The 288,358-nt window shown below is 45.5% G+C and overlaps 3 protein-coding genes across 4 annotated transcripts; 1 reads left to right on the top strand and 2 right to left on the bottom strand.

The window, feature by feature from the left end:
* Positions 1-13,908: 13,908 nt before the first annotated feature.
* On the top strand, positions 13,909-52,332 carry CNOT6 (CCR4-NOT transcription complex subunit 6). 2 transcript variants are annotated; one of them, XM_068162730.1, is made up of 12 exons: positions 13,909-14,044; positions 29,849-29,962; positions 32,599-32,785; positions 37,564-37,649; positions 38,539-38,628; positions 38,733-38,801; positions 40,516-40,673; positions 41,208-41,362; positions 42,268-42,422; positions 44,669-44,899; positions 46,320-46,522; positions 47,565-52,332. In XM_068162730.1, the coding sequence occupies exons 2-12, from the start codon at positions 29,851-29,853 to the stop codon at positions 47,775-47,777; spliced, it is 1,659 nt and encodes a 552-aa protein (XP_068018831.1). In that variant the 5' UTR covers positions 13,909-14,044; positions 29,849-29,850; the 3' UTR covers positions 47,778-52,332. The 2 variants fall into 2 exon arrangements, with proteins under 2 accessions (XP_068018831.1, XP_068018823.1); XM_068162722.1 differs by having other exon boundaries at positions 38,539-38,643.
* Positions 52,333-59,449: 7,117 nt separating this feature from the next.
* Positions 59,450-66,221, bottom strand: LOC137453454 (uncharacterized). The gene is made up of 2 exons (XM_068162711.1): positions 66,069-66,221; positions 59,450-62,927 (listed from the first exon to the last, which is right to left on the bottom strand). The coding sequence occupies exon 2, from the start codon at positions 62,923-62,925 to the stop codon at positions 61,948-61,950; it is 978 nt and encodes a 325-aa protein (XP_068018812.1). The 5' UTR covers positions 62,926-62,927; positions 66,069-66,221; the 3' UTR covers positions 59,450-61,947.
* Positions 66,222-74,018: 7,797 nt separating this feature from the next.
* ADAMTS2 (ADAM metallopeptidase with thrombospondin type 1 motif 2) lies at positions 74,019-283,536 on the bottom strand. The gene is made up of 22 exons (XM_068162698.1): positions 283,449-283,536; positions 282,125-282,486; positions 210,497-210,656; positions 142,471-142,673; positions 129,505-129,588; positions 116,985-117,141; positions 116,012-116,117; positions 114,034-114,177; positions 112,015-112,147; positions 109,974-110,087; positions 102,387-102,532; positions 100,824-100,999; positions 96,394-96,527; positions 95,053-95,176; positions 94,398-94,478; positions 91,224-91,387; positions 89,869-90,028; positions 89,065-89,197; positions 86,280-86,487; positions 85,325-85,454; positions 84,221-84,310; positions 74,019-78,852 (listed from the first exon to the last, which is right to left on the bottom strand). Exons 1-22 carry the CDS (start codon positions 283,534-283,536, stop codon positions 78,386-78,388), a joined length of 3,564 nt encoding a protein of 1,187 aa, XP_068018799.1. The 3' UTR covers positions 74,019-78,385.
* Between the last annotated feature and the right edge of the window lie 4,822 nt (positions 283,537-288,358).

Raw genomic sequence — 288,358 nt, 5'->3', positions numbered from 1 at the left:
ATTACAGTAGGATTATGGTTCAATCCTGGGAAAAAAAGGAAAACACACAAAAAAAACCACCCCACAACAAACCTAAACAGTTCAGCAGAAGCAGGGCCAAGTTGGATCAGATATTCTGGTGACAGCATACATTTCCCATGGCATAAAATAAAGGCATCTCTGCCCTCACAGGTATAAGTAAGTGCACACAAATAGAAGAGATTGGCTGTATGATATTAATTGCATGAGCAGCTACACCTGAAAACACAAGCCATCTAGGAGGGGTGAGCCTCCTGCTGCACGTCAGCTGCGCTCTGGTCTAGGTCTGACAAGGAAAGAGCTCAGTTGTTACCCCAGTGGCCAAGCTGCAGATGTTTTATTCCAGATGTGGACGCTTTTAAGGTCAGTTTGAAAGCTACTATAAACACAGTCAGATGAGAAACCTGAGGTCAGACTGGTTTACTTTCATTTAGACCTTTCCATTGAAGCTCTGCTTTTCAGGCCACAGCAGACTGTCATAACATGTGAGTTAATTAGGAAAGTCCAGTTATTAAAAAACCAAGGCAACAAAACAAGCCAGGCTTACACCTTTATTGGAGCTGAAATATTTTCAAAGTGAGCAGTGAACAAGTCCCTGTGCTAAATAAATCCCAGGCTGAGTGTGGTACTGACACACAGATTAACCAGGCTGAATGCTTCAAAACCACATCTGTGCCTTTCTGCAGTCACAGCATCACAGAATTGTCAGGGCTGGAAGGGACCTCAAGGATCATCGAGTTCCAACCCCCCCTGCCATGGGCAGGGACACTTTCCACTAGATCAGGTTGCCCAGAGCCACATCCAGCCTGGCCTTAAAAACACTGCCTTTGTGCAGTCCCATGCAGACATTCTAACCAGGCCAAGACAAAGCACCATCTTAGCCCCAAATTTACAGGAATATTTGTCCAAAGTAGCTTACATTGCTCCTATTGATGTACAGCCCAGAGAGAAGAGGGCTCTGTGCATTTTATCTGCCAGCTGGAGGGCAGACTCAGCCAAATGGCCAGACCTTGTGTGCTTGAAACGCTGCCCTGGCCATTGTCACATCTCTCAGGAGAGCTCTGGGTTGGAAGAGGCTTTTCTTTCAGCAGCACTGCTAGCTGATGCAACCACTTCAATTCAGCTTTCCTGCTCAGGTACACCCAGTCTGGGTGAGCTCCCTGCCTTTCCCAGCCCTGCTGCCCTGCTTGCTCAGCACTACCTGTGTGCTTCCACAGCAAAATTATCCTACATGGCTTTACAGAGTCAAGCCAAGACAAGCCCCTTTGGTAACAGGACCAAGAGGCTCAGGGAGGAAAAAGTGTCTTCAGAAATGTTGAAGTGGAAGGGAGGGGCTTTAGCTTTCATGGAAAACCAGAAGAACTTGGAAGCTAGCCAAGCGCTTATCCTCTTTGGAAGCAATCTTCCTGCTCCCTACCCCTTCTACTAAATTAAGATGAAGCTTTGCAAACCCGAATTCTTGAGAAAAAAACCCCCCAACAACTAGAAAGTGCTGCGACGAACATGTGCTACCACCTGCTGTCCGTTATTTGCAAGAGCAGCCCCCTCAGCAGGCTCTGGCACCGGGCGATCTCCCCACGGCTTGGGCAGCTGATGTCACACTCCTGCCCCCAGCACCTCAGCAGCATCTTCAGTCTGGGCAAGGACAGCCTGAGGGCTCAAGGAAGAGCCACCCTAAAGAGAAAGGGGTTGAGATTCTGTTGAATTACGATCAATAAAGAGCAACAATTAGGAGATGAGATTAAAGGCAAGGTCAGAAATGTGCCAGGCTGGAGCAGTTTCACGTGAATCCTTGGATGAATGTGGAGGTACCAAGGTGGAGAAAACAGAAGAGCAGCTCCATGCACCGTGCTGTCCTGAGGTCCCTCATCACCTGCTGGCACATGACTGATGTGCTGCTGCTGCTCCTGCCAGTCATACAGCAAACGATGACAGAAGATTCACCAAATAAAGAAGAGTTTAGACACAGCTCTCCACAGCTCACTTCACTTCCACATGTCCCCACCAGGTCATCGCCTCTAAACTAGCAGACCTGAAGCAATAAATCACTAAAGGGTGGCAAGAATAACAGCCCAGAGCTCACAAATATGAAGAACATATTTGATCTTTTTCTCTGTTGCTGTGGTGAGCGAAGAGAGTGTGCCCAGCACATCAGGCAGCAAAGGCCTGGGCTCCTCTTGCACTTACATATTACCCATAATTATCTGTAGAATAAAATGGAGACCAATGGAGTTAGCCCAGCTACTCACCATTCACTGCAGTCAAAGGACTCCCAGGCATTGTTATCCTCCCAAAGTTTTGACAAATAGGGAATTACAGGAGAAGAAAAAGCTCTGGTTCCAATAGTTGTAACTAGAACCATGTATGTCCTGAACCCATGGCAACCTGGGAGACTTTACAGGAGACAAACAATGGAAAAAACCTTCTGGACATATGGAAAATCCACCTTTATCCTTCTTGGTCTGTGCAGCAGCTTTTGTGTTTGCAAGGGCTGTGGGCATCGAAGTTACAAATCTCAGAGTCTCTACATCTGCTGGTACCACTGTTCCATGGTGCTTATAGTTTCATAGTTTCATAGTTTCATTCAGGGTTGGAAGGGACCACACGGATCATCTAGTTCCAAACCCCCTGCCATGGGCAGGGACACCCCACACTAGATCAGGCTGCCCAGAGCCTCATCCAGCCTGGGCTTAAACACCCCCAGGGACGGGGCCTCGACCACCTCCCTGGACAACCCATTCCAGGGTCTCACCACTCTCATGGGGAAGAACTTCCTCCTCACATCTAGCCTGAATCTCCCCACCTCCAGCTTCATTCCATTCCCCCTAGTCCTATCACTACCTGAGATCCTGAGAAGTCCTTCCCCAGCCTTCCTGTAGGCCCCCTTCAGATACTGGAAGGCCACAATGAGGTCACCCCGGAGCCTTCTCTTCTGCAGACTGAACAGCCCCAACTCCTTCAGTCTGTCCTCATAGGAGAGGTGCTCCAGCCCTCTGATCATCCCTGTGGCCCTTCTCTGGACACCTTCCAGCACCTCCACATCCCTCTTGTAATAGGGGCTCCAGAACTGGACACAGTACTCCAGGTGGGGTCTCACCAGGGCTGAGTAGAGGGGAAGGATCACTCAGCTTCTCATCCAACGCCCTCAAAACATCTCTACAACTAATTAGCCAAAGCTTTTACAAAGGTTAAATGAGCTAATCCCTCATGTGCAATGTTACAGAGCTGAGCAGCAAACTTCAAACACCATTTCAGTGCAGACCATGGTATGGATCTTTCTCGCACAGCTGATGCATTCAGCTGTGCTGGCAGAGACCATGTCTTGAACATTTATGAACAAGAAATTGGGAAGGATGTCAGCTTTTCCAAGAACATGTGTGAAAATAAAGTCTGCCTAAATTTAATTAATAAACCACTCAGATATATTTTTACCAGCTGCAGCAGGTTTGCCTGCAGTGGAGATTTCATCAGGAACTTTCTTGGTCTTCCTAAGCCTGTTGCAGTTCTCTCTGAGAGTGAGTCTCCACTGGTTTGGTTTGGAAATGACAGTTCCTATAAGGACATATCTATGCGGAGAGGCTTGAGGGAGCTGGGATTGTTTAGCCTGGAGAAGAGGAGGCTCAGGGGAGACCTTATTGATGTCTACAACTACCTGAAGGGAGGTTGTAGCCAGGAGGCGGTTGGTCTCTTCTTCCAGGCAACCAGCACCAGAACAAGAGGACGCAGTCTCAAGATGAACCAGGGGAAGTTTAAGCTCGAGGTGAGGAGAAAGTTCTTCCCAGAGAGAGTTGTTAGCCATTGGAATGGGCTGCCCAGGGAGGTGGTGGAGTCACCATCCCTGGAGGTGTTCAAGAGGGGATTGGATGTGGCACTTGGTGCCGTGGTTTAGTAGTCATGAGGTCTTGGGTGACAGGTTGGACTTGATGATCTTTGAGGTCTCCTCCAACCTTATTGATTCTATGTTACTATATACCCCAGTTTTATCTGAAACCATTCCTATTCAGCCAACATGCTGGAGCAGTAACTACCAAGGAAGAAAAAGGTCTCAATGCAGCATCAGTGTAAAGCAGAAAGGCAAAAGGCAGTCAAAGAATAAAGCAAAAAGGGCTTCAAGCTTTACGAATGTTTCAAGGGCTCTTCTCTTACTTTTCATCTGCCATAAAGAGAAGAAAGGAACAATTTACAGTGAAATAAAAATGAGCAAGGGAAGCAAACACCGTGTGTGCTCTAAGCCCTCTTTCTTCCTCCCAAAGCCTCGCTGGCACTTCTCTCCTGCAGCACTGCACACCTCTCCGCGGGCTCGAGCCAGCGAGCGGATGCTGGGTTACTTCACTCTCATAGCATGAACTCGCACTCCTTGCTATTCTCAATCTGTCACATTCAACAATCACATGTGAAAGTGACTCAGGCTGCCAGTTGTCTCCGTGTTGTGCTCACTGAGCATTTGCCAGTTCCTCAGGAGCAGGCTTGATATTGAAAGCCACACTTTTGGAAACGTGCTTTAGCCTGCGGCTGCTGCATTAGGCTGAAACACTGTGACTTTGTTTATTTGTTTATTTTTTTACCTACATCTTTTTTTCTCCCTTTTGTTTCTTTTCTTTTTCTTTTTTTTTTTTTTTTAAACCCTGTAGCCCAATAATTCTGGACACAGAGGAAACAATGACAGGCAGAATGGTGGCTTGTTCAGCCTGGCATTTTGCCCCTGCTGAAGGCATTTGTTCAAAGTGCTTAATATTTTGGAAGGAGTGGAAAACCTCTTAATGCACCACACTGATCACCAGGTGTAAACACTGGGCAAATTTTGTTGGTGTCACCTGCAGTGATCACCTGAGAAGCGGATAGGATAGGATAGGATAGGATAGGATAGGATAGGATAGGATAGGATAGGGTAGGGTAGAGTAGAATAGAATAGAATAGAATAGAATAGAATAGAATAGAATAGAATAGAATAGAATAGAATAGAATGGAATAGAATAGAATAGAATAGAATAGAATAGAATAGAATTAACCAGGTTGGAAAAGACCTTTGAGATCATCAAGTCCAACCTATCACCCAACACCATCTAACCAACTAAACCACAACACCAAAGCCTCATCAAGTCTCTTCTTAAACACCTCCAGTGATGCTGACTCCACCACCTCCCTGGGCAGCACGTTCCAATGGCCAGTCTCTCTTTCTGTTCTTCCTAACATCCAGCCTAAATTTCCCCTGGCACAGCTTGAGACTGTGTCCTCTTGTTCTGTTGGTGGTTGCCTGGAAGAAAAGACCAACCCCCACCTGGTTACAGCCTCCCTTCAGGTAGTTGTTTTCTAAGCAAATGCCCTTTTGTGGTGCAGCCTTTTAGCCAGAGTGGCCACAGGCACTGAGTCAACCCCCTACCCTTTGTGGCAGTGAATGCCCTGTGTTCATTTGGCTCACTGAAGTCTCTCAGTGCCTGGAAACAAACCTCTTCCAGTTTCATAATCTCAGCTCTCAAAGCCTCCAAAAAGGAAATTACAGCCCCAAGGAGATGTACTGTAGCCTGCACTGACTGCTGGGACAGCCTATGGTGAGCAGCTCTTGGACACGTACAATAAATACCTACACTTATTCAGGTGAATTCTACCCCAGGGTGTCCCAGAGGAACAGATCCAGCTCTGCAGGGGAGGAGCAATCTAACATGTAGCTCCATGAGAAGCCATCAAGTTTTAGTATTTAATTGTTTTGGCTGTGTTGGTGTTTCGTTCAGTACTACATTGTCCCCTCTCTCTGCAAACCTGGTGGCCAAAGGCAAGTGCTTTGCCAATTCAGATAATACAGAAATATCCACACTTAACTGCTGGCTACATTTATTCAGTCATTCTGTGGTTTGCTTTTTTTGTAACTACCAACAGGGGAAAAAAAAACCCAATTATAATATTGGCACCTGTAATATCCTGACTTTATGACTAAATTTTACTTTATGAATTCAGTGGAGGTGGTTTTTTTTCCTTTATAAACTCAGTGGAGGTGTTTTCTTCCTCACTAGAGACTATCCTTAGCCTAAACTCAGCAGATAAATACTCATGTCCAATAGAAAACATTGAGCAATGAGGACATTAAACATCTTAGATCCATGTAACAGCTAACAAAAGGAAGAAGAAATTGATTGAAGTCACTTACTGTTGTAACAGTAAAATTTGGACCTAAGGTTGTTTTGGTTCAAAGAGATCTTTAAGATCATAGAGTCCAACCTTCAGCCTAAGACTACCATGGCCATTAAACCAAGTCCCAGAGTATCATGTCGAACAGCTCCAAGGATGGCAGCTCCACCGCTTCCCTGGACCTCCTGTTCCAGTGCCTGAGCAATTCCAATGAAATCCAGAGGAAAGAGGCTTGCCTTGCAGAGGAGATCCCACAGCAACTCGCTTGTGGAAACAGGTCTGATGCAAGAAATAAGAAAATGATTCCAAAACCTTAACATAACCATTCTGCTGTTATTCAAAGTAACTAATTTACAAATAAAAACAAACAAGAAATTGCTCATTGCGACTCTCAAACAGCAACAGCCAGGTCCTAGGAATGATAAACAAAGTTTGCAAGGTCTTTTAACAAGGTAGCAAAAGGACTTTCTATTCAGGAAGGCTCCCTGACTCCCCCCACCAGGTCCAGAGAGATTCAGGAAGGCTCCCTGACTCCCCTCCAGGTCCAGAGAGATTCAGGAAGGCTCCCTGACTGCCCCCCAGGTCCAGAGAGATTCAGGAAGGCTCCCTGACTCCCCTCCAGGTCCAGAGAGATTCAGGAAGGCTCCCTGACTCCCCTCCAGGTCCAGAGAGATTCAGGAAGGCTCCCTGACTCCCCTCCAGGTCCAGAGAGATTCAGGAAGGCTCCCTGACTCCCCTCCAGGTCCAGAGAGATTCAGGAAGGCTCCCTGACTCCCCCCAGGTCCAGAGAGATTCAGGAAAGCTCCCTGACTCCCCTCCAGGTCCAGAGAGATTCAGGAAGGCTCCCTGACTGCCCCCCAGGTCCAGAGAGATTGGGGAAGGCTCCCTGACTCCCCTCCAGGTCCAGAGAGATTCAGGAAGGCTCCCTGACTCCCCTCCAGGTCCAGAGAGATTGGGGAAGGCTCCCTAACTGCCCCCCAGGTCCAGAGAGATTCAGAAAGGCTCCCTGACTCCCCTCCAGGTCCAGAGAGATTCAGGAAGGCTCCCTGACTCCCCCCAGGTCCAGAGAGATTCAGGAAAGCTCCCTGACTCCCCTCCAGGTCCAGAGAGATTCAGGAAGGTTCCCTGACTGCCCTCCAGGTCCAGAGAGATTCAGGAAGGCTCCCTGACTCCCCTCCAGGTCCAGAGAGATTCAGGAAGGCTCCCTGACTCCCCCCCATGTCCAGAGAGATTCAGGAAGGCTCCCTGACTCCCCCCAGGTCCAGAGAGATTCAGGAAGGCTCCCTGACTCCCCCCCATGTCCAGAGAGATTCAGGAAGGCTCCCTGACTCCCCGCCCAGGTCCAGAGAGATTCAGGAAGGCTCCCTGACTGCCCTCCAGGTCCAGAGAGATTGGGGAAGGCTCCCTGACTCCCCTCCAGGTCCAGAGAGATTCAGGAAGGCTCCCTGACTCCCCTCCAGGTCCAGAGAGATTCAGGAAAGCTCCCTGACTGCCCTCCAGGTCCAGAGAGATTCAGGAAGGCTCCCTGACTCCCCCCAGGTCCAGAGAGATTCAGGAAGGCTCCCTGACTCCCCTCCACGTCCAGAGAGATTCAGGAAGGCTCCCTGACTCCCCTCCAGGTCCAGAGAGATTCAGGAAGGCTCCCTGACTCCCCTCCAGGTCCAGAGAGATTCAGGAAGGCTCCCTGACTCCCCCCAGGTCCAGAGAGATTCAGGAAGGCTCCCTGACTCCCCTCCACGTCCAGAGAGATTCAGGAAGGCTCCCTGACTCCCCCCAGGTCCAGAGAGATTCAGGAAGGCTCCCTGACTGCCCCCCAGCTCCAGAGAGATTCAGGAAGGCTCCCTGACTCCCCCCCAGATCCAGAGAGATTGGGGAAGGCTCCCTGACTGCCCCCCAGGTCCAGAGAGATTGGGGAAGGCTCCCTGACTCCCCTCCAGGTCCAGAGAGATTGGGGAAGGCTCCCTGACTGCCCCCCAGCTCTAGAGAGATTCAGGAAGGCTCCCTGACTGCCCCCCAGGTCCAGAGAGATTGGGGAAGGCTCCCTGACTCCCCCCATTTCCAGAGAGAGCTGTTTGCAAGCATACGGTTGGTGTAAAGGCTGCGTGTACCATATGCACAGATCACTTCCCTTGCCACTGAAACAGTTGTGTCATGGGTGGAATGTGGCAACTCTACCCACACGCGGTAATGTGATACAACAGATGAAGATAGTGGAAAGCCGTGAAACTGCAGGGAGAAATTTAAGTAGATTGAGTCCATCTCTACTTCAATGGGAATTAGATCAGGCCCCAGATGAGAATTTATGCGTGACAGCTGGATTAACAGAGAGATTTCCTGCAAGACAGTGCCTCTGTAAAGGGAAGAGCCTCACAGTGTCACGCTGGAGCATTAGTTCATTTTTTATTAAGAGAGAAACCATCATTTTGTAATTCATGGCAATTTCCTTCAGGACACAGGTCTCCTTAGTTATCTCTTTGGAGTCCTGATCCTACTTAACTTGCAGGGTAGGAGACTGCAGCAGGGACAGCTTGGTGTATATTTGAGTTATAGTCCCCATCTATTCTGCTTCGTGAGCAGGAAACGGTGCAAGCGTGAGAGAGCCAATTAAATTAAAAGTTCAGCAGTCTTCCATTTCAGTGAACAATTGGGTGTCAAATGATCACAGTATTATTGCATTTTCTTACACAAGAAAAACTGCACACCCTCTGTTTTATTAAAGCCAGGCCCGAGTGGCAGTCCCCTGCCTGGCTGATCCGTGGGGTGAAGTCCTGGCACTCCTGAAGGCTGGAGCTTCCTACCAGTCGGTGGAAACTAAATCAGACGTGCAGTGCCACGGCAGGGGGAAGCTTTACAAGGCAGGAGCACAGATGGGATCAGCTTGCAAGTAAATATGTTTCTGCTGCTACAGAAAAGCGTAGAAAGCAACAATGAATAAAGATGAAAAATAAGATGCTGACAGAAGGGGGGGGCGGGGGGGGGGGGGACTGCCAAAATGGGTACAAAGAAAAGAAGATGTGGTAGAAAAGACCAAAAAGCTGGGCTAGTATTTTGAGCAACTGGCTTTCTGCTAATGAGAATCCTTCCATCTTACATCAATAATGCCATTATTTGGCATTTAACCTCTCAGTTGTGACTCCACAACCAGGCATTCAAGTCTTTCATAGCAATTTTCACTATTCACTCACATACATAAAAGCTCTTGGCATGAAAGGCAAAGCCTTGTGCTCCTTTTGCAGCGCTCTGAATGCAACCTGGAGCTCTGCTCGTGTAATGAAAGCACGCAGGTCGTACCTTTTACTTTTGCTTTCATATCATTGACTTAGTTTTAATATGAAAAGTTGGGCACCTTCTTGGAGGTAGGTAGCTGAGAGCTGGAGTGGTGGTTCTAGAGGCAAAAATTGGTGAGAATCAGCCTGCACCTAAAAAATGATGGGGAAAACAACACCGTGGTTCATAATTCCAGCTGCTTACCAGTGCTCAGGTTTTGGTGTTTGATTAGGGCAAGCAAGAATAACGGCGTTCTTAGATCTGTTCCTTCGCTACTATGGCACAGCACAAATATTAATGACCAAATGCTCCACAGACCTGCAAGCCTGAGGTAGAGAAGAAGATTCAATGTACATTTTAACCTGTTACCCATCCTGACAAGAAACCAAAGATCTAAACAATTATAGCAGTCATCCAGCCATGGCACAAGCACCCCAGCTGGTGGCAAAGTTAAGTGGTAGTATATCCACCACTGGCACAAAGGAGTTAGAAATCCTTCTCCTGCTATGGCTATACTCAATGCAGATATTTCTAGAAAGAAAGCTTTTGATCATCATATTCAAGTCCTTAGACCATTTTTGTGTAACAAAGCACATTAAGGTAATGCTAAGACTGCAAAGCTCTTACTGACAAATTGTACCATCCAAGGATTAAAATCCCTTAATTCAGCTCTGTTGTGGATATGCATAAGGGGAGTTTTCAATTATCTTTTTACATGCAAGTCTTCTGGAAACCACTGAACTCCATTCCATGCAGGAATATTAATTGCCTCAATGCTTTTTGTATGAGGCTTTCGCTGTAGTTTTAATGCTCAATAAACATCAAAGATTTATCTTTACTGTGACAGAAGATGCTCTTACATTCACTCAGTAGATGGAGAAGAGGCCATAAAACTTAAGGCTGAAATCATTAAGCATGCAATAATTTTAGATGTACAATATGAATGCCCCAAGCCCTCATTTTTCAGAGCACCTGCCACTTCAGGAATAGCTCATGTTCAGAGCAGTGATCCCACTGATCTCAACAGCCATGGAAGCTGTCCTGCAGTTCAGATCCCTGTCCCTCTACCTGGATAGATTTGAAACTTGGAAGATAATTAAGCTCTGCCCTCCTATTTGGGATCACTCTCCTCCTCCTAGCTACTCCCTCCTTATCCTCTTCATTATCTCCCCTGCTTTGCTATAACTCTGCTCTCCTCCCCTGCTTCATTTCTTGCTTCACCTTACATGGTTTTTTTCACACTTCCTGGGCACAGAAGGTGGTAGAGCAGAGAGGACTGAGCCCTTCCTTCCTCACCTCTTCTGCAACCCGCACATGAGAGCTTTACAGCCCATGGCAGCTCTGTTCCTGCTCTGAGGATGGGGTGATGTCACTTCAGCTCACCCATCGTGTATGAGCCACGCAGGACAAAGGATATGACTTCTATTACAAAGACTTAAGAGGTCAAACAAGCCTCTACTGTAGACATTTCAAAGGAGTGCAGCTTCACCAAATGTGGTGATTGAAACAAAGCAAAAAGTACCATAGCTCAGCCACAAAGACAGCTCTCTACCACAAGTTTCACATCCCTCTGTCAGTACACAGAGGCTACAGGACCTCACAACTGATGTAAGTGTTGGTAAGATTGATCCAGTGGCCCTCCCCAACTCCTCCCAGGCACATTCCCCGTCTCCTGCCTTGAATGTATGCATCAAGGTCTTTCACAGCAGTACTGTCCCAAACTCAGCAGCCCATGAGACACAGCAGCCTCCGAAAGGCATGGAAACTCTCACGGGCAGGTAAAAGATTAATGGGAAGGGCTCTCTTTTGATTGATGAATCTGTGACCTTGAGCAACAAGAGCACTTGCACGAAGTATATCTGCCATGTGAGACAGACAAAATGAAAGAGGCTCATATTGCACTCTCAGATCTCATTAAGCACCCAGACCAGAAACACCGATACTGGCACTGGCCATCTGCTCCACTGTTTGCCTGGTTACAGGTCTGATAACACTTACAGGGAGCAAAAGTTAATCATACGTACAGATGAGCACCAGCACTTCTGCACAGGAAACTCAGCAGAGCATAACAGCTGAAAACAAAAAACCCCACATGCTTGTTTTTATTTCACTCTGTTGTTTCCAACCACACAGGCAAGCTGGCAGTTCAAAAGAAAAATCGTTGACATAAAAGGCCATAACTTTAGACTCTTCAAATGTTGCCTTCCCCCCTCCCCCCTTTTATAAATAACCTGTACTCATCAAGTTAATCATCTTGAAATCTGCCAAACTGCTGAGATGTCCTCTTTGTCTCCACCATACAGAATCATTTTTAATTGCTTCAGAATTACTCCTCCTCCTGCTCTTCCCCCCCCCCCCCCCCCCCCCCCCTTGTCTCAATTATTTGGGAATCACTGGTGCTCTCTGCTTCAAAATTACTCCTTCTCCTGCTCTATTTTTTTCCTTGTCTCAATTATTTGAGAATCACTGGTGCTCTCTGCCATTTGGTCTCCACTTGCAGCGATGAAGGCCCTTGCCAGCAGACCCTTCCAACTCTCCTGTAATACTACCCCCAGCATCCATCCCCGAGGAATGAAGTTTTCCCTGCAAGCGTTTTTCGAGAGCCCTGTGATCAGCTGAATTTTCTTTGCTGAGCAGCAATTCCTGGAAAATCCTGCAACGTATTCAAAGACTTTCCTACTGCTTTTGGAGAATTAGCTGTGGGCAAAATGATACAGTCTATTGAGGCCATATCTGACCTAGAAAGTATTAACTGAAGAATGTGCAGGACAGCTGGTTATCAGAGAGGGGGGAAAAAAAACCAGACAGACATGCAGGAGAATGACATGTAGAGCTACTCGAGTTAGTTCTGAGTGACTGTCAGCTCTCCAGAGCCAGCCAAGCCCGGGAAGCAGATACAGTGCTCCTGCCAGAGCCTGTGCAGCATCCCCCAGCACAGCCAGCTCAGATATCTCTAGCGCAGGACTGCGCCATGCGGCGAGGAGATAGTTTATCATCCCAGAGCGTTTCAGATATGTGATAGGATAAGGCTGAATAAAAATCTGAATTATAGCAACGTTATTTCCAACAAAGTGCCAAAGGGCTCAGCCTTTCAGCAGAGGACATTCTGTGATAGGGTTTGTTATGCAGCATACCAGGGGCGTCCTTTCCAAAACGCTGCTTTCAATGGGTGGTGGTGGTTGTGCTCCTCAGAACCACGACCAGGTAGACTTCTCCTATAAACTGTTTTTCCCTCACAGCCAGGTTGGATGGGGTCTTGACCAACCTAATCTAGCAGGAGGTGCTCCTGCCCCTGGCACACCACCAGTGACACAATTATATGATCTTTAAGGTCCCTTCCAACACAAACCATTCTGTGATGATCCTATACTAAAAGAGGATGCCTTGTTACACAGCCGTGTCAGTGTCATTTATTTCCAGCTACACATCCAGTTACACCTAAACAGATGAGGCTCAAATTCTTCTTTAGCTCTCCCAGTTCAGAAATAGGGTTGTGTATCTGGGATAACGTCTCTTTACTATTCCTTTTGATGAGGTGCTACATACCACGTGCACGTTTGCTGCTGCAGCGCCCATGCTTGCAACATTTTAACTCTGAAAATCAGAGGAAATAATTATTTGAAGTCACTATGGCACTTCCCCACCATCACTTCAGGAAGCGTCTCTCATCTTCCTGCAAAGTCTTCTCGCAGAGGGGCAGCGAGAATAACGACACTTAAAAATAACAGTCTTTATTTCCCCACAATATTTCGGTACACATCCATTCAATGGGTTCAAGGAAGAAAACGATGTGAGCTGTAACCCGAGTGTCACAAGGGTGCTGATGGCAATTCTGGTGGCCATTTCACGGTGAACACTGCTGGTGCAAATGTCACAGCAAAGGACTGGGGGCACCGTTTTGCTGTTGCACGCAAACACAAAAGCTGTCCTCTTTCCTAAAAAGCCTTCAGCGCACCATCAACATTTTGCCTGAGCACACCCACTCCAAGTGGGAATTCCCGAATCAGACTTTTGCAAGAGAATGTTAAAGTTATTTTTCAAACAAGTGTCTGCTTTAATGAGGCTTCCCGGACTGCTGATAGAAACCATTTCCCTGCGATCTACTTATACTGGTTTTGCGTTCCATGATACAGCTGAGACGTAACTTCCCCCCACTCTTCTGCCACCCCCTTCCCTCCGTGCCCCATCGATTCCTACCGAGGTAACCCGAAACACCTCTCCAAACGCCTCCTCCCCCTTTTATCACCCCTCGACCCCCTTACCCCTTCCCCAGCTCCACCGCAGCACCCCCGACCCTTCTGTTCCCCCCACCTGCGGGTACCCCTGAGCTCGTCCCGGCCTTCAGCACCCCCCGCACACACCCCCCCTGCGGTCCCCTCCGCGTCCGCGGAGCGTGCGCCGAGTGCCATGGGCCTGGGCAGGCGGGGCGGAGGGAGAGGAGGAGGGAGGAGGAGGAGGGCCGGCCCGCCCGCAGCCGCTGCCGCCGCCAGCGCCGCCATGATGCTTGTTTGCTTTCAATGAGTGTGAGGAGGAGGCGGGGGGGAGCTGCTCTCCCGTCCGGCCCGCGGCAGGAAACAAAGAGCCAGGCAGGCGGCGGAGCGAGGGCGGCGGGGGGACGGGGATGCTGCAGCCACAGGTAGGGGCGGCCCCCGCCGCGGGGGGCGGCCGTAGGGCTTCGCCTGGAGGGGGGGCTCTCGGTTGCAGGGGGGGCAGCGCTCCGTGGTGGGGGAGTGGGACAGTGCTATGGGGGAAGGGATCGGCGTTGTTACAGCGGGGGCGGGAAGCCTCCCTTAGTTTTTTGGGGTGGCTCCCCCGTGCTGTGTCGTTTGGAGGTGTCGGGGGGGAGGGGAGGAGGGGACTTGGCCCTTCCGTGGGCTTGAGGGGGCGCGGGGCGGGGGGGGGTGGTGGCTTGGGGGCGATGGAAGAAGCGATGGGCCCCGGGCGGTTGTTGGTGCGGGGACGGCTAGAGGAGGCTCCGCGCCCCGGGGAGGCGGCTAGGAAATGCCTGGTCTCAAAGCGGAGAGCGGCGGGCAGAGGGGGTTCCGCCGTCGGGAAACTTGCCCGGCCGGGGGCCAGTAAACAGCCACCCAGCGTGCGGGAGCTGGGCCGGGCGGCGCCTCGCAGGGAGCCGGCTTTATTTGCATCGGGAAGGCGATTAAGAGAAATTAGTGTAATGGCATCTGGAAACCTTAAGTTTTGGGTTTTTTTTTGTTGTTGTTGTTTTTTTTCCTCTCTGTGCAGTCGAGTTTAAAATAATTAAACAAAGGCAGAGGGAAATGACATCAATCTGGTAATAGCTCGTCCACCCTCAGCGCACGGCTTCTCCGTGTCTCCCTGCCTCCCCGGAGGCCGATTTGCCTCCCTGCGAGAGCACACGGAGAGGGGCCGAGAGCGCTGCCTGTCAGCGGAGCGCCTCGTTCTGCTCCGGAAGGAGCTGCCGTCAGCTGCCCGCCCCGCCGACAGCGGGAGCCGCGGCCTGCCTGGCGCCGGGGCCCGAAGCGGCCCCTCGCTCGTTCCGGCGGAGGGAAACGGCGAGGCGAGCGCGGGCCGTGATTGCCAGCCCCGGTGGCCAATGGGGGAGCGCGGGGGGCGGGCCGAGCGCTGGCACGTGAGGTGGCGGGGCAGACGCATGCAGGGATAAACAGAGGGGAATTGGGGCGGGCGGGCCCGGGGGGGGTGGCGCCCCGGGCAGGGGCACTCGGTCGGACCGGGCAGCTCAGCAGTAATTCCTCGTTAGCACAGCTCGTTAGGGGGGATTTTTACGGCATTTAGTGGACTCCGGGGTAGGTGTGCGGGGCCTGAACACCTGAACTGGGTGTAGAATCCTGCGTCGTCTGCACCCTTCAGTCAGCGGGGTGCAGGGTGGTACCGCCTGGGCTCGCACAGAATCCCAGGTGGTGGGGGTTGGAGGGGACCTCTGGAGATCATCTAGGCCAATCCCCATGTTAACGCAGGATCACCCAGAGTAAATCACCCAGGAACACGTCCGGGCGAGTTTTGAATGCCTCCAGAGACGCTTCCCAACCTCTCGGGGCAGCCTGTTCCAGTGCTCTGCCACCCTCGGTGATCGCCCTCCGCGGTGATCGCCCTCCACGATCTGCCGGCAGGCTTGCAGGACGGATTTCCTTTCTTAGAGTTTTACGGAGAATCTGGAGCCTGGAATCAAGGCTTTGGACACGTATATATCTATACATGTGTCTGTCTTGATGATACGTGTGTGTCATGAACTGTGTTTTATTGGCAATCTTCCCGCTGACATCAACATTCATATGAAATCTAGTTCGTGTCATACAAGAAACATTCCGAACACGTACGGTGTAACAGAGCTTTTCCTCGTGTATTTTATTAAAATGCAGATACCTGTGTTTCCCCAAACGCATAGAAAATGGCATGTACTGAAAATACCAGCCCACAGACAGGTATTTGCCTTGTAACTCGGGTTGCAGGTAATTCTGCAACCAATCAAACAAGCTGCTGTTGTTTGATTTCTGGGCCTTATTTTCTTAATCTAGATTTCACCACAATGGGCAACTAATTCGAAATTCAGGGGATTAAGAAATACCTGTGGTATTTGTCTGGCTTACCTACAGAGATGTGCAAGTGTTGACTGGTAATAGTATTGTATCTTGGATTATGGTGGTTTTTTTCCCATTCTAGAGCAGGTCTCATAATTGGGAATTTATCAACATTTCCACTGGGGTAATTTTACAGGATTATCCACCCTCTGTTCTTCCTGCTGGTTCACCTGGACTCTGGAGTTTGCTGCTAGCAACGAAGCCTTCTGTGGGGGTTTATTCGTGCTGTTACTGAAATGGAGCTCTTTGCATATGGATTAACTCTTTGTTCACTTTTCACCTGAATCACTTGGATCAGTCCACTTATAAAAAGGACCCTACCGTGCACCTCTTTTCTCCTTGCATTTTGAACTCTGAATAAAGTCTTGATGGGGTCAGGCTTTTTACTTTGCTTGCATTTTGGGGGAAGAACTGAATTATAAAGATAGATGAGACTGTAATAACCCATGGGCAAGTAAATACTTTTGATGTCATATTATATATGAGGACTTGAAAACATATCCAAGGGTCACAAATTGAATAAGCATGGTGCCTTTTCAAGGTAAAAATCAGTAAGATCAGGCTGTACTCGATGCCAGGGACACATTCTTCTAAGCAAGTGCAACATTCATGTCTTTAAAATGGGGTCAAATATTCCCATGATTGAGCAGACTAAAAATTCTTTCCCAAGGGCTGAACAAAAGCATCTGTTTTTAAAAGCATGGCAGTGTAAATAAAAATGCTCCTGCTAATCCATCACCAACTAGCAAAGTGATTTTGTTTGTAGTGCAGTGTGTCTTATTATTTGGGTTACCCCCGAGTGCACGTGCAGTCTGTGCCATTGCATCCCTGGCCCCAGTGGCACTGCACATACACACAGATAGTATCTTCCTGAAGGAGGAGATGCCTTTCAGTCTTCAGAACTGAAAGAATGTGCATGGATTGTCACCTCTTGCCATCGGTGCTTTGTGCTGGGAGAAATCTGTAGTAGTCCAGGATTACAGTGGTGTGTGATGAGCTTGTAAAAGCTACCACTGACTGTAAAGCCCTGCAAGAATAATCTCCACCAGCCCCACCTCTAGGTTGCAGTCCTAGTTGCATAAAATGGAGGTTGACCCTTACCCTGCTGCATAAAATGTATTTGAGGCTTTTTTAACCTGTACAGTGAGGTGTTTTTTTTGCACTGCTTTTGGTACCAAAATACTTGCCTAACCTAACTGAATCCAGCCTAAATTTAGACTTCTTCATGGCGTGACTTTGAAAACTTCATAGAGAAATGGCTCAAACTGAGGCACTGCAGGGTTTCATCTGTTTTGTATTCCTTCTTCAGTGCTGGTGCTTCACTCTTGGAAGTGTGGTGATTATTCTACAACATCCTGCAAGATAATAAGCATTGTATTAAGTGACATAATTCATGTTCCTGCATTGAAATTGGATTGCAAAGAAGCCCAATCCAAGGGGAAGCGTGGCGTAAGCTTGGGGACCTGCACTCAATTTTTGCACTGAGTGATTTCTGCAGTTGAAGTGTTGAAGAGTTTACAAATGGCTTAGGCAGGTCCCGTAGAAAAAGCTGTTTAAATGCTTAACATGTGCTTTTGAGCTACTAATTACACTTCCAAGATGGTGCTTATTTAAAGAAAGAAAAAAAAATAATTGGCAACAACTCTTTTTTTTTTCCCTTTTGTAAGACTGCAACAGGAATCCTTTTGTTAAGGCCTCAGAGGGCTGCTTTTTAAGTGAAGGAACCAAGGAGGGCCTAGGAGGAGAAAATACATACATAGTTGTTTATTTTAGAACTGAAATACTTGCAGTTAGTATTGCACTTCATGCTCTAATGGAGCCCTGCAGGAAGAGATTGATTTTCTTTTTGGTTTACTCTTTTTTCCAGAATGGGAAGGCCATGGGGTATGGTACAGAAGCTGCCATCCAGCCCTTGTGTTCACAGCCTGGAGAGGTTAATACCTCTCTTAAGTGTCTGAGTTCATGTTCCTATTTGCAAGCTTTACCCTGAGAGTGAGGTGCCTTCCTACCCTAAGATTACCCTGAAGTTTCTATACCATTTTATATTGCCAGTACCTCCAGAGGCTCCATCAGCTCTGAGCTTCCCTCCTTTTCTTAGCAAGGCAGCAGTTTCAGTCTGAAGACTGGGGGTTTCTAGAACATGCTGAAGCAATCTTGTGTGATAGCTCATGTCATTAGAGCGCAGCATCTTGCCATATTTAGGAGACCATGAAGTATACCATAATTTAGTATACTGCCTGTTGCAAATAAATCTGAGCAGCTTCACTGCTTGAGCTATTTTGGAGTATATTGATGAGTGAGGCGTGGATCTTGCAAGTTGATCTGGCTTAAGTACTGCTCCACAAAATTATCTCCCTGCATAGATCTGTTTGCATCATCTGGGATCAGGGAAAAAAACCCCAACAAAACCCTTAAAGCTGTGGCTGCAGTTCACAGGTCCTTTCATGTGCTCTTTGGAACAAAAGAACCCATGCTGAACCAACACCCAGGGAGACAGGAAGGCTTGAAACTAAAACACAGCTAGGTTTGAGCTTGCACCGTCTATTGTATATCACCTGTTAGAACAAGGAGACAGCATTGTAGTGGCTAAATAACATTAATACTTTGTGTGTCTTATGCCAAACGGATCATTAACACTTACTAATAGTCTTTTGAAGTAGTTCTAACAGTTGTCCACCCAACAAGGGCAAGGGTCCTGTGGACTGAGATAGCGGAGTTTCAGTGCTGCCTTAAATGTCAATTCTTCTATAAATAGAGTGCTCTCAGGAAGGAGAGCTTTTAGGAGCAATTGATGTATGTGAAAAATAATTAAAACTAGGAATCTGGAGATTTGAGAGCTGGTTGTACAGTAATTGTCAGGCATGACATAGGTGATGCTTGGGGAGGGAGCAGTGGGCTAGAGCTGCTGCCTGGGGAGGGAGCAGTGGGCTAGAGCTGCTGCTTGGGGAGGGAGCAGTGGGCTAGGTAACCTCCTGGTTTCTTCTGCCATAGTATGGCAGGACTTTTGTCTGGTGGCAGAACTTGGAAAGCTGCTACTTTGGTTGCTCATTAACTCCCCATGATCTGCGTCAGTACAGCCCTGGTCAGGAGTGCTGAAACCCAACCAGTGACGTGGCTGGAGTGCTGGTGCTTTTTTTGAAACCACCAACAATGAACTCCCACTTTCTTAGCTGAGTATCATTGTTGGTTTTCAGCATTGTCTCCCAAACAGCTGCATCAAGACAACACAGGGAGGTGATGAACATGTGTCCAGGAAAGAAATCTTGAGCTGGCTTTGCTGCACCGTGACATGGTTGTGGAAGAACATTCTGAAACTTGGTTTAATTTGAAGTAAAAACAATCTATGAATAGTCTGGTTGCTTCTATCAGGATGTGGCTAGTTGGGTACAGCATGAGCAGCATGCATGAGCTCTGTAATACCCTGAACTTCAGTTTAGCAACTCTGGTATTAACAACCATTTAAACATCCAGAAATTGGTTTTTAGAAAGGCAAAGACTCTGGGATTTAGGTGACTGGCATCTCTTGTCGAGCTCTTGTTCAGGTCTGCAGCAGGAATGCTGAGAATGAGCTCCTGTCCAGGCCTCACTTAGACTAGCTGAGTTCTCTCTTACTCTTACTGCAGGGCTAAGAAGGAGAACGTTTTGTGCGGTGACTTCATGTTTTCACCCACAAAATAACAGAAATGTGGTAAGTATTCTGCAGGAAAATGTGGTAAGGAACGTTGTGGGGCACATGCCGGTGCTTAGAATAGCTTTCTGAGTTGGCCCAAGATAAGAAATGGTGCAGTGGTTAGTCTGCCCAAGAATGAGCGTTCCATGGACCGTGAAGAATCAGAGATAAATGGTCCAACACGGTTGTCTGGAGAGGAGCAGTGCAGGGAGAGTTGGCATTGCATTAACACTTGGGAGTGCAAGCCCATTCCCATGAGCTTCCTGAAGACTTTTTAAGCATTGGTCTTGAGGTCTGTTTACATTTTTAAAGCTTGGAGGCTGTGTGTTTTACAACAGAACTCTTCAGGCTGATCTTTGAGGCTCCATTTTATTCCTACAGTACAATCCTGTAGTGCAAGCCAATTCTTCAAGCAGTGAAGTGAACCTGACTGATCTTTTAATACATTGGCATTTCAGAATGCACTAAAATAGAAAATGCAAAACTCTGAATGTTGTTAGTACTCATTAGCTAGCCAGAGTGTTTCTAGGGATACCAGTTAAAGGTCAGCCTTTTCTTTGCAATTTGGTTTGTGCTAATGTTTGTTTTGTGTACAGCAGCCTCTTACTATAGGCTTAATTACATACAACTGCTGATAATTAAGAACTGGTCTAATAATCTAGAGTGTGTCTGTGCTACACTGAGTGTATTTGAAAATAGTATGCAGGGTAGGAGGTGGGAATTGGAGCTCTTTATCAGGAGTCAGATAAAATAGATCTGTCTTCCAGGTCTGCCTGGAAGACAGAGCAGTCAAGAAACCTCTGTGCTGAATTGTGCCTTTTGCATTCTGACCTTTTCAGAGTTCTTTTGAAGCTGGTTTTTATAGCAACTAAACATGGAAGTGAAAACAGCTTCTGTGCACTAGGGAAACTATGGTAAGAGAGTTTTTCAAGCCTTCCAAGCTTTAGGGGGGTTACATGTACACCATTAAAATATGGAGTGCAGGCTCCTCATCTGACAGGAAATTGTGAGTGGAATGGTTGGGCAGGAAGAGAAGCATAGATCTGGAAAATGGCAGCTTCCCTACCTCTGCCACATACTTTCTAACCAGCCAGTTCCTATGAACACATAAAGGAGGTCAGAGAAAAAAGTCATTACATTTCAAACATCTGCAGGTCAAAACTTACTATAACATTCTGAAAAATCTTAAGTGATTTTTTTGGTCTTTAAAGCCTGATCTAGTCAGTGCTGTATAGTTCTGTAGTCTCAGCAAGTGTTCCTGATGTGAAAACAGCAAATACATGTGATATTTAAGGCCAGTAGATACTAACCAGGATGCTTTGCTTAAGTTGTGGGAGCATTAGGTCTCACTTTGGTCAGCTGTGGCAATAGAATAGAAGAATAGACCAGGTTGGAAGAGACCTTTGAGATCATCAAGTCCACCCTATCCCCCAACACCATCTAATCAACTAAATTATGGCACCAAGGCTCTTCCTAAACACCTCCAGTGATGGTGTCTCCACCACCTCCCTGGGCAGCACATTCCAATGGCCAATCTCTCTTTCTGGGAAGAACTTCTTCCTCACATCCAGCCTAAACTTCCCCTGGTGCAGCTTGAGACTGTGTTCTCTCCTGTCACAGATTGTCTGGCAGAAGAGACCAACCCCCACCTGGCTACAACCTCCCTTCAGGGAGTTGGAGAGAGCAACGTGGTCTCCCCTGAGCCTCCTCTTCTCCAGGCTAAGCAACCCCAGCTCCCTCAGCCTCTCCTCCCAGGGCTGTGCTCCAGACCCCTCCCCAGCTTTCTTGCCTTTCTCTGGACACCTTCCAGCATCTCAACATCTTTCCCAAATTGAGGGGCCCAGAACTGGCCACAGGACTCAAGGTGTGGCCTGCCCAGTGCTGAGCACAGGGCAGAATGACTTCCCTGCTCCTGCTGGCCACACTCTCCCCGACACAGGCCAGACTGCAAAAGGGTTTTGCAGTACTTTTACAACTTTAGAGATTTTTATTTTTCTTAATAACATTAAAGCTTTTGTCAACTTCTTGAGAGTTCTGTAATAGAACTTATCCATGCAAAATCAAATGATTTGATTAGTCATGTTCCAGATACCTGAACTAATACAGATTGACTGCATCAGTACTTCTGTATTTATTCTTTTGTAACAGAATACATAGAATTGGGTCTGTTGGAAAAAGACCTCCAAGATCAAGCCCAACCATTAATGCATCTTCACATCCCACTGCACCACCTCACTGTGAAAATGAGGAAGGGTAACTTGTGGGGGTTTTTATTGGCAGCCATGTAATGTTCTAGTTTTAGAAGCCCTCCAAATAGGATGAAACTTTACTTCCCTGATGAAACCATTCAATCTTAATATGCTAACAGCCACTAAACCCTGATCCCACTGAGTGAAAAAGCTCTTGGAGTGAATCAATTGACTTTGTGTTGACTCAACAGCACTTCTATTTATTTATTTGTAATTTAGATTATTCCAGCATTAAGCTATAAATTGGGTTAAAGGGATCTTGACACTTTCCCCCCAGGTTATAACTGAGTCTCTTGGGTGTGGGGAGTGTTTGAGAGGAAGGGTTCCTGTGCTGCTCCAGTTCTGCCCGTGCACACAGCTGCTGCTGCCATCTCTCCTCACACTGGGTAAAAAGAGATTTCTAATGCACAGCATGCATTCTGAAAAATTCAGCTGTACCCTTTAGCTAGTTCCCAGTTGGATTTTTCCTCTTCCCCCCCACCCCCCAACGGCATACTATTAAAAACCCCCAACAACTTGAACAGCCTCTTAAAATACCCAAAGTGTTTGCACTAGTCAACAAACAATAGGTGTTTACATAACAGACTTGATATTTACCTAAAAGTAGCATACTGGTAGGGGAAAAAAACCAAACCAGTCGTGTTTTCTTGCAACATTGGTGTTTCCTTTGTGTATATTTCAAGAGAGCAATCTTGTTCACTCCTACAAAAGGTGGTATTGTCAGCGGACAGGCAAGTCCTCCAACTTCTCTTAATTCAGCAGCGAAGCCCTTGTCATTTTACTTCTAATGTGCTTTAGTTTGGTTTCCTCTAATTTGAGGAAGCTTCAATTAATTTTTACTTTATTTTTTTCCTTTTAGCTGGTGGCTTGCACCTGCATCTCTGAACTTTTGGTTTAGCTACTTGCACTGTTGTGTGTTGCAGCATAATACAACCAGAAGCTATAGTTGAGAGCAGGATGCAAGTATTCTTCCATGTTAGGATGTGTTCCTGCTGTGGGTGGGACATCCAGAAGTGGAGCTTGTAGTCCAAGTTCTGTATTAAAAAAAGTTCCAGTTTGATACATTCTGAGCAAGACAGAACTAAATGGTCTCCTCTCCCAGGCAACCACCAACAGAACAAGAGGACACAGTCTCAAGCTGTACCAGGGGAGGTTCAGGCTGGATGTTAGGAAGAAGTTCTTCCCAGAAAGAGAGATTGGCCATTGGAATGTGCTGCCCAGGGAGGTGGTGGAGTCACCATCCCTGGAGGTGTTTAAGAGGAGACTGGATGGGGCACTTAGTGCCATGATTTAGTTGATTAGATGGTGTTGGGTGATAGGTTGGACTTGATGATCTCCAAGGTCTTTTCCAACCTGGTTAATTCTACTCTAGTCTGAGACTGATAGGGAATTCAGAAGGCATCAGACATACAGGAAGAACACTTAATTCTTTAGGTAAAGTTCTAGGTCTCTGTGGTGTAGGGCTGTTCCCAAAGAATTTGAAATCAAGAGTTGAGCTGAAGTACATTACATTTACTTCACATGACACTTGGTTGAGCTTGCTTGCTTCCTTTTCTCATTGTAGTATCTTTCCTGTGAAGGTTTTGCCATCATTTTTTCAGAATTAAGGCAGCTGTCTAGTTTGTTTCCCACACATGATACAACCTGAGGATAAATGCAGCCAGTGACCCAACTCATCAGTTCAGGTGTGTAAATTCTGTGGGGACTGACCTTCATTCTAAGCCTGTTGAACCTTCTTTAGCTTTTGTGTGTGAAGACAAATGTTGCACCTCATCATCCTGGCCAGGGCCAGTGTCTGTTTACCCAGGGTTGTTGCTTCATTTGGCTGTACTTTAAGCTGAAATGGAGCTCAATGCCTATAGACATCCATAAGGTATTGAGTGAGGTGCCACCAGGGACAAGAGGGTGAAAGCAGTAAGCTTGGTTCACTTTGGAGAAGTATTTATTTAAAGAATGGGTCTAGGAGCAAATCTTGAGTTTTATGGTGAACACTGAACTGCATCATGGTGAAATTACCTTGAGCTTTTTCCTAAGCACAGTAGGTATCTCTTGGATGCACTTATGGTTCTACCTCTCCCTTCAAGGGGGTCACTGTTTGAAGTTTATTAGAATGAGCAGAAATCACTGCTTTAAAGCCTAACAGTAGAGATTAACCCTTCAAGTCCAGGGTAACATTTCTGGTTGGCCTATAGGTTGCTGGAACTGCTGCAGCTTTAAGTTATCTAACCTCAGCGTACTTTGACTTCAGTTAGGATTCCAGACTTTGTTCAGTGTTACTATTTAACTAATGCATGGATGAGGGTAGTTGGAAGCAAGGTTTTTACTTCCTGCTTTTCAAGGGGAGATTTCAAGTAGGTGTGGCCAGAAGGCCAATTATGTTGTTGTCCTTTTGCAGTCCCATAAGCAGCTGTGCTGCAAATCCACACATAAAATACTGCCATGGAGGACTAACAACAATACAGGGAACCAAGCTCCTTCAAACAATTCTTTCCCCCACCCTCCCCTTAGCTTTTTGCCACTTCAGTTCTCTTTACCAGCTCACTTTTTAATCCAGACAAGTCAGTGTTGATGCAAGGGTGTAGAAATACACAGTGCTGGAGAGGAAGAAACTGCAGGAGGACCAGCTTGTTTCTGCTTCGTGCATTGTAAAACCACAGTGCAGGTGGCTGGTGTGGGGAGGTGAGGAGGATCCTAAATTAACTCTGAATTCAAGACATACCAGGCACTACACAAAACATTTTAAAGTGGTGGAGAAAGTCCTTGGAATGCATTTTCAAATGAAACTTTGGATTGCGTGGAAAAGAGTTTCAAGGTTAAAGGCACAAGGCTGCAAATGAACAGTCTGGGATCAGCTCCCAGTACTGGGGTTTGGAGAAAGAAAGGGGAAAAAAACCCCAAGCCTCTGGTGCTATAATGTTCTTACAAAATCTTTGATCAACTTAATGGTTTATAATTAATAGAAAGCACAGTAGATTGCTTTCTGTCCTGCTGCTTTTCGGCAGTGCAGAAGTCATTCCTTTGGCAAGGAACGCTGTGCTGCATCAATAAGTGGCAAACACTCTGAAGTGATCTTGTTACTTCTAACTCTGTTAGGTCTAGAGTTGTCTAGTTCATTCCCTGGATTTAATTAAAGTAGCAAGACATCTGAATAATTAGACACTTGGTTGGGTGTGGTGCTACTTTGTTTACTTCCTCCTCCTGGTTATCTCCTGATCTATATTCAATTTATTAGTGATAAGTAATATCAAGGGGGGGAGGGGAAGAGGGAAGTCAAAAGAAGTCACCAAGGTGTGAAGCAGCTTCAGAAGCAGAGTTGTAACCATTCAACATAGTGATCTTGAGGTATTGCTGAAGGTGGTCACATAGTTGTAAGTAATGTTGCTTTGTAGGTATTGAAATGACCATTTCAGAGCAGTTGATGAACTTGTCTGAACTCCTCCGTGCTGCTCTCACTTGTTCATTGTTTTCCACAGAGTTCTGGAATTCAGATTTTCTTTGCCTAATTTAAATTGTGGTATGGGAGAAGCTGATGTATCTGGGAGAGTTTTGGTGCCAAACTCAGTATCTACATTTACAATGAAGCTGATACTGTAAAGGATTGATGGTACTTGGCCTACAGGAGTTGTCTAATACACTTAGCTTTGAAAGAGAGATACTTTATCTGTGGTATTAAAAAAGGCATTTCAAGAACTGCTGCAGCATTTTCTGTTGGTGTTCTTACTGCTTAACACTCAAAAACCCAGCTCACCTATTTTGATTAAATGCTTCTAGCAACCATCTTCTAATTTCATAACAATGACAGAAGGCAAGGACAAGAAAAGTCATCATTCTTCTTGCCCTGTCAATCAAAGCAGTTACCCCAGACTCTCACATCTCCATTTCAAGTAGTTTACATAATCATCTGGCATGTTAATTACTTCATAGTCCTGCTTCCACTTTACACACACCTATAGCTTTAGAGACTTACCATCTCAAAAGTCTTGTCAGGCAGTAGTCTCAACTCTTCATTCTTTTACAGCCAGCAGCATAGCTAAACCAGCTTGGCCTTTAGGCAGCTCCTCTATACTTTTAATGGCCCCTGTGCTGTGGCTATAAGTACTCTTGAGTGGAGCAGCACACCCACTCATGGCTGCTGGCAATCACATCACCTCTTGGCCAGGACAGTGCTCTCAAACCACACCTAGCCTGGCTCCTCATCACCTGACTGCTCTGGGTGCTTTAATCCGGAGAGACAGGCAGCCCTTGGTACAGGTGCTCCTCAACTGGGAGCATTTGGCTTTGCCTCTAGTGGTCTGCTCCCCAGCACAGCCAGAGCCAGTGCTTCATCAGCCTCCTGCTGCATCAGCCACCTTTGTCAGCAGTTCTTCTAACAGGTTGCCATCATTTGACTTTCAGACCTTCAAGCTTCTCTTCCTGATCAGAGTCGTCCTTGCTCTGCACCTTGGTCTTGTCTGCCCCTGTTCTCCTATGCCCTGTCCTGCTGCCTTCCTCTGAGTACTCTCTGTACAAACAAGGACTCAAAACTGTCTCTGCACCAGAGACTTGGGACCTATTCCCTTGTGTCAAACCCTTTGCACTGTTGGTCTCACTGGCCTCGTTTAGCTCCGTTTCTTTGTGGTGAGTGGCATTAGTTCTGTGTTGGGACTGAGTGGCCCTGGGCGGGAATGGGCAGCCAAGCTCCTGGAGCTCTCTGGCTCTTCTGTTTGTGCAGCTATTTAAATAACAATTTTAATAACCTGATACAAGACAGTAAACAATTTGGTTTGCATTCAAAGGTATTTAAATGTCCTCTTCATTAAATCTGTGTAGTCTGGGGTGTGTTCCAGGCCTCCATGTTGTATCTTTGTTTATATTTTCCCCTTTCTGAACTGACTTGCTGCATATCCTAACAGCCTCCTGTTCAGAGGTGCTTTCCACCCTCTGTGTGGGTGCAACTGAAAATTGCAGGTGGTGTCAGCTCTTTGGAAATTGATCATCAGGGTGGTTTAAAGCTGCAGTTATCGATGGCTTTTAAGTTTGTTCAACACCATTTCATGGCTCTTAATAAAAATTGCTTTAGTCTGACAAAACTGCTTTAATCTGCCATTTACCTTGGCTTTTATGTTTAACTGTAGCAGCTCAGCAGGCTCTAAATTTGGATTTGGGGAGGTGGAGAAAGGAGGAGACAGTGATTTGTAGAAGAGACTGATTTTCTTGAACTGCTTCGTGCTGTGAAGTTTTGAAATGCTATTCAAGGTATTGTGCCTGTGTTGTATGATGTCCTGTGAAATGCTACCCAAATTTAGCCCTGCTGTCAGATCCTGAGAAATCTTGAGCTCTGGGTGATGGGTAAAGATGTGCTGAGGCTGGGTGTGACAGGATCTTTGATGCTCTGCTGTGGCTGATGTCAGTGATGCTGTTGGTCAGCAGCAGCTCCTTCAGCCAGGAGGCTAAAGAACATTTACTGCCTCTTTTTCTTTAAGCTCCTGGTAGTCCTAAGCAGCAGGGAATCGTCCACTGTGAAAGGCACCAGGGAGAAAGGGAAAACCATCAGGAGAGGGCACTTTAATGAAGGAGAGAGCAGTGCCATGGATGGACCTGAGCACAGGGTGCCCGGATTCCAGCATCAAAGCCTCAAATTCTTGTTTTAGCACACACTGACAAAACCCGCTGGAAAAAGTATGTCATCCTCTCCTGGTGGCAAGGAGCAATGGGCTGCTGGTACCAGCAAGGCTGTTAATTAGTGCATGTGATTGAGTGTGCTCTGGGGAACACTCCTGTTTCTGGACTGAATGAGATTTCTGTAGCCAGAATACCTGCTTCATTTCCTGAAAAATTGGAACATATTTATTAATTCAGGGAGCTGCAGGAAGAGAAAGCCTCAAATGACCGAGGAAGGTAAATGTTTCCTGGTAAAGTGGAGTGTTCCTGTGGGGCATTGGGCTTTGTGAATTATAGATAGCAATTGCAGAAGAGATGCTCTGTACGTTGCTCTGCCATAGATCATTGCACCAGTTGCACAGTTATTGCAGGCAGAAGTTATGCTTTTATGTTTTCCAGTGGTTACAATCCAGCCTTATCTCCTTTAATTAGCTTGGTTTGGAGAAGAAAGCCTTACACATGGTGATTCCAGTACCCTGGGTACTCAAGTGCCTTCATTCTTTGAGGAGCTCCACCCAGCTGCTATTTATAACCCCATGCTTTTACCCACAATTCACTCTTTAAAGGGGAATTTCTTTTCACTGCAAAATCTGATTTTGACCAGTAGTGGGAGTGGGAAGGAGGAGGAGGAGGAGTGTGAATAAGTAAAAGAACTGTTGTATTAAAGTAAGCATGTGGTGCCTAAAAGCTTTCTTTGAATGAGGATGCACAATGAGCTGAAAGGCTTTTTTGGGGGGAGGTTTCTGTTGCTTTTGAGCACGTGGAGTAAACATTTTCCAGTCAGTTCAATAAACAGATAGTAAGCCTGCTTGGTAGTGGCATCTGCTACCAGCTACTCCTTGTTTATTCTGGGTGTAATTTACAGCACTTTGCTGATGTATTCACGGTGGCCAGGGGCATGAAAAACTCAGAAAGCCTTAAGAGAGCTGGTAGGTGGATGTGCTTATGGTTTTGATCAGGGTAGCTTCTTCATTGAGTGTTTTGGGGTGGTTTTATAATAGTGCTGTGATGTGTTTTGCTTTACAGTTGCACAGTACTGCTTGTAATGTGTTTGTAAACGTGGTTTGAGCCAGCCTTGCTTCACTTCTCTGTTGCATACAGATACTTGTATAGCCTTGTTGCTCATGTCTTTGTGTTATGTATTTGGAGGTGGGGAAATTTTTGCCAGAAAAGCTCTGGCATAGAGATGTAGGGCAATGCAAAAGCATTACTCTTGTCTGTGATAAGCATGGGTTGTGTTGGAAGTCCAGTGTAAGCTGAAAACATAGAGCTTTTGTAAATGAATACAGCATTGATTGATTGATTGAAAGTTGTATTTAAGCTGATTTACCTCTTAAACTGACTAAAAGCCAGAGGAGAGGAAGCTCCTGGTTATGACACAGAGTTTTAGTGTGGAGCTAGGAGTGGCTTGAGGTCTTTTTTGTCTTTTTTTTTTTCCCTTGCTCCTCTTTACAGTGAAGCAGTCCAAGTATGTTGATGTATAGGAAAGCTGGAAGCAGGGTGAGTTTGCTTGGAGAGGAAGAAGTTCTCTTGGAGAGGAATTCTTTTGCAGCTTCTCTCTCATGGTCTGTGATTTTATGTGTTTAAAAGGGAAACTTGCAAGTGTTGCTGGTAAAGTTATTAGACTTTTGTGAGAGTAAGAGAAAAGGAGTTTATAAATTTCAGTGCTAAGTACCTGACTGCAGAAAGTGATAGAAATATCTAGCTCCAGGAGAATGTTTGCAGGTTGAAAAGAGTGGGATGCATGTTGGATTAAGAGCTATCATTTTGCAGACTTAAAAGAACTGAGGGTCTTTCTGAAACCTTAATGCACCTGGATGCTGTTGTGTGAGAAGCTGAGAGTGGCAGTAAGCCTGGAGCTGGGAGTGAGTCAGAATGCTTAGCCAGGGTTTTCTTTGTAGTTTGGGTGAGGGAGAATCTGAGAATCCAGGGGAGGTGATGGTTCCCTTTTTGAAGTTTCATTGTGGACAGACCAAGAGCCTGCAGTAGGATGGATTGGTTTTGAAGGACACAGTGACATCCCCATGAAAGGTTGCAGGACACAACAGTTATGTTGGCTTACACATTTTGTTAAATGATTGGGTGGGGGCCTTAGGCTGCCATCTGCCTTTCCTGGAGCATCAGGAATCCCTGTTCTTCTGTTTTGTAGCAGTCATTGCCACTCAGTGACGTTTGTCATCTTCATCTGGAGCTTTGAAAAGTACTTGGAGCAAATGTCCAATACAAAACTTAACTGGAAAGCAAATTGCCTTTTAAAGAATTCTCAGTGTTCAGCACCTTCATGACTGATCTTTCCCTCTCCACAGGAATGCCCAAGGAAAAGTACGATCCACCTGATCCACGGAGGATGTACACAATTATGTCCTCAGAGGAAGCAGCCAATGGAAAGAAATCACACTGGGCAGAGTTGGAAATAAGTGGTAAGAAACTGAGGAATGGTCCTGAGTTGTGAACTCATTGCAAGAGCAGTCTGCATACTGCAGCTAGGAGAAGAAGTCTGGAGTGGAGTTACTTGCCTTGAAGTGAGCCAGCACACCAACACAACAGCTTTTGGGTGTGTCAGGGAAGACTTGAGTTGGGATAACGTAGGGAAGTGGAGGAGAGGTAAACTGAGGCAGATTAGGAGTCCTAACATGTTGGGAAGATGAGGATATGAATGTGAACTCTTTGTGTTTTAAGAAGATGGAGTGGGTAGGAGGATGGAGTTAAGATCTCTTTTGTCAAAGGAGGCTGCAGTTGGGGCTGGTAGATGGACACATGGGGTTACTTTAAATAGTGTAACAACAGTGTTGTATTAGCCCATGAGTGTAGAGATGCTATTGAAGAAGAAGTTTTCACTGTAAAAGGAGTTGTAAATATTTACTCTGTCTTTGAGGTTTGAAAGCAAAACAAAACAGATGATAAAGATCCTGCAGGAACTGTGGTAGCTTTGAGATCCCATTTGGCTTTTGCATCTTTGCCTGAAAATAAGATAATGCTCAGGCTTCATAAGCACGCATTCCAGCTGGTGTGGAACATCAGTTCCTCTGGCTTTGTAGAATAAATTCTGATTTTGCTGGCCAAAGTGTGCTTCCAAGAAAATTCAAGAAAGTGCTTCAAAACACTTAAAAATGATTTTGTGATACTGTAAATTGAGGCTGAAATGTTACATAAATATGGAGGCTCTTTGAGAGACTGCAAAAGTTGCTGTGTGGTTGGTGGCTTTTCAAATGACTGTCCAATAGGGAAATTCATGGAAGGAAGAGCACAAACAGGCTTCTTTGAATTGTGAAGGGTCTTTCCATCCAGATCATTGAATCTGAGTCTTGCTTCAAGTGCCACGTGCCTGAACATGTGAATAGCATTCTTTACTTGAAGGTTACAGATGCAGAAACCTACTTATCTGCTGCTTCAGGAATCGGCATTATATATCAGCATTAGGCTTGGATATCCACTTGGACATCTGCTGCCTCTGCACAGGAAATGCATTATGTGATGGCTTCTGCCTTTCATGCCTGGTAATCTCACTCCAGACTGATTCCAGGCAAGAGAGCTGCAGGTAGTGAAGAGGATGGATCAGTGGTGTTGATTGGAAATGCTTTCAGCTACAATGGTTTCTTTGATCACAGTCACCTGTTGGCATTGAGGGAGGGGAGGGAAGAGGTGTTAATTCAGCTTTTAAAGTGCAAAGAACTACTGATTTGTATTTACAGCCTTGCAAAAGATTTCTCAATGAGCATTGCAGTAGCATGAATCCTGGAAGAGCTGCCTGCCCTGCCTTGCAAAATAAATTGTGACAAGGTTTTTGTTAGCGTTCACACTGCCTTTTCCTTGCAAAGGATTTGGTTACCCAACAGAGAAAGCCACAATTGTTTTACCTGCTCTGGTTTAGATCACTGAGGTTTTTTATGGCACACACACTTCTTTCTTTCTTTCTTTCTTTCTCTTTTTTTTTAATACCTCACTGGAAAATGAATTTTGTATTCAACCTTTTGTTAGTGTGGGGCTGAGTTCCAGGTACAGCTTTAGCTGTAGCTTTCCCAGGCAATAAGCCTGACTGACTTTGATGAAAATCATTTCAGGAAAGGAATGCTCAAGTGTGTCTGTTGGTACAATATTAACCAGACCATTGGTGAGTTGTGGTGAGCTTTTCAAAGGCTGTCCCAGGTAACTTTTTGCCATGGGCAAACTGGTGGTGGGACTCTCCTGATGCTTTTGGTACAGAGAGATGACTTCTATACATGAAAAAGGATCCACTCCTGGAAGAAAAAGCCCAACCAACCAACTTGGAAAGAATTGGTTTGAGGCATGCTGATGGCATCTCCCATTCCCTGCATGCAGCAGTGCATTCTGTATTGATTCTGTCACACAAATCCATGTTGCCACCCTTCAGCTGATACAAAAATCATAACCCTTTAAAAAAAAACCCAACCATAAATCTGGCAATAGTTTATGCAGCTCTCAGTTGAATGCCAGATGGAAGTCCATGCTCCTAACTAAGCATCTTAGTCATCCTAAATATAGTGCTTCTAGCTGTTCTTGGCTGGATTAATGCCATAGAATAAAGGGGGGTGTTTTTGGTTTGAAAGGAGTTGCCCAGAAGTAAGGGGCAAAGTGAAGAAGCATCTTTCATCTCAAACCTAAACTGGAATTAAAAGTATCTGTTCCTTACACCTCCATTTATCATTGGATTCGTGGGCAGTTGGTAAATACACCTTGTTTTGTGTGGCACTTGAGAAAGACAGATGTTGAAACCTTAAATGTGCATTGGAAAAAACCAATCCAAAGCATCCCTGGCAACAGCTTACAGTCCCTTATGTGCTGCTGAATTTAAAAGAGTATAGAATCATTGATTAATTGAATGGCTTAATGGGATTTTAATTGAATAAATAACAACAAACACAACAGAAAAAAGCTCAACTCCCCCCCAGGCCTTTCCCCCGCCAAAGCCTTACAAAATATGTGATTAATGCTCAACTTGGGGTTTTTTTTTGGACTAGATGACCTTTGGAGGTCCCTTCCAAACCATTCTATGATTCTGAATGCTGTTCTTGTCTTTTGTGCCTTCCTTCCCCAGGGAAAGTGAGAAGCTTAAGTTCATCGTTGTGGACACTGACCCATTTGACAGCTTTGCATCTCAGTGACAATTCCTTATCCCGTATTCCTTCAGACATTGCCAAGCTTCACAATCTGGTGTACCTGGACCTGTCCTCCAATAAAATCCGCAGTTTACCAGCAGAGCTCGGAAACATGGTGTCACTCAGGTATGGGCAGCTCAGCTGCAGCTCAGCTCCAGGTCTCAGCTCAGCTGTGTAGCAGCAGTTGAACTTTCAGCACCGTTTCTGTGTTCTGGTGAATAAGAAGCATGAGCCAATTCCCCTTCCCTCTTTTCTTTCTGTCTTTGTCCCCAAATCCTTGGTATGGTCTGGGTAGCTATAGCAGTGCTGGCTTTTCTGTGATCTCATGTTCTGGTGGAAGATCTGGCACGTGAAGGAAGGCTGAGAGAACTGGGTTTGTTCAGCCTGGAGAAGAGAAGGCTAAGGGGAGGCCTCATAACCACGTACAAGTACAAAAAGGGGGGCTGTCACGAGGAGGGAGACTCCCTTTACACAGAGAGCCCCATGGTAAAGACAAGGGGTAGTGGGCACAAATTGCTACTGGGGACATTCAGACTGGATGCCAGAAAAAAAATATGTCACCATTCAGACTATTAAACATTGTTCAAACTATTAACCATTGATTTAAACTCCCAAGGAAGGTGCTGGATTCCCCTACATCAGACACTTGCAGGGCCCAGCTTGACAGGGTGCTGGGGCATCTCATTTAAACTGTATTCTTAACCTGAAAAGTTGGACTAGAGGATTGTTGAGGTCCCTTCCAGCCTGGGTTCTATTAATCCATGGAGTCTGTGATGTGTGGGGGTACAGATCAAGCTTCTGAAGTTAGAGAACTCACCCCTTTTCTGTTTTTCCAAGTCAAGATTCCTCTCTCGTGCATCTCTTTCCAGACTCTCCTACACATCTTTATGTGGCATTTTTCACTAAGAAAGCACAAAAAGTTTGCTTTTAACTCATGGTAATGTAGAAAAAGGTCAGCTGAAACATTAATAATCATGCTGATTACAGTTTTTTTTCCCTCTTTATTCATCCTTAGTAATTAATCTCAACAATGGCTCTCATTCTGGTTTATTTTACAACTACTGCAGCTTGTCTGGTCTCTCCTTCCCATCTTGCCTGTCATGTAACCACATTCCTCTGCATGCTGTGGAGAAGGGAAAAATGTTCTAAACACACCTCCTTTTTTTTTCCCCTTTCCCCCTCAGTTTTCCAGTGCCAAGATGTGCAAAGTTTGCAGGGAATGATACCTTCTTTTGGAAGTGAAAGAGGAAAAGTGATGCCTGTTTAGGTTATAATTAAGGCTGCAGCATTTAACTTGGTTAAAAGATAAAGCACCCAAACAACAAACCCCACTGTTATGTAACTATCAAGTTGTTTATGTAAGAGTAAATATTTACAGGTCACTTTCTTTTTCCCTTGACCCAAAGGAAGAGCCTTATTTAGGGTTATTAGACAGTTACCAGTAATTGATTTTAACTGTGAAGACATTTATGGATAACTTTCTCAAATCCAGAAAACACTGAGTCTAAAAGCCAAGAGAATGTTTATTAGAAGCGATGAAGAAGACAATAGGGAAATGGGCAGCCCAGCAGAGCTCTCTTGAAACTGGAAGGAAAGCAGGTTTGCACATAAAAATATCACTCACTCCATTTCCTTCTGCTTTAGAAAAGTCCACTCTGCTGGGGAGGATTAAACTGGCTGATTAAATTGGTACCAAAAGCTCAAATTCCAGAGCAGTTAAAATGTCAACCTCAGAGGCTGAGCAAAGGGACCTTGCTTTTTAGAGCCTAATTGGCAGCTCTGTTTTGCAGGGTGTTGCATAGCTGCTTTCAGCTGTGAAGTAGTCTGCTTCAGAGAAAACTTTGCATCACTGTTTCAATGGAAAGCAATTATTAGTCATGGGTTTCTTTCCTGCTTTTTCTGCTCCCCAGGTGTGAGCTAGCAGTCCTACATTTGCTGGAATACTCTCACATTCATCTTTCTACTTCATCTCTTTTTCATCAGTCTTTTTCCTTCAAAAATATTGTTTGTAAACACAGAAGTCTGATATGGAGTTAGCTTAGCAGTGTAGTCAGCAGTTGTGTCAGAAGATAATGAGGTCTTCTCCCCAGTGCTTTTCCCAGTTTATTCTGGCTGATTCTGTGAAGCTTCAGCTCTTCCAAATCTGAAGTCTGCTCTGAGTACAGAAGGTTAAATGTGAAATGTGTAGATAAGGTCAAGGATTGCACTAGTTTTCTACTCATGACCTAAACATAGTAACACTTGAATGCAGATCTCTAGGCATGAGCAGATAGTGCATTGATCCACTGTGCTCTTCCTGTCCTCAGTAATTGCAGCTGATCCATGATTTCTTCCCATTGGGGTGAAAGTGAAGGAAAACCCTGAAGCTCCTCCTGTGTGGTAGTGCTCTGCAGGGCTCAGCTGTGCTGGAGTTTTATGTTTCAGGCTGGCTTTTACTGCAGACACTTCCCATAGCTTCTGGGAAGTTGTTCAAACCAACAGTAATTCAACACTGGGCATTGCTGAGATCCTGAGCCACAGCTCTCACACTTGAGAATTGATAACAGGTCTGCAGCTCCCACATTTGGAGCTCTGGGTTTGGACTGGATGGCAAAGCTTGCCTAAGGCTCCTTGCATCTCTCTCTCTACTTGAAGAAAGAGATGGCAGAGCAGTAAGATTTCTGATCCTTGCAGAAAGAGGAGTAGTAGTAAACACTGTCTTGGAAAGCTCAGCTGGAAAATGGCTTCTCTTGATATGCTTGAAAGAGCTGCTGGGATTTGCTCTGATCCCTTTGGCTGTGTAGAAGGGGTGGCTTCTGTGGAGGCAAGGATCATTACAGAAAATAACTCCTCCAAGAGAGGAGGGAGGTGTAATGATAGCTACTCCTGTGCCATTCTTCCAGCTCAGTGTTTTTCCTCCAGAAGAATTTAGTTTGGTTTCTTTCTTTCTCTTCTTTTTTTTTTTTAAGTCATACATAACTTTTTCAATTTCAGTGCCTTGAAAAACTCTGTAGAGGAAAAAGCAGCTTCTGAAAGAATTAACCAGTAGCTTTACCATGTCAAACTGCAATCCCTAAAAATAACAGTGACTGAAACCTCAAGTGTCTGTGGAAGGATGTTGATTTTATTCATGTCAGTACTCCATTCTCATTTCTTCCTGCTAAGTGCCCTCATTCATACTTAGAAACCCTAAAATGACACTGGGCTTCTGAGTTCCTCTCCACAGTTTGTGCTTTTGGCTCTGGGATTTTGTATTGGGGGGAAAAAAAACCCAAACCAAACAGCAGAAAACCAAACCAACCAAGCAAAAACCAAACCAAAAGCAATAACCCCAGCCAGTTAGGTGTGGTGTAGCCTAGCAATCAGCTGAGCACTGACTTGGCATCTCTAGGTAACCTCATGGCATAGGAAGTCCCTTCCTCTATCTTCCTCCACTATTGCACACTTCTACTTTGAGCAAAATCTCTGAATACACAGTGAAACAGAAGACTTCTCAGGAAGTCCTTGTTGGGGAAGGGCAAGGCAGGGTAGCTTCTGAAATGCAAGGCTTGAGGTGCTGCAGCATGTCCAGAGAAGGGCAACAAAGCTGGGGATGGCACTAGAGAACAGTCTTGATGAGGAGCAGCTGAGGGAACTGGGATTGTTTAGTTCTGGAGAAGAGGAGGCTGAGGGGAGACCCTCTGGTTTTCTTCATCTGCTGAAAAGAAGTTGTGAGGTGAGGGTCAGTCTCTTCCTCCTGGTATCAGGCACTAGAATGGTTGGAAATGGCCAGGGGAGGTTTAGGTTGGAGATCAGGAAAAAAATTCTTTACTGAAAGTGGTCAAGCATTGGAACAGGTTGCCCAGGGAGGTGGTGGAGACCCCATCCCTGGAGGTGTTCAAGAACCATGGACATGTGGCACTTCAGGACCTGCTTTGATGGCCATGATGCTCTTTGGTTGGTGGTTGGACTCCATGATCTTAGAGGCCTTTTCCAACCAAAACAATTCCATAAGAAGAGTTGTGTCACTTTGCAGCTGTCTTGTAGGAACCTGAAAGGGCTAAGGGAGCTCTCAACATCCCAGTTTCCTCCTTATCTTTTTTTGTTGCCCTAAACACTTGAAAGCAGCAACTTTGTATTGAATATGGTGGGGGAAGTCTCCACAGCTTAGATGGGAATGCCTTTAAGAAAGTGAAAAGCTCCTAATTCTAATAAATCTCTATGAAAATAGATTTATTAGGATATTCTATTCTAATAAATCTATTTTCTTTGCCCAGTTGGTTGGGATGTTAGAATTCAGCACTTGGGTTCAGCTCCTGTCTGTGTATTGGTTTTGTAAGTTAAAAAGCTCTGAAATCACAAAGAAAACCACACCCAATAAACAGTCAAAACCATAAAACCAAAGCACACACACACACAAAACCTCAACAAACCAAACCCTGAAATAGTGAAAACAACCTGAAATAATGAAAATAATAACCAGAAAGGATAAGAGGAACCTACTTAGTGCTGTCACATGGTGATGGTCTTGCTCTAATGGTACTGCCGTGATCCTGGAGTATTGTTTGGTTTGCATTTGTGTTCTGGGTTATAATTTCCCTTTATCTGACCTCTAATCATAGCTGAACTGTTTCATGGGCTGGCTTGAGCTGTTACTTCTTTGTCCCTTGTAGTTCTTGAAGTATTTAATGATTGCTAATGTTTGTGAACTCCCCGACTTCTCCAATGGGCTCAGCAGGCAGCAGCTTTCCTCTGTACTTCAGTTTGCATTTGGTGTGTGTGAGTACTGCAGGATTTCCCTAACTGTTGCTCTTCAGTCTTGGGAGTTTTTCAGTGTTGTTTGCTGGGGTTTTGTTTCTCTTTTTGGTTAAATTTCTTGTACTGTACTGCTGAAGACAAATGTTGGTCTTGTTTTCAGCCCTCTGTGATTCTTGCTCTGTCTACAGGGAACTACATTTAAATAACAACCTGTTACGAGTTTTACCTTTTGAGCTGGGAAAACTGTTCCAGTTACAGACTTTGGGTCTGAAAGGTATTGCTGCTTTTTCTTGGTATCCATCATGCTTTGTGTAATGATATCCCTTCTGAGATGTAGTGCTAGTGGCTGGCTACTTCATAAAACACCTTACTGAACAGCAAGCCCAAATGTTGCTGCTTAGACCACATGTGTCAATATTGTTATTTAGGGACTGTTTACAAAAGAATGAGCTGGGTGAAGCACTCCCAAGTAGAAAGAGATTGGCTTTTCTTTCTGCAGAGTGAGTGGAAGCTTCCTGCAGCTTGGCTAGGGGGGTGAATTCAGTGCTGCTTTAACTAAGAAGCAGTCTGCAGTTGAGGTATTTTTTCATTCCCATTAAACTGTATGGATTCCAGCTAGAAAATTTCTGACCCTGGGGGAATTTGTATGCTAAAATGAAGAGCACTGAGTGATACAGTTACCTCTAAACACTGTCAAGTCTCAAGAGTCTGTTCTTCTCCCCCTTAAAAATGGATAATTGCAAAGTGCATTGTCCAGGGAATATTTTACAACCTGCTTTGGTGTTTGGCAGATGGTAAACTCTGCTCAGCTGTAACAGGCAAATCAGCTGGTGCTGGGTGTCTCACTCCCATCCAGCAGAGTGACCACAGGGGTAGCTCCTGTGTTTGGTCTCTTCAGCTGTGCCTGTGTGTTGTACCACACCAGTTCTTCACCGTTGAACCCCCCCAGCTGCCCCAGGGTGGTCAGTCAGAAGAGAGAATAGGGTTAACATCACTAGAGTTGGTCACAAATCTAGTGTTCTGTGGGACTGAAGACCTGAGATCTGAGACTTGTAAGCAGTTCACAGTAGATGCAGCATCTTTTCTCAGAGATGCCAGCTTTTAACACTGATCTGTTAAGCTCCTGTGTGTTTCATTCAATAGCTGTGTAAATCTGTTTGCAGGAAATCCACTCACACAGGATATTCTGAACCTTTATCAGGAACCAGATGGGACACGAAGGCTACTGAACTATTTGCTTGATAATTTGGCAGGTACTGCAAAAAGAAGTAAGTGATCATTCTTCAAACATTTATTTCTGCTGTGCAAAATCAATGTGATGATCACTTTTCTCTCTCCTTTTACAATATTCCCATAGTTTCAACAGAGCAACCACCTCCGAGATCCTGGATTATGTTGCAAGAACCAGACCGAACAAGACCAACAGGTACTGTGAGGCTTTACTGAAGGCTTTTCCCTCTTTGGTTTTGGGTTTTAGTGGTTCTTCCTTTCATAAAATCTGTTGCTCTTTCCTATCCACTGGAAGACAAGGCTTCAATTAACCAATCATCTGTGCACTGCTGACCAGCCAGCTGAAGTAGTTCTATCTCCATTGGAACACCTCTTTCAGATGTAATCATCTTTTACTCAATTTAAGAAGGACACTGAGACACTTGAATGTGTCCAGAGAAGGGCAATGAGGCTGGGGAGCAGTCTGGAGCACAGCCCTGTGAGGAGAGGCTGAGGGAGCTGGGGTTGCTGAGCCTGGAGAAGAGGAGAATCAGGGGAGACCTTATTGCTCTCTCCAACTCCCTGAAGGGAGGTTGTAGCCAGGTGGGGGTTGGTCTCTTCTCCCAGGCAAGCAGCACCAGAACAAGAGGATACAGTCTCAAGCTGCACCAGGGGAGGTTTAGGCTTGAGGTGAGGAGAAAGTTCTTGCCTTTACACCTGAATTGTAAACTTTTTGAGGTGAAACACCTGAGGTTTTATGTTTCCTGTACTTTTTGCTTGTGCAAAGGGATCTTTACCCTGCCTATTGATCTGTCACAGTTTGTAGTGGTAATAATTAAGGTAGACATTAAATAATCTACTTGAAGTATTTGCAGCCCTTGCTGTAGCTGGGAAATGGAGGTGTTCAAATGCACTTACCTTGTTACAGGCTTTTCATAGTACAGCATCACTTAATCACTTACATACAGTCCATTTGTCTGCCCTTTACTGCATTAACCATGTGAAGGGAAGGTTTGATGTGTGTTTGTCTAACTAGGTGCTAGCAGACAGCTGCCATAAGTCCAAGCTTGTCATTTACTTCCTAGGTGGATTAACAGATGAGTTTTTGTAGAGTAGCTGTACCTGCTGTGTTTGGGGTGAAGCAAATGAAGCATGAGTTAATCAGTTTGCAAAAGACAAAAGTGAAGAAAATAATTCATAGACTCAGAGGAAGGTTTGGGTTGGAAGGGACCTGAAAGATCATCTAGTTCCACCCCCCAGTCAATGGGAGAAGACACCTTCCACTAGCCCAGGGTGCTCAAGGCTTCATCCAACCTGGCCATGAACACCTCCAGGCAGGGGGCATCCACAGCATCCCTGGGCAACCTGTGCCAGTGCTTCACCACCTTCACTGTCAAGAATTTCTCTGTGCAGTCTGTATCTACCCTCCTCAAGCTGAAAGCCATTCCCTCTCATCCTATCACTACAAGCCCTTGCAGAAAGTCCCTTCCTGGCTTTCTTGGAGGCCTCTTTGAGGTACTGGAAGGCTGCTCTAAGGTCTGCCCAGAGCCTTCTCTTCTCCAGGCTGAGCAGCCCCAGCTCTCCCAGCCTGTCCCCACAGGGGACATGCTCCAATCCTCTGCTCATCTTCCTGGCCCTCCTCTGGACCTGCTCCAGCATTTTGATGTCCCTCTTACGCTGGGTGCACCAGAACTGGGTGCAGCACTCCAGGTGGAGTCTCACAGGAGCAGAGAGGCAGAATCCCCTCCCTCATCCTCCCGGCACACTTCCTTTGCTACAGCCCGGGACACTGTTGGCTTTCTGGGCTGCAAGCACAAATTGCCAGCTCGTGTTGAGTTTATCATCAACTGAATAACTGTGTGTGTGTGTGTGTGTGTAATTGTTGTTGTTGTTAAACCTGTCAGTTTGTAAGCAAAATCCCTGTTCTGCAGCCTTGTTCTCTGTCATGTGTTACAACGTGCTCTGCGACAAATACGCCACCCGGCAGCTCTACGGCTACTGTCCGTCCTGGGCACTGAACTGGGAATACAGGAAAAAAGCCATCATGCAGGAAATCCTGAGCTGCAATGCTGACATCATAAGCCTTCAGGTATAAGCTAAGCTGTTCCTTCTGTTCCTTCTCTATTCCCCTGTGCACGTGGGTCTAGTAAATGTATTTACAGCCAAGGGGGCTGTTTTCAAAACCCCCCTGAAAACAAAAGCGAAAAGAAGCGGTGTTGAGGGCATCCTTTGCTGCTTGACATCAAAAGAATGCTTTGCAGCCCACACAGTTGGAATGTGAACCAGTAGCTGCTGATCAAAGGCCTGTACATGGGGGTGTCTTCGTGCCTGTTTGTGTCTGTGGGGCTGCAGCTGACACATTTGCAAGTGCAAGGCTTGAGCTAATCGGGACTCTGGGGGGTTACAGAAAGTCTCTTAGGTTTCTTACAGTGGGAACATTGCTCTCAGGTTTGCATTCTCTGATTTACTGAATTCTTACCATTTCTCCTCACCTTCCTCCCTCCCTCCCCCCCCCCCCAATCTAATGTGAAAGTGATTTACACTTCTGAAGAGCCTAAATAACCTCAGTCTCACGGAGGTTGCTAACACCGCGTTCACGCTGTGCTGTCTTGTAACTTCCTAGGAGGTGGAAACGGAGCAGTACTACAGTTTCTTCCTGGTAGAACTGAAAGAACGTGGCTACAATGGATTCTTCAGTCCAAAATCTAGAGCTAGGACAATGTCAGAACAGGAAAGAAAACATGTTGATGGTTGTGCAATATTTTTCAAAACAGAAAAGTAAGTGCTGGGTGTTGCAAAGCCTTCTCCTCTGCCTTGGTCTCGCATAAGTCCTCGGGTCAAGCTGGAGCTCAAACAGTTTGGCATTAGTTGCCCTTTTTGTAGCCATTCAGTGTTCCTACTAGGGCATTCCTGTTGTGGGAAAGACTAGTCTTTGAGAGAAATTGTTCTCTGTGTGACTGGCAATAGGAAATTCTACCCTGAAGTGGGAATTTCATTCTGGTAGGGCAATGCAGGGTAGGAGGTGGCTCAAGTATACTTCAGCTGTTGAGTGTTTGTGTACCAGTCATTAGGTGTAAACAATGAAAAGTTAACCAAATGTCTTCTTCCCTTGCCCTTTGGTTTTTTAATGAAGGAATTGATAATCCCCAAAACTGCTGAAATAAGCCCTCAGAGGTTATTGACTTTTTAATGCCTTAGCCTTCTGATAAAGCAAAAGATGAGCTACGGCGCTTAGGATTGTGTGATCCTGTACAACTGTTGGGCTGTGAGGGTTGTAAATCCCCCCTGTGTCCACAGGCAAATGTAGATTCCAGGTTTGATACCATGTGGATTGAAAAATTTAGTCCCTCTCTGTTAAGCCTGCATCTTGGAACTAAAATCTGCTGCAGAGTTAGAAACAAGCACTTCTGTTCTGGAGCTTCTCAGTCTTTCCTTTTTTCTCTGTCTCAAAAGAAGATCTTTTAACTGACACTGAGGTAGCACAAAACACCTGAAAATTGCTAGGAAAACTGTATCCTTTGAGTTAATCTTGGGGCTTTCTGAGATGATGTGATTGGCTGAGGTTTTTCACACCATAACTGTGTTTGAGCTTTAATTAAAAGGAGGATTATGTGTACCACCTCCCCTTGTGTCTGCTGCTTGGAAGGAAAAAAAAACCCAAACAAGTGATGTTTCTCTTCCAGATTTACTTTGGTTCAGAAGCATACTGTTGAGTTCAATCAACTAGCTATGGCCAACTCAGAAGGTTCAGAAGCTATGCTGAACAGAGTGATGACAAAGGATAACATTGGAGTTGCTGTGTTGTTAGAGCTGCGAAAGGAGCTGATAGAAATGTCCTGTGAGTCCTGCTTGCTTTACTTCTTTCATAGGTTGTATTTTGCAAGTGGAGAACAACCCCCACTTCTGTTAGAGTAAACCAGAGAAAGGAGGTTCTGTAGATGGCTGTAACACTGCACATTGTGTGCTCAGGTCAATGTATCCCCAAAGAGGATTTGGGGAAAGTCATGTTGCTGAAATTAGGAAAGTTTTTGTCTTTAATTTCCCCCACACACACTTCGACCTTTTAGCTTAAAAACTACAAAGACTTTAATGTCTGAGTTCTCTTTGCTTGAAGTTCACAGCTCACAGGATGTCAGGGGTTGGAAGGGACACAAAGAGATCATCAAGTCCAACCCCCCTGCCAGAGCAGGACCATACAATCTAGCTCAGGTCACAGAGGAACACATCCAGATGGGCCTTGAAAGTCTCCAGAGAAGGAGACTCCACAACCTCTCTGGGGAGCCTGTTCCAGGGCTCTGTGACCCTCACAGTAAAGAAGTTTCCCATTGTGTTGAGATGGAACCTGCTGTGCTGCAGCTTACATCCATTGCTCCTTTTCCTATCCCAGGGAGCAAGTGAGCAGAGCCTGTCCCCTCCCTCCTGACCCCCAGCCCTCAGATATTGATAAACATTTATTAAATCCCCTCTAAGTCTTCTCTTCTCCAGACTGAGCAGCCCCAAGTTACACACAGATACCAAAGAATCAGTTGGTGGTAGCTGGGTGTTTCTGGGCTGTGTATCTGCCTTCTTTTTTTCAGCTGGTTACATTCTTCACTGTCATGCTTATACAACCTGTTTGTTCTGCCCTGTCATCCTTAATTTAGGAAATGTAAATTGGCTCTCTAAGCATCACAGCTGGTTCCTACTCAACCTGGGTCCTGTTATCCAAATGATGCTTTATTAATTCAGATTCTAACAAACAAGCCTTTTAGGAAGCACCTCTAGCAAGAGAGGTAACTTACAACGTGGGTAGCTTAAAATGCAGAGCTCACTGCCTAGCAAGGCCTGGGCAGTGCCTGCTTCCTGTCACAGCCTGGGGAAAACTGTTGGTGACTTTTTATGACAAGGCTGTTGGCCTGCAGTTAGGGTTACCTGTTACTTCTGTTCCTTCACAGTATTCCTAGGTGCAGAAGTGTTCCCTCTGGCAAGATAATCTGTCTGGTAATGGTCCTGAATGTGCAACACAAGTATTTCTAATAATTTATATCAATTAAAACATGTAGTGGATTAGTGGATTTGGGAGCAGATGTTGGTCAGTTAGAGGGCAGAAGGGCTCTGCAGAGGGACCTCCACTGACTGCACAGATGGGCGGAGTCCAACAGGATGGCATTCAACAAGTCCAAGTGCCAGGGGCTGCACTTTGGCCACAACAACCCCAGGCAGAGCTACAGGCTGGGGGCAGAGTGGCTGAGAGCTGCCAAACAGAGAGGGACCTGGGGGTGCTGATTGACAGATGCCTAAACATGAGCCAGCAGTGTGCCCAGGTGGCCAAGAAGGCCAATGGCATCCTGGCCTGCATTAGGACTAGTGTGGCCAGCAGGAGCAGGGAAGTCATTGTGCCCCTGTACTCTGCATTGGTTAGGCCACACCTTGAGTCCTGTGTCCAGTTCTGGGCCCCTCAGTTTAGGAAAGACATTGAGACACTTGAGCGTGTCCAGAGAAGGGCAATGAGCCTGGGGAGAGGCCTTGAGCACAGCCCTGTGAGGAGAGGCTGAGGGAGCTGGGGTTGCTTAGCCTGGAGAAGAGGAGGCTCAGGGGTGACCTCATTGCCCTCTACAACTACCTGAAAAGTGGTTGTAGCCAGGAAGGGGTTGGTCTCTTCTCCCAGGCAACCAGCACCAGAACAAGAGGACACAGTCTCAAGCTGTGCCAGGGGAAGTTTAGGCTGGAGGTGAGGAGAAAGTTCTTCACCAAGAGAGTCATTCATCATTGGAATGGGCTGCCCAGGGAGGTGGTGGAGTCCCCATCCCTGCAGGTGTTCAAGAGGGGATTGGATGTGGCACTTGGAGCCATGGTTTAGTCATGATGTCTGTGGTGACAGCATGGACTCGATGATCTTTGAGGTCTCTTCCAACCTTGGTGATACTGTGAGACTGTAAGAGGTGTTGTGGGGCCCTGTACAATTGTATTAACCCTCTTCAAGTACACACTGGGATTGCATTTGAAACCTTTTTCTTTCCTCCCTTCAAATACCTCCTTTAAAATCCCCCAGGAGTGTTTGCTGCTGCTGACCATGTCATGTAAATAATGACTTTTGAATTCTAGCTGGAAAGCCACATCTTGGGATGGAAAAGCAGCTAGTCCTTGTAGCTAATGCACATATGCATTGGGACCCAGACTATTCTGATGTGAAGCTGGTTCAGACTATGATGTTCCTGTCCGAGGTCAAGAACATTATTGATAAAGCTTCTCGTAGTCTCAAACCTGGTGTGTCAGGAGAACTTGGAACCATTCCACTTGTGCTGTGTGCAGATCTCAATTCTCTACCAGACTCTGGTAAGTGTTCTGTTTCTTACATATTTTGCTTTATTCTTTTTGCTTTCTTTTTCTCTCTTTTTTTTTTCAGGCTGCTTCAAGGGTGTAAATTTCCAGCTCTCGCTTTCCTAACTTGCTGTTTGATAGCATAAGCTCTAAAGGTACAGGGCAAATAGAAGAGAGCACAGGTAGAACTGTTTCTTTTGTGAGTGACCTTATTGCTTAATGCAGCAGTGTGACTGTGTCTGGTCTTTCAGAAGCATTTGCATTGTTATCTTACAATACAGGAGTGGAAAGGAAGAAAATACCTTCCCAAAATAACTGGAAATGTAGGAGGTGTCCCTGCCTCTGGCAGGGGAGGTTGGAACTGCATGAATTTTAAGGTTCCTTCCAACCCAAACCCTTCTCTGGTGATTTGATGCTTCTATGGTGATTGGCTTTTCTAAATTTGAAGGGTGAGAAGGCAGGTTCCTCTCTGTGAAGCCGCCACCATACAGTTATTTTCTACAGCTCCTAATGTTTTAGGACTTGGTAAATCCAATACATCTCCTACCAGAGAGGGATTCTTCAGAGCTTCTGACTAACACACACAACTTTTTTTGACTTGGTGGCTCCTTTATAAAGTGGAAGAAAAGAATAGATTCAGGGATAACTCTCTGGCTTTCTCAAGTGCCTGCCTGAAGAGCAGAACTCAAAAGCCATCCTTCCTTATTGCCAGTTGTTCAGTAGAATAATCTCCATTCCTGCTTTCCCTCCCTTCTGGTCTCTGCTTGGCCAGACATGTCAGGCTGACTGACATGACTCCTGACATGTCAGGCTTGGTAGGAGCAGTTCTGCTCAGCAGCAGGTCCCTGGAGGGCAGGCATCACTAGTGGCTACTGCAGTAACCAGTTCACGTGTCTGATTGTGTCTTCAGAGCAGCTGACTGCTTCTTTTCCCTTCCAGAACCTCAACATGGCTGTTCTGAAGTTGAGGCATGATAATAAGTTGAGCAGGACACACAAATCTTGTCAGTTGGGCTTGGCAGCATCTTTAGAGTTAACTTTACTTGAAGTAGTGTCATGAAAATTGGCTACTTCCTTTGCAGCACTTTAGCTGAGGAACTTGAAGAGCCAAGACTTGAGCCCAGGGACACGGAGAGGAGGGTGCTGGCTACTACCCAGCTTCTCTAGAATTTTACATCCACCTTTGTAATCTTTCCCCCCACCTCTGTTCCTCAGTAACCACCCTGGGATTTCCAATCAAAGCCTATCTAGCCCTTCATTCTAGGTGGCATTTGTTCTTACATTGTCCTGCAGTATTTTACTGCTGACTGTATTGGATGTGTGTTAAGATCTTGCTTATCTACAGCATAAAGTTGCTTGTCTCCAAGTACCTCCACACTCTCAACTTGCTGAATGCTTCTTAATGCCTCCTTGTGTGTCTCTGTCTCTCCTAACAGGTGTTGTTGAGTACTTGAGCACTGGTGGGGTGGAAACAAACCACAAAGATTTTAAGGAACTGAGATACAATGAAAGTCTTACAAACTTCAGCTGTAATGGGAAAAATGGAACAACAAATGGAAGAATTACACATGGTTTCAAGTTGAAGAGTGCCTATGAGAATGGTCTAATGCCTTACACCAATTACACATTTGACTTCAAGGTGAGGACTTGGCTGATGCTTTGGGAAAGGTTTCCCTTTTGGAGCTTAGCCATTGGGATTTGCTGTACAAAATGGTTGAGCAAAGAGGTTCATTTGTTTGGGTAGCTAACAGCAAAGCCTCCAAGTTCATATTTAAAGCATAGCATATGAGAGTGCCCAACACTTCAGTCTCCTAGAAACCCAAGTTTTCCTTTTTTCTTGTGAGTAGCTGGCAATAGATTTGCAAGAGTTGGGGTGCTGTTAACCTTCCCTGTAAAGGGGAAGGGTTTGTATTTTAATACTCCAAGCTAAATGAAATAGCACAACAGGGGCACTTAAGCTGTCAACTGCAAGGAAATAATCCATGTTGCTGCTAGAAAATTGTGTTCTGTTGCCCAGGGGAAACAAAGATGCCTCTTTTCCCTCTTCAAAACCGGATCAGTGGGATTTGAAGCTGTGTAGAGGGCTGCAGATGCAGCCCACAAAAGCCTAGCAGAGGTGATACAAGCTAGAATTGTTCTTTTCCTGATCTGTGTTCAACAGCCCATGGAATACAGGAAGCAGTCTCCTAAGGTGGTGGTGTGCTCTAGAGAAGGAGGACTGAGAGCATCTGGAGAGACCTTATTGCTCTCTACACCCTCCTGAAGGGAAGTTGTAGCCAGGAGGGGGTTGGTCTCTTCTCCCAGGCACCCAGCACCAGAACAAGAGGACACAGTCTCAAGCTGTGCAGGGGGAAGTTTAGGCTGGAGGTGAGGAGAAAGTTCTTCCCAGGAAGAGTAATTGGCCATTGGAATGTGCTGCCCAGGGAGGTGATGGAGTCACCACCCCTGGAGGTGTTCAAAAAAGGCTTGGATGTGGCACTTGAAGCCATGGTTTAGTTGTCAGTGGGTGTTAGGTATTAGGTTGGACTTGATCTCTGAGGTCTTTTCCAACCTGGCTGATTCTATGATGATCACTGACTCATGATACAAAGCTCACCTTTGGTGTGAAAGAATCCTTTGAGTCAAGAATATTTACTAATAATCAATTTTGTTCCTTCTTCTCTTGTTTTGTCTTTCCTTAGGGTATTATTGACTACATCTTCTACTCTAAACCTCAGCTAAACATACTTGGCATTCTTGGACCTTTGGATCATCATTGGTTAATAGAGAACAATATAAGTGGTTGTCCACATCCACTCATCCCTTCTGACCACTTCTCACTTTTTGCACAACTGGAGCTTTTGCTGCCTTTCCTGCCTCCTGTAAATGGAATCCATCTCCCTGGCAGGAGGTAGTCAAGTACATTTTTTAGAGGGCAACCTCGATTTAACTTGTACAATTGTAAAATCTGAATATAGAGGAGTGAGGTATGGCCAACAGGGATTATTATTTTGTTGTTTTGTTTTGTTTGGGGTTTTCTTAATAATCTTAATCTTAAATCTAATTATTTGCTAAAGACATAGTAAAAGCCAGGTGCTATCAACAGACACAATTCTGAGCCCAACATCCTTTGTATAGCGATGGGTGCGTTCGGCGCCTTCAGTACCTTACAGTTAAACCTTCCTCTGTCCTTCTTTTCCTCCAGCCTGACATACTGTTTGTTGTTTTTTTCCATGCCTTGAAATGTAGGGAGTTTTGTTATACAGGATATTCTCTTTGCACAGTGATCTGTAGCACTACTTCGTTGGGTTTGTTTTGGTTGTTGTTTTGAGGCCAGTAGGAACATCCACGGAACGTTCTCCTTTCCCGTACTTCACTCCCTCCTTTTTCAGACTTCTTTGTATAAAAAAAAAATAAAAGAGATTTAAAAAAAAAAAAAAAAAAAAAAAAGGAAAAAAGAAAGAAAAGAGGAAAAAAAAAAGAAGAAAATTATAGAATTTGAATTTAGCCTTTATTGATTGTATATGAACAACAGGAAAAAAAACCGACCAACCAAACCCTGATTTATGAGATTTTGTACTTTAAAGAAAGGAAAAAATAGTAATAATCATCATCATCATCAGATTTGGAAAATGATTGTATTGTAAACTTTAAGGCTAAATTTTTATCTGTTTTCATGTGTTCTAAAAAGGCCAGCTGGGAAAAGAGGTTGTCACAGGCTTTCTCTGCTAATGATTTGCACTGTTAGGGTTTCGTTAGCCCTTCTTGTACTACTTGGTCACGTTCGCCTGAGGACGTGGCTGTTGAAATCCAAACCTGTCCGACCTTAATCTCATCCAGAGGTAACTCAATGCATTCTGTCCAGTTCTGAGTTTCCCTTTTTTGAATAAAGTAAGAGCAAAGCATGGAGTTCTGGCAGAGCAGATAAGCTAAGCAGTAGAAGTAGACCTGTATGAACTGCAAATGATTGCTGGTGTGCGTACACCTCAACTGGGTTTCTTTTCCCCCATCCCTCAGCTTCCGACCTGAGATTTAAGGATAGTTGTGTACAGCTTCTCCATTTCTGTTTTAAATACTTGTTCTCTCTCCACTGTGCCTGCTTAAATTTGTTCTCAACTAGCACTGCCTGTGCATGCAGAGAGATCCTGTGCATCCTCTTTTCTGTTTTTTTAACTGATGTTAACACTTGTGACAATTTTATGAAGATACTTTTGTATAAGCTGTGGCATCTCTTTCTTCCTTTTTTTTTGTTCTTTCTTTTTTATTCTTTTTCTCTCTGTCTCTCTCTCTCCTTTGTGAAGCATGGACTATATCCCACCCTTTGGAACATGTTCAGGTTATGGGTACACACAGTTTCTAGCTTCTAATTCCCCACACACTGCTTCTTTTCAGCGTCGTCGCGCAGCGCCGTTTGCTTGCCCCACTGCGAGTTGCTATCATGTGAATTCTCTGGAACTGGGGTTTTTGTTCCTCCAGTTTCACAAAGTGTAATTCCTTGAAGAGAAACAAAAAAACAAAACCCAAGCCAGTCCTGCATTTCTCTATCAAGGAAGCAGTGTAAACTAAATGCATTTTCGATCCAGGTCCCAAAGACAATTCTTCAGATCCTTTTAAGTGTCAAGCGAGACTCAAGTTGTTCAGAGTGTACCCTCAGTGCCATTTTGTGTCATGAAGCCAAGAGATACATGTGACAGCTTACCAATGTAACTTGTCTGTCTGTTACCCTTTTAAGAAGGGAGACTTTATCATCTCCTTCAACTAATACAGCTTTGAATAATCAATGTACAAAGCAAAGGAAAGGCAAACGAGCTTAAAAAGCCAATGAGGAAGGAGAGAGCTTGGTCTTAAAACAGCTTTTGTTTCAGCTGCGGGCAGGGAAGCAAAAGGACACTGAGCATTGAGCTGAAAATTTCTACCTATTGTGGAGTTTTTTTTTATATAGAGGAAGAGAATGGATTTGGTAAATAATGCTTCAAAAATTTTTTCTGGTGTTGAGGAGCAGTCAGCACCCAGGAGGGTGCTCAAAAAACTCTCCTGGTTTTTTAGGCTGAAAGGAGAAAGGACAAAAAGAAAATTGTACATTGGGAGGGGGGGATAAAAAAAACTTCCACTAGGAGAAAAGGTTGATCCTGAATCCTTGTCTGGGACCTGATCTCTTGGGGGGTGGGGAGGGAGTTGCTTTGGTTTGGTTTTAGTTGTGAAAACACCAAACATGTCCAGTTTCTAATCAGTACCTTGAAATGCTGGTAGTGTTGCTGTAGTAGACTTGGATGAGTAGTGTTAATTTTTTTTCTGTTTGGGCTTTTGGCTTTGTTTTGGTTTTGGTTTGGTTGTTTTTTTTTCTCTCTCCTGGGCTTATTTCCTTTTTGTAAAGTGTGAATAAAAGGTGTTTTACTCATGTTTCCTTAATGATGTCTTGGTAATAATGTACATCATGACAATTTCCAGTGCTGATGAGCCACTTCAGCTTGTCAAACTGAGCAAAGTATTTTCTTGTCCTTTTTTTTTTCTTTGCCCTTTTCATTGTGTTTTTTTTTGGGGTTTTTTTGTTTTGTTTAATTTTCTGATGATCTGGATTGTGTAATGAGTCCAGAAAGCTTTACAGAAGGGGAAGGGAAGCACTTACTCATTTTGTATTTCTTAGAGGGGGATCATTTACTGTAATAGATGCTGGAGCTTGAGTGCACTTGTTAGATTCTAAAGGTTTGAGCTTTACCCAATGTGTGTTCTCCTGTATTGCTTCAGTCTTAAAAGCAAACACAAAAAACCCTATTGGCATTTGTGACAGCACATTAAAATGCAGCCCCTTTGTGCTTCTGGAGACACAGCTGTCCCTGCTTAGTCACCTTACAGCCTAAGGGTCCATCTGAAACAGCTCTTTCCTCCAGCTGTTCTTCTAGTCCATCATATCCCAATTGAAAACCCACTGAACACATTGAAGACACTCCTTTGACTTCACTGGGTTTTAACTGGACTGCAGCTATGACTTTGGGGGCTGAAGGATGGAGAAATACTCTGACTCTAGGGAAGGCCCAGAGGGCACCAAAACAGAGCTGAGATACACATTAGTCACACCACCTTCCCAAGAAAAACCTGTTCCTGTCTCAAAACAGATCTAACTCTCAAGTCTCAATTTCCAGCTATAACATAGACTAAGGCAATAAACTGTGTCTTCACGCACCCCAAATGTTTGCTTCATAGTTTTTAACATTAAAAAGATGAAATGGTTATTTGCAATACTTGTATTGGAGGTGGGTTTGGGTGTTTGCCATAATGTACCTTCAGTGTTCTTGTTGTAAAAGCACACCTAGCAAAAGTCACAGCCCATGCCTTGGGCTCGAGAGGATTTATTTAGGCTTAGACCAGGCTTTCTTTTTTTCCCTCCCCCCCCAGGCTTTTTTTATTCTCCCCACTTCAAGTACAGTCAGCCATATCTTGTCCTACTTTTAACTTGCCTGTACCAAGAATTTTGGGTGTCAAAGTGTGAACTGAAGTATACCTTTTAACTGAAAGAATTGATTAGCGTTACCAGGCTAATAACCACAGGATACTGCTTCTAACACCACACGAGTAGGGAGGGGAAAGAGCATAGCAGCTGGGCTGTGGTGTCATTATTTTGTCCTTTTGATAGCTTTTGTTTTCTCTTTAAAATAAAAAAAAAAAGGTTAAATTGGGCTGGGGTTTGACCAAACTGACTTTTAAGAGGGTTGCATGGCTGCATCTCTGTAACTTCACCCAAGCTCTCAAGCGTGCGTTGTGTTTTGGTTTCTTTTAGGGCAGACTTTGAAAACAGCTTCCAAGTTTTGGTTGGGGTTTTTTCAACCTGTATGAAAGGCAAAATAATTACACCACCCTTGGGGAGGAGGCTAAAAATAAACCAAACCTAATCACACTGTAAGCATTTTAAACCCTTCAGTTAACTGCTTAAGTAGCAAGCCTTTTTCATCCAGCCAGACACAGTATTTTTTAGTATGTTAACTGCTATGATTTTCTTCCTTATTTTTCCCCCCCACCCCCCTTTATTTTATTTTTTTGGTTGCATAAATTTTGTAACACTTTTAAGTGTCTTGGTATGTTTAAGTAGTGTCTAAACAAAAAAATAGAGTATCTTTAGTCTTTATTCACAGTACTTCTGTATAATGTGTAATGCACTGGACTAACTCTTGTTTACCATTCATGTAACACAAAGAAAAAACAAACCACGAGACAAAAACAAACCAGCACATTATCTGCACTAAGCTCAAAGAATGTTGCATTTGTCTATAGGCAGCTCTTCAATAAGATAAATGGGAAACTGAATATGGTCTGATGGTAAACAAGGGCTTTTACTGTTCTCTTCAGTGGAACTTTCTTCTTGGTCAAATTTTAACTAGTTAGTATTATATTTATATACAGGGTCTTCTTTTTTCTTTACCAATGTATTTTCCTACTCATAGCTGACCAATAAATCCAATATCTGTTTCAAACCTTCTTGAAGTCTAATTCATCTTTGGAACTCCTTAAAGCCTTTCCTGAGAAGCTGCACAGCCAGCCACAGGGAATCAGATGTGTCAAGGGCAGAATGGAAGCACGTAAGCAACTCCATCATCCCCGAAGGACTCTCTGTGACTTGATAGAGCCACGGCCCAGTAAGCTGCTTGAATCAGCTGGGTTTGGATTGCAAAGTGAAGCTGATTAGTAATGCCTGTAGAGTTTGGGGAAAACTCATGGCCAAACCTACTCAGACCTCAATCAGTCTGGCCCCCATATGACTTTCCCAAGTCAGCAAGGTCAGTTGTGCTGTGTAAGGTCCACAGCGCAAGGTTTTGCCTGCATCTAAACCTCATGCTCTTCCTCTTTCCACCCCAGAAAGCTCACAGTAGACTGGGGATCACAAGATCACAGGACCTCGGGGGTTGGAAGGGGTCTGGCAGCTGGGAGTGTTTAAAAGACTTCATTAATGTACCATGGAAGGGGAACAAAGTGAAGCTTTCTTGCCTCTATTTTTGTTCCCCAGGAAGGAGACTCAGCTACCTCTTGTCCTTAGTGCATTTTAATCTCCCAGTCTTTCTGGAGGGCTTTCTTCTGTCTCAGAGTGTGTGCATAGCAGTTCAGCCTCCTATGTTTTATATGATGTTCCCATGACTGGTGGCAGAAAGTCTGAAAGACCTGAGCAGACTTGCTGTGTAAAGCACTGGAGCACACAAGACATCTCTTCAGGCCATAGTGCAGTAGGCCAGCACTGCTTTGCTCTGACAGAACTGATCTCCTTCAGCGTTTCCATGAATGCCACAGGGCCCAGAGTGCTCAGGTTGTGTCTAGCTCTAAAATTCACTGTCTTCAAGCAACTGGGAGTCCCCAACAGAGCAATGAGGCCATTGCAGACTTCAGCAATGGTTTCCCTTTGGTTTTGTCTGGAGGGTGAGGTTCTCATTCCCACCACCACATCTAAAGTCTTGCCACTAGATGGTGTGGGTAGCACAGGCTTCATCTGCAGAGTTCCAGTGAATGCTCTGAGAGGAGTATCTGGAAAGTGGGGCTTGGAATATTTGTGGAAATGCAGGCACAGGAGTGAACCTTTTCCAGTGGCAGCAGTTGGTTTGTAAGATCCATGCCAGGTAAACGTCGGCTTTGTAAATCTGGCTGACATGATGGGAATAAAACTGACCTAGTTGGTCTTGAATGGTACAATCCTCAGCCTTTGCTTGCTGCATTTAATCTACTTAATGGTATAACGTGAGCAGGGCTGTTCCAAAGGTCCAGACTGGAGTTCTTGAGCTCTTAACTAGCTACCCTGGCATGGGGAGATCTGTCTCTAGGGAAATTCTGTGCTAGAGTTGATGGACATCCTGGTGTCCTGTCCAGGGAGCCTGTATGGAAAGCAGCATCTCTACCTCAAAGGCAAAGGGTTGAGCTGAGCTTGTGTTCTGTGCTTCTAAGCCAGGTGGGAGAAAACTTTTTCTTGGAGCATGCTATTGGGATATAATTGAATACAAACCCACTCTGGCCAGACCCCTGGTTTCTGGTCCTTCATACCCTGGGGCTCTTCAGTGATGGCACCAGAGTTGGGGTGTGTGCCTTACAGGATGGGAATGTGCCACCTTGGTGCATGTGACTGTGTGGCATTTCTTTTCTACTAATGTGGGTAGAGCAAAGGAGCCTTGAAACATCTGGGGTTGAGCCCAAGGAGAGGGAAGGAGAAGAAAAAATGAGAAAAAGATGAGTAAAAAGGACAAACCTATGCATCAGGTGACCCTTTGGGAGAAGCCATACTTCATCACAGGTGAGTGTTCTGCTTGCTTTCCTGCTTTGCATCTTCTCACCCAGAGGCACTGACTGTTGGCTCTCTAAACATTTGATTGCTCTGTTTGCATGGGAGGCAGGAAAGCTAATTAAACCATGGGGGCCTTTGATGCAAGTGAGTATTTTCTTGCCCCTAAATAAGCCTCACAGGTTATCAACTTTTAAAAGCTGGGGAGGTCTGTTCTGGTGAAATCTGCCTGGTGTGTCCTTGGCAGGGCATCCCAGGTGTGGCAGGCCTGGTGGGATGGTAGTTCAGGGTGGATACATTGTCCTTTCTATCCCGTATCGGACTGTAGGAAGAAGGTTTTGTCTTTGGGCACAGAACCCAAAGCTTCCTTTTTGCCTGCCTGAGCTGCCCAGGTAGTTTTCTGTGGCCAGCATTAGCCTTGCAGAGACATTTCTCTCAGAATCCTTTTGCTGCAGACAGTGACATTGCATGCAGTGACCTGAGGAGCTGGGAGTGGGTGGCACTGCCCTTGCCATCACACACAACGTGTCAGTCAGGCCTGCTGGCCACTTGTGCCAGCAGCATTTGTGCACTGTCAGAGAGATGTGCAAAGGCTGCAGATTTTTTTTTGTCAGCATCTTTCTAATGAAAAAAAAAGAGCAAAATAGTGAAAAGATTGTCCTGGGCACCCCTGCTGCCAGCTGCCACCTCCAAGGAGCAGCTGGTGCCTCTCTGCCTGCCTGGAGGAGTGAAGTCTTCTCTGCTGCTTTGCTTACTTCCAGCAAGACTTGCTTTCTTCTCTCTTTGGTTGGAGAAACCGTCACTTCCATCAGTCCTCTAAGACTTCCCTGTGATACCACTAATGTTGGCTTTTGCCTTCAGCTCTTCCCCCTGCAGGTTGTTCTGGCTGTTGGCTGTCATGCAGGTAAATAATGAATTGGGTTAAACAGGCTTAGGAAAGGGTTTGAGGGTGGAGACCAGACTGGCTCTTCTGCAGCCAGTTCTTTGTGCAGCTCATTCTTGAGGCAGCAAAGGAGGGAAAACATCCATTTCCTATCCATACATTTGCAAGGGGAGGGTTTCACCACATGCTGCAGCATGGCCCAGTTGCCACTGTGGCTCCTGGGTTCTTCTTAGAGCAGAGGATGCTTTATTATTCCAAGAGAAGAGAAGACACTTTGCAATAAATCCTGCTATTTGCTTCTTGCCACAAAAAGATTGGGAAGGGAAGATGGGGAAGGAATTCGGTTTAAATCCAGCTGGTACCAGCCTCAGCCCTTCAGGGAAGCACACCACTTAATTTCTCTTGTATTTCTTTGACCCAGTTAGCATTGCACAAACGTTCCTGATCACAGGACTGTCCAAGCCTCTCTTGAATCCTGCTACATTTTATCTTGTTGACATCCAGCAGCAATTAATTCCAGGAGCTGACCCTGTGCAGCAAAGTAGCCTGGTGCTTCCTCTCTGAATTGTCTGCTTCTCGTGCTCTGCCTGTGTCCAGTCAAACAGGTTTAGAGCAGAGGCAGCTCTGTGCAGGTACACAGCAACCAGCCTCCAAGCCTGGAAGCAGCAAGTCATGCTGTGGTCCCTCCAGGGCTTGGGGTGCCCTGCACTCAGCCACAGTGGGTGGAGGGAAAGCTGCTCCTCTGCTGAGCAGCTCAAACATCACAGCGCCTTGGCCTCACTGCAAGTCACCATATAGTGTCTCACAGAAGTGGCACTGAAGATGGCTCAGGCTGTGCTGAGGCTGAACCAGGCCCAGGAACAGCAGCAGAGCCCCAGCTGCAGCTTGCCCAGCTTCCATACCTGCTCTTCCTGGCCATGACCACAAACTTGCTTTGCCATCACTACTAAACTGCTACAAACTGGGAACAGTGCCAGCTGCTCAGACATCCACCTGTCCTTAAACAGGGCTCCTGGGAGCACCTGGATGTTTCTAGCTGCAAAACTGGGCAGGAGCAAGATTGTGCTTGTATTTACTTGCCCTAAAGACCAGGGATCTTTTTGACTGGCAGTGATGGCTCTGCTGTGAGCGAGGACCACGCAGAGGTTCTTTGTGCAAATCTGCCTTCATCTGGAGCACCCAGCTAATCTCACTAATGAGGTCTGCATGGCTCACAGGCTCAGCAGGTCAGGAGGGCTGCTCTCCATGCATTTGTGCAGGATCTGATGGGGAGTTGGCATCAGTACCCCATGAAGGCCACCTGTGAGCAATCATCATCATTGTCTCTGTGGAGCTGGTCAGTGCTGCTGTAGCATGAGCTGAGGAGAAACACAACAAGCATCCTGAGCCAAGTTGCTGTTTCTTGAGTAGCTGCTTTGGAGCCTTTGGCCACTTGAGGTGTGGCATCTCCCTTTTCTGAAGCTCAGCCACAACCCAGGAGAGCTCCACCTGATTCTCCCTTAAGTGGGCTGGAAAAACATAAAACTTGCAGCCCAGCACCACTGGTGTAAACCAGAAGCCATTTTTCTCTCCTACGTGCTTGTGACCAGGGGAAAAATACCAAAACATTCAGCTAAGCTCTGCTGACTTGTAGCTGTCCTGTTCCAGCACCAGATGAGATGTGGCAGGCTCCCTGCTGGGCTTGCTCTGCTTTCACCCTGCGTGACCACCCTGCCTGGCAGAGCAGAGCCTTGCTGATCACCGAGGGGAAAAGCCACTGCAGGTTGTGTGAAGGGCAGGCAGATAAAATGTTGTGACTAGCACAGTTTGGGCTAAGCTCCCCAAAGGCTGATGGGCTTTCACTTGGATTAATTTAAAAACAAAGGCAAGGAATGGTTGACAAAATGGCAATGCACACAAATGAATCAAGGAATAATTTGATTTCCCTCATCAGCTGCTATTAGAAAGCTGTGCTTTAAATGCAGCAGCAAATGATGCCCTTTACAAAGCACTTACAGAGGCTCCCTTGGATTTCAAATGGCATTTGGTCAAATACTGTGTAGCAACTAGAAGAGTATTCCAAAAATGCCCATTTTTTTTCTGCAGCTACTCACAACAGTCCTTGGAAGTGTTGCCTCCAGCAGCATTAATTCCAGGAAGGCTGTGGCTGCCAGGAACATTATATCTGTATTTACACAACATGTGTTTTGCCTCAGCTCTGGCTCATGCCAGGCAAATTACTTTATACTTGAGGATCCCAGAGCATGAGGAAAGGCCACCAGCCCAAGATGTGGTGCTTCAAGGGTCATCACTGGTATCAACTGTGGCCCACATTAGTGATGCCAAGCCACAAAACCACAGAGAGCTGTGCTTGGAAGTTCTGACTCTTCAAACACAAGCAGGAAAGCTTGCAGCTAGCACTGCAGGTCTCTTCTGCCCATGGTTACAGCTGCAGATGCAAAACACTTCACCATTAATCATGTTGCTGATGGGGCATAGCAGGTTTTCATTCAAAGCTAAGGGATTCCTGTTTAGTCTCTTACACAGAGTTTAACTTCATTGTGCACCATTTATTATTGCTCTCTGCTTAGGAAGGCTGAAAGTTAATTAAACTATGCCTTCAATGAGCAATTAGGCCTAAGTGTAGACTCTTCAGGACAGGGGAACAGCCTGATGCCCTCTGCACAAAGCCTCTGCCTCAAGTGGAGTGGTCCTGTGTTCTGCCTCGGCCTTGGGTCTGATCCCTTTGAATTATGCCCCATGGTTTCTCTTGGACCTTTGAGATCTGGATTTTGTTCTTGAAACAAAAGTTGCTGCTTTTATCCTAATTTCAGAGGTTAAGGCCTTTTCAGAAACTGCTTTTGCTCACCTCACACCCTCCCCTTGCATCTCCCTGTTTGTGGGCAGCCTTTAAATCTGCTCCTGCTTGTCTCTGGTGACTACAATCCCTTGCTGAGAGAGACCTGTTCGTGACCTCTCCCTGTCTGTAATCACATTGTCCTGGCTCATGCTTTAGTTTCTAACTGGTATCTGTCTTCCTGCCTGTCCATGCTGGCACAGGAATGTCCCTCCTGCCATGGGTGAGGCTCTCAGTGGGCTGTGGCTGCATCAGGAGTTTCTGAGCTGCTTCTGCATTGTCTGAGCACCAGATCCCATTAGTGAGGCTCACAGAGCCTTTGGTTTGGTCAATATCTTTGTTACTTAAAAGCCAAGCACGTGAGGAAAGAGCAGGGCAGTTCTGTTGCTGCTTAGCCATCTCTGGTCATGGCTTTCTGTGGCCAAATGCATTTACTCTTTGCAGCAGTAAAAGGCTGCAGGATCATGCAAGCAAAATTGCAGGCTAGCCTGGTGATTGCTTGTGAAAGCTGGAAGCTGCCGGTGGGATTTGGCTATCAATTCCCCATTCAAATTAATCCAAATCCCTTCAGCAGCTCTGATGATCTCAATAAATGAGATTTTTCTGCCTGTGACTTCAAATGTAGAACCTGCCATGAGATTGGCCATGGAAGCAGCATGGCTTTTATCTCACTGCATGACCTAAATTCCTAGATAAGGTTTTCTTTCTTGTCTGGGAGCCCTTCTGAACAGACTGTGACTTCTGCAGGTTTATCTCAACTGGCAATGCCAAAGCTGCTGTGCTGAAGGAAGCACAGAGTGGAACATTTCCCAGTGGCCCCAGGTGTGCATCCACAGGGCAGGACAGCCAGCAAAGCAGGGGGCCAGGGAGAGCAGTGCTGTATGACTGCATGCCATGTCACACCAGCCAAAAGCAGCCAGTTTCCTTCCCTCTGGAAGGAACCCTGCAGACCACAGCTCTGCTCCCTGTTCTGCATAAGAGGAGTTGAGGTCCTTCCCCATAGTGTCCTGGTTTGCATCTCTTACCTGTTCTGCACCTCTTTGCTCTGGGTACTGCAGTGTGTGCAGAGCCAGGAGCAGCAGGCAAGGCTGAGCTGCGAGCACCGTGGCTGGGCTCTCCTCTGGACACAGCACACTGGGGCTCTGGTCCTTGCTTGCAGGTTTCAGACATCTAGGGAGCTCTGCTGGAAAAGCTGATGGGTTTCAGGGTTGTAGAGGCTTGCAGGATTTATGGTAGCTGAGAAGGAATCAGCATTGGGCATGAGCTGCAAAAGGGGTGAGATGTGAAGGCTCTTCAGTGCCTCTGCCATGAGGGTAGCGATTTTAGCTGCAGTGGTTGCCCCCAGGGGATCTGCTGATACACAGCTTGGATGGTTTCAAGGAAAACAACTAGCCTGGGGCCTGGGCACGGAGGGCCTGGGCATGGAGATCCTGACCCTGACAAGGCAGAAAATCTTGGCAAGGCCTTCAATGTGTGGGGAAAGAGCCTGGAGCCTGCTCTGATGGTGACCTGGGGGGGTGAGAAGGGGTTTGGAAGGTAAGCCATAAACTCTTGTGCTATGGAGCAGCCCTGCACTGACAGCAATCACCTGTGGTTGTGCAGTAATGGAAACAGTGACTCGATGGAAAGGCTTTATTTGTTTTGTCTGTCAAAAGCAGGGGTACATGCAGCTGGCACAAGACTTGCTAGGCATTACTGTCAGAAATATTCACACAGAGGGAAGCTTGAGTGTCAGCAGGGCAATGAGGACAAGCATCACTTGAATCCCAACATTAACCTGAGAAGGAAAGGAAAGGAGGAGACAGAGCAGCCTGGCATCTCCACAGTTCAGCTCCCTGTTGGCTGGTAGTGCTGGAGCCATCCTCACTTTGCTGCTTGCTGTGTGGTTAGCTCAAAAACGAAGATGAGATGCAGCTGAGCTCCGCAGCACTAATGAGTTTCAACAGGAGGAAAAAAAATCACTTGAGGTAAGAGAGGTGAGAATGAGAAGTTCAAACAGGCTTCCCTTTTGATCCTTGAGCTTATTTACACTCATGTTGGTGCTGAGCAGAAGTTGCCTTCTGATTTAATCTGCCCAAGGGTGGTTGAGGAACCGCGTGCGAGCGTGTTTGCAGCTCCAGCTTTCCAAGGGTAGTCCCCAGCTTGGCTGCTGCTGAGCAAACAGCCTGCTCCCTCTGCTCTCCTCCCTGCCAAAAGATTTATTCCCTACTAGGACTACTAATAGTTAAACTTGTACTGCTTGGCAATCTCCTCACCTACTTCTCTTGGCTGGCTGTGGAGAGTGTGGCACCAGGCGCAGGTGTGAGAAGCTGCTCTGACTGCCCAGGAAAGCGCTGCTGAGAGGTGGAGTCACTGGATGAGGAGGTCTCCATGCAGCAGGTTCGTGCTCACCACACCACAATGGGATCTCACAGCCATGCAGGGAGGCTTCTCTTCCTACAGATGTCCCATTCAGCACTAGCATCAGCTGGATTGTTTCGTGTGTGGTGTGTGCTGGATGGTTGTACCACGCGCTCGGGCCGTGGGCTTTTCATGTTTCAGTCTCCCAGCCCCAGGCAAAGCACAGTCAGCATCCTTGGCACGGTCAGGGAGGTGAGAACACAGCAGCACAGGTATGAAGGGAAACCCAGAGAGGATTGTTTCACTCTCAGGTCCTGTGAATATCACCCTAGCATCCCCAGGCAGCCAGAGCTGCTCTTGTGCTGCTGAGCCAGCAGAGCCATGTGTGAGCTCATGGGGCTCCAGCGCCCAAACGCTGTGAGTGCCCATAGTGTGCAGCCTGGCTGGTGTGGGTGTGAGTGCCCATAGTGTGCAGCCTGGCTGGTGTGGGTGTGAGTGCCCATAGTGTGCAGCCTGGCTGGTGTGGGTGCCCATGGTGTGTAGCCTGGCTGGTGTGGGTGCTCATGGAGTGCAGCCTGGCTGGTGTGGGTGCTCATGGAGTGCAGCCTGACTGGTGTGGGTGTGAGTGCCCATAGTGTGCAGCCTGGCTGGTGTGGGTGTGAGTGCTCATAGTGTGCAGCCTGGCTGGTGTGGGTGTGAGTGCTCATAGTGTGCAGCCTGGCTGGTGTGGGTGTGAGTGCTCATAGTGTGCAGCCTGGCTGGTGTGGGTGTGAGTGCTCATAGTGTGCAGCCTGGCTGGTGTGGGTGTGAGTGCTCATAGTGTGCAGCCTGGCTGGTGTGGGTGTGAGTGCCCATAGTGTGCAGCCTGGCTGGTGTGGGTGTGAGTGCTCATAATGTGCAGCCTGGCTGGTGTGGGTGTGAGTGCTCATAGTGTGCAGCCTGGCTGGTGTGGGTGTGAGTGCTCATAGTGTGCAGCCTGGCTGGTGTGAGTGTGACAGGGCAGAGACCAGCACAATATCTGGGTTTGTCACAGCTGGCATTGCAGGATGTTACAGCTCCAGGACAGCTGCAGCAGTGGCACAGCAGTGCCCACCCAGGTCTCCTAGCTCTTCTCCTGCCTGAGGGTAAATCAAGGAGTAAAGGTAACAGAGAAGTGCCAGAGTGAGCAACAGGAAAATCCCCACCCAGAAGGGTTGTCATATCCTCCATGTTGCCCTCTAGCAAATCCTCATGAAAGGCTCCTCACAATTATGAGCCCTGCTTCCCTGTGGTACTGCACTAAGAGGGGATCTGGCCTGTGGTATCTGGTGCTGGAGTAGTGATCTACAACTGGGTCTCCTACTGAGGGTTTACAGTGGAGGAAGCACATTTAGAACTGTCCAAGCATTGGGCAAAATGGTCCTTCCAGAACAGCTGGACACAAGTGTGAGGCACACCTGGCTGCTTGGCCCTTGCTGGAAAACACCAGTGGTCTGATGTTACCCCAGATTGCTTCTCCTCTAGAACAGATGAAGTTTGTCCTCTCTCCAGCTTTTCTTCATGCTCAGGGCAGTTCCAGGCAACAGATGGGGGAGATACCTTTCCAAAATGAGAACTAATTGTTTCCTTAGGGGATGAGACTGAACTGTCCCTTCGCCCACTGATGAGGGATACGATGGGTCACAAAAGTCTGCCTGACTTGCATGCACGTTCAAGCCATGCTGGACTCCAGGGAGAGCTTCTAGAGCACAGGGTGTTTATATCCTGTGAATAAGATTATTCTGAGCAACTCCTTCTTCACACTTCAGCAATGGCTGGGAGCAAACAAGCTTTTACCCTTGCTTCTTTCCAGGTGCATCTGTGCTCTGAAATCCAGTTACGGATCATGGCTTTTTTAGGTACCTGGAAGAGCTCAGAGTATCTCTGCTGAGTGGGGACATCACCCGTCACATCTTTGGCACAGTGAGAAGTTTCTCTCCCTTCTCTTCCCCCAGTGCCTGCTGTGTTGGATGAACAACCCTGCCTTCCTACAGAGGAGTGCCAGACTGGGGCTCCTACCAGCTTCCCTCTGGCTGAGGATGGCTTTTCACTGGTACTCAGCAAGGTGCTGTGCTCCTTCTGCCTGTGGTTGCTCCCTAGCACTGCTCCCTCCTCTCTCCTCAGGTACTTCCTCTCCAAGCAGACTGCTTCCTTCTGTGCTGGTCTTGGGGAGGGAAGCCTTGGAAAGCTGAACACTCCTGGAACATTTGGGTTCCCTGTGGCTGTTTCTTTCGTGGCTGGGGGATGAAGTTCATTGTCTGGGGTGGAAAAGTACCGTGAGTAACTAGCGCTGGAGCCATAGGAAGCAGCCTTGGAGGAGCAGAACTTTCCTGCACAGGTGTAAATCTGAGCCAAGGGGTCCTCTCTGGCCCAGAAGTCAGCTTCTGCAGGCATCACTTTTCCCAGTGGCACCACATTTGAGATTAAATTGGTCAGTTTACAATCAGGCATTTCCTGCTGCATCTCCCCAAGGGATGGAGACCGTTTCGTGCCTTCAAAGGTCTTCCGGACCTTTCTGTCCTGCACCTTCAGACTGCTTTCAGGAAGGCCTGGGAAGGTGGGTCTGGCAAGGTGGCAGATGGATTGAATGTAGTCATCACTGGAGTACGAGTCTGGGCTGGCTGCAGTGCTCCCAGTGTGCTTCAGGCTGCTGGCTGAATCTTCCATTGCTTCCTCGTGGGTTTCACATATGGTTGGGAGAGGCTTTGAAAGAGCCAATCTTATCCGGGGTGCCATGGCTGCAAAGAAGAGACCAGACACCATCAGCATGTGAAAGTGGCAAAGAAATGTTGGGGCTTGTCCACGCTACCTGAGCCACTCAGTGCTTCACAGAACCACAGAATTAAATAGGTTGGAAAAGACCTTGGAGATCATTGAGTCCAACCTATCACCCAACACCATCTGATCAACTAAACCATGGCACTGTGCCCCATCCAGTCTCTTAAACACATGGAGTGATGGTGACTCCACCACCTCCCTGGCAGCCCATTCCAATGGCCAATTTCTCTTTCTGGGAAGAATTTCTTCCTAACATCCAGCCTAAACTGCAAAACTGTTTTAGAATCACAGAATTGTTGGGGTTGGAAGGGACCTCAGGGATCATTCAGCTCCAACCCCCTGCCATGGGCAGGGACACCTCACACTACAGCAGGTTGCTCAGAGCCACATCCAGCCTGGTCTTAAAATCTCCCAGGGATGAGGCTTCCACCACCTTCCTGGGCAACCTGTGCCAGTCTCTCACCACCCTTATGGGGAAGAATTTCTTCCTAACATCCAACCTGAATCTACTCCTTTCTACTTTTTTTCCACTCCCTCTAGTCCTATCACTACCTGACACCTAGAAGTCCCTCACCCACCCCTTTTTCCCCTCAAACCCACAGCACCTGGGCTCTGTTGGAATCTCCTCCCACCCCAGGTGTAGCCACTCTGCCCTCCCCACCCACTCCCCTTTTTAATCTCCCCCAGGAAAGGCAGAAGCCCCAAGCTGAGCCCTTCTGGGCTGAGGATCCTCCTCTCATCTCAGGTGAGTGCCCCTGGTGCACACTGGGTGTTGGTGGTGGTGACTACAAAGGCCGGGGGGCCTGCTGGCCCCCCGGTTGTTAGGAACAGGATTGATGATTACTCCAACATCATCCACGGGTGCTGGCTGGGGCTCCTTACTGGGGCTGAACTCCTCTGGGTGGAGCTCTGAGCTCCTCCTCAGTATGAAGTGACTCATTTACCTGTTGTAGCTGGCACTGTGGTGTAGAATAAAATGATGGAATTGTTTAATTATTATTTAATTATTATTAATTATTATTTAATAAACCAATACTGCTCTGTAGGTAGAATAGAATGGAATAGAGCAGGTGGGAAGAGACCTTTAAGATCATCAGGTCCAACCTATCACCCAATGCCATCTAATCAACTAATCCATGGCACCAAGTGCCTCATCCAGTCTCCTCCTAAACACCCCCAATGATGGTGACTCCACCACCTCCCCGGGCAGCACATTTCAATGGGCAATCACTCTCTCAGTATAGAATTTCCTCCTAACATCCAGTCTGAACCTCCCCTGGCACAGCTTGAGACTGTGTCCTCTTGTTCTGGTGCTGGTTGCCTGGGAGAAGAGACCAACCCCCAGCTGGCTACAACCTCCCTTCAGGTAGTTGTAGAGAGCAATAAGGTCTCCCCTGAGCCTCCTCTTCTCCAGGCTAAGCAGCCCCAGCTCCCTCAGCCTCTCCTCATAGGGCTTGTGTTCCAAGCCCCTCACCAACTTTTCCCTGTGGCAAACAGTGGTGGTTATAGAAAGTGCATGTTAGGTAGTTGTAGGTGGTTATAGAAAGTGTTTTAAACAGTTGCTGGCACTACTTTTACATCCATGGCTTCATAAAGAGCTCACAGATTCAGAAGGAGCCAAGTGATTTAGTGCAGGAGGAAAGAAAACCTTCATTAGAGAACCCAGCAGCAGTGCTCCCTTCTGAAGCAGTGCAGGGAGCAGTGGCTGAAGCAGGGTGGTGCAGGTGCACTGACTCATCTTGCTGCCCAGGTTGTGGCAGCAAAGGACAATCTGCTCTCCTTATTCAATGCTGTGCTGCTTTGGTCACTGTCACAGGGCTCTGACTTCACGCTGTCTGAACAGGCAAGAACTGACCTTAACAGGAGAGGAGCTGACCTACCCCCGTGGGGAGCATCATGTAAATAAAGGGGCACTACAGCTGAGCTCTTCCACAGAAGTCCCTTTGCTTCTCTGCCACTGGTTCCTAAACATAGTTATGGAGTGGGAGAGCCTCCCCTGAGTGCTTACATAAAGTCCAAAGGATTGTATTCGTCTCCTTTGCATTCAAATGATTTTTTAGGATGGATTTCCATCAAACTGCTGCCACTAGCAAGTTAAAACTTTTAAGCGAATACTTCATGTTGGATTGCTTGCTAAATATACTGATTTTTTTCCCCCCTTCAAAATACTCTTCCCTGTGCTTTTCCTCTCCCCTTCTAGCAGCAGTGATCGCATAGCCTGGATCCATGTTTGCTTCTTGTTTCCCTACCCCTCCCCGATGGAGTGTGTGTGAGTAATGTGCCTCCGGGACAAGGCTTTGTTGTGCGATTAACCACAGAAGTGCTTTGCTAGCTGCTCTAATGCCTTGCTTGTCACTGCTGAAATGAAGCTGCTTTGTTGAACCTCCCTGCAAAGCTGCAGATCACACAAGTGAGGAGCTTGCACCCAGCCCGGGCTGTCAGTCCCTCCCAGGGCTGCTGCTGGCTTTTACTGGTTTTCATCTCAGGTGTTACTGGTAAAGGCAGCCAAGCTGGGATTTGCTGCACCGAGAGCAAGAGATGCCTGCTTTGGACCTGATGGCCTTTTTGTTGCTCTTTCTTTACCCTGCCTGCTTCTCTCTCTTCGTTTCTTTAAGCATGAGGAGGGGAGCTTGCTCCTCCACCTTCCCTCCCACCCCTTGCAGTGTCAGGGTCCAGGCCTGCTGCGCCCCTGGTGTGCAGGAGGGCAGCCGGATGCTGCAGATCTGGCCAGGGGCAGGTCGTGCTCACTCCCAGGGCACTGATCCGTGCCTGAGTCCTGCCGGTGTGCCCTTCCTGCGGAAGGACATGAAATTACCTAGTTACAGAAAAACCCTTCCCAGGGGATGGAGCTCCTCCAGCCTGGGGGCAATCCCCTTTGCCCCAGGCACCACACCGGCACGGCCGTGCTCCGTGCCAAGGTCACCTTCCCAGAGAGCCCCCGGAGAGCACGACCCCTCCCCTCCCCCCTACCCTGTGGCTTCCCTTCCCAGCCCCTCCTGGAGCATCCCCAGCTGCTGCCATCCTGGATCCTTCCCAGCAGCACGCAGGACACGGCCCACAGCCCACCCCCCGAGCCCATCACTTGCCATGGCCTCCCTTACCTGCGCTGCTGCCTGCTCTGCAGGGCCGGCCGGTGGCTGTCAGCTCCCCTGGCTCCCACGTCTCTGCCCTGCTCTCTCCCTGCCTGTTTCCAGTACAGAACGTGTGCTGCTCAGACCAAACGTGCACCAGGCTCCCTGCCTCCAGTCAGCTGATTCACTGCCTGGTTTGTTGCTGTGGCTAAATATAGCCTCTCTGGCTGCCTGCCCTGCCCCACAGCCCGCAGCTGACAAATGCTGTGTGGCATCGGGACAGCCAACGGGCACCGGGGAGGCAGGGCCAGCCTGTCCCCAGCAGGATGAGCCACGCCACATCTCTGCTGCTCGGCTGCCTCATCAAAGCTCCCCACGCAGAAAGCCTGTGTGGAGCCGTGGGGGTGCTGCAGGAGGGGCTGTCTCTGCTTTGCATGGAGAGGGGTGAAAAGAGGAGCCCTAGTACCATCGTTTCCTTGCTGGAAGGGGAGTCCTTGGATTTGGGGGCTGCTTTTGCCCCTTCCCCTGCCTTATTTCCCCATCAAATTCATGCCACATGGCTAGGTTTGCCCAGGAGAGCCAGAGTGGTGCTCAGAGCTTCATTATCGCTGCTCTCCTCCCTCCCTCCTCCCAGCTCTGCTGCAGCCAGCCCCACCACTGCACTGGCAACCTCCCTGGGCTCTGCTCCTCTCCCCTCTGCCCCCAGCATCACCCCTGTTTGTGGTTTGCTGAGCCAGCATCCACCAAGTGAGAGAGCATCACAGCAAATGGCTGTGCCAGCAGGACCAGCAGTGTCCATCCCATGAGTCTGTGGGCAGCAGGGATTTGTCTTTGTTTTCTGGCTTATTAACATGCTACAGACTGGTGGCAGTTCCAGTGTAACTCCTCTATCCCTCTAGTAGCCTCTCTGGCAGTGAGTAGGTGAAGAGTTGTTTTGCAGCAGAATCTTCCTTCTGTTTTATGTCCCAATAGTGTCCTTAGAGGAAGCCTCAGTAGCTGCTGGTCACAGAATCACAGAGGGGTGGGGTTGGGAGAGACCTCTGGAGATCACCGAGTCCAACTGCCCTGCTAACACAGGTTTGCCTAGATCAGCTTGCACAAGAACGTGTCCAGCAAGGTTTTAAAAGCCTCTGGAGAAGAAAACTCCACACCCTCTCTGGGCAGCCTGTTCCAGTGTTCCATTACCCTCAAATTAAAGAAGCTTCCCCCTAAGTTCAAGTGAAACCTCCTGTGTCCAGTTTATACCCTCTGCCCCTTGTCCTGTCACTGGCCACCACTGAAAAGAGCCCAGCCCCATCCTCATGACCTCTACCCTTCAGATTTTTATATGTATTGATGAGATCCCCTCTCAGTCTTCTTTTCTTTTTTGCCCAGGGTAAAGAGCCCCAGGTCTCTCAGCCTCTCCTCTGAAGAGATGCTCCTGTCCTCTAATCATCCTCTAGGCCCTCTGCTGGACTCTCTCCACTCGTTTCCCTGTCCCCCTTGAACTGGGGAGCTCAGCCTCACCACACAGCCTCACTAGGGCAGGTTAGAGGGGGAGGAGAACCTCCCTTGGAGGAATAGTGCACAGCACCACTGTGTGACCAAGGCCAGAGAGCGTGACTGATTCTGAACCTTGCTGCTCCTCACACCACCTGTCCTGAGCTGCTGGGAGAGACAGAAAGAAAAGCAGAAATCTTAGATTAAAACCCACAGTGCTAGTTTTAATGCAAAACTCTAAATGCTGCCTGCCAGCATTCAGGCTTGGAATGCTGATTTGCTTGCCCAAGCTCTTTCTCCTCCTCCAGTGGATGGAATTAAGCAGCTCAAAAGACTCCTGCATCCCTTCAGGATATGGTTTGAAGCAGAGATGATTTGCTTTCTGGAAATAGCCTTTGCTTAGCATGTAAATGTAAAAGGTGTGCAGGCTTAAGCTGTTTGGACTTCTGATGCCAGACAACTGAAGTTAGCTGAAATGACCCTCAGCTCTCATGCATTAAATTTGCTAACAGCGATGATCTGCTGTGATTGAGCTGCAGTAGCAGCTTAGAGCTTAGGTTTCTCCTTCTTGCTTGCAGGCACCATAATTGCCATCGAATGGAAAAAACCCTCAGACCCCATCTCTAAACAGCTGCAGTATGCAGCTTGGGAAAGCCATTTCATGAGGAAAATCACTGACCTGGGGAAAAAAAACCAAACAACACAAGCAACACAAACACATGCACAGATGTGCATGGAAATGTTCTCTTTATAAAACACTTCAAGGCTGGTCCCCTCCCCTGAAAGTCCTTCCTCCCAGCTGGAGACATCTCCTTCTCAAAGGTTCTATGGTCTGATGGAGAAGCAGAACCCCAAAGGTGCTACCCTACCTGGGACAGCAGCAGCAGCCCCAAGGGCAGCTGAATTGGCCTGAGGGTTGGGTTATCAGATGTCTGACAGGCTCAGGCCCCCTCCTAAGGATTTGCCATATCATTGTCCCCCTGTGTAGCTTTGGTGGTGTCTGACAGGATGTGGCAGCCTCTCCTTGGGGGGAACAGGGCTGCAGAGACCTCAGGCCTTAGACTGAGAGGCTGCCCAAGAGCCTCTAAGGCGACAAAGTGATCAGGGTCCTCACGAAATGGGGTAAGGGATTACTTTATGAAACTCTACTGAAAACAGGGGTTTGTAACAAAAATCCCTTCACCTATTGAAATGATTTTCTTCATGGTGGAAAACCCCCAGACACATTAATTGGAATCTCTGGTATTAGAATTATTCAGACAACCCCAGTAGGAGAGTGCCTTGGTCTCTGCCATCTTTTTTTTCACATTCTTGACGATATGAAGGTTAAAATATAAATTAAGAAGTACCAGATAGAGCTTTAAAAGCAGCTATCACTAACCAAATGTCATTTACAGCAACAACTCTGGGCTTATCACAAGCACAGCTTGCTTTTTTCATCAAATGGTTGTTCCTAAAATGATAAATAAAAGAAAGAAGGAGAGAAAGAAAGAAAAGAAGGAAAGAAAGAGAGAAAGGAAGAAAAGAAAGGAAGAGAGAAAGAGAGAAAGGAAGGAAGGAAAGAGAGAAAGGAAGAAAAGAAAGGAAGGAAGAAAAGAAAGGAAGGAAGAAAAGAAAGGAAGGAAGAAAAGAAAGGAAGGAAGAAAAGAAAGGAAGGAAGAAAAGAAAGGAAGGAAGAAAAGAAAGGAAGGAAGAAAAGAAAGGAAGGAAGAAAAGAAAGGAAGGAAGAAAAGAAAGGAAGGAAGAAAAGAAAGGAAGGAAGAAAAGAAAGGAAGGAAGAAAAGAAAGGAAGGAAGAAAAGAAAGGAAGGAAGAAAAGAAAGGAAGGAAGAAAAGAAAGGAAGGAAGAAAAGAAAGGAAGGAAGAAAAGAAAGGAAGGAAGAAAAGAAAGGAAGGAAGAAAAGAAAGGAAGGAAGAAAAGAAAGGAAGGAAGAAAAGAAAGGAAGGAAGAAAAGAAAGGAAGGAAGAAAAGAAAGGAAGGAAGAAAAGAAAGGAAGGAAGGAAGAAAAGAAGGAAGGAAGAAAAGAAAGGAAGGAAGGAAGAAAAGAAGGAAGGAAGAAAAGAAAGGAAGGAAGAAAAGAAAGGAAGGAAGAAAAGAAAGGAAGGAAGAAAAGAAAGGAAGGAAGAAAAGAAAGGAAGGAAGAAAAGAAAGGAAGGAAGAAAAGAAAGGAAGGAAGAAAAGAAAGGAAGGAAGAAAAGAAAGGAAGGAAGAAAAGAAAGGAAGAGAGAAAGAGAGAAAGGAAAGAAGGAAAGAGAGAAAGGAAGAGAAAGAAAAGAAAGGAAAAGAAAGAAAGAAAAACAAAGAATGAGAAAGAGAGAAAAAGAAATAAAAGAAAAGAAAGGAAGGAAAGAGAAAGAGAGAAAGAAAGAAGAAGGGAAGGGAGGGAGGGGAGGGAAGGGAAAGAAAGACATGAAAAGGAAGAAAGGAAGAAAGAGAGAGAGAGAGAAAAAAAAAGAAAGGAAGGAAGCAAGCTGCCCCTTTGAACACTTGTTTGGCCCTTTGCAAAACTGCCCTTGGTTTCTTCCAAGCATTTGGAGGCCAGCTCTAGTTACACCACCCTGGCCTCCTGTACTCACACTCCCCTGAAAGCAGTCAGTGAATCAACATTCCTGCGCGCAGGAAAACCGGAACCAAATGGGATTAAAGGCAAACCCAGCACCAGCAGCAATGGCCAAGCTGCCGTGGAAAATAGCAGTGATTAGTTCTGTAAGGCTTGATTGAGTGTCTGAGACCTAACCAGAGTAATTCCTTTGGTTGGTTTTCTCTTTGCTGCCTTGCTGGGGATTTAATGCTTCCAGTTGGAGGAGGGAGGGGCGGGGGGGGGGGAGCCTTGGAAGCAAACTGTGCACATTTTTTGCCCCAGGGTAATGAGCATTTCCTGCAGGCGTTTTTGGAAGCTTGTTGATGTTCAGATAAAGAAACCAATTAACCTTTGGGAGCCCTAAATGGATACCAAAGTCCATTTCCATTTTAGATACTCTCAGGAAAAATATGCTTCATGCCAAAGAGAGGCTGTGGGATGGTGGTGCCCAGCAATGCCTACCTCCTGGGATGCCACCAGTGCTGCCAAGGCTGCTTCAGCATTAACTTTTGCTTTGGAATATTGCAAGGGATATTTATTTGGGGGAGGTGGGGGGAAATGCAGTAGCAAAATCCTAGTTTGAAAGAAATCCCACACTGGGAGACGTTGCCTGCCACCACAACAGGTCAACGAGACACCAAACGGAAGGTCCATCCCCACACTGGCTGATTATGGCATTTAGAGAGTCAGTCTCAAGCTTTCCCAGGAACTGGTAGAACTGCAAAGTCACTTTTTTATGCTTAGCACCTCTTGGCCTCTGCTCAGCTCTGTCCTCTCCTCCCCACAGAGCAGCTGCAGCACCCAAAGGCTTTGCCATCAGCCAGCACACCTGATCCCGCCACACTCCTGCCACAGAAATGAGGCTTTTGGGGTAAGGTAGTAAATATTTGGTCTGGTGCCTTACTGGGCAGTGCTCCTGTGCTGCCAGTGGGTATCTAAAAATCCATCAGAGAGTGTTAGGAGGGAGCAATGCTCCTGCTGGACCTCACAGCAGCATCTCACAGCTCTCAAGAGGGATGAGGGACAGGGTCACCATGACCCTGACCATCTCCACGCCTCTGTGAAGAGCTGCTTCTCTCCTGCATGTTTGTCATTAAAAGTTCAGGAAATGAAAAGAGCTTTTGACCTGCTTTGTGCCAGATTCCAGATGATTTGAACTCTCTTCTTATCTCCCCCAGCCTGTTCCTCTCCTCTGTGTTGCAGCAGTGGCTGCCAGGCATGGCGAAGATTCTCCAGTGAAACATTAACGACCTGGGTTTGTATTAACCAGCCAGAGCTGGGTTAGGAATGTCACACCCAGAGCTGTAGCCTTGACTGCAGCTCACACAGGGGCTGGTGGCAGCTGCTGGTACAGACACTGGGACTTCCCAGGTAGTTTTGGGTTTTTCACAAGCAGGGAAGCAGTTGCTGTGAGCAGTTTAGCACAAGGCTTGTTCGCAGGAGCTGAGCTCTCCATCCAGCTGGGAACACAGGTGGAGTCCTTTGGGAAGGCTTTGGAAAGGTTTGGAGTGATTTAGAATCATAGAATCGTTTGGGTTGGAAAAGACCTTTAAGATAATTGAGCCCAACCATTATCTACCTCTGCTAAATTTGGTGATAAGCTTTGGTTTTCCTGTCCCTGGGATCTCCATCTTCTACACAGGGAGGACCTCCCAACAGCACAGCTCACAATGGGCCCAAACAATTTGAGCAAACCTCCTGTAAATGACTTCTGTTGCACAAGAGTTTTGTTTGATCACCGACAACCTCAGGAACCTCCTGCCAGTCCCTTGCAAACAGACAGCAGCCTTCTTCTGCCCTGTAAATGATTTGTGCCAAACTGCTCGGCGTGTGGCTGTTGAGCCGAGCTGCTGGCTCACCCCAGCCCAGTTCCTCTTCCCATAACCATTGCATTTATTTAATGAAAGAGCTTTACCTGGTTAAAAAAAAAACCCTGCAAGACCAGCTAATGACAACCAGCTAATGACAACCACCTGTGGAAAACCCAGAACTGTCACTCTCCTCTAAACCTTCTGTGATGAGCTGGAGCTGGGCACTCCCAGAAAGGGATGTAATCCTTAAGCTGTTTTCTGCGGCTTGAGCGGCAGGACTGATCACACCTCTATTTCTCTGCTCTTTCTGTTTCTCTCGCCCAGGTTTCACGCTTGTTCTTCGGACCAGTACAGAACATCTTCAAATGTGTTCATGCTGCGCTGGGGACTGAGCTGAGCAGATTTTACTCCGTCTGGTCCTTCCTGCAACACTGAGACACAGAGAGATTGTCTTACCAGCTCGGAGGATTTTTCACTGACACCCAAGTCCAGGGGCTGCTTCCTAACCGTTCCCTTGTACCGTGCCACCATCTAGTGGCAACTCGGCTGAAAACGCTGCATCCACCGAGGCAAAGCAGCTTGAGCACATCATCCCTTGCTGGCCTGACAGGGATGAAGGTTTTCTCCCCCCCTCCATGTATCATCCTGCTCTGCTTCTCGCTGTAAGGAGTTTTCTGACATGCACTTGCACTTGACATGGTTCCCCGGCTCCATCACTTCCATCGCTGCTCAGCTTTGAAAGCTGCTGCTGAGGGAAGGATTGTGGAGGGCTGGTGGAGCAGAGAGCACAGGAGAGCAATAAACACACACACAAGAGCCCCCTGGCAGCTTCAGTGGGGTTCCCAGGCACTCAGCCCCCAGAAGGGCTCAGGACTCACTTTGGGAGTGTTGAGGCAGCAGTTCCCAGGTGGGCAGCTGAAAATCACCCTGCACATCTCTCTTGTCGTGTGAATGGCCAGCTAGATTTCCACGGCACTTTGGTGGAGCTACTTTCTGGCTGGTGTAATCAAGAATAACCTGAAAAGCTGCTTGCCTGGCCTGGAATTGCTCCTTCAACTGCCTTTTCTTATTTTTTTTACTCTCAAGGAGTGCTCAGGAGATCCAGCTGTGGAATTCCCCAACTGCTTGCTCATTTCAGCATCACCAAGTAGGTAGGAGAGGAAGAGAAGGCCTCCAATAATTGTCATCTTTAGGCATTTCAGACAGAGAGAGGGAGACTGAGGGAGGAAGCAGGGGTGTTGGAGAGGTTTCACCCCACCATGGGGAGTTCTCATGTCTGGGGTATGAACATGAGACCCTTTCCTATGACCACTCTAAAAGACTCAAAATCTTTGGGCTGGGAAACTGAAAGCCAATTAAATCCCAGCCCTGCCACAGCTGTAAATGAGATACTATAGGAATGGGCACAGTAAATGAAATGCAGGTTTGGGCTGCTCCACTCTTTCATCAGGACATTTAAGTCAGTAAATGTCTTTTCCATTTTGGAAGTGCTGAGGTGGTTCATTCCCTGATTAAAGAACATGTTGGACTTGAATGCACAGCATGGTACTAACTGAATAATCAAGGCAAGCCAGGATCTTTCAAATCCTCAAGCAACAAACTTCAATTAGGTGGGAGAGATTCAATTATGCTTTAAAGGGAACCTGGCTACGAGCGTGCTGGATGTGGCAGGGAAATGAATGCAAAAGAATTTCATGGCAAGGAGCAATTATTCCATCAATAGGACATGCAGAGGGAAATTTGCTCATCAGGCCTGAATAGGAGCCCAAGTAACTGAGCCTTTTAAGGAGATGATACAGGGCCCAGGATGGATTTCAGCTGAACGTGAGGGCTGAGAGCCTCAAGCATATTTAAGGAAGTTTGATTAATTTCTGTGCAGTTACCAGCTGAGCCTTTTGTCCAGTGCCTTCATGGTATTTTGCCAGGGATAATGGATGTTGTAACAAGGATGTAGGACGTGGGCAGCAAGTGCATCCCAGTCCCACTTCATCAAGGCAAAGCTGGTGAAGCAGAATCGCTTTGGAGTCTGAAGATGCTGCTGCTTCTCTGCATAACATCACTCCAGTTAAGGAAGAAAGAAGAAGCAGAGGGAAAAGGCAAACACTTTGCAAAAGAACAGAGACATTTGAATTTAATAAATTATAAAATTAAAGATTCTAATTTGTATATACATAATTATTTGTTTTTAATATACAAGACATGGCTATTTGTTATTGCAATCTCTGTTAAGGCATATGTCAGTGAGTGGAAGTTGCATATAGATACTCAGATGAACATAGAGAATACTGTGCACTGTTAGGTGAGTAAATAAGACATTAAATGCATTACTTAGTAAAATAAAACATAAACCCCCCTCTGAGTACTGGGAAAGCACCATTTCTACTCCAAGTATCTGGAAGCATTGCATGGAGATGTTGTGAGGCTCTAAATACTGAATGGATATATGAGGATAAAAAGCAACGTGCTCTTGGCAGATTAGGGAACTTTTGGAAGGGATGTTAGGATGTTTAGACTGGATGTTAGGATTGAGCTGTTTACTATCAGGGTAGTGGAACACTGGAACAGGGTTGCCCAGGGAGGTGGTTGAGGCCCCTTCCCTGGAGATACTCAAGGTGAGGCTGGACAGGGCCCTGGGCAGCCTGATCTAGTTGGGGATGCCCTCCAAAGGTCATCCAGTCAGACCCCCCCCCCGGGAGGTTGGACTGGATGACCTTTGAAGGTCCCTTCCAACCCAGACCCTTCTATGATTCTATGATGGTGACAAAAATGGCAGCAGGCTGGAGCCAAAGGAACCAGTCTTGGTTTGTTTGTCACTTTTTTCCCCCCATGAGGGGCTGTCACCTGGATTTGAAATTTAAACCAGGAGAAAAATGGCAGTTTGGAAAGCTGTGTACTTGCATGGTTAGATCATAAAATGCATTGCCTAAAGGGAGCAGATCACTTTAGCTCTCAGATCTCTGAGATGGTCTCTGCAGGAATGTTATGAAGCTACAAACCTGCTTTAGTTTCTGGGGATTAGGTCACATTAGAACCCCATTCTCTGCCCAACTATGTCTCAAAATGCAGTACCTGGGCAACAGCAAAATGCTTACAGCAAACACCACGATGATGCTCTTGCCCAGTGACAGCACTGCAGAAAAGAGGTTGTCAAAGTTCAACCAAGCAAAAAATGACCCAAATGTCCACTGCATGACATGGAATGAAGATCAGCTGAGAGCAAAACCACACCTCTTGCCTTGGGCTGCTGCTTCTGTATCAACAGAGCTCTGCTCTGCGGTTTCCAGTAGAAGTGAGGTGCATGCTCTTAGGAAACAACCATCATGTGGAACTGCTGAGAAAAAGGCTACCTTCTGACAAGCTCATACCAGCTTGAAAAGAAGGCAACTTTCCTGGTCTGATGAATCTTGGATTTTTTTCCTTCCATAGAGCAAGACTGTAAAGAGAAGGGAGTTGGTGGCTCTGTGCCAAAAAGGAGATGGACCAGGCTGTGTCTACCATCATCTGCCTTGAGCAATCTAGACTGAAACTGCTCCTTCAAACATCATCTCAGTGTTCCCCATATAATGGCTAAAGAAATACTCAGTAGAATTAAAACACAGCCTGGTTGGCTAAGCCTGTTCCAGAAGCTGTGGAGGAAGAGAAGCAGAAACAGCTAGGTTATCTCAGACTTCTGGAGGTCAGAGAAATAGAGAAACTGGTGTTCAAAAAGCCCTACAGAGTAAGTCTGGTACCATACAGGTACCGTTCTACCTCTCCACCTGTGTAACTTCAAACCCCAACCCCTAACTACCCTGGGGCTTGTGAGGGCTTTTTCCTAAGTTTATCACATGCTTGGATCTGCTTTTGGCTACGAAACCCCTGGGTTTGCAGGGAATTTTATTGCCCACAGAGCTAAAAGCAGGATAATAACCTGAAGGGGAAAAGATGAGTCTTACACTAACCACATCTGTGCAAAGGAAATGGGGGAGACAAGAACTTCTTGCTGTGTCTGCAGGCTGGGAGCCCAGCTACAGCTTGCATCTCCCATGGCACAGCAGCTGGAACGATCCTGCTTTAGACACATCTTCCTTGCTTATAAATAGAATCATAGAATTGTTGGGTTTTTTTTTCCCTTCAGTGCTCATTACTGCATTGCTCTGTCTTGCATAGATGTGACCTGACCCTACACTGCTACTAAAACTTGTCCTGTCTGTAGGCAACCACAAATCCCTTGGCACAAGGCTCCTGGAGCCAGCACTGGGCTGTGCAGCATGGCTCAGCGATGGCAGGCAGGGCTGGGGGAGCAGGAGCTATCAATCACGCAGGCAGCTAAAGATAGGCAATCTTCAGCTGCAGGAAAACACTCAGTGTCTCATGAGTTAAAATCATAGGAGAGAAGACTCTGCTGCTGCCCCAGCCAACTGCCCCAGCCAGTGCTGCCAAACTGTGGAGCTTTAGTTCTGCTTTTCACAACCAGCAGAGATTGCCTCGCTGCTTGCACTGCCTGTTTCTTCCACAGCTGCAGCCACGTCAGCTTGGCCCAGCAGCTGTTTCCTGGTGCTCTGGACTTTCACCAGGCTTATTATGCTTCCCAGTCTTCATGGTCTTCAGTGTAACTCCCATTCCTGCACTATCTGAGCTGCTCCTAAACACTCACCCAAGCGTATTACCCTGGGACACTTGATGCCATCACACTAGCTGAAAGCCTTCCTTCCCTGCTTTGGCTGCTATCTCCATGAAGGACTTTTCTTAATCCAGGTCTTGTCCTCCAAAGACTGTGGCCAGAATGGTGCTGCAAAGCCTGCTGTTCCTGCAGGGTCTTGCCTCCTTTCCAGCAGGACTGGCTTAGTTTGAAGAGGAGACTGAGCAGCTCATTCATCCATGGGCAGAAGGCAAGCTTGCAGGAAGCCATGTGTGGTTCACCTTGCAATCCTTCTGAAGCTCTTTGCCAGCAGCTGGGCCACAGAAGAGCTTACACAGTGCTGGAAACTCAGCACAGTTCCAATACCGATGTGACTGTGCAGACAGGCTTATTACTGGTGCTGATTCCAACTAAGACCAGCTCAGGCTGGAAAATCTGAGCTAAGAGCCATCAGACCTACTTAGTGGCAAAAGGAGGATTTCAGGGAAGCCCTGGAGTCTGCAGAAGCTTTACCAGCAAAGAGGAAACAAATGGAAGAATCAAAGACAGGAGAAAAACTGCTCAGATGCCACCCAAACCAGAAACCAGTCCACGCTCCCCAACTCCGTGGTGTTAGAGCCAAGCTGAATTCATCTTCTGATCTCCAACCAGGAATTAAAAATGACCTATGAAAACCATGATGACCCTGAGGGGAAAGGAAGTACTCAAAAGGGTTGTCAGGTTACACATCTTGAAGAGTTCCTAGCAGAGCTGGTACTGGGAGTACAGATGTGTGTGGATGTAAGTGTACCAGTAAGGGCACAGCAAATACCTGTTCACTTCTGCACCTCTAAAGCTGTCCTAAGGAAAGGAAGATAACACAAAATTATTTCCTCCAAAATAACCTCGTCCTCTGGGAGAAAAAGAATGTTCTCTTAACAAAGCACCAAAGAAAAGACAACAAGAATCCAGTCATCTTTAACTTAAAACAGTATGTGGGTAGGAAAAATAGTCAGACCAATAAAACAAATAAAAGCACCAACCAACAAAGATCACTGAGGCTGTTGCATTAAAGACTAAAAACTGTGGTTACTTGTAAACAGGAAGACTAGGATGTGGTCAGTCCAAGTTGGCTGGATCTACCCTACTACAAGCCCTTGCACGTGTTCAGAAGCTCAGGAGAATCCTTTGATGGTGGTTGTGGAACTGTGTAAACTACTGCTTGCCAGTTTGTCATTTACAGACAAATATATGGCTATGGAACGTTCTAGATACTCTCTTATGCAGCCCCAGTTCAGGAAGCTAGGGAAGCACCTGCCCAGCTGTAAGCACAGGAGCAGCCTTGCCCAAGTCAGCTGAACTTGGTCTGCCAGGTCCTTGCGCACCTTCCTGAACTGGGGACTGAGCTGGTGCCTGGCCTTATGCAATGCACAGAAGCATCACAGGACTGCTGACCACCTGCTTGTCAGTGTTAAAGGGATTTACTATGTCTTGGGACTGGTTTGCTCCACCCTAAGTGTAACTCCCATTGCTATTCCCAAGCAGTTTTACACAGGCACAGAAGACTTCTGAGAGCCTATCCACCAGAAACCTGCTAACCTGGCCTAGGTATTACTTGGATTCAGTGAAAGGCTGTAATGATATTGCACTAATACTCTACTGTACCCTGTACACCTAGCCTTCAGAGTGTTCAGATTAGCCCTTACAGAAACAATCTCTCATTTCCATTTGTAGTAGGCTTTAGAGGTTGGCATCTCTGCCATAGCACCACTTTGCTCTTTCCCCATTTCTAGTCTCTATGACATGGGCAACACTATGATGTTGGCAACCTCTCTATAAGAGAAAAAAACCACGTGGTTTGTGCCATATTTCCAATTTAGGTTCTTCTCCTAAGAGTCTCTTTTTTCCTTTTCTCTGCAATCAGCTCCTGAATTCTTTGATTCCTTGTCCTTTCATAAGGTATCCTCCTCCGTGTGATGATGTTGTGCTGGGACACTTCATTATCCAGCCCATGGATTTTATAGGGAACGTCCACGGCATTGATCTCTGGGTGCTCCTCGGTTGTGTTGGCAGGAGGGGCAGGTGTTTTGGGAACAAGAGGAGGGCTGGTGGTGGTGGACTGTGTGGTGGACACTCCCATGGGAGGGCTGAGGGTTGTCTGGAGCTCCTCCTCGATGGCGTTGCTCTTGTTTACGTTAGCATTGGTTATGTTGCCGTCCTCCGTGAGGTTGCTGTACGCGTTACAGGACTTGCAACACAGCCTATTGTACCCAGGAATGGAGCAGTACCGGGAGAGAACCTCCATGCGACAGAACATTGACTTGTCCCCTTGACAGTGTTCTTCTGAAAGAGAAAAAGGGAACAGATAAATAAGGATCATCCTCATGGTCATCAGAAAAAAACCCACCAAACAAGAAGAAACACAGCTGAAGCTTTGGCAGTGGGCAGAGGGTTTGGTGTTCCAAGTGGGATGGGAAACTGGCAAACAAGTCATCTGCAAGCAGAAGCAGGCTTACTGTGAAGCCTGAGACTCAACTCAATGGGATGCACAAGCCAAGGTGAACTCTCTGCAGTAGCCCCATCCACACTACAGACCATAGCACTCTATTTTGGCTTCACATTCTGCATGTGGTACCCTGAAGGCCATGCAGCCCTGGTGATTTGTGTTCCTGCCTTGGCTTAGAGGCAACAATACACCAACCGTGCTATGTTGCTGCTAAAGCTACATTAAACCCCCCTGAAAGACATCAAGGTTTACAGTGGGAAGTCTTTTTTCCCCTCCTTTGCTCCTTTTAATGCTTTTCTGCAATCTACTCCCAGTCAGGGGTAATTTGGATTTATCTGGACTGTCTCAAGCAAGTAAAACCTGATTTCAATGTGTGCTGGGTAACTCTCAGGTTTAATCCAGCTCCCTTTGGAGTGGTGTCTTGGCCAGGTACCTCTGTTCTGAAAACAGCAGCACTGCCTGAGCATTGTCCCTTGCTCAAGAGAAAAGTGGTGCATTTAGCACAAGGCTTTGCTCTCCTCCTCCTAGAAGGGAGCTGATATTTTCAGTGTGATGGAGCCCAACCAGTCCATTAATGAGTGGGAGACTCAGTGACAAATCCTGATTTTGGTGTCATTGACTGGAAAACTGTAATAAAAGAGGAAGAAGGATAATCAATAGGTTTTAAGCTTTCAGTAGCTGTTCTGACAATCTGCACTAGGATAGAGCTGCTATGGCAGATCCTAATCTCCCCGAAACAGAGGGAGCAAAACGTAAGCAAGGTGGACTGGGCAGACTGTATTACTGTCTGAGAAACACACAGAAGCCTGCCCACAAATTACTCAAGCCATTGTGATTTGCGCTCAGAGGAGCTAGAGGAAGACATGAATTGGCAGCAGATGGATGGTGAAGGGTTAGCAAGCTCCTTGGTGAGAAAGCTACCTGTCCTCTGTCCTACACACAGGCTCTACAGCTCCTGTTCTTCCAGGCTGTAGTGACGGAGCCAGCAACTGTTGGGAACTTCAGTGAAGGAAAAATCCCAACACAAGCCCATGCTGAAAGAAAGAGGAGTCAGAGGGCTTGCAGGAGAGGTCTGAGGAGAAAAGCAGACTGACCAACTCTTGGCCTAACCAGTAACAAAATATTTTCTCTGTGACCAGCGTGCTGAAACCGCTTCTGCCTCTCTCCCTGCTCTTGCTACATCTCAACCTACTCTTACAGTAAAGGATGAGTAACTCCAATTACTCGCCTTTATTTAGAGCGCAGCCGATGGCAGACAGCATGCTCGAGTCAGCATGTTACTGGAGCTCCTATTTGACCATCCTGCTATGAACACTGGCTTCTCCTATCACCACCCTTACAGCAGAGAACCACAGCAGATGCAGAGATAGCAAGTGAGCTCAGAAGTGTAGGTGCCACCTCTTCACTCACCCTCAACTAACAAACCTGGGCATCACAGGTGTTGAATTGGCAAACATAGCAGTCTAAAACAAACTCATTGCTGCTGCTGCTGCTTTAGAATGCTGCTGCTGGTTGAGGAAGGTGGAAACACCTCCCCTGCACTGTATTTGTGCCCCAGTTGCTGCATTTGTTGCAGAAAGGCAAAATTCTGGTTCCTGTTTCCCAACGTGTCCATTCCTTTTCACGTTTTCCAAATGCTAAACTGAGAGGCTGCTGGAAACAAAGAACAACTCTTCCCTTAGGGACCTAGGAATAGTCCCTTGGATTTGGAGAGACATTTTCAAACCAGTCTTTAAGAGCTGGAACTGTTTGTATCTGCATGCCCAACTCCACAGAAAGGACTGCATGTGCCTACACAGCTTGACATGTGTTTTTACATACCACATAGAGTCCCCTTTGAACATCTTGCCTTGTGTTGTGTGACTTTAAAGCAAGCTTCTCCAAATTGCTTGCAAAACAAAAGCCAACAGCTGGAACATTTAAAGAATAGAATAGAATAGAATAGAATAGAATAGAATAGAATAGAATAGAATAGAATAGAATAGAATAGAATAGAATAGAATAGAATAGAATAGACCAGACCAGGTTGGAAGAGACCTTAAAGATCATCGAGTCCAACCTATCATCCAACACCACCTAATCAACTAAACCCTGGCACCAAGCACCCCATCAAGTCTCCTCCTGAACACCTCCAGTGATGGTGACCCCACCACCTCCCCAGGCAGCCCATTCCAATGGGCAATCACTCTCTCTATGTAAAACTTCCTCCTAACCTCCAGCCTAAACCTCCTCTGGCACAGCTTGAGACTGTGTCCTCTTGTTCTGGTACTGGTTGCCTGGGAGAAGAGACCAACCCCCTCCTGGCTACAACCTCCATTCAGGTAGTTGTAGAGAGCAAGAAGGTCACCCCTGAGTGTCCTCCTCCCCAGGCTAAGCAGCCCCAGCTCCCTCAGCCTCTCCTCACAGGGCTGTGTTCCAAGCCCCTCACCAACTTTGTTGCCCTTCTCTGGACTCGTTCCAGCAAGTCAACCTCCTTCCTAAACTGAGGGGCCCAGAACTGGACACAGTACTCGAGGTGTGGCCTAACCAGTGCAGCGTACAGGAGCAGAATGACCTCCCTGTTCCTGCTGGCCATACTGCTCCTGATGCAGGCCAGGATGCCATTGGCCCTCCTGGCTGCCTGGGCACACTGCAGGCTCATGTTCAGCCTACCATCAACCAGCTCCCCCAGGTCCCTCTCTGCCTGGCTGCTCTCAGCCACTCTGACCCCAGCCTGTAGCACTGCATGGGGTTGTTGTGGCCGATGTGCAGAACCCGGCACTTGGATGTGTTCAATCTCCAACAAGGCAGATCTGTTCCTGGCTTTGTAAGAATCCCTAAAACCACCTTTAGAAAAATGCCTTTTGGTTTGTTTGGGTGGTTTTTTTTTCCCCCTATCAAAAACATGTAATGTCAAGCTCAAACCCATATGAAACTAGAACTGCATTGTAGAATATGTTCAGTGACATCTGATAAGTTACAGAAATAAACTCTGTAATGCATGAACGTCAGAATGGAATTTTTATCCTCCATCCAAACCAAACTATCCAGGTTTGCTGAACTTTTTATTTATTTTTACTTGCAGTATGCATGACAGACTGGAAGTATATCTCCAAAACATCAGTAAGAAAAAAAATAAATCAGTTTCACAGTCACTTTGGTACACATTGAGTCTCATAAAAAAATATTGAAAAAGCAAACTGAATTGGCACATCTTTAATATTATGTTAAGTACATACAAAAAAACCACTAATAAAATATCCCTGATAAACCAAAGTGCATATAGACATAGTGCACAATGCCCAGATACCTTATTGCACCATTCTCTATAGCCACCCATCTCTTGAAACATCATCACTAAACAGTTGTCTATTTAAAGGTAACAGTCATGAATATATTAATACAGTTAAACACCAATTATTTTACATAACAGTATTCAGTGCCAGATATGTGTCTTTGCTTTTTTTTGTTGTTGTTGTTTTTTTGTTGTTGTTGTTTTTTTGTCGTTCTCACCTCGTCATGTAAATTGTTAACAAGTTGCAGGAAATTATCATATCAACAGCAGAATTTAAAGGATGTGATCACATGATAATGACAAGTTTGAAGTGCTACGCTGTCCACCACCCACAGATTCAAAGAATGCCACTTCTCTTTTGTTTGTTTTCCCCCCAGAAGATGATCAATGCAATAAGGGAGCTAAATTGCTCCAAGACTGCGGGTTTAAAAGTTGATACGGCTCCTGCTCTTGGTACTGGGCTGTCACAGACAGGTTTATGACTTGTGAGGCCCAAATCTTCCAACACAAGCACGTAAGGTGAAGCAAGAATGCCAGTTACACTTCAGTAAGTCAGGCCACAATCCTGTCTCCATGAAGGTATGGATATGCACTGTGCAAATTAATCTCAGATTAAATTTACTGCCTTCTGATAGTTCTCATTCAAGTAAAAAAACACTCCATATGAAGATCAACTCAAGGTCCCAGTGCCCTGTTCATATTTAAAGCTGGATCTGGTGAATTAATGCCATTGACATTTCAACATTAAGGCATTTCTCTAAAATTCTTCTAAGCAAATAAAAAAAAAAACCATAACCAACCACAAAAAAAAACCCAAAACCAAAAAACCAAACCAAACCCCAAAGCAATAAAAATTGAGGTAATTCAGTAGTAGTTCACACCGTTATGTTTGCCAGCTGACACATCTAGAGAGCGCACACGCACGCACACGCACACACACGCACAGCCGTGCCAGGCACGACAGACATGCACGTGGTGAAAAGAGACCAAAGATGGAATGAGTATAAACAGCTCTGTGCTGAGCAGCTGGAGACACTGTGCTCCGCGAACACAACCTATTGCCTCCGCCAGGTTAAGAAAAAAACCCCCCCAGGCAACCTTCAGCACGGCCCACGCCACGCCTGCCCTGCTTCCCTGCCCTGCTTCCCTGCCCTCCCCAAAGTCAAAGGATGCCGAACCGGCAAAAATTGTGCGACGGGAAAAACGACCGCGGCTTTTCCCCCCCGAGGAGAAACGGTCCTGACCGCCACCGGGGGGCTTGGAGAGAGCCCACGGCGTCGTAGCAGCACGGAAAGTACCGACAGAAACTGAGCTGCTGCTTCCCAGTCAGCCCTCCACAGGTTCAACCTTCCATGTGAGGGGCAGGAATTGCAAAAAGCCAAAGAGAGCAGCAAAGGCAAGGAAAGCAACGGCGCCGCGAGGGAAAATGGAATGAAACACCTCTGCCGCTTGTCAGACTGCCCTGTCTGCAAACTGAAACGAGAGAGTTAGGAGATTTAGGTTTCTTAGATAAAGGAGAACTTTAGCACTACAAGGTGTCATTATTGTGATGTGATCACATTCACAATAAGTTCTCAGTTTTGCTATCAAACTGAACGTCGTGACCCAGTGAGAGCCTTTTTTCACCATCACCAAGCAACAAGCAAACCGATCCCAGCTCCCGTCCAGAGGACTGCAACATACCGTGGAGATCCAACTTCACACATCCAACACTTCAAGACCTCCACCACCAGTGCTACGCAAGCTCCAGAGAAGAAAGACACCCAGCACCAAGTGCCTGGTGTGAAAAAACAGATTCAGCCCCAAGATTTAAACTTGGCAAAGTCAAGGGAACTTTCCGCATAGAGAGAAGAAGAGAGCAAAAGGCAAAGTCCACACTCGATGTGGCATGCATTTAAGGGCAAAGGCAGAGTTATAAATGGGTCTTTTACTTGAAGATATTTTCTGGATGGGGTAGTCTGGATCAGGTCTTGACAGCCATTGTATCATGTAGGTTTTCTTTGAAGGATCAGAAACGTTTCCTTGAGGAGAGGGGGGAAAAAAAAAGAGGTAAGAGATGTTAGCATTACATAACTGACCTGCCAGAGGGTGAGAAGCCAAGGGAGTGAGTGGGCTCCAGTGGCGAAGGAGCCCAGGGAAGGACTATGGCCAGGCTCTGTAATTTGGGACAGAGGGTGCTTTTTGGCTGGTCTGCCACAACTTGTGTCCAGCACTTGCCAGCCAGCACTGCAGCCAACAGCCTGAAGGGCAGCTCCCCAGCACGACTCACAGCAGCATCAACTGTGTTCTAAGATACATCCAGTCTAGTTTAGTTATGCTGCCTCTTTTAAGTCTTTGTATTGGAGACATAATTGACAGCTTGGTTTTAACTAATTAGGAACCAAAATCTATGCCGAGATACACATGAGAAATAAGAGAAAAATATTTATTACTTAGTAGTAAGAATCTGTAACACAACTGTCACTTCCCAGCAGCTGGGAAGTTAACAAGGATAAAGGCATTAGTGTCCTGGATTAAGCAGGAACAAATTCATTACAGCTTTAAAAAACTGAATTATATAACCTCTGGAGATAACTTGGGCTTGACAGAGTGGAAAAGAAACCAGGAAGTCTCATGGCATATGGGGAAAACAAAGAGGCATCTTTGTACATGATACCCTTGATTAGGCACAACCCAGCAGCCTCCTGCCAAGCCCGGCACGTCTCAGGGGCATGGAGCTGGATTCAGGCAGTGCTCCTCACCCAGGGCAGCTGTTGGCTGCTGGCTGGATCCAGCCACTACTGCTGTGCTGAGGTCTGCCACAGCCCCTCCTGCTGTCCTGGGATGCTCCCCACCATGAGAAACAACCAAGCACATGCCCACATGGCCACACAGCAGCTCTCCATTTGGACAGTCTGCTCACACCCAAGGCTAGGGAGAATGGCCACCCCAAGCCACAGCACATAAGCATAAATTCAATGAAGGCATTTCAAATAAATACAATCAACACAACTTGTTTCAGCAAGTGATATTTGCTGGAGAAGACAAGCACTTACTTGGACACGGAGGTAGTCTGCAAACCCTTACAGTCTCTGGTTTATTCTCTTTGCAGAGGCCGACGGCGTTGTCCCTGGTGCGGCACAGGACCGGGCGATCCTGCGTGCCGTTGCCGCAGCTGACAGAGCACTGAAAGCAGATGCACCAGTCAGAGCCCTGCCCACCCTCTGGAAACACTGGAGTAAAAACTAAATTTTAAGTGCTAAAGTACTGCCTGGGGTTTGAGCTGCTATGCTATGCTCTTTGAACCACAGCTGTACCTACTGCTTTCGGTGGTACACCAGTAGTGGTGAAACACTCTAAGAAAGGAGTTATGGGCTGAGCTCCTGGCACTTATTATGACAGTCACAAGTCCTGCTTAGCCCAGAGCAATGGCAATCAAAAAAGGTAGAGTGGAAATTGCTCCATGAACAGGCATGCTGTGTTCCCTAGGTGAAAAATTCTGTCCTCTGGCTTACTGACACACCTGACAAGACTGAGCAGCTAAATCTGCAGAAAGCCTTCACACTGAAGATGCTCACACCTTTGAATCTCCACAAGTGTTGATATCTAACTTCTTTCACAGACTCTGAAGACTTTAAAGTCCTCTTTATTTGAAAGAAAATAAGGTAGTGATAAAATAATTAATTGCCCTCCTCTCAGCTTGTGTCAACAAGTAGGCAGACTAAAAAGAAGGCTGAAGTCAGCTTTCCTCACATCTTCCACGAGTGGCTCACGGGGTGTGGATCAGCCAGCATCACTGCAGGACAGCTGTGCTGCCTGTTTCACTGCCACCATCTCTCCATCTAATGCACTTTCTGCAGCATTAGTAGCAGTGGAAGCAGCACACCCTGTGTGTGGGCCTTAGCTTATTGTGTCAGAGCACTTGAACAGGAAGCACAGAGTGAATGTCAAGATTTTTCTCCCTTGCATCATAAGAAATCAGCTGCTTGAGAGCTCCAGCAAGAGACTGACCTGTGACCAGGATCCTATTCTCCACTGCGCTGGGCAAAGCTCCCTGTTGCAAGGCCTCCTGCCCTCCGGGCGGTCGTTGTTGCAGTACTTGGTGTGAACAGAGCGATTTGTGTTGTCGTGCAGGGGCTGGATGCAGCGGACAGAGCGTACCTGGTAGCCTGTTTTCCCACAGCTTTTGCTGCAAGGCTCCCACTCTCCTGTCACCCAGCTGGGACAGTGAAAAGAGAAAAATGTGAGTCAAATTCTCTCTCTCTCTCTCCTGAATAAGGTGAGTTTGAACTCTTTGTAGAACTCTAACTCTTAAACACAGGTTTAACAGGATGTTATGTATGCAAAAAGAAGATAGGAAAACCCAGATGTGGTTATGGTGAGGGCTATTTGACTGTGTCCCTGAAAAAAACAATCACTAATAAGACCCAGACCTTTCAAGTTATTCCTTTGCATTATCTCTAAGAGAAGCTTTATTCTTACTTTGCTTTATTTGCTTTGATTTTTAATTTGGCCATTCCAAAACTGCAAATAAAAATATGGTAGCATTTATGTCAAAACAGCTCCCCAAGGGTGCTGCTGAGCTTCCCAGGTCTTGGCACACGAGCCATGCCTTGTTTCATAGCATATCCCACACACATCCCACAGTTGGTTCCCACAGGAATACATCCAAAACATCCTGGCCAGAAATGCAGCTCCAGTCTCACCCATACCAGGATGCCCCATGGCCATGCCAGCACCATCTGCTGAAGCAGTGGCAGAGCCAGCTATGCTATCAGTGCTCTTTGCACTGAGTTTGGGCAAATCATTGTCCTCAGTGTTACAAATGTTTGGGTTTGGGTAAGGCAACACTCCACTGACAACCAGAAAGTCTGAGTTCATAACATCTCAATCTGTTTGGCCCACTGAGAAATGAAACCTATGGCTTGTAACCATGGCATAGCTGAAAACGTGGCAGATCGTCCAAACTGGCTCAAGAGCTGCAGCTAGAAATGGTAAGAAGCTTAGAGAAGAGCAGCAAGGACAGACAGGACCAGAGGAAATTCATGCAGAGTACTGGAAACTTGGTTATAATCAAGTGAAGATATACAGTAGCCTATAAATATTTACAGAATGCAGAGATCTGCAAGAAGGAAACATTGATCAGTGTAAACAAGATTCAGGGGATAAACTTAAACAAAAGAACTCTGTAGAACCTAAGGAAATATCCTGAGTTTGAAGCAATTGTCCTGAAGGCTCATAAAATCCTGGGTTTAGGACCAGAGCAATGGCATGGGCACAAAGCCATGCACTGAGCACTTGAGTTAAACAAGAAGTGGCAATTTCACCCAAATTTCTCTTTGTAGCCTATTGAATTGCCACAGCTGTGGGGGAAGGTGAGTGCTGTGGAGCACAAAGCCATGAATCCTAAGGTGCTTTCTGAGAGCAGGTATTAGTGTAGTGGGTGGCACAGAGCTTCACAAAAATCTCTTAAATAATTGCCTCTCCCATGCACAGGTGAAGAATGCTCCAGTGCTGCTCTATGGAAACAGAGGTGACTGAAACATTCAGAAGTCCAAGCACAATTTAGGTTCCTACTGAGTCTTTGTAGTACCTGGGCCCAATTATATTTGCAGCTGAAAGAAGAATACAGTCCCTTCCAGAGAGCCCAAGATACAGCTAGGTCACGACTCCAGCTCTCCAATAAATGAATGTTAAACCCTGGCCCATGCTGAGTTTATGGAGCACAGTTTCTTGACTTCTCTCTCTTTCAAATCTCTTTTGAAAGCAAGTTAGGAAATATTGTGTGGTATGCTCTACTTATTTACTCTTCTTCCTGGATTCTGGACTTACTCTCCAGAGAGAAAAGCTGGGATCAACAGACCCCTTTCCTGCTGCAGTAGCAACATGAGGGATATATGAGCTTTATATGTGTAAGGCAAAAATAGCACCTACAAAATGTGAGTTAAAATAGTTATAACACTGGCCTCCGTATAGGCAAGAGCAAGGTACAGCAGGCATGCCATGCTCCACCAGGGCAGGCAGAGGAATCTAACAGGCCACGTATTTTCCCCTGTGTTCAAACATCCAAAAGTGGGCTATGAACTTCAGGAAGATTTGGATCTGGGAGGCTCTATGTCATCAGCTTCCTTATGTAATGCTCTGTAAATTTCTTCTTAAATGGTTAACTCACACTGTGTAAAATCAACTGCTAGAAATTGAATTTATGACTGTTGTTTCTTATTACCTCAAGACAGCCTGAACATAAATGTCTGGATCAAGACAGCACTTCTTTTCTAGTCCAGCTTATGTCAAAAGTAATAGGAACCAGCAGTGCCAGAAAGAGTATTTCTACAAGCAGAATACAGCATCCTCTCCTGGGAGGACAGGCTGAGGGAGCTGGGCTTGTTCAGCCTGGAGAAGAGAAGGCTCTGGGAAGACCTAATAGCAGCCTTTCAGTACCTGAAAGGAGCCTACAAGAAGGATGGAGAGAGACTGTTTGCAAAGGCCTGCAGTGATAGGATGAAGGGAAATGGCTTCAAACTGTAGAAGAGCAGATTGAGATTCTTTACCATGAGGGTGGTGGAATGCTGCAACAAGTTGCCCAGGGAGGTGGTTGGGCCCCATACCTGGAGATGGTCAAAGTGAGGCTTAACAAGGCAACCTGATCTAGTTGAGGATGCCTCTGCTGACTGCAAAGGGGGCTGGACTCACAGTCCTGGGTCTCTGGAGTAATACGTGGAGGTGAAGTTTAAATCACCTCTTCCCAGGTGACAAGTGCCGTGTGGGTACAGTGCTGGTGGGCAGTGATGCTTACATGGGCTGGGAGCACTCCTGGAGGTTGCAGACCCTGCGAATGGGCTTGGGCTTTTGGATCAGCTCACAGTAGCTCCGATGAACCATCTTGTGGTCAGCCTTCCTCCGGCAGCCGTACTTGGTGAACTGGTAGCCTGCAGAAAGACATTCTTCTTATCCAGTACTGGCAGATCTTACACAGCACTCAGCTTTCAGACAAACTGCACAGACAGTCAAAGGTTTCAGTTCCAACTACAGATGAACACACTACAAAGGGAACTAAATTGCTCTGAATAAACATTTTTTCATGTACATTTAGCACCCCGCTGCGTGGCTCATCCCCTTTATTTTTTCATGGCAAGCTATAAAGAGAAAGATAATATCTAACATTTCAAAAGCATTCTCCAAACCTACACGGCCACACTCCATCACTGCCACCTAACATCACCCTGGTGAACAGCATCAGGGTATAGTTCTGGCCCCAAGAGCAGGGGTCTGACATTGCAAGGCTCACATTACAGGATGTGGGTTTACTAAGTGCTGCCTGTAGCACCTTGAGCTTTGGCACCCTTGCAGCTTGGAAACTTTCATCCATGTCTTGCACTTCTGTATAATTTTTCAGTTTCATAAACATCAGTCATGAGCCACCCCAGGCCTGCCCCCATAAATAACTCCCTCCATTATTTATTGCTCTGTTTCTTAACTGAAATAAAACCCTCCCATATTCCTGGACTCCTTAATGTCTTGCGGCCGTGAATTCCACACATGATGTTCACTCTTACAGTTTTAATCAATTCTGAATGCTCTGGGTTGTTTTTGTTTTTACCTCCTCCACAAGGTTTTGAACACTGGGACCATTTCTTCAAAGCCCATTCATATGATACTGAGTCATCTTCCAAAACATTATTGTTATCTACATTCAAGGAATCTTCATGGATCATATACTTGTAAGTCAAAGATATCTTGGCCCCACCATGAGGAATCACCTAGTAAGCCAAAAAGATGCCGGGAAAAAAGATACAAAAGTGGTATCAGAAGCTGTGTGAGGTGATGTGAAATCACAGTCATCATGGCTTAGATGTAAAACCATCCCTGGAGGGATTTAAACCTCTTAGCTGCACTCAACACTTTTCTCTTTGTTGTCCTCCTGATGAAAAAGTAGCTCTGGCTTTACAGCACAGAGTTTCTAAACTGCATATTAAGAAAGACTGTTGTTGATTTAGACTGATTTTTCCTGCCAGCATTGGACTGACTTCATGACACTAAATTTTTTCCATATCCCATCATAAAGGAAGGAAATGTTGTACTAAAATGATAATGGATAGTTCCACAGGAGACAAAGCGTATTCAAATGCACAGATAACTGAAAGCAGTGAAGAAAACTGCTTATGTGTCTGATAAATCACAAATATACTCAGGATAATCCTGAGAATTCTGTGAAGCTTGTTACTTTAGCCTAACAGAGATATAAATTGTTTAGAAAGAGTTCTTACTAACACACAAATGAAAGAAAATAGAACTCAATGTGAATAAAGCATAAAATAGTGGTCCTTTGAAAACATAATATTTATTCCTCCTCTGATGTTCAGCTGGTGTAGATCAACACAGCACAGCTGCTTGCAGAGGGATTCTGAATCAACCTACTCATTGTAGTCTATTGTTTGCTTCTTTGCAATGAGAAAGGAACACAGGAGGCTGGGTTTGAGAACTGCAGAGTTGGGAGCACAAGAATCATAGTATCATAGTATCAGTCAGGGTTGGAAGGGACCACAAGGGATCATCTAGTTCCAACCCCCTGCATCTGCCTTTGCAGTATACACTTTCAAAACATAGAGAGGAGGAGGAGTTGTTATTAAATCTATCTGCTATGAACCATTCTGACCTTCTGACTAATGCTCACAGGTCAGCTAGGATAGGAAAGCTGAAAATCCTTTACACAGTGGCCATTTGCTGGCCATCCTCAGGAGGGTTGGTTGCTCAGCACAGAACCCTGAGTTACAACAACTCTCCTACAGAGCAATGGATTAGGAGAAAGGAATTAAAATACATCTTCTATTGTCTTATAATTGAAGCAGATGTCTTCCTGTAACTCACAAGAGGAATATAAAATATATTATAGCACATTACAGCTCTGTAACCCTGACACTGTGTTCCGTGGGAGATGGTTTGCATTTGACTTACCAGAATAACTATTCCATTACGCAGCGGTCCCATGGTCTGCACGGTCTCTCTATCATCGTCATTCCGATATTCCCACTCCACACCCATGTCAATAAAAACTTTAGAGTCTGGCACGTAGTTGTCTTCACTCAGAATGAATTTCCCTGTTTCACGGTTTTTAATTGCTAGGACAACATAAGGAAAGAGAATGTCAGAGGCTCGCTTCTGATCTGGAGTTTTGTTCTGCTCTTGTCCCAGTGGGTGACACAGAAAAGGCCAGCCTGCATTTTCCCTCTGATCCCTCTCAGGTTTGGAAAGACTTTTTCAGGTGTTTCACTAAGCTGCCAACAGCTCCAGCAACATCAATCATCCTTTTTTCTCTTTTTCATAGCTTGCCTTGCCAGAGAAACGAGGCCAGCGTGACCGCACGGCGTGCTGCCGCCTGCCTGCTCCCGACTGACAACTTCTGAGCCCAGTGGCCAAACCCGAGCCAATTTGAGAGCCCGGGGGGGTGTGGGGGCCCCCACTGCTACTCAGCTCTTTCACATGTTGTGAAACGGCTCAGGGGGCTGTTACAGTTCCATGAGAAAAAGGCTACTGGGCTAACCCCCAGCAGGTCCCCACAGTGAGAGAGAGACTTTATAAACTGTGTTAATTCTCCTGCTCAGATCCAGCCCTGACACTGACGCAGCTCTGCTTAAGCTCCTGCTGCTTTGCAGGCGCCTGCTATGGCACACAGCACCCGAGCCCGCTGGTTCAGCTGTCACCACTGCCCCATCCTTCACCCTGGAGAGACTTCAGACACCTCTGTATTCTTGGTTTTCTCTTGAGACAGAAAATTTGTTCTCTTCACTAGAAGAATTAGGGACTTTGTTATTTAACAAGAGGTTTTAACTCCCTCCTCTCTCTAGCAGCTACCTCAGCATCCTGCTCCCTCAGCACTGGCTGCAACATAGAACTGCTTGGTTGGAAAAGACCTTAAGATAATTGAGTCCAGCTATAACCTAACATCTCCCTGTACACAGCTGCTAGACCATGTCCCTAAGCACCTCACCCAGATGTCTTTTAAACACCTTCAGGAATGGTGACTCCCCCACATCCCTGTGGGGCAGCCTGTTCTAGTGCCTGATGATGCTTTTGGTGAAGAAACTTTTCCTAACATCCAATCTAAACCTCCCCTGGTGCAACTTAAGTCTGTTTCCTCTTGTCCTATTGCTTATTACCTGGGAGAAGGGGCCAGTCCCCACTTTGCTACAACCTTCTTTCAGGTAGCTGTTGAGCATGATGAGGTCTCCCCTCAGCCTCCTCTTCTCCAAGCTGAACAACCCCAGCTCCCTCAGCTGCTCCTCGTAGGACTTTGTTCAAGACCCTTTATGAGCCTCGCTGCACTTCTCTGGGCACCCTCCAGCACCTCAATGTCCTCCTCATGGTAAGCAAGCTGCTGGTGGCCCCTGTCTATTGCTTACTCCAAACCACAAGCACAACCTTGTCTGAATTGGCGACCAGTTACCCTCCTGATCCATGGGGCCAGGCTGCACGGGGCAGCAAGGGAAGCATTCTGTGGCAGGAGGGTGGGATGACTCACAGTACAATTAGTGGGTCATTGGCTGTGAAGCCACTTCCAATTAATAAGAGCCCACCAGGCACTGCCTCGCATTGATCCCAGGGCACGGCGAGGAGCGGATTGCAATTACTTTCTAAGCTGCAGGATTGATCGGGCAGCCTCCTGTCAATACTGTTAGCAGTGGGGCAGAATCTGAAGCGGATTTGGGTGGAGCTGGGAAATGACTGAGGATGGGAAGGAGGGATGCACATTCAGATAATATATTGCACCCTGTAATGTAACTCAGCTCCTCTCCCAGCAGCTTGCACATGCACACACCAAGGCAGGGATCTTAGTTTCATAGTTTCATTCAGGGTTGGAAGGGACCACAAGGATCATCTAGTTGCAACCCCCCTGCCATGGGCAGGGACACCCGACACTAGATCAGGCTGGACAGAGCCTCATCCAGCCCGCTCTTAAACACCTCCAGGGACGGGGCCTCGACCACCTCCCTGGACAACCCATTCCAGGGTCTCACCACTCTCATGGGGAAGAACCTCCTCCTCACATCTAGCCTGAATCTCCCCACCTCCAGCTTCATTCCATTCCCCCTAGTCCTATCACTACCTGATATCCTGAGCAGTCCCTCCCCAGCCTTCCTGTAGCCCCCTTCAGATCCTGGAAGGCCACAATGAGGTCACCTTGGAGCCTTCTCTTCTCCAGACTGAACAGCCCCAACTCCTTCAGTCTGTCCTCATAGGAGAGGTGCTCCAGCCCTCTGATCATCCTCGTGGCCCTTCTCTGGACACGTTCCAGCACCTCCACATCCCTCTTGTAATAGGGGCTCCAGAACTGGACACAGTACTCCAGGTGGGGTCTCACCAGGGCTGAGTAGAGGGGGAGGATCACCTCCCTCGACCTGCTAGCCACACTTCTCCTGATGCAGCCCAGGATCTGATTGGCTTTGCGGGCTGCAAGAGCACATTGAGAGCTCATGTTGAGCTTTTTGTCCACCAGCACCCCCAAGTCTCTCTCCTCAGGGCTACTTTCCAGCCAGTCACTGCCCAGCCTGTATTTGTGCCTGGGTTTGCCTCGACCCAGATGCAGGACCCTGCACTTGCTCTTATTGAACCTCCTGAGGTTGGCTTGTGCCCACCTCTCCAGCCTGTCAAGGTCCCTCTGGATGGCCTCCCTTCCCTCCAGCGTGTCTGCTGCCCCACACAGCTTGGTGTCATCAGCAAACTTGCTGAGGGTGCACTCAATGCCACTGTCCATGTCACTGACAAAGATGTTGAACAAGACAGGTCCCAGGACTGATCCCTGAGGGACTCTGCTTGTCCCTGGCCTCCACTGGGACATGGAGCCATTGACAGCCACTCTTTGGGTGCGGCCATCAAGCCAGTTCCTTATCCATCTAGTGGTCACCCATCAAACCCATGTGTCACCAGTTTGGAGACCAGGATCTTCTGGCTAGGACACCAGGAGTAGAGCACAGGGTTTCCTAATTTAACATACTGAAAGGAGGTATGTGGAGTGGGAGGATAATGGCTTTAAACAAATGCATAAGCACATTGTCAGAGGCTCCAGGGACAAAAATAAACAGCAGAATAAAGAACTCTAACTGAAAATGTTCCTTCTTGTTAAATACTTACCCAGGTTATGACTGGTGGCGTCTGTTTCCTGTATAAGTAAATGTCTCGCACCAACAGGAATTTCAAACATCTTAATGTGCCCTTTATTGTAGTATTTAAAAAAAAAGATAGTAACTGGTTAGTATTCCCCAAACAGGAGGAGTCTCTCTGAGGTTTATAAATAAATCTTATTTTCTAAAAGCAGGGTATATTACAGGAAGCTGAACCTAATCCAGCACCATTCCCACCCCGATTTCTGTGCCAGGTGATGGAACGTAACAGGGACAACGGCCTTTGGGTCAGAATCAAAATGCTTTAAGTATCAACAAGAAGTGTTTCTTCAGACTAAAATGGGCTTTGAGCTCCATGTGCACCCACAGAGAGACCAGGCAAGCTCCTGCCTGACAGTGAGGGATGATGCTGTATTATTGCAGCACTCCAGTGACTCGCACAGAGCGGGTGAGTGGCATCAACAGCACAAATAAGCCTATGCCTGCACAGGTCCTGATGTCAGCAGACTTAAGTGACTACAGAAGTCTTATTTTCGAATTCTAGACATCTCTCATAGTAAAGTTCAGAGAGTTTATGGAATTAGTGATGCTGTCAATGGTCTGGGATCGCTCAGAAGAGATTAAACAAAAAACTCCCCAGGACAAAACAGACTGAATGCACTGACCTTGTTTCTTTGGAACTCTTGAGAATGTTCCTTTCATCACTTTGCAGTGGGAATTATCTCCTCCACAAACACCACACTTATCCTCCTGCTTCGTGGAGCCTATGACCCTGTCGCACCCAACTTTCTGTGCACAAAAATGAGCAGTTGTTATTTACCCACCCCACCATTCACCACCAGCCTTCGCTTTAGGTATCAAACCCCAGACTTCTGCTTCAGCAAAGACCTTTTCCTGGAAGATCAACACCTAAACAGATTCTAACACTTCCAGTGACTCTAACAGCCATCAGTCAGGTGATTTGATTTTTATATTATGCGTCACAGAGGTCATCTTACTGAAGGAAGCAGCACAGCTAAGGAAAAGCTTTTAAGCCTCAGCTTATCTTGAAGCAGATGCTTAAATTCCAAGAGAATCAAGGGATCTATGTGGGGATAAGCACCTCCACCAGTCAAGAGCCTCTAATTCTGCTGAAAGATGACCTGTGGCAGATCCCAGCTTAGAGGAACTGCCATTGATTTGTTAAAAATAGCATGATCAAATGCAGAGGGAATGCTCAGCAGCCATATCTTAACACTGCTTCCCCTGAAAGCTGTTGCGTGCTCCTATTCCATTGTACAATCTAGCCCCCTAAACCTCATTGGGAAAAGCTTTTATTGACAGCTAATTGCAACAGTTCATCTTCAAAATGGCTGAAACACCTCTGCTATGAGGATAGGTGAAGGGAACCCTCAGCCTGGAGAAGAGAAGACTCCAGGGGGACCTTATAACTGCCTTCCAGTACCTGAAGGGAACCTACAGGAAGGCTGGAGAGGGATTTTGTACAAGAGTGTCCGCTGACAGGACAAGGGGAAATGGATTTAAATTGAAGCAGGATGGGTTTAGATTGGATCTTAGCAAGAAATCCATCACTGTGAGGGTGGCAAGACTCTGGAATGGATTGTCAAGAGAAGCTGTGGATGCTCCCTCCCTGGAGATGTTCAAGGCCAGGTTGGATGGGGCCTTGAGTAAACTGGGCTAGTTGAGAGGCGTCCCTGCCCATGGCAGGGAGGTTGGAACAGATGATGTTTAAGGTCTGTTCCAGTCTAGGCCATTCTGATTCTATGAAAATACTGCATTAAACATGACTTGTGTAGGTAGGTGCTGTTGGAGTCGAGTCACATACAATCTGATGGCAACTGTGAATATCATGCCTGATACTGTGACAAGAGTCCCAATGAAATCTCCTTCTGGCCCAAAGCGTTGTTATACTTACTTCAATAGTCCCTCACGGAGAGGAGCACTCATGCTATTATTTTAATAGTTCTGACAATACTGAGCTCTGAAACAATCCAGCAACAGCTTACCAAGCAGTCTCCCCTCACACAGATGCTGTAGGCATCTTTGTAGGAGCAGCGGGTGCCGTCGTGTACCATCCTCTTCATATACACCACGTCCCCCGTTTCCTTCGACTCGCAATACAAGTGGCATCTTTCCTTGGCTGAAAAAGAAAACGACCCAAATGGTGCATGCTTAGCTCTAGCAGTTCAGTTGCTGAGTTTGTGAACAGCACTTTCAGTAGTGTTGGCTCTCTCTTCTTACACACGTGACAGAAAGCAGCAGGCCACCCCATAAATCATCAACGCTCATCCCCTCTCAAGGGCTGTGCCATCATTTGGAAACTGCTGACTCACAAAGCACCCATGTGTCATCATTAGGAGACAGTCTTAAGTAAAACAGATCATTTACTATGATGGGCAGGTCTGTCTTTAAGCCTTTGGCAGATGGTGCAATCTGGCAGTGGTTTCCACAGGCTGCTACCTGTGAGAGATGCAGGTTTCTGCATCAGCTTCTCCTGCTTTGCACTTTAATCTGAGAAAAGCAGAACTATTCTGCCATTAAAAGCAGCTGTCCCACTCTGAGGGCGTCTGGCACCCAGTCTTCAGAGACAGCTGGACCATAGCTAATCATAAAGTTAATTCTCACTCGTCATTGTACTCATATTTATGATAGTTTAAGTCATTAAACAAGGTGAGATACTGAAGAGGCTCAGAAAAAAGCCTGGTTTTACTGCTTAGACATGAACCAATAGCCAGACAAGCTATCGGTGCCTCTTAGAGTGGAATGGAATGGAATGGAATGGAATGGAATGGAATGGAATGGAATGGAATGGAATGGAATGGAATGGAATGGAATGGAATGGAATGGAATGGAATGGACCAGACCAGGTTGGAAGAGACCTCCAAGATCGTCATGTCCAACCTATCATCCAACACCACCTAATCAACTAAACCATGGCACCAAGCACCCTATCAAGTCTCCTCCTGAACACCTCCAGCGATGGTGACTCCACCACCTCCTCAGGCAGCCCATTCCAATGGGCAATCACTCTCTCTGTGCAGAACTTCCTCCTAACCTCCAGACTAAACTCTTCCTCCTCCTCTGCAACACAGAGTTAAGCCCAGAATATAACCAGCTGAAATGACAAGTCAGTGGCTGAATCAAGTTGTGTTCCATCAGTGTATTTTATTTTAGCCCTATCTCTTGCTGTCCCCTGCCACATGACAGGATACACTGTGCTTTCCTTGGCAGTGAAGAGCAAATGGCCTTTCTGTCAGATGAAATAAATAAAGATTCTGCTATTTTAATGTGATGAAGATTGGGGACACTTTTCCCATCGTTTAAAATGGTAACAACCTTTGCATTATAGCAGCTCAATTAAAAGAAATCTTCACAGGCCCTCTGTGCTCTTCCCCTGTACAGTTCCATGGCCTCTGCCCTCTTTTCATAAAGTCCTTGTTACTGCTCTTGATGTCCACATGGCCACTGGGTACTGGTACATCAGAGACCTTTGTTAGTGCTCCTGATCAACACAGAGATGTCAAACTGAAAATGTAGGATCCAGACTATTGAAGCAGGAACTTTACTTGTCTTCTGTAGATTCCTAATAAGGGACTATTGAGATGATAATAAAGACAAGCCTGATGCATTTGTATAGATTAGAAACATTGAACTATGCATGGAACACAGCTCACCCACCCACACACACACCTCCTGCGTGCGTACCCTCCGCACCCCCTCACCCCATACATCCACTGCACGCGATGGAAGGTCTGACTGGGTGCCAGCAGCTCTGCACAAGGGCTTTATTTCAGAGAGGGTTCTCTTCCCATTGCTGCATGGGCACAGTAAATGTTCAAGTGCCGTTAAATTGGTCCCTGTTAATTGCAAAGAATTATTTTCTTGTCATTCACTGGTGTTGGGCATAGCAGAGGTGCAGGAGCATGGACGTGACCACAAGCCTGTCTCTTCCCTGCTTCCCACGTGTTTCCTTCTTGTTTAATTGAGGCTGGGAACTAATAGCCAATGTCACTCTATAATGCCCTGGCAGATGCGTGGCACAGGGGTATGTGAGCCCAACCAGGGCTGGGAGATAGGGTGCTCAGGGGGTCTGGAGCAGAAGCATGGCACAACATGGCACCAGGGTGCTCAAGCACACACTGGGGTGTACCCCAGTTGGTGGCTTTTCTCTGGCCAGAGGATGAGATGCTGCTCTCTGTTCCCATCACACACACAATTTATCAGACATATCCAGCTGAGCTGCATGTGGAGTGTATGGATCTATGCCACTTTTTTAGCCATGGCTGCATTATCTGCACAAAGAATGCCCCTGATATGCCTTATCTTTACAAAAGGAGGTTTAGAATATATGAAGAGTTCAAGCACAAGCCACCCTCTGGCCTTGTTTCCACATAAAAGCCATTCCCTCTAATGACCCTGCAAAGGTAAATGGAGCTCTAAAGGTGGCTGCAGTTGCACCGCAGCTCTTTGGGAAACCAGTGGTGCCCAGTGATCAGTGTTCAGACATCAGTGAGCTGCTGGTTTCTGATCCAGAAGCTATTGAATTTAACAGAAAACCATCTGATTAGTTTCTGTGGTATTTGCAACTGACTGCTCCAAAGGCTAAATGGAAGCAAAGGTCCTGTGAGCCACAGCACTCGGCACCTCTCCCTATACCAGCAAAGCTATTTCATGAAATTGTGCTGTGAGGCTGTGCCCCTGAAAATCCCAGATTGCACAAGATGGCATGAGAAGAATGATGGAACCCTGAGAACAGTTTGGGAAGAAAGTCAGGCAAATTAATTGCAAGGAATTTGCTATTAACTTCTGGCTGAGTATCCTCTCGCTGGAATGCAAAACGATTGACCCAAAGTGACCCTTCCCCTCCCAGAAATGGGTGCCTGGCTGAGGACAGCTCGGGTGCCTGCTACCTGCCCCTTGCCAGGCTAACCCTGCCCTGAAGAACTCATTATTCAAATGGAACAACCAGGTTTAAAAACAGCAAGCAGCTCTCACTGCTCATCAAACAAGTTGAGAATCATTGTCCTCCACTTTTTTTCTCTGGTAAAACCCCTTCTCAAGCATGTGTCCAACAAAATGTGGCACTAAGCCTACAACAGCCTTCATGGCTCAAATAACCAGGTGCCCTTTCACTGGCAGTTAAGCAGAGGCATTAAGAGGAACATGAACATTTTTGTACTCAGAGGCAATCTCTGTTGGGATAGCAAAACATCAGCTTGACTGTGCTGGTTCAGACTCAGCGCTCCCCCAAGCCAGCACCTGCCTCTGACACTGCCAGCAGAGGTTGCAGGAAGATGTAAGAACCAACACGACGCTTTTCTCAGAATATTGCCCATGTTTCTGGTAAACTGCAGCTTGGGGGCTGATGGGAACTGGGTGTTTATCAGTTCTTGATGGATTATATTACTTTCAAGAGTTTTTAAAAATGATTTTTAGAAGCTTTCTGGCACCTGCATCTTCCTGTGGCACGGAATTCCAGCTTCATTTTATGCTGTGTGGAGAAGTACTTCCTCTCATTTGTTTTATGTCTGCCACCCAATAACTTTATTTGATGTTTTCAGGCTTGTGTCATGAGAAACTGAATCAGCATTCTGTGTTTGGTCTCTTCCTGCCCCTCACAATTCTGTAACACTAGCTTTTCAATCTAAATAATCACTTTTTCAGGCTGAAACCTCTTAGTTTGTCTAACCTCTCCTAATTCAGAAGTCATTGCTTGTGTTTGCTTTACTTGGGCCTTCCCAAGTCCAGCTGCAGGGTTTGTAGCAGTGGGGGCAGCAGTGAGAAGGGCACAACCTGAGCTACGCTGGTGGAGTATTTAGAATGCAGACACATCGTGCAGGTACACAGAGGCAGAGCAGTGCTCTCTATCCCTCTCCCAACAGTTGCTGATGTTCTTCTACAGCTGTTCCCAGCTCACTAACCCTTCTCCTTGGAGCCCACTTTGTGTGCAGACCCATACACACGTGCACACCACTTTTTATCTCCACATCCATTATTGGCATTTATCTACACCAAACTTCATTTGCCACATTCAGTGTCACAAGGTCCTTCTGCAGCTCTCTTCAATCAGCCTGAGCAACTTTGTATGCCAGTCAGATTTTCCAGCCTGGTTTGCTCTCTTTCCCTGCTCACAGCCACATATGCTCAGCAGCACCCATCCTTGGGGAACACACACTCTCACACAAAACCATTCCCTTTTATCCCATGATCAATCAGCTGAAGAGAGGTTATTGGGGAACAGGGTCCAAAGCTTTTTGAAAGTCCAAGTCCATGATATGAATTGGATCTCTCATGCACTTACATGCACTGATCCCTCCAAACAACTTGTGACAGATTTGTGAGACACCATTTCCCCAGAAGTGTCACCTCTCCTTATTTCATTTTTACTTCTGCTTGCAACTGATTCTGCTGCTCATAGGGAAAAGGGACTGCTCACCATCAACGTGTTCATAGGGGAGCCAGTGGTGTTTCGTGTTCTGGTACTCAAAGTATGGATCCCACTGCCTGCACTGCTCCTCTCTGAAGTCTTCAAAGTCCTTAGGGCAGTCCTGAGTGTTGCACAGCTGGAACTCGTAGCTTGGCCCCACACACGTGCGGCCTCCGTTGGCAGGACTGTGGTGAAGGAGAGAAACCCACAGTTAGCTTTGCCATTAATTGTCTGTCTCTGAGGAGAGATCTAATTCCCAGACACATCAGTAGGCACTTGATGAAGCCAGCAGTGTATTTCTGATATAGAAAACTTGTCTTTCCTTTAAAAACCTGCTGACCCTCTTAAAGAGCAACTTCTGCCAGTAGGGCCTCACACCACTTGATAAAAGCAAGAAAAGTCATTTTCCTGGCATAGCCCAGGAAAGGAAAGCACACACAGATACAGCAGCTCAGTTCACCCCCTGTGCCAGCAGCAGATCCAGAGCCCAGCTCCATGATGAAGCCCCCAGGCAGATGTGCAGCATCAGATCACTGCCAGATCTGGAGCTGCAAGTGGGGTTTGCACCCTCTTCCAGGAACAGAAAAGACATTTTCAGTAGTACCTGAGGCTTTTCCTACATGAAAATAGAGTTTACAACTAAAACTGTGCCCACAATTATAAAGGTCACTCTCATGCTGCCAAAGTAATAAAGGCTGAAATTAGACCTGGTAAACTTTCTCTTACCAGAGCAATTTCCATCAGAACATGCTGCTTCATACAGCTTGGCCTGCTTTATTTTTCTTCTTCTCTTTAATCAGTGATGAGATTATTTTTAACACTACTCAAGTTCAATCAGCACAGACTGAGAAAGTCAATGTTAAAAATACTCTGCCTGGTGAAATCATTTCAATCTGACAATTGTTTCAGCTCTTGCTGTTTGGACCTCGACACTTTATGGCCTCAGAATAAGATAGCAAGAATGATACATGGCATATTATCCATACTTACCAGGCTATCTTAAACAGATTATACTTCCAGTGTTACTGAAATCAAATCATTCTAGATCAACCTCATATAAGTTATTGAAGCACAACAATTTAATATTCTTAAAATTAACTTTGGGCAAGGTTCTGATCTCTGGAGCTTTGCTCTGCCTCGGAATGAAAGCAGTCTGAACATATTTTAAGGCCTTCACGTTGAAATGTTCTAAAAGGTGGAATAAACAACTATTTCACAATGCTGTATGCATTTATTTTCTACAATCCAGCAAATCATTGCCATTATTTCATCCTCACACAGTAAAAGAAGACATCCACGGGGCCCTAAACCTTTACTTATGCTTTCTGCAATGGTGCAGCAGCACCTTCAAGATGCTTGTAACTGCTTAATGGATGCTTAAACAGAGAAGTAAAGATGATTCATGACTTGCTCAGGGCCAAAAGCAGAACTGCTGACAACATACACTATAGGTCAGATTTAGCAAGCTCCACTCAACACCTTTTACTGCATTACTGCACTAGTAACTCAGTAAGGGTTTGCACCACCCATTCACACAACTCCAGACAAACGTGCAGGGGTATGGATGCTTACTGTGGGTTGTCACACTGCCGTGTCCTGTACTTCACCCCAGTGCCACAGGTCCGAGAGCAAGAGCCAAACTTGCTCCATGCCCCCCAGTGTCCATCCTGCTTCAGGATGTCTGGTGTTAGCCAGATGCAGTGACCTTTAAAGCAATGCTAGAAGAGAAAATTAGATGTCAAAACAGTGAGATGATTCTGTTCTCTGTGAGAAGCTGTGGTTCAACAGATTTCATTTAGGGCACAAATTCTGTTGAGTATTTTCACCTCTCCAGCAGAAAACAGTGAGACTCACCAATAGATCATGCCCATGATCCCAAACTCACTCAGATTTTATAACCTTGCATATGTTAAGTATGCACATACATGCTTGTGGGATTCAAGCCTACCAAATTTTACAAGGGCATGTAGCACTAGGACAAGGGACAATGGTTTTAAACTAGAGCAGGGTAGAATAGAATAGAATAAACCATGTTGGAAAAGACCTTTGAGATCATCAAGTCCAACCTATCACCCAACACCATCTAGTCAACTAAACCATGGCACCAAGTGTCTCATCCAGTCTCCTCTTAAACACCTCCAGGGATGGTGACTCCACCACCTCCCTGGGCAGCACATTCCAATGGCCAATCTCTCTTTCTGTGAAGAGCTATTGGACATTAGGAAGAAGTTCCTTACTATGAGGGTGGTGGAACATTGGCACAGGTTGCCCAGGGAGGTGGTAGAAGCCCCATCCCTGGAAACTTTCAAGGTCAGGGTTGATGGGATCTGAGCAACCTGATCTAGTTGGGAAGGTTCCTGGTCCCTGCAGGGGGGTAGGTCTAGATGATCTTTAAAAGTCCCTAACAACCCAAACCATTTTGTGAGTCTAAGTTTGTTAAACTGCTCTCAGCATTAGATTCCCTCATCACAAGTCTGCAGTTGTGGTTTCAACATAATTAATACAGCTGCATTTAAGGGAAATGGTGGAATCCTGAATCTTGGCACTGAAAGGTAAAATTCTGCATGGGGCATGAGGGGGAGCAATGGCAAGAGCTGCCGAGCAGCACCATCCCTCCCAGCAGCTCCTAACCCAGCAAACACGTTCCTGCCATGAATGTGATCAGTGAAGTGGCATTGAATTAAAGCCAGCTCACATTTTAGACATTAGTGCTATTAAACACAGAACTCTTGCAGTCTCCCTGGAGATCTCACAGCAAACCTGACCAAAACACCAGGAAGCATTCATCAGGGAGCAGCCCCGGACAGTGCCACATCTGCACAATTCATCTCGCCCTAATAGGTTTTCTTTTTGCTTTTACTTGATTTTTAGTACAGTCATTCTACAGAGGCTGATTTGCTACAACCCCCAAACCTACAGGGTATTTACACAGTTCTTTAGGAGCCTCCATAGTTTCATTGCTGGGACTCTCTACTGTCTCCTCTCATTAGAGAAACCAATCAAGGCCTCCCCGCCAATTTCTTCACTCTCTAATCAAGGTTTTATTTTCTCAGCCAAAGTCAGGATGAATTCTTCTCAAGGAACACAGATTCTAGCTCTTTCTAGTTTTATTTCTGCTTTCATAAAAGTCTCCTGATGAAGTGAGGGTGCTGGAAACTATTTGCAGGCCGACAAATGAGTTTGCTCGAGACGGTCGCAGTTTGTCTGCGTTACCGGTTACCGGCGGGTAAGCGCTCTGGCTCCGGCTCGCAGATGGCGATAACAACAAGTGCAATCAGTCACTTACTTCCCTTAACATTCAAGTCAACAACAACATTTTACACAGCTTAACAAGCCTTGGAATGCAGGAATTTGGCAGGCGGCGCGAGAGGAGCATATGGCTAAATGCAGGCTGCCAGCAAAAACAAAATCAGAAGATATACACCAGGAGAGCACTGCGAAGCGCGGCGCGATTAGCGATCTGCAAGACGAATCGCCATGTGATGGGGGATCATTAATAACACTGCATTTAAAGAGAGAATCGTGAGCAAAGATGGTGACAAGACGCAGTTTACTGATCCCCTAATCTGCTTGATGACTGCCTCTTTACTCTTGTAATTTATTCTGGTGTTCATTTGGTTGGACAAGAAGCAGGAAAGGGAGTCGAAATTAGGTTTCAACTGTTCGTTGTTTTTCATGACTTCAAATCTTCAAAGTCAAATCCTATGAAATAGATGAGTTACCACAGAGCCAATTATACCAATCCTGCTCCAAAGCTGTAATGGGCAGATTTTTCTTAGCTGTTTGACAGAACAAGAGATAATTTAGCAAAGCATGAAAGAAATGCAAAATGCTAATATGTCCTTTGCTTGCTTTGGTTTTGAAGCTCAGCTCTGTACCCTTCCAGGGACTGTTTACTTCTGGCTTTAAGGAAGTTTTGTTTGAAAGACCAGCCTGAGTTGTCGGACCCTGCCCAGCAATGGGAGCATTCAGAGATGCAGGGGAAGCTGGCAAGGCATCAGCTTGTCAATATGAATTTCAGCTGGGCTTGGAAGCAGATGAGATGTGACAGCTCCTGATTTGTTCTTGCTTAAACATTCTCTTCTCAGGGTTCTGCATCCCTCAGGTGTAAGTTCCACAGCAATCACCAAATCTGTTTCAAGAGCCATGTAGCATATGTTCATTATGTGATGATCCAGGACCCAGCACTTGGAATCTGTGGAGGAGAGCCATGTGATGTGTTTTCCAATCTCTTTTCCCTGTTTTAGCCAGGAACAAGGGGATGTGGGTTTGCAACAACCACTGAAGAAAAACACTTAATTTGACGCTGTGACTGGTCCCTGAACTGGAAGCAAACATGGAAAAGTGCTATTGACTTTGCTGTGCAAAGGAAAGAGCAGCACTGATCTTTACTGGCGAAGCTGGTCATATGCAGATTGTCGGGGAGCCGAGGCAGAGCTATTAGGAGGCAAGCATTTGTGTAAAATGAGTCATCTCCAGCTCTGCCTTTTTCTTTGTGGATTAAAAGGAGCCTATGTACAACAAAATGATTCACAATTGGGTCTTACACTGTGCAGACCCAATCAAGAAAACCTGTGAGAAGGTACAGCCAGAGATGAAGCAAGGTCCATTGTAATAAGGGAAGCTAGAGCAAACCCTTCCTATTGCTCCTACATTAACTACATAATGAGGTGGAAAAGAGCCAGTTTCAACCACTATTTCCTTCATAAATGGAGGGTTTCATTTAAAGAGTGAAGAATATTAAAACAGTTATGATTTTTAAAGGAGAGAAAGAAGGACCCTGGGTAAACACCAATTGTTTTCTCAGTGGAAGACACGATGACTTCTTGCAGTCTCGCCTATTTTTCTGGCAAACAGGACAGTCCAAAACAAGTGCAATTTCCAGGGGAGGAAGCTTAAATCTCTTGCAGTAAAACATTCCACTGCTGTTTTCAGCAGTTCTTTGAAACAACTGTTGTGGATGCCAAAAAAAGAGCCAGTGTATTCATGTGGGCTTAATGCATCTGCAAGTTCATTTTCCACGAAAAGACTTGCAGGTCTCACGTGGGCATCTCTGCCTCTTTTACATGGGGCAGCAACTGGCAACTCTCCTCTCTGCTAGCATGACAGCTCTGACAGCTACTGCAGCATGGTGGTGGCCCTCAGCTCTCCCTGCCCTCCTGAGGTCATACCAGGAGAGGATTATTTATTCATTTGTATTTCCCATCACACGCAGGCTGGCCTGCTCTGCTCCCATCTGTTGGAGAATAATTAGTTGCAAGGGATAAACTGAAATCTCTAACACTAAAGTCTACCCTGAGCCAGTTAAAGTTTCTTCAGTACAGAATCAAGTATTCTCACTGTTTCTGTGGTGACTAACACAGCATACACTCACCCATCTGTCTCCTGTCTCTGAGAGAAGCTGAGGTCAGCTTTCTCAGTGGGAAGTTGTTTGAGTACACATTAGTGTTTTCAGAAACCTTTTTTCTTGGTCCATTTTGATTCTCAATAATATCTATTTATTTCAGCAGTTAATCATTCCCTTCCTTTCCTGACAGACTAGGGGAAAAAAAAATCATTCCAAGTTTGCCAGAGTTCATCTCATTAACGTGGTGCAACTAAAGGAGATCACCTGCTAGGTTTGTGCTGGATCCTCAGCACAGAAATCAAATCCAAGAGCAACAGCAGCTCAGCTGGCAGGGGCTGGTACCAGGCTCTTACCTCCCTCTCCAGGAAAAGAAACTAAGGAAGCTCAGGTGGTGCAAACCTGGGTGTTAGTCTCTGCAGCAAGCAGATGGACGTGAGCACGCAATCTCCTTGCGTGAACGACTTCAGGTTTTATTTCTGTCCTGTGGGGAGCAGTTAGCTGCTTCAGCTGACACAAATGGCACCCCAGAAGAGTAAGAGCTTAAAACAAATGGAACAACAAAACCTGATCAGATATTTCTGAAGGTTCCCTGGCTTCAGAAGCCTGAGGCTAACAGTGGTGCTGACAGCGCTCCATACAAGTAAATAAATTATCAGCTGAAAACATATGCTTTCCTTTAATCCACAGAAAGCTATGCAGAGTTAAGCTTTGCAGAGTTGTGCCTCATCTGCACAGGTTGCTGCAGCAATTGATGGAGTGTCTTTGACTTCACAGTAAAGCTCTGCCCTCCCATGTGCCTAACTTCACACACCGGAGTTATTCCATGGAAGTTGCTGTGACCGTTCAGACACAGAGGTAATTGCAAGCTGCTGCATCCTCAAAGCTTCATGTAATTGACAGCCTCTTCCCTCTGGCTCTTGGAAAGTCAATCTGGTTTTTAAAACAGCAGGCCAGGAGCAAGAGAAAATATTCCCTGTCCTTATGTATTCCATCCAAGCAGTAGTTTTCTTCTCAGGCTGGGAAGCTCCAAGAGAATATTTATATTCTTTTTATCCCTAAACCCAGCAAATTATGTTTGCTGCCAGTTAACATAGTGGCTGTTCAGTGTCTCCCTTTGCACAAGGAGACTTAGTGAAAGCTCAGGGAAATGGCAGAACCTCACTCTTCTGGCAACTTAATTCAAATAACCACATGCCCAGAAGAACTTGCATACATTTACATGCATTTACTGGAGCACACATCTGTAGGCATATGCACACACACTCATACACACAAAAAACAGCATTGGAAGCCCTAATCTGCCTTCCACCTCTAAGGGTCAGTGCCCAGGTCCAAGACACAGCCTGGCCATGAACAGACACAGCCCTTATCAGCGTGACTGCTGAAAATGTGCTACAGATCTTGTGTCCGCCCAAGGTGCCCTTGCCCCTTGATCTCCAGCTAGGAAGGAGGCAGCTGGTCAGGATTCTCCTCAACAGCATCTGCTAAGTTTGGGAAAGTGAAGAGAGCAGCTCCCAGTTCTCTGCACACCAGGCTGAGGTGAGAACATCTCCACACCATAGGCTGCGTTCATCTCCTGAACATCGCTTTCGTTTCTGGCATCCGGTCCCCTCAGCTGCTGCAAAGCCAGGATGTTTCTTTGACACATCAGCAGTGTTGTGATTGGTTTGAGCTTAAAATAGGCCCTGGGAATTAGTGGTATGAAATGATGAAAACTGCAAGGCTCTAAAGTGGGAAACAAATGGATCTTCTTGAATCAACATCTTTAATTGCTTATGTTTCTGTTCTCTTCTGGCCTTATTCCAAGGAAAACAGCGGATCAAGTTTGAAGTAATTTTCCTCTTTCTCATGTGCTGATGAAGTATCATGGGAGAGAAGACTCAAAGGAGGCTGCCACAATGCAAGTTAGTCTCAGCTTTGGGCAACAAATGCATTTTACTGCCCCAACCCTTCAGGTTAGTCTTTGGTGCTGTCCAAATTGTTGAAGAGAGCGAACAGGGGAAGGCCAAATCAAAAGCAGGGGGATGAAAAAGGCAGGAACAGAAAAGGACTGATCTGATGTGCCTGTACTAAAAACATCAACAACTAATAAAAGCAGCAGTCAAAAGCTGAGCTCAGAAACACAAAGTCAGTTGTATAACCCTCATAACTCATGCTACTTTAAAAACCCCACAACGTTTAGCTCCGACTGCTGAGCCTTACCTAACAAAACCCTTTTCAATTTTCTATCATTTTCTCAGGTCCTCCTGGAAGGTTGCAATAAGTTTATTTATCACAAAAAACTGGGACAGCTCCTCTGGGAATAAAAGAGTCATAGTCCTATCATCCACTGAAACTTCAGAATGTGCACAATGTGCATCTCCACTGAACTAAAAAGCCTGGCTGTCTGCACAGCTTGCTGAAGCCTTGGATCCCAAGTTCCAGTCCAGAGAAAATTTTTACAGCTGAGTTGCATAATATCCTGACAAACTGTTTATAATGGAAGCACTGACAGATCCTTAACTGTGTGCTTACAAGTTCTAGGTTGTTTTTTTTTCTTCTTCTTCTCATTTCTGTTCAAACAGTAAGATGAATGAATGGCTTGGGGGAAAGGGTGATGCAACAAATTGGAATGTAACTGTATTTTTCTGGGGGTTTCATGGCTATTTTTAATGCAAAACTCAAGGCACAGAAAAGGGAACCCAAAGGAACTGCAATAAAATTTTGGATTGTGGTTTTAAATATATGTGTGTGTGTGTGTATATATATATATACACACACATATATATATGGGGATTTTATATATAAGAAATAAAGCTGTTAGAACAGGAATAATCTAAAGACAAGAAAACCATTAGGGAGTGGTTTCTATAGAGCCTGGGAAATAATTTAGCATTACATTATGTTTTCATAACCCCCCACCAACATATAGCCATAACAGCAGCTGCTCATCCAGTTCATTTATCACATAAATGATGTCATCCATTGGGTTTTACAAAACATCTTTCCAAGTGGCAACGTCTTCCTCTCCCCCTCAGTCACTGCATCCAAAGCCCTGGGAAGCCAGAGTTTTGCAGCAGACATCAAAGGACTTGGAGTTCAGATGCACTATGAGCACAGCGTGACCTCCACAGAAGGACAGCTGAGACCTAGAGCAGGTCCAGCATGGTGGCTGGAGGGTTGAAGCTGTTTGGCCCTTGCCACCTCACACCTTCCCTCCACAGTTCCTCATGTCTCCCCTGACTCCCATCAAACCAGCAAATCCACCTCCACAAATCTGCCCTTCTCTCTTCACAGCCCCTCTGTTCCATCATGTTGGCTCTCTCTAGCTGGCACTCAACTCCCACATCCATCCTTTCCCTCAGGGCAGCCAACAGTGGCCTTAGCTTGGCTGTCATCTTCAGGACCTCGCTGCTTTCTGTAACCCCATAAGGAGAACATCACTCAGCGTTACTACAACATGCCTGACACAAACACAACCCCCTTGACCTCACAAAGGTCACAGGCCAGTGGAAATTTCCCCTCTTTGGGCTCTGCCACAGAGTTGCTAAGAAGCACAGAACAATCTCCAGATACTTCCATGACCTTCCCTAAGGATGGGATTTTTGTGGTCACAGAGCGGCCACGCAGGACACATCAGCCCTGGTCCTTGCCTCCTTCTCTCACACTGCTCAACAGCCTTACTTGAGTTTGACCCACATCCTGATGGACTTCAGGTCCTCAGGGTAGGTTCTTCTCTTGCTCTGCTTGATTTTAAGGGGAACATCCCCAACCACACACAAGCAGATGTGAAGACGCCTGAGCACGTGGGTACACACAGTGCCCGTTCTCACCTTTCCTGGTGCACACATGGTCCCGTCCAGCGGAGGCCCTTTCTTTGTCTTGCAGAAGTAGGGGTTCTCGGGGTGGCTACACCACAGCTGCTTGCAGGGATCGAATGTACGGAACTGAAACACAAGAGAAATCAGAGTGGACAATGCTTTGAGACAGCTACTGGAAGCTCCAATAGAAGCTGCAGCACTGTGGGGTTTTTTCCCTTCCCTAGCTGCAAAATGCCAGCTGTTATCACTGAGTCCTGAGGAACTCTCTGGTGTCTGTGGATTGAGCATATCTGAGCTTTCATGTAACCTCATCAGTGACTCTGAGGTGAGATCCCACCTGTATTCCACACAATAATGTCAGCCAAAAATACTTCTGTACCAGTGACCAAAGGCAGACTTGGATGAGGGAGAAACCAGCTCCCACACACAGTCACACACACCTCTTTTTCTTAAAGCTTCTCCAAATGGTGCTGCTTCATTTGGAAAGCAAAACAAAAAAAACCCTTGAGGACTCATGGAACAAGGAAATGAGCTGCTGAGACTGCAGCTGTTGCAGTCACCTTAGCGAGATGGAAATTCGAGCACAGGATCCTGATCCAATGAATAAATCACCGCTTTACCTGCATTGTAAGAGCCTGGACAGGAGAGGATGAGAACCACCCACCACACAACATACTGAAACATGATGTCTGCACATGAGTTTGGCTGTTCTGAACAAAGAAGAATATAAAAGCCTCTGTCTCCCAAGCACTGGAAAACAGCTGTAAGGAAAGACCCTCTCTTGGCCAGGATATTCTTCCAAGACAGCATGAGCGGGAATTGTCTTAAGATGTTATACTACAGCTGATGCTTTAAAGGTTCTCATTAGCTATCTAGAGACACTGCTCAGCACAGATATTCCTGCAGATGGGAATGAAAGCAGAACTGTTATGTCTCAGCAGCTGCCACACCAGCTGAAAACATCTCTTTCCATTTAATATTTTGTCCTCCTTGAGGAGCTGGAGGCAGGAGGTACAGCTCTGCTGCAGAAGGCTCTGCTTTCTGAGGCCAATCCACTCAGAATTGCAGTAGTCTTGACCTGCTTTAAATTTAGACTTTCTCTCTTGTTTTCCTGGTAGAAGAAAGCCAACCATATCATCAAGAGTCCTTTGCAAGTTGCTTTGCTTGCTGTCACGCTCATTTTCTCATGCTAGGCATCAAAATGCATCACACTTTCCATAAAATTGGATCATAAAAGCATAATGCCCCATGTTGGCACTACAAGATATGCCACCAAATCCATCTCCTTTACATCTGGGTGGGAAATTTTTAGCAAAGCAACTATCTGCCAGCCACAGGAGGCTCAATATTGCAGCAAGCTTCTTTGCTTGAAGTCCAGAGCTATGATTTCTGTCCCACCAGTTTAAAAACCAACCCAACCCAACCCAGCCAAACAGACAAAAAATGAAACAACCAAACAAAAACCAACCAAATAAAAACCCAAACAAAACCAACAAAACCAAACCAAACAAAACCAAACAAAACAAAATCAATCAAACAAACAAAACCCCCACACCCAAAACAAACAAAAACCCAACCAGCCCAAACAATCCAACCCCCAAACCAAAGCAGTGATAAAATATTTGCCAACATTCAGTTATTATTCCTTGCTAATAGTGAAGTGGACACAACATCGTTCACAGAATTGTCAGGGTTGGAAGGGACCTCAAGGATCATCTAGTTCCACCCCCCCTGCAGGGCAGGGACACCCTCCACTAGACCAGGTTGCTCACAGCCACATCCAGCCTGGCCTTAACAACCTCCAGGGATGAGGCTTCCACCACCTCCCTGGGCAACCTGTTCCAGTGTCTCACCACCTTCATGGGGAAGAACTTCTTCCTAATGCCTAATCTAAATCTCCCCTCCTCTAGCTTGGATCCATCCCCCCCAATCCTATCATGCCCTGACACCCTAAAATGTCCCTCCCCACCTCACCAGGCTGTCCCTATAAGGACAATTCAGAGACACAACACTCCTGGCTGAGAAACAGCAGAAGTCAAAGTGAAGTACTCACAGCTGTGCACATCATGTAGCCCAACCCAAAATCGAAGCGGCACTGCTCATTCATGGAGTAGTGAATGCCTGGCAGCTGGGGAAGGGACGGCCAGTCGTGCTCGAAGGGATCATCACGCAGGCAGTCATAGGAACTGCAACAGGCGAAAATGACAGGAACAACTGGGGCTGTGAGGCTTGCACAGTGTTTGTGCTTTCATTGCCTTTTTGTTCCAAACAAAACAGAGCCCACCTTTTCTGAAACGCTGCTAACAGTGCAGCTACACACACATGACCTTTACCATCCTGAATCCATCCTTTACCATCTTGAATCCTTTAATGGATTCAAGAGATACTTTTTTTCTGATGCCCTTGCTTGGTAATTTCCATTTAGCTTGCAGGTAAGTTCCTATCACCCTCCAGGCTCCTTATGTGAAAGGAATTCAAAGGAAGAACCCACACGAGACCAAGAAGGAAAGAAAGTTTAATTACTTTTCCATTTGTGGGAATTCTTACTACATACAACTATCTTTCAAGTGAAGCTTTAAAAGCAGAGGGCAGGGTAACCATCCCAGATTACCACTAAGTTGCAGTTTCCCTGGATCCTTGCAGTGACTCATTTCCAAACGGGTACTTTCCTGCCTGCTTGAAATGCTCGAGTTTGTCCCCTTTCTCTATTCCTCCTGATAGCTCTCAGCTCCATCCATAATTAATGCAAAGTTTCCTGTCTGTGTGATGAGTATGGACGTTTCTCCTCTCACAGTGAGGACAGCAATATAGTAGAATCACATCTAAGTTGTGTGGAGGACAGAGCTCTGACACTGACATCACTGAATGGTTAACACAGTGTAATCAGTGGTTAATTCTCAAGACCAGCACGGTCCACTGTGTCTCTGAAATGTCTCTTGAGTTATTTAACAGACATGAGGACACCATACCCAAGTCTCTCCTGGCAATCATTCAGGTTGCCTTGAGGATACCAATTGCTGAGAGCAGGATTTTGAGGTTAGCTTTACTTCAAAGCAAATCATGGTTCTGCTCTGTTATAAGGTACTTCAAAATAGCTGTTATTTAAAAGAATGCAAAGCAGCCCTCTAGGCCAGATGATTTTCATTTAATGGCTAAAGTTCTAAAGGATCTTGCTAATTGAAACACACTTCCCTCACAATATTTTTATCCCTTGTTTTCATACCTAAGGTATCTAAGAAAAATATTGACTCATATTTACTTTATGCATTTTGCTGCATTTATTCCTACTCATTGACAGGTTTTTTTCTAGGTATCCCAGTAGTTTCCCCCTTTCCCCCCCCATATATCTTTCATATAACAAGGAAAAGAGTTTTTTCTGCAATGAGCAAAAATAGACTCATAAACATCAGAGTTTGTCAGGGAACTCCAGTGCATGTCTAGTTCCCAAAGTGTCATGTTCAAAGGGAAGGCAATGGACATGGATGAAGCTGTTTAAGTGGGTTTTGCACTTAGGATACTTAAGGGAAAACAAGGAAAGAATTAATTCTAGAATCATGCTCTTCCTTTAGATATCTCTTAAAGCAAGAAAAGCCCTGAGCACCTTAGGGGCAGATTTTCCTATTTAGGCAGCATGATTATAAGCAGCAAAGGGTCCTTGAAGCCAAATGTGTTACCTATAAGATAGACACCATGCTGCCGGGCAGCAAAGGCACTTCTCCAGCTAGAGGTTACATTAGAGAGAGGGAGGAAAGTAAGCCATGAGGTTCATAATGCTGTCTCCTCACAAGCCCTGAGAGGACAGCATATATACTGTCAATGTTCAGAAAATGAACAGATGAAAATGAAATGAGCACAATTAAAAGCAACAGAAATCAAACTAATTGAGAACTTGCATTATTATTTGCAGCTGACGTGAAAGCTTCTCCTTCCACATAGGATGCAGGGGGGGATTCTTTGTTTTATTCAGCCCCATTAAAATAACTAACAAAAGGATATGGCACAAAAGCTAGATGCAGAATTGGTCTTACACCCCTCTTAACCAAAGGAGAGAGGCTGCTTAACAGCTACTCACTGGAGATATCGATTCAGCTCTTGCTGGCTGCAGCGGGACCAGTGGAAGCGATGAAAGGCAGCTTGCACGAGTGGGGCCATGATGCTGCCCAGGCGGACTTCATCCCCACATCTGTTCCCTTGGCCATCATGCTCCATGCCTAAACTGCCCCACACAGGAGAAAACCAGCACAGTCACATCCCAGGTGAACTCTGAGTGCCCAAGTCCTTCCACATCCCAAGCGCCACCAGTGGTTGATTGCAACAAGGTTCTTAAGTCCCATGACCCTTGTCCACATGAGAAATACAACAGAGTGAGACTGAAGCTAATAACCTCTAGCAGCTCCCACATAGAAGCATTGACCCTTGGGAGTAGTTTCATGTGATTTGCTTAATCCACTTTCAAAAGAGATCAAAAAGGCCTTCTTTGGACTTCTGTGCACATCCACACTTATGAATTACCACACTGAAGTTGCTCCATTTCTGGATTAAGGACCTAGTTCACCCTCCAAGAGTATAGACTCATAGAATGATTTTGGTTGGAAGGGACCTACAAAGGTCATCTAGTCCAACCCCCTCGGGAATAAGCAGGGGCATCCTCAACTAGAACAGGTTGCTCAGAGCCTTGTGGAGCCTCACCTTGAATATGTCCAGGGATGGGGCACCGACTACCTCCTAGACAACCTGTTCCAGTGTTCCACTACCCTCATGGTAAAGAACTTGTTCCTGACACCCAAAGCTGCTCAGAGGAATGTATTCATATTCCAATCTGAAGATATTCAGGAGTTTATCTAACTTTTGAAAAAAAACACACTTTAGCTTAATTTGAAGTAATCTGCAATTGTAGACAAGTCCTTTGCATGGCAATAAGAAGATGTCCCACCACAAGCCAGTTTAGACCAGCTACTAACACTGTCCAGCAGCAATTTCACATTGTTTAACCATGGAAGAGGCTAGAAAGTGTTGGGTGCTCTCTGGAAAATGACCCCAAGTTACAGATACTTACAACATTTGTTGGGGCTTTATTATAAACACGTTTTCTCCTTTCCTTTGTTAGTGCTTTGCCTTGACTGAGATGGGCAATATCTGTCCATAATTTAAACCAAATTAACAGATTGGGGCTGAGTGTGATCTGAGGGATTACCAACATTTTTCAGTGCTCTCTCTTTTTAAGCTTCCCTTGTGTTCTTATTAATCCTAATGTGTATTTCTGGACACCAGAATCATGTGGGCATCAATTCTGTGTCCCTGTCTAAGTAAAGCACATTTGATTTCAACAAACTCTGGCAGGTTTTTTCTTTAAAGTTCTTAATTCTGATAGGACAAAGGAAAAAGGGTCTGCAGGCTTTCTGAGGGGAAACAGAGTAAATTGAAACTGTTCAGAAAGAGCCTTCTGGGAACTGCTGCTCTACCAAAGAGAAAATGGGAACTCAGTGGGAGTTCTCTGCAAACAGGGAAGCTAAAATGCCCTGGGAGAAACCAAAGCTCTGACAACTGCTGCCTAGTCATCAGCTCTAATCACATCAATAAGAAAAATGATTGCATTTTTATTATGAAATATATAGAGCAGTTGTAACCTCAGTGCTTGGCACCTGGTTTCTATACAGCATTGTATCCTTCAGCAGCAGTAACACACAGAGATGATGTGCTTATTTAATAGGGATTGTTTTCAAGTGGATTCCCCTGACTCAATAAATTCATATTTCAGGATTATAGGTACTTCACATTTCCACCAGGAGACCATAATACATCACCCAATCTACTCTCACAGCAGCTGTGGAAGATATTTTGGTATTAGTTCTTTTTTCCACTTGAAAAGACCAAACCCACAAAGCTTAGTTAAGATCATAAAGAAAGCTTTGAGAAAGATGAGACCTAAAGCCAGGGCTAACCCCAAACATGGCTCCTTAACATAAAGTGCATCTTGCCAATGTCCTTGGTATTTGTCAGTGTCAATGACATTTTAAGGTAGGACACAGGACATCCACAGCTTTACTTACACATGTCCAGTCTCATGAGCCACCACAAACGCAGATGAAAAACCATCTTCATGGTTGAGAGTACAGCTTCGAACAGGATGACACATTCCAGTGACTGGAGCATAGCCTGTGAGAAACACCAAGTGTTGCAGAAAATGAACCAGAATGGAAAGGCAGCATGCTGAGAAGCTTTAGGACAAACATATGTCTTCTCTTGTGACACAAATACAGCTGAAGTGGTCCCCTTAAGAGATCTCTGCCCCATAACATTCAATCATATGCTCCCTTGTATACAAAACAGATGAAACCAGCCTGCTGAACAAATTAAAACTATATTCCTAGCTCACCAAGAATACTGTTGTCATCTCCAGGAGTGCCTTGCAATTGCCTTCTCTAACAACATGAGACAACGGGGGGAAGGTACACCACATGGCGTCTTGCAGCTCATGAGGAGCTCGGTGAAGTTTCAGCTCTCAGAGAACGTGCAGGCAAAGTCCCAGCCCTCTGCTGACATCAGATCCCAGCAGTTTCCCAAAAGCAATGGGAAAGTTCTGAGATTTATCCCCTCCAATGAACAAACCTGATCTCACAGGAAGCAGAGCCCTGAATTAGAAGGAAAGCACTTGCCCTGCTGTTCCAGACCACTCTGTAACAACATTTCTTGGCAATCCTGCTGGAACACAGCAACAACTTTGGAGACTTTATAAATGCAAAATCTATTCTTTAATCTTTGGGCATTTTCAGGACTGTTTACATAGGGATCCCATTTTCTTGGCTTCAGCAAGAGAAAAGAAATATTCCAATAAATAATCCTATCATTAAGAAAGGATACAATGAGTGAAGCAGTTACAACTACAAACAGCCCTATGCAGAGCTCTTGGGGTAAAGAAAACCTTGACCACAACTAAGCTAAAGCCACCAAATTACACCTTGCATGACTAGCCTTGTTAAGTGACAGACACAAATGCAAACCAAAGCCTGATGCACATCTCACCTTGCATGCCAGATGGACCGAAGTCCTGCCTTGTGAGGAAGATTGCATGGTCGTGATACTCTGCATGCCCCGAGTCAGGTTTCTGCTGCAGGTAAGCCCAGCGGCACACGTTCTCCAGACTCTGCGAGGGGTTCCCAATCTCTATCAGACTCATAGACTGTGCAGGAAAGAAAAATAAGTGATACACCAAGAGTTAGTTACTAAAAGCTTGGGCAATTTTCTTCCCAGCTTGTTCAGGCACTGAACTAACTCTCCCATTTCCATTAAAAGTCTGTTCTCAATAAAGAGACAACACCACTTCAGAAACAGGTTTTACTGGATTGAGAAAGTAAGAAAAGAGCTGAAGTTCGTGGTTTGAGTAAATGCAATCTCCCCATTTAATGAGGTCTGTGATATAACAAAAGAAAAATAGAAAGATATAATGGAAGAAAAGTAAAAAGATGGGTTGGGTCAGGAGAAGGACTGTTTACAAAGGCCTGTAGTGACAGGATGAGGTGCAATGGTTTGAAATTAGAGAAAAGAAGATTTAGATTGGGTGTTAGGAACAAGTTTTGTACCATGAGGGCAGTGGAGTACTGGAACAGGTTGCTCAGGAAGGTAGTTGAGGCCATGCCTGGAGATATTCAAGGTCAGGCTTGACAAGACTCTGAGCAACCTGATCTAATGGAGGATGTCTGTGCTCACTGCAGAGTGGTTGGACTGGATGACCTTTAAAGTTCCCTTCCAACCCAAACCATCCTATGATTCTATTTTAATTACAAAGCTGTACTGTGCATTGTATGCTATTATTTCTATGCCACCCTGGCACCAGCTTCTACCATCACTTCCAGTCTGGATATACAGTTTCTGATGGAGCCCTGTGACCCTGTTGGAACTGTAGCAGCTCTTGGCCACTGAAGAGTAACCCAGCATGGGAAAGGGAAAGGTTGATGCTTAACATCAAGGGAAGCAAATGGCAGCAACAGCAGATGGCCATCACCCAGCCCTGGTTCATCAGCCACTTTTATAATGAAATGCAGCTGTTAGGGATGTTTTGTCAGAGCTTTGAACATTACTGGATGCTCTGGAAGCGTAAAAGCTAAGTTTACTTTTTTCAGCTGTACTTCAATCACTGCTTTCAGAAATGGACTTTCCCCAGTGTCTGCCTTTTAAAGTGCATTTTCTTTATCCCATTCTTTATCTATTCTGAAGATCATGCCAAAGGCAACACATGTAACTTCCCATCTGTGGTACATCATTCTGCTTATGAACTGCACATTGCATGGGTGGTGCACCAGCATGGCTTAGCCGACTCCAATGAGCTAAAGCCTGTTAGGTGTGGTGGGAAGGGCAATTCTCTCCGAGAAGAAAGAGAAAAGCATTTTAAAATCCAACTACTACATTTGCCTTTTCTTGTAATAGCACCATCTTAAGAATTCCCAAATAATTCTCCTTAAGGCTTAGGAAAGCTTATTGTATGTGGGATGCTATCAAATGTATGACTAAGTGACCCATCTTGGGATTTCCAGGCTTTGTAAGAGCTGCCCTGGCTTTTCATTTGCAAAAACGATATCACCATGACAACAATGTAATCATAACACAAACCACTAGGATTTAGATGCTATACTGTACTCTGAGCATTTGTCATTCCAAAACACCTAAAGCAGAGCAAAACGTAGCCTGGGCCAAAAATAAGAGAGAAGTTATACAGTCAGTGTTTAAAGACAGCTATGTTTGACGTGTCCTCTAATTGAGTGCCTGAGTATTGACTACATGAAAAAGAAAATCCTCTTGTGGAAGAACAACTGGAATTGATAAAAGAAGTGACTGCCAAACTGAGGTCTGATTTTGGCAAAATTGGGATATTACAGTTCTGCAAATGTTCAGAAAAACAAATTAACAAACCAAAGAGAGGCAAGGTTTGGACTCTGATACCACTGCGGAATGAAAAAGTCATCACATAATCCCATGCTGGATCGTAGTGCTTCCAGCCACGACTCCCTTGGAAACCGAACTCATAACCCTACTTAAATGGTGGGACAGTTGTGGTGCCTTTCTTGCAAGTTTGTATACCTGTAAGAACAGACTTAAATAAACCTGGAGTGACTATTGCAGGGTAAAATCTTCAGGCCAAACTCCTATTCAGTTAAACAAGGCTTGACCATTGTTGAGGTCTTTAATAACACCTCTCAGTAGTAAAGCAAATCCAAACACACAAAGCCCTGTTATCTACATCACCTCCACCTTCTTCTCATTGCTCCAAAGCTTCACAAAAGAAATCAATCCCTTCAAGGAGCTCAGTGAGAAATCTTACTGGAAAATTCAGAAAGCAAAGAATGCTGTAGAGTGAAGTTGAGAAATCTCAAGTCATTTGTATGATTTGCTAACAGTTCTTTGCCTGATATGGATCTCCTCCTGTGTGTTCTACCTAATGAAAATCATCACATTTAATAAGATGCATGGAGCAGAAAGCAAACAAAAACCACACCCTATCAACATGTGCTTTGTTTAAGGCTAGCTGAATATTTGCAATGAAAGCTCTGCTTGGTCGTCAAACCAGCAGAGAGTAGAAAAAAGGCCTTCATTTCTCAATAACCACTGCTTTGAAGCTGTCCTCTGCCACAGGCCACCTCTGCACCTGAAATCTTGCCACTGGATGCCAGCACAAAAGCAAAAGATTGGTCTCTGAATGAACCAACCTAGCAGCTTATATCACTTTTCTGATGAACACCAAGTCTGACCAGAGACCAAGCCTGTCTCCTGCAGCGTATCCAGCAGCTCCCACATTGTCAGGGCCCAATAACTATTTTCACTGTAAACTTAAGTCCACTCTTGACAGCAAAACCACCTCAGCCCAAGAGTATCTCAATGCTTATTTTTCAAAACAGTGATTTTGGAGTTTGTTTTCAAGCAAATGAAAGGAGACCCAGCTGGTTAGTGTGGAGCATTGTGGGGGTTTTGTGTGCAACACAATGGTGAAACATAAAATCCCTTTGGCATAAGAGGGGAATCTAAGAACACTCCAGTCTGTAAAACATGTTTCAGCTGATGGCAATTTTAACATCAGAAATGTGGCACATGTACAGCTGAGCCTTACTGCTCTTTAAATTGGGAAACAAGGCATCCAGCAGCAAGTCAATTAAGTGTCCACATGCTACAGATATAAATAGCAAGTCAAGGTCCTAGGTCAGTGAGAAGGACTTGCAAAGAGTAAATACTCAGTCTGCCTGCTGAGTACTCAAAGTCTACTGAGCACTCAAATCATTTGGCCACTAGCCCCTTGTCTTTCTTCACTGTTATGTAGCAGCCTGAAAAGAGAAACTCACTGATTTCTTAGCAAATTTTCACCCACTTTCAGCTATTTGTCAAGGGCTTCCTAATCAGCAAGACTCCAACAGTACTAACAGTGAATACTGCACGGCCAGGGAATCCCTGCTCTGGGATTCACAGCAGTATCACCAGGCTATGCAATGGCTCTGCTTCAGACCAAAGAACCACCTAAGCCATGGCCCTCTCCTGACATAAGGGAACAGGATGGCCAAGGCAAAGGAATTAAAGGAGTGTAAGTGTAGCTTAATATTTCCCTCAAAATAACCTCCAAGGTTCCAGTAGTCTTTGGATCAGAGATTTCCTGAACCAGACATCTTTATACTGCATTCTCATTCACCTTTCCATTTACAGACAAATGATGCTGTCCTGCAAGAAAGGAGCTTTGGAAATCATGGGACCAGGCATAGCTTGTTACTGGACAGAACAGATGTAATATGTTTTGGAAGGATATTGTCCAAATATTTAGTTTTATAGAGATATCAAGTAACTGATAATATTTTCTGTTGCAAGTCAATGGGGAGTTAGCAGAGGCAGGAAAGCCCAGCCCCTTCTTAAACAGACAGAGCAAAAGGAGAAAGAAGAAAAGCAATGAACTGTGTGCAGTCCTAAGGACTGTAACTAAAGGCAAAATCCTTCTTTGTCAGACTGCAGAGAAAGTTTGGGGGCTAGCAGGCTGCATATGGAGAAGAGGTGTAGGTGTTACTGTTGGCCAGCAAAGGGCCAACACTGCCAGGAACATGCAGGTCCTGCAGCTGGCTGGGAGCTCAGACCTGGCTGGGAAGGACCTCTTTCCAAACAGGACAGCAGGCCTGTGGAGAGCATTACTCAGCTGATCAGCAGGAAAACTGCCAATGGAAGGAGAAACTTTCCTTTTCACAGCAAGAAAAGCCAAAAATCTGTGGGCATTTCAGAGAACTGCTGATGGAAACAGATGGAGACATTGGCCAAGAGGTGGAACGGCCTCAGCTGGGAGAAAATCCCCCATGTGAGGAGACACTGCAGAGGCTTATGAGGACAGTTTGCCCTAGAGAATCAGCCAAGGTCCTGGCTGTGGGAAATGCTACATCTACTAATGCCTTCCATTTTCCTTCCTTTTTGATTCTGCCTTTGTTTCTTCCCTACTCTCTTGCTTCCTAGATGGAAGCAGTAGAAATAACTAAACAAAACTAGAAGACAATTAGGTTACAACCACCACTCATATAAAGAGGCAAAGCAAGGCTGTCAGAAATGGTTGCAAGTCAATACTAAGCAGGTCCAGAGGTCTTTGATCCTTCTTTGCTACTTGTCTTTTGGGAAGTGATGTCAAGTTCTCTGTTATGAAGACACTGAAGAACAAGTCATTGCTGAAGCTGACTGGAAGGTCCTTCAAACACTTGCAGAGGTTGGTTGGAAAGTAAGAAAGAGGTCCTTTTTTATTTTTCTTTTCCTTAGTAAGAAATATTTCCAGTGTTTTCCTTTATCAACTTCAAAGACAAAGTTATCTTAGAGGAGAACTGCAAATGTACTCTACATTCTCCCCAAACTTTTCCAGCATGTTCACATTACCAGTACAGATGGAAGAGATAGAATAGAATAGAATAGAATAGAATAGAATAGAATAGAATAGAATAGAATAGAATAGAATAGAATAGAATAGAATAGAATAGACCAGGTTGGAAGAGACCTTCAAGATCATTGCGTCCAACCTATCATCCAACACCACCTAATCAACTAACCCATGCAACCAAGCACCCCATCAAGTCTCCTCCTGAACACCTCCAGTGATGGTGACTCCACCACCTCCCCGGGCAGCCCATTCCAATGGGCAATCACTCTCTCTGTGTAAAACTTCCTCCTGACCTCCAGCCTGAACTTCCCCTGGTGCAGCCTGAGACTGTGTCCTCTTGTTCTGGTGCTGGCTGCCTGGGAGAAGAGACCAACCTCTGCCTGTTTACAACCCCCCTTCAGGTAGTTGTAGAGAGCAAGTGGCATCACACAGGGAATGGCAACTTTCCTTAACCAACTGGTTGATTTATCTGCCCTTTGGCATAACTGCCTGGAACCTTGCACTGGTGTTCATGAGCAGGTACTCGATGATAAGGACATAAAAAATTCAAGCTGGTCAGAAGCTTGCTGGAAAAGAACCTTTCCTATCTCATCCATTAGGTGGTGCTCCAAGAGTACCAACGGGAAAGGCTTTGCTGCTCTTCAGTAGCTCCAGAAGGAGCAGAAATGTGCTTAACTTGATAGACTATGGTAGCAAAAGTTGGACCCTAGCAGTGTACACATTGGGGAAACATTTAACACATGACTTTCCCTTCTTGAACGTGTAAAGTCTCTGCAAAACACACTGTTTACACTGCTCCTACTTGGCTCTTCTATTGTTCACAGTGTTTATTGGATTAGATCGTCAACATCGTTCTCTCATCCTGAAGAAGACAAGCAACACACAAATAAATACAATTATTGAGTGCCCATGGTAACCAAAGTATCAAAACCAGCTCATTCAGCAAACTGTCATTTTGCATTGAAAGGGTTTGTAAAGCTCTCTTATGGCAGCAGTTTGTAATCATTTCTCAGCCTCTAATTCTGTCTAAATGTAAGCAGGTCAGGAATACAAAGTACTGTTTATGTGATCTGCCAGCTCCACGCTCTTCAAGGTCCCAACAAAACATTCTGGGAAGTGATAAGCTATGAGTCTGAGATATAAATAAGGCAATTCAACAATCTACCCAGACAAAACCAAGAGGGACAATATCTCCTTTCCTCTTTATCCCCACACCAAACAGATGAAAATAGTGCAAAAATATAAGCAGCAGTCAAAATGCTGTGTGATATACTATATAATATGTAGGTTCTGGCCAACTCAGCCTGTGCAGAATTGGTTATGGGAGATGGTCAAAGGTTGGGGTGAAGAACTCCATCCTCAGCCATGTTTGTATAGCACAGTGTAGGATCAGGGCTCGATTCTTGTTAGTTTTTCCAGGCCTTCTGGATTTACCAATGTCAGTGGTCACTCAACTGCCATTAGTGACCTTCTAATGCAAGGAGAGACTGGAGATGAGGAGACTTGGGGAGACCTCATTAGTGTACATAACTATCTACTTAGAGGGGAATTAATTTGACTGAGCCAGAATCTTCTCAGTGGTATCCAGAGAAAGGACAAGAGGTAATGAGCACAAACTGAACCATAAGAAATTCCATTTCAATGCAAGAGAGAAACTGTAAGGGCGTTACTGCAGTTTTAGTGTGTAAGTGGCCAAACACTGGGAAAGGTTGCCCAGAGAGGTTGTGGAGTCTCTCTTTTTGGAGATACTCAAAACCCAGCTGGACAAGGTCCTGAGCAAGCTGCTCCAGATGACCTTGCTTTGAGCAGGGGGCTTGGTTAGATTATGCCCACACATCCCTTCTGTGACATTAATGTACAGCTAACAACCTCCTTGCACAGCTAGGCACAACTGCTGAGACTCTTCATGTCTTCCTGGGACAAGCAGAGACAAGGGAAGCACTCAGCCCTTTCTCTCCAAACAGGGTCAACATCAAAAGGGTAAGGACAAACACTAGATTTAAAAGATGAACCTGGCTTGTCCTTCCTTTTCAGCTCTGTCACCTGTGCACCCCTCTGGGAAACAGAGAGAGCCACCTGACTCAGAGTGAACCACCCCTTCCCATCCTGGCTGAACCAAGAACATCTTCCCTTCTTGCATCGAGCTTAGACATGAAAAGGTCAGATGGTAGAGATAGAGAGAGCACCATTTTATGCAAAGATTAAAGGTAAACCCTTGTTCCAAATGAAAGCAGCAGGAGCTCTGCTAGCATCTCAGACACACACAGTTGAAAAATCCTTCTCAATTGGTCAGTCTTGTCCTGTGAGACTGGAGGCATCAAGCCCACACTACCTTCTTCCTGAACTACCATTTTCAAGCTACTTGGGTTTTCTTCCCTCTCTATCTGCCTTGGTAGCCAGGTCCTGCTTTCAGTTTGAACAACTTAACGCATGGCCAGAGTACAACCACTTGTCCTGGGGCCAGCACTGGTTTATAGCTAGCATGGCCTTCTCTCCCTACTGGTTGTCATCCCAGATACACACAGCCTCCCCCCCACCCCAGCCTATCCCACCCCATTCCAGCCTGTATGTAGGTGACTCCAGCTCTGCATATTGCTCCAAAGGGCTGTTCAGGGGTTTCCCAAGAAACAACCCTCACCAATCCTTGTGTGGCTGCACCCAGTGAGACTCCTGCAGGTTCTGCTAAAGCTTTTCTGACTTTTTTTCCTTTTCTTTTCTTTTTTCATTAATAACTGTCTCAATTACACCCACCCCAGCTAATGGGGGTGCTTTTCTCTGCTGCTCTGCAAGGACAGCTCCTCTGCACACAAAGTCACCATTGTTGATGGACAGAGCGTGGGGCTGGAGCCAGGAATATATGAGGTCTTATCCCCAGCCTGCCAGTGGCCTTCCGTGTGGCCTTGGAAAATAACACTTAACATCTTTGTTTTTTTAGCTGTAAAAAGGGAATAATAATCTTTATTCATCCACCTCAAAGAAGTGATGAGAGGATTTTATGCAGTGCTCAGGATTTAAATGTTTCCAAACAAATTTTCTAATAAGCAGTCAGAGTTTTCAAAGCCATTCTCAGCTCAACTCTTGCCACCTCCTCCTCTGCACCTGGTGAGGGTGGCTGCTTTGCTTATTCCCCTGAGTATTCTACAGCTAGCTGGATTACAGAGCTGCTACAACCAAAATAGGTCTAAGTGGAATAATTTGCCCAAACATAGAATTTTATTCATCTCAAATGTATCTGCAGCTTCCAAAAATTGGAATCATTCTTTCTACTACTGAAGTCAAAAAGGCAGAAGCAAGCTGGCTCATCTTTTTGTCATTTGTAGAAAAATGTACTACACATACTCCAATTTCTTATTTTGCAGTATCCCAACGCTTCAAAAAAAGCCTGTGACTTTGGGAGTCAGTGTAAAGAAAACAGAGAAGGAGCTTCTGAAGCCATCAGGGATCTGGAGCAGCCTTTGCAGGACACATTTTGATGGAACTGTTAAATGAACAGGCAGTAGCCAGGCACGGTGGAAGCCTTCACATCACCTGGAGCACTGCATCCAGGTCTGGAGCCCTCAATACAGGAAGGACATGGACCTGATGGAGCAAGTCTAGGGGAGGGTCATAAAAATGATCAGAGGGATGGAGCACCTCTGCAACAAAGACAGGCTAAGGGAGTTGGGGTTGGTCAGCCTGGAGAAGAGAAGGCTCTGGGGAGACCAGATAGCAGCCTGCCAGCGGATGCAGAAGGATGCAGAGAGACTATTCACAAATGCCTGCAGTGTTAGGATGAGGGCCAATAGCTTCAAACTAGAGAAGAACAGATTTAGATTGGATGTTAGGAACAAGTTATTTACCATGAGGGTGGTGAAACACCTAGAACAGGTTGCCCAGGGATGTGCTTGAGGCCCCATCCCTGGAGATATTCAAGGTGAGGCTGGACAGGGCTCTGAGCAACCAGATCTAGTTGAGGATGCCCTTGCTTACTGCAGAGGGGGTTGGACTGGATGACTTTTGGAGGTCCCTTCCAACCCAGACCATTCTATGATTCTATGATGATTCTATTAGCCCCTCTGGTGTGTTGGATTGAGTTGTTCATGTGTTGGAAGTCCCAAGAGAAATGTGGGGTGTCAGGCTGGCAGCTTTGACATGCCCACCCCAGACAGAGCACAGCCACACACTGCCCTCTCCCGGAACACACCATCAGCCAGTGCCCAAGCCTGCTGCTCCTTAGCAGGTCTTGACCTGCTATACCCTCAGACTAAGTCTAGAGGGGAAAACTTACACAAAATGTTAACTCATCATAACCATGGCAGATATTCTGAACCTGCCCTGAAACAGTTTCATTGTGTGATCACCAAGGAACGTCTCCCATGCTTGCATCTTAGCAGGGCCCTTAATGCAATTACTGAAACGACTGAAACTTTTGAACATGCAGTTGAGACATCAGTACATCTCAAGGAAAACATGAAGACATCAGTACATCTCAAGGAAAAATTAAGACATCAATACATCTCAATGAAAACATGAAGACATCAGTACATCTCAAGGAAAACACTAAAGAAATAAGTACATTTCAAGGAGTGGAGTACCTTCAAGCAAGAATCACTGAAAAGCTGGTTGCTATGCAACTCAAGTGTTGTCCATATTATTCCTATCAACAGCTGACATATTGTATAAAATACTATGATGCTTTTCAAAAGCCACCACAATACAGTAAAAGGCTGTTCAGGGGTGGGGAATTGGCAGTAGCTCCAAGTGCTGTCATAAACCTGACGTTGATGGGACTTACTTCATCAATTACAGAACCAGAATGTAATTATTATGATTATTTAAATGGCACCCTTGATAATATATATAAATTGCCCACAATGAAGCAAATGATTCTGAAGATATCAGCTACAGGCTTTCAAAAGAAATGCTTACTCTAGCAAGGCTGGGATAATGTTTTCACAGCGTGAAGCCAACCAGGCTGCTTCATTCATGCACTGCTTTAACCTCTACACGTGCCCTTCCTTTTATTAGGTACTTTGAATATATGTTCCTCAAAACTGGTGGTGCTGGTGTGCTGGGTAAGAAAATATTGAAGATTTTTGTTCTAATTCCACAGAACAGGGTCAGAAAGTAAGGACCATGCACCTTTTCTCCCTGCTTTTCCACTGCTAAATAATCCCAACTCTCTGAAACCTCCTCACTTTCTACTCTCTGGTACCACTCCTCTGATGAGGAGCTTTAAGAAACACGAAGATAACAAAACCACAACAACCCCATGCAGTGCTACAGGCTGGGGTCAGAGTGGCTGGAGAGCAGCCAGGCAGAGAGGGACCTGGGGGTGCTGGTTGATGGTAGGCTGAACATGAGCCTGCAGTGTGCCCAGGCAGCCAGGAGGGCCAATGGCATCCTGGCCTGCATCAAGAACAGTGTGGCCAGCAGGAGCAGGGAGGTCATTCTGCCCCTGTACACTGCACTGGTTAGGCCACACCTTGAGTACTGTGTCCAGTTCTGGGCCCCTCAGTTTAGGAAGGAGGTTGACTTGCTGGAACGAGTCCAGAGAAGAGCAATAAAGTTGGTGAGGGGTTTGGAACACAGCCCTATGAGGAGAGGCTGAGGGAGCTGGGGTTGCTCAGCCTGGAGAAGAGGAGACTCAGGGGTGACCTTATCACTCTCTACAACTACCTGAAGGGAGGTTGTAGACAGGCTGATGATGGTCTCTTCTCCCAGGCAGCCATACCAGAACAAGAGGACACAGTCTCAGGCTGCGCCAGGGGAGGTTCAGGTTGGATGTTAGGAAGAAGTTCTATACAGAGAGAGTGATTGCCCATTGGAATGGGCTGCCCGGGGAGGTGGTGGAGTCGCCGTCATTGAAGGTGTTCAGAAGGAGACTTGATGGGGTGCTTGGTGCCATGGGTTAGCTGTTTGGGTGGGTTGGATTGGTTGATGGGTTGGACACGATGATCTTGAAGGTCTCTTCCAACCTGGTTTGGTTTATTCTAATAAAGTATTCTAACCCCAAACGTATTCTTATGCAGCCAGGGCATGCAGGTGCTTCACCATCAGGTGGAACAGCCCTGAAATGACACCTGTCATATGCTTTTCACTTTTTTCAGAGAGCCATAAATAAGAACCAGATCGAGAAATACAAGGAAAATTATCTTCATGGTTACTTAGGGCAAGCTTGGGATACTACAACTAGTCTGTATCATGCCCTGCTGAAGCCTTGCTCCTCTTTTCATGGACTTTGATGTTAATTTGGCAAAAAATAGGACATAGGTGCTGAAGAGTTCGATACTTTTGAAAAGCATTCAGCATTTCATTCCTCTTTACCCAAGTTTTGCTTGGAGAGTGACCCCTGCCATAGCAACAAGGAAAGGAAGAACACTTTGTATTCTTAATTACAGATTGGATCTGAGAGCTTTTGCCTCCTGCTTCCCATCCCACTGAACTCACTCGACTTTAAGCACATGTGTAGTGCCACTAGGGTTAGACACAAGTTTAAATGAGTTTTTGGAATGAGGCTGTAGCCCTCAGCACCTTGCAGAACTTGTGCTTATTGTTACTTACACACAGTTCTAGCACAACACCTTGTGTTTTCCTTAGGAAACAAACATTCACTACCTTTCATGCATTATGCCAAACACATCTGAAAAGACACACTGCCACAGCTGAAGCAACAACTTCAAATGGCACAGGGAAAGCCCAGAAGAAATGGCTATTTTTTTTTATTAAATGTGAAGTTCAAATGATAACCAAATATTGCTTGGACAGCAGCACTCTGCCAGCATGATGGCATTTAACAAGTCCAAATGCCGGGCGCTGCACTTTGGCCACAACATCCCCATGCAGGCTGGGGTCAGAGTGGCTGGAGAGCAGCCAGGCAGAAAGGGAGCTGGGGGTACTGGTTGACAGCTGGCTGAACATGAGCCAGCAGTGTGCCCAGGTGGCCAAGAAGGCCAGTGGCATCCTGGCCTGTATCAGGAATAGTGTGGCCAGCAGGAGCAGGGAAGTCATTGTGCCCTGTGCTCAGCACTGGTTGGACCACACCTTGAGTCCTGTGTCCAGTTCTGGGTTTCTCAATTTGGGAAGGACATTGAGACCCTTGAACGTGTCCAGGGAAGGGCAGCAAGGCTGGGGGGAGATCTGGAGCACAGCCCTGTGAGGAGAGGCTGAGGGAGCTGGGGTTGTTTAGCCTGGAGAAGAGGAGGCTCAGGGGAGACCTTATTGCTCTCTCCAACTGCCTGAAGGGAGATTGTAGCCAGGAGGGGGTTGGTCTCTTCTCCCAGGCAACCAGCACCAGGGAAAGTTTAGGCTCAAGGTGAAGAGAAAGTTCTTCCCAGAAAGAGTAATTGGCCATTGGAATGTGCTGCCCAGGGAGGTGGTGGAGTCACTGTCCCTAGAGATGTTCAAAAAAGGATTGGATATTGCACTTGGAGCCATAGTTTAGTTGTCAGGAGGTGTTAGGTATTAGGTAATAGGTTGGACTTGATGATCTCTGAGGTCTTTTCCAACCTGGCTGATTCTGTGATTCTACATAGAAACAAAACATTTCTTTCTATTTGCTGACTGGTAAGCTCAATTTATGAATTAAAATACAAACCCAATAGCTGTCCCCAGTAACTCCACTGGACTTAAAGGAATGAAGCCCAGGGATACTGATACCCTCCATGCAAATTAACCTTTTCTTACCTTGCCGTAGCTCAGCAGGATTATCCTCACCAAGACAACGTTAATGTGAGCACCCAGGGACTCGTCATGATAGATTTCATTAACCTGCAAAAGAGTTCAGCACTTTAACCATGGTGCTGGCAAGAAGCAAGTAGTAAAGCAATGATGCAGCAGGACCTTTCCTGCACTGTCCTTAAGCCAAACATCCTATATGAGCTGAAGGAAACTCCACCAGTGCGAGAGGGAATGTTTTAATGTTTTCTTCTCTGAACTCTGTTGTAGCCTCCCAACAGGCCTTAAGTCAGGCAACCATTTAAAATCAACACATCATCACACACTTCATATTAACAGGTATTTAGCTGCCAATCTAAATGGACTTACACACATTGTGGTGCACCTAGACAGTGCAGCTGAGCTGCTCTCAGAGCTAGTGTTGCTAAGAAGGAAGATTCCCAGCTACCTCCTACCTCATCCCAGCTCAGTGTGCCTGTTGGAGCCCGGAGCCCAGTAACCCAAGCACACCCCTGAAGAGCTGAGCAAATGATGCATGGGGAAGGGAACAAGGGCAAATAGGACTGCTCTCCTGAGAGCCATTTGCTGGATCAGCTCAGCTGTAGCTTGTAGGTTGTGTAGCCTGGAGAAGAGGAGGCTCAGGGGAGACCTTACTGCTGTCTACAACTACCTGAAGGGAGGTTGTAGCCAGGTGGGGGTTGGTCTCTTCTCTCATGCAATCAGCAACAGAACAAGAGGACACAGTCTCAAGTGGTGCCAGGGGAGGTTTAGGCTGCATGTTAGGATTAAATTCTTCACAGAAAGAGCAATTGGCCATTGGGATGTGCTGCCCAGGGAGGTGGTGGAGTCACCATCACTGCAAGCGTTTAAGAGCCTGGATGAGGCACTCGGTGCCATGGTCTAGTTGATCAGATGGTGTTGGGTGATAGGTAGGACTCGATGATCTCAAAGTTCTTTAAGGTCTTTTCCAACCTGGTGTATTCTGTAACTCTTCCATCTGGGACCCATCACATCACCCTCTGACAAGAGGATCTAGCTCCCTCACAAAGCATGGTCGGGCACATGGGTGTCAAAACTCATCAGTGTTAAACTTTGCCAGCACAACAAAAGCTACAAAATGCCAGCAAATGTAAACCTCCTTTTTTTCCCCTTTCCCCCCTCTGCCTCTTTTTTTTCAATTTCATTTATATTAGAGCTCCACAAGGGAACGTGCACGTGGGGAGGGGAAGTCACCCTAAGGAGCAGAGACAACTGTAACTATTTCAAGAATGAAATGTGGATGCACAAAGATTCTTCAGGAAACGCTGCTACAAGCAAACTAGGCAAATATTAACTGTTAAAGAGGCTGATTTAGGCATTCAGTGATGAAGACTGCATGAGACTCAGCCAAATGGCAGGGGTTTAGCTTTACAAATTAGAAGAGGCAGATGAGATTCCCTGCAAGGCAAATGCCTTTCCTGAAACCTCCTTCCCTTGGCAAAGGCTGCACCACACTGGACTGCTTTGCTGGCTGGACCTAAAATTCAATTTATTCCTACAAAAGGGATTCATTACTACAAGCTAATAAGTAACTTTCAGAAAACCTTTCATTAGCAATGTAGTAAATAATGTCCTGTTTCTTCAGTCAGCCCTGGTTTTAATGGCCCATCTTTTATCTCTGTAAAAATCATTAAAACTAAATACATCAGTGCAGGCTTTGTTAAGCAATCCCCACTGACATTTTAAAGTGAATTCTAATTAATTTTATCAGTATTTTTGGATATAAAAGTCTAATTTTATGCCTGGTAAATGTCCAAGTTTAGAGAGGTCCTCAGCTTCCTGGACTGTTCCTAGGAGACGATGTGGCTGAAGCACAGCTCCAGGAGCAGACTCACACCCTGCATCTGCCCAGGCACCTGGGGACCATGCCGTGGGATGCCTGGCTCCAGGGTTGTTACTGCTGACTGGTTGATATTGTTGGCTGCATGATGGTGGTTGAGGAGCCCATGGCTATGACTGACTTCAGAGGCCAGGATTTTCACAGCAGTGCAGAATTAGGTGATCTGTTCAGACCTGTTTTGTACACAGTACCTCTGGAAACCAAATCACTTATTTCCAAGTCCAAAGAGGAGTTTAGAAGACTGAACTTTTTACTCCTGTATTTAAAAAGCCAACAACTTTGCCTTTTATTTTGAGGACTGTTACTGATCATGAAGAGGTAAAACACAAACATGCATTTATCATAGTATCATTCAGGGTTGGAAGGGACCACAAGGATCATCTAATCCCAACCCCTCTGCCATGGGCAGGGACACCCCACACTAGATCAGGCTGGCCAGAGCCTCATCCAGCCTGGGCTTAAACACCTCCAGGGACAGGGCCTCAACCACCTCCCTGGGAAACCCATTCCAGGGTTTCACCACTCTTTACAAAAAGCCTTTCAACCCAGGAAAAAGACCCTTGCATGTTATCAAAGGAGGGAAGGATATTAACATGCCTTATTCCCTGTACAGTGGGAAGAGAGCACAGACATCAAGGACACAAGGCTGAAATAAGCTGTAAATTACCTATAAATGAAATAAATACTGACAAACTCCTGTGTACAGAGGGCAGTAAACACAGCATGTAAATAAGTATTTAATTAGTTCATCAAACATAATCCAAATTGCTGCACACTGCTCTCTCATTAGCTTCCAGAATTGAACCTAAGCCTCTTTTAACAATAGTGGAGTAAGGGAACAACCCTGTCGCTGCTGGTGCCAAAACAAGACTTGGCTTCAAAACCTTGACAGAACAGAGCTGAGACACTGTTTGACTGTTCATGCAAATGACATCTAACAAACAAAGTGTGAACGAGCAGAAAAGCACCAGCAGTGTAAAAAGCTGCTCAGTTCTCTAGGGATTCTGGATTTTCTGCAAGACACTGGGGCAATTCAAAGCTCTAGGGCTTGGGTTTATCAATAAGGATGAGTCCAAGCCCTCTTCACACAGCAGCTGAACTGAACCCTCTGCACCTTTCTCTAAACTAAACACTGCCTTCACTGCATATAGATAATATGCTGAAAGAGAGGCTTTTCTTTTCTTTTCCCCCCCCAGCATGGCCTAAATTGCACCTATGTTTCAGGAAGTTATCCAAGACATGAGATCTAGGTGACTGAAAGCTGTGTTCTCAGAGGTTCACAAAAAGTGCACACACCAAAAGGGTCTCCACAATCCCTAGCTCAGAGTCTCCACAATCCCTAGCTCAGGGTCTCCACAATCCCTAGCTCAGGGTCTCCACAATCCCTAGCTCAGAGTCTCCACAATCCCTAGCTCAGAGTCTCCACAATCCCTAGCTCAGAGTCTCCACAATCCCTAGCTCAGAGTCTCCACAATCCCTAGCTCAGAGTCTCCACAATCCCTAGCTCAGGGTCTCCACAATCCCTAGCTCAGAGTCTCCACAATCCCTAGCTCAGGGTCTCCACAATCCCTAGCTCAGAGTCTCCACAATCCCTAGCTCAGAGTCTCCACAATCCCTAGCTCAGAGTCTCCACAATCCCTAGCTCAGGGTCTCCACAATCCCTAGCTCAGAGTCTCCACAATCCCTAGCTCAGAGTCTCCACATTTCCACCTGTTATTTCAACAGGAGAGCAGAGTTACTGCAGTTCAAGGCATAGGGTACAAACTGACCAACCAGCCTGTGTAATTGGAAAGCTCCAGGCTCTCATCCAACACAACTGCAGAAACATTTGCTTCAAAGCAGAGCTAATCATGCAGTGGATGTATGTGTTCAGATGTCTGTGTAATAAAGACACACATGTGGGAAAATGGTTGCCTAGTACTTTTCCAGCAGGACATCCTGGTTTATATCAACCCCAACAAAATCAGATTCAATCTCCTGTTGTTCTTAGATCAGTAAGTCTAAAATTACGTCGCTGCTATGAAAAGAAACTACAGAGACCATCCCAAAATCACAGCTCCTGAACAGAAGGCAGTGAATGCATTAAACCTTGTTAGATGTCCTACAGTGATTCAGCATTTACAGAGGCTGGGTAAATCTTAAGGAATTCAAAGCATGGTGGAATACAGTAAAGAGACTTTCATCAAGCTGCTGTAGTTCACACACTATTTTGGGACAACTTTGGTTTATTTTTCTGGGATACTTCCATCAAAGCAAAGCATGGATTTCTATTTAAAGTTTCTCTTTAGAAATCAGGCTGGCACAGACTGGTGCAATGTAAGAAAAACAAAGACTTTATTTTGTTCTTCTGTTCCTTTCTGCTTATTTTATAATTATTCTGTCCTGAGTGTGTTTCAAGTCAGCAAAGTAAGCACCTAAAATACATCAAAAAAGGAAAAAAGAGAAAGCAACCAAAGACAAGCTGAGGATCTGTGAGATGCACCCTGCTTGGTCAAAGAAGTACTGGAAAGGTTTCTGTTATTGAGCAAAGCGGGGCCCAGGCCTAAAAGGGCACTTTGAAAAGTGCTGTAACACAAATGTTCATAAAGAGTCTGCAGTTTTGCTAGTGCTGGTGCAGAGCAGGCTACCTGCTGACAGAGCTGGCAGGATTTTTAGGGAAGGCTATTCTGCATATTTTGGCAAGTCATTGGCAAACTCACCCATGCAGTCTGAAGGAGTTCCCAGCCTTGCAAAGTCTGTTAGCATCGGCTATGCAAAAGCCAGTCCACTTCATCACAGCAGGGCTCCATCCCACTGAACCATGAACGGCTGAGCTCATCCCGCGGTGCCCCCTCTGCGGCTCCACGCGGTGCTCCGCACGGCTGGGTGAGCGCCGCTTCCCCGGGCTCCCTGAGCACACCCCCCCCGATGGACATCAGAGAGTTTCAACCTCTGGCTACCATCAGCCCCAAGCAACTCTGAGCCAGCTACAGCAGCCATCAGAGGGCTCATCTAACCATTCAGTGAGACGCAGTTTACACATCTGGCTTTCCAGCCACCACAAATTGCTGATCCATCCAAGCCAATTAGAGTGCCCTCTGATCACCCAACCTCCTTACTGAACTACTGTTGCAGAAGACACTAATGGCTACGTGCTCTCAGGCAGAGAGGGGACCATCTATGGATGTCTCCAGGCTGACAGAAGAGGAGCTGGACAGCATCAGCCCCTTCCCTATGGGATGGCAGAGCTCCTGGCAAGCCATTGTTTAAGCCCAGCCTGAGATGCAGCTCATTCATCAGATCATAATTATCTGCAGCAAAGCTTTGGTGCCTGGTGGGCATCCAGTGATTGTCTATTTCTGTAAGAAATGGCTGTTTTGAATTACAGAATAGGAACCAGAAATGCCATGGTGGATACTGAGCACAAACTTTTGTAATCTGACCCTTCCCCAAAGTGCTCTCCTCTCACTTTATTTCTCTGTGTTCCCACTTCAAACACCACGATCCTCTTCGATTTTCATCGCCTCCTTTATGCTTTTGAAGATTTCAAACTAGCATTTCTAACATTCCCAAAGCTTCATCTTAATCCCGCAGGAATAACATTACAGCAGTTCCTTGGGTGAATGAATGATGGTCACACAGAGAGTCATCAGGCAAAACCCAGGGCTCCCAGTCCCCCTTTCTAGTCCTTACAAGGCATTTCCTCATTTCCCCAGAGAGGAACTCCTTTTTTTTCTGAAATCTGTGTTGAGCATCAGAAGGAGAAAAGAATAATGAAAGCACACAACACACATGAAGCTTAAAGGTCAAACTGTGATCTCAGGTTTGGAAAACATCTATCCCTCAGCTCAAATCCACCAGCAACAGGCAGGGTTCGAAGAGCTTGGCAACGGACATTGCAAAGCAGAGAAAAGAATCTGGCATTTTGTATGCAAATAGGAGTCCCAGTCCTGATTCACCTTCCCTGGTGTAGCAGGCACTAGATGTTACCAAGTCCAAGTTAGCTGCTTCTGATCAAAATGAAAAACGCTCCCCAGAGCAGATGTGTTGGCAAGGCACTAGGGTAGCTTTATGCTATGGGTCTCTATCTCATCTTTGACTGAAACATTGGCTGGAGAAAGGTCATAGACTTTGTTGTCTGACTTCATGGCCAATTTATTTTTCTTAGTTCCTCCCTCAGGCTCTTGGAACTCCTTATTCTTGCCCACAAACCACTGCTCTGAGAAGTTTCTCTAAACACTGTAAATTACCTTTGCACCTAAAGACTCAGTATTCTGAATTACTGTCTCAAGATCACCTTAATAAAATCAACTACGCTAGCAAAAAAATAATTAAGCAGATTCACTTATTCCCTTACTCCAGTGGACAGGGACACGGTATCAATGCAATAAATACAAATCTAAGTGGTTTGGTTAAGAAAAGCATCTAAGACATGAAAAATGATATTAATTATTCATGATCCATCAGACAAACCACGCTGTCACAACTCCAAAGTCCCTGGCTGCAACCTTTACAGCTAAAGTTCACGTTGGTATTTGGAGGAAAGGAAGAAAAAAGTCTTCTAGCAGTAGCTATGCTCTACTTCAAGGATGGTACCAAACCCTATGTGATGCTCTCTGCTCTGTTCAAGAGGGCAGCAAGGAAGATTCCAGTTGATAATACTGAGCAATGCTCGCCTAATTGGCACTGGAAATAGTGCCCCTGTGGACATGAATAAAGCCTGTAAGAGTTGAGAGAAGGAACCTCCTGCAGGACCCAATCCTGAATACAGGTTCCACTGTAGAATAGAATAGAATAGAATAGAATAGAATAGAATAGAATAGAATAGAATAGAATAGAATAGAATAGAATAGAATAGAATAGAATAGAATAGAATAGAATAGAATAGAATAGAATAGAATAGAATAGAATAGAATAGAATAGAATAGAATAGAATAGACCAGACCAGACCAGACCAGACCAGACCAGACCAGACCAGACCAGACCAGACCAGACCAGGTTGGAAGAGACCTTCAAGATCATCGTGTCCAACCTATCATCCAACACCACCTAATCAACTAACCCATATAACCAAGCACCCTGTCAAGTCTCCTCCTGAACACCTGCAGTGATAATCAAGGTAACGGATAAGTATAACGTCTTGAGGCCTCATCAGAACCTGTTCTTCTCACTAGACACAGCTATTGGTCTAAACATGGAGTTAACTCACATCTAGTTACGCTTTCAAACAACCTAGAATTTGGCTATTGGCACCTGAAGCTCCTTGGATGAATAGAGCTGGACTTGCACTTGTTAGTTGTGGAACTTCTTAAGAGTTAGTCCCGACCTGAAGCGCACATCCTGAAATGAACTGATTTGAAATAATGACTATTGGCGTTCAGAAGTTATTTAACGATTAAAAATCCAGTCGATTCTATAGCACTGAAATATTCCTCCCATCTGAAACCCACGCTTTACAGTTCTATAAGCACAACCCTGCATACAGGGTGCACCATTATTTCAAAGAATTCAATCATCACTTTCTTTTTAAGAGCCTGAATTAGCCAGGCTTTCAGGTTTTCATCCAATTGCCAGCTAGAAACGGATGGCATTTCTGCCCTTTCCTCTCATTAGGGACTTGCTGTTCTGTACCTGCAAATCCTCATCCTTCATCAGCCAGAGATAGGGAAGCAGAGATCTCATCTATAACAGCAGTATCATGTACATCCTATTAAAGAGGATGAATAACATATTCAAAAGTGCCTCAGGGCCACAATTTCAAAGACATGTGTAGTGCTGAAAGATGCAGGTGAAAGACTCCTGGGACTTTCCAAAACCCCCAGCTGCATAACTCCCATGGATTCCAATTATTCAAATGAAAAGTTGTTTAATGTGTTTGTTCTGGAGCTGAAGTTTCACCTAACGACTGGGAGAGACATAAACCCAGGGGCTAATTTTTAGAACTGATTTTTACTGATTTCAAAAGCAGGTGAATGTCTAAATATCCAGATAAATCTAGCTCAGAGTGGGGCATACATCCTGTTTAAGGTCTACCTCCCTTTGATATAATGGCAATTAGGCAGCTGTCTGCTTTGAGGAGATTGGATGTAGCATCACAAACATTTTGGTGCTATATATACTATTAAATGGATTTAACAGACTGAACCTTAAATATTTGCAATATCACAACTTCTAAAGGCATGGAAAGGAAATGAAAGACTTTTGTTCCTGAAAACTGTCCAATCATTTCGTTAAAATGACATGCTTTTAGACATTATTCTTCCAGGAAATCTACAAGGATGACAACTGCCAGCATCAGAACATGGGGTAGTTGAGGAATTGAATCACAGAATCAACCAGGCTGGAAAAGACCTCAGAGATCATCAAGTCCAACCTTTTACCTAATATCTAACACCTCCTGACAACTAAACTATGGCTCCAATCTCTTTTTGAATGCCTCCAGGGATGGTGACTCCACCACCTCCCTGGGCAGCGCATTCCAGTGGCCAATTACTCTTTCTGGGAAGAACTTTCTCCTCACCAGCTGAGGAATATTGTGGAGGAATAAAGACAAAGGATACAAGAAAAAGTGAAAACAGGGGCCTCAATGGGAAAGAAAAACCCACAGTTTGAGGAGGGGTATGAAACCTGAAGACTTGATGGCAAGAAAGATGAAAGACTTTGCTATCTGGAATGGCCAAGCTATTGTGAGCTCACATACTACACCTCTGCCTCTTCAGTAAGTCTGTTTTGAAGATATCCATTCTGGATGTGACCCTAAACACAAGATTGCAGAGGTTGAAATAGTCACCCTAATCAGTATTGCAAGCCCAGCCTGGTAAATGCACTGGTGAGGCTGAGGTCAGCTGCTCTTCCACAGCAGGCTGCACAATGCTGAAAACTGTTTTAAAGAGGGTTATGAAATGAGCAGAGAACTTCAGCCTGGGGCTGGCTACCACCAATACCCACTTTAGCTCAATAAATCCCATTCAGCACCCTGTTCCTCCTCCCTAAATGTCCTGCAGTGAAATCTTTTTGTTTCCCAAGAACAGGATAATTCTCTTTCTATTATTTCCAAACACTTGTCTGAGCAGATCAATTCCCTGGGAATTTTAGCTGCCTTCTTGCTGAAATTAAATCACCTTCCACGTTCTTGAGTAAATACAGAGCTGCAAGATACAGGCCAAACCTCTCTCCTCGGTTGCAATGCTCCTGCATGCTATAAATACAATTTGTGCAACGTGTGGGCTCATGCCTGGAAATGCAGAGGACTGTGCAGGCTAATATCCTTCCCAGGAAGAAACACAGCATGACGTCCAACAGAAAATGGTGCGAGCGAGAGATGGCTGAGGGTCTCTGAAGCAAAAACAATGGCATGCTTACCAAAGATGGACTGATGGTCTCGATGGTGCTGAGCAGAAAAAAGAGAGGATGTCAAGAGAAACCAAGGTTTTTATAAGAGGAAATGACTGGAGGATGAAAAAGGGGTGGCAAGAAGCCAAGCTCACCGCGGTGACCGGCTGGTGTACAGTCAGGCGATGTGCGGCTGCAGCCCTAAGTGTTAAAAATCCTCTGCCGTCTGTCACCATCCCTTTGGGAGTGACTTCATTTCCAAACAGCTATGCAAGATAGCCAGGACACCTGAGCCCTGCTTTCTCTCACTTTATGGCCTTTAGGTGTGGACTGTAACACATCACTTAAGCAGCACAAAACAGATTTACTGAGCGTGTCGTTGTGCTGGGCTTGGAAAAAAGATAGATTGTTTGGCTTGGGTTGGTGGTAGGGATCCACCCAACAGCCCTGGGAAAAGTTAATTGAGGACAACTGCTCACACCACCACACACTGGGAAATCAAGCAAAGAGGGGAGAAGCAGCCATACTGGGAACTGCTTCTGGGAAAGTGGTATCATGTCTCCAGGAGAAGGGAGGATTCACCTGGGGTTTATTTCATTTTTGGAACAACAGGAATTCAGCTATTTGATCACTCTCTTATCTCCAGTAAAGACTCCACTAGTATTTGATTCTCTTACTGTGCATTCTTTGATTTTATCCTTACTACCTCATTACTGTAAGAAGCTAACTGATTTTGTGCTTACTGCCTTGTTACTGTACAAAGCTAATTGATTACAGCCATAAAGCCAGCAGGGTACACACAATCCGATGGTTATGGGAGGATCTTCCACCAGATTTAAGACAGCTGGAACTTTGTGTAGCTGCTGCTAATTTTCTAGTTACCCTCAGACCTACACATCTCATCAGAAACCCACTGCATCCACGTGACCTGTAACAGCTGGAGACCCCAAGGCTGGCCCAAAGAAAAACAAAAACCAAACAAACCCAACAGACTATTCAAGGAGGAAGAAGAGAGGACACTGGGAGAATCACTGTGTGAATTTCAGCAAATGAGACCAAAGCAATGCTCTTCACAGAAGTATAGCTTGCATCTTTCTAGTAATGAGGGTAAGAGCTGGAGGAGCTGCCAGCTGGAGTTAAGACTGTCAAAGGGATGGAAAAGTTCTGCAGTAACAATCCTCTCTTGTGCCTCTATATTGGAGCAACACCTGGAGAGCTGGAAGTAGAACTGGCTACCATCACCCATCCCTCTGCTAAAATACTGACTCTAGAATCCAGCTGAGCTGTGAAGAAGGAAAGAACAGGACACTGAGGACTGCCAAAGACTGTGCACAGCCTCCTTGAGAGGCCCTGTGGATTTCAAACAGTCCCTCCTATCTGGGCACAGGGAAAGGGAGACATCCTCAGTCCCCTAAAGACATGTTCCTACCTCAGATCTCCCAACAGAACAACTACTGCCTCTGCCAAGAGCTGCTGCAGCCCTTTGGGTTCAGTTACACAGGCTGCACTTTCTAAACCACTTGCAGAGACAGGATGCTTGAGACTTGTAATTTCTTACAATTTGTGTGTTGGATGGTTTGCTAAAATTAGGCAGAAGTATATCCCACAGCTGGAGCATTTAAGGCTTCTTTACCATTACTGTACATTTTATTTTTTTTTAAATGGATTTAAGTGACATGATAAGTGAGGAGCCCTGTTCCATCTATTTCAGCCTCTTTGCCACATTCCTGCTCTGGCCTCTTTGGCTTGTTAATTTAGAGATGCATAAACCCATCTGTTTCACTGTAGACTTTGTTTTAAGCCTCAGAGGAAAGCAACCACACGAGTAAGTGAAATTCCCTATGTCATTTCTGTAGACTCTATGTATTTACAGCCATCAGAGCAAACACTAAGCACCCTACAACTCTAATGTTAGGGTAGGGGTTGAACTATTTACAAGACTGTTATAAAAAGTCATAGAATTGTCAGGGTTGGAAGGGTCCTCAAGGATCATCCAGTTCCAACCCCACTGCCATGAGCAGGGACTCCTCACACTACATCAGGCTGCTCACAGCCACATCCAGCCTGGCCTTAACAACCTCCAGGCATGAGGCTTCCACCACCTCCCTGGGCAACCTGTTCCAGTGTCTCACCACCCTCATGGGGAAGAACTTCTTCCTAACTTCCAATCTGAATCTACCCACTTCTAATTTTCCTCCATCTGCCCTAGTCCTATCAGTACCCACCATCCTAAATAGTCCCTCACCAAAGGGAGCAAGTCAGTGTAACTGAATTTATGTCCCACAAGGGACTATCTTAAATCATACTCCACCTCTCACTGAAAGTGAAAACCAGTGACTTTCTACACATTATTAAAAGAATATAATAAAGAAAGAAAACCACAAGCTTCATGGTTTAAAAAAATGTACCTTGGGAGAAATGCATCCCAGGCAAATGCACCTCACAGCCTGGATTCCTGTCCACACATCTGCCCTTATGATTCACAATGCCAAAACAGTCACCTCCAGATGCTCATCCTCTTGCCGTGACGGTATACTTCATGTCATGAAGCTGGAGGTGGGGAGATTCAGGCTAGATGGGAGGAGGAGGTTCTTTACCATGAGAGTGGTGAGACCCTGGAATGGGTTGTCCAGGGAGGTGGTTGAGGCCCCGTCCCTGGAGGTGTTTAAGCCCAGGCTGGATGAGGCTCTGGCCAGCCTGCTCTAGTGTGGGGTGTCCCTGCCCATGGCAGGGGTTTGGAACTAGATGATCCTTGTGGTCCCTTCCAACCCTGAATGATACTATGAAAACCAGAGCAGGCCTGCAATGTTTTACTCAACAATATTTCACTAAGAGCACACATCACTGCCCCTAAAATTGTTACAGAAGTGTGTTTTATTGAAGGAGAAAATCCTGTTCCAGGTGAGAATGAGAAGGAAGAAAGTCACCCCCCAAAAAACCAGTTGCCTATAAAGGGGGCTATGGCTCACATCTAATTTTTGGCCAGAAGAATAAAATATATTTTGATTTTTGATCTATAAGAGAGAGGACTTCAAAACTTGATTCTTTTCCCACAAAACAGAGTCCTTGCTTACCCAACCAGTGTACGCTGGGGCTGCTGTGGTGAGATTTAGAAGGGGGAAAAAATGGTTCTTTCAAATACAATATTCTCTAGTGTCTCCTTTCATCACGAACACATTACACAGTCTGTTGCACAGGCTATAGTTTCTGAAGATTAAATATTTAACTAAGGAAACCTAAAGATGTCACTCATGGAATACATGCTAAATCAACTTAAGGAAGTTCAGCGGTATGCTGCGTAACATTTTACTCGAGTGAACAAGGAGTAGGTAGGTGGCCTGGGATCTAACGTGGTTGCTGAGGAATCAAAGAATTGGACTGAGTAGTTTTAGAAATGTTGAAGCCAATCAAAGTTTCTAGAAGAACCTTGTTTGAAGACAGTTCACCAACCCATTCTGCAGCAGGGAGCTTAGGATAAGGGAACAGACGGCTAAAATGTAATGACTTCCAAGAACATGAGACCCTGACCCTGTGCCCCCAACCCACCAAAGCACATAAGCAGGGCTTTAAACATTTGAAGAGTCCTACAATCAGCTTCTTCCTTAGCCCTTTTTTTTCTCTTCTTTTCCATCTCCCCTTTCTGCCTTTCTAAAAGTGGCCTGGATTTCCCCCCTCCAGTTACTTTATCTCCTGCCATGAAAAAAACTCTCTTATGCCTTACACAAACGGCTAAGCCAACCTACATTCCCCATCCCCTCAGTGCCTTCCCACAGCGCGGTACTCACAATGTTCATCAAGGTCAGCAGGTACTTCTGAACGTGTTCTTTCCCGTGGAACTGAACAACCGAGTCATCGACCCCCAGAAGCACTTCGATGTTGTAGTCGTCCTCCGTGGCGTGCCTGCGGTAGCGCTGCCTCGATCTCCGCACACGCTCTTCAATGGAGCCCAGGGCGCTGCCCAGACCGTCCAGGTGAGTGAGGTTAGCTGCTGAAACCAAACACAGAAATGAGTCATCAGCCAAAGAACCTCGGGCTCAGGTCCTGGCTAAGCTGGCATACACTCAAACCAGCAATGTTTGCTGTGTTCCCTGTGTCCTAAACCAGTATTAGTTTCGCCTTGTGGCAATTAAAAAAATACCTAAAAGAGAGAGAAACCTGACCCAAAGGAGTTTTACTTTGCAAAAAAAGTGATGCTTTCTACAAAGCAGTGTTGTGTAAAGCCAGCAGGAGAGCAAGCCAGACCCATGCCTTGATGAGAAGAACGAGCTGCTTGCATTAAAACACTTGCTGCTGAAAAGTACTCATAACAAAAATACACCACTCCGAGCTCTTGTGCTAGCAAGGACACCCATTTCAGAACAATTAAAGACAGACACCATACTTCTAAATCTGATCCTACTGCCCACAGAATCCCATTTCGAAGCAGAGCTGTTGCCAATACAGCTTTTCTCTATCCAGGCAGGTTAGTAACAAACCAGTCCCTCCCACTTCCACACATTAGCTCCTTTCCTAGACACAGACATGCACTTCAACAGTAGTGACAGGGATCCTCTTTGCTGTTACAACCCAGGAACACATTTTAGATAGGGAATTAATTCATTTATAGCTACACTCACAATTTTTTAACAGCCTTTCATCCTTCATTCCCAATTTGCCACAACGCTTTACATTACTGTATGTCAAAACCCAACCCATCAGGCACACAACAGCAGCCAACATTATCACCAGTTCTGGGCCCCTCAGTTTAGGGAAGCTGTTGCATTGCTGGAACATGTCCAGAGAAGGGCAACAAAGCAGGGAAGGGGTCTGGAGTACAGCCCTGTGAGGAGAGGCTGAGGGAGCTGGGGTTGCTTAGTCTAGAGAAGAGAAGGCTCAGGGGAGACCTTATTGCTGCCTACAACTGCCTGAAGAGAGGTTGTAAGCAGGTGGGGGTTGGTCTCTTCTCCCAGGCAAACAGCACCATAACAAGAGGACACAGTCTCAAGCTTTGCCAGGGGAGGTTTAGGCTGGAGGTTAGGAAGAAGTTCTTCACAGAAAGAGAGATTGGCCATTGGAATGTGCTGCCCAGGGAGGAGGTGGAGTCACCATCACTGGAGGTGTTTAAGAAGAGGCTAGATAAGGCACTTGGTGCCATGGTTTAGTTGATCAGATGGTGTTGGGTGATAGGTTGGACTTGATGATCTCAAAGGTCTTTTCCAACCTGGTCTATTCTATTCTATTCTATTCTATTCTATTCTATTCTATTCTATTCTATTCTATTCTATTCTATTCTATTCTATTCTATTCTACTCTACTCTATTCTACTCTATTCCTTGTGACATGCAAAGCACATTCTCTGATGGAGTGGGACACAGTGAGCATGGCACCTACCTACCAAAAATTAACATGAAAACAAGAACTCTTGACATTTCACCTTCTAGAATAACAATAACCAACGTTAATATCATGATTACCATTTGCATTACAAGAGCACTGGAAGCCCCAGTGAGAACCTCTTGATTTCAGAGAATGTCAGGCAAAGACTTGCTCAGAGAGGCAAAGAAAAGCGGCGAGAGTGCCGTGGATTGATTAAAGGCTCCCGGTGCTTGGTCCACAGAAACACAATAGGAAGCAAAAGGAGGAAGCTAAAGCCCTCACCTTCAAAGCAGAAATAAGAAACAACTCTTGGAAACTTTACAAACTGGATTCTCCATCTTCACTTATTGAAGTTTTCACATCAAAACTGGTTGCTTTGGGAATGGATGAATGAGTCACCAGGTCACTGTGCTCATTACAAAAGCATCTGTGCCCTTGCCTTAGGAGTGCTTCCTTGAGCTGCCATCGCAGCAGATCCTGGGCAGAGCCCCCCACAGCTTCCCACCATGGTGACAACAGCATAGTAACTTCTACATCCTCTGGCTGCCAGGAGGGATGCAGACCTGGCCCCACTGCAGTGTCCCTCAACATCCTGTATTCCAGGCTGTGCCCTGTGTGCTCCGAGCTTCTTAAAAGAAATCTCCAGTCAAAGAACAGTCCTTGAAAGACACATTTGTTGGACAGCTTTTTGTCACTTCTCCACCAAGCTCCAAGGACATGCTTGTCACAAGACTTGCAGTTACAGGCCACCACACTGCGGTGGCAGAGCTTGTCTCACTCATTGGACAGGCAGAAGGCCCCATGCAGTGGTCCTACAAATGCATGGAGACAAAACGTCCTTCTCCTGGGAAGGCAACACGTTTGTTGTGGCCAATAAACACAACCATCACGTTCTCATTGTCAGCCTCAAGGCTCCCAGCAGCTTCTGCTCCTGGGGACACAAGTTTTTAAAATTAATCTGGTGAGAATCAAACGATCCAGCAGGAAAATTCACTCTCCACACAGAGCCCAGCTGCCTCACTCCCAGGCTGAGCATAGAGGGAGAAGGGGTCTGCCTTTGCAGTGATGGAGAGAGCTCTTTATCAGGGCTCAAAGCCTGCCAAGCAGCCATCTCCAGCCCACTGGTTTGCTCCACTGGGAAAGCTCCAAGTGTTAATCCCAGCTACCACCCAGAAGTAATTACACAGCTATCACAGCAGTCTCAAGGGATTTCCCATGGGATCCTGGGGTAATCAGAGATTCATACCTATAAGGCAAATCACAGTTATTGTGAAGTTTGACTACAAGCTTTAATGTTCTCTAGAAAAGTACAGCTTGGCTGCAGGGACTGCAGGTTGTGTCCTCTCTCTGCTGCTCACAAAACACTACAGCAACGAGGACCAAGGCCAAAGCTATCAGACCTGATACTGCAGAACAGTGGTGCTGGGTGGGGGGGAGAGGCTGAGCCCAGCCCTGCAGCTGCAGCTGGCCAGCTCTGCTGCTGGGGGTGCTGATATTTTGGTGGATGGTTTGCTGTCAAAGTATCTAAAGCTTTTGTGCTTTCATTTCTTTCTACTATGTGTCAAAGTCAAACCAACTCCTGGTGCGGTATCTTTATTCCTGCTGTGAGTAAATCAGCCAGAGGCAAAATGTGATCCTACCATCCTGCAGTGAAAACTGCCTGTCCTCCTTCTCTGATCCTCACTTCATCACTGTCACACCACAGCCCTTACAGTCCTGCTGACTCCTGAGAAAAGTTATCAGGAGGTTCCCCAGGAGTCATCGTGCTGCCAGTGGGTGCCAACCAGCTACTTTAAATTTTGGTTGGAGCATAAAAATTCCCCAGGTCCGCATTCACCTTCACTTCTTGAGTGTCACTCCCTCAAGACAAAACGCCCAGTGGGCACTGGTACCTCTGAGGCACCAACCCAATGTGCTTCCCAGCAGAGAGAAAACCACACCAGCTCCAGCTGGCACTGGAAACATCCCAAACCCAGCAGCACAGCTCAAAACTTTTACAACAGGAGCTGTAAGATTTTTGATTCCCACAAAGTGTCCTTTCCCAGGAGGCTCTCATGGAATAGTCAGGGATGCCTCCACACACTGCCTGACCACACACCACACGGACTCCCCCTCCGGTGCCGTTCTGCCTCTCGGGCTCTTGGATGGGGAACTGCTGCATTTGTTGGCCCATGCTGTGCTATGCCCATATTGTGCTTGCTCCTAAATGACAGCTACATTCAAATCAAATTAATGCCCCTATCTTTCTGCAGAGGGAGTAAACCAAAGCTGCATCTAAAGTAAATGAGAAATCTGTCATGTTTTGGCATCTCAGCTTTCTTTAGCTAGCATCAATAACTTGGTTGTATCACTGGACTGCTAGCAATATGCTAGAAAAGCTCACAAAAAAAGAACTAAGACACCAAACTCCTCCTCCTTCACATTTTCCACGTTGCCTTCCTTCTGATCACCTGTGCACTGTGCACAGTAACATCCCAAAAGTCATCTCAAACTGCCCTGTGATTCACTAAATCATCCCAGGGTCTCTCCATCAGACATTCTCTTTCAGCAACTTTTGCCAAATCAGTGCATCAGCCACTAATTACCGGTGCCAACTTTCTTCCCCATCTCCCAAGAGCAGACACTTGGCATTTAGCAATAGCTAACAATAGCCTGTGTTGAAACCACCTCTGTGCCCCACTAGGAAAAAATCACAGTTGTGAAAATTAACCACTGAGAGCCAAGGTTGTGTTTTGCTCTTGTGCTGCTCATCCAGAATAAATCAAAAGGATGGCAGCTCTGTAACAGTTCACCCCAAAGCCCCTCAAAACCCAACTTTTTTTTTCTCCAAAGCCAGCTTAAAATTCATTTCATTAATTTTCTCCCAACAATGCACAACATCTTCCAGAGAAGGAATAAGAAGTGCCCAAGTTATAAAGAAAAGGAAAACCTTTGCTTCTGGCTTAGGCATAAAATTAGGAGCCAGGCAGCCAGACAGGTGCTCCTGCCCCAGGCTTTGCCCAGAGTGCTGGGAGGTGCAGAAGGCAGCCAAGAGCTGGGCAGCAAAACTGCCTAGGGAAAAGTGTGTGCCCAACCCTGCTGGATGCTGCAGCCTGGGGGGGTGTTTGGGTCTCCTTCATTTCTGCTGGCTGTTAATGCAGCAAGTGATCCTGACTGCTCCCAGGCAGCAAAGTCCTAGTTGTTTGCTGACTCAAGAACTAAACAATGTTCCCAGCTGTGACAGCTCCAATGATGCATTAATATATGTGGAGTACATTGAAGCCCAAAGAGGACAGGTCATTGCACTGTGCAGGGGCAAACTGCTTACAGCACCACACATCAGACAGGATCCTTCTCCTCTGCTCCCTTCTCCTGAGCAAGGTGCAACATCCCAATCTTTATATCAAAACTGTTCCATTTTTCAGCCTGGCCTTTCACTTCTTTTATCTGAGCTCTTCCAGAACTTCCACATTCACTGGGACTAGAGGTCTGAACATCCAGGACTGTGCACCATGCAGCCTGGCTCTGATCCCCACCTCTAGGGCAGGCAAAATTCACACTGACACAAACATTCGTAGGTCTTCAGAAGAATTCTCCAACTGTGACAGTTTGGGACGTCTGACACCACCTTATATTCTGGGAAGTTTTGCCTTGTTCATTAATCTTTGATATCATGTGCCTTACAGAAACCTAATTACATGACATCTCCTGATTCTGCCTTAGCCATCATGGCAGGCAAAGCTCAAACAGATGCTGTGAGTTATTGAAGCATGAGCACGCTGCCTGCCACAGAAACAGCCTCTCCCAGTGTTTCCTGTCACTCCCTTTAGGACATCCACCCAAAGCACAGTTACTGCCTTGCCATTTTGTGATTTTGCTTTGATTTTCATCGTGATTCCTTTCAAAAAGGCTCAGGGACATATGGTGGCACCTAGAGCTCCTGAAGAGTCCCTTACCAAGCTGCTGCACTTGAACAGTGCCAGCTTTAGAGTTCCCCAATCCCACAGCAGCAAGACTCTCCTAATAAAGCAGTTTCTAATTTTTTTACCTCCTATTCCTGGTGGGTGCAGAGACCAGGATGGGCAGATGGAAGACTGAGCTGCATGTCATGTTCACAGCCATCATCTGCAGCTTGTCAAAGGAGCAACTCACTGGACCTTCTTTCCGAAGCTGAGTGTGCAGCACTCAGCCTGGCCAGACTCCATTTCAAATGCAGCTTGTTTGCTGCTGCGGACACTTCATCTGTCACAGCAGCAGCAGACAAACACCTGAGCCGACTGCTGAGCACCTTCTCTGCAGCCTCAGGAGGATCAGCACTTCTGATGGGCCGTTCTGTTGCTGATCTCCATTCCTGGAACACGCTCCTGCAGGGACTCCCAGCTTCCCATCCCCTCATGCATCTTGCTGCAAACCACCAGGTTTGGGGGTTTCTTTGTTTTGTTGCTTGGTTGGGTTTTTTTCCTTTTTAACCACAGTGACTCAGACCAAACACATCAGGGAAGGCCACCTGAAGCACATCTACACACGCAGCGCTGAGACGGTGCAGAGGCTTGGGGCACCCTTGCTCAGCTGCACTGTGCTGGTGGCAATGCCACACCAAGCCTGGGACTTAGACCAGAGAGTAGGCATGAGGCCATTTATGACTTGGTGCTGCAAAGGCAGGAGGACCAGGCTGGGTGGGAGGGAAGCAAGAGGTGGCAGAGTGAACTTGCTTTAGCTCTCAGCTTCCCATTGCTGAAGTAGATCTGCACCTCTGGAAAAGGACTGAGCACCCTTGACAGCTGGCAGAAGAATTGCTCTCTTGGGAGCTGCTCTCCCAATCACAAGGCAGCGTTCTGCAACCCTCCCAGGCACTCGTGTGCTGCAGGCTTCTGCATGCCTGCCCTCCACGATCAACTGACTCCCCAGTTAGCCTCTCCCTGTGTTCTACCAACATCCTCATTTGTCTTCCATGGCAAATTGGAGCCCAGTCTGTGGAGGTTGGAGACAACAATGAAGAGTCAGCAGATCTTGCTTTTTATCTCCCAGCAATTTTGTCTCCCATTTTGGGGGTCTGGTTCTGTGTTCCAGGTGCACCCAGTCTCAGTGGGAGTTTCTCTGACTTTTCTGCATTTTCTGGAAAACCAATTCCTGCTGGTTTTACAGCCCTGCTCACCTTCCTCCCTGTTTTCTGTTTTCCAAATGTCCTCTATTTGCCTTTCTTCTTCCCCTTAACCATCCTGCTCAGATACATTGGTCTTTCATAATTTATTAATCTCTTTCCCAAACTACAGGCTGCATTTGGACCCTTCTGCTACAGATCATTCGTATGAAAACTGGGCAAATCCAGCAAGGTGAATTAAAATGGAAAAGAACTCATGTGAGGGGAAAGCAAATTGGAGATGGTCTAAACACCAGAGGCAAATCACACACAGTGCACTGGGTACATGGTACAAAGTCAGCCCTGTTCAAAAGGCATCCCAGGAGGACGCTGCCTCAACACACTTTTAACTTCAAGCTCAGCTTCTATAGGAGTCTTGTGATTTCTTAACACAGTGGCTGCTGCTTGGTAGAGACTGGATGAGGCTCTTGGTGCCATGGTTTAGTTGATTAGATGGTGTTGGGTGATAGGCTGGACTCGATGATCTCGAAGGTCTTTTCCAACCTGGTTTATTCTGTACTCTGAAAATCCTTAACCAAGAGCAATTATTGCAGCTTTGGGTGTGTATTCAAACTCCTCCTCTTCCACTCCTTTATATAAACCAAAAAGCAAGACCACACTAGTAGTCTACAGGCCAGGCATGCACCAGGCATCCTTGCTGAGGTTCAGAGTCCTCGTCCTGCCCTTATCTACAAAGCAGCAGTAATTGAAAAGGGATCCTTTGGGCTGCATGCCTTGCTAACCATATGATCTCATTATGAGCTCCCTGCCTCCTGAATTATGGTAATGCCATTTCTAGTCAAATCACATTTCAACACAGAGCCTGCTCCACCTTTCATCTGTCCAGGAGAAGTTTGCCATGGGTGTCAGAGTAAGCTGGGTTGGGCTCTCAAAAGTAGGTCTCGGACTCCAGCTGCAAGAAGGGCAGCGGATATGGCAGCTGAACAGCAGCTCGGCAGGAGCAGGAACAGCCTGGCCCTGGCATTTGAAATCAGAGAGAGTTCTAAGTATTTAACAACACCTCAAGCACTGTGTATTTGGGCCTTTACAGAGCAATTCTTGCAAACTGCTTAGAGCAGAACAGTTGTCCCATGTTTGCAGAATGAATGCACATTCACGCAGGCACAATCCCCACTCCCTTTCTTGCCACCTATACAACACAGAACCACAGAATCATAGACTGGTCTGGGTTGGAAAGGACCTCCAAAGGTCATCCAGTCCAACCCCTTCTGCAGACAGCAGGGGCATCTTCAACTAGATCATGCTGCCCAGAGCCCTGTCCAGTCTCACCTTGAACACTCCAGGGATGGGGCCCCAACCACCTCCCTGGCAACCTGTTCCAGTGTTCCACTACCCTCATGGTAAAGAACTTGTCCCTCACATCCAATCTAAATCTGCTCTTCTCTAGTTTAAAGCCATTGCCCCCCATCCTATCACTACAGGCCTTTGTAAACAGTCTCTCTCCATCCTCCCTGTAGGCCCCCTTCAGGTACTGGAAGGTCATTATTAGATCCCCTGGAGCTTTCTCTTCTCCAGGCTGAACAACCCCAGCTCCCTCAGCCTGTCCTCACAGAGGAGGTGCTCCAGCTCCCTGATCACAGCAACTTTACATCTCAGGACACGCTCAAGTACCTGCCTGAATCAGAATTATAAAGAATAAAGAAGCAAAAACCTACCAACAGTGGAGGAGAACTTTCAAATCTGACAAACAAACCAACCAAACCCCCACCAAAATGTGTCTTTTCAGAAGGATAAACCAATGGGTGCAGTGGCAACGGCCAGGTGAACGCCGTGGCACACGGCCAGGTGAGACAGGCACTAAGAATAACCACAGCTAGATGTTGCCAAGGAGATATTTTCTGGCACATCACAACAAAGGGAAAAGATATTACAATGCTAAAAAGAAAAGCTGAAAACTAAATTGATCTCATCAAGGCCACAGTCACACAATGAATAACATAAAGATGAGAGATAATTGCACTGTTAAATGATTAAGTGAGAGAGAGAACACCTCTTAGGCTTGAGGGGAGGAGAAAATTCTTCACAGAGAGAGCTGTTAGCCATGGGCTAACAGAATGGGCTGCCCAGGGAGGTGGTGGAGTCACCATCCCTGGAGGTGTTCCAGAGGGGATTGGACATAGCACTAGATGCCATGGTCTAGAAGTCATGAGGTGTTGGGGGACAGGTTGGACTTGATGATGGACTTGATGCTGGAACAAGTCCAGAGAAGGGCAATGAAGTTAGTGAGGGGCTTGGAACACAAGCCCTATGAGGAGAGACTGAGGGAGCTGGGGCTGCTTAGCCTGGAGAGGAGGAGACTCAGGGGTGACCTTATCACTCTCTACAACTACCCGAAGGGGGGTTGTAAACAGGCAGAGGCTGGTCTCTCCTCCCAGGCAGCCAGCACCAGAACAAGAGGACACAGTCTCAGGCTGCGCCAGGGGAAGTTCAGGCTGGAGGTCAGGAGGAAGTTTTACACAGAGAGAGTGATTGCCCATTGGAATGGGCTGCCCGGGGAGGTGGTGGAGTCGCTGCCACTGGAGGTGTTCAGGAGGAGGCTTGACAGGGGGCTTGGTTACATGGGTTAGTTGATTAGGTGGTGTTGGGTGATAGGTTGGACGCAATGATCTTGAAGGTCTCTTCCAACCTGGTTTATTCTATTCTATTCTATTCTATCTTTGAGGTCTTTTCCAACCTTGTTGAGTCTATGAATACCCTGGGCTAACGTAATGGTACAACATATTGTGTCATGCCTTTCACTTCCATATTACAACATAATAGTCAAAAAGGAGAAATTAAAGCAATGGCAAAGCAGGCAGGCAAACCAATCTGCCTGACCTGGTTGAAGTGGAGCTGTTGGACAACTTTTTTTCCCAACAGCAAAAGTTATCCTTTGGAAAATATTGTAGCTATCAACTTCACCAACACAAACACAGGCTTCACAATTTAGCACCAAATAATGAATGAGGAGGACGTTTGTCACTCACTAAGCTCAAAAAGGGGGCAAAAAAGCAGCTGCTCTGTAGAAACCTGATTTATGGTCCAGCTTCTAAGTTCCACTGATTTAATTGATTGCACCTGGAAAATGCTTGCCTTGCAACTCTTTTGGCAAGTGACTGTAAACCAGGCTGTATTGCAGAGCCTGTGACTTGCAGAACATGTTGCCTGCCCAAACACCTCCCACCTGCTCAGAAAGCTCACAGCTCCTCAGCCCCACCTGCGTGCCCCTCCAACACCACTTCTGTTTTACATGACTCATGTGGAGCTACAAAGAGAGCTCCACGGTCTCCAGCTCATTTGCAGCTAATGCATAATTAATTAAACTGCAGAGTTCAGCCACAGGTCCATGCAGAGCCACAGCTCCATGGGTCACAGAATCATAGAATGAATAAGGCTGGAAAAGACCTCAGAGATCATCAAGTCCAATCTATTACCTAACACCTTGTGACTAACTAAACCATGGCTTCAAGTGCCATGTCCAATCCTTTTTTGAACACCACCAGGGATGGTGACTCCACCACCTCCCTGGGCAGCACACTCCAATGGCCAATTACTCTTTCTGTGAAGAACTTTCTCCTCACCTCCAGCCTAAACTTCCCCTGGTGCAGCTTGAGACTGTGCCCTCTTGTTCTGGTGCTGGTTGCCTGGGAGAAGAGACCAACCCCCACCTGGCTACAACCTCCCTTCAGGTAGTTATAGAGAGCAATAAGGTCTCCCCTGAGGCTCCTCTTCTCCAGGCTAAGCAACCCCAGCTCCCTCAGCTTCTCCTCACAGGGCTGTGTTCCAGAACTCTCCCCAGGCTCATTGCCCTTCTCTGGATACGTTCAAGTGTTTCAATGTCATTCTTAAATTGAGGGGCCCAGAACTGGACACAGAAGCTGTGCTAAGCCTAAGATCCCACCTGATGGCCCAAAGGTGGGGCCTTTTTCCCTCACTTTGAGCTTTAACGAAGTGTTTATAGGATATTTGTGCCCAAGACTGGCACTGAGCTGCTCCAATGCCCAATCCATTTTCCAAATGTGATTAAATTACAGCAAATTAGCACATTAAGTAAGCTGCCTGCCTGATCCCTGGGTTTGTAGGTGACATGTCTAACAAGCCCCCTTGCATTTTTAACAGAATGAAATGCCAAACCATGGCCCAGGACCGGAACAACAGCAGATTACAGAGGATGGGAGCTGTCTGTCCATGAACCAGCTATTCTGCAAGAAGGGGAAGTGCTGATTAATTGCAGCTTAACTACCAAACATTACAAATCATTTAGGATAAGAAGGAGAAGGAAAGAAGGAGACAGAAAGAAGGAGAAAGACAGAAAGACAGACAGAAAGCAAGCAAGCAAGGGGGAAAGCAAGCAAGGGGGAAAGCAAGCAAGGGGAAAGCAAGCAAGCAAGGGGAAAGCAAGCAAGCAAGGGGAAAGCAAGCAAGCAAGGGGAAAGCAAGCAAGCAAGGGGAAAGCAAGCAAGCAAGGGGAAAGCAAGCAAGCAAGGGGAAAGCAAGCAAGCAAGGGGAAAGCAAGCAAGCAAGGGGAAAGCAAGCAAGCAAGGGGAAAGCAAGCAAGCAAGGGGAAAGCAAGCAAGCAAGGGGAAAGCAAGCAAGCAAGGGGAAAGCAAGCAAGCAAGGGGAAAGCAAGCAAGCAAGGGGAAAGCAAGCAAGCAAGGGGAAAGCAAGCAAGCAAGGGGAAAGCAAGCAAGCAAGGGGAAAGCAAGCAAGCAAGGGGAAAGCAAGCAAGCAAGGGGAAAGCAAGCAAGCAAGGGGAAAGCAAGCAAGCAAGGGGAAAGCAAGCAAGCAAGGGGAAAGCAAGCAAGCAAGGGGAAAGCAAGCAAGCAAGGGGAAAGCAAGCAAGCAAGGGGAAAGCAAGCAAGCAAGGGGAAAGCAAGCAAGCAAGGGGAAAGCAAGCAAGCAAGGGGAAAGCAAGCAAGCAAGGGGAAAGCAAGCAAGCAAGGGGAAAGCAAGCAAGCAAGGGGAAAGCAAGCAAGCAAGGGGAAAGCAAGCAAGCAAGGGGAAAGCAAGCAAGCAAGGGGAAAGCAAGGGGAAAGCAAGCAAGCAAGGGGAAAGCAAGGGGAAAGCAAGCAAGCAAGGGGAAAGCAAGCAAGCAAGGGGAAAGCAAGCAAGCAAGGGGAAAGCAAGCAAGCAAGGGGAAAGCAAGCAAGCAAGGGGAAAGCAAGCAAGCAAGGGGAAAGCAAGCAAGCAAGGGGAAAGCAAGCAAGCAAGGGGAAAGCAAGCAAGCAAGGGGAAAGCAAGCAAGCAAGGGGAAAGCAAGCAAGCAAGGGGAAAGCAAGCAAGCAAGGGGAAAGCAATGCAAGCAAGCAAGGGGAAAGCAAAGCATGCAAGCAAGCAAGGGGAAAGCAAAACATGCAAGGGGAAAGCAAAGCATGCAAGCAAGCAAGGGGAAAGCAAAGCATGCAAGCAAGCAAGGGGAAAGCAAAGCATGCAAGCAAGCAAGGGGAAAGCAAAGCATGCAAGCAAGCAAGGGGAAAGCAAAGCATGCAAGCAAGCAAGGGGAAAGCAAAGCATGCAAGCAAGCAAGGGGAAAGCAAAGCAAGCAAGCAAGCAAGGGGAAAGCAAAGCAAGCAAGCAAGCAAAGGGAAAGCAAAGCATGCAAGCAAGCAAGGGGAAAGCAAAACAAGCAAGCAAGGGGAAAGCAGAGCATGCAAGCAAGCAAGGGGAAAGCAGAGCATGCAAGCAAGCAAGGGGAAAGCAGAGCATGCAAGCAAGCAAGGGGAAAGCAGAGCATGCAAGCAAGCAAGGGGAAAGCAGAGCATGCAAGCAAGCAAGGGGAAAGCAAAGCATGCAAGCAAGCAAGGGGAAAGCAGAGCATGCAAGCAAGGGGAAAGCAGAGCATGCAAGCAAGCAAGGGGAAAGCAGAGCATGCAAGCAAGCAAGGGGAAAACAGAGCATGCAAGCAAGGGGAAAACAAAGCATGCAAGCAAGCAAGCGGAAAGCAGAGCATGCAAGCAAGCAAGGGGAAAACAGAGCATGCAAGCAAGGGGAAAACAAAGCATGCAAGCAAGCAAGCGGAAAGCAGAGCATGCAAGCAAGCAAGGGGAAAACAAAGCATGCAAGCAAGCAAGGGGAAAGCAAAGCATGCAAGCAAGGGGAAAGAAAGGCAAGCAAGCAAGAAGGCAAGCAAGCAAGAAGGCAAGCAAGCAAGCAAGAAGAAGAAGAAAAAGGCAATTTTCCAACTAGGGCAGGGGGAAGGAGAAAAAAGAAAAGAGAAAAAACAAATAAATTCCTATAAATGGCTATACATCATTGGAATTACTGCTGAAAAACAATAGCTGAATCAAATACATTGTGTTTCAGCCATAACTCCACAACCACAAGTCTTGCCTGAAGCAGAATGATTCCAGCCTTTTAAAAGGGGACCTCTTTGGTCAGGTGTAAAGTCTCAAAGTTGCCAATGATACAATTAAATGTTTTCAGTGTGGAGTATAACAAATAGAAGCATAAATCTCATCAGTGTAAATAATCTATCAGACAAATGAGAGTGCAAACAGCTCCTGTGCTTCTGTACAATCATAATGATCTTTTAATTAGACAAAGCAAACAGTCTGCTGGTTTCACCTTGTGGGGAAAAGCATAGGGGAAAAAAAAGTTTTCCATATTGTAAGGTGAAAAATCCTTGCAACTTGAGCTCCCTTTGAGTTCAACCAATCTCCTCTTGTACATCTCTGAACATTGAGCCAGAAACCAGCAGTTTTTCTGATTAAAAAAGACAACACAACAAAAAGGTTAATTTCATTTTCAGAGGAAAACCTCACCTGGGCAGCCTGAGCAATAGCAATGTGATGCATGACACTTTGGTCACTCAGACTGGCAGGATTTGAAGCAGGAGTTATAATTTTACCTATGTTTTGAAAATATCTTTGTTGCTAAATCTGCTTGGAGTTTCTGCCACAACAACAGCAGCTGTAGCTGATTAGAGACTGCAGGAAAGGCAAAGCTAACTTGGAGGACACATGAATGTCTTAAACTCCAAAATGACAGTGAAAAGCCCTGAAAGAGAGGAGCAGTCGCTGCTCCAGTGAAAGCACATGAGGTTTATTCCCAAGGTATTTCAATATCCAGGGAAAAGGCTTCTGATTGTCATTTGTACAAGAGCTCTGAAGCTGTCAGGCCCTCTAAAAGGCGAAGGGCTAAACGTTGCTCTCCCTATTGCAGTGCGTGGGTGGGAGACTGGGTCCTGACAGTGACTGAGAAGAGATGCTTCCAAAATGCAGCATTTTTCAAGAACATGTTCTAGACGTGGAGAAAAAGGAAGGGAGGGAGGAAATCAGCTGGGTAGATGCATGGATGCCAAAACTCTCTGGGGAAAAGGCAAATCAAGGAGCAGAAGTTAGAACAACACAAACTCAAAAGAGGAAAGTGAAAAGAAACCATGGCTGGTCTCTCTGCTGCAGTTTCCCACTCTCCCTAGGAAAGCAAAGCCAGGGATGACTGCCACCTCCTGTCCCCCAGCCCTGAGAGCTGCAGCCTGTGAACAGCCTCTGAAGTTCAGGGAGCACAGGGATGAGAGCCTGGGCCGGCAAAGCAATCCAGCTCCCCAGTGAATGCAGGCAGGGTTTTAATGTTCCTTTTTCAAGATAAATTTAGCATGAATATCTGTGGGCTTTAGAGGGATTAGAGGCAGGTCAACATGCAGTTGTTTAGTTTTCTGGCAGGTCTGAGATATTTTTAATTCCTTTTGGGTCAAATGAACTTGAATACTGGACATTTTTTTACAGTGAAGAAACAAATTATTTCAGTTCATCTGAAATCATGTTTTACTCATCTGACATGAAATCCTGCACTTCAAGTCTCAGCTCAGAGGCTCATTTAAAAGGTACAAGACATTTCAAGGGAAAGAAGGGAAACTGCTTCAAACCTACTGCCCTGAAATCCTTCAAAGTTTTTAGAGTTTTCCTTTCTTTACCTGTCTGAAGTTCAGAGAAAATTCAGTATCTTTTATCAACAATACCACAAAATTCACCCAACTCAACTCAGTTTACTGCTTTCCACCACCTATCCCCCTTCCCCCAAGGAGCATCATTTCAGCACCTCTGCATTTTTGTTGGCTTATTCACATATTATTGATAAACAAGCTGGACTCAGTGCTGTCTGACCTGTCCTTCACATTGGCTTGCAGCCTAATCAAACTGAGGCCATTCGTCTACAAAATGAGATGTAGCTCCTTGGCAGGCAGCAGAGAACCCTCTCACAGGGACAAATCAGACCCACTGCACCTCAAAATAACACTCTTCCAAGAATTATGCAACTAGGCATTTATCTATCTCCTGAATTAAAAGCAGCAGCATCTTTGTGTAAATAAGGCTCAAAGTGGTCAGAAACTGCATTTGTATTCACTTTGCAGAGTGTTATCAAATTAATGACTATTCTGCTCCTACTACAGAGAAGGAAATGGAAAAAAGAGAGAGAAGGGAATGGAGAAAAGAAAATATAGAAATGGGGAGATTGAGATTGGATGTTAGGAAGAAGTTCTTCCCCATGAGGGTGGTGCGACACTGGCAGAGGTTGCCCAGGGAGGTGGTGGAAGCCTCATGCGTGGAGGCTTTTAAAGTGAGGCTGGATGTGGCTCAAGCACCCTGATGTAGTGTGAGGTGTCCCTGCCTATGGCAGTGGGGTTGGAACTGGATGATCCTTGAGGTCCCTTCCAACTCTAACAATTCTGTGATTCTATGAAATCAGATTTTGGGAAGTGAATGCACAATGTGCAGTAAGAAGGGCTAAGAAGCCTTTTGCATATAGATGCACACATGTGGAGGTACATGCCCATATAACAATTGCTAAAACGAAAGAACTCCGTGCTTTAACAAGGTATAATGGGGGGTGGAGGGTTGGTGGACAACTGTTAGCTGAAAGGAGTCAAACCTATTGGAAAGCTGTCAGAAACAACAGCAAATTGAGGCATTAGATTTTTTTAAGACTCTTTTTAAGTGTTGCTAACTCAAAATGATGCTGGAAAGGGTAGACAAATCTGTGGTTGTTAGAGAAACAGTAGAAGCTCTTACAAGTAAAACCAGACAGTTGCTCCAAAGCTTCAAGTAGCTTCTGCCTCCTGAACTGGAACAGTGTGCAAAGCCCATCTGGCTTCTAACCTGTTCATTTTGCAGAGTAAACAGGAAATGTCCAAGTCCACACCAAGAAAACCTTTCAAATTGCCTCACAAAGCTGTTGCTAGAGTAATCAAGAAGTTAACTGAGAGCCCTGCTGACATAAGTGGTAAAGGCTGCCTGTAATTAACACATTCTGCCTAACACTGATAAAAAAAGAGCCACTCCAGATCCAAGTTTCTGAATCAGTTACAGGTTTTACAAAAACACTGAGCTTGGATTAGCTGAGTTCTGTCACCTGTTTCTACCTAGCTAAGAACTAAACAAGCTGCTCCCAGCTTAATTGATTCTAAAAACGCCTGTGATCAGTTGAACAGTGACCAGGGGAAGAAGTGAAGCAAACGCAAAAAGCTGCTGCAAATCATCAGCTTTGCCACCACAGCTTATGCCTCATTTGAAAAACCCAAAGGTAAAAAGCTGGCCATGAATGTATCCATCTTTAGTCTAAATAAAAAGTTGGAGGTAAAAATCATGCAGTGCAAACACACACTGTGCAAACAGAAGTAGAATGGTTCCCTCATCTGAAGCCAGGACAGACTCTTGTCTTCTTCAGGTCTTGCTGAGCAAGAGAGTATCAATCCTTCAGCTGTTCAACACAAAAATCATTTATATTTTCCCATTGCCTTAGAAAAAAGTCTACAAAGCTAAGCAGCAAAGCTAAACACCGACTGAAGAAACACAGTGATGCTGTAGCATGGGGGAAGCAAGGTTGAAGGGGAAGATACTACATTTTGGTAGCTTAAGAAGGCACAGTTTGGGTGTCCAGGTCTCTTTAAGGGATTCTAGCACCCTAAGAAGATAGCTTCCTGCCTGTCTCCTCAGCATCATAAGTAGCACAAAGCCTGACTCCTTCAGCCCACCCATACTATCTGTTCATGCAGATCTGAGACCACAAATCAGTGCTGGAAAATAATGCTTTTGAAAGTCAGACAAAACATTTTCTTAGCCAACAACAGGCACCCTGGAAGCCCCACTGAGTCCCCAAGCACTATTTTGGACTTGCAGGACCCTGCGAGCTCTCCTGCAGTGTGGAAGCTGGACATGTATTTATTGAAGCTGACACTAATCAATAGCCATCACTTCCTCACTGCTTTCAACTTTATTAGAAAAATTATATCAACAACTGCTACTGTCCCACTGAGCTTCACAAGACAGCAGAGGGTTGATGGTATCTAAGTGCTCTCATTGCCTGGTTCTGTAGTTTATCTTCATCTGAGCTCCAGGCTGCCTTCAGTCCAAGGTTTTCCAGCTGACCTTTCTTCTCCTAGGACCAGAGAATTTTAATTTATTATTTTTCCACTCTTTCCAATCTACTTCTGGCTAATCTTCTCTAAAACTTCTGAAGCATTCAGAAAGGCTTCTTACATTCTGTTTTCAGTCCAAGGTGCCTGAGTCTGAAACTCTGCAGCGCAGCTGGATAACTTTTATGTTTTGCTGAATAACTGACCCACCAAAGAAGGAAGAAAGGAGGGAAGAAAGGAGGGAAGAAAGGAGGGAAGAAAGGAGGGAAGAAAGGAGGGAAGAAAGGAGGGAAGAAAGGAGGGAAGAAAGGAGGGAAGAAAGGAGGGAAGAAAGGAGGGAAGAAAGGAGGGAAGAAAGGAGGGAAGAAAGGAGGGAAGAAAGGAGGGAAGAAAGGAGGGAAGAAAGGAGGGAAGAAAGGAGGGAAGAAAGGAGGGAAGAAAGGAGGGAAGAAAGGAGGGAAGAAAGGAGGGAAGAAAGGAGGGAAGAAAGGAGGGAAGAAAGGAGGGAAGAAAGGAGGGAAGAAAGGAGGGAAGAAAGGAGGGAAGAAAGGAGGGAAGAAATCATGCAGCAATGGAAGTACCTGAAGCTGTTTGCCTTCCAATGATAGAAGCCAGCTCTAGCATGTGAAGCTGCAAACATTGCACAGTTAGTCCATGCCTTAGTTCTCTGAAGTATAATGTGTCTTAAATGAGTCAGTTCACAGAAAGAGCAGAAGGGCTGCACCTTGCCAAAGAACTGGAATCAGTAGGAGTTTGACACAATCAGGCACTACGAGGAAGATCCTCAACCCTCCCACCCTTAGAGCTTGCCTTTTTGCAAAGACTTGAAGCCATTACCTATTTCTTGACCCCAAAGGCTAATTGAAAGGGAGCTCAGTGCCCAAGTCTTTAGCAAGGCTTCTCAGCATTGCTGAAAATCAGGAAATACTGATTCTGAGCAGCCAGCTGGGAAGGGGGAGAGGGGTACCCCCCACCAAAAAATCCCCATCACAGAAAGTCCCCACCACAACAAAGACAACAAAACAGCAACAATCACAATATGAGAGGAAGGGAAGCAAAGCTGCTAGCAAAGGGGGAAACCTTGCAAAGGTGAAACCACAAAGCAGGAGTGTCAAACTGTGCTATGAAATTAGTGCAGCAGCCGTTACACATCACATGAGATTCAGCTACCTCTTCTGACCATCATAGCTGTGGGCTCTGCACTGGGGTTTTTATGTTCAGGGGGCTAAATATTTTCAGACAATTTCATTACAATTATGTTTAAAAACCTCTTCTGGAAAGCCAAGCAATGTTCTGGGAGACAAAAGAGGACGTCGGTATTTGGATCACCTAAAGCACAAGGAGAGTCAGCACAGAACACAATGTCTGCAGCCTTAACCTGCCAGGATTATTTCTTAACATCACAAATTTCAGGTCTATTTGAAGTCTCACCACAGAGAAACTAAGGCAAGTGATTGAACTTCCTTGTGAAAAGATTAAAACCAAAATCCTATACAATACAGCATGAGGTCTTGCAGATATGTCCTGAATTCACCCAGGAGGTCTGCTGCCTGTGGTAGAAACCCTCTGTTGCCATTAGCCAAGGCAAAGAGAAGGTGAAAAAAAAATGTACTTTCTCATCCAGCTGCAGCTCCTCTCTATTTCCCAATCTTCCAGGCCTGGATCTAGTTCAGTCCAGACACTACCTGCAGCTATTAATTTCATCGAGGCCAAAAACATACCCAGCGGCCTGTGAGCAATATTCTGCCCCACTGGTATTAGCAGCTTACCTTGAACAGAGCCATGTTTACATCTTGTGCTTGTGACTCAGAATAACCTCCAGAAAACCAACACCCTTCCCCAAAGACAAGTCATGGCAAAACCCCAACAGGCTCTGCAGATAACCATCTGGGCAAAGAAAGGGCTCATGCCAAAACACATGTGTGAGGGGGGAGAAGCTGTTGATAGAGTTTAGGGAGAAGAGTTTTGTTTGGCAGATACCTGTAGAAGAGCCAGAGGGCTTTGGGAAGAGGCATTTCAGCATGCTTTCAAATGCTGGACCACTGATGGAAAGAACTGGGGAAGAACTGCAGGAGAAGAGGCATAAAAGAGGTGCTGATGGCACAAAAGTGTAGGGGTCTGAAAGCCTATACTTGGGAGAGACAGAGGACTGGATGGAGAGAAAGAACCAAGTGACAAAGAAGCAGTGCCCAGGTCCTGGAGCAGGGGCTGCTGACCACTGCTGGTTTCACACTTGCACCGGCAGCTTGTCTTTTCCAGAGATGACTGAATATCTGCTAGGGATGAACATCTCTGCCAGGAAACCTAAGCAGCAGGTGGATTAGCAGGTAGCTGTAAAGGAAGAAGGTGTGTTAAACCTCTGGCCCTGAAGCAGGTGGCTGGGGCTGCAGGCTCCAGCACAGGTTGAAGCTTCCCTGCTGCTCCAGACAGGGGTGAGTGCAGCAGGAACATCGCTGTGAAGGGGTAGGACCGCAGGTCAGTGACAACCAGCTTGGGAGACTGATGAAAAATGCCAAGGAGAGAGAGACCTCCACAACAGACAAGCATGGTGGCAAGGATCAGGCTGACAGGGTCAAGCAAAGTCATTTTCATGTGTGCAGGATTGTCAGAGCTCAGCCAGCACAGCACAGCCTTCTCCCTGCCCCTGACACTCATTAGCTTGCAATAATGTGCATGTAAGCATTGCCAACTCTCAGTTTATGGAGTCCCCTCAGATTTACTGCTCCCTGTGAAAGCAGGGGGCCAATACAGGAGTACCAGATCCCAGCCAGCATACTCCATTTCCTAGCTCTTTCCTTGGTACCCTGGAATGAGGCCAATAAGAGCCAGGCAGGGACTGAGCTTGTACCAGGGCAGCTAACACAAGGCTGCAGCCAGGCAGTACCTGCACTGGACTCTGTGCTGCTGCTTCTCTGCACCAGGACACGTGGCTGCTGCTGAAGCTCACACCAGGTCTGCTTAGACTAAATCCTGCAGGACAGGGAGTGTCCCTGACCTGGTACTGGCACTGAGTCATCACCAGTCAAGGCTGGGCATTAGGGATAACCACCATGCAAGCAGCTGATAGCAACCAGCCTTTGGCTTATTCCTCTCTGGAGCCAGCAGCTGCCTCAAAGTTCTTTAAGTCTCAGTCTCCTAACATGAAGTTAGCAAGGCTCCATAATTAGGGATGCAGCACAGGGAGCAGACAAGCCGAATTAGGCTTCCGATTGCATGTCTAATTTATGTACAACTGCAGCAATTACAGATGCAAATTAAATAACTGTGCAGAAAATGGGTTTTATTAGCCATAACTAAACCCCAATAAAACTCAGTAGCTCGTGTACATGCCTGCACTGAATGTGCCTCTTTAGAGTGTCAATTAGAAATGTGAGAAATGATCAGGATTTTGTTTCCTAACCCAGGGGCGGGGGGGGAGGGTGGGGAACCAAGCAAACCAAGGATAAGCTGTCAGAGCATGTGTCTTTCTTCCACAGCAAAACGAACAGGAGCTCTAATTGGCAATTTCAGAACACATTGTTTTACAGACAGCAGCTCGATGCAGCTTTTAAACACATTATTTATACTCAGCCTTCTTTCATGCCTGACGTGGCTGAGAAAAGTCACTTCTAATAAAACCATCTGCTAAATGCAACTCAGCTTCAGAAGAGGCCCACTCCAACTGCCTGGCAGGTTGGGATTTAAAAGTTTAAACTCAAAGCTGAGGAACACCCTGCTTTAACTTCACAGCCCCTCTGAGATTTGGGAAGCTGGGGGCTTCTTAGCATCACGTCAGCCGGGCCCAAGGCTGTGCAAAGCCTCTGCGGATGTTTTACTGCTGACACCGCTCAAATCTTCTGTCATTCAGACTTAGCACGAGTGCTGCCATGTCGAAGGAGCCAGGGCTAACCTGTCAATTTGTTTAAAAGCAATACAAAAAATTGCTCCCATTAAATCAAGGTTAATCCTCCTGCATCATTCTCATACAATTCCCTGCTAGCTGTGATTAAACCTATTCCATATTTACCTAGCTCCAGCACATGGAGAGGAGTTTATATATATACCACAGAGTGTCTATGCTGCCTGATTCCTTCCTTGTTTTCCAAGGGAGAGGGGATTTTCCTGGCTGGCTTCATTACACACACGTGAGTTAATCACTCAGACTCTGCCCAGGGCTCACCCTTAGCTCTGGCCTGTAGCTGTGTTAAGCACCTATGCACAGCAGGTCAGAGTACACCTCTGATGCACAGCATAAATGCAAGCCAGGATTTCCAACTACAGTGTAAACAATTCCCAATATATACCACGTGCCTTTCCTTCCCCACCCAGCTACAGCCTTATGGAGGCTCAGCCACCTGTCTACATCCCAGGCAGGGTGGGATTGTCCCTGTCCCTTCCCCAGGGTGCTGAGCACAGCCAGCCCCAGGACACCAGGATGAGGCAGAAACACCTCACTTCTCATGCAAGGCAGACTGCAAACCCCAGGAGGAGAACACACAGCATGACATGGTTAGTGGGTCCCCATGGCTTCAGGCTATGGTGTCCTCTCCTCCCACTGATGTCCAAGTCTGCTCTCTGCACCTGCAGCTGTCCCACTCCATGATGCATTGTTTCCAGTGCAGCATCTTCCCCGGTGCACAGAGTAATACAGGTGGGACCTAGTGCATGAGATTACCAGGACCACTGCTATTCCTAGACCACTTCCCAAGGGCTCTGGTCCTGCATGACCAGGCCTGCACAGCTGCTAGCCTGAGCTTCTCCTGCCAGGCCACAGCATGGACACTCATTCTGGATACAGAAACCTCCTTGAAAATTTAAATATACCACATCCACTGACTTCCCCTTATCTCTTATGGCAGTCAGAGCCTCAGACAGCTCCAGCAAATTACTCAAGCATGACCTCCCTCGCCTGAATGTCTGCCAGGTACTCTTAATTAAACTGTGCACTCCCATATACACTCTCCACAACACCCTGAGGAGAGGTTTCCAAGATTTCCTCATTTGGTGTATCCTCTTGGATCATCTATCATTAAACAGCAATAATGATAAGCAAAATGAGAAAGACAAGAATTGGTTTGTATCTGCAGAAAGATAGTGCACACAGAGTAAAGAGCCAGAGACCAGTTAACTAGGCTGCCCACTGTGCTTCTCCCCAAACAGGTCTTGAGATGCTCAGCACTCACTTCCCCACAGCTGCTGAAGCAAAAGACTTTCAAACCCCATGCTGATGATCATGGACTAAAATCCAGAGAGGATGAGTTCAGAGCAGTTTTTATCATAAGAAGGATGATCTATGAGAAGAAGGACCAAAAATACTGATTCTCCTCATGGTTTAAATAATAGGAGCATTTACATGGAATAATTTCCAGCTTTCATGACTAAAGAGGCTCACATCAAAGGCATTAACATTTGATTATCTTTTTTAATGTTGAAGTTCTAGGTCCAGATTCCACAAAAAGCCACAAAAAAAAGCCCTAACAACCCTCACTGCCCTTCCCAGGCTGCTCCCCTCCTCTTAATGTGTTGGGTGCACTGCTAGTTTCAGCCAGTGCAGGAAACATCCAGCAGCCACCAGCTGCACCCAGCTCCACAATGGCAGTGCTCAGCATCAGCTACCTCAGCACTTGCAGGTCACACCCCCTCTTAGAGGTGAACTGCTCTGGCAGTGGTGATGCTGTAACAGCCAAAGGACAGAGACTGAACCACACTCTCCAAACCTCCAGCTGATGGTCACATCAGCGGGGCTGCAACAGAACAGCAGCAGCATCCTTGGCCCCAGAAGCCTGCCACAGAGCTTATGACATCCAAAGGTGAGCAAGGTAATGTAAGGCATGGGTTTAAAAACCCTGCCAAATAAACAATTTAAGGAGATTCAGGTTTTACAGGCATCCCATGCCTGGTTTCAAAAGGCATTTTAAGTCATGCTTTTGTTTCTAGCTGCATTTTGCAGCTGATCTGTATCATAGCATCAGTCAGGGTTGGAAGGGACCACAAGGATCATCCAACCCCCCTGCCATGGGCAGGGACACCCCACACTAGATCAGGCTGGCCACAGCCTCGTCCAGCCTGGGCTTAAACACCTCCAGGGACAGGGCCTCAACCACCTCCCTGGACAACACATTCCAGGGCTTCACCATTCTCATGGTGAAGAACTTCCTCCTCACCTCCAGCCTGAATCTCCCCACCTCCAGCTTCATTCCATTCCCCCTAGTCCTATCACTCCCTGATATCCTGAGCAGTCCCTCCCCAGCCCTCCTGTAGGCCCCCTTCAGATACTCTTTCTGTTCATAATTAATGCTGGAGTTTTGTTTTACTCCAGGATCAAGATATGTACAGAGAAATTATCTGGGTTGTATTTGGACTGATGCAACAAGATTATTACCCAAATTCTGAGTAAAAGACTCCTTCTGTTGGTGATGAGCAAGCAGGAGAGAAATCAGCTTGATTTTGTGATCCAAGCTTGACTTTCCATAGCTCAGCACTCAAAGAAATGCTCTGCTTCTAACAGTGCAATGAAATCTGGCAGCAGCTCCCCAGCAATGCACATGGAAGTCCACAAAGTCATCTCTGCAGAGTCACTTCTCAGAAGTACACCAGTAACTGAACCACACCACCAGAAAACTCCTCTACTGCAGCTTAGCCCAAGGGATATCAGGCAAATAAAAACTGAGTTGATCACATCACTGTTATCCCACTAAGGTAACACAGGAATAGTTGAAGAGTGGAAACCAACAACACCAAAAAGCTTTTCATTAAAAGTAATATTTTAATAACTCAAGAAACTGGTGGTTGGTTGGATGGGGACCCTGATATGGGGCAGTGAGTTAGGATGCTGGGAAAGGGGATGGGAAGCAGATGATGGGAAAAGGGGAGGAGGAGAGTTATCCACATGGGCAAACTTGACCTCCTTGAAATGCATAAAGTAAACCAGGGGATAGTGTTTTGTGGGGCAATGGGTCTAGCATGAGAATAGCGACAGTCATTCATAGTGGTCTAGAGGACAGGAAACTCTGTGTGAGATAAATGAATTACATCACAGTAAATGGGTAGATCCATTTTGGATTTGTGCAACTGGTGTGAAACCACAGACAAGGCTTGGTATTGACATCCCTGGTTTGTGGGCAGCACTTGCATTACACAGGCAGGATGCAGACTCACTGCAGCCAGAAGACCTACTGCGATTGTCTGGATAGAAGACATTGTTGTCTTACATTGCATACAACGTGTCTGTGCTAAAGATTAATGGAGAGCTGGGCACAGCTGTCAATAAAGATGGACAAAAGTGCTACTATGTGCAAGAGCTTTCTGTGCACCTGAGGAAGAGTGCACTTTGGCTACGGCAATCCCATGCAGAGCTATAGGCTGGGGTCGGAGTGGCTGGAGAGCTCCCAAACAGAGAGGGACCTGGGGGTGCTGATCGACAGCCACCTGAATATGAGCCAGCAGTGTGCCCAGGTGGCCAGGAGGGCCAATAGCATCCTGGCCTGCATTAGGAATAGTGTGGCCAGCAGGAGCATGGAGGTCATAGTGCCCCTGGACTCTGCTCTGGTTAGGCTGCACCTTGAGTACTGTGTCCAGTTCTGGGCCCCTCAGTTTAAGAAGGACATCGAAACACTTGAAGGTGTCCAGAGAAGGGCAACAAGGCTGGGGAGGGGCCTTGAACACAAGCCCTATGAGGAGAGGCTGAGGGAGCTGGGATTGTTTAGCCTGGAGAAGAGGAGGCTCAGGGGTGACCTCATTGCCCTCTACAACTACCTGAAGGGAGGTTGTAGCCAGGAAGGGGTTGGCCTCTTCTCCCAGGCAACCAGCACCAGAACAAGAGGACACAGTCTCAAGCTGCGCCAGGGGAGGTTTAGACTCGAGGTGAGGAGGAAGTTCTTCACCAAGTGAGTCATGCGTCATTGGAACGGGCTGCCCAGGGAGGTGGTTGAGTCATCGACCCTGGAGGCGTTCAAGGGGAGATTGGAGGTGGCACTTGGTGCCATGGTCTAGTCATGGGGTCTGTGTTGATAGGTTGGACTCGATGATCCTCGAGGTCCTTTCCAACCTAAGTGATACTGTGATACTGTGTGATACTTTCAGTCTTTCAGCAGAATGCTCCACACAGGTCCTTTGCCAGTGCCGCATCTCCAAAAGCCAGTTCATCCCCAGATCCCATCGATCCACGCCAGGTCTAAAGCACACTTCCTCCACAAACTTGCCAGCACAGAAATCTTTTTAGTACTTAACAAAATCTCAAGTTAAGATTCAATTAATCTGCCTTCTTAAAGTACATCAACAGAAGCGAAACGGATCAATAACCCCACCATTAAATTGCATTACTTTGCATAAGTAATTTGGGACAATACATTAAAAAAATGAATGAATAATCCTTGAAATCTACCTAGAGCAGGACAACAGCTTTAGCAGTAAATCTCTGCTGGAAGGAAATCCAGCAACCCAGACAAGTGACTCAGTTTCACAGGGGAAGCAAGTGGATCAACTTTCAAAGACACCAGGGCAGCAATTTACAGCTAGGCCAGTTTTTTGTTTGACAACACACATTGCCAGCTTCAGCAGCCAGAGCAGGTGAAGCCTTAAGCACAGAGAGCTCATTGATTCAATATGTCTGTGCAGTTTAATTCTAAAAAAATCAATCATTCTACATTTCCTCCAACACTTTCTGTTTGGTTTTTGGGTAGTATCCTCCTAAACAATTTATTACTACTGCTTGTTGCTAAAATAGAAGCGGTGATTCCACCCCGCTCGCCCCTACCAAATCACTGTTTGATGCTGCATGGCTACCCTCCTCCCAGGGAGGGATAAGGTGGTTTACTCTGAAGACCACTGTTATCAAACATTCCTTGGCTGTGTTTATATTGGTGGCTATTATTTGAAGAATTCTCTGTTTCCTCTGAATAGGTTTCTCGTGCCCCACCTCTGTTGTGTCAAGCTCCTGGAATCACCTCCAAGGGAAAGGGTCACTTTTGACTCATGAAGTATCCCTGGGCAAAAGCCAGAAGCTGCCACCATGAATTTTTCATTATATTAATTGTCCTGGTTTAACCATGCACCATGACTCCTCAGGATAGCTGAGAGAGGATTTTAATTGTGTGTGAAATACTCCGTTTTCATAAGCCCCTTTCCTAACCTTTTTTCATACTGGAGGGAGCTTCTGCCAACAAACACTACCCCTTAGCTAATGCTCAACTTTCTTTGTAATTCACTTTCCTGACCTTTTATTTTGACATTTTCACCTCATATATTAATTTCTGCCTGCACTGAATACTGCAGCAGTATAATTACTTACACATAAGCCTTTCATCACATCTTGCCTGGGACTCTGTGAGAGGATGCTGTATATCAAATAACAGCAAATTTCCCATTAATCAGCTGGCCTTTCAGAAGAACAGGCTGCCAGCAGCTGGGAGATGATCACACCTCTGTGCCACCAACCATGGGTCAGAGGAGCCCCCTGCTTTGAGAGAGCAACACAAGGACCCCAAAAGAGAGAGACCAGCCTTTCCAGAGCTCCCACAGTGCCTGTGGATGCATCCCCAGCTGTGCCCTCACCCAGCTTTAGAGCAGCAATAAATTAAGCAGGACACCAAGCACCCTCCCTTGCACATTCCAGGAGCCCCACCACCCCAACAAGCCTTCAGACAGGCTTGACAGTTACCTTTCTCATCCTGCTCTCTGCATTAATGGATATGACAGGCAATTTAAACCACATTTTCCAGGGAGTTTATTCCCCATATCGAGAAAACCCACACATACATCATGCAGGTTTTGTTGCATATTTTTGTCTACACTTACTGACACAGAATCTGTTACAAACAGGTAAGGTGCAGTGACACACTGAAGCAGCCCTGTTCAAGAAATGTTTTTCTCACCTGGTTTCTACACTAGAAACAAGGCACAGAAGCTGCAGGAGGCGCAATTCAGGTGATCAGCTCTAGGCAAGTGGCATCCATTGGACCTGATACCTTCTAAAACCATCCCAGCAGTCCACCTGAGGCTCTGCCAGTGCTGTGTGCATCCCTGTATGCACCAAAGTGCCACACCAGAGTTTGATCTGCCTCACCAGACAAGAGGAGACCTGTCCCATTGGTAACAAGCACCTGGTTCGACAGCTGCTCTCCATGGTATTTCTGATTCTTTGGGCTAGAAATGAAGGCCTCCAAACTGCCCAGGTCATTGCAACATCTCATGGTGACCTCCCTAGGTGAGCATGGATTTCAGCTCTCCTCTCCCTTCCTGGCTCAGCAGTGGTTAAAACAGCATCTTTCCAGGGACAGGCAGGTGTTGGGATGACAACCCACAGCAAGCAAGAGAGAAATTCAATTTCTCTACCTTCTTTCTAGTCCTGTTCCATGAGATACCGTAAAAAGCACTGAATTTTTTCCACAGCAGCTGCCTTCAGAGAGCCTCTTGGATGAGATTCCTCTAAGTACAATTCCAGGCTTTCTGGGTTTTTAATCTCCTAGTTGCACCGAAGGAATTGCAGGACCTTCACAGCTGTCACAAGTTTTTGATATCTAGACAGAAGAGGTTTTCAAATAACATGTGCAAGCAGCACAGATGTTCTTGCATTGTACTTCCAGCTTCCATTCAGCCATAGCCCTTAGTTCTGTTATTTACCATGGAGACCAGGGAAAAAACTAATCCAAATATGTGGGTGAATTGAAGTAACCTTGTCAATAGTTCTGAGAAGTGGGTATGTGCTCAGCAGAACAAGAGAGGCAGAAAAACACACCAAAGCCATTTCAGACTTCATCTATCGTGAGCTGCACTCACACTGAAACTGTGTCAGTGGAAAACAGCCACGGTTCTGTTACCTATCCCTTCATTTTACTAGCTAATAAAGATGTAACTCAATTTTGTTTGCAGACAGACACAGCTGAGGATTCTTCCTGTACAGATCTAAGTCACCATCTAGCATTCTGAACGTTAGGCAGAGGTTCTGGAGAGGTGTTTGACATGCAGGATAAAATTGCACAAGAGAGAGCGAGACAGAGACAACAGCTGGCTACCTACAGGCTGCCACATACTGTCAGACCTTATTGTGGCCTTCCACTATCTTAAGGGGGCCTACAAGAAAGCTGGTGAGGGGCTTTTTAGGGTGTCAGGGAGTGACAGGACTAGAGGGAATGGAGAAAAAAAATAGAAATGGGTAGATTGAGATTGGATGTTAGGAAGGAGTTCTTCCCCATGAGGGTGGTGAGACACTGGCAGAGGTTGCCCAGGGAGTCCTCATCCCTGAAGGTTTTGAAGGCCAGGCTGGATGTGGCTATGAGCAAACTGATGTAGTGTGAGGTGTCCCTGCCCATGGCAGGGGGGTTGGAAGTGGATGATCCTTGAGGTCCCTTCCAACCCTGACAATTCTGTGATTCTATGATATTAAATACATCTCCTGGATTAGGAAACTATCACAGAGCTGCTCATGGGTTGCTCAGCCTTAACATTTCATATTTCTCCTCCTTTCTCTTATCAAGGTCCTGTCTTGAGCCCAGCCTAGTGCTAGTCCTTAAACAAAAGCTCCCCTCCGAAGCTGACAAGCACATCTTCAACTCCTGTTGCTAATAAGAGATTTTCCCACTAACTTGGAGAGCCACAGTTTCATCCTAATCTTTGGAAATAACCACAATGCAACTAAGAACATAAGCATTACTAAGCAGACATCATCTGTGCCAGAGATAATCCTGTTGCTGAGAGGGCTGTGAGGTATTTATCCCCTAATTTTGCTTTCCAAGCCCACCAGAAGGGTGTTTTTGTTAGCACACTTGGAGATACCATTAGCTCAGCTGACAGCATATTTTACTGGACTCGCATTCAAAAGACAAATCAGCTCAAAACTCCAACCATGATCTTCACTTCTAACTTGCTAGCAAGAAGTGTCCTGCTCTTTGTTAAATACCATTTCAAATCTCCCTGAGCAGATTATTTCAAAGCTTGGTTCCAGCTCACAGCAGAGCGACGCTCTTATGGAAGTCCTGGTAATGGGAAAAGAGCGAGCAACACAATGGCTATTTATCAGAGCACATTGTAGAGAGGACTTTGTGCCCATAAAAGAACAGCCAGGCCCTTTGGGTCTGTCCAGACACCAGCACAGCTATTTAATCACTGGAAGCTGGAGGAACGTTCAGAATCCAGGAATGCAAGTCAGTAAATTAAGCAAGTGAAGCTTCTCTTTTCTTTAGCCATTACACAGAGTTCTCAGCTACATTCTGAAACCCACTCAATATGGATGCTCTCTTCCCAGCACAAGGCCATAGTAAGGAACTTTCCCAGACTTGGCTGGCCCTCCAAGACTCTTGGCACTGCATATTGCACCAGATATCTTTTCCTTCTCACTAAACAACTGAGCTGTCCTCCTCAGCCTTCCCACTTGCACAGAGCTTGCATCTGAGGCCATTTTTTATTATTCTGTTTTATGAGGGGACATTTTTCTCTGTTATTCTTCAAAGGCAAAAGTCTCTTCACAGAAGAACTGAAGCAAATACTTCCAGTCATACTGAGGTCCTCTATACAGTGGTTCAACAGCAGCACAGTGGATATCATCACCCCTGCTGCTACTCCAGGCAACCCCAAAGCAAAGCCACATCCTTGTGCTCCCCTACAGCATGGAAATGTCTGAGGTACCCTGTACAGGATTGGACATCAAGTGCCACCAGCCATCTTGTCACCAGCTCAACACTTTGCCACTGTCCAGGACAAAGCCCTCAGCATAATGGGCCACCTTCAGATACCTGGAAAGTGGATACTCAGCAGGATGCCAGGCTTTGCAGAACCATTCCCCTTGCATTGCTCACACCGAGTACCAGAACAGCACTTCCAAGAAGATGGCAGGTGGTGCCTCACAGCAGAAATCTCTGCCACCTTTTCCAAGCACTGTCTCAAGGGAAAATAGAGGTTTCTTACTTATTTTACAGCCCTGTGTCTTCAAGGGCTAGGATTTCTAATACACACCTTTTACTTTTTATGATTCCTTATTTAGGGATAATTGCATCACCTCTGAAACATAATCTCCTTCCAGATTACTCCCATTTGCCATTTCAGTAAACACAGTCATTTTTGGCAATATGTTATTGCCAATCAAAAAGTACTCTGATTCTTTTCTACCAGAGTTGGGAATAACTGAAGTCAGTAAATTGCTGTTAAAGAAGACCACATTTAAACTTATCTACCCTCAGACACAGTAAGATGCTGTCTGTGTGGCTAATGAGTCACTATTTAAAACCAGGATTATATCCTGTGCTATCCCAACCCCATATATTAACTAAAAGTTGGCTCAGCAATAGCATAAGCATTTTGTTTTGTTTAGAGTAGGAATGGCCTAGAGTTAAGTGCAGTAACAGAGATTATATTCTGCACGGAGGGAAATGAGTCCTGGGAGAGGCATACACACAGCCATCGACATAAAGCAAAACTGTCTGAGCCAAGGTTTGTTAATCTCTGCTCTGAGACCTTCCCATTAAAACATGGTTCATAAAGCCACAGGTTCCCTCTGCCAAAACCAGGCAGCTTGACTGACTTGTCAGCAAGCAAAGCCGTGGAAGACCTCAGTCTCTGTCAGCGACCATTCCAACAAACCCTGCACTGACCCAAAGACCAACAGCATCTCACGTTCCGTGCCATTTCCCAAGCCAGACACCTGAATCTGAACCTGTGTGCCCACAAACTTTCCTTTGTTTTGCTACAGAAGCAGGGGGGAAACTCTTCCAAGACCTGAACGCTCGTGTTTCAGCTGAAGCACTCCAAAAGCAGCCGGCTTTTATATTCGTCATAACGTTCAAGGAGATCCTCGCCGCGGCCTTTACAGGAGGAGATAGTATAAATTTAAGAGATTGAATTAAGATAAGAATAAACAAGACAGAAGAGAAAGCTAAAGCCATTTATCACCAATACACAAAAGAAATATCACTGCAACTCCTAGAAGTGATAGATTACTTTCTTCTCAACAGGCCCCGAAGGTCAGTCGATTTGAATTACTTTGGAGGAAGGGGACACGTGAAGTCTGAAGCAGAAAATCCACCGCAGAGAATGTCTAGACAGAGAGTCTTAAATCTCACTCTTAAATCAACCGAGCTGCAGCTCAGCCATCCCTGCCATGTCATCATGCCGGGTGAGAGACAAGTCTCAGCACGAAGGAGCCTCCAAACACCGCAGCAGAGATGAGCTCTGGGGTGCCTGGGACTCTGCCCCAAGGGCAGGTGACAGCCTGTCCCACACCACAGCAGAGATGTTCTGTCTGAATGGTACCACATAGGGTGGGTGGTTAGGGAGACACTAATGTTCTGCCTAAGCTTCCAGGTGGACTGAACAAGCACATCTGCAGCAGCAAGAGCAGAAGCAGCAACAAACTTTTTAAATCTACAGTTCTCTAGAATAGAATAGAATAGAATAGAATAGAATAGAATAGACCAGACCAGACCAGACCAGACCAGACCAGGTTGGAAGGGACTTGTATCATTGCACCATGGTACAGAGCTAGAAAATGCATCCCTGAAGGGAAGGTGACCAAAAGGAGAGCAGACATCCAGCTCTGTGCCATCACAACATCCCCACCTCCACCACTGCATGCAATCATAGAATGGTTAGGGTTGGCAGGGACCTCCAAAGGTCATCTAGGCTTGTTCTCTGAAGATGCCTACTAGCTGTTCTCCACCTTTAACAACAGATCTTCCAGCTCCTAATCATTTCAGTTATACTGCAAATGTGGGCATAAGAAAACATCATCAAAAGCTGAGTGTCTCTTTTTCCCCACAGCAAAGAATGCAAGACTCCTTTTGCTCATTCCCAGTTCCACTGGCTTTGCATTCCTCCTGCAAAGGCTCGGATACAACATAGTGTGGTATGTTGTACACCAGAGGGGAAAAGCTGTAAATTGTCTCACTTTGGGTGCTGTCGTCTTCAAACGTGATTTATCAGACCCAGCTCACCGTAAGGAATATTACACAGGGAAGGAAGAGTGATAAATGCCATGAAAGACTGGCCTGAGAACACACAGGATGAAACAGCACAATAATGAATAGCATGGGACTCCTACCTCCTGGTCATGGCCACAGACCATTTGACAAAGATATTGTTTTATGCTACAAGTTCACACACACTCGATTCTTGTGCTCAATCCATGAAAAATACATTTAGCAGAGCAGCCAGCATGCAGTAACTCAAAAATAACAAAAAAGCTTTGCATTTGCCCTCATTTTCCTCTTTCTTCCCTCTCTTTTCTCTATTTTTAATCCATCTCTTGAATTAATTCCTTTGCTTGTTCTTCCTCCTCTCCTTCCTCAAACACATCCTTATTCTGTTGCTGGGATATTTCCCCTCAGATAAAGACGGGGGGGAAAAAAAAATGTCATCATTAGTGAGCCTAAATCTTTGTCATTTCTTGGTGTGCCTCTAATTTCACAAAAGATCCCACTGCTAATAAACAATTAAGCCACTGAGGAAAGCCACCTGGAAGATGTATTGCAGAAAGAATTAAAGAGCAATTTTTGTCTGGGCTGGCTTGGGTTTTAGCCGTGTTTTTTTTTCCTTGCTAAGCAGACAGAAAATGCAAAAATGTTCTGAGCAGTCTGATGGCTTTGGGATTCATGGGGGGAGGCTCATAAATTTGGTAGCAATTGTATGCAAATAGCAATAATTTGGCATAGCTGTTCCAGTGAGGATTAAAACCACCCAAATCATTTAAAAAACCCAAATCCAACACTCACATCAAAAACTTAATAAATGGGGAGAGAAAGAAACTAAGAGGTGGTGCAGCAATGAAAATGTCAGAGATGTCGCAGGCAGAGGGGAGGTATGGGAATAACAGATCCAGAGCAAATCTGCTGGAGATGTTAAAAGCTGGCAAAAGATCAAAGTGATAAGAAGCAGGAATGGAAATAACCTTTAATTCTGTGCCTATAAGTCAACATGAAAAAGACATTGCAGCAAAGGCCAGCCAAAGTAACATGGAAAGGGTCCTGGATGTGTGCTGGGAGCTCTGCTCGTCTCAACCCCAACCTGAAGCTTCTGTCCTACTTTAAAAAACACTCTGCTAAAAACATGGCACAGAAAAGCTATGGAGAAAACCCTGAAATATTTTGGGGTTTTCAGTAAACCAAGGCTTTAATTACAGTTTTCTGACTCTTCAGACATTCCAGCTCTGTGAAGATGTGTTTTCACTTCTCTTCCAGATAGGGAGGCAAGCCTTTCCTGCTGTAAGTACAGAATGCTATTTATGGCACCATGTTTAATTAGGTGACACAACAGAGAGACAAATGACCAAATCCTGTCTTTCCTCCTAGCATCCTGTTCCACCTCTGAAGATACTCAGAAAGCAGTTATTCATCAGACACTAAATACCCCCTGTCTCTGAGAGGTTTGAGGCTGCCCTGACTGATCACTATTTAGTTAGACAGGCAAGCAGCCACAGGATTGTCTTCTCATTTGAAATCTGGTCATTATTGCAGTCTTACAGAGGAGGTACAACCCTGCCCAGGTGCTCCTCCAGTGCAAGTCCTACAGCCCAAGTGCTCTTCCCTGGACTGCACATGCTCAGCCAAAGCCTTATCTACTTGTCTTTAAAGAGAAGGAATGCAGCTTTGCTGGAGCACAGGCAAATGTTGGTCTTCTCTCTACATTTGTGCTAAGATTCTTCTGAATTCAGAAGATTATATGGAGCAGAATATCCAAACCTTTGAAACACCTGTTTCTGTCTTCCTTATCCCCATCCAAAAGTGCCCAAAAATGCCACGGAGTGGCTGAGGATTTTACAGCTTGGTTCCAACCTAGGAAACCAAGCAAAATCTCACATTTTCTAAAGGCACAAATCCAGTCCTGCAAAACTTGAGATGTTTCAAAAAAACTTGGCTAAACCCAGGAGAATCACTGAGCTTTTTGAGCATCATCTGAACCACAGGGAAAAACTGAGGTTTGCTCATCACTAATTAGGGGCTTAACTGACATTACCAATGCTTAGCATATGTTCTTCCCCATTAGCTTCCAAGAACAACAACAGGCTCACAAGACTATTTTGAGCTCAAGTTGAAGTAAGGTGAACTGTATCTTAGGCCAATGAAGTTTTCCAGAAGGAACAAACATTTTGTTTACTCTGAAGTCCATGCTAAGACACAAAGTGTTTACCCAACTTCAGCAGACACAGCCACACAGCAGCCACATTTCCAGCTAGCTGAATTCAGCTTTATTCTCACTTCTTCACTTCAGCAGTTGCAATTTGCTCATACAAATCTGAATGGTGCTAAAAGATATTATCATAATGCCCATTAAAGGAGCTCGTTTTCTGAAGTTGCAAAGTTCTTCCACGAGGCAGTTGTACAGTATTCAGCTGCTTATAATGAGGCTAATATCCTGTGGAGCTGGCAAGATGCTTTCTCTAACACACATAGATCCAATGTACAATATGTGCAGTATGTATTTGTGATAGGACCTACACCAAGCCCTACCAAAGACCTCAAAAAGGCTAAAAGGAAGCTTTGTGGAGCACAGAACTTGCCTCACAGGAAAAGAATTAATCCCAGAGCAAATTTCTTGCTATATTAGGATTTAAAACTACACAGTGCTCACTAATGTCTTTATCTGTAGGCACATATGGAGTTCCAGAGAACTTGCTATGATGCTCTTACATTTAAAGGTTTATATGGTCAGAGGCTCAGATGTCATTATTCATGAGCAAATAAAATGTCAGAGCTGTAAGGAACTATGGAAAGTGTCAAACGCAGTGCATCTCATTTTCATATAAGCTTTTAGCAGCATCATTTCATCAACATCATTTACTGTTATTGTTTGTTGTACAGGGGAAAACACAGCACTCCTCTTTCTAAAATGAAACTGCTAATAAAACACAAAGTTTATCTATGTATTTTGTTTAATTGACCTGGTTCCTACCAAAGCCATCAGAAAAAGTCATTGATTCCACCAGGAAATAGGTCAGGCCTTCAAACACAGGCCAAAAAAAGTAAGGTTTCCTACAAATGTAGAACAGTCACATTGCTAAAAGCCTTAAAACCACCCAGTGCCAGTTCTTCTGCAAATACTGGGTGGTAAGACAGGAGATCTCTCCCCAGATCCTCACTGGGAACCCCACTAGGATCCACTCTGCTCACAGTGCGAGGGGACAAGATTGGTCATTTTTGTCACACAGTCTGGATTTGGCATGTGCACCTGAACTGGAAACAAGAGAAAAATCTTCTAATCTTCTTCAGGGATCGAAAATTTCATCACTGAAAGGTACTGCTGCTAATTTTGTAATGTTCTGCCACGTGAAACCCTGCCAGCTCTCCTTCCCTACCACCTCTGGTATCCTTTGCTAGAAAACCAGTGATGATGGCATGAATAAACAGCTGGCACCAGGCGGATTTCCGTCCTCTGAGAAAAGGTCAGACACATCCTAGATTATTTGTAGTTTGTATTTAGGGCCCATTTAGGCTTGATTTATGCCTCCTTTTAATTAGTTATGAATAGTACTTTAAAATTCATTTAGGCAACATCTAAATGGAAATCCTAAGGACCTTCCAGTGAGCCAAGATGGCAGTAAGTGTGATGAGTAATAGAAAGGAAAATTAATCTTCTTGTGACAAAGGATAGTCGCCTTCATCATGATGATGGTAGAATTTAGTCTTAAACCAATTATATTTACAGCCTTGCTGGTGCCTTATGCCATGTCTGGTGAAACAGTTTTCTCTGTTAAAATCCAAACACAAGCTCAGCAGCTTGGGTCTTCTTCTAAGGCAAGAAGTGCTTTTTGGCACTTGAGATGTCTTCAAGAGGTCTGATGGCTCCAGCAAGCATGGCTCGGCAGGTTTTGAAAACGAGGCCTTTGCAAAACTATTACAAATTGTACTTTAGCAGCTGCCTTCAAAACTGTAGATCACCTGTTGCATTTGGTGCAAAAATAATCAGGATGCTTGTTCTCAAATCTTCAAGTAAGCCAAACTGGCTACAAAATACGAATTCCCTTCCACAGACTGCCAAAGTCAACTGTCTGGTGTAAGGTGTAAGAGATGCTCAGTTTTGAAGCTGCTTCTGTGAGGGAAGACTATCATCTAAGAACAGTTTAAGGGGGCTCAACCAGGAGGATATCCCAGAACAGATTTGAAGAGGCATTCAGCATCGTTTCTGGGGTTGAAGGGGAAAAGGTGGGGGGAAATTAAGTGATGCATCTTGGCATTTTGTGGCAGCAGATGAAATAGAAAACACAAGATCAGTATATAAAGCTTTCAGATACTGTAATGAATTCCTGACCACATCAGTCAAAATCATGGCTGTCTACCCCAGTGTTTGCAGTCTGAGCAAGACTTAGCAGCCTTGTACTGCAGGGCTGTCCCATAGCAGCATGGGCAATGCTGGTTATCCTGCTGGAAGCCTGTGTTTGCAGTTGGGCTCATGTTTTATGTATGGGAGATGTAGGATGTCAAGCTGAAGAGCAGTGTACACAGCCAAAAAAAGAAGTCCTGCACCTCATCAGTGCCTGAAAGATCAAGTAGGAAAACTCTTTTTCTGTTGAGACAGAGGAAAGTTTCCATTCCCATCAAACACATTTCAAAGTGATTCTAATGCAGACCAAGAAGAAAATAGAACAAAACTCTAGGTGATACTCTGCAGCAGGGAGGGTGAGGAGAGATGAGAATTTAGATTCAGTTCTTGAATGGCAACTATCATGTTAGAAAGTTAGCAAAGGGAGCCAAAGGAGTCATTCATCTCTTCTCCTGGTAGTCAATTTGTGCATTTACCTCTGGCTGAAAACATTCTCTTTATGCTATATGTGTGTGTCCAGGAAAGAGTCTCTCACCCAGACAGACAGACAAATGCCAACAGCCTCGAAGTCTGCTGCTAGAGACTTTACCTGTCTCCCAGAAACTGTAATTGCTTCCTTGGTTTCACTAATGAAGTGAAACTCCGTAACCTACATTCAAGCTGTCAAATTCTGCAGCCTGCTCACCTTCAGGAAAAGCAACACCTCTCTTTTCCCTGCCTGCAACGTACACTATTTCCACTAATTGAACAGGAGAAAACAGAAGCATCCTAACTGTCTTTTCATTTCTTACAGACATGTTGCTTTACTTGAAGGGAATATTTTTAACTGGGGGAAAAAAAACCACCCCACAGATTAATTTTAGCAAAAGAAACAACCATGAAAGCAGGTTGGCAAATTTATTTGACAGAATACAGATGAGATCTTTATGAAAAATGGCATTTCTAGCAATGAACTAAAAAAAAACAACCAACCCCACAAACATTTAACATTGAATTTTGTTTTCCCATACCCACAGGAAACTTTGCTGTACTGCCCTACTACGCTGCCAGATCACATCACTTGAGCCAAAACACTTCACTGAAACTCACAGCAAAAGAAGCAAGCAGAGCAGGACTGCTGCTTTGGAAGCCTGAATGGACTTGGGTTATTGGCTCACTGAGCTCATGCATCCACAGAGGGATTTTGGTGATAAAACATGTACTCTGCTCTACTCCCAAACCAATGGCCTGATGGCCTTAGACATCCACTGCATCTTCCCTAAAGAGAGAGAAAAATAAAACAGATGAAAAGAATTTCTGGCCAAATGAAAGGGAAGGTAAGGGCTCAGCTGCCTCCTGCTCATCGTCAGCTGCTTGTTTCAGCCCGACACACAGAAGAGAACAGATCTGCACAGTCAATAGAGCAGCACTGCAGGAAAGCTATGCTTTGAGCAGGTCTTTAAAAGCAACCAGGTGCCATGATAAGGAGCCTCCTTCTTTCCATTTGCCTTCAACTCACAGTTGCATATTGTGTAACTAGATGCAGAAGAGATACTCACCAGTTAGCATTTTGATAGCTCCTGACAGGTAAAACTGACAAGCATTTATGAAGCTACCTATGCCCTGTGAGGAGAAGCCCTGTGAGGAGAGGCTGAGGGAGCTGGGGTTGTTTAGCCTGGAGAAGAGGAGGCTCAGGGGAGACCTTATTGCGCTCTATGACTCCCTGAAAGGAGATTGTAGCCAGGTGGGGGTTGGTCTTTTCTCCCAGGCATGCAACTAACACCAGAACAAGAGGACACAGTCTCAAGCTGTGCCAGGGGAGGATTAGGCTGGAGGTGAGGAGAAAGTTCTATACAGAAAGAGAGATTGGCCATTGGAATGTGCTGCCCAGGGAGGTGGTGGAGCCCCTGTCCCTGGTGATGTTAAAAAAAGGATTGGATGTGGCACTTGAAGCCACGGTTTAGTTGTCAGGAGGTGTCAGGTAATAGGTTGGACTTGATGATTTAGAATAATTTAGAATAAACCAAACCAGGTTGGAAGAGACCTTCAAGATCATCGTGTCCAACCCATCAACCAATCCAACCCACCCAAACAGCTAACCCATGGCACCAAGCACCCCATAAAGTCCCCTCCTGAACACCTCCAATGACAGTGACTCCACCACCTCCCCAGGCAGCCCATTCCAAATGGCAATCACTCTCTGTATAGAACTTCTTCCTAACATCCAACCTGAACCTCCCCTGGCGCAGCCTGAGACTGTGTCCTCTTGTTCTGGTACTGGCTGCCTGGGAGAAGAGACCATCATCCGCCTGTCTACAACCTCCCTTCAGGTAGTTGTAGAGAGTGATAAGGTCACCCCTGAGTCTCCTCTTCTCCAGGCTATGATTCTATACCTTCTTGGCTATATAAGCCTTCATAATTCAGCAGTGTTAGCTGTGTTGAGTAACAAAGAGAAGCTGTACTATTTTTTTCCTCAGGAAATGAGATGATGGTTTGACTTCATTCCTTTCTGGAGACCAGAAATCTCTGGTCAGTACTTCCTGGAAACTGGCTTTCAGGTCAAAATCCTGCACAACCATTCTGCACCCACACCAGTGAGGAACCTTTCAAAAATGTCTATGTTTGAATATTTCTTGCACAACCTACCTTTAAGAACCACCCACCAAGTACATCCAGTACAAAGGTCAAGCCAGTTCTGTACAATTTCCGAAACCTTAGCATTCATTAGCTCCTTCCCACCCTGGAATTTATTGTACTAAAGCTTTATCTTATTAGAATTATGTAGCTGTAGTAGAATTGCCCTGATGCACCCAGCTGCACAGCTGTTGTTATCCTTACAGCACCTCTCGCACACCTTCCCCTGCAGACAACTCCAACTAGGTCACTCTCCACGCAGTGAGTCATCACGGCCAACTTTAGCAGCCGCCACAGCTAGCTGTTTAGGAATCCACTCACCTTAGACCCTATAAATAGACAGCAAAGGGAAAAAGGCATCTCCAGACAGTGATTCAGAAAAAGACACCAGTGTAGGTGCTCTGAGTGCTTTTCTACAGGAGTTTTTCAGTCTCTGCTGACTCAGATGGAAGCCAAGGGACACGGGGTGTGTGGCTTTGTTTCAGAGCTGCGTGCTATGCAAGGTGCTTTTGTACTGCAGTGACTGCAAAACCAGATATTACCCTTCATTTTAAACTCTTGGGTATAGAAGGACTATTCCAAAACAAAGCTCAAGCAGTCTACACATAACTGTGCTCACATGCCTGCCCTTCTTCTAAAGCCCATGCTGCCAGCCAATGCTGCCCCTGCTCCCTGTCCAGCGGCTGGAGCTGTGCTGGAACCTCACCTTGGGCACCACATTGGGCAAAACAGACTCCCACTACCCCTTGTACAGCCTCCACAGCTTCACACACACAAGGAAAGTTCCTCCAAGGCCTTCTCCTACACCCCAAGGTTCACTTACTGGCAGGATTTTCTCAATGAGCAACTAAGGCCACTGATGTGTAAGCAGTAGACTGCCTGATGCTTCCTGAGTTTTTAGAAGCAATAAAACTAGAAGGTAGAAGTAAATAAAGCTGAACAGAGAATCTCTGTCCAGCCCACACTTGCTTTCACTGGATAAATGTTAACACTTCTGGCACTGATGTGTCTGGAGGCCTTAACTGGCATGTTTGGTTGGAGAGTGTTATGTTATCAAAGCAAAACTTGCCCTTTTCACTTTTTAATGCATATTTTTTTACACTCAGAACATTCAAAAAGATTCAGGTATCACTTCCTTTCAAGCAGTATCCATATCTCTGCCCAGTGATGTTTTCACAATCTCAGCTCCAGCAAATTTCAGCTCATTGTAACTACTGGTTAGTGAGGAATGTGCCACTCCGTTAACAACTGCAAGCCAACAGAGAATCATAAAGGTTGGAAAACAACTCTAAGATCCTCAAGTCCAACTGTCAACCCAACACTACCACAACCACTAAAACATGGCTCACTGTGTCCAGCATAGCAGATATTGTTTATTTTTTCCAGTAGGTTTTCATTTTCATCACCATTTAAAATACAGGCTGTGGAAAGCAAGTTAATGCCAAATGCTAGTCTCTCTTAAAATCACAGAAATTGTGTGTAAAGGGAGATAACTCAAATCCCAGAAGACAAATCATAGAATAGAATCATAGGATCAATAAGGTTGGAAGAGACCTCAAAGATCATGAAGTCCAACCTGTTACCCAAGACCTCATGACTACTGAACCATGGCACCAAGTGCCTCATCCAATCTCCTCTTGAACACCTCCAACACCAAATAACTGCCCTCCCCCCAGGACTGAAGCAGAGACTCATGAAAATGTCTATAAACTTCTCAGGCCAAAGAAAAACCTCAATGACTTAATGTTTTGCTGCATTGCCTCCTGGTATTACAGTTTAAAGAACAACATTTATCGAAATACAGAAAATCAGTCAGAGGAGCCTAGATTGGCACTCCTAAACACCACTTATCCATAGCATAGAGATAGAGTATTTAGGCCCTCTCCAGGAGCCTGGAGACTAGAGAATACCAATGATTCATTAAGCTTTGGATTAACTCCCACTGGAAGTATTTCAGGAATCAACTGCTGCCCAAGTATCCATCAGAAAGCACTTTGAATCATATCAAGTCCAGCAGGAAACAACAGTGAGTACAGATTGTCCTTCAGCTCTCTAATACAGACAAATAGAAATCCCCTGTGTCAAGAGCACTTCTAAAGCAGCAGTGTCAAAGGTTGGGTGAGCCACAAAGGTTATTTACTGGAAATGCTCTAATTAATGCTGGTACAACCTTAACCCTGGTCCCTGGTGCTTACGTATTATGATGCAGATTTTAATGAGTTGCTCACATATTCCTTTTGCCACTGATCCCCAGACCACACAAACTATAAGCTTGCTTAGGCATGAATCAGAAGAGGGCAGTGAATAACATTCTGTGGAATTTCTTTGATCACATTTTGCAAAAGATGAGAATCCCAGGATCACAGGATGTCAGGGGTTGGAAGGGACCCAGAGAGATCATCAAATCCAACCCCCCTGCCAGAGCAGGACCACACAATCTAGCTCAGGTCACGGAGGAACACATCCTTGAAAGTCTCCAGAGAATAGAACAGAATAGAATAGACCAGACCAGACCAGGTTGGAAGAGACCTTCAAGATCATCGCGTCCAACCTATCATCCAACACCACCCAACCAACTAACCCATGGTACCAAGCACCCTATCAAGTCTCCTCCTGAACACCTCCAGTGACGGCAACTCCACCACCTCCCCGGGCAGTCCATTCCAATGGGCAATCATTCTCTCTGTGTAAAACTTCCTCCTGACCTCCAGCCTGAACCTCCCCTGGCGCAGCCTGAGACTGTGTCCTCTTGTTCTGGTGCTGGCTGCCTGGGAGAAGAGACCAACCTCTGCCTGTTTACAAACCCCCTTCAGGTAGTTGTAGAGAGCAATAAGGTCACCCCTGAGTCTCCTCCTCTCCAGGCTATTCAGCCCCAGCTCCCTCAGCCTCTCCTCATAGTGCTTGTGTTCCATTGGCCCTCCTGGCCGCCTGGGCACACTGCTGGCTCATGTTCATCCTACCGTCAACCAGAACCCTCAGGTCCCTCTCTGCCTGGCTGCTCTCCAGCCACTCTGACCCCAGCCTGTAGCACTGCATGGGGTTGTTGTGGCCAATGTGCAGAACCCGGCACTTGGATGTGTTCAATCTCATGCCGTTGGACTCTGCCCATCTGTCCAGCCTGTCCAGGTCTCTCTGCAGAGCCTCTCTACCCTCTAGCAGATCAACTCCTGCCCCCAGCTTGGTGTCATCAGCAAATTTACTGATGATAGACTCAATGCCCTCATCCAGATCATCAATAAAGATGTTAAAGAGGATGGGGCCCAGCACTGATCCCTGGGGGACTCCACTACTGACTGGCCGCCAGCCCCTCTGGGGAGCCTGTTCCAGTGGTCTATGATCCTCACAGTAATGAAGTTCCCCCTTGTGTTGAGGTGGAACCTCCTGTGCTGCAGCTTACATGCATTGCTCCTTGTGCTATCACAAGGAGCAAGTGAGAAGAGCCTCACTCAAAGTGATGTGCTGGAGAACTGAATTCTGTTCTATCTCATACACTACAAAGTTTGTCCTCTGCAGGTAACACTAGGTATATGTTCCTCATTCAGTAGCCATCTAGTTAGAATCATCAACCTCTGATATGCAAAAGCCTCAAGCTCTTCTACCTGCAACAGAGCATTACCATTGCTCAGTGTGCTTTGAACCTAGAAATCAGTTTTTAAAAGGTGCCTTAAATGGGACAGCCACAGTACAGGGAAGTTGAAGCTCTAACCACTGGTTACTCAGTTGCCTCCTCTAAGATGTGAAGAAAATAGACTCTTCATACAGAGAGCTGTGAAAACAGACACATTAATGGCTGTGAAACATTTGGGCAGGGCAGAGATCAGCATCTGGGAAAAGCCCTGGAGGAAGTTCAGCCATCAGAGTAGGGAGTGATAAGAGATCAGGAACAAAGGTATGAAGAGACAGTCTGAACAGCAAAAAGCAAACAAAATCCTGAGCAGATGCTCCACTGGGGAGCCTTCTTTACCCTGTTCATCAAGCAAGACCTGAATAGCATTGCCAAAAGCCACTCTGGCTGAAGTCTGCAGTGGCCATGACAAGCACCTGACACAAAAAAACTTCAGCCCAAACCGGTGAAGTTTGCCAAGTTTTGAGCAGAATTGAATCAGAGTTCAATAACAGGAAGCAGCATGTAAACTCAGTGATAGCTGGTACTACCCACTCTGCTTACAACTCTGTCATCTCTCAAGATAAACCACCAGCTCCAAACTGCCCACACAGAGATTCATTGAGACGCCAGGAGGAGAGTTCCATGTCACTTTGTTCAGGGGAAAGTGTGAAATGTATCATATGCCTTTTTTTTTTTCCCCTTCCTTTTCCCCTGACTTCAAGGCTGACAAGCACAAATTAAAATTTCACACCCAGCTTCCAGCAGGGATCATGAAATCCTGATTTGGGGGACTGAGGTAGCTTTCTCCAGGATTACACAGGCAGCAGCTGCCCAAGTCAGCACCACCGAGCCTGCCCTGCCCTGGGGCAAACACTTCTTGGTGCTAACAGGGAGAAAAAGCAGATATAGCGCTTTCTAACAGCATTAATGCACATTCATACTGCCTTTTCTTTTTAATTGGTAATAAAAACCCAATCATTTCACTGAAAAGTACCCCTCAGATCAATCCAGTTGAGGTATCACAGTATCACACAGTATCACACAGTATCACTTAGGTTGGAAAGGACCTCGAGGATCATCGAGTCCAACCTATCAACACAGACCCCATGACTAGACCATGGCACCAAGTGCCACCTCCAATCTCCCCTTGAACGCCTCCAGGGTCGATGACTCAACCACCTCCCTGGGCAACCGGTTCCAATGCCGAATGACTCGCTCGGTAAAGAACTTCCTCCTCACCTCGAGTCTGAACCTCCCCTGGTGCAGCTTGAGACTGTGTCCTCTTGTTCTGGTGCTGGTTGCCTGGGAGAAGAGGCCAACCCCCTCCTGGCTACAACCACCTTTCAGGTAGTTGTAGAGGGCAATGAGGTCACCCCTGAGCCTCCTCTTCTCCAGGCTAGTGTCACAGACACTACACGAATGAGAGGATGGTTCTCTCCATCAGTGCAATAGGAACCACTTGCAGGGTAGCCAAAGCTAACTGGAAGATACTTAAAATGTGTAAAATACAACACATGATTAGCACTCAACACAGACTGCTGCTGTGACCTTTCTACAAACAAGAAAGGATTTATTACTCTGGACTGGTTTTCAGATATTCCCTGTCCTTAGTAGCCTGTATCTGTTTTCTTTCTCTGTGGAGGCCCCCACTACTCTACTCCCATGTCCTGAATGCGGCTGAGGACAGCAGAACTATTGCCGAGATGCTGACCCTGATCTCTTGGGCATAGTTATTCCATACCAACATCAAGAACACTTCAGACACTGCAAGAGGGGAGCCATGTAAAGGAGCAGTAGGAGACAGAAACAGAAAAGATTGAGATATTTTGATACTGTGAGGCACTGAGCATCTTCATGTCATTTGTCATCACCTGCCCCTGTTCCTTGAGCCCTCAGAGACCTCTGGGGAAGCAGAGTGAACGCAATCTCCCTGTGCACTTCGTATTTCCTTCACAATTTTGTTGGAGATTTCACCAGTCTTTAAGAAGCCCCAACCTTTGTTGTGACCCAGTGTCACTTCAGTACCAACAAAGAGCAGCAATGAGAGCCTACAAAACTCATGAGACACACTTTAATGTGCCAGAAGAGAACCGTAACACTCTACCAAATGGGATTCCTTGGAGCAGTTCTCAGTAATCTCAGAGGAGCCACAGCTTTGCTCAGATTTGATTGTCCCAAGTTCACTGATGTCTGTCAGGCAGAAAGCTTCATTTAGCACTGGAGCATTTGACTGTCAGTTATTGACTTTCCAACTATTTTATTGAACATAAAAGTGATTTCCAAAGTACTTGAGTGAATAACTTTAATGTTTTGAACTTTTTGGCAGCCTTATGCCTGCTGCCAAACTGCTGCAGCACGGCAGTGCTGGATGAGAGAACACGTGTGGATGTTTGCAAGTGCCACTCACTTCTGGACTTTTCATTACCATTACATGTTTAAAATGTTACATTCCCACCAGTTCCTGCTGACACTCAGGGTTTGACTGGCAAGGATTGCAGGACTGCAGCACGCTGCTGAGCAATCTGAAGAAACAGGTTGGGTATATCAAGGAAGAATTTTCTGGCAGCAGTTCCTGCATTTGGTTAGTATATAGAGCAGCACAGGAATTCAGTGATCCATTTTCCTCTTTGCAAAGAGCAACACTCTGCCCATTTTTGGCCACCAGCTAGCACATGGAAAATAAAGAGGTGGGACAAGAGTCAATGGAGCACAAGCCCTATGAGGAGAGGCTGAGGGAGCTGGGGTTGCTTAGCCTGGAGGGGAGGAGACTCAGGGGTGACCTTATTGCTCTCTACAACTACCTGAAGGGAGGTTGTAGACAGGCGGATCTTGGTCTCTTCTCCCAAGCAGCCAGCACCAGAACAAGAGGGCACAGTCTCAGGCTGCACCAGGGGAGGTTTAGACTGGATGTTAGGAAGAAGTTCTATACAGAGAGAGTGATGGCCCATTGGAATGGGCTGCCTGGGGAGGTGGTGGAGTCACCATCACTGGAGGTGTTCAGGAGGAGACTTGATGGGGTGCTTGGTGCCATGAGTTAGCTGTTTGGGTGGGTTGGATTGGTTGATGGGTTGAACGCGATGATCTTGAAGGTCTCTTCCAACCTGGTTTGTTCTATTCTATTCTAATGCTCAGTTGTGCTGCTGGATATTTAGTGTAATCTCAATTAAGTCAGTGGAGAGTTTTGGAGCAGTACCAGTGTAGTTGAGAGAAGTTATTGACTGAGGAACTCTTGAAAAGCCTCCATATGAAACAGACCTAGAGCTAGAGTCTCCTCCACTACAGACATTCAAAACCTGCCTGGACACACTCCTGTGTGACCTACCCTAGGTGATCCTGCCGTGGCAGGGGGGTTGGACTGCATGACCTTTGAAGTTCCCTTCCAACCCTTAATGTTTTGTGATTCTGTGAATTCAACACCCAGGTTATTCAGGTTTCTGCCTGTGATTATATTTATATCTGTCAACCACTCTTGAATTCAGAGTCAGGCTGCAATGTCATTCTAACAGCCCACAGCCGCCACACTCCTGGGAAAGCACCCCTTGAAGGAAATAACACCACCCAATGTCAGGATGGCACTGCAGGATTAACAGCATCCTCCACACTCGAACACTGCTTTGTCCCACTTCCCAAAGCAAAAAGCCAGCCTTGCTCAGTCAGGATGTTTTAATCACTGAGACTTACTCAGGAATACAAACGCATGAGTAAGAGTCATTCCTCCTTCCAAGCACCACCAAACCACAGCAGAACATGAACCCTGCTCAAGGACACACGTTTGCTCAGCTGATGACTGTGCTGCCAAGCTGCCTACCCATTGGCTTGCTTTAGCTTCTTTTTTTTTTAAGGGTGTGGAAATGTTTGTTCACTTCAAGGCATCCTTCTGGTTTGTTGTCCTAGATCACTTACCTTCTGGGTGAGGATGATCAGTGCTGGGATAAAGTTGCCTTATCCCAAGCAGAGTTTGTCTTCCCACAGAACGAAGTTACACAACGATAGAGGCGAAGTTGCATCATTTCAACTCGAGGAGGTTACATTAGTACGTGAGGGTTTTTTGGGTGGTTTTTTTGGTATTTACATAAAGATGAAGGGGGGGGGGGGGAGGGAAATAATCATCCACAGGGACTCAAAAGTACATCTTGATTGAAAGATGGCTGAGACAACCTGATAACAGCTTCTGTGTCTAGAAAACACTGGCACATGGAAGGGAAGGGACTTTTTTTAAGAAGAAAGTGGGGGAAGGTTAGCGACAAAGGATAGATTGTGAAAAATTATTAAAGCTAGACCCAAGGAAACATTTTTAAGCAGTGAGATCATTTAGACTACAACATAGGCTCCAAGTGCAGTTGTTGAATTTCTTTCTCTGGATGGTTTCTTTTTTTAACTAAGTCTGACCAATGCACAGGAGGAAGTGGTGGTACCCAGGCTCGGGCAGGTGTTGATCTGCTAGAAGGTAGGAGAGCTCTGCAGAGGGACCTTGACAGGCTAGACAGATGGGCAGAGTCCGAGGCATGAGATTGGACACATCTAAGTGCAGGGTTCTACACAGTGGCCACAACAACCCCAGGCAGTGCTACAGGCTGGGGTCAGAGTGGCTGGAGAGCAGCCAGGCAGAAAGCGACCTGGGGGTACTGGTTGATGGTAGGCTGAACATGAGCCAGCAGTGTGCCCAGGTGGCCAAGAAGGCCAATGGCATCCTGGCCTGCATCAGCAATAGTGTGACCAGCAGGAGCAGGGAGGTCATTCTGCTCTGTACTCAGCACTGGTTAGGCCACACCTTGAGTCCTGTGTCCACTTCTGGGCTCCTCAGTTTAGGAAAGATGTTGAGATGCTGGAACATGTCTAGAGAAGGGCAACAAAGCTGGGGAGGGGTTTGGAGCACAGCCCTGTGAGGAGAAGCTCAGGAAGCTGGGGTTTCTTAGCCTAAGAGGAGACTCAGGGGAGACCTTATTGCTGTCTACAACTACCTGCAGGGAGATTGTAGCCAGGTGGGGGTTGGTCTCTTCTCCCAGACAACCTGTGACAGAAGGAGAGGACACTGTCTCAAGCTGCACCAGGGGAGGTTTAGGCTGGATGTTAGGAAGAAATTCTTCCCAGCAAGAGCAATTGGCCATTGGAATGTGCTGCCTAGGGAGGTGGTAGAGTCCCCGTCACTGGAAGATCATTTCCGTAGCAGACAGAGGATACCGATCCCACTGCACAAGTGACCTCAAGGATCTGGAGTATTTGGCTTGTGAATCGTAAAGAAAAGATAAACATCTCACATTCTAACCACATTTCTAGGGTTTTGCTTACACTGAAAGCTCTTCCCTCAGCCAGCACGCAGGGCAGCGCGAGGCAGGAGGCAGACATGGGGAAGGGAGGAATCGTTTGCGAGCGTCGCCAAGCGTCCCTCCGCGGGGAACCCTCCGTTTCTCTGGGTTACACTGAAGCTATTAAGTACATTTCCTGCCCATTTGGTCAGAGGGAGTGAACGTGCAAGAATGGAAAGACACAGTATCTCAAGACGAGAAAACTGTGAGAATACCAACAGTCAAGAAACAGATTGGAAACATCAAGTCCAAACAAGACTTCCATTTTAGTTCAGCGCACCGGTATGAAACACCCGAAGCCAGGAGGAAAAAAACACAGCCAAGACCAACTAACAGCAAGGAAAACGTCTTCAACCAAATGGTCTGGCTGAATGCTTCCCCACATTCACGCAGGGAAGGGCTGGTATGTGTAACTCTGTCCCATCAAGAACCAAAAGCCTTGGTGGTAATTCAGAAAGTCAAAGCACATTCTCTTCTACGTTGATAAGACTGGTTATAAAATCAAAATAGGCTCTGGTTTGGCCCAAAATTGATTGTATTTTTCCAAAGGGAAAAAAAAAACAAAACAACCAAACCACCAACAAAACCAGAAACACAAAAAAAGAAGATATACCTTTGTGGGTGGCCTCCTGCAAAACTGGCAAGAGACACCCACTGCTTTCCAGTTTTACTTCTATATTCAGACATGTTTGCATAACTTTTGCATTTGGAAAGGATCTTTTCATATTTCAGGGGAAGATGGTTCTAGTAAGAAAAAAAACACAATAATAAAATCAAATCTTTACCCAATAACAAATGCCTTTTGTATTCTTCATTTCTAGTTTAGCAAAGAAAGCTTCATCTCGTTCAAGAACACGATCCAAAAAAACCACTGAAATTTGATTCTTATCAAACACAATCCTGACAGAGCTTTTGAGAACAGTACATCCTCGAGACCAAGGTTTAGGCATTAGCTTGTTCATCCAGGTTTCCTCCTACTTCTGCTCTATATCTTCCCAGAAATTTTGCCCAGGTGGCATTAGAGAGCACTGGCTGTTTGTCTCACCTTTCTAGATGTCCAGGTGTCTGACCAAGCTACTGGTGTATTGGATCTCTCCTCCACAGTCAGGAGGTAAGCAGCTCCATAAGTGCAATAAATCTAGTGCAGCTGCAATGCACTGGCACAAGTGAGCTGTACCCACACCCAGAAAAATTCCTGAGCACACTCAGCAAGCAGGACACTACTGGGTTTGCAGGTGGACCAGTGGCACAGGATACACACACACCAAATCCCACACATCTTACTCATTAAATACCACAAAACTCGGACACAGCAGCTCCACTCTGGTCAAAGCACACACAGAGCACTGCTGGAAAAATTCTGGAGGGAAAGATGACACCCAGGGCCTAGCAGATTTGTCCAAATACTATTAAAAAGCATCAACAATCAGATGTCACTGAAATTCTTCATGGAACTTGATCATTTAGCCATAAGGAGGTAGACTTCTTGCAATATACAGCTAAATCAGCAGAGAACAACACTTCAGATTGGAAAGCAGATTGGCAGATCTGAGTTTTTTTACACTGCTTAATTAAGCTGTGCTGCTTTTCACACCAGGATTGCCAGCAGAAGGCAAAACATATTGCCAGCATACAGTTCTCTCTACAAGCAGACACTAAATGGCACTCCTTTTTCACTTCCTCACTCTGCTATGTGCTGTTCCACCTTGCCTACTAACCATCCTGCACACTGAGTGTGCACCAGAGCTGCTCTTCCCCGGGAATAAGGCAGGTTCTACTGCTGTCCTCACCCAGCCTGCCCAGGAGCCAAAGCTCCTCAGCCCTTCAGGGTCAGGGCATTGCATGTCTATAAGCATGAAGGGTTTTCCTGGAAAGGGGCAAGGGCACTAAGCAATCAAAGCACCTGCAGCAGTGGCATGTGTCTTTAGACACCTCTGCAAAGGGAGGACAGATCCCAGCCTGGATTTGCACAGCAGTTTCCTCTTCCAGCATGAGCTCAGCACTTCCAAGAGAAGGAACTTCACCCTGAGCTCTTGGCAGCATTTCTGAAACATCCTCTTAATCACTTTGTGGGTTTTAAGAACAAAAAGTGAAATGAAAAGAAGTGCAAGGGCTTCTCCTGACTCTGTCATTAAGGCACTTGTGAGGGGGAGAAACAAGAGGAGAGCAGCTAAGAAGGATACAGAGGTCAGACCAGGAGCTGCAAAGTGTGTAGATGCCTTATTGATTCTCCCTTCAGATCCTGAAACCAATACAATTTCCTTCTGGAGAGCCCTTCTGTGGAGGCTGAAGACAGTAATTTCTCCTGAGCATCTAAAGAACCTGAAGCCTGTTTGGAAAAGGTTGAAGTATTTACATTTATTATAACTGAAGTGAGAAAGGTATCAGCACATGACCATGACTTCTGGGACCACTATTGCAACACACTTCTGGTGCTAGAGTCCAGGGAAGCACATTTCCATCCTTCTCAGCCACAGCAGAACTGAGAGGTACTTTGCTTGGATTTGATGGGTATTTTAGGATATGAGGAGCAAGGACTGCATTTGGGGTTTGAGTTTTGAGCCAAATTTGTCCATGAATGAGAAAATCTCCTAACTGCTAACACAGTGATAGCAAATTATGCCAGCAATTTCTCTGTGAACTGGAAGAAAATGAAACGAGAGCAGCAGAGGCCTCGTGCAGTTTACAACTTGGTATACAGTGGTCAAAATATTAAGGCTGTATAACTGGTTCCTTGAAAAATGTGGATGAGAAGCCTGAAAGCTAATGGGATCTCTGGGAAAGGTGGAAATCACCAGGACATCACCTGGAGACCTAAATGAGACCAATTAACTATTTAAGGGGAGAAGAAAAAAAAAAGGAAGTGGTTCATCTGGATGAAACAAAAAGAGAAGAAGTGGAAGAACAAAACAGCAACAACAGAGTGAAGGAGTAAAAGTTTTAGACTTCTTTGTTATGCTGTACAGTTGAAATCATTTTGGTGAACTGCAGAGGCATACAGAAGAAGAGCCCAATGCTAACTCAATCAGTTATTGAGATCAGTTGAGCAGCTTCCAGAAAACTGGAGCAGAGGGATGAGAAGAAGATCCTGTGGTATGAACAGAAAGCAGTGGGAAGCACCATGGGACAGGAAGGCACCACGGATGTCCGGCAGATTGGATTTAAACCAAAATATGAATGGAATAATGAGATTAAGCACAACGTAGTGCACATCCCAAAAGAGAGCTGGACAAAGAAAACTTGGAAAATTAGGTAATCAGAAAGCAGCAGAAGGAATGGAGGCACAATTGCTAGAGACAGGAATAAGCAAAAATACATCCCAGCTCTGAATGCATCTGTAACAGTATGACAGTATCACTAAGGTTGGAAGAGACCTCAAAGATTGAGTCCAGCCTGTCACCACAGACCCCATGACCAGACCATGGCATCAAGTGCCACATCCAATCTCCTCTTGAACACCTCCAGGGATGGGGACTCCACCACCTCCCTGGGCAGCACATTCCAATGACAAATGACTCTCTCGAAGAACTTTCTCCTCACCTCAAGCCTAAACTTCCCCTGGTGCAGCTTGGACTGGAGGAAGGTGTACCTGAGCAGGTGAAAGGAAAGAAGCCTGTGCTCATTAAAAAAGGAGCAGCTTGCTCTGAAAGTCCAAGATGCATAACTTGGTTGCATACGATCTGGAAACTTCTCATCAGATTCATTAGCAACAAATTGGCTGAACTGGTTGAAACTAATGATGTGTTTCTTGACCTGAGAAAGGGTATCACAAAGCATCAGTGGAGGGTTAAATAAAATAAAGAAAGTCTCATAGTGGCCAAGCTGCCAAAGGCAGAAAAAGACTCTGCCTTAATGCTGAGCAAATTAGGTGAATGTGGACATGGATATAAACTACAGCACAGGAGCCTCCACCTCAACATGAGGAGGAACTTCTTCAGTAAGGGTCACAGAGCACTGGAACAGACTCCCCAGAGAGGTTGTGGAGTCTCCTTCTCTGGAGACTTCCAAGACCCATCTGGATGTGTTCCTCTGTGACCTGAGCTAGATTCTATGGTCTTGCTCTGGCAGGGGGGTTGGACTTGATCCTGTGACATTGTCATAAGCATGTGTGCTCAGTGATGAAAGCACATCTGTTGCAAGTGTAAAACAGCACATAAAAGTACAAAATCCATCCAAGCAATTCAGTGGAAAACTAAACAAGAAGAATATTTTTCAAGGAGGCCTGAAAATTTGTCATGAACAATGAAAGATGTTGCTGAATCTTGAAAGGCAGGAAGGGGGTGTCAGAGAGTCAGGAACCACATGGTGTGGCTTTGTTAGGAGTACCTGGGTTCATTTCATCACACCCATAGTTACACTCCATCACTGGAACACAGGGGTCATATCCTCAGAGCTCAATTCTGATCCGTAACTTGAAGTTATGTTAGGCTTGAATGGGTCCAAATGAATCTCAAAGTCAATCACAAAACCCAGAAGGTACAAAGTCAAGCAAAACAGAAGCAGACAAATTCATTTTGCAGTTCAGGCAAATTCAGCCACCCAGATTCCCACAGCCTTGCACTTGTCTGCCCCCTGCGAAACTCACTGGGAGCTCTTCCATTACAATCGGTGTGAACGGGCTCAAGTGCACGGCTTGACTGAACCCTATCCACTTGCCAACCAGCAATGTATTATTACAAAGGCAGTTCCCAGAAAATGCATTCATATAAGGCTGTGAGAATCAGCTACCACAGAACATGTGTGGCCTGCAGGGATTTTGAAAGAGAGACTGCAGTTTATTTGGTGGGAGTACAGATCCATCTCACATTGCAAGGACCCTGAGCTCTTCTTTAAAAACTTCAAAACACCAAAAAGAAATCATCTGAAGGGAGAAATGTGGCCTCTCAGCTCAGGGATTCTTTCTCCAGAAATTCTTGGAAATGCCCTCACCATCACTTCAGAGACAAGCAGGCTTTCCAGCTGTCTGACCTGAGACCCAAAAGGACTGTAAATCCTACCAGTGCAATCAATCTTATCTGCTGCAAATCTTCAGAGCTTAGACGTACCAGTTCTCTTGAAAGGAACTCTCTGCCCTTTGGTCATGTTTTCCACTAGGGCTTCAGCAGCAAAGATGATCATCTAATTCTCTTCAGGATGTCTGATAAGAGAGACTCCAAATGGAACAGCAGGCGATCAGTTATTACTCAGCAGCAAACATTTCCCCGTAGATAGAATTCAGCCCATGCACCCTTCCAACCTAGATCCTACCAACATCACATACAGTCAGCATAACTAGCATGAAGACAGCCAGGTGAGGTACTGCTGAAGTCCATTAGCACCTCTAATAAAAGTGTAACAGTACACACAAGGCTGAATGTTGCTACACCGCCTTTACAATCATCTCACTGCTCTCACATCTCCAGCCACAAATACAAACCAGATCCACAGACAGAAAGCGGCAGAAACTAACCCCCTCAGGGCCACCACTTGATGTTACTCACCACCAGTGAAGCCTTAAACAAAACTTCCACTTCACTTTTAGCTCAGACTCTGTTCCAAAGCCTGTGTTTTCCCATCAGTGTTTTTGTTGCTGTGCTATTGTCTGTACATTCTGAAGCAGAACGATAGCTTTGGCCAGCCTCCCAAAAATATTCTGCTTCGGTAATTTATGACCTGCAGGTCAATATCTGAAATGCTACAATGGGTTGCCATGGAAATGTCAATAGCATCTCTTTCTCTGCAGGCATGTCATTGGGATATCCAAGAAAAATACCTGGAAATTTAGAAATTATATTCTAGTCATCTTACAGGGACTCAAAATCAGATTTTCCCCTCTTTGGTATATTTTGCACTGAAGGCTGAGCAGCGTTTTAGGGCTGCCTAGGACATTTAATACCCATAGCCAGAGCCTTTGGGCTGCCTATTTCTAAGCATTTCATAGTTAACAAGTCTCCAGAGACTCTGCCTAAAGGAAAACAAAGCCAAAAAGAAGGAAAAAAAAAGCTCCAGCTTGTAAGTGGAATATAAAGTTAAAATGGATGATGTGCAGCTTGCTCTTTAGTCTGTCCTTTCTTAACAGGGACTGGGGAAAAAGCTTATTTGAACTGGCTGGAAGAATGGCCAGCGAGCCTGGGAACAAGGATTCAGGCACAGATTTGATCTATGGCTTTAGACAATACATCATTTTAAGTTGAGATCCCTGAAAGAACCAATTCCCCAGTCTCTGGGCAGCCTATTATCTGCTGTATGGCAGGAAAAAAAAACACCCAAAAAATCTGCTTTAAAATCCAGTGCCCCAATGTATTCAAGTCCCCAAAATCTAGGGTTTTGGGGACTTATACCCATACCCAGCTTCAGCATGAATAAAATGGGTATGAGAACACTGAGAGGGAGAAAAGACCTCTGTAAAATGAGGACCAAACCTCTGCTCTACTCCACAGGGAGAAAGATATGAATGACTGTGATATGATCATGACCATAAATAACAGTGGCTCTCTAAAAAAGGCAAACCCTAGAAAGAAAGAAACCACCCCAGTGGGATGAATGAACTCTGAACACTACAACACAGTGAAGCTCAATTAGACAAACAGGAGTGCTGCCCACTCAGCAACACAAAACCACAGCTCCTAAGATGCAGTTCTCAGTGCCTGGCAATTTCATACATATTATCAGACAGTCAAGGGCAATTGCTCACGTCACTATTTAGTTACTGTTGCTGCCAGTCACAGCAGATGCTTTCCCATCAGATGAGCTGGGATTCCTGACCTAGAGAAGACTGATCTTTCCGAAATGTCACCGCTTCCCACTTCCAGAGACCTGCTCAAAACCCCACATCACTTCAAATCACGCTGCCAATTTATTCCAAAGAGTGAGAGGCTTCACACACAAAGGGACTGGAAAGAGAAAACAAAAGAGCAGGTCATAGTTCTCTAAAAGTTGAAAAAAGCCAATCCCTACGTCACCAAGGTGTGAGAAGGCTTTTGAAGGGAGGCCCTAGGGTGGATGTTTCGGAGGAAGCTGCTTCAGGCATAAAACATTTCTCAGTGTCTCTCACCATTCCCAGTCAGCAGGCACTTTCAACAACTGTAACCTGCCTCCACATGCAGAACAGGAAAAAAGAGCTCCTTGGCAGAACAGATGTGGTCACAAAGTGCACAGATACCTGACAAGATTATCAGTTTAAAATACTCTCACAGGTGGCAGTTCATAGAAACCACTCTGAGGCTTTTCTTTTCTGGTTATTTTTAGGACTGAGCATGCCTCATGTATGACTTGTTCTTTGAATAAAAGAATCTTTCCTCAAACGTTCTGTAAACAATCTCCCTGGCTTTTAAAAAGCTACAATTGTTGCAGCCACATTAAAATATTAGGGTCACCAGCAAAAAAAACAAACCAAAAGTATCACCAAACCAAACCAAACCAAACCAGCAAAGCCCTGTCTCTTTTAAAAATGACAGTCTGTGGTGGCCAAACCCTGCAAAATGGAGCAAAGCCCAAGGAAATGAATTTTGTTCCAAGGACAACTGTCTGAAGGCCAGCAGTGCTAAAGAAAGCCATCCCCAGCACCGCCAGGCTCCTGCAGCACCACAGGCTCCGGGCAGCCAGCAGCGAGGGACTGCGGAGACTGAGCCACCAAGGTCCTCTGCTCCCAGCTCCTCCCTGACGCTTGGTCCTTGGGGATTTCTGGCCTCCTTTCCTCACAGAATCATCAAGCAGTACTGCTGAGAAACCTCCTCTAAAGAATCACCTACCTGTAGAACTGTCAGCTCTGGAGTTGAAACAAACCAAATCCCTACCCCCCCCTGCCATCCAGATTGTGATTTGTAATTTTTCCCCTTGAAAGCACTGCACAGTGATGGGCAGGAGAGCTGTGCCAGATGGTCTGAGCACACACAGAGAGCTGAAACATGTAAGTGACTGCACAAAAACTCCCAGATAAAAGGAAGAGCAAAGTTACATGTCAGGCTTTTAATCACAGAACCTGCTGAAAAATAAAAGTCCATGGTGTTTAACCCACTAATAAATAGAGCCATTCCAAGTGCTGTACATCATACAGCAAAAGAGGAATCTCTTGGTCTGCAGAAGACTTCACCCTCTGCAGAAGAATGGGACAAGTGGACAACCAAACAGCATGCCACTCTGTGAGGGTCTCTTGAGACACGCAGCCAGCAGGCACTGCGAGGAAAGCAGTGCAAGGACTCAGTCTCCTGCCTTGGTGTTGCTGGACCATCCAGTAGCCTACAGCTGGTGGCTGCATCCCTCCCAGCAATGTGGCTCAGATAGCAACAGCTAGAAGAGGGAATGTGTGGCTGGTGAGAGGGTGAAGCACTACTGTGTCATTAGCATGGTGTTGGATTGGTTTAAAGGCAGTGTCAAACCATGCCCTTGTTCTTACTACGACAGCAGAGCTTCAGCAGTGGAGTACCAGGATGCAGGTTTTGCAGGCAGTCGTTGCAGGGTTCAGGCTTGGCAAGAGCCTCACGCCACATCTAGGATGTGCTGGTGGGTCAGTGAAGCAGCTGATGGCTGCTGCTGGTGTGTGGGCCTTCAACTGACATGGTTCTGATCCGAGAAGGCTTCTCTGTACTAACAAAGTCACCGCAGAATCATTGCATTGGGAAAACATCTTTCAGATCACTGAGTCAAACCACTGGTGCTGTTTGACTTAAGAGCACATCACGGCCTGAGTCAGTCCTGCAGACAGAACGTTTTAAATCTAATATGCAGATGTTGGGTAACACAGTTGCTGAGGTTTCTATACAAATGAGCAAAGACAATTAAATTAAAACCCTTGCCAGGAAAGGGGCATGTGGCACGTTGTGTACAGTCTGGGACAAAATACTGGGTTGGGGGGAGGAGGGGAGTCTGAATCATTTGCAAGATGATACTTTAAAAGAAATAAACCTGAGTTTGTGCTCATACTATGCAGCAACATAGTTTCTGCTACTGCTTTATCCCACTCTTTCAGAACAGTGCTTCTGCTCTAGAGAAAACCACACATTTTCAAGGGGAAAGTAATTTACTACCGTACCAAAGTACAGATTCAAAGCAACTGAAATCAGAAAATTTCTGGGTGTGTGTTTGGTTTGTTTTCTTCCCAGGCTAAGATCCACTTGCCTTTTCTAATTTCAGGAAACCACAGGGGGAAAGAGGCTTGCATTAGTTGAAATGAAACTTAGCACTGCTGAGGCTTTTCAACTGAAAGTTATTTTTTTACCTGAGAAACCCAGGCAGCCCCAAGCATTGCTCAGGGAATTCAAAACACAGTGAACACAAATAAATAAACAAAAGTTACAAAAGAGCTACAGAAAGTTATTGCCCAACAGAGGCTCTAGCTATAAACCAAGGCTCTGTAAGCCAAGCACCTAGTCCGTACCAACCACTGAGTTACTACAGGTGTACTCCCCAGCCTCCTGCAGAGCGTAACACATGCTTTGCTAAAGCATAAGCATCACAGAACTGTGTGCTTCTCTGCTGATCATGGTACCTGCACACACCAGAGGAGGAATCAGGCCCCAACACTTGCAGCCCCCTCTCACCCTACTCTACAAAAGGAGGCGAAATGCTCTGTCCCCTCTCCCTCTGACCAGTTCACCCAGCAGGTAGGAGTGGCAAGCAGTAGTTGTTTGCACCGCTGCATCTCACCCAGCTGCATGAGATCTGAGATTTCAGAGGGGACAGGAGGCCAGACAAGAAGTCATGGCTGTACTGGGAGCTAGATTCAGGGCTCTGGAAAGAGCACCCTTTAAAAGAAAGCAGTGGTAGTGCAGTGATTAAATGCATCATCACCTGTGATGTACAAAATTGTCTAAAGAAAACTGACCTTGGTCTCAGGCATGAGCTACCCAGACTTTTGCTCTAAACATGCCCTGTTGCAACCATCTACACAGCACCAGCTCTGAGGTGTTGAAGTACTCTCCCTTCAACCAGCACTGAGCTCACAAGCAATACAGTGTTTGCTTGTGGGGATGTGCTTGGTGCTCTCTAGCCACCAGGAATTAAATTACTGCAGAGAAAGACCAAGTGATTTGTTCTCCAGCTGAGTCTCACACTGCTATAGATGCAGTGACCTTTCCAGCACCCCTTCTGCAAGCACTGATACACCAGCAGCACTCAGGCTTCTTTCGTGGTTGGCCACTGAGGAGCAGATTTCACACAGGTGAGAACTGATGGAACCAGCTAAAATGCATTTGTAATCCTTGGACCACTTCACAAGGCCTCTCACGTCAAGAAATGTCAGCAGTGTAGGTGTTTGAGGGATATCTCCCTCGCAGCTCTGGGCTTGCCCATTGCTTTCATGTCATGATGCCTGCAGCTTTCAGTCTGATCAAACCACTTCATCCTCCTTATCATGGACAGATGACAAGATTTATGCCACTTCTAGTCAGAAAACATTTTAAACAGAAACTGTTTATGGGCATTTTCTACTCGAGCTTATTTTAGAGCCGCACACCAGATGCTATTTTGTGTATTGTTATTAAACACAGAGTTTGAATCCCATGGCACAAACCAGCAAACACTACATGCTACTCATAGTTTTGGATTCTCAGTTCCAGAATCCATTTCCTAAGTGGAGATAGAGGCTGCAGAACACTTCCAGTTTGTCAGGACAGATTATTAAGGGCTTTCTGAGAAGAAGTTCCTCCCTCTTTGCGCTTGGCAGAGCCATTAGAACCTGCTGGATCACTGCCATCCTCTGTCTCTCTCAGCAGGTTGGACAACATGACCACAGCTGGTAAACAAACAAACAAACCCCAATAGGGTGACACTTCACAGAAAACCACCAGCAAATGTGCAACTGCAAACAGGCTGGGGGTGTGCACATACATTTTCATAAGCAAAAAGCTCCTCACATGCCTGTGGGTGGCTGCACACTCACATGTGAGCGCTCACACGGGCTCTGAAGCAAAGCTTTGACTTATGAACTGCTGCTCCCATGAACCTTGCTCTTGCACTAAGTTCTTACCAGCAAGAAACAGGATCAGCTTTCAGTGAAAACAAGGTTTGTGTTCCTCTTGTCCAAAAGGCAAATATTTTGTTCTCCCTTTCCTCCCAGGAGAAGGAGAGGATAAATTTGTTAAGGATTGTATGATCAGCAGATACCATAAAGAAGAATAAAAACAAACCTGACTGAAATCTGTTGTAAAATGTTTCATCTCTATAAACACAACTACAAACAATCAAGGGTTGACTAAATGTAAACATAAACAAACAAGTGATTAACCAAGCTTGGCTCCACACACCCCTACTGCTGAATTAATTGACAGAAGAATGTGAAGGAGACAATGAGCACTTTCCCCATGCCCTCCTGAGAGCTTCTCACAGATATTTTGCAGGAGTATCTGCATGAGAACTTGGTGCATAGGCCACTATCAGCTTTGTTATCATTTTGTTATATTTAGCAGCCTTTGCTAATAGCCAACTCCAGCTGTAAGCTGTTCAAAGCAATCACTTAGGAGAGCGTTAGCACAGCATTTGAATCAAGTAGAGAGACTAAAGTTAACTCAGCAGCTGGGAATAAAATGAATTTCATTTTTACATTAGCTAATAATACCAGCTAATCAGGGATGTTTAAATAACTACAAGCTTTTCACCTTTAATTCTTACATGGCAGTAACATACTCTGCTAACTTGCCTCATAACCAAAACACGAATCCATCTCCATTTAGCTCCATACCTGAGGCCGAATGGTTTGTATTCTGAGTCCCACTGAAATCAATCTGACTTCAGCACCTGCCCAAAGTTAAGTGTGCACTTAAGAGTTTCCTTGAAGCCTCCATGGATTTCAAACTGCCTAAGGCAGGGACAAACACAGACACTGAGCTTCTTAACATACTATTATGAAGGCCTCAAGTTGCACCAGGGGAGGTTTAGATTAGATACTAGGAAAAATTTCTTCACTGAAAGGGTCATCGGGCACTGGAACAGGCTGTCAGGGAAGTGGTGGAGTCACCATCCCTGGAGGTGCTTCAAAGGCATTTGGATGATGTGCTTAGAGACACAATCTAACAGCTATGTACAGGGAGATATTAGGTTATGATTGGACTCAATGATCTCAAGTTCTTTTCCCAGCCAGGTGATTCTGTGATGTTCCTGTATTCCACGTTCAACAATGGTTTATTGCAGGAGTGACTGCAGTTCTGTGGAGTGTATGGCAGAGGGAAATGACAGCTCAGGACCACAACCCTGCAACAGAGCCGATCCATGCAGCTGCTCCCAGCTCCAGCCTCTCCTTGCTCCAGCCTCTCCCCATCCCAACCACAGCATCACTGTGCAGCACAGTGCTCTGCATCACTCCATGCCACCCCACTAATTTTTACTCCTGTCCAGGAGGATTTATGTTACCAGTGACACAAAACAGTGCAGTGGGGACTACAGATCTGATGGCATGACGAAATAGTAATGAGAAAGCATTTAATGAACAGTCGACCCTTCTGAAGGCAAGTTTTAGCATCTGGAAAAAGGAGATGCTGAATTAAAAGCTTTGAAGATGCAATCTGCTTTCCAGAGCACTTGAAAATACAAACAAGCCCACTGTCAAAGTAGCCCACACACCTCTCCTGTGGGCCTGATCTGCACACACCTCATCACGGATCTTTGGTTACATGAGCACTTCCCAGCTGAAAAACCACAGCAAAATGACTGCTGCTCAGAAAAAGAAAAAAGTTCATTTAGCTTCATTATCATTTTCTCTCCAAAGAAAACTGACTGTCCCAGTAGCACTTGAAGGGTTGACTTTTTCACCTGAGACCATTCCATGACACAGCCAAGGCCACCCGCTGGGGAGATCTGTGGTAGAGAATTGCATTGACTCTGGGGAAAAAGGAGGCTATTCTGTGTGTTTCATACCAGGCACATGTTCATCTGCTTGCACCTAATCATCCCAGATGATTTATTGCACTGTTATAAAAATAAAACCCTGTAGAGTTATCCTGAAGTTTCATATTAAAACTGCTGTGAGAGTCTTCTTTACCTGGGCTAGCAAAGCACTGCTTCATCAGCTGCATCTCCATGCAGTGCTACAGGCTGGGGGCAGAGTGGCTGGAGAGCAGCCAGGCAGAAAGGGGCCTGGGGGTGCTGATTGACAGCTGCCTAAACATGAGCCAGCAGTGTGCCCAGGTGGCCAAGAAGGCCAATGGCATCCTGGCCTGCATCAGCAATAATGTGGCCAGCAGGAGCAGGGAAGTCATTCTGCCCTGTACTCAGTACTGGTTAGGCTGCGCCTTGAGTCCTGTGTCCAGTTCTGGGTCCCTCAGTTTAGGAAAGATGTTGAGTTGCTGGAACATGCCCAGAGAAAGGCAACAAAGCTGGGGAGGGGTCTGGAGCACAGCCCTGTGAGGAGAGGCTGAGGAAGCTGGGTTTGTTTAGCCTAGAGAAGAGGAGGCTCAGGGGAGACCTTCTTGCTGCCTACAACTACCTGAAGGGAGATTGTAGCCAGGTGGGGGTTGGTCTCTTCTCCCAGGCAACCTGTGAGAGAGGGAGAGGACACTGTCTCAAGGTGCACCAGAGGAGGTTTAGGCTGGATGTTAGGAAGAAATTCTCCCCAGAAAGAGAGATTGCCCATTGGAATGTGCTGCCCAGGGAGGTGGTGGAGTCAGCACCCCTGGAGATGTTTAGGAAGAGCCTGGATGAGGCACTTGGTGCCATGGTTTAGTTGATTAGATGGTGTTGGGTGATGGGTTGGACTTGATCTCAAAGGTCTTTTCCAGCCTGGTTAATTCTGTATTCTGCATCTACTGTTGGGAAGGGTGACATCCCATGGCCTATTACCACTCTCTAGAGACTCGTTTCTTCACGAATGCATAACCTTGTTTCTTATTCACAAGCTGAATTCTCAATCTTTCCTCCCAGAAAAGGCCCCTGAATCTGCAATGTGAAATTCAAAGAAAGCCCAAGACAGGAGAGAAAGACAGATGTATTTATCATGCACAGATGATGTAGGAAGGAGACAAAAAATATTGTCATCGGTGCCTTACTGACTGCAAAATAAGGGAACGGTAATTAATCAGCAGGAGTACATGCTGAGAGGAAATATTGATTGGATTTGGAGAAACTTGGGTTTCCTGAAGGAACTGTTCCCCTAGAAAGGTAAGGAGGAAAGTTTCTGTAAATTAGAATGGCAACCAGCCAGCCTGCAGCCAATCTGAGCATCGTTGCAGGCAGTCCAGAAACACACACACCAGATGCGTGTTGGGCTCTGAAAAGTCATTTCAATACATTAGTAAATCAATGGCATTGACAGATTGATGGACTGTGATGGAAGAGCCTTCCTCTGAAATATCATCTTGAAAACCTGCAAAGCTCTGGCAAGCCACTTGTTAGGACTTTATCACACTTTTAACTTTCTCATCTTTTCCAACAGCTTCTAGTGTTTGATTGTTTCAGCTTAAGCTGACATGGATTTCCCCCCTGCTTGAACTGGCCTCAGGACTTTCAAACACCCCATGTGTGAGGTGGTGGAAAGGTTTTTGTCCTTTTGCATCACAGAGGGGCAGGAGATGCCAGTACCAGAACCAAGGAGCAGCTCTGCTCTGATGAGGTTTGGTATCTGTTTAGAGATGAGCTGATTACCTCTGTTGAGAGAAGCAGCAACTTCTTTCTGTCCTTTCACCTGACTGGTGTGTGTTTATGGCCAAGGAGGTGTCAGCCACCCTCAACATAAAAAAAAGGCAACAGTTGCAGACATTAAAAAGCTACAAAGGATTTTTTTGCCCCCAAAAGTACATCATAGGGTCACACAAAATGGTCACATCCTTCATCACTAAGCCACCACCCCTTCTGAGGGCCCGACCACAAGCAAATCCTGGTGTCGCTATGGAAAGAGGTATGAGTCGCCAGCAGACACTGAGTCTGTCCATCCCATCAGCTCAGACCATACTCATGATGGGACTTGTGTCAGGTTGGGTTTGGCCATTCCAAGAGATTTGATTAGCAGTTAAATAAACAACAATCTGCCTGGTTTGAACACTTGTGGGGGGTTACCTTGCTGTCTTCCTGGTAAGCTTTCCTTTAGCTAAGGTCATCTTTCATCTGCACAGCAGATAAAACTGTCAACCAAAGCTGAGTTTCTGTTCCTCATCAGTCAGGCAAGACAATAAACCTCAGAGCAGCGCATTCAGACAACGATTTTGAGAGAGAAGACAAAACCTTAAGGAAGTTTTAGTATAATCATTTCCTCTCAGGTGATCAACGAAACAGACACAGTAATTTAGCTGGGGAAATGTGATATTAAAGGTTACAAGCCTGATAATCAGATTGTCTTCAGAGACAAAAATCAAGCTGGCTCTTCAGGCCTCGCCATAACCATTAATTAATACTGATCAGCTCCACACTGAACCTCTGAAAATCATTTAAGCAAAACCCCAGCAGTTTCCAGGAAAAAAACCCCAACCTCCTCTAGCTTGCATATTCAATTCTGGTTCTATCATGTAGGAAGTTTTATTGCGGTCAAGCACCATTTCTCATCTTTGTAAGAAGGAATTCAACTGGAAATATTCAAATGTTTGCAACAGGCTGCTTATTTCTATCTGGAGGAAGACAAATTATTGTAGGAGTGCAAGTAGCAAAAGCAGTTACCAAAACAAAATAGGGTTTATTCCCACCACACCTGCAATGTATCAAAGCACTACCTGAAAATATTTCTCTTTTCAAAACAATTAGGCTAATTTACAAGGAGCTCACACAGATTTTCATGGTACTGTTGCCGCAGATTATTTCTTGCCTAAAATATGATGCTTACATTTTTCCAGTACATGAACAAATAGTATTGCTTAAGAGGGGGAAAACCAGGCAGAAATATTACACCCTTTCCTCTGTGAGTCTCCAGATAATGCTAGAGCAGTCAAAACACCACCACTCAGGCTGCCAGAACAAGTATTTATTCTCTCAATATTCTGATAGTGTCTTACAGAAGCAAACCTGGGCTGAAACCAGACCAGAGCGCTGCTGCTCGCTTCTCGTCAGTTCTCTCCCGGCACATTCCACTTCTGAAAGCCCAGCACGTCAGCAGGGCCTTCATAAAAGATGATGCATACCTTGATCTCTCCAGGGCTTAGGAGGTTGTGGGGTTGGTTTGTTCATATCTTTTAAACAGGTGAGACAAAAAAATAAATCTCCATTCCCCTCCCTATAACCTAAACCAAAGATAGGAGTGTATGGAAACTGCCAGACAAACCCTGCTGTCAGCCCCACCTCAGCATAACTGTTGGCACAATCCGGAATTTATTTCCATGGTTGAGAAGATGCAATTATTCTTTTTTCCTTTACACATGAATCCACCCTCACAAGCAGTCAATGGGCCATCCATGAGTCCCAGCTGTGTTTTGGGGAAGCTAAGGTGCCCAACAGCTTCAGGGACCTCTCTCCTTCTGTCCTGCAGCTCCCTGCGGGAGCTCTCTGCCTAGGCAGCCATGGGGGCATGCACATCAACTAGGGGAGCTGAAATCTGCATCAAACCACCATCCAGAGAAACTGCATTTAGAAGACTAAGTCCCTGTATAGATACATTACCAAAATACCTGAATTTAGAGTAAATTTGCCCCCAAAATCTGAACTAACTAAAGACCACCACCTACTCAGGAAGCATGTTGGGCACACAGAAGTCTTTGTTTCTTTCCAAAGGTGAGCGGCATGAAGAGCCCCCCTGCACTACAGGATGCCCCCTGACCCCAACTGGGGTCTTCTGCTCCACAGACCCAGCACCAGTTCTGCAAAAGAGAATCTGTACAGATTTTCCTAACAGTAGCATCCTAAAGGACCTGCTGACTGTGGGAGTAAATCCCAAAGCTCTTGTGCCGCAAGATCTGGCAGGACCACTGCCCAGAGCACAGCCCCAGGCCTTGAAACGATGACAGACACACCCAACTCCAAGTTCATGGAGCTTTCAATTCCTTCACCTCCCATTTCACTGGGGAGAGAGCAGCTTGTCCTATTTCTTGTCAAAGAAGTGCCAGAGATAGGAATATTTATAAGGAATTTTTAATCCATCAATCCAAACCCAAACATTCAAAACTCATGACTCACAACCCCCTCCCATGGGATTAAATTAACATTTCATGGGATTCTGAGAGGTGCTGCCTGAAAAATTATGGACTATCATATACTTTGTGTTACTCATTGCTTGAAAATATTTTCTCAGCCAAAACCTACAAAGCTTTTATCAACAGTTGAAAGAGCCAGCAGCTCACCTAGGGGAGGAGAAAATGAAATAAAAATCAGGACATATTCATAAGATTCCTGGAGGCAGGATCTTTAAAAATAGTCCAAGTGTTACAATTCATCACATGTAAATTTATGGGGCTTGGCAACAATGCAGCTGTCTCCAAGGATGGTGGAAGAGAGGGAGTGCTCTTGGTTAACCTCTTTACTCTTTCCTCCTTTTTCTTTTTTAATAGAATAGAATAGACCAGGTTGGAAAAGACCTTCAAGATCATCATGTCCAACCTATCATCCAACACCACCTGATCAACTAAACCATGCAACCAAGCACCCCATCAAGTCTCCTCCTGAACACCCCCAGTGATGGTGACTCCACCACCTCCCTGGGCAGCACATTCCAATGGGCAATCAGTCTCTGTGTAAAACTTCCTCCTCACCTCCAGCCTAAGCCTCCCCTGGCACAGCCTGAGACTGTGTCCTCTTGTTCTGGTGCTGGTTGCCTGGGAGAAGAGACCAACCCCCACCTGGCTACAACCTCCCTTCAGGTAGTTGTAGAGAGCAATAAGGTCACCCTGAGTCTCCTCTTCTCCAGGCTAAGCAACCCCGGCTCCCTCAGCCTCTCCTCATAGGGCTTGTGTTCCAAGCCCCTCACCAACTCATGTTCAGCCTACCATCAACCAGCACCCCCAGGTCCCTCTCTGCCTGGCTGCTCTCCAGCCACTCTGACCCCAGCCTGTAGCACTGCATGGGGTTGTTGTGGCCAATACAGCATGCTGAAAGTGCCCTACGAAGTATTTGCTAAGTAAGGCCATTAATTAATGCAGAGCCCCATGGAAAGCCACAGCGCAGCGTGCTGGTCACTGCCCAGTCACTAAACATTCTGATGTGTGCTAGCCAAAACTTGAGGCACTCTGCAAAAAGGCAAAGTGGAAAATAAAATTACAGTCTTTGAAAGCATCTCCTTCTCCATGCCTACTGCCTAGAGCAAATCAGAAGTGGGAAGCCAGGTTTCATAACAAAATAGAGAAGAACAGACCAGCTGTGGAATGGTTGTTCAAGTTTGGGTTTTTTCTTAAAGGAAAGAGAATTTCAGGGAACAAAACCCTAACCTGGGCTGCTTTTTTTTCCCCCCCCAATATAAAATCTTTTCAAATTAAATTTACAAATTAAACAGGGTGGGTGGAAAGGAAGATGATTACTCTCTGCATTTTTCCTTATTTTACAATTGGAAATATGAAACCCCACCACTATTGCCACCCACCACCAACGCCACCCACCACCAGTGCCTGCTGTTCCACACATGGCCAGCCCCAGGTCTCAGCCTGGCCTGCACAAGCTCAGCCTCGCTTTTGCTTTTTCATCCTTCTGCCTTTGCTAGTACTGCTTTGTGCCTTGGTACCACAGCCTACAACCTTCAGTCCTTACAGGAGTAGATGACACAGACGAGGTGACAGACGCAGAACCCTGGTGGCATCGCACCCTGCCTGTGGCTTTGCTGCCTGTCATGGTGGGCAGCCCCACCAGCAGCCCCACGAGAAGCCACGCAGCACGACGCTGCATTTCAGAGGCTGCTGTCAGAGCCTTCCCCTAGCAGGTACCACATGCCAATGACTGGAACTGATCTACAGTGTCTGCTTTTCTGTGTACCAGACTCCTACTCCTGAGGAATATTTACCATCCAAAAACAAAAATATTGCCATAAGGTGTGAACACAATCAAGTCTCTTTTGTTTAAGAGGAAACAGAATGACTGGCTGATGTTTCCCAACACTGCAACGATTTTATAAACATCAACTAACAGAGCAAGTTCCACCCTATGATTCTAGGATTGTGCTACTTAGGACTCCAGCTCTGCCCCAGAATAAATGTGAAGGCAACCAAAAGCAACCAACAGAACACCAGTCACAAAATCCATGGGTCATCAGGGTGCTCAAAGTGGAGGAAAATAGTTGAATGCTATTGCTTCCTTCCTTCCTTTTTAACTCCATTCCAAATTGAACAGTGAGAAATTTATATTGCTGACTTGGCCCTAATTTCAGTGCCTCGTGTCTGTGACTATCTGTTCCTCCAACTGCTTTCTGTTCATTTCTACATGCAAGAGTGGTACCTGTTAATAAAAAGCCCTACTATCAGACTCTTCACCTCTTGAAAATGATGAAGGGAGCACAGCAGAAGGATAAGGATCTCTGGGAAGCTTCCTACAAAGGACAAACTAGCACATTTACTAGCTTGCATTAGACTTGAAAACTTACTGTTGTGCTGAAATAAGATAATAGCAGGGTATGAGTGGCAAATAGTTTGCAGTTTGAAAATAGCCTGCAATTTGCTGCACACATTTGGAACAAAAATGCAGCTACTTTGTTGTTTCTTCTCAAGTGACCTAGTTAATCTCCCTGTTAACATTAGTTGTCAAAACATCCACTTACCAGATTTGCATCCCCTATTTCTTCCTGTAAAAAAGGTGCAACATCTGAGCAGTTGCCACAGAAACAGAAAATACTCCACAGAGTGGGTGTTTACATTTAGCTCCTGTTGCTCCACCGCTATTTATCCTCTATTTATCTAGGTTAAATTCAATATTTGGAAACACATAAATCAAGGACGTTTGTGTTCATATCTGAAGATATCATTGTTTCCCTGCTGGGATTAAATCCAGCCCAGCAAAGACACTGTCAGTGAGAAGCTCCTGTACCATGTTAACCTTGGTGTCCTTGCTTCAGCTTTCCAACACAGCCCTCTCAAAGCCAGCACTGCCTCCTGTCCCCAGCAGGAACAGGAACTTTGTAGTGCTGCTTCCTCTCGCCATCTCCATCCTCTTGTGCTGACCTGCAGACTCAGTGGGAGAGACAACTTTCTGCTGGCCATCTCTGGAGCCAAGGAAACTCTTTAAAGTATATGCAACTCTACCACTCCGGAGGTGGTTTTGGCTGCTGCAATGTTTGCTTAACCCAGGTAAAGTGTACAATTCCTTCCCTACCTTTTCATCCACAGAGGGAGAACACATTTCCACTGGCAAGGATAAAGAAGCCAGAGCTAGCAGATCACACTGGCTACCTGCCTTCGACTACACTATGCATCAGCTGGCACTACCACCCTCGCCTTACCTGTATAAAGGGTATCCATGCCCTCCACAGGGAGATGCTTCTTGGCAGCTGCTCTGCGATAGACCACGTGTGTTCTGCCTCCTTCCTCCTCCTCCTCCTGGGCCCCCATCTCCAGAGGTTCAATGAAGAACTCGTCCTTGTCTGTGCGAATCATGCCAGCCTGCAGCAACAGGGCAGAGATCAAACACTGCGCGTTACTGCACATCCAGCAGGCCTTGTGAGTAAACAGTTCCAATATGCTTAAGCACACTTTAGTGCTCCCTGGAGAGCAATTAGGATGCAGAGAGGAAACCAGGTGAATTCTTTATTAGAGCAAAACACATCATTTCCCCAACTTGACAAGAAAGGACAAAAGGTACAACCACGAGCCAAAAGGACTTCTCCCCAAACCACGAGTGAAGTGCAGGTCTAAGAATCTGTCTAGGAAATCCACTCCCCCTTAGAAACCACCTACAGTGAAAGTTACTATGACCTCAGCTACCTGTCAGCCCCAGACTGCTCCAGTAGCTACTATTCTGCTAAATAAAGGATCATTTCAGCACCATAAACTGGTCCTGATGCGCAGGTCAACAGGCAAAAAACATAGTCAGCTTTTTTTGTTCAGAAGCAAGATGGCAAAGTACTTCACCTTACATGCAGGCAGCTGAGCTTTGTGATGGGGTTTGGACTAGATGACCTTTTCAACTCAAACTATTCTATGATTTCCCCCTTAACACATTGGATACTCTTTCAAGAATTAGCCACAACTAGATCTGGAAAGGTGTCAGCAGCACCTTGCCAGGAGATAAGAACTTACTTATATTGGACCAGATATCCCGGTGGGGGAGAGACATTTGCATTTCTACAGAGCACCTCAAAGGAACATCATGCAATCAATTCTCAGTGTTCTAGGGAGGCCTTCTTAAAGACTGGAAGACTAAAAAGAAAAAGCCTTTTCATCTTCAGGCAGGTGAAACAACCTGGGCACCTGAACTGCCTGCATTTGTCTCCTCCTGCAGTCCTGCCCTACTGCAGAAGGTCACAGCAGTCAGTAGTTGGTTTGCAGAGATTGTTGGCTTGAATCAATTTTTCTGCATATGTCTGCACATCTGTGTTTGAGAACTTGAGCTAACTCTTAGTTTGCAACCAGAAAGTCTTACTATTAATGTGAAAGAAACTGTTCAGATTACTGAGAGAAGCCCCAAATCCAACCTTCAGAAGATCCTTCTTGGGCTTTCCCACTTTGCCCACTGATGATCCTGCAGTCACTGGACATTCAGAGGAGAACATCATGACCCTGTAACACCCTTCACCTCACTATCTGAGCTCCTGGAGCCCAAATGCTCTGCTGGATGGAGCCCTACCCAAAGCTTCCAGGGGAACCAGTTTGGCTACTTTGAACCCAGCATCCTCACTTTAAACAAGATTCATCTAACCACTCTTACTACATCCCAGCACTGAAGTTCTCATACAACACATATTTTTCCTCCACAAGCAGCAAACTATATTCCTACTGCTATAAATACAGTATGTTCTTTGGTTCCCTTCTTGGAAAAGTGTCAGGTTCATTTGTCATGTCTTCAGCAAGATTTCCAGTCCCAGATTTCATATATATAATGTATACAAAAACAGATTGAAGGGGAAGGATTAAAGAAGCAAAATTATATCCAAGCAATTTAAACTGATGCCATCCTGCCTGGATAGAGGAAACTGAATTTGAAATCCTGTCCTGTTTCTTCATATCTAATTTAGATTCTACATCAGACACAAAAAGAGGTGAGACAGGCTCAGCAGCTCAAGGAAGCTAAGACAACCAGGAAAATAAGTGCTGAACCCAGAGAGACAGCAACTGATCTTCTACTGTAAAGAAGAATGCATGAAAAATTCTGAATTGATGTTATTCTCCTTGCAATGTACATTTGAATTGTAATCACACACACTACTTCTGGATATTAAATATCATACCCAGAAATCTAGAATTCTTTTAATGAGACAGGCACACAGCTGAAGATCAAGAAAGAACAAGCATTTGCATGCTCTGCTGCACAGAGTGCAATGCACACAGGGTATAAAACACACAGAGAGATTGGCTGTCATGTGTGTGGGGGGGAAATGTGATTGTGCACTTTGCAAGCAAGGTAGATGGCTGTGCACAGGTTCATGCCTATTTCTGGTTTTATTAAACCAGATCAGTTCAGGAAGGAGGTTGACTTGCTGGAATGTGTCCAGAGAAGGGCAACAAAGTTGGTGAGGGGTTTGGAACACAGCCCTGTGAGGAGAGGCTGAGGGAGCTGGGGTTGCTTAGCCTGGAGAAGAGGAGGCTCAGAGGAGACCTTATTGATGTCTACAACTACCTGAAGGGAGGTTGTAGCCAGGAGGGGGTTGGTCTCTTCTCCCAGGCAACCAGAACCAGAGCAAGAAGACACAGTCTCAAGCCGTGCCAGGGGAGGTTTAGGCTGGAGGTTAGGAAGAAGTTCTACAGAGAGAGAGTGACTGCCCATTGGAATGGGCTGCCCAAGGAGGTGGTGGAGTCACCATCACTGGGGGTGTTCAGGAGGAGACTTGATAGGATGCTTGGTTGCATGGTTTAGTTGTTAGGTGGGTTGGATAATAGGTGGGATGCGATGATCTTGAAGGTCTCTTCCAACCTGGTTTATTCTATTCTAGTCTATCTGAGTTTAAAATGCAGACCATACTTCAGGATTGTGGGGGAATCAGGGCCATACAATGTATGCAGCAGAGGACACTGCAGGGAGTTTGGAGTAATTCAGGTCTTCTAAGAAAATTAATAGAGAGAGAGAGGCAACTTCTACAATCAGCAGCTGAACTGATTAGACAGCAGAACAACTTTTATAGGTGAATGTTAGCTTCCAGGGCATGGTGGCCTTTTAGAAATGAAAACATCTGGTCAGAGTGAAGATTCCCCCCTGAGAAAATGAGGGACAGACTTGTAAGACTAAACAAAGGCGATATTTAAGTGCCAGCTCCCCAGACAGAAAGGCAGTGGTCAAACACTGACGCCTCCTGCAGATCGCTGTGCCTGCTGCCAGCCCTCCTGCGCGCAGGGGGATTCACGTGGCACCGAGTGCTGCCAAACAGCAGCCATCCATCAGGTGCTCTTGTTTCACACTCTGCTTCTTAGACAGACACGACCCCATGCTGTACATCCCCATGGCAGTATCATCCCTGATTCTGCTGGAGTGTAGAAAGGAAGGAATTTAACCTCCAAACACGGCTGAATATTTCTTTTCTCATCCTAACCCTGCACTAAAATAAACTTTGTCTCTGACTCTGGAATTTCTCTTTTCTTTTAGCCCTGAGAAACACAAATTCTTTTTGGTCAGAATTATTAGGAGTCAGTGTGTGTTTGAATTGTGAAAGGATTGTAATTTTCTAAATGTATCCTACACACTCCTTGATTTAGACAACATAGTCTCATGAAATTAAAACAAACCAAAGAGGAAAAAGACAACTGGCTGGTTAAGAGTTTTAAGAAGAAAACTCATTTAGAGAGCAAGGCAGAGTTCCTACAGCAATCCACAGTTCAAGCCATCTGCCTAACAATATATCCACAGCTATAAATGATTCATTAAGAGATACGTGGGGCTCCTTAATGTCTCCGCCACACACTTCCTTGATGCTTTGAGCATGACATTCAGCCTCTTTACCTCCATTTCTCCCCCTCTGAGCCAGAACAACAACAGCCTTGCAGGATAATTACAAGGGCTGAATTATTTTTTTCTTGCCAAGTGCTTTGAACCCAGAAAGCTCAACATGTGTTTTTTTTTTCCCTGATACTAGTCAGAACACCCTCAAAGGTCCTCCATAAAAGGGAGATTGCTTTTAGTCATCAGCTCAACACCAGTGTTGCACACAGCCAAGCAAGAAACATAAAGACATTACTCCAGCAACACAGGTTTGCTCATGCCATTCACCCATCAGCCCTGTTCTTACCCACAGACCCCATCACTCCTATGCCAGCCTGTCATGCCGAGACAGCAGTCACATGACAAGTTTATGATGACAATAGAAAGCTTTAAAGTTGCTGCAGCTTCCTGGAGAATGCCTCTGGATGACTAAACCAGAAATGCTCCACTCTTTGAGCACAGTGCTAGACCAGAAGGACTCCAGAAAATTCTTGGGCCATCATCTGGACATTGTCTCCAGGGGATGTGAAAGCAGAATTAAGCCCTTTTGCTTATGATTTTACCCTAGTTCTGAACAGATGAAGAGTAGCTGCTCCATTGAACTCAGATATTAAGAGTAACTGCTAGCACCGGTGTTTTTCTGTCCTGTACTGCTCATTGTCCATCCCAGGACTGCTGCACTTCCAGGAGTTATGGATTAGCAGAGCCTCCCCTATGCTACCTAACCCTGCAGCCACATATGTGCTGTGCAACTCCAAATTAGGTGTGAGACTGAGCATCTGACAGGGTGCTTGGTTGCATGGTTTAGTTGGTTGGGTGGTGTTGGATGATAGGTTGGACATGATCTTGAAGGTCTCTTCCAACCTGGTTTATTCTATTCTATCTCCATGGAAAGGACTTCTAATGGGGGAGAAAAGCCTGAGCTATTACCTAGTCCCCTCCTGCTTTGGGACTTTTAACTTGAAACTGAAGTGACTATGTGAATATTGCTAAATAACAATGGCAGCAGTGACTGTGTCCTGTGACTGATATAAATATGAATTAACTGTAAAACTGTTTGCCTTTGGAATGCACCAAACTGTAACAAGGAGCCTCCAATATCCCACTGTTTCCCAAAGCAGGACATCCTCAGGCCTTCCTTGCAAGGGCTTTTAGATCCCAGTTGCAAATTACTCAAGTCAAGCACTGCTTAGCACTCATTAATATGCATTAAAGGATAAAGCAGAAAACACTTAAAAGGAAACTGCAGTTCAGAGAATCAAAACCTTTGCTAAGGTTTGCAAGGCAGTTATCTAGAAGTGAAAGCCACAGGGTGAAAAATCCACAAGGAATGCAGAGAGCAACTGTCCTGTCTAATTAAGACAAGAATTACACTGATAAGCCACAAATGAGTCCATTGCAATACACAGGGCTGGGGTTTAGAGCTCCACTAATCTCTTTGGGGAGTAACAGGGTTCCTGCACAGCCCTGAAGATTGCTTTCAAGGGAGGCTTTATAGGACCACAGGATCTCAGATACTGGCAACAGCAGTGGCCACACAGATCCTTCTCTACCACTTGAGCTTCACCAGGCAAATCCACTGTGCCATCAGGTCATTATGCCCACTTGGATCTTTCTGCTCAAGGTAAATTATTCAAGTCCCATCCACCCCAATGGGGACCCCACCTGCCAAGAGCTTCCCTCTGCACCACAGAGCTCAGCTGAAAAACAGGTCTCTTCTCCACCCCCCCCCCCCCCCAACATCCCCAACCCCTCTTGCATTTCTAAAGACATTCTTTAGAAGTCTAATTTGACAGCAAAATTGCCTGGCATATTTGGATCTACAGAAAACTTCAGGATTTAGAGTGTTAGCTCCTGTAGATAATTAAATGTCTCACTGCCTCTGCACTTGGTGAGAGACTTAATTGTCTCCTCATTGCCATTCCCTTCACAGCTCCCTGTTCTAGGCTGTAATGAAGTAACCCATCTAGCCGCTGCTGCTCCAGGACTCCAGAGCCTCAGCCCATCCTGTAACCACAAGTTTAATTAATGTTCATTTTCTTCCTCATTAGTGCAGCTTTACAAAGTTTCTCATTGCCATATAAAGGCAGATTTCCTTGCCCATCTCCAAGCACATGATACAATTGGAAAGCTCAAATTGAATGTGAACAAACCTGAAATTAATGAAAAAAATAAAAATAAGAATCCCAGTGTCTGCTGAGTTAATTAAATCAGTGAGCTACAAGCACAGGGTCTCAGAAACTCTTACAAACAGCACCTCTGTAAATACACACAGCTCTATTTCTTTCATTTACAACGAAAAAGGTAACTAGCCACGTGACATAGCTGTGCCTGAACAAACCCTAAGCCCTTGAAACCAAAGGGAGGTTCGAACTATCTGATACTCAACCTCAGTGCCTGGGTTAGGAGCCCCCGCTCCCTGTGACATCAGTGAAGCTTCCAGAGGGGAATTTGCAGTATGGGATCCTCCCAGCAATCAATTCACAGAGAAAGAGGAGATTTGCATCTTGCTGTACAGTTGCCAGACATCATAGATTACTTCAAAGAGAAAATATTTCTATTTGCAGGACAGCAAATGGGACAAGGCCTTATTCTCTTCCTACATCCATGTGCCTGGAAGCTAAATACACAACTGCTATATGTTTGGCCACAACTGGCATTAGCAAGCAGAGAATTTGAAAGCAAACTCCACGTGTTACTTTTATTTGTGGTCCTCCTCCAGGACTTAGAGCCACAGCAACATGCTTTTCCCAAACAGCAGCAGATATGTGTCCCCCCAACACTCAAGGCAAGTATAGAAATGTTATTAATTCAATTACATTAGAATGGGCTTGATGCAGCAGGAGCTCCGACAGCCACAGAGATCACCCAGGACATCTGCAGCAGAAGTAAGGACATGCCACAGACCTTCCAAACTCATCCCTGCCCCTTGGGATCTCCAAATGTTTTCAGTTCTGCAGTGTAGCCATTTCCAATCACACAGCACATTGATTCAGGAATTCTTGTGTTGGGTGGCTTGCTTCCATTTAACCTCATTTGTATCAATAATGATGCAAGAACAAGCAAACCAAAAAAGCAGCAGCTTCTCATAGCACATTTGCATTTGATCCTTTGAGAGCATGACTTGGACTACTGAAGCATTGCAGAGGAAGATTGTGCAGTGCTGCAAATTCATCTTTCTTTACGGTGAGTGGAGGTATGGAAGGAATTGTAGCAAACATTTGGAAGGTGCTGCCACCTTTGCGCTGTGTGCTGCTGCCCTAAAGCCACACTGGTTTAGTCAGTCCCAGGCTGGATGAGGAAGAGGCCACGAAAAAAGCTTTTAACTAAGCATATATATTTTTATTACTATTAAAAGAGTATTCTTCAAGGTTTTTTTCCTTTTTCAAATCAGTTTGCAACTAGAGTTGCTTTATTTTCACATATCCTCAACAAATAAGTGGGGAAACAGTTATGTATACACACAGGAATTACAGACTGCCAACAAACCAGAGCCTGCTGGGTAACCCTGTGAAAGCTGCACGTTACTTAGGGACCCCATTTGTCATTTGCAGAATGAGGACAAGGTCACATTTTTGGATACACTTTGAGATCTCCTAATGAAAAGCACCACACAGGAGCTATTCGTGCTGAGAGCGCTTCCATGACAGGCTGCTGTCACACAGTCCTTGTAGCTCAAGGGAGGTTGGGTATCCATCCATTCATGCATTTGTGCACTTCCACTGCTACCAAAAATAAAGCTTTGTCCCTGGAGCCCAGCTTAGTCACTCCACAATTGCAGGTGTGATTAATAATAGCAGTGGGACAAATCTGCAGCCAATATAACCTGAAGTGAAGAGAACTGCATTCATTTGCAGCAGATGAGAATCTGGACCAGAATCTTGCATTCATATGGTTACTGGTGCAACACATTTTAGAAACTCCAAAGGGTTTTCTGTGGTTTTTAAGAGACACAATAGTGAGACAGACCATGTCTCATTCTCACTGAACCATCAAGGAAACAGACACAATTAAAACTGATTTCACAAAGCAATGACAGCACATTTCAAGACAAGCATCCTGGCCACAGTGTCTGGCTTTTAGCAGTGGACAACACTAAAAACATTGCTTCCAGCTTCTCAGCCGCTGCAAGAATATTACCAAGTTCTCACTGCTCTCTCTTGGTGCCTGTCTAGGGCCAGCAGCAGTGCAGGAGCCCAGGGCCATAACCCTGAGCACCATCTCCCTTCAGTAAATCTCCTTCCCCTGACCCCACAGCTTGCCCCATCCTAGCAGCCACTCACGTCTGAATCCTGGTACATCACAAGAGGTAAATCTCATTTTCAAAAGGTTTAGGTAGTACACAGAAACAAAATGAGAACTGCTGCAAGTGCAGTGTGCAGAAGTGTAATAACAGAGAAGTCAGAGCAGGGAAACAACATCACACCCTTGCCAGGTTAGCTTCCACCTTGTGAGTGCCTACAACACCGTCAGTAAGAAGCTCATTTCTGGGGAGCTCATGTACAAGAGCTGTTACAGTTCTGTATCCTTTTAAACAGACACACACAGGTCTTTTAGCTAAAATAATGCTTATAAGGCAGAACATTTTGGGCAGTCTCTAGGCCTGATGTCCACAGGTATGTTTAATTCCAAGTAGGAAAGAGGTGAGTTATTAAATAGCTGTTAAGAATGAAAATGATAAATGCAGCAAATCTTGCAGACTCAGGGGACTGCAAACTTGATTGCTGTTGTTGCAAGCAGGGAATAGTAATTGCAGTTCCCTGCAACTGAGTTTCTCAATTTTAATCTTTCAAGGAGGAGAAGCATGAATATCAAGTCCCTGAATTCACAAACAGCAAGATCCAAAAGGATTAACTTTCCCAATTTTCACACAAGGAACCATTTGAAAGAAAGCATTTCTGAGGTCACGTTGACAAAATGCATCGTTGAGCCCTACCCTCAGCAATAAAAATGAACTGACATTCTGCAAGAAAACAAAACCAGTCCAACTGGAAAGCTCTTCAGCTCAAACCTTCTCAAAATGGGATGGTTGCTACACAAGTTTTTCCCCTCAAACTATGTTTGCTTAAGGGCACAAATCACCACCCGCTGAAGTTAACAGGTGTCACACATAAATCTCAAGGCCAGGATTCATAAATGGATTCATAAATATTAAAGCAGTTTAGCCTGACCTTCTGTATAAGACAGGCCAAAGGTTTTCACCACAGCATTGCTGTAGCCTCCCAAAACCAATCTTCCTCCTGAATTCCCCAGGACTGAATAAGATCCACTAATGGGTAGGAAAGAGAGTCCAGGCCTTTGCTATGATAGAAAGAATAAAAGCATCCTCAGCACAAGCAGGAGAAAAAGGTTTATTATATTTTTTTAAAGTGTAATATATTAAATTCATCTGAGTTGAAACTTAATTTTAAATTACTTTAAATGCTATGTTACAGAAATCCCAACTCTTATCTCTGGAAGATGTCACTACAGCAACACCTCTTATTCCAAGGAGCTGGAGAGTGCAAGCTGCAGGGCAGCATGTCCTGGCCTGGGCCATTCCCATCTCCTCCACTGCTGCCACCCTTTTTGCACAGCAGCCCCAGTGCCCACACAACCACACAGTGAGCAGCTTCAGGAGGCTTACCCCAAACCCATCATCCTAGAAAGATGTGCACCTTAGCAGAACCAGGTGTCCCTGCTCCACAGCTTCTGATGTTAACTACTTTAGCAAAAGCAAGACCCCCAACAGGTAAAAAAATCCCAGCTGGGAGAGAGCATCTCACATCTGCTTCACATTATTCCAAGCAACAGCACAAAACAAATCCAGCCACAGTTCCAGGGTGACCAATGCAGTTACTCATGCTTGGAAACCAAATGCAGTCCTCTGCTAAATGAAAGCTTTATTTAAACTGGAAACCCATAAGGTGACAGGGAAAGTAAGCACCAAAAGTTTGCTCCAGCTGGGGCTTGTTTTTCTTTCCACATCCTATAGAAAGGATTATTTTGACCTTCTTTCTCTCATCCTGTATTGGAGGGATGAAGCTGAAAAAGAGTTATCCAAATGAGAGCATGGAAAAGTAATGAGAGATGAGCTTTCAATTTTATACTGCACTCAGTTGTAGGCTTCCAGTACAAGATGTCAACAAAGTGCAATATTCAGTACAGAAACTAAAATAATTAATCCCTGGAGGAACAGGCTTATTAAGGAGGATTAAATCAAAGAATTAATGTGCACTATTTGTCTAGATGACAAAGAGGAAGAGAGGCGTATGATAGCTCTCCAAGATTTGAAAACATAGAGGATAAGAATTGCTGATGAGAAAAGCTTGGATATATCAGGAAACAAACAACAAAAAAGAAACTCTGATAGAAATTTTAGCCTGAAATGCTATAGGCAGTCTTATACAGCTCAATAACTAAAATCACCATCAACTAACTAAAATCACCACAAACTGAAGCCCAACACCCAAAATACCTCAAAAGTTTGTCCATAAAAGTCTTTACATCAACATTCCTGATTCTTTACATTGCTCTGGTACCCGCAGCCCAAAGAACAAGGTTTCAGCCTTGCACAATAACAAATGCCTTTCAGCAGACTTCTGCAGAGGAAGAGGTAAAGACCATCAACTGAGCCCAAACCAGGCTCAGGGAATTTGGTAGAAGCTGGTCATCCACATCCTTGGAAAAGCAGAACCAAAATGAGCTGGGCCTCTTCTATGAGCCCCTTGCTTGAGTGAAGCAAGCCCAGCCTGTCCCAAGGCTCTGCTTCATCCTGACCACGCCAGCAAGAAGGCAAAGGGGAGGCTTAGGGCAGTGGTAGTTTGGCTGCAGCAGGAAAGAGACTCTCCATCCCTAACTTCACAGGCCAACCACAAAAACAGGAGCCAAATAACTTAGAGATATGTGAAGCAACCTCCTGACTGTTACAAGTGAAATCAACAGCAGGCTCAGACAAGCCAGCACCACTCCTTGACGGCAATGGATATGCATCCAAAAGGCAATCTGACTACTGGAGCAAATGTGATGGATCTCACAGCATGTCTAGAGGTCTCTGAGGAAGCAGTGGGGAGGAGTTGTTGCTCATGGTCATTGTGGGCATAAGGACAGAGGTTCTGGATGTCAGCTTGCGAGGTGAAACCAGAAATTTCATCATATCATCGTTTTAATGTTCCCAGTCTGATGAAAGCATAAATCAGAGTGTGTGGCCAAGGAAATGAGGTGTGGACTCAGTGGAGGAGTCTGGAATCACCAGACACCGGGGAAAACTCTGGAATGGGTAACATCTGTACAGGAGAGCTCAGACTCACTGTGCTGTGTACTGGAAAGGCCGTAAAGTATTTTAAATAAAAGGAGAGGAGGGTACAGAAGGGCAAGTTTGATGTGTACAGGTAAGAGCACCCCAGATACAGTGTAAAGAAAGTCTGGGGACGCTGTAACAGCGGGGTAGGAAGCACACAGGAACACATCAGCCTGCCAGTGGAGAAGAGAGCCTAGAATTAGCTCAAGAATTCTCAGCAGCACTAACCACATCATGCTTGTACTTGATGTTCTCACAAGAACAACAAATCCTATAACATTTCTCCTGCAGTGTTCACTTCCAGGAAGGATGACTGTGTAAGAATAAAGAGAACTGGTAAAGAAGAATTAAATTGGAAGCTAAAGGGGAAACCTGATTGCAGGTAGAACTGAACTATTTAAAGAAGGCATACCTAAGGCCCAGAGCAAGGGTATGGTATCCACCAAACAAGTTCAGAAAGAGCAAATGAAAGCATTGCTGAGCAGCAAGGCATCAGAGGGTTACTGGAAGCACACAGGCATTCTACCAATGATAAAATAAAATGGGGGGGGAAGACTACTCTTTTTTTCCCAAAAAAAAGTCCAACTTAGGGAAATTGAAAGGGTCATAAACTGGCAGATGAAAAGGAAAACCACAATAAGGCAAGCCAAAAGAGTTGGAAGAATGACTTGCAAAAAGTGTTAAAAACTAATCATAACTTTCTGAACTAGATCAGGAGCTGAAAACTCATCAGGGTATCTGTAAGGCCAACAGACTGTCCAGGTTTAAAGCAGCACTCAGAGAAAGTATCAGAACAGCAAAATTAAATTAGATTCAAAGGAGGTTCACCTTGGAGAACCTTTGCCAAAGGTTAAAAGCACCTGTTTGCTCAGGAGAAAAAAAAAACAAGAACTGAAGCTCCAACCAGTCTCAAGCTGCACCAGGGGAGGTTTGGGCTGGATATTAGGAAGAAGTTCTTCCCAGAAAGAGAGATTGGCCATTGGAATGTGCTGCCCAGGGAGGTGGTGGAGTCACCATCACTGGAGGTGTTTAAGAGGAGACTGGATGAGGCACTTGGTGCCATGGATTAGTTGATCAGATAGTGTTGGGTGATAGGTTGGACTTGATGATCTCCAAGGTCTTTTCCAACCTGGTTAATTCTATTCTAACCTTTTTGCAGCAACTAGCAGCTAGTTATTCAGCAGTTGGGCATAGCATATATTAAGTCAAATGGAGCCCACAAAAAATGCACTCCACGAAAGTAAGAGTATGGGGAGGGGAAAAAAGCAAAGAAAGAACCATAAATCAGTCTGTAAATCTTTCAGAAACACTAGAACTCCTAGGAATCAAATTACAGACCATATGTCAGTGGGGTAGTCTATTCACACCAGTAGAGCTGGGTTAGTGCCATCACACATTCTGGTAAGTTTACAAGTGTTGTGTGTTTATGTGGATAATACTATTACCACAGAAGATATTTAGGAAGCTCTTCAAGAGGTGGTTTCCATATTTGAGATGTCTTCTATAAAAAGACATGGTTTTCTTATTTAAAGTTGCCTGGAAATCTCAGGAGATTGCTGTAGAATTAAACAGACATTATTAATTTAGGCTGCTAAGCAGAGAGGGGGGGAAAAAAATAGAAGAATAAAAAAAACCCCAAGAGTAGCTGTTGAGCCAACAACAATGCTTACAAACTTCTCAGTCAATTGTCCAAATACAGTTACAAGAACTACAAGCCAGGAATCTGGATCAGAGGAAATATTGCAGGAAGGAAGCCAGGTATCTCCCCTAATAAATGCAAACAAGGTTAGTTTGCAAAAGAAATTACCAAGTGGTCTGTATCAGCTCCACCACCCAAAACAAAGTCAGTTACTGAATCATATCTCTAAGTCCTGCTTACAGAAGGACCAGATACCCTTATAGGGCAAAACAGAGCTGCTCTGTGTTTCTTGAGGACATCCAGGATGCTGATGAGGATACCCATTCTGAGCCATGGGAGCATATAGGGCCTGACAATGAGACATCCCTCATCTAGAGCACAGAGGTTCCAAGTAGCTCATGTGCATCCCAGACAGAGGAGTGCACGGGTGGTAAGATGTGAGTGTAAGGGTGGTGAGAGGCCCTGAGCATAAGCTCTATGAGGAGAGGCTGAGGGAGCTGGGATTGTTTAGCCTGGAGAAGAGGAGGCTCAAGGGTGACCTCATTGCCCTCTACAACTACCTGAAAGGTGGTTGTAGCCGGGAAGGGGTTGGTCTCTTCTCCCAGGCAACCAGCACCAGAACAAGAGGACACAGTCTCAAACTGCGCCAGGGGAAGTTTAGGCTTGAGGTGAGGAGAAAGTTCTTCACCGAGCGAGTTGTTCATCATTGGAATGTGCTGCCCAGGGAGGTGGTGGAGTCACCATCCCTGGAGGTGTTCGAGAGGAGATTGGACGTGGCACTTGGTGCCATGGTCTAGTCATGGGTCTGTGGTGACTGGTTGGACTCGAGGATCATCGAGGTCTCTTCCAACCTTGGCAATACTGTGTTACTGTGATGTAGCCATCTGACCAGGGAGCCACTGTGCTTCACAATGAACTTCCAACATGCCTGAAAAATTACAGAGGAGGTCAACAAAATTCCCTCCTTTACATGTCACATTTGCTGCTAACTACATGATTCAGGCTAGGAATAGCACTACCAGGATCCTGAGAGACATAGCTCAGGAAGATGAGGAATTGAACACACAGGAAACTGTCCAATGGAAGCTAACACTGACCCCCCCCCCCCCCAAAAAAAAATGTAATTGCTTTTGGCAGGAGCATTTAACCAACCCACACATCTTAGGAAGTCCTAAATTAGCTACTTCCAACTCAGGTGAGGGATGGATGTCAGTCAAAAGTCACCCAGCACCAAGGAAATTAAAGAAGAAAATAAAAAGGGGGAGGAGGGGGGAGTTTAAATAGGGGATTAAAAGGAAAAAAACCCAAACAACCACCCACCCCACCAGACAGATGGCATCGTTATTATTTTGTTACACAAGTCAGTGGCATAGCTGCATTGAAAACAATGTATTCCAGATCCCTCCAAATACAACCACACTGAAAGGTTTCCAAAGCAGCTGAATGGCAAAGACCAGGACCTCAAACCACTCTCATTTCGGCAGGGAGAAGACAGTAAATATTTGTTTTAATATGAATGAGAAAGCCAGAGGAGAACAATTAATGCTGCAATCAGGAATACCTGAAAGTCATCTCTTCATTTCACAATAAAGAGAGAGAGAGAGAATCAAGTAAATTAAAGCATGATTTCCCCTGCCTCCCTCTGCCCGAAACAAAACACAGAGTAACTCCACGGTTTCCATTCTCCAGCTGACATCTTACAGCAAATTAAAGACCTTCAATACAAACAGTGAGGAGCCTCAGAAGCTCCAGGGTGCCCCAGAAAGAACAGAAGCAGGTCTGGACTTCTTGGTCTTGGACTCCTGCCAGACCAAAAGACTTTATTAAATGAAAATGCCCAGAGGATCCTGAAGGGGAAATCTCTTGTAGTTTGTTTAACTCATGATACTACTTAATATTTACGGGTTGAGCTTGCACTGGTAGCTTTTTGTTTTTACAAGTCTGTGTTCCAGCTGACCCTAGTTTCACAGTATTTACACCTACTGTGACAGTTTTACAACCTGTTGTAGCTGCCCCACACAACACGGTCGAAGCTGAGCTGTTCATTTGGTAACACCATCAGGTTTCATAGCTCTCCTTCAACAGGTTCCAAGTTCTATTTAGGTACCACATCTCTATGGTAACTGCCAACCCTACAGAGCCTCACAGCACTGTGTTGGAGGAAAGCAATCCCCCATCCTTCACTGGGGAAATGGGATACAGGAAAACTGCATGACTTGCCCAAGGACATGCAGGAACTGTGGCAGAGACAGGAAACCAGAAGTCCTGAAGGCCAAGCCCAGACCATGAACTGTAAGACACCCTATCCTCCCCTATCAGCAAATTACAGTATCACAGTATCACTAAGGTTGGAAGAGATTCTCACACTCCAAGCAGCCCTCAGCATCAGAGTAATTTTTGACCATAGCATGGCTCTCCATTTACCAAGCAGGAGCTTTAGGGGATGTGTCACTACATGCTCCATCCCTTTGCCGTTCTGCTGTGAAGAGCTGGTCAATGAACAGCCCAGCCCCTTGCTGCCAGCATGGCCTCCAGCCTGGGCCAGTTGCTGCAGCACAATCAGGAGCTTAACACAATTAGACTTTCATGGGATTCATCTGAGCTGTGGGGAAGCAGGAATTTCACAAAGCCATAAAGGTTGTATTAAAAAGTTTTCCAGATTTTATCATTTTTCACCCAGTCTGCACTTCTCCTTCCTGGCTTTTGAAAACCAACACACAGCTGTGCTTTGGATCACAGCTGTGACTTTTGGCAGCCAGGCACAGGAGGCCCAATGCTGGGCTGGGGTAGCCAGCACCACCCTGAGCTGCTCGGTGTTTCTCATCAGTGAGGAGGGACCAGTCCTCCCCGCCAGCATGGCAGGGTGCAGCCTTGCAGGCTCCTGCTGTATCCCAGCATTTCTCAACTATTAAATACCAATTTGGAGCTGCTCTCCTGAGAAGAATCACTGTGAAAAAATGAACACACAAAAAAGCAGCAGGGGAAGATGCAGGAGAAAAGTCTAATGAGTGTTGAATTTCCCCCCCCATTTTAAGGCAGTTTTCTTTCTTGTATTTTTTCTTCTTCACGTTTGTTTTGTTATTTTTGGTCTGTTCTGGCATTATCCAGGCTCCAACCAATTCTCAGCATCTTATTTTCACATCCATCTTTTCCCCAGATTCTGATCATATTTTCTGCCTATTCCAAAGAGCTCCCTGGGTTTCATGTAGCTGCAGAACAGATGGCACAACACTTCCACTTGCTTTAGTAAACGGACAAATGTGATTGCTTTGTTCTCCTCTCATGTCTCAGTGCTCAGTGGAGAAGTCCTTCTCAGCAAGCCAGACAGCTGAGGACAGCAATGCTGCAGCCATCAGCAGCACAGGTCCAAATGCTTGCTGAACCTCCTGAAGCCAAACTGGCACCTGGGCAGCATGGGTGGCACAGGTGTGGCATCTCACCAGTTGGCAGCATGAGAACCAAGTGCAAACAGCCACCTTCCCCCAGGTTCTACAGGAAAAACAAACCCTGGGAAAGCATTAAAGCACAAGGGGAGGGAAGGGAGAATGAGGAGCACAGAAGAAGTGGATACACTGACTCTCCCAGAAGAGCCTGAGGACAAATAATGTCAATTTCAGTCATATTTCAACCTCTTCAGCAGCCTTCCGTCAGTCAGAATTACAGTACATGGAAGGAACCTGTTCCATCTTGGGAAGCCAGAGGCCACTTAGTTTCATGTCAGAAGACTGTGATCAGATGGAGCTGCTTGCACAGCACATGGAGCACTGAGAATTAACCCCTGGCCTGCCAAGTGCTCTGCTGTGGCAGCAGACACACAGCAAGGAATCTGTGAAAGTTTTGACTGACAGTGGATGAAAGAGTCTTTAAAAATCCAAGTATGGCAAGGTTACATCATGCTCTAGAGAGAACCCCCCTGTCTGCCATGTGCCCATGAAGCTCAAACATCAAAACAGTGCCCATAGTGGCATCTCCAGGGGGGTGCCTCCATTAGTGGTCCAGATGTCTTCTGGGCACAAATGCCTCAGAGAGAGAAAATCATAATAAGTTCCTACTTCCAGGTGACCACAACAGAAAGGCCTGGGCTATGGGACCAGCTGAGGTCACTCCTACTTTGTCTTCCTAGAAAGGCTTAAAATGGCAATTTTTCTAAGGACTCAGATCTGACAGCCTAGAGTAAGAGGAAGGGAACCATCTCCCTTTTCTCCTTCTCAACAAAATCATCAGCCAGTTTCAGAGGGACCAAGGGAAGTGCTTCAGCCCACATTGCTTCATGAAGGAATTTTCACATACTGATTTTTTTTCCTCTTTCTATTTGGGCTAGCTCACATTCAGAAACATGGTAAATTGCCACAAGAAGGAGATGTCATTTTCAAGCCATGGGGAATAACCTCAGAGGAGGAAGAGGAAGTGTTAGGGAAGTTAATTAGCCCTGAGGGGGGAAAAAAAACCAAACCAAACATAGCACATGAAGAGAGGGATTGTTAAAATATCTGTATGCTCCCACAGCTCAGACTCCTCCTGGTTTTCTACTGGGCTTGTAGTCCTCAACCTACTACCTGTGGGAGGTCTTTGTTTTATCAGCCAACACTGAGACAGTCAAAATTGTAAATGCACTATCACATCTTTGGTCATAAATGCAGCAGTGTGCTCACAGGAACAGAATGCCTTTAGCACCAATCAGCTTGTTCATCAACTCGCTACCTGCTACACTCACAACTGTGGTGTATGACTGGTTGGTCACCACAGGCAATGACCACCTCAGCTCTGACAGAAACTCTCTCTGGTAGCTATTTCCTACTTTGGGCAGAGGAGGAAGGAAAGTGAAGGTCAACATTTTTCTATCAATATTTTAAGAGTTTTCACTGCATTTTTATAGTTTATTAGAGGAAGAGAAGAAATTTGAGTTTGAGCTCATAAGACTTGAAAACTACATACATTTTTCTTTGACTCTCTCCGAGTCCTTTCTGTATCTCTCAGCAGTGAGCAAGATGCTGCTTTTCTCTGCATCTTGCAGAGATCCCAGAATCACAGAATGTTAGGGGTCAGAAAGGGACCTCTAGAGATCACCAAGTCCAACCCACCTACTGCCCAAGCAGGATCACCTAGGGCAGGTCACACAGGAGCACATCCAGGTGACTTTTGAAGGTCTCCAGAGAAGGCAACTCCAGAACCTCTCTGGGCAGCCTGCTCCAGTGCTCCATCACCCTCACAGTAAAGAAGCAACAATTAGCACAATGCCTTAAAATTAATTGCATTTTTTAAATAAGAAGAACTTCAGCTTTCTTGCAGGCAGCTACTGAAGTGAATCATAAGATTATGCAAACCACAACCAGTACCTTGGTGCCAAAAATACAGCTCAGCAGAGAGAGGTATAAATACTGGCGGAGCCTTGGGGAACAAGGGTTACAGGAGTAGATAACAGAACCTTCCTTTCAGCAGTCATTTGAATTTCCTTCCTTTTTAACTTCCCTTGGAAAGGAGTCAATTAAGGAGCAGACACTTCTTCAGCTTCTGCACCATCCTTTTTTATTGCTTCTGTCCCATGGGGGGGAGAGGGGAACTAAGTCACACCTTCAAAATGCCAATGTTTCCTTTCAGAAAGCAAAGTCACTGGCTACAGCCAGAGCTCAGCTCTCAGCTCCTGCACACTGGCAGCCCTCAGGCCATAAATGCAACATTTCAAGACCTACAAAATTCAGGTAGCAGCACCTGGTCTTTGGGACTCTGTTCTCCAAGACTTGCACGTGACTGCAGCAGTCAAGACCCTTGGCACAAGCAGTGTGCAAGCAGAGGGTTTTCCCATTTTACAAGCCACTCAGAGTGGGGGGAGTTGCCAAAAGACCCACTTACTTTCAAATTCCTTCTTGTGCTCTGCCAAGGTAAACTTGGGCATTCCTACAGTGGTGTTCAGCACTTGTACAAACTTTATGGAGGGCTAAAATTAACACGTGGGGACTCTGAACTGCACCTCACTAAAAAAAGAGGAGCTGATAGATCACTAAATATTTGTATACATTAAGAAGTAAATTTGCTTTTTGAGCACAGACCTGATCTTTCCTCAGTGAAGCATATGTGCAATAAACAGCCAGATACCTGGCATGTGTGTGTGCTTCTAAATCAACAGCCTGGGACCGATGTTAGGAGGCTCCTGAGAATTAATGGGGGGAAAAAAATAACTAAATTAGAATATATGGAGGACAGACCAACTCTGCAGAGCAAACACACACACAGATCAGCACAGACCATGGAATCACAATGTCTAATGTGACTTTTTTAAAAGCACTGGCTTCCTATGGAAAACATGTGGATAGAGAAGCCCAGAAAGAGACTCCTCCATCTGCCTCCTTCTCCTCCAGTATCTCCTGGCTCACTCATGAGTCATGCTAATCCTGCAGCTCTTCCTAGCAAGGACTGGATTAACCACAGTCAATTCTTGCTGGAATGCCTAAACCAGAATAGCCAATATGCTTAATATCAAGGCACATGGCTGTAGAAAAGACATGGGACACTGTGCTTAAAAAACACCCTGTCCCTTCACACACCTATGGAGGCCTGACACCATTCCACTGCTGTACAGAAGAAGGGTGAGTTCATTTGCTGGATTTTTGTCCATTTGTTCTCCACTGATCTGTTTTGCATCTTTTCAGTTGAGCAGCAGAGATAAGATCTAGGTCCTCTCCAGTGAGCTAATGCTCATTAGCAATACACATAGGTTTACTGGAATTTGTTGTTCCTCTTCCCTTTGGCCCAGCTGTAAGGAACTGTGCACTGAAAGAAAACACAGATTTGTACTTTCATCTTTGCTGCACTAAACCCCAAAATATTCTGTGATCCTGTGATCTCAGACAGCATCATGTGCCTTCCCTACACATCACACTTAAGGATGTACAATGTCAAATCAAAACAGATTATGCTCATCTCATCTATTATTAACCAAGAATCTTCTGTACAGATCTGAGTATATGTTTACTCTGTGAAAACCTACATATTGCAATCTACAGCTGAGAGCAATACCAGACACCTACATAAACAGAGAGAAGGCAGGAAGAGTTCTGCAGAGCAAATGAGCAAATGTAAAATAGATCCTATTATACTGCTCTGACTGTTGCAGTGGAAAAGGGAGAATAAATATTGAACATGCAGCATTAGCATTTATCCTTGCTGAAGTAGCTCAGGAGTAAAGAGTTTGGCATGGCATAAATACACAACCCATAAACTGCTTATGATCAAACTACCACCCTGCACACAAAGACTAGATACAAAACCCAAGCCAGCAGTGGGGTAAACAGCAGGTATCACAGTATCACAGTATCACTTAGGTTGGAAAGGACCTCGAGGATCATCGAGTCCAACCTATCAACACAGACCCCATGACTAGACCATGGCACCAAGTGCCATATCCAATCCCCCCTTGAACACCTCCAGGGTCGATGACTCAACCACCTCCCTGGGCAACCCGTTCCAATGACGAATGACTCGCTCGGTGAAGAACTTCCTCCTCACCTCGAGTCTAAACCTCCCTTGGCACAGCTTGAGACTGTGTCCCCTTGTTCTGGTGCTGGTTGCCTGGGAGAAGAAAGAGTGATGACCTGCTGATACACAGCAGCTGGAGAACCTGAGCTTGTGTAAGTCAAGTGCAGTTACCCAGATGTGGGTGTCAGGGACAGCATCACTCAGCTGCTACACAGCTTGGGACACTGCAGCTCAGGTACCTGCCTGCTGCAGTTTGCAGATAGAATCCTAGAATCATTTAGGTTGGAAAAGACCTTTAAGATCATCAATCCCAACTGTAACACGCACGATCCAGGGCACAGAGCCCCTGAGGCTGGCTCCATATGGGAGGCACATGTCAGACTGAGGGCATAACCGTGCAGGAAATGATGAAAAAGCTGCACGGGTTCCAGCAGATTGCCAGCTATCAATTCCAATGCAACAAACAATGTCTGTGGGCAAGGCTCTTTCAAGAAGTCTCTACCTGGCAGGGGAGCAGCTGAGGCTGGGCAGCATGGGCTGCCAGTCTGCTTTCCTGAAGTTGCACTTTCAGTCCTCACCCAACAACATGAAATACAGTTGGGGCAAGTTACACAGGTTCCTTGAAGTTCCTGTGGGATTCTAAATTGCATTTAGAATGACAGCTTGGTCACTGAGACAGACCAGAGAGAGAAGCAACAAACCAGGGTGTTCTGTAAAGTCAGCATGGCTCCCAGCTTGCAGAGTGCCCAACCTCAGCACAGTGTAACGAGGAAGGTGCAGCCAGAGCAATTGCTACCAGCAAACCTGGCACAGACAATATGCAGCACCTTGTCAAGGAAGCAGCAGTGCACATGGCTAATGCCTTTAATCTTGTATGTTGCAATCTGTGTGTTAATAAAGCCCTTTATAATGGAAAAAAGAAAGATTGGAGTAATTTCTACTGATCAGTCTGCTTGGAAGCATTACATTAGCTTCCAGTTTTGAAGAAGTGCAAAGATACCACGATACTATGATACACAGCTCTCATTAGCTGATGAGGCTTGGGAAAGCTGTGGAAAAGCTGTTTGAAGGGAACCAGTTCTTGTACTGTGAAACTCAGTCAAGGCTGTGCAAAAAAACAAACACCAATCACCAACAACCCACAAGCCCCCACCAACCCACAGACCAGCCACAACGAAGTTGGTGAGGGGTCTGGAACACAAGCCCTATGAGGAGAGACTGAGGGAGCCGGGGTTGCTTAGCCTGGAGGGGAGGAGACTCAGGGGTGACCTTATTGCTCTCTACAACTACCTGAAGGGAGGTTGTAGACAGGCAGAGGTTGGTCTCTTCTCCCAGGCAGCCAGTACCAGAACAAGAGGACACAGTCTCAGGCTGCACCAGGGGAGATTTAGGTTACATGTTAGGAAGAAGTTCTACACAGAGAGAGTGATTGCCCATTGGAATGGGCTGCCCAGGAGGTGGTGGAGTCACCATCATTGGAGGTGTTCAGGAGGAGACTTGATGGGGTGCTTGGTGCCATGGTTTAGTTATTTAGGTGGGTTGGATTGGTTGATGGGTTGGACACGATGATCTTGAAGGTCTCTTCCAGCCTGGTTTATTATTCTATATAAAATGTGATGACCTCTGGGCTTGTTCTGACCTACTATTAGGAACAGAGAAATAGACAAAAAGTGTCAGAGTTCCTCTTTGTTCACTCTGCAGGCTTAGACCTGAAAAGGCAAACACCAGAGTCTGGTGATGTTGCCACGATGGAGATGGCCAACGGCCTTTGCACACTGAAGATCAGAAGTTACATTTCATAGTTAGGTAGAAGACAGGAAGAAATTTGACAGCTCATCTTTGTTAACGAAATTGCTTCATCTGCTTTCTAATGAAATAATGTTCTGGCTGAACAACTGTCCAGAACAGGAGGATCTGGCAAATATTACAATATTCTCATACACTTATGAATCAGAATACTATGAAGTCTTAGTCAACACTTTCAACAAAGAAAAAACAGTGACTTATGACAGTCTGAATCAAAAAAAAAATACACCCAGAAAATAAATCCTGGTATTTCTGTGTCCAGTGAAAGCTGAGCTTCTGCTCACAACAAATGTGCTCACAACAAATGAATGAGCTACAAAGTAAAGCCTGCTGATGGAAATTTGGTGCATAATCTTAATTAACAACTAAATTCAAGCAAGTCATGCTTTATTCCCAGGCAATTCAAAACAGAAAAAGGTGACATTCATAAAATAAATTACTCTCTATGAATTATTCACCCAGTTCTAATACCTTTTGCAGAATTTCCAATCTGCTCACTAAAGCCTACTGTGAAAACTTCAATACCATATTCATTAAAATAAACTTAACATAACTGAACCTTGAAGGAAAGCACACAAGGATCTGTCGTTACAACCAACTGCTCTGCATCTGAAATTCCTGGGTCACACCAGTGCAGAGTCTGTTATCTTACCTGTGGTTTAAAACAATACATCAACACACGGGCTACAAGTGCTATCCTTCAGAAGGAACTAAAGATACATGGCATGACCTACTGACCTACTTCAAGACAATCACAGGCAGGCTTAAAAGAAGTTGCCTCCCTTCTGAGAGTGGCTGGCTGGTGTAAATCTCAGGTTAAAGCCCTGATCATAGAGCTTTACCCTATGCCTATGGTAAAGCGAGTCATGAGCTAAGGGAGTAAAGGTTTCACATCCTGATTTTCCCCTTGCACTTAAGCCATGACCTGGGTCTGTCTTCTAACAAGAGCAGCAGAGAAGTGTACAGGCTCCTGAATCAGCAGCTGACTGCCAGGATGCAATCACAGACCCTCTGGTGATTCATGACCATAAATCCTACAATGGAGGCAAGCAACCCAAACATATTCACTGACCTTCGCTTGGGCAAAGCAGTACAGTGATGAATGAAGAGGAGCTGGAACTGCTGCTATCTGTATTACTCACCATGGAGAGTTCAGCTCTCCCCCATTAGTAAATACAAAAACATGTCGTTTTATCAGCAGCCAAATAGCCAGGCTGTGGTCCTCAGAGGATAATCTGGCAGTGGTTGCTGCAACGTTTCTCCATTTGGTTTGATATTAAGCTAAATAAGATGTCTCAGATCTCTCTCATAACAGTCATCTGGTGTGTTATCTCCCATGTATATTAGGAGGGCTGTTTTCCTGAAACCTAATGTATCACTGTAACTAGCATATGCCAGGGAATTGCAAATCAGCACATTGCAGAGCACTGCTGTACTCCCAGCCCTGAGAACAAAATACAGTACCCTACCACAGGCCAGGCCCCTACGTCAGCAGAGACACTCCTGCTCTGCTGGGAAGCTGAGCATGAGCTGCTCTGGGCGCACTGGGGTCCCAAATGTCAGGCAGCGCTGAAGGAAGGAGACCTGGGATGTGAATCTAATATTTATATTCCCAGAATATTAGCCAGATTATCAATGGATTGCTGGCAATTCAAGTAAACCCATGGAAGTACACGGAAGCAGGGGAAGAAACACGATTCTGCATCACCTGAGCATGAACAAGAGAGCCCAAGACAATTTGTGATGTACTTCCAAGCAGTATCTGCCCCCCCAGGTCACCAGAGTGGAGGGGGAAGCCTGTGGTCAGAGAGAAGAGACAGGTGACACTGCTGTGCTTCTGTGCAGAGGTGATGGAGAAACAGAGGCGAGGTTCTCTGGAAAGCTGAAAGGGGCTCCCAATCCACTGCCTGAGAAACATGTCAGCATAAATAAATACTTATGTTCTCAATTAAATTGAACCACTTCCAATGACTGAATTCTCTACAGATCCTAAATAAAACAAGAAACAGCAACGTTCAAGGGAAATCTCAATTTTGCACAAACATTTCTGAGCAAATTTAGAGTCTGGGAGGGGGAAGCATTTTTTTCAGAGGGGGGAAAAAGGGCCAAAAGCTTCCAAATGACCCAAAGGGATCTACAGCTGTGTTCCCTCTGCTACGTCACCACCCCAACCCTGCACAGCCCCAGCCTCCCATTTGCATTCAAGAAACATGACTAACGTGCTGGAGGAGTAATCTGATGACTCAAAACTCTGGGCAGTGACTCCTCAGGGCAGCATTGTATGTCCCCAGTACAGCATATGCTCTGACCTACCAACAGCTTACACACCTCTTGAGCAAGGACAGGAATTAGAGGAAAAAAAGGAAAACAGGCCTCACAAGTTGCTGACCTGGTCCCAGCCGCTTTGTCCACTCCATGCCAGCCCCACCCCCCCAGAAAACATTTCCCTTGGAGTCTCAGCAAACCTGCAGCTGAAAAATACTGAAGATGAATCCTCCATTTACTGTCAGCAGGAAGGAAGATAGAACAGGAAGGTCTATGACTTAAAATACCAAGGGGAGGAAAGAAAAGAGAGTGGAAAGCAGAAAGAGAGAGAAAACAGCAGAACCTACAATAAAAGGCAAAAATATTCACGAGAAAAGGATAGAGCAGCAAGGAGGAGAACAGGTTTCAAGTGGAGCATCACAAGTGGTTTGCTACCCAGCTGCCACCTCTGGAAACAAGACATTTACAACACAGGAAATGCAAAGTGACACAAAATGATCAAGCCAAGAACATCATTCAAAGTTTCTTCCACATCACATTCACACATCCCCCAAGGACTGTTCTCCAAGGTGACTGCCTACAACCCCTCCTGCAAGAAGGACCTGTGACATTTCAACAGCTGCACATTGTTTTAACGATGAACAGAAATAGACAAAATACATTTGGTGTTATTTTAATATCTACATAGAAAAACATCTCTAGTAGGTAAAGGAAATCGAAATCCAAAGCGCCAGCAGACTGCCAAAAGCAAAAAACTGTGGTATGGCTGTTGGCTCCAAAGAAAACAGTTTGTCTGCCTTCTTCCAGGCTCTTTAAAAGATAGTGACAGAAAGAAAAAGAAGGGGGTGGGGGGAGGGAGATGTGTAAAATACATATAGATATATATAAATAAAGTTACCATGCAAATTAAAACCACATACAGGATCCCATATGTGTATCACATACCTCATGTATCAGCCCTGTAAGCTCACTTCAGGTCAATACTCTCTCCTGTCACCATTTTCCCCTCTAACACACATCTGCTCTGGACGTCATTACACTCCATGGCTTGTTTGTTCATGTAGAGACAGAGGGAAAGACCATCTCGAAGTAAGAATCAACTCACACTATTAAGAGTGCAAAACAAGTTTCCCTGGAAAGCTTCACACATCAGAGATGAAGTTTCACAGATCAGAGACCAAGTTGTTCTGTCCTCTCTAGCAGCAAGCTTCACACTACCTGAAGGAGCAGGTGTGGAAGCTTCTATCCCATAAGAGCCTCTCCCTTGTGATCACAGGTGCAGAGGAGAAACTAATGTGAGCCCATTCACAGCCATCAGCCACACCTGGGCTGGAGTTTTCTGCAAACCAGATTGAGCCATGCCTCCTTCCCCCAGACTAAGCAGGCTCTGAGCCTCAGCAGCCAAACAGAATTGGGACAGAGGATGCTGGGCAGCGTGAAGACCACTCCACTGCACTGTGTTGCTGCAGCTGATTTGAAAACAGGGCTGTGGGCACCAGTCATGGAAGGAGATCTCAAAATATGTGTAGGGGTAACATTTAAGAGATGTTTCAGGTGCTTGCAGTAGTTCAGAAAAAAATCATAGTTTAGCAGGCTTCCTACCAGATAAGGAGACATCACAATCCAAGGCTGGAAGGGTAAGCAGAGTAAGGAAAGGTAAAAGCATCAACTAGTGCCACAGAGTTAATGCACATACATTGAAGCACATTAAGCCCGGGGGAATATGCTCAGCTGGAACAGACATTTGTTTGTCATAACTTAATCCTACCCAGAAGATGAACATACAGCAACTACACTAACTTTACTGCCAGACAAGACCATTCTGGCAGAGGCTTGATACGCTCCAGCTAAGCCCCAGTAGCTTCACAATTTTATTGAGCTTTGATCAGTTTGGAGGGTTCTTCAAATTAACAATCCTCAACCACAGCTAAAGATATCTTAAGGCTGCTACACCAAGTAAATAAATCATCGTATTTCAGGGCAAAAAGCAACTGCTCACAGCTTCCAAGAGGGATGACTTTATGCCTGCTATTAATCTTCATGGCCCTGCAACTGAGGCATTTGGCTTTGGCCATTTTGGGGGTCGGGGGAAAAAAAAAAAAAGAAACAAAAAGATTAATGGGAAAAGATATGAACTGACATGGTAAAACACTTATTCCTGACAGGCAGAAACGACCCAATCTCATTTGCATACAGCACAAGCCAACTCCCCCTGCCATCCACAGACATGCAGCAGTCACAGCTCCTGCTCCACAGCTGTGTTTCCTCAAGGAAGAGGAGAAGGATCAAGAATGCGAACACACAGGATTCCTGTTGGTAGAGAGGCAACAAAAACAAGATTGTGCAGTCTGTGAATCCAGACTGATAACCTAAGGCTTTGCCACCGCTTTTCCTTTCCTTGCACCACCAAATTTAAATGAACCTGGAGCCAGCTATAAACCTGCCCTTATCAGAAGAGGATTTGCTTTCTTTAAACGCGCCGAGCTACCACCCTGCAGTCCAGGAGTTCTGCAGCCTTTGCACTTTAAGGGACATTAATTCAAATGAATACAGTACCATACCCCTACCACATATTACACTTTGTTTTTACAGATGTGCATAGTTTTCAAATTGGAAGATAAAATAATGCAAAGCTAGGCAGGAGAATTAGGCATGTGGGCAAAGCCGATGTGCAGGTATGAAATATGAAGCAGGACTGGCATGCTGGCAGGACATTGCTATTCTCTAGGGAAAAACTAACATTTTAAGAGGGTAGAGTGTGCAGCTTGAGGACATCTGAATGGCTGCACACAGTTTCCTGTTTACACAAATTAAGAGGAGATTAGTCTTTTCCAAGGTTTGGGTTCAGCAAGTGACGTGTAAATTCCATGTGACTCACAAATCTTTTGCATATGACCCAAGCACATAGGATTTTCCAACCCCAGTCAGAACCTGGGTCCAGCATTTTCCTGTAAGGGCAATTTCCAGGCAGGGGGATAGAAACTCTAAGGCACTGCAATATTTTTTTTGCTTTACTTTTTTTTTTCCAATCCACCCTTCTAAAGACATGTGGGACCGGTCTGACTGGGTAACTTTGTTTTGCAGGGAAGAATGCAGACCAGATGGAAATATATAGCTATTATGAACCATCCTAAGAAACATGCAGTATCTTCCCAGTCTGAGGCCAATGTCCCTGCAACACAGCACTTGGTGTTTCTTCTGCAGAATGGTAGAACTTATCCACTCCATAGTCAATGCAGGGGATTAGAATAAAAGTGGGAAGCCTCCTCTACAGCTGGCAAATAGTCTATGCTGCAACCATGAGGTGGCTAGAAAGATGGGAAGCAAATTCTTACCATGTTGGGAATTGAGGGAGCTGGGATTGTTTAGCCTGGAGAAGAGGAGGCTCAGGGGAGACCTTATTGCTCTCTATAAGGTGGTTGTAGCCAGGAGGAAGTTGGTGTCTTCTCTCAGGTGGCCAGCACCAAAACAAGAGGACATAGTCTCAAGCTGCACCAGGAGAAGTTTAGGCTTGAGGTGAGGGGGAAGTTCTTCACTGAGAGAGTCATTCGCCACTGGAATGTGCTGCCCAGGGAGGTGGTGGAGTCACCATCCCTGGAGGTGTTCAAGAGGGGATTGGATGTGGCACTTGGTGCCACAGTTTAGTCTGCGGTGACAGGTTGGACTTGATGATCTCTGAGGTCTTTTCTAACCTCAGTGATTCTGTGATTCTGTGATTCTAAGGTCTGCATTCCTTGAGGAAAAAAATTCATATCCACCTCCACTGAATTGTCAAGCCTTATGCATGCCACAAAAAACAAGATCAGAAAAGCTTCATGGCTCATTTTCCACCGTGGCCAAGCGCTGCTTATTACTAACAGGGACTCTCTGATGACTGCCCCAGTGCCAGAGTGGAAAAGGCACACTCCCAGCAAGGACGGGCATCACACTCACTCTACACTAATTGGAAGACTTGTCTGCTGGCTGTTTTAGCTGGCCTTGCAACCTCTTCACACACAGTCCGAACACTCCTCGTGGGAAAGCTGGCAAAAGCCCCAGAGAATTACAAAATGATTAATTTTGCTTGGACAAGAGAGATTGCCAGAGTTAATTATGAACCATTATTTAGACATATTGGTGAGGAAGACATAACAACCCTCAATACTCAGACTTATTATCAGGCCTGCCAAATTCATGCCTCTGGGTACAACGCTGCACGTAGACCAAGAAAATTCTTCAGAAATTGGCACTGATGAGATTTTGTGAATAAGCAAAACATCCCATTAGCAAGGGGGCTCTGAGCATCCATTAGTCAGGGCAGCAATAAAAGCATGGGATGGAGCAGCCTACATCACCACTTCTTGCCCTACCCCAATGACATAGATTGTGAGAAACACATTTTCAGCCACAAAAAGCCCCGAGAATGTTGATAGCTTGGGAATAGCCTGGAATTCTGCACTGGTAACTGCAGGGACCAGGGAAATGCATCTGCATGTTGCCAAGAAGTTAAACCAGATTTGATTTCCCATCTTGGGTTTTTTTTTGTGTCTTCTCAACTTCTTGCAAAGCAGCCATTATGCCAAGGAAATATCTTAAATATCACAGAGAACGCAAACCCCACACTGCTAAAGCAAATGCTGAGGTAGAAAAAGAAAATACGCTCTCCAGTGTCTGCAGAGCTTTGATGTCAACTCACAGAAGATGGGAGAAGGAGTATCATGAAAACTTTGGAGCAGTTAATAGATGGAGAGCGATGGGATGTTTGGACAATGCAATATAGGAAAGCTCCAAGGCACTCCTTACAGCAGGAATGGGGTATGGTGATGGGACTGTGGAGAAATACTTGTGGGATCTTTCACACTATATGATGAGCAAGATCAAACATCTGTGCTTACCAGGCCAAAGGCAGGCACAGAGTTTGCCAATATTTCTGTCTAAACAGACAATGCTAGGGGAAGATACGACAGCAGCATCCATGAGCCTAGTGATTGCCTGTGGAGCCCCAAGGGTCTCCAGTCGCAATAACAGAAGAACAAATATTCTCAGAACTCTGAGGCTCCAAGACAAATGCTCAATATCCTGTTTCCAAAGGTGTTCCCAGTTTCTTAAGAAACCAGATGAGTGAGACAAGAAAGCAGCAATGTTCTCCAGAATATACTTCCTACTTTCAGAGAAATGCTAGTCAGGGATTTCCTGAAGCAGTGCTGGTGATGGATACTTCCCAGCCCCTAATCAGTTTTTCTTCTATGAATCTCTGATGACTCTTTGAACTCAACACTCCAGCATCCACAGGATGACTCAGAAAGCAGTTCCACTGCTTTATCATGCTCTCTGTCAGCTTCCTTGTATTTGCCTGAAACTGCTGACTCTAAGTTTGATTTGATGCCCCTTAGTTGTTCTATAGGAAGAGACACAGGACAGGGATTATCTACTTACCTCCCCTTGATCACTCCTGGGTTTACAGACCTCAACATATCAGTATTTATTTCTACTTCCCCTCCTCTGGACTGCTCTGCCCTTTGCAGCAGTCCTCAAGTGCCCTAAAAGAAGAGAGGTACATGGTTGTCCCCCCTCACTCCCAGAGTCCAAGAACATAGTTTCACCTAATTCCAACCCTCTGAAGCTTTGGATAAGGAAGTATTGTGTGGAAATACTGCATATCATCACTGCAGCTCACTAGCTGTTCTTCTCTACATGCTAAGCTCTGCAATAGGGCTGCATTTCATAGTTTTCTGTTATTTGGTGTTACACTTCATGCCTTCTGCAAACTTGCTGCAGAAATCCTATCTACTGCTCAGTCTCAATTCACAGTTAAGTTCCAATCTGAATATGAGATTTGCAAGATGTAATTCAAGGTGACAAAACACTGCAGTTGATGAGAGGTGACAGACATCAAAATTAGTGGTTTATCCTATGCACCCACAGTCTCTTCCATGCCAGTGAAGTCTTTTCTTCCACCACTGTGAAGTTCAAACAATTCAAGTTTAGAGGAAAGAACTCATTTCACAATTTTATCACTGCTGTTATGATACCAGCAGGGGCTTCTTTTAAAGCCTACTCTGGCAGGAGCATAACTCCCTGTGATTCTCTCTTCATTTAAAACAAAACAGCTCTAGCTGTTGCAGTTGCAGAGAAATGTTTGAACTTTAATGCGATCTCAGAAGCTCAGAGGAGACAGCAGATATAAACCCAACCATGATGAGAAATTAAACAACAAATCTGAGGATTTTTAATCAAATCTCGTTTCCTGAGCAATTGGATTTCGTGCAGGAACCTCCCTTTACACCCCATGGATTGCTGGTCTGCTTCCCAATGTTGTGCCTACAGCTCATGTAAGGTAAGACTGAGCAAGTTTAAAACAGCCTCCTTGGGCAATCATTTCAGAGTGAAGCTGAGCTCAGGCTTATCACTCTTTTTGGGTGGAGGGAGGCTGCAGTTACAGGTTGGTTTGGGGCTGGTGGGGGGGGGTTACAGCCTTTCCATCCAACTCTTGGTGCCTCAGCAATATTCAACTAAGTTTAAAGCTAGTGCATGAAGTCTACACAAGTTGCAATCATACCTTTGATTGGAGGGCAGTACACCTAAATTTAGTTCAGGAGGCTTGATTTGGCAGCTCAGAGCTTCCCTCCACTGCTTCCCGTGGTTCAGAGTAGAATCGAAGCATCTTTTTTTGCTCTGTATGTTACAAAATACATTCACACATACTCTGAAATTCACATTGTATCCAACTTCCATGTCTCTCTTCCATGTACCTGTGCCTGTTTGCATGAAATTGTTGCCTATTTTAAGGCTTTACATAAAAAGATAACCTAGGAATGGTAAGGACTGCTCTAGCAAATTCTCCACCTTTGATTCAGAGCTTCCTTTCAGAAGCTCCTCCCAACTACTATGAGCAGCTTTAACACAATGTTGAAAACAGAGAGATCATTTCACAAATAACCTGTAGAACATTCTCTGTGCTGAAAACTTAATCATGGCTGGAGTCAGATTTCATAGAATCTTATGATTCTATATATGGAATCATAGTATCTATACGGTTGGAAAAGACCTCAGAGATCATCAAGTCCAACCTATTACCTAACACCTTATGACTAACTAAACCATGGCTCCAAGTGCCACGTTCAATCCTTTTTTTAATGCCTCCAGGGATGGTGACTCCACCACCTCCCTGGGCAGCACATTCCAGTGGTCAATTACTCTTTCTGTGAAGAACTTTCTCCTCACCTCCAGCCTAAACTTCCCCTGGCGCAGCTTGAGACTGTGTCCTCTTGTTCTGTTGGTGGTTGCCTGGGAGAAGAGACCAACCCCCACCTGGCTACAACTTCCCTTCAGGTAGTTGTAGAGAGCAATAAGGTCTCCCCTTGAGCCTCCTCTTCTCCAGGCTAAACAATCCCAGCTCCCTCAGCCTCTCCTCACAGGGCTTGCACTCGACATTTCACAGACATCTTCTCAATTCAGACTGTAAATGGCAATATAAATGGCAATATGCACTCATTTGAACCAAAAGGCTTAGAAGGCCACTAAGTACATATTCAGCTGAATCAATTTATGGCTGTTTATCTGACAATCCTGGCACATATAAAATGTATTTACAGCAAATGAAAAATCCCCAGCCCGACAATAAAAAGCTTCAAGCACTCAGCGCTGTAAAACCGTCCTGCAGTTGTTCTCCACAAGATCAGTGGCACAGTCACCAGCTAGCTTTCGCACCCAGCTCTGGAAAATGACCCTGCCCATCTCCTTTAATTTGTTTTTGGCTTATGACTTGGCAAACTCGTAGCCTGCTGCTCACTTCCATGAGCACTCACACGCTTCCCTGGTACTGCAGTCAGGCCTCACTGCTCTCTGGCCACACTCACCAATGCTACTGGGAAATTCCCTCAGATCTTTCAAGGCAGCTCTCTGAGGAAATCCTCCAGCTGTGAGATAGTAATTTTTTTCTTTCTTTCTTATTTCTTTTGTTTGTTTGCTTGTTTCTAATGCAGATAACATTACACTGCTCCCACAGCACTTATTGTAATTGCCTCTCTTCTCTAGACACACTGCCACTTGGCAGAAGATAACTCTGTCCAGTTCCTATTCTCATGCCAGGCTTTAACATTCTATATGTTCCACTAAAAATGAAGGTTTTCCTCACTTTAAACACGATTTGTTTGAACACACCTCAGTGCCCTCTTACTAGACTCAGGAAAGCCATGATAGCTTTGGTAGAAAAAAATCTAGAGCACAGCTTCGTCCTGCAGAGGGTCTCGCTCTGCTGGAGTCGAGTGGAGCTGCCTGGAAATGGGAGGCAAGGGAGGAGTATGTTAATGCTCCAATATTCTCATTGGCAGCAACATGCCTTTTCAGGTGGCACTGTGATGTGGTCCTCTCACTGCCTGACATCAAGGTAAAAGACATGATGAAAACCATTGATCTTAAAGTCCACTTGGATAAGCTGGAAGTAGTACTGAGCTGTGAGAGTGTTTCATGTGGTCAGCAGGCAGGAGGGATGAGGAGAATGAAAAACTCTGGAGGGTGTTTGCCCTTTTCTTTGTGGAAGGGTTATGCAAGGAAACTATCGTGGTTTCATTTATCAGTGCTAGAAATGACATAGAGGCATAGAATGGTTTGGGTTAGAAAGGACCTCTAAAGGTCATCTAGCCACTTACCACTTCAAACCAGTCACACCGTTTTAGAAGTGCAGTTGTGCCTATGTTGGTCACCTTGGCTTTTCTAGCCAGCATAGGCTTACCAGAGAATTCTTAGCTGTTTGCAATATGCTGAGTTTGGGTTTGACAAATGAGGATGATCCTGCTGGCTGTGCCTCCCTGAAAAGATACCTGCTTGGTGGTAAGTGAACTCCAAATCAAATCTCTCTGTGCCCTGTTAGATTATATGTTTGGCTCCATTGCTGCTATTTCAGTCTTAGAATGAAACTCGACAGGCATCTTTGGATCAGAAGTGTGCTGAGACCTGGACAGGACCAAGCCACTCTCCCTCACCATCAGGTCTTTCCATTTCCAGTAGGTCTCTGCTATGAAAAGTAAAGCCTTCTTCAAGTGCAGTGTTGTGATGTGGCTTTCTCAGCACTATTGAACTGTGGCCCAGGCTTGCATTTCTCAGTATATCACAATGGTTCATAAAATAGTATCTAGGCTTTCCATTCTCTCTTAAATGCTACAGGGAAACTCTTGGAGGATAACAAAAAAAAAACCACTAACAAATTGCCAGAGGCTGCTGTCTGACACACACAACTGTTTCAGCTCAGCAAAAACAAGACATGAAATGAAGAGTGTGATAATTTATTTCAGCTGTAGGATGAGAAGCAGGGACAGCCTCCCTGAGAGGCAATCCCACTGAGGGAGGCTAAAAAGTAAATGGGGTTGATTCAGTGTAAAGATGTGTATGGAATGTAAGAGTGTTTGTGAAGGACATGTGTCAGAATCATACCTGTTAATGTATAGACAGATTACAGTGAGCAGTGGCATTGCAAATGCTGGAGCATAAACAATTGTCCCAGTGACCTAAATAATTTTCTGCCAGGTTGCTTCTTTCCTCGTACCTTTTCAAGTACTCTGTAATAAATCTTCCATGTGTTTCACTGAGATTTATTCTTAAATCCTCACACTATTTACCCCTTAAGGTTGAAAGCTTGAATTTCAGATAAGCTATCACAGAAAAATGTATGTTTCCCTTCCAGGCAAGCAAGCTGCTCCCAATGCTTACCTGCCTTTATGGGGAAGGCTGTGGGAGACACGATACTTTGCCATTTAGGCTCCATGAAACAGATATATTTAGTGCTATGAATAGGATGGTTAGTGTTGTTCTCACTGCTTGCTCTTTGCTGTGCCTTGGCAGGTGTATTTGGTGGAGCTCTTTGTGCAATAACCTTGTGTGAAAAGTAACTGATCAAAAATTGCAACGCAAATGGGTGTTGGGAAATAAGCTCCTTGTGGCCTGCTGGTATTGTGGGCCTATAATTAAATATTCTATCAAAGTATGCAGTTTGCATGGTAACAGAGGTCACAGACAGGGGCAGATTTCATCTGCATAAGATATTCCACTACTCAAGCAAAGCAAAAAGGAACAAATACACTTAAGGAGTCGTATTTGGTTGGGGGTAAAAAGGAAAGATTAAGATTTCTTTGCTTTGTTGGCAGAGTGTGAAATGCAGCAATCCCTTTGAAGAACTCCAAAATCCTGCCAGATCATTGCATTATGAACCCATTTTATAAATACCATTACTGTCATCAGTTATTTTGTAGAGAACTTGGGCAGAGCCTGGTGTAGGAGAGGTCCTGCATGCCAGGGTGGAAATGTTTGTGTGGCTTCGTGGTATCTTCTGTAAACGTTGATCCAGACAGCTCCTGGGCTGAACACCCAAACTTCTGCTCTTATTTGCTACGTTTAAATCCTCTTGGAGGTATGTTGAAGTAAAGCCAACCTAAAGCATTCCAGCTTGGTCCTGCTCTCCCACTGCCCAGTTATAGGATTGTGTGAGAAAAAGAAAATCTTAGTCACATTCCCTTTTTGTTTCTTGAAGAGAACATACCTTTTGCTGGAGTATTTTCAAGTTGCTCTTTCCATGTTGTGATTGATTCTTTATTTAAATTCATCTTAATAGATGACAAATTACAATATATCCTTGTCTGTGTACGGACACATGATGGATGATCCAGTTGAGGATGTCCCTGCTTACTGCAGAGGGGGTTCAACTAGATGACCTTTGGAGGTCCCTTTCAACCCAAACCATTCTATGGTTCTGTGATTCTATGGTTATGGACACGTGCGGATATGTGTATGGATGTGATCCTGCTTGTCTAAATACAAGCACTGAGGCTCCTGATAAAACCAGGAGAGTAAACACACAGTTATTTACAATTAAAAAGACAATTGATTTCAAATGCTTCAATAACTAGAAATTGATTTTCGGTCTGGGAGTCTATTAGATTCCTCGTGTACCACAGCCTGGTCCCACTGGAACAGGAGGAGCAAGCACTCTGGTTGATAGCTGGCTGCTCAAAGTGCACTGTAATTGGAATAATAAGTAAGGGTTGTAGAAGAGTCCCTTCAGTGGGATCTCCAGGGTGTGCTCCCACCACAGGCTGCCAAACACAGCTCAGCGCTGCTCAGTGCTCAGCCCTGCAGGCAAGGTCCTTGCAGAGGGAGTTTCTTGTTGACATGGTGATCTGTCAAGTGTCCCAGAGCTGTACTTTTTCAAGAGCCCATCGATGGACAATGGCACTTCTCAGCCTGCCAGCAAATATTTGGGATATGACAGGATTTTTGCCTAAGTTCTCATTTGTTTGCTGTGGACAGGCAACACACAGAATCACAGACTTCTCAGTTGGAAAAGACCTCCAAGATCATCAAGTCCAATTGTCAGTCTAAGACCACTGTGGCCATTAAAGCATGTCCCAAAGTGGCATGGCTACAGGGGTTTTTTAACACCTCCAGGACACAAAATGTCCCACCATAATAAGTTGTTTAAATATTTCATGCTTTCTGCTTTTGAATGTGTGTGCATCAGCTCACAGTGTGAGCTCAAGGGGAGAATCCAGTCTGATTTAGGAGCTGAGGCTGGGGATCTGTGGTTCTGATTTCTCCAGTTTAAAGGTTAAGATTTCCTCATAACATTTGGGGTGCTCAGAAACAGTGACATCAGGGCAGTGAAACCTGGCTTAGTGATGGGAGAACAGAATGGCTTTGCACTTGGGTCTATCCCATAAACGAAACACAGAAGGCATGTTGTTTTAAAAGCACTAGTAAGTGTTATTAGGATAAAACCCATTTAGAGCAGATAAATTGGGACTGGAGGGTAATGAAGAGCTAGGCTCTGCATTTGGAATTCTCTGTGTTTGTGAATGCATTGGAAAAGTCTTTTTTTCCTCTCTACATTCCCTCATCCACCAGGATCTGTGACCTGTTTTAGAGAGATTCATGGTTCACAGAGGTACTAGAATCAACAAACTTAGGAGCAGGAAAGTTATTTTGGTGCCATCTGACCCCTCCTGTTTCCCTGGAAATTTGTTGCATGCATCAGAAAACATCCTGCTAATACTGGTAAAACAAAAATTAATAACCACCTCAGCCTTCACCAAGCACCAAAATAAGCATTCTGTGCTTTCCACGGTCCTTTGCTCGTGGGAATTGATTTTCTGCTGGAGAGTGCTTGCTGGGTAGCATTGGAATGAATTCCTGTAGCTTTACAAATTGACTAGATTAGAAGGTCCAGCTCTACATGTCAGGAGCTGTTGTCCATTAAATGGGGTACTGCCTGCCTCAGCTTCTTGGCTGGTTCTGGAGATGCAAATATGGGGGGTTGGGGATTTTTCCTTCAACTTTTTTTACTTACAGACTTTGGTGTAAATGAATAGAAACTGTCAGGGATCATAAGTCATAATTGGCCACCATGGACAGATCTCTGGATTGCTTTGGCTGCAGCTCACGCAGCTACTAAGAGCTTCCAGGTGATGATACCCTGACACTCAAACCCAAGCAGTAACCCATAGGAGTGTCAGCACTGACATTTGTGGAAGATGGATGGGATAAATCCTCTTTCCCTGGTACCTTCAGAATGCACAGCAGGAGATCTTCAGGAAAAGATACTCCTTTCTTTATCTTCTCCTACCCAGCAACTCCACAAACATAACCCTCTTCTTAGAAGAGCCAAACAGGCTTTAAAGTAGCAAAACTGGAGAGTAGGCTTCCCTTTTCAAATACCAATTTCCCATGGAAACAGCTTCTTGTGACCTCTAAGCTCTGGGAGTGGATGCAGAGCACAGCTGCAGAGCGCTGAATGTCCCCTTGTCTGCCCAAGGTCCCCAGATGAAATGTGTTTGACTACATGTGGTACAGCAGCCTTTTATACCGCTCGGGAGTCTGTGCTAGCATGAGTTTGGGATGGGATGTCAGACTGAGGACCTTCTCCTTGTATGAAGGATGGCAGTTTTCTACTCAGTTCAAGTGGTTTGGTAGTCCTGTTTTCTTGGAAGTGGTCTGTTCAGCTGAGCTCTTGTATGCTCAGAAGCACAACTGATTCTCCAGCAATCACAGGACCCAATTAAGGCAGGTGGTGTACTGCCTATAACCTTACTCTGTGAAGAATCAAATTTGAACAATTTGTGGGAAATGCATTTGATGCCACCCCTGACCTGTGGCACCCACTCATCAGCTCACTTGCTTTAGTGATAATTCATTCTTTTTTCTTTTCCTTTTTTGTTTTTCCCCTGGAGAAGTCAGGATCAGCTGCCAATCCAGGTTTTACTTCGACATTCCACCTCCAAGTAGGATAGCTAAAGACTTTCCCCAGGCTACGTTACAAAACCTAAAGCCCTCCCTATCAAACAGTGGAAAGGCTTCATAAAGAGGGGTCTGGTTCTGTAATGCAGTCTTATCTGCTGAACATTTTGTGTCTTCTCCTATTTTCAGATGTTCATCCATAGGATTTCAGAGTGCTTCACACTTCCTAAAATCAAGTCCCACATCAGCCCAAGGAAATGTCTCTGGCCTGCTCCAATGTATTCAGGTGTTGTGCTAGAGATCAGCAATCCACCTAGACTCAAATAATCCTTTGAGAGCCCTACCAATAGTTGTGACTGCTGTGTATATACTGGAAAACCAGCAGCCATAAAAAGAGGTTGAGCAGCAAAATTACTTACTAAATGCTCTGCAAAAACTGATTATCATTTTCCACTGTTTTCCAAAAGCTCTGCTCGTGAACAAATGAACTACAAAAGATTCTTATCTCCCCCTGCTTATGGACCTACATCTGCTACGTTTTCCCCAGCCCAAGAGGCAGCCTCCTAATTAAGAAGTAAATCTCTTGGCTTGAAAGGACACCAGCCAGTACCATGACTGCATGTTTATCTTCATTCTCTGAAGCTTTCTGTGATGTTTGTCAACACATCCTTTGCCTTTGGATATTTATTCTCTGCTGCTCAGCAATGAGTTACCTGTACAGAGAATGGGTGCCACTTTTATTTAATCTTCTCTTTCTGTTAGACCCTTGCAAAGCACAGAGTCTGCAAAACCAACACGGGGCAGGAAGCAGCGGGTTTCACTTACTGCACTTTCTGAATGAGCAGGAAGCTCGTAATGACTTGTGGCTTCATGTCCACCAGACAGAGCTCTATCCTCCAGCTCACCAGGCTGCCTGAACAGGCACAAGAGTGTAAAATGGGCCCTTAGGCTTTTGGTGTTCATGTAACAATTTCACTGACCACAGCAGAGTTGCTGCCTATTCTCAGTAGTGTATGGCAGGGTGTTGGACCTCCTAACGTCTTCACCTGAAACACCGAAGACCGTCTTCAGATCAGAATTGTTTAAGACTAATGTATGCATCACAAAGTGAATTTCAGTTGAGTTATTCCATCTGTGTCAGTAAGAAAAACTGCTGTCAAAATTAAACCCTGCACTATTTGTCATCCCCACGGTCAAAATGCAAATTCGCTCGTAGAAACTGGCAGATCCACTCTGGAGACTTCCCCACTTGGTGAATGTTCTGTTTAGAGGGCAGCGTAGTGTAACGGCCACACAAACCCCAGCTTTGTCCTAGCCCTGCCACTGACCCATCTGTGTAATTGCCACAGATTGCTGGTTGTGAAATGGAGATGAAGAAAGGGACAACCTTGCATGGGTGCTGCAAGGAAAGCGATCGTGTAACGTGACCGCCAGCGGCAGAAGGCAGGCAGCAGCTCAGGAGCTTTCCTCCATTCTGTGCTCTTAAAAACTATTAATTTATGTAAAGTTATTCAAGATCCTCAAATAAAAAACAGTCTTTAGTTGTTCTTCTTACAGGACATTTTCCATCTGTTCCCTATGGAACATAAAGGGGAAGGAAATCATTTTGGTAATGTTAATAAAAATATAATCCAATGTTCTTCTATTTCAACTTTATCCAGGCTTACCTTGTCCAAAGCAGACCCAACCCAAATGTATTCTACTGCAGTGAAAAACAGTGTAGGCACACAAAATAAACTCTAACTACAAAGTTAAGTTCTAAAAAACCCCATCAATCCCAAGATGGATCTACCTGGAGCCTAGCACTACTCCAGCTGCCACTTCTGACCCATTCACAAGCCTTTCCTGACACCTCAGGTCAGATGAGCTACACAGAGAAGTTAAACTTTAGAGAGTGGTAAACACTGCCCTTCAGCTGCTTTCCTACAAAAAAACCAGGGCCAGCTCCAGCTTTGGCAAACCCACTTTTGGAAGTTCTTGCTGTTTTCAATGAACCTTCCTTTGTGCAGAGTAAAGCCAAGCTCTGAGTGTCACGCTGGAGGACGACACCAAGCACAAGAGTAGAACCCTGCGCAGTGCATGTGCCTGCAGAGACCAGGTGTCAGTGCTGAGACGTGCAGTGGTTGGCTGTAACAGCAGCTGTGTCAGAATTCAGAAGTGAAGGAAAGTATCTTGAGATGAAAGCCTTAGCAGGTACAATAAAAGAGGTAGCACTAAAAGTTTTGAAATCTTGAAATTTTGAAAGTTTTGAAACTAAAAGTTTTGAAAGTTTATGATTCTTATGGATAAATTGAGTTCTTAAAAACCAGACTACAAATAAACCTTTTTAAAAGCATGGATTTTGTTCTGGGTTGGTTGTGTTTGGTTTGTTGGGGCTTTTTTTCTCTTTTGGAGGAGGATTAAAGGAGGAAGAACCAGGCTGGGAAGAAACTGCCTGCAAATCTCAGTGCAACAGGAAAGAAATTCACACAAAGCCAAGGAACAAATGGGTAACTGGAAAGTGAAGAACCCTTCCCTCTTTTATCATCTTCTAAGTTTCAGGCAGACCTTCTCTTAAATTGTATGCTGGGAGCAGAGAAGGAAGAGAAGATGAATTTGTAACCGTGATGGAAACGACAAAATATATCAAAACAGCTCTAGGCACAAATGCATTAGCTGGGACAGCAGCCCACTGCCTAAGCCTACTACCACAGCTCTCTCCCCTGGCCATAAATTAGTCTTAATGAGCTTTCAGTTCCCGTGCTCCTCCCACACTCCTGAGTGTCCCATTTTATTTTATACATATCTGCAGGCTATGCAAATACATTTAAGGAGCAAATGGCTCTCGTGGCTTTGACAGCAGGAGGCATCATCATCACAGCAGAAGTAGACCTTGCCTCTTTGAGTCAAACGGCAAAATGCACCAAAAGAGAGGAGATGGAATTCCAGCACCAATCTCCAGCACCAATCTCCAGCCGCGCTCTGCTGCTGCTGCCTCCTGTGCAGGTCACCAAGCTGGGGCTCTCCTGTGCCTTTTCCCAACAGTACAGGTGCTCCACACAGCCCCAGGCAAGGGGAGGGACACATGGATTTGGCAGTGCCTCACTGCGGTCTTTTTAATATTGTTTATTTAAAGCCTTTCTGAAATCCCCTTTCGAACTACAGCAGAGCAAGGGAAAGGCAATTAAAAATAAAAGGAAGGTTTCATCTGTTTCATCATGATCAAAGAAAAAGGTAAAGGAGCGTGCGAGTCCTGAGGGATCCATGTTCCCCACCACTGCACAGTCAGCTATTGTCATAAAACACAGGGCTGGGTTTTACTCAGGCAGTTTTGCTTAGCAGAATATTCAAAGATGCAACATCTCATTTTGATGAGGGGCCTCCGGGGAGAGAGTGAAAACACCCATCCTGATCAAGTAAGAGCATTTAAATATCAAAGTAAAGGGGGAATAAAAGGTAGAGCAGAAAGTTTTGTCCAGCTACAGAGACTAATGAATGATGACCCAGGTTCACTTACCATCAGCTAACTGAACTTTCTTAGTGCAAGCAGGGCTCGGGATAAATTGGGACATTTATTACAGATGACAGTTCTAGAGTAAACAACTAGATGCTTTTTAATTTCCCCTTTTACTTAGGGGGCCATAAAAATTCGATGGCAAAGACACTGCACAGGGGAAGACACAGAAGAGTTAGATTAGCACAAGAAATACAACACTGCCATCTGAGCAAAGGTTTGCCTTAAGAAACAAAAAGGAGCTTTTATGCCTAGAAGGGCTTGTCCTTAGAGAAAAGGACAAAGACTTTTAGCCTGAACATCACATTCCTTGTACACATCCCTGCTCCCCTCTTTTCTGTCAGCACGCTGCTGTCCTGAGCATCACTTACATCTCGTGAGGAAAACCAAACATTACCACCCTAGTTAAGCTAAAACTGGAACACTCAGCTCTGTGTGTTAAGTTTGCCTCTTCTGGTCCCTACTTGAGCACCTAGAAATGACCGAATTTTAAAGGCTGCTAAAACATCCAACTTGCTTTCATTCCGTGGAAACTGGGCAGCCGGTTTATCCATTACACTGCAGCTACCTGTGTCATCAGCCCAAGGAGATTAAAGCCCTGATGTCACATCTGAACCAGCACTTGTAAATCAAAGGCAATTAAAGAAGGGGTCCAGAATACCTTTGATACCTTCGACACTTTACCCGAGTAAAATCACACCACCTTACCTCATGCAGTAAAGCAAACACCAAGCAAAACCAGTGATTGGTATGCTCTGCACGAGTGTGTCTGCTAAGTCAGACCACCAGGATGTCACAGAAAGCTCTATCTCATCAGCACTTAAGAAAATTAAGCAATATGGTGACATAGAGCAAGGACTGTACGCAGAGCATCAAGTTGTGCTACCCACAGAAGCATTTGTTAAGGCCAATGCCTTGTTCAGTCCATGGCGCTCATGAGTTAGACCCATTTTTAATCAAATTTTATCTCACTACTTATTGTTGCCTTAGAAGTCAGCATTTTTTTTCCCCAACCTTTTCCTCTTTCAGCCTTAGGAATCTACTGCAGGCTTTCTTTTCCTTGCAGCTATCTCTTTTGAAGGCTTTTTTTAATTACAAAAGGAAAATGGCTTCTGGAAGGCATAGGAGCGGCTGAGCAAATTGCTGCCTAGAGCACAGCATAAACCCCGATGCCAGCAAGGGGGCATGCTCAGAATTTCGGTCTGAAAGGTCAGCAGTACCAACTGTAATGAAAGCTGGTTCCATTTCAAAGTGCCAAGTGACAGCTGCAGTCCAGAGAGTTTTGTCAGATGCGCAGGCAGGCAGGCTCCAAAAGAGAAGAAATTGATGCATGCACATCTGGTAGCACAGCGTCCAGTAATTTACTGTGGGCATAACAGGGCTTTAGCTTTTAAGGCGATACAATTGGACATGTTGGGCCATGGTTTCAAAAGGCAGCTTTCAAAGGTGCACTAAAGAGGGGAATCAGACACATGAAATCTCTCTGTAAGAAGCTAAGAAATGCACTGTCTTGGTTTTGGATCTGGTCCAAAATCTTCAGACAGCTGTGGAAAGCCTCACTGGAGATTTAACACATCTAAGTGCAGGGTTCTACACAGTGGCCACAGCAACCCCATGCAGTGCTGTATGTAGGCTGGGGTTAGAGCAGCTGGAGAGCAGCCAGGCAGAGAGGGACCTGGGGGTACTGGTTGATAGTAGGCTGAACATGAGCCAGCAGTGTGCCCAGGTGGCCAAGAAGGCCAATTGCATCCTGGCCTGCATCAGGAATAGTGTGGCCAGCAGGAGCAGGGAAGTCATTCTGCCCCTGTACTCAGCACTGATTAGGCCACACCTTGAGTCCTGTGTCCAGTTCTGGGCCCCTCAGTTTAGGAAAGATGTTGAGTTGCTGGATTGTGTTCAGAGAAGGGCAACAAAGCTGGGGAGGGGTTTGGAGCATAGCCCTGTGAGGGAGCTGGGTTTGCTTAGCCTGGAGAAGAGGAGGCTCAGGGGAGACCTTCTTGCTGTCTACAACTACCTGAAGGGAGGCTGTAGCCAGGTGGGGGTTGGTCTCTTCTCCCAGGCAACCAGCACCAGAACAAGAGGACACAGTCTCAAGCTGTGCCAGGGGAGGTTTAGGCTGGATGTTAGGAAGAAATTCTTCACAGAAAGAGTAATTTGCCATTGGAATGTGCTGGAGGTGTTTAACAAGAGACTGGATGAGGCACTTGGTGCCATGGTTTAGTTGATTAGATGGTGTTGGGTGATAGGTTGGACTTGATGATCTCCAAGGTCTTTTCCAACCTGGTTTATTCTATTCTATTCCATTCTATTGACATTGGTGATCAAGGTCTGAAGAGCTACAGCACAGTGAGAGAGAAGAACAAGAACCCTGCACAGAGCAATCTATCCCCTGCAGATTTCATTCTTCCTGTGGGAGGAGGGGGAAGAGCTCTATCACTCTGCAAGAACTTGAGTCAAAGATAAATACTATTATTAAGAGTAAGACAACAATTATGCTATCAGTATGACTACAACAGGTTGCAGATGATTGATCCTGCAGAATTCCAGACCCACCAAAAGGGGGGGAAAAAGACAACAGTGGAGACTCTGAAACTTTGCAGTTTAACTTTCAGTTTTCAGATTGGTTTGGGTTTTTTTTTTCTGATCATTTCTGATGATGACCAGATGCATGAAGCACCTCTGATAAATGTTGTGGGTTTGTTGGTTTGTTTTTTTAATTAAAAGTAGTGGGTTTGTTCTAGATCCAACTCAGCATAGACTTTGAGTTAAGAAATGCTGCCAAATTTCATAACTTCATTTGAAAAGGAAACAACAAAATAAATTCTTTTTCCTTGGTGTACAAATTGCTGCATTCCAAGCACATCCTACACAGCCTGGCCAAATTAACAAAGTCTAATAGAGCTTTACACATACTATTCTCACTTGTCCTGGCAAGTCAGGATAAGAAGGATGAATGTCACCTGTGATGCTCTTAGAAAAATCTAGACATGAAGGTGCAAGGTGTGGACATGAAAAGCTCAGTGTAAGTGAACTCGGTGCTATAGGACATGTCTGGTTTTCTTCCCCAAAATCACATCCTTAGGCACCACTCTTTAACATCAGAGCCTGCTGTCCAACAGATCATTTGCAGTTTTGGCCTTTCAGTTGCAAGCTCATCTCTTTTGCATTTTAGGCCCACATTATTTCAGGGAGTTCTGCTGCAGTCTTCCCTCATCCTGGGTTACACGCTTGCATAATGCAACGTTATTAAAGACTACAATCTGCTCTAAAAGGCTTTCTTCTGCCTGGAACTGCAGAGAGAGCTGAACTGAGGCAGGCAACATTGCAGCAATAAATCAGACTATTTCCAGCAAGGCAAACTAAATAATTTTCTGTCCTAATTACTTTGGATAATCTTGAATGTAGCCTTATGCCATCTCTCTGTGCAGTATTTAGCCATGAACTGGAGACTTGCTAACTCACCCTGACCTGCTTAATTGGAAGCTGAATCATAATTGCTATCAAAACAGATATCAGAGGAAAACGTTAGCCAGTTCACCAAATTCCCCATCCCTTCCCATGCCTGAGAAAACTTCAAGTGACTCATTAAGAAATTACTTCAAGAAGGGAGATATGGAAGAGCAGAAACATCCTAATTAACAGAACAGGAAACACATAATCAGAGGGGAAACTTGTTTAGTGTAGTGGATGCACTGTCAGATTTTTTTAAGCCAGCCAGGCCAAAGCTGTGCTGCTGTGCTCCTCTTCCTGCCTCCTTGCACTGACAGGACAGTTTTCTCAACAGCACAGACCACTGGGAGTTTCAGTAAAGCTGCTCAACAGTCAAGTCTAAGCAATCTGCCTACCAAAGACATCATCTTAAAAGATGTTTGAAATCTTCATCTCATCTCTGAAGATGTTAACCTCCTCCTGCCTGCTTCAAGGGGTTTAAAACAAAACCAAATCAACACTTCTGCCCCGCTGCAGAAGAATGTATCTTAACCAGGACTAAAACATTTCCTCCAAGTCCTTAACAGTTCAGGTGGGGCTCCCATCCAAATCTGCTTTGGATGCAAGTCAGAGCCAAAGCTTGAGAAAAAACTGTTTTCTTGTTCCAGTTCAAATACAGACCAAATCTCAAAATCTGTCTTGAGACAATGAACATATGCCTCAGATGAAACAATTAAAAACACAGCTCTCCCTTCTTCTCTTGCTTTCATTCTGGCCTTCCCCTCTTGCAGCATTACACCCAGCTCTGCTGTTAGTCCACATGACAATGAAGCAAAGCGACCTCCTTTTGCCAGCTACAGACCTTCCACCACTTCCCCCTGTTCCCACCCAGATTTAAGACTGCAATAAAATATGGTTTAGTTCCTTCCATTTTCAAAGTAGATTCTTAGAGCTGAATACATGTGGATTTATCAATCAATATAGAGGAGGTATAACCTGAGAAGTTCCTCCCTTTGCCTTCTCTTTCTGTAGCTGCATTCCATATTTGCAGCTGCTGGAGCTACATGAGAGTAACTTCCAAATTCATTAATTAATGCCTTAATCCATCCCCCAGGAAACTAGCAGAGGACTCTTCTTCTGCAGAACTCTGCTGGTAGGAAGGCTGATCTACACTTACCATGTGTTGAAAATCACCAGCTTTTCTTCCTCCTTTATTAATTTTCACTTCTACCTCATAAATAACAGCTTTCCAAATCCAAAAACATCAAAATAAAACAAAGCAAAGCAAAATCTATTCTATTCTTCTGTTCTATTCTATTCTATTCTATTCTATTCTATTCTATTCTATTCTATTCTATTAAGAAAGAAAAAAAAGGCAAATCTGACTTGCACAGATTTTCTTGCTGGGTGAGCACCCTTCTCACACCAGCATCTGTCTCAGAGTCTAAGCAAACCAGATCACACATGGGTGATGTCAGACACCTCCCCCCTTCTTGCAGTGAGCCCTTCCAACATGATCAAGAGAATGGGACAGGTGAAGAGGCACAGACCAAAGTTATTCTTCACTCAAATGCATGTGCTGCAGTCAGAGGCACCAGTTATTTGGGTGGTAACTATCTCCTGCTTCAATGCTATCAGGAAAATGGGTTAGCCTAATTCCTTAGGAGCTTAAGAGTTCAGCATAACATATAAGAAACACTTTTTTTCCTACAACAATCTGCTCTTTGGCACAGCCTCAGAATACTTTACTGCCACGTCTTACTTTGAAATGGGAGAATGCCAAGAATGAGATAAGTGCAGACATCCATGACTGGGAAACACAAGTAAAAGGCCTTCTCCAGAGCCAATTACAGCCTTCAACAGGCAAGCACTTAAAAAAATGTAATAATAATAATAATAATGAAAAACCCACCCAAACTAAACAAACAAAGAAAAAGCAACAGTGAATTCGTCCCTCTGTATTCAAGTCGAAACACAGCTTTTCTGTCTTCAGATTAAAAGGCTCTCTTTTATGCTTTTAGCAATTCAAATCTCCCAAATATCCAGCCAAACTGAAATAAAGGCTTGGCTTCTGCAGAACTTGAGTATGACTTCTCAAACAAACCCCATGCATGCCTGCATTATTGCATTAAAGAAGAGATCATTCTCTACCATCTATTCCCCATTCAATGAATGAAAACCTAGATTACAGCGGAGTCTTGCCACGAGATGCAAGTGCTTTAGTGGCCAGATTTGTCTCCTGCCAGCTCCACTTAGCTTTTGTCATCCTTAAGACTGACTCTGTTTTATCATGAAGTTTTATCAGCAGTTCTTCCACTGCTAAATGCTGTAATCAAGATGACACAAAAATGCCAACATGGCTGCAGTCTTCACCTGAAACTGGCATATCTCCTCTTGGGAAAGGAAGAGTTAACCCAGGCAACCACCAACAGAACAAGAGGACACAGTCTCAAGCTGTGCCAGGGGAGGTTTAGGCTGGAGGTGAGGAAGAAGTTTTTCCCAGAAAGAGAGATTTGCCATGGGAATGTGCTGCCCAGGGAGGTGGTGGAGTCACCATCACTGGAGGTGTTTAGGAAGAGACTGGATGAGGTGCTTGGTGCCATGGTTTAGTTGATTAGATGGTGCTGGGTGATAGGTTGGACTTGATGATCTCCAAGGTCTTTTCCAACCTGGTCTATTCTATTCTATTCTATTCTATTCTATTCTATTCTATTCTATTCTATTCTATTCTATTCTACTCTACTCTACTCTACTCTACTCTACTCTACTCTACTCTACTCTACTCTACTCTACCCTACTCTACTCTACTCTATTCTGCAAAACATGAGATGAATACCTTAGAAACTATCAGGAGAGGAAAACAATGAGTGAAATTAAATAAGCCACAGCAAGTAATTGACTATTTAAATTCATCTTTGTACATATTTAAGCCTACCAAAGATCCCAAACTGACCCATTCTCCATCCGCTGTTCTTGCCCAGTTAGAAGACTCCAGGTGCACAAAGCCAGCATCTGGCCAGAGAAGCGTAAAGACCAAAAAGCAAACTATAGAAGGAACTTCTGATGACACAGGATCATTTTGAAACTCTAGGCAAGATTTCAGAGAAGCAAGCAGATGAAGGTCCACAAAACAGCAAGACAGCACCAAGGTATCAAGTCATTCAAATAAATCTTCAACTGAAAACAGTTCTGAAATCTCTAAGCTGACGGAAGTTCAAGAATGACTTAACCAAGTCAGTTCTAATGAAGCTGAAAATTACCTTCAAACAGCACCAGAAATGTACTTTAGCTCATCATCAACTGCCTGACCTCATGCAAGACTTCTGGCCACTTCAAAGTCCTTGGCTCCACTTTTCCTTTTTGGCTAGGGAGTGATGTTCATCACTGCTATTACACAGGGGAGATATAAACAATTTTTTTTAAAGCCCTAAAACAACTCCAAGGCATTTTGAAAGTCATTAGAATCAAATTCAGAAGAGGACAGTGAAGTCCAGCTCATCTTCCCTGCCTCAGGAGCCTACAAAGTAGATCCAACAAGAGCTCAGCTGTGTGGATTTAACTACCCAAAGGCATCTACATGGCAAAGAGGCAGTAAGCAGGGTATGCAAAGCTCCCTAGTCCAAACAAGTTGGGTCCTGTACACTCATTAGAGGTCAAGCAAGGTAAGCCCATAGCTCAGGTGCATGTGGAAGTTTCACCAGGTGCCAGGTTTCTTTTTCAGTTCCCTATATAGGTCTACTAAAATTTGCACTTTGGATTGGATTATGGAGAGGGTAGGTACCCATGGAGTCGTTCAGAAAATCCACCACAGCCTTTGGTACTTTCAAAATCTTCTTTGTCTGAGCAGGTTGGTTTACGTCTCAGACACTTCATTAAGCTGGCTACAGGCACAACTACAGATTTTGCAGCTTGTGTCCTACAAGAGATCAGTCACCAGCATCATAAATGTTCTGTGTGATACTACAAATAAAAGGCACAGGACCGTGGCAATATTTTTGTTTGTATGTACAAAAAACATTCAGTGCTGCCAGTTTCAACTGCTGAACTCACTTCAGGTGATCAGCAGCAGCTCCAGAAGAAGCTAATGCCCACCGGCCCTCTCTCAGCTGCCGCACCACATGAAGCGCAGCAGTGGTAAAGCGGCAGGAGCACCGACGAGAGGGAGAATTTAAAACAGTTGTTGAAGCAGTTGTGTTGAGAGTTTCCACACAGAAGAGAATTTACCTTTGGCCAAAACCCAGGAAGGAAAAACTCTCAGTCCAAGAAGAGTGCTTGGGCCAAGGCTGTGTACAGCTTGAGAAGGGGGCTTCTCGTGAGAGCCTGAGTGCTGTGGTTAGTCTGGCATCTGCTATCACATGTTTTACATTTTCCTTTCCTAATGATGTTATGCTCCCTGTATGTACTGAAAGGAAGAGAGATTTACTTCTTTTACCCACTTTTCCCATATGCTTTGGGGGTGCATTAGCACTATTGGCCCATGGATCCCTATTTCAGGGATTTTGAACTATTTAGCCCAGACTTCCTTTAATCACTGTTTTATGTTTGGTTTCTCCGAGTTCCACAAAAACAATCAATTGCCTTTTGCAAAAGATGGCACTTGGACTATCTTGAAAATACCATAAAGTGTTATGAGCATAGTGAAATATAATGATATACACAGGCTGCTCCAGGAAACCTCTCTTTTCCAGTAGTTTCCATAAACCTCGGTCCAGAAGCTATAAAGATTTATTTATTTTCCAAAGACAAGAGCAATGTGCACTTGGTAAGGTAACGATTCAGAGGATTAAAATAAAGGCTGCATGCAAATACACTGCTGAATTGAAGCTTTTATGCTCTTTGAAGCCCTTCTTGAGCTCTCTTGATGTGAAAGAAATATTAGAAAGACATTCTTTACAGTAAGGGTGATGAGACACTGGAACAGAGTGCCCAGGAAGGTCTTGAATGCTCCCTCCCTGAAGGTGGTCAAGGCCAGGTTGGATGAAACCTTAAGCACTTAATGATCTTTAAGGTGCCTTTCAAACCAAACCATTCCATGAATCTATGAAGTCTCTGAGAGCATTCTCTAAAGACCACCTGAGTAGCAGTGACCCAAAGCAACCACAAGAACAATCAACCTGACACTTGATAACAAGAAAATGATTGCTACATTCACTTTAATCTGTTAGTCTTTAATTGTGCTGGCCCAAATAACTGAGCAAATTCTCAGTTTCAGGATTGATGCAACTACTATTCTATCTACATAAAGTCACACCCCAGTCCCTTATTGCTGAACCCCTTTGAGCCAGGACTGCTTTGCCACTTCAACTGGTTTTCTACAAATGGCAAAGGGAGGGAAGATTTATCTCCCTCTTCCTCAAACAGTTCCTGTCTGTAGTCTGGGGAAGCTTAAGAAAGGGAGATAAAACACTGTCACTGTGTTGGGAGTGAGGGAGGAGGGTGTCTGTGGCAAATTTGGAGCACTTTCCCTTTGCAATCCAATCTCTCCCTCTCCTACAGCCTCAGCGTTACACCCTCCTTATGCAGGGAGCCTGAACCAGCACCTTGCAAGGAACTGCCATGCAGTGCTGCTGGTTAGGGGGAAGAAGCCTGGGGGATTGCAGCCCATCAGCAGCTCACAGGGTAACATTACTAGCAAGAAAGAAGGGCAAGAGGCACACAATAACAGACAGAAATGGTGAGGCATGTAAGTCCTTGGAAGAGGCACTGTAACTTCCCTCACTCAGAAGCAGTGAACGCAATGGGTAATGCTCTATTTAGTTAGGGACTCAATATGCAGAAGAGGCACAAATGAAGTAGGGAGATGAATCAAAGAAGGGGCAAATGCTTTAAAAGAGTTCCTGCAAGGACAGCTCTGGAGGACAGACAGCTTCTCACCTACCTGGGAAGAGATGCTGAAACTCAGTAATTCCCTCAGCAACAACAGAACAAAACTTTTCCAGTCCACCAAAGAGGATCTGAAGGTAGCATTTACTGCATTACACCTGACTGAGCAGAAGATGCAGAAAGCTAACAGAAGAGAGCAATGTGTGTATTTACACAGTGAGGATTTCAAGGAAGCAGCTGTGTTTTGGAAGGAAGGAAAGGCCACTCTCTTGTTTAAAACTGGATTTAAGGAGCACAGAAAACACAAAGCCTTATGTTATTTGTATCAAATGTTTGGCTGGTTTAGAAGCAAAACAGAAATTCTTTATCTGAAAAATTAACATCTGCAGAGTGTCCAGAAGCTATTTTCTCCAAAAAAAAAAAGAGAGACATTTCATGTGAATTATCTCATTTTCTGATTAGCAAACTAAAAGTATGAAATTATTTCCCCCTGGCTATATCCCAGCTGGATCAAAGCACTGGCCCAAGAACATACTGTACCCAGTTTAGTTATTGAGAAAGTCCAGGAGAAACTCAAACATCTACTTCTCATCTCTCCTGATAAAGATACCAACCCAGGAATGTAAACTTAGGCTGGACATGTAAAATGTGGACAGATACCTGCTCAGATAGCTTTAAACCTGTGTTTGGATGCACTGTTACTCCTTCAGCACAAACAGTATCTGCTCTGCTTTTGGAGCAGAGTCTGTATCCAGTCCAAAATGACAAATCACCAAAGTCCATTACTCCATCACTTCTCAGGTCTCATGAGGAAAGGCTCATTCCATATCTGGAAGCACCATCACCTCACATGGGACTTGGTGGGGAGGGGGAATGGGCCAGTTCGTGGCACAGGGACACCCTGCAAGGAGCAGGTTATGCATGGGGTACTGAGTAAACATCACTGCAGTATCTCTGCTCAGTAGATATGGAGGAAAGAATCCACGCCTACATCTTCTGAGTTCACAGGCTCATCCATGAACGTAGTCTCCTGCTCCAAGCCATAAAGTCACCACAAGCAGTTAACCTGTTTTTATTTTAATGTGAGGATAGACCTTTGGAGTGAGGTTCTATGGCCATGACAAGCACTCCTAGATAGATCAGCTCTCTCCAATGTAATCATCTGAAAGATAAATCCAAATACACACTGACAGCCAAAAGAGGAGAGCAGTATTCCTCTCTGTTGGAACAAATAGAGCTATCCTTCAGGAAGGTGTCTGTGTAAAGACTACAATAAGGGAGAACTGATTACTATCTTCCAAGCAATGTTAAGATAGGCTTTAAAAAGAGATCAATAGACATGTTTTTATTAGTCACATTTTTGGCAGCTTGCCCATATCTGCAAATGTATATTTGAGGAGCTCAACTCAGCAGCCAAACCATGCCACATACAGAAACAGCAAGACAGTAAAATCACATCTCACAGACTTCCACCAGAGCTTCCTCCTACCTACAAGACAAAGTTTTACAATTAAACTAATGCAAATCCAATTCCTCTTTACTGCTCACTGGAATACCATCCCTTGTATTCCACCCTAGCCCATTCTGTTCCACTTCTTCATTCTTTTGTTTCATAAATGCTTTGCAAATGCATTTGACAGATGGATTGGACTGCACTTCACCTGCAAAGGCTCACCATTCCCTGGTGAAGCAATACATCAGCGGAGGGAGACCTGGAGTGCATCACTCTCCAAAGCCTATCTGCATCCCTGGTCAAGAATGACTCTGCTGAACATGGTACAGCCCACGTGAAAAGTCAAGGAGACAGCCCCAAAACACAAAAGTGCAGAGAATCAGACACAGAATCCACAAGCAGTCCTAGGTTAAAAAAAAAAACATCAGACTTTGAGTTAGTGTTGGGTGAACCAGCCTTGAAGATGAGAGCAGGGATCTGTGTCCTGTGGCTTGATTTCTTTCGAGTTCAGTGAAACAGGACTTCTTATCTTCTGTGTAAACAAGCAGGAGATATGAAACACATCTGACTCCATCACCTTGCCCTAACTTTCACTACCTGCAAGTACCCAGTTCTTGGCAAGGCTCGCTCAGGCCCAAAGAGCAGCAATATGTGTAAATGCTTTATAGTTTCAAATGTCATATGTTGATGCTGACAAGTTCAAGACACTAGGAGAAGTTGCTATGGAAACACGAGCTGTATTGCCTGGAACATAAGGCAACATTTTACATTAAAAAGGGAAAAAAAAAGCATGGACCAACAGTTGCCAAATGAGGTTTGGGATGGGGGAAAAAAATTAGTTGGTTGTTTGTTCTCAGGCAGAAATATTGTCATTTAGAAACAATGGAGTTCAGGGTGATGGAAGCTCAATGTGATTTGGACTGGAAGATCTATAGGGGTGCCTTCCAACCCCTATCATGCTGTGGTTCTGTGAAAGCATTTGCATTGTATTTCGGATGGTTTCCTTTGTCTTAGAGCACCAAGCAATTTTATAAGCTATTTTATAAGGAAAGATTTTTGCTTGCAGTCCATATATGGTAAATCACAGAATCACAGAATAAAGCTGGCTGGAAGAGACCTCAAAAATCATTCAGTCCAATCCTCAACCCAGCACTGAAAGGTCAACACTAAACCATGTCCCTAAGCACCAGGTCCACAGGCTGCTTAAACACCCCTAGGGATGATGACCCCAGCACTGCTCTGGGCAGACCATTCCGATGTTTGAGAATCCTTTCAGGGAAGAAATATTTCCTAGCATCCAGCCTGAAGCTCCCCTGGCTCAGCTTGTAGCCATTCCTCGGGTCCTGTGACTTGTCACCAAGTAGAAGAGGCTGCCCCCTCCTTGCTCCAACTTCCCCTCTCATAGCTGCTGAGAGCAATTAGGTCCAGACTGAACAATGCCAGCTCACTCAGCCTCTCATCATAGGCCGTGTGCTCCAGGCCCTTCTCAAGCTTCATTGCCCATCTCTGGACATTCTCCAGCACCTCAAGGTCCTTTTCTATAGGAAGGGCTCAAAACTGAACACAACACAAGGTGTGGGCTCACCGGTGCTGAGCAGACACTAGAAAGCTCGAAGGCAAACACTTGCAATGGAAATAACCTTGTGAACTGGCATGAAAGCACTACCCTTCCTCACAAAGGCATCAGCAGGCAAAGGATGCCAGAGAGATGTTTCTAGAGACTTTTGCATTTGGGGTTGTATCTTCCAAGGCTGCTAAGGAGAACTGGCAGCCAACCACAGACAAGCACCTTGCCCCCTCAGAGCTGCAGGATACATGCTTACAGCTGAACTCCAGCACATGGGACTTGTCTGAAACGTGTGGGGGGGTTCCAACCATCCCACTGCTATAAGGAAACTCCTGTAAATGCTTTCTGTGAGTGCTGAGCTCTGTGTCTCAGCAGTGCTGCAGGCTCCTGAATTCAAGGGCCACTGCTGCCACCCAGGCAAAATGGGTCACAGCTAAAGGAACCAGGCACAGCATTTCTGAGTTTTAAACGTCAGATCAGTTTTGGATCCACCCTGCAGTGCCTATACACTATTTTTAATCTGTCTGTACATGACTGATTTTGTGGATAGCTCCATAATAGCCTCCTTGTAAAAAAAAGTCATTATTATTAGCATTCTTACTGTTGATATTGACATTATTATTGATACTATTCTTTTTGATGCAACTTGGGGTTTATGTTGACTTTCCAGATGTGTAGTAGGTATAGTACCAGCAGCACTAAAAATCTCTTTCCTCTTTCTTTGGAATCTAGAAGCTCTGTTCCTTAGAAAGCTCACACAAATATTCAAACAAAATAAGTGTAAATTATCAGCACCTGACTTCAATATTCTGCAATATTCTCTCTCTCTTCTCTCACACCTCACCTCCCATTTTTTTCTTATTGTTGCCTTCACTGAATGAATGTCTACAGAAACTTGTAAATAACCAGGACAAATGTACACAGCCTTAGGAATTTTGTTTTCTTTTAAAGCCTGAGCTGTATCTGTTTCAAAAGGATTGAGGCAGAGAAATATGGGAAAGCTCATCTGTAAAGATACTCAGACTTTGGCCACAGTTCACTCAACTTCACAGGGTTCATCACAACAGCGTTTGGCACTCCTCTCTTCTGGTTTCTTCACTGCTAATGGATACTTTACTATTTAATTAGTGAAGCATGGTCCAAATCCCATCAAAGTCAATAAAACTCTTTTCATTTATGTTAATGGGCTTTTGACCAACTCCTGAATTAGTACCAGAATCAAATAAAACACCCTGAGGAAAAGAACAGATACACCCAGCTTACACTTTAAAGTACAATCTTAAAAACCTACCTAAGGTTTCCACTCCATTTAAAGTAAATCTCATTACTGAACATCTCATCAGAACCAGCTGGACAGCTCTTTTTTACCAGTCTGATTGAAGTGTCAGAAGGAATCTAAATGTATGCACTGCTTTGCCATGGAAGACCTTGCCACAATGAGGACAGAGAAAGGTTACATCTTCACAGAATCACAGAATGGGAGAGGCTGGAAGGGACCTCAAAAGCTCATCCAGTCCAACCCTGCTGCCAGAACAGGGTAAGCTCATCCAGTCCAACCCTGCTGCCAGAACAGGATCACCTAGAGCAGATCACACAGGAATGCATCCTGGTAGGTTTTGAATATCTCCTGAGAGGAACGCTCCAAACCCACCCTGGGCAGCCTGCTCCAGTGTTCTGTCACCCTCACAGTGAAAAAGGTTTTCCTTATGTTTGCATGGAACTTCCTATGCCTCAACTTCCACCCATTGCCCCTTGTCCTGAAGCTATTCCTGCAGCTATGACATTGTGGGAGGATAGATTGGGCAACAGGACTGTATTTGAAAGGTGCTGCCCACAGACCTCGCTATTTGTCTGGCACCATCTTAGTTGTGCCAACAGCTCTTTGTTGGGCTGCTCTGAAAGAAACTCCACTAATATGATTAACCCATGAAGGCTGACAACATCCAGATGTGATCAAGAGGTACTCAGGCTGTCAGTGCCTGACTGAGGAAGGCTCTGCTCAGTGGAGCAGTCACTATTGTACGTAACAGATGAACCTCCACAATCACTCTAATCAAATTAGCAGGAGGCAGCAACAGCTATTTTTATCATACAGAGAGGGAGAAGGTTTCTGCACTTTGACTATACCCTAGTCACTGCAGAAATTAATGAACCACAAAGCAAGCAAGATGATACTCTGTAAAGAAGGATATTAAGCCTTCTTCTGATACTCTTGACCCATTTTGGCAATCCCAACCAAGCCACACAAAGCCACTGCATCATCTCTCACAGAGCAGCATGCTTTAATTGACTGGCACATCAAACATCAAAGCTGTTTGTGAAGTTTGACCACAGAAATCACAGTCAGAAATCACATCCCACCAGTGCTGACTCAGCAGCAGAGCCACAGAATAGCTTAGATTCCTAAAAGCTCAAATGAAAGAACCAAACTGGTGCTGCTGGTTTGGGGTTATTTTGTTATTTCACGTTAGTCCAGCCTGGCAGCACAGCAGGCTGGGAGAAAACTTTCCCTGAACGCAGCTTTGGTAGAACACTAACAGAGAAAGAAGAAAATTCAAGATGAAGACGGGAGGTGCTCCAGTCCCTTCTGGGCTGGAGCAGTGAACCCTTCCCATAGAATCAATCACAGCAGCTCTGGAGGGGACTGTCCTGCAGCGCATGGGACCGTTGGTGACGTGCGCACGTGTCTCCAGCCCGCTGCTCCCATCTGCCCAGCCCCTCTGGGCAGCCCTGCCTCACCTCCTACCATCACGCGGACTGCTTCGTGAGGGCAAGAGGTTCAGGCTGCCCTCAAAAGGAGTCAGCGGCCCAGCCTTGCTCTGCAGACCTGCACTGAGGATAAACAGGGACACCTGCTTCATTCTCCCTTCTGGAGGTACTAGTTAAAGGAGAATATTCACTGAACAAGGGGGTTGTTGTGAAGAGCCATGAAATAGTGTCTCCTGCACAGGCTACTCATCAGCTATTCTCATCACATCAGCACTCCAGAGCCAGAGCTCAGCATCGTGCCCTGCTGACATTGATCAGATGTCTCTAACTGCTCTTTCCTTTGGCTTTTTTTCTGACCCATCCCTTCCTCTCCCTCAAAGCACAGAGACAGTAATCTTGCTTCTCCTAGCACTGCGCTCCTCTGCAGGAACCATAGTGTGTTTTTCTCCAGTGAAGGAAGACTTCAGCTGGTGAAAAAGAGAGTGGTGCTGCCCAGCAGCAGCCTGTGGGGAGGTAAACTTTGAAACAATCTGTGCAGCTTTGGAATCAAAACCCATGACCTGTGGTGGAGTGCATTAACCAGCTCTTGGCAGCCATTTCAAAGCCGGCCAGTTGCTCCATGCTCCTCAGCAAAGGAGCGATGCTGAGAAAGTCCCTGGCTTCGTGAAACCAAGGAGCAAGAAGCCACAGGCTCAACCATCACCAAGACCCAGCTTTGAGGACAACAACATCACAAGAAGAAAGCTGTCTCTGCACAGACTAGAAAACAGAAGCCTTAGGGCTCATCTAGCCAGTGCACCATGCTGCCCTCTGGCACTGCCTGGTGCCTTCATGTTTCAAGAAACACTAAAACTTATAGGTAGCATGGTTGATTGTTGTACATTGACCTGTGACAGTCTTTTGATTGACTTCACAGAGTAAGCCTATTCCCAGAATCACCCTTCTTGTTTTCTGTAGCTTCCCCCTGAAGCTGTGGCCAAATGCAGCAAATATAGTCCAGGAAGAAAAAAAGAGAACCTCTTAGACTAGGGAATAAGCCAGGTCTTTAATGATATCTGAGCTACAATCAAGGGTCTGGACAAAGGTCCACTTTTGTCTCTCTGCTTTGCCCCTGCTGCCCCCACTTCACAAAGCTGGGAAACACAGAGCCAGCTTGCACAGGTGAAGAAGCTTATGGGACCAGCTACTGAACAGCAACAGGACTCTGTTTCAAAAGTTGAGGCAATCTGTACTCCTCCTATGGCCAATGCCAGTGGTAACAGATGTCCTCCTGATCAGTATGACAGAATACCCCAACCCCACAACATTCACTGGGTGCTTCAGCAAAGGATCCTGAAGTTTACCAGAACTTAGTTCAGTGGTTTTTCAACAGGCTGGCCAAAAGGCTGGCCAAATAGCACAGAGCCAAATGGGCAGCTTTCTGACAAGATGCTCAATGTGTGTTTCTCTTGCTGTGTTCTGCTCCCTCATGACTCTGCAGCACCACAGTGAAGCTGTAAGGTCACCTTCTACTAATCAGAAGTAGCCAAAACTGAAATTCCACCGAAGTATCTCAATGCAACTTCCAAACTTCTCCGAGTTTCCAGTTGGACAAGATGTTCCAGCACTTTCTAATCCATGCTCAGCTGCCTTGTTTGAATGCTAACCACTCCTTCATGAAGCACCTTATGAAAGATCAGAACTTCCTCAGAGAAAATAGAAGTCAGCCCGACTTCATCATTCTTTCAGAGGATACTTTAGAGCATCTCACATTTGTCACTAAAAGCATGTAAGTCACCAAACAGCCTTCACATAAGAGGTTCTGCCTGCAACTGTCTTTTTTAGTTAAGAGCATGATGTACTAACGACACAATAAAATTTAAACTTCAAGATTTGGCAGACTGATTGCAAACATCAACATCATATTAAGTCAAAGCAATGGACTGTGTGGCAGGGTTTGACCTAACAAGTCTCCAATGTCAGTTACAAGTGGCCTTGATATAAACAAATACGAAATGGAAAGAGGAATAAGCAACAACAGTTTCCCACAGTGGGATTGCTAGAACACACTGTAGGACTTGCAAGCAGTTATTCAATACTCCAAAACTACAACCTTGGGTTAAGGACTGCCTGGAGTCCATCTTGGAAGTACACCATGAAAACATTACCTAGGCACAAACATTCCTTAGACCCACCAATCAAAGCAAACAACTCTTTCAGTCACCCCCAAAGGAACACAAAAGTGCCAGGAGCAGCTAAACCCTTCAAAGACTCAAGTGTATCCACCACGGATTAATTTCACATTACTAACATCATATTTATTCAACAGTTTTGCCTGTGGTGCCATGATTTCTACAGGCTTGCATAATAACATGAAAATGCCACTAAACCAATCTGCCCATTTGTGCCCAAGGACTCCGAGAACTTCCCAAGACACTGGGAGCCCTGCTCTCCTCCCTCAGTGCATTTTGCTCTTTCCAAGCATGTAAACAAATCCTGGGTACTTGACTTCCCGAACTCCCGTGTTAACAGCGTATAAACATTCACAGATCTTCTCTGTCCTGCTGCCTCCCAAGAGCGAATGGAGCTCTTTTTGCAAAGCATGGTAGCCTGCAATCAGCCTGTCAGAGGAGGGTATGTCACCCAGAAGAGTGTGAAAACATCTAATTACATAAGGCCAGGTCCTCAGCTAATGCAAAGTGACAGAGCTCCCAGAAATCCATAGAGACATGATGATGCAGATTAGCAGAGGTCTGGCTCATTATAATTGAATAGACCAAACTTGTAATTTTTCTGTCTAGTGACAGATTGTTGGAATCCTGACCACCAGAACCTCAGAGGGCAATGGAGAGTTGAAAAGAGATTGCATCAGGGAAAGTAAACTCCGGTTTGGCTGGAAGCATATTTACGAGGCAGGAGTTTCAATTGGCTGTTGCTGAGTTATCACAAAAGTCTGTTGAACAGATGTGCAATTAGAGTTTTTCTCATGTTGCTCTCCCTCCTGATTTGGATTTTGTTTTATTGGGGAGGGGGGGGAGGCATCTGTCATTTTTGGGGAGTGATGCTGGCTTTATTGAGGTCAGAGTTAACAATCTCAGACAGGCAGGGAAAGCCCTCCCCATCATCACACCTCCAGGAGTGCAGAAGCAAAATGGGACAACCTCAGTAAGCTGGAAAATCTTCCTCCTTTTCGGCCCCATGCTCATAGGAAAAAGGAGACAGAAGAGCTGTCAGAATGAGCCTGCAAATTCAAGGCAGCTGGAATTGCCTCATCCTCCTGGCATGGATAAGAGAAGGGTTTCTCCTCATCCCTCCCCCTTCCTTAATGCATCACCTCTTCTGTGGTGGGGATGTGGTGTGAGGCAGAAGGGGAAGAAGGTTTAGCAGAGCTATTTCAGTTTTAGAAGCATGCAGTTCTGTCCTGCTCATCCAGCATGTGGGATATAAACAGCAATGGGAGAAGCTGCACTTGAGCCTCTCCTACTCACCTCCCTCCCACCACCACCACCACACCAGCAGACAAGATAGCAAGGTGAAGGACAAGGTTATGATGTGGAATACTCCATGGCCTGTTTTTTGTCCCATATTCTTTGCTAATCGACCTGCCCATGAAGCCAAATGAAGCCAGTGAAACTAAACTCAGTTTGTGAGCTCTGGAACGGACCCAAAAATCAGCTACTTGCCACTAGACCTCCCAGGCCTTTATGCTGGACATAAAAATTGACAGGGAGCTATTTTTTCTGGGTGATTCTCTCTCAGGATAAATGCAGGATTCTACTCTATCTTCACGGGCTCCTCATTGTTATTCCATTTTATAAGATGTGTATGATCCTTGTTGGCTTCACTTCGACTGCAGTGAACTAACAACTTTATTTTCGTAGTAAATTCATTACCCTTTCCTACTGCAGAGTTTAAATTGATTCAAAACATCTTGTAAACTGTCTGGTCTTTCTTTGCTTGTCTATTACTTATCCAGACTGAGCTTCATATTCCTTTCAGAGTAGTAAATCATCCTTTGATTAATCACATTTTTATACTTAGTGCTTATGTCAACCTTAATGTGCCATAACTTAGCAAACAGATGTAACATTGACAGACACCTCCAGCATTTACTTGAGGATTAAATATTTGGGCTTAATGATGAATGGTGGATCTGCCATTTTCACAATGAAAACTAAAACTGTTAGGAAACTCAGGTTTCAAGCTTTGTTATAAATCTGAAATCCCTCCAAATTCAGCCCTAAGACTTCTTCGTGGAGCAGGGAAGTCAATTCTGCCCCTGTACTCAGCACTGGTCAGGCCACACCTTGAGTACTATGTTCAGTCCTGGACCCCTCAGGTTAGGAAAGATGTTGAGTTGATGGAACATGTCCAGAGAAGGGCAACAAAGCTGGGGAGGGGTCTGCAGCACAGCCTTGTGAGGAGAGGCTGAGGGAGCTGGGGTTGCTTAGCCTGGAGAAGAGGAGGCTCAGAGAAGACCTTAGTGCTCTCTACAACTGTGTGAAGGGAGGTTGTAGCCAGGTAGGGGTTGGTCTCTTCTCCCAGGCAACCAGGACCAGAACAAGAAGACACTGTCTCAAGCTGTACGAGGGGAGGTTTAGGCTGGAGGTGAGGAGAAAGTTCTTCATAGAAAGAGCAATTGGCCATTGGAATGTGCTGTCCAGGGAGGTGGTGGAGTCACCATCACTGGAGGTGTTTAGGAAGAGACTGGATGAGGCACTTGGTGCCATGGTTTAGTTGATTAGATGCTGTTGGGTGATAGGTTGGACTTGATGATCTCCAAGGACTTTTCCAAACTGGTTAATTCTATTCTATTCCATTCCATTCCATTCCATTCCATTCTATTCTATCCTATTCTATTCATTAGTATTGAGCTGAGGCAGTGTAAAATTTGTGCTTTTGGGGGTTGGGGTAGGTGGAGGGGTGGTGTTCTCAACAGGTAAAAGATTGTGACCTTAGGTGGGTTCACACTGCCCCATGGAGAGGTGCTTTGAAAAGTTTCAAAGCCATATTTTTATCTAGCTATTACTTTAAGTATATGAAGATTTGAAGATATTTTGAGCCTTGCAAGCTTCAAAGCCTGCCAGCTTCCAATATAGCTGCTGTCACGTGAGAGTGCTGGCACGTGAAAGACTCTTGGCCCAGCTCAGCTGTCTTCATCATCAGGTAGTGATTTATTTCTCAAAGACTGTTTTTCAAATACATTCTGCTTTGCAGAACGCTTTCCAAACAACATCTCTCAAATTCCTTCCACAGCTCCTCTACTTGGGGAAAGAGGAAAGCCTGGTAATTCTAACACTCTGAAGAATCAAGAAGTCTATTCCTCTGCTTATGTGTTGGATGAACGTAATTTACCTAAGCCCCATGATTTAAAACAAATAAAACCAATATTAAAACAGTAACCACAGCCTGTGCTGCCACCTATCCTTAATCTCTGCCTTTTCTGCAGGCTCCTTTTGCACTTCCCAACTAGGTGCAGGCTCTGCCCTTCAGCTGATGGAACGGCCATGGACTCTGGCCCTTCTGCCAGCCTTCAGAGCCACATGCCTGATCGTGGTAAAACACTGAAGATGCATCATCTGCTTAGGGGAAATACTGGATGTTAGTTCTGCCTTTTGCATATGGGGGGGAAATATCAGAAGGATTAGCAAGCAAAATCTGTGCTTCCCCCTCCTGCCTTCTAAATGGCTTAGTGCCATGGTTTAGTTGAGTAGATTGTGTTGGGTGATAGGTTGGACTCGATGATCACAAAGGTCTTTTCCAACCTGGTTAATTCTGTTCTGTTCTGTTCTATTCTATTCTATTCTATTCTATTCTATTCCATTCCATTCCATTCCATTCTCAATGCTACCATTTTACTGCATTTGTATTACAATTTAAATGGTTTATTACTGTGTTTAGCTCCTCAAATACGCCCAAGAAAATAAACCTTTTCTTTGCTGCTGTGCTTGCTGTATTATTTTGTCTTTCTCCATCCTATACTGTACAATATTCATTGCATCATGCCAAAAAGCACATGTTCAGAAGCACAGCTTGAAAGAGAAACTCCTCCTATGGACCAAACTGTGCAAGGGTAGCACTGAATCTGCAGTCCCTGTCCTTCTGGGTGTGCAGTGTGAAGGTGACTCGGGATAGGTTTGCCTGAGGGGGCTAATACATGTCCAGAGCTCCACTGGACATGCTGGAAGCTGTCCCACAGGGCACAGAGGGAGAAAGCAGGACAAAAGCAGGGACAACAGCAAGCTGAGAGATCTACACTCTGAGCTCTTGTAGCAACATGCTGTGCTGGATACCAAATTCAGTCACTCCTGCCATTTCATGGCCTGCTTCTTGTATGTACTGTAAGTGATGGGGTAAAAGAAGAGAGGTCAGGGAAAGCTGCTGGCCAGCCTGCTCATCAGCCATGCAGGTTCTTCTCCATGCACATCAACTTCATTACTATTACAGTGGCAGTCAATCAGAAAATGCATTAATAAAGGCTTAAAGATTCAGGGTCTACATCAAGATGTGGCACAGTGCCATCCTAAAACCTCAGAAGGATTAATTTGCTTTTATGTCTTTTAAAGACCAGTGTCAATGTTGACCATATGCCAGATATCTCCTTCTAGTTGTCTTGCATCCAGAAGCTTGTAGAAAGAGTTCACCTTCATCAAGAGGCAGTAACAGCTGCTACCTATAGTCAATACACCTAGTGAAGAGAAAACAGCTTAAATGCATTTAATTAGCTTTGTCTAGTCACAGGTAGAAGGAGCTCTTCTTATCCATGAAGTCACCAATGATGTTCCACAACTCTTTCTCATTACAGGATTAGTAGTTTCCATGCTTAATTTCAGTAGAAAATAGATTGCAATCTGTCCCCTGAGGGCTAGAGGTTAAATGCTGGGGAAAAGTGATCTGACCATGTAATGAAATTCAAGCACAGAGATGGCAACTGCAAGAAAAGTTAAAGGGAATGACAGCAGGAAGGAAGTTAAAGTAGCTTTATTTATAGCTCACCACATCAAAAGTGATAATATTGTTCTTTACAGGTGTAAAAGTCAGAAAGTTAACATGGACCCCGGGCACATTCAACCTCTGTGTTCTCCATGGAGAGCTGCAGAAGGGAAGAATTAATGGTATTTATTTATTTTGAAGATAAAGGTCACAAGTGCAGCAATAAAGAGGCAAAATATTACATTTGACATAAATCAATATAAAGAGAATAAGAAAGAAGATCAACCTGAAAGGAAAGTTGGTAAACTGTTAACACACTTTGGACAGCCAGGCCAAAGAGCAACGGCAGGTTGAACAAATGGCATTTCAGTTTGAGCATGGCAAAGGTTTGGGAAACAAACAGATCAGTAGGTACAGTCCTGCAAGTGACAAGAAATCAAAAAAACCCAGCCAAACAAAGTATATAAATTAGTGATCAGGGAAGGTTCTCTCTGTGGGATAAGAGAGCCTAAATTTGATTGGACGTGGCACTTGAAGCCATGGTTTAGTAGTCATGAGGTGTTGGGTGACAGGTTGGACTTGATCTTTGAGGTCTTTTCCAACCTTATTGATTCTATGATTCCCATGTTCAGTGACTGAACCTCACCTACTTGAGGGGCAGCCAGCCCACGTAGCAGACAGCAGCTGACAGATGCTGCCAGAAGGACACACAAGGAGAGATCCCATCTCTTGCTTTACTTTTACCATTCATCAGTTTGAGTTCCCCTCAGTCTGCTTCTCTCACCCTCTCTTCCACCATGAGAATGATGCTTCTCCTCCCTGTGGCAGCAAACTCCACTCCCTTCTCTGATCCCATAACACTCCCCTCCAACAGAGGTGAAATTTTGTTGCCTAGTACAAAGAAATCTCAAGCAGAGGTACAAAGCACAAAGCCATCATCCACATCTTCCACAGAGCAGAACAGTAGGCATGTCCAAAGCTGCAGTTCCAACTTCTGGTGCTTAAAGGCACAAGACAAGCTCCCTTATGCAGACCCCTTTCCAAATCATGAGAATAAGGATGTGGTTTTACAGAACAGCCTGAGTCTATCTGCTACCAAAGGAGCAATCTGACTTTTCCCCTGGAGCCTGGCTGATGGCATTGCCATTTTCATCCCTTTGCCTGTAAAAATGTCTGTTCTCACCCCACACAGAACCAGCTCAAGCAGCTAAACTGGCAGGCAGCAATTCCCTGGTTTGGCCACTCACTCTCTGGGTTAATGTACAGTGGAGTAAGACAAGCAGGGTGCCAGAGCAGGGGAGGAATGGGAGCCCAGGACAGGGAGCAGCCATGAGAACACGATGAGCCCTCTCAGCAGCAGTGAGGTGTTAAGGGAGACTCAGCTGCACCTTCAAAACCACATATTTGAGATGATTGTCACCAGCCTGGTGATTTTTGAGACTTCAAGAAACACAACTTGAGTCTGTCTTTTTCTTGAGAGAAATTCTTACTTAAAACACTCACTTGAAACAGAAAAGAGTTACTTAGAAGAAGGAGGGGGGGGGAATTAATGCTGAGATTCACACTTCTGACCCCAGGAACTCCAGATCTGAGGAACGCACCAGACATTTTGAGACCTGGGAATAACTCAGAAGATCTGTAGCAGGGGCTGTGATTTAGATATGAGGAAGCAACGTGCTTCTCAGCACTTGAAGAGGACACTCTTCAGTGTTACAGTTTAATAGAGCAGTGCTGAAAATAGCCTGTGAAATGTGGGCCTTTCATTTTGCAGACTATTAAAACTGGGAACCCGCTGTGTCAAGACACTGCAAACAAAGATGAATTTAAAACACACACAGATAAAGGGGCTGAAGAAGCCAGATGTGATGTGGTAAAGAACTTGCTGAAACTTTGGAAGAAGGAAAGCAATAAAAGGAGAAGGTGATCTGAAAAAGAGGGTGTGCAACATCAGAGCTATTCACAGGAAGCAAGTGCAAGGTTGTGCAACCCCCTACAAGAGGCTGAAGACCTGCTCCACGATTCTATTTTAATCAGACCCAGTATGAGAAATGTCCTAGTGTGCAATTAAGTGATGCCATGACCTGCTTACAAAGCAACAGTCACCATTAATAACAAGTACTCAGAAGTAGGTCAAATGAAATACTAGTGTGATTTCCAGAGCAAAAAGTCCTGCTCCAACAGCTGGAATTCTGGTTGATCCAAACAGGAGGGGGGAAAAAAATCCAACCTTCTGTGGCAAAAGGTAAACATGTAATGACCTGAAAATGGGGGAATACCTTGCCATCAGCAGGAGTCTGCACTGCCACACTCTCAGAGAATACTGGAACCCCTTGCTGCACCAGGAGGGAACACATCAGAGCTATCCACAGGAAGCTGGTAGCTAAGAAAACTAATAGCAGGTGTTGAGGGACATACCTTTGGAAGCTGAAGAGAGACAGTCTACTCTAAATAGGTGTTCTGCTTACCCCAGAAAGTAATTCTGACCTTATGAAAATTAGTTACTATCTTTGGATCTTTCAAGGTGGAAAAGTAGCAGGGGCCACTAGGCACATTTTCTTGGGTGTACAGGGTTTAATATTGTGGTTGGAAAACTTGTTCTTGTGTGGTCAAAGTACAGCTGAGATACTACTACAAAGCAGACAATGCAACACAAGGTCAAATAGGACACAAGGAAATACCTTTCTCTTATCCAAAGGTCTACAACATACCACAAAGATACCAATTCTGATTGCCTGAGGAAATTCTGTCCAGATGGTGTCCACCTGTATGATGTAGAAAATGACTCTGCTCTCAGACAAAATGTAGGTGAGATGATCCATACACAGAGGATCCAACGAGGCAATAAAAAACCAGTACTTACTGATGACAAAGTCTGTTTTAAGGACAGCAACATGAGGATAATTTACTCCAGTCAGAGGCTGAATCACAGTGTTTACACTCTCTGCATTTCAGACAGAAACTTTTAAAAGGGAAAGTCTCTGCAATTTACACAGCAGAAGGGGCTGTCCAACTAGGCAAGTGCTGGCCAGGCACATCAACAGCAGAAGCCCTGAGAATGGCTTATGAAGCAAAGCCACTGCCCTTTATACTAATATGCTGAAGTGTTAGGCATCCAAACAGCTCCACTGCTTTCTGTCAGGCAGTGTGGATCTTTGATAGCACATGTGGGGATGGGGATGGATGGAGATGGGGATGTGCAGTCAGGCTGATTGTGCTAAAATTTACAAACATGCTTGGCTTAAACAAGGAGAGATCCCAGCTGAATCCAAAAGACCATGTAGGCTAATGGAGATCTCACTCTGACCATCTGCAGAGCCAGAGCTGCTGCTTTCTAAGAGAATGGCTTTTAAATTTTGTTCTATACAGTGCCAGGAGAATTCTTTGCATTTCTTCTGCCACTGTATTATACTTCTGCTTGTCCTAAAAGCAAAAAGCCCACAGTGGGTTTTGCCATTACACACAAAGCAAAAACCCCCAAAAAAAACAGATGGGCAACTGTGGTTTGATTCTGGTTTAATTTAAAGGGAAAATGCTCCCAAATGAAGAGATTATAGGTGCCAAGTTGTAATCCATCAAAAATGAATGCAACCCAATCATAATGGACTTGATAAAAACTTAGTATTGAAATAAATAAATAAATAAATGAAAGAAAAGAATTACTGGAATTATTTGGAACTGACATCTGGTTTAACTGTCAGGCATTCAACCTGACCAGACTTTGAAGACAGTATTGGGCTACCTTGAGTTCTGCTTTTTTGCTACTACACAACCCAGTGTAATCCAAAAAACAGAGAGATCAGAAACTGAATTGTAAATCCATGTGCAAGCAGTAGATGGGTGTCTAAAAGGAAAAACAGCACCATTGCATAAGCATGTTTGTCTTCTCCTGATGTATTCATTGTGAGCAGATCCTTCACCCTCTTACCCTGGTACATAACATGAACCATCTAAGGTGAGTCAGATTCAGCTTCAGCTCTGTGGCCAGTTCCAAGAAAGCATCTCTGTCAGGAAGGTTTTTAAGAATACAACTTTAAACCTCACTGAGTTCAACGATCTGAAGCTCACACTCATAGTGAAGCAAGAATACACTAAAGAAGGAGAGATTTCACATGGGGTTTCAGTTCTTCAGGAATTCAAGGAGCATGGCAGGAGGGAGGGGGGTAAAAATACTCCAGGTAGGAGAAGAATGAGTGTTTCACATGGGTAGTTGGAATTGCTCTTAGGAAACACCATTGACTGAAACTAGAACCCAAGATCCTACAGTAACAATTTACAAATCAGATTATATGCGAACAACCCTGTAAAGACTGCCCAAATTCAAACTATTCCATTATCTGAGTTTAAAACATTAAATACTGATACAAATAATATATATAACAAAAGTCTTAGGTCACCTGGCAGCCAGGCACTTACACTGACAGCAGCCACAGCACCAGAGAGTTCCTGAAGATTCAAGACTGACTAGAAAATTGAATGGATCACCACAAGCCCAGTCCTGCAGTCACTGCTGGTGCTGGGCATGAGTGTAAGAAGCACTGCTGGCGGCCCAAGCATTTCTAGAAGAAATAGCATCTGGGCAAGCAGCCAGGCACCAGGCTTCTCTTGAACAGTTTGCAAGAGTTGTCACAGCATACAGTTAAGACTGAAATGTTGTAGAGCAAATCCTGCCTGTTTCAGCACACAAGAAGAAATTCTTATGTCCAACGTACCAGTAATGTGACTGTGCCTTGGTACCCCCAGAGATGTGATGGTTACAGCTGCATAAGAAAGCATACAACCATAGACATCCTGCACAGCTTCATTATGGCTTCTTCTAGTAAGTCTGCATTTAATGACAATAGAAGGAAATTTCTGGACAGTTGATATTTTAGCTTCTAAAAAAGGAGGAGGAATATACTAATGAAGCAGAGCTAAGGCATCATGTTGTGTTATTGAAACCAGCGTTCCTCTATTTGCTTCAGTGGGTGCTAGATCATACTGATTATTCAACCTGAAGCTGTGACCCTCAGTTTTTCAGGATCCTGACAGTAAATCTGACTCTACACTGCAGCCCAATTTAATCAGGTGCTCATTACCCATACCAGATGTGGTGCTGATACTGCATTTCTCTTGTATCTGTTTACCTTTAAGCACCCAATTTAGCCCACATATTACCCATGTTAGGAGGAGACTGGGAGCTTATGTCTCTTAAGTTTCACAATCAAACACTCATCCTGTGAACCTGAAGAAGACATTTTTGGCACAGCTGCTTCAAGCACTGCAGAAGTATTTATCTAAATAAGAAATTCAGAAGCATAAAGATTTCTTCTACAACAGCAGGCTCATCCTCTGGGGTGAAGAAAGGGAGTTCCCATAGTTCAGGCAATAATCTGGAAGGACTCCCACAACTCTAACTACTGTTTTATGGCATTTTTAGAGCCTCCAACCACTTCTCCTTCACAACTAACCCTTGGAGAGGACAGCCAGCTCCCTCATCCTGCAACCACATCCACAAGTAAGGACCTGGCCAAGGACCAAGAACGTACTCAGAGTGCAGTATCTTCCACAACAGTCTGCAGGCCACAGACAGCTGCCCATGTTGGTTCTGCCCACTCAGTGGAAAATTTGTTTGAATGCTATCATGGCAACCAAGATGATACCAAGTTGTCCTGAGTGCTTTATCTGAACTAAAGAAAAAAATCACATTTCACCCTAATCAGACCCACAGTTCAGAGAGCCGTTAAAAAAAACTAAAGGTTAGCTTCAGCTTTCCAATGATTCATAAAGATCCATTTCTGGTCCAAGAATGCACCCAAACTGCATACTTCAGAAGTTTGCTTCACCTGATTTGATTTTAAGTCAAGGAAAATAATTTTACAGAAGACTGGGAGAACCCAAACTAATCCCAGCCAGGCCAGCAGGTAATTCTGTGTCTGCTTGCACTGAACCTTTTCATTTGTCTGAATTGTTGCAGATTAAAAACCTTCCTCATTTATACCACAGCTCCAAAATCTGTTTACAGATCTACTATTTTCATGTAAATGCCTTCCAGCAACTTCTCATTTTGGCAATACCAACACCACCAGGCAGACTCTTCTTAGACAATAACTGGAAAATAAGACAGAGTTGGCACTAAAGCACAAACCAAAGGGGATGTTCAGAGGAAATAACATCAGCAGTTGGCAAGGTGGCAGATGCATTCACTGACTTGAACCAGATTCAGTCAACAAAAGTTTGCAATGTCAAGATCAAAACTATGAAACTTCAACTGAAGTATTATTTCAGCCCTAACACCTGGATGCATGAGCTGGAAGCTCACCAGAAGCAGAGGCAGATGTCAACCCGTTTTCAAAAGCAAGCGCTTCAAGGAAATGCTAGCAACTAAACGATGCAAGTCTGTAGCAAACAGCAATATTTATCAGGCAACAAGTCAGTTGTGATAGGATCATAAAATCACAGAATCATAGAATCATTTAGGTTGGAAAAGATCTTTACAATCATCCAATTCAACCACTCCCCCATGCCTACTTCCAGTGTAATCCAGAAAAGGCGGTGGTGACACTTGGAGTACAATAGAAACGTTGGCCATGGTACGTAGGCAATTGAAAGAAAGTCCGTGATACTATGGAATTTCTCCAAGTAAATTCGGTGTGAGGAAAAGAATGGACATAGAAAACCAGCTGCAAATAGCCTTACACATTCCACATGTCTTGACTCACATCTGAAGTGCCAATAAACCTGAGGAAAAGGTAGAGCCCAGTGGGCTCTAAGATTGTGCTAACAATACGTGGCTTTAGAGACACTTCAACACTCCTTGCAAACACAAAATCGAGAGACAGTGAAGTGCAGCTTCATTTCAGTGGGTTAGTTGCTCATTATTGCTGTCTGTGCACCAGTGGCTTTTGAGGAACCACTAGCATCATTTCTTGGAGTTCATGTAATTCTATTGATATCTGTTTTAAACTCCCCCTCCACAAGAAAGAAAGAAACTGAGATGGAGGGAATGGGCAGAGAGGGAACATAGTACCCAAGGGATTGGAGTTCAATTTGTTGCTCTACAACAGATTTACTGCACAATCTCAGGGAAATCATTATGGCCAAATGCTTAAAGGTACTGAGGTAATGCTTCCTGCAGGAAGGTTCAGTGACCTGAGCAAAACCAAACTCTGCCCTGCAACATTTACAATGTAGATATGCACTGGAGGAAACAACAAGCCATTTCCAAACGTATTCAGAGAATCACAGAAGTTGTGCCATGTGAGAACCAGAGTCACATCCAGATCAGAACGTGGCACCACCCGTGCTAGGCCACCTCTTCTGCTCTTGATGGAAACAAAACTGCTGGAAAGAGGCAGGCACACAAATGAGAATTCTTTTGGCAGCTTTCTGGATCCCAGCCATGTGTAAGTGCCATTAAACTTCTGCCTGGCTTCATTCCTCTGCATTTGAGAAAATACTTAGGAATGCAAGAAGAGCAGTATTTGATAAACACTTTGTCATTGACACATGCAAGGGGAGCTCTTGGACTTCTAGAGTCTTACCCACACTTTGACTTCAATTCCTGTTACTTTTTATCGTAACTCTTTTCTCCAAACACAAGGAGTCCATGCTCTGGCTAACACTGGGTGGAACAAGGAACAAGCTCCCCCACTGTCCTCACACACAACACCTGTCCTGATGAGGAGAGCACAAGGAGAGCAGCAGCCATCCACAGCATCTTCCTCCTCCTTTCAGCACAGATGAACAAGGAGGAAGAGCTATGGCTCCACCCCAGTTCTGCAATGGTCAGAGCAAGTAAGTTTTGCCTTACACAAAATTATCTGTGCTAGGCATGGGGAGAGCAAAGAACTTCTGCTTCCCCTCCAGAGGCAGGTCTGCAGGCTGCTGCTTTGCTTACTGAGTTGATCTTCTTGCTCAGCCCTGGTGTTTCTCTCACCCTCAGCCAGCTGTCCACATCAAACAACTGCAACATTAAAACCTGCTTCTCAAAACAGGAATGTGCATGGCTAGGAGAAACCACAGGAAAGGGAAGAGTAAGGGGAAAAGTATTTTACTCCCTTCCATTCTCAGAGAGCCAACATACCATCTCCATACATGTTATCTTCTTGGCACTGCAACTGAACAACTTCCTATGATTAAATAAACAGAAATACAACTGACTCATGCTGGCTTTTTATGCAGGGAACAGAATCCATCAAAGTTAAGTAATCTCAAAATTATGAACTCTGAAGGGTATGGAAAGAAAGTATCATCATTACAAAAAATATAGCCTCTTGCTCACTAAAAAGAAAACCTGGCTGTGCAATTGGGGGTATGACAGTTCAGGAGGTCAGGGACAAGCAGTCACAATTCCAGTGCTGAACCTGCGCTCCAGAGGTGAAAGCTGCAGCAAGTTCTAACACACAGCCTTGCAAAACCTGTCACAGGGAGCTGGTTTGCTTGTGAAACTCAAACTCTTTTGGGACTTGCCATCAATCACTTGATCAGGCAATGAAACTCACTGAGTGAAAGATCCATGCAAACAGACTGGGAATAAATTAAAATTTTCCAGGACCCAGCCACATTTTACCTATCAGATTTGTTTCCAGGGCTGCCCAGGATTAACTCTTCTAAAATTTCCCTTTGCAGACTGGAAATGAAGAGTGGAAGAGGATGCTCAGAACATGCCATTTCATCCTCTGTTTCAAAGCATCAGGCACCTTAAGTAACTTCACCACAAATCAACACAAATCCTGGCTTCAGCTGCTCTGTTTCTGAGCAGCTACCACAGAGCATGTGCTCAAACTTCTAGTGCCACTGTCTGTAGAGAAGTGCCTGGTGCAGCACAGCTATTCCCACACAAGGGAACATTAGTTAATTTGCATTCACAGTTACCATATGAGGTGTGAGTTTCTGACAGTCCACACATTTATATTTAAAGACTGTAGGAAATTAATGCCATTATCTTTGATATAATAACAAAAGTAACTTACCAGCCCATCACAATTGCTGATAGCAACTGAAGCATTTGGCAAATCAGTGATATCCCCAACATAGAGGCAATTCCCATAGAGAGGTTCAACACGAGTCTCATCAGAGTCCTCCTGCCATTCAACTGTTGCTCCAGGGGCCACGAGCCTGGAGTTTGGCCGCAACCTGAAGTGAAACTCTCTTCCAAAAACAGTGACATTGTAAAATATTTGCTCGTTTGCTGCTTCATGCTGCGAGTCCTCCACAGCTCTCCTGAAGCGTGCTTTGGGTGGTCCAGACACCAAGTGGGATAGGAACCTGCCCTCTGAATCGGTGCTGGTGGGGATGACAAGGCTGTACTCCTCTATATTCCTCAGAACTGGGTCTTTACAGGGAGAAAGCAAGAGAGGAGAGACACTAGAACTAAACATATCCTGATGCCACGGAATTTTTATTCCATTATTCATTAGCACAGCAGACACTTACATAAGGCAGACGGACACTGCACTCTGTACATGCACTTCATTCAGAGGCATGAAGTATGCAGAGTTCATTCAAACTTGCCTTTTGCTCCCCAAAACACCAGACGGCTGCAGCCCCGCCCAGCAGGGACCCCGCACTCCCAGCCATGCACTGGGTTCCCGTTACCCTTTGCCCACCCAGCCGGATCCCCGCGCCCCTGACCTCCCCGTCAGTGCCCGAGTTGCCGCGGGGACTTTAGGGCTGCCCGGGCGGTCAGCGATGAGGAGCGGGCGCTGCGGGACTGCTCGGAGAGGCAGGGGCTTGGTTTGCAGGTGACAAGCCTGCAAGAGAAAGGTCCGTCCCTCAAACTGTCACTAGTGCGGAGGGGATGACTCGAGGGGTAACGGGGACGCCCCGGGCAGCGACCGGCAGCGATCGCAGAGAGAGCCCCCGGAGTTGTGGACCGCGGCGATGGCCGGGGCAAGAGGAGGAAGAGGCGGCAGATGAGCTGCCATGTGCTTCATCCCGCACAGGGAACTCCGGGCACCAAGCCCTGCCCGCGGGGGCTCGACCGCTCCGTGGGGCGGGCAGCGGGCGGCGACAGGGCTGCGGGCACCGGCGCAGCGCTGTCCCTGCCGGCGGGGCTACCGCCTCCCTTCCCCGCCGGCAGCGCTGGTGTCCCCGTCCCCGCCTGCCGCTTACAGGAAACAACTGGAAACCCGGCAAAAGTAGCCGCAGAAGAAGTTCAAGGGGAGTGGAAAGCCGCAGGGCGACCAGCCGCGACTTCAGACGGGCGGGCTGCAAAGGCACCGGCCGGCGGCAACGGGGTAAAGCCAGCAGCCCAAAGACGGCGGGGCGGCCGCGGCGTCCCGGTGGGAGACCTACCTCTGTCCCCGGGGCGCCGCAGGGCGCCGGCGGGCAGGGAGAGAGCGCAGCAGAGCAGGAGGCAAGCGATGCCCGCGGAAGGGTCCATCGCGGCGGTCCCGGCCCGACGCGGGGGGCCGGCGCCCGGGCTGCCCGCAGCCGGCCGAGCACCGCGCCTCCCGCAGCCGGGGCGGGCCAGGCGGCAGCGCCCCGCTCAGCGCTGCCCCGCGCCCCGCCGCCCGCGCATTCGCCCAGCCGCAGCCGCAGCGGCAGTGGCGGCCGCGCTCCCGGCTCGCAGCGAAGCAGAGACACCAGGAGGCGGCGGGGGTATAATACTGGAAACACAGGGCGTGCAGGAGTGAAGTCAGGCTGATTGACAGAGGCGCTGCCACACGGCGCAGCCCGGCCGAGGAGAGCGGGGACTGCCCGCCCTGCCGCCCCGCAGGGCAGCCCCGACAGCCGCACCGCCCACGGGGGACGGCCGCCCCCGCGCCCCGCCGGGCTTCCCCAGCCGGCGCCCTGCGTCCCGGGGGACGCGCCGGGACGGGTGCTGGGAGTCGCTCAAAAGCGATTTGGCGCAAAAAGATACACAGGCACCCCGGCATGCACACACGCTCCCCGCACACGCACCGCCGGACGCGGGAGCTCCCGGGGCGGTCTCCAGCTATCGAGACCCAGGAGCTTTGAGGTCCCGGCTTCGGTCCATGAATTAATATGGAAACTGGTGATCAAAGAACGCCAGAGCCCGGCTAGGCAAACTTAAGGCACCTCGGGCACGATTTCTGTGTGAGTCTTGGGTTTCTCCTTGAAAGTAAGGAGCCAAATGGAAGAAGTGCCACCAGCACTGGCAAACCACCATCAGGGATCTTCATCTGATCCAATAAATCAAGCAGCCATTTCACAGGGAAAATTGTTTGGACTATTCCCTAATAAGACTGAAATTACTTGCTGCAAAGCTATCTTACATTAAATATCTGCAAATGGAGAGACAGACCCTGAAAGCTTTCAGGAATACTATAAATACTATCTAGAAGAAGATTTTTTAGAATAATTAAATAGTCAAGAGTGGCCTTTATGAGGAAAAAACACAAGTTCTGTTTGTTTCCATATGGCCAGGATAAATGCCATCCTGCTTATTCCTTTCAGATAATATATATATTTGCTCAGCTGTTACAGTATCAGGATCATTTGCTGGTTTCACCACTTTACTCTTTAACCTTGCAGAGTCTTTATAGCCTTCTGCTGTGCTTTCCCTGCCCTCACCACTCCATGGTCTTCCCTACCACAGGCTGTATCTGCATGCATTATACCCCTCTGGAAATCTGCATGCAATGGCTTCTCGCAGGAAGCTGGTCCTCTGCCAAGGAATTTTCCTGGGTATCCTTGACTATTCTTGCTCCTGTCTAAGAGTCCAATTGCAACCTTCCACCTCTGTGCTATGGACACAAGCAAGGGGTATAAGAAGGAAAGTAACCCCCTAGCTAGTGCTGCTGAGTGCTACTGACTAGGTTTTATGAGCCCAGGAGTGATAAGTTACGGCAGTACAGGATTTTCTGCTTGCTTCATTTGCTGTTCTGGTTTGGTTTTCTCATTTTTTTAGGTTAAGGATAAAAAGGGAAAGATTGTTCTGAATAATGGAGTAGATCAATTTGTACATAACATTCGAACATCCCTTTACTTATCATTTCAAATGACCTCTGCTTGGGGCTGCTGTCTGCAGTGGACTTCCCCCGGTTCTTCCTTTCAGTTTGTTTTTCTCTTGGCTCGTTTTTTGTTTTGTTTTGTTTTGTTTGTGAGTCCATATTGAGCAGTTTCTCCTACTTAAAATCTCTTATACTTTCATCAGTACACAGCTGGTAAAGTTCCAACTTTGTTTTTATTGGACTTGTATTTTAAGCTGATGATGTGGCTTTTTTATGTTCCATCCATCCCGTCCTGCTCAAATTGAAATAACTTCTGCTCGTAAACTTGAAAGGGAGAGGGGTTGGCCTGATACTTGAGATTAAAGTTCTTATTTGTATATGATGCATCCAGAAAAATATAAGGAGACAGAGTATATTATGGAAACACCAAAGAACCCAGCCAGTAGTTCTACTAATTAAGATGGATTTTTATTCTTGGAAAAAAAGGGGGGGGGGGGGGGGGGGTTTAGAAAATATGTTTTAATGTGGCTAACTGCAGGGTAGTGAGGTACAGAAAAAGAATTGGTAACTGCCTTCTATGTAGAAGTTTATTTCTATACTGAAACCAAGTTCTATGTATATGTTACTGCCTTATCACATGAGGCCAAGACCCAAAAGCTCCAGGGGCTGGTGGAACTGGTTTACTACTACCTTTAAAATTTCAAACAAAACCAAACTGAGAACAAGTGTCAAAATGGAGCTAGAGCTGCAGTTGGGAAAAGCTGTGCTTCCACTGAAGTGGCTGCAATCAATCCTGATCCCCCACTGAAGTCGGTGAGAGTTTTGCCATTGACTTCAACAGAGCCAAGATTTTCTGCAGTAGGTTCCCAATGCCAACTTAGACCAACTGAGGATGTGCCACATGGCACAGCAATGCGCCCGTTATCCTTCCAGAGGAGAAATGGATCTGTTTGACCCTGAGGAGGAGGTCCAAAGCATGCCAACCACTGCAGAGCCTGGATGAGAGAGTGAAATTCAAGAAGAGAAGTTCTGACATTGCTGCTTTTGCACCACTATAGCAGGGAAGTTCAGAAGAATACCCTCCTCAAAACCAGTCCTTCCCCATTTCCTAAACTATTCACCCAGGATACTTGACATGGGCAGCCCTCCACGGTAGGGCCTTGACATGGCATTCTCCAGCAGGATGCTCCAAGTTTCATTAGAATGAACTAGAAACCCTCAACATGAAATCTGTATTCTTCTGCTTTACTCATTGTCCACAAACCTCTGAATTAATTGGTGTGAATGAAATCTCATCATGTTTATTTTACCGGGTTGAAGGGAGGAGGATGAGATACTGCAACTGCGCTCCGATAGCTTGATCTGAGGGTATGTTTATGCTGCTGCCAAACGCAACTACAGCCACACAGATGTTTGCCTTTGCTGGAGACAGGCATATAGAGAAGAGAAAATGATGCTCTGTGTCCTGAAAATACCCAGCCTGAAGAAAGGTGTTCTAGCAGCTTATGCTGAAATACCCAAAGTAGCTTTAAACAAGCTACTCTGAGCTACAAACAGCGCCGTAACTGAACCAATATGGAGCTCAGCAGCGACTGCCTGGGTATTTACTTGGATTTACAGATCTTCTTGTCTGTACCAAGCTTGTGCTATCAGTTCCCATTCTAGCTAGGGTACATCTGCACAAACTGCACTCAGACCTTTCCTGTGGAAATGTTCTCTCAACATTTAATTTTGCTTAGGAAAATGAAAGGATCCTAAGCTTGAATCGCCAGCTACTGCTATGAAAGTGTTCCAAACACATAGAAATGTACACTGCAGAGAGAACCCTTCTATCAGAGATTTCTAAGGCCTCTTGCTGTTTTCAAGGAGAAAAGCAGTCTTTTCCCTGTGTTAGTGGAGATGCTGGACTCAGCACCATGCCTTCTTCAAAGAACTCACCACCACCTGAGCAGGTAACTCATTCTGCTTAGAGTCTGTGCAATCCAAAGCAGCCCAAGCTCTTATGCAAGAAGTTCCCCAGCAAGGACAGTTCTCATTTCTGACCTCCTTAAGGGGAACACACCACCTTCCTGCAGAAAGACTGTATGTTGCCTGCATTATGTTTCTTACACAGATCATTGCCTTTGCCTTCACCCTTCCCTGGTGTGTGTGCTTTGTGGCTGTGCAACATTACGAAGATGAATTCATAAAGAAGAATAATTAAACCAATGTGCCAGTTAATTTCCTCCACAGTTGACATCTCCATGCTCTGTGTTGTTTGAGGCCTTTTGCCATTACATGGCAGTATTGTGCACTACCTAGGAAAAAAACATCTGTATTTAATGCTGATTATGAAGCAGTGCATGCTGAAGAGCAGTAACTAAAACTGGAATAGTCCTGCCTTTCCACTCCTTTACCTGGGCACAGTAGCTAAACAATCCATAACACAGAAAGCAGACCAATGTAACAATTAATAAATAACCAGCTCTTTTTAATAATTTCACTTCCACTCCTTTTGTAAAAAAAAGAAAGTGCCAAAGAAACATTCTAAGAAAAATAAAGTGCCAAGAAACTAAAGCAGCAATACCCAGGCTAGTCTCTTTGATTCCTGGAGTAAGAAGTGAGGTAATACTACCAAAAAAGTGTGTACATCTTCAACAGTTGACTAATAACACCCTGCCTACAACAGTAGAGCTACTGACTGGCTGTAAAAAAAGAGGGATGTGTGCTCTGGCTGCTTATCCTGAGATTTCTGAGAGCCAGCTCCTCAGCCCATAGCAGATGTGCTCAAACTGCCCAGACAGGTCCTTATAAGATTTGGGTGATTCTAGTGGGACAGGAGCAGCACAGGACCTGCCATGGAGCATCAGGGGCTTGAGGAACTTTACTGACAAAAACTTAAGCAGTTAGACAGTGGTTTTGAAGCCTGTCACTGTTGGACCCAGGACTTAACTCCCACTTTAGCAAACTGAGATTCAAGTGTACAGCCTTCCAAAACAGAGCAGGCATTGCTCCATGTGTCAGTGCTACCCAGGTAGGGTGTGCGGTTTGGGGTGGTAAAACACACAGGCTGCTTGCAAATGGCACAGACCAGAGATTCATTTGACAGATGCTGGCCACATAGGGACCAGCCATGGACACCTTGTCTCTGTTCATTGATAGCACAGGCTAAGCTTCCTTCTGCATGTGGCCCAAGGTTCCTACATAACTACAGGCTTGCAGCTGAACTGTAGAGACCTGTGAGTTTGCACTCAGGGAAGGAAGTAACAGAACTAGGGACACTAGTTTCCTTCACCTTCCTCTGTTTTT

This window comes from Melanerpes formicivorus, unplaced genomic scaffold (assembly GCF_026170545.1).
Source record: "Melanerpes formicivorus ecotype bairdi unplaced genomic scaffold, bMelFor1.0.p_v2 SCAF_2, whole genome shotgun sequence".
NCBI lineage: Eukaryota > Metazoa > Chordata > Aves > Piciformes > Picidae > Melanerpes > Melanerpes formicivorus.
This window is presented reverse-complemented; position numbering and strand designations above follow the sequence as displayed.

Bases quoted from the DNA above. Each gene is read 5' to 3' on its own strand.
- CNOT6 (XM_068162722.1), top strand. From the start codon at position 29,851: ATGCCCAAGGAAAAGTACGATCCACCTGATCCACGGAGGATGTACACA. The intron at 32,786-37,563 runs GTATGGGCAGCT...CTCTGTCTACAG, and splicing joins GGAAACATGGTGTCACTCAG to GGAACTACATTTAAATAACA. The intron at 37,650-38,538 runs GTATTGCTGCTT...ATCTGTTTGCAG, and splicing joins ACAGACTTTGGGTCTGAAAG to GAAATCCACTCACACAGGAT.
- LOC137453454 (XM_068162711.1), bottom strand. From the start codon at position 62,925: ATGGCACCCCGGATAAGATTGGCTCTTTCAAAGCCTCTCCCAACCATA.
- ADAMTS2 (XM_068162698.1), bottom strand. From the start codon at position 283,536: ATGGACCCTTCCGCGGGCATCGCTTGCCTCCTGCTCTGCTGCGCTCTC. The intron at 114,178-116,011 runs GTAAGTAAAGCT...TGTGTGGGGCAG, and splicing joins GCTCATGAGACTGGACATGT to TTTAGGCATGGAGCATGATG. The intron at 90,029-91,223 runs GTAAGTCAAATG...TTGGCTTACTAG, and splicing joins GTAATGGAATAGTTATTCTG to GTGATTCCTCATGGTGGGGC.